This window comes from Hippocampus bargibanti, linkage group LG10 (genome assembly GCF_051943395.1).
Source record: "Hippocampus bargibanti isolate YZ-2025 linkage group LG10, ASM5194339v1, whole genome shotgun sequence".
NCBI classification, from domain to species: domain Eukaryota; kingdom Metazoa; phylum Chordata; class Actinopteri; order Syngnathiformes; family Syngnathidae; genus Hippocampus; species Hippocampus bargibanti.
Genome location: NC_142743.1, coordinates 2712706 through 3001063, shown reverse-complemented (window position 1 = coordinate 3001063; position 288358 = coordinate 2712706). Strand labels below are relative to the sequence as shown.

At 44.8% G+C, this 288358-nt stretch overlaps 12 protein-coding genes and 1 long non-coding RNA gene across 25 annotated transcripts in view; 6 read left to right on the top strand and 7 right to left on the bottom strand.

Moving 5' to 3' along the window:
* The window catches only part of dzank1 (double zinc ribbon and ankyrin repeat domains 1), a 7199-nt gene extending 947 nt beyond the window's left edge, over positions 1-6252 (bottom strand). Inside the window, exons 1-14 of the mRNA XM_089005618.1 lie at positions 5899-6252; positions 5643-5761; positions 4297-4447; positions 3188-3254; positions 3053-3110; positions 2871-2940; positions 2087-2156; positions 1914-2018; positions 1744-1827; positions 761-859; positions 569-688; positions 386-506; positions 193-296; positions 1-84 (exon numbers count right to left, since the gene is read on the bottom strand). The exon at positions 1-84 is cut by the window's left edge and continues 77 nt beyond it. Coding sequence (XP_088861744.1) covers positions 1-84; positions 193-296; positions 386-506; positions 569-688; positions 761-859; positions 1744-1827; positions 1914-2018; positions 2087-2156; positions 2871-2940; positions 3053-3110; positions 3188-3254; positions 4297-4447; positions 5643-5751 — 1242 coding nt within the window. The 5' untranslated portion in view covers positions 5752-5761; positions 5899-6252. The remainder of the gene's footprint in view (positions 85-192; positions 297-385; positions 507-568; positions 689-760; positions 860-1743; positions 1828-1913; positions 2019-2086; positions 2157-2870; positions 2941-3052; positions 3111-3187; positions 3255-4296; positions 4448-5642; positions 5762-5898) is intronic.
* A 383-nt stretch (positions 6253-6635) lies between these two features.
* On the top strand, positions 6636-9526 carry polr3f (polymerase (RNA) III (DNA directed) polypeptide F). The gene is made up of 8 exons (XM_089005619.1): positions 6636-6946; positions 8169-8286; positions 8362-8506; positions 8575-8687; positions 8762-8905; positions 8961-9068; positions 9135-9326; positions 9400-9526. Exons 1-8 carry the CDS (start codon positions 6885-6887, stop codon positions 9475-9477), a joined length of 960 nt encoding a protein of 319 aa, XP_088861745.1. The 5' UTR covers positions 6636-6884; the 3' UTR covers positions 9478-9526.
* Positions 9527-10289: 763 nt separating this feature from the next.
* On the top strand, positions 10290-47120 carry eml6 (EMAP like 6). The gene is made up of 43 exons (XM_089005811.1): positions 10290-10525; positions 17805-18064; positions 18161-18320; positions 18400-18498; positions 18566-18634; positions 18737-18922; positions 18978-19113; positions 19199-19400; positions 19466-19603; positions 19671-19927; positions 20233-20442; positions 20503-20670; positions 22948-23054; positions 23117-23217; positions 24544-24730; positions 24798-24903; positions 24972-25065; positions 25146-25246; positions 25439-25641; positions 25972-26083; positions 26149-26276; positions 26391-26532; positions 26610-26762; positions 26825-26956; positions 27110-27198; positions 29015-29182; positions 30761-30962; positions 32005-32131; positions 32235-32313; positions 32394-32523; positions 33505-33603; positions 33757-33777; positions 34018-34191; positions 34328-34536; positions 34605-34762; positions 38011-38125; positions 38234-38422; positions 39787-39959; positions 41088-41250; positions 41319-41422; positions 43051-43204; positions 43285-43385; positions 45878-47120. The coding sequence occupies exons 2-43, from the start codon at positions 17868-17870 to the stop codon at positions 45900-45902; spliced, it is 5868 nt and encodes a 1955-aa protein (XP_088861937.1). The 5' UTR covers positions 10290-10525; positions 17805-17867; the 3' UTR covers positions 45903-47120.
* A 4337-nt stretch (positions 47121-51457) lies between these two features.
* rcor3 (REST corepressor 3) lies at positions 51458-58339 on the top strand. 2 transcript variants are annotated; one of them, XM_089005445.1, is made up of 12 exons: positions 51458-51880; positions 51988-52044; positions 52876-53056; positions 53145-53197; positions 53266-53427; positions 53492-53616; positions 53758-53836; positions 53919-54134; positions 54211-54288; positions 54365-54422; positions 55299-55519; positions 56747-58339. In XM_089005445.1, exons 2-12 carry the CDS (start codon positions 51988-51990, stop codon positions 57062-57064), a joined length of 1548 nt encoding a protein of 515 aa, XP_088861571.1. In that variant the 5' UTR covers positions 51458-51880; the 3' UTR covers positions 57065-58339. The 2 variants fall into 2 exon arrangements, with proteins under 2 accessions (XP_088861571.1, XP_088861570.1); XM_089005444.1 differs by having other exon boundaries at positions 51461-51880; positions 52979-53056; positions 56747-58335.
* slc22a7a (solute carrier family 22 member 7a) lies at positions 57089-69891 on the top strand. Of its 3 annotated transcripts, none has more exons than XR_016116136.1 (11): positions 57091-57120; positions 62974-65177; positions 65499-65602; positions 66696-66850; positions 66910-67078; positions 67149-67266; positions 67343-67667; positions 67744-67852; positions 68033-68239; positions 69294-69616; positions 69704-69891. XR_016116136.1 is itself a non-coding variant. In XM_089005447.1 (8 exons), the coding sequence occupies exons 2-8, from the start codon at positions 64872-64874 to the stop codon at positions 67854-67856; spliced, it is 1290 nt and encodes a 429-aa protein (XP_088861573.1). In that variant the 5' UTR covers positions 57089-57120; positions 62974-64871. The 3 variants fall into 3 exon arrangements, 1 of the variants encoding a protein (XP_088861573.1); XR_016116137.1 differs by having other exon boundaries at positions 69294-69620; positions 69704-69815; XM_089005447.1 differs by lacking the exons at positions 68033-68239; positions 69294-69616; positions 69704-69891 and having other exon boundaries at positions 57089-57120; positions 67744-67856.
* Positions 69892-75077: 5186 nt separating this feature from the next.
* LOC148892075 (sodium/calcium exchanger 1-like) lies at positions 75078-91661 on the top strand. Of its 3 annotated transcripts, XM_089005442.1 has the most exons (10): positions 75078-76189; positions 79140-79214; positions 81170-82930; positions 83077-83183; positions 86587-86607; positions 86731-86790; positions 88430-88551; positions 88644-88743; positions 90718-90987; positions 91058-91661. In XM_089005442.1, the coding sequence occupies exons 3-10, from the start codon at positions 81198-81200 to the stop codon at positions 91432-91434; spliced, it is 2790 nt and encodes a 929-aa protein (XP_088861568.1). In that variant the 5' UTR covers positions 75078-76189; positions 79140-79214; positions 81170-81197; the 3' UTR covers positions 91435-91661. The 3 variants fall into 3 exon arrangements, with proteins under 3 accessions (XP_088861568.1, XP_088861567.1, XP_088861569.1); XM_089005441.1 differs by lacking the exon at positions 79140-79214; XM_089005443.1 differs by lacking the exons at positions 79140-79214; positions 86587-86607.
* Positions 91662-104449: 12788 nt separating this feature from the next.
* On the bottom strand, positions 104450-108596 carry LOC148892074 (uncharacterized). Its single transcript, XM_089005679.1, is given in 3 exon segments — positions 104450-104667; positions 104670-105688; positions 107923-108596. Coding segments are annotated over 3 exon segments (1221 nt in total). The 5' UTR covers positions 108047-108596; the 3' UTR covers positions 104450-104589.
* A 12078-nt stretch (positions 108597-120674) lies between these two features.
* On the bottom strand, positions 120675-191805 carry LOC148892072 (palmitoyltransferase ZDHHC5-A-like). The gene is given in 13 exon segments (XM_089005675.1): positions 120675-122934; positions 122937-123006; positions 123008-123751; positions 124814-124923; positions 126095-126200; positions 129721-129847; positions 135883-135974; positions 140019-140121; positions 146092-146264; positions 156182-156339; positions 167689-167810; positions 168536-168785; positions 191261-191805. Coding segments are annotated over 12 exon segments (2172 nt in total). The 5' UTR covers positions 168700-168785; positions 191261-191805; the 3' UTR covers positions 120675-122731.
* Positions 140844-144094, bottom strand: LOC148892073 (uncharacterized). Its single transcript, XR_016116168.1, has 3 exons — positions 141691-144094; positions 141556-141611; positions 140844-141474 (listed from the first exon to the last, which is right to left on the bottom strand). It is a non-coding gene; the product is annotated as an uncharacterized LOC148892073 (long non-coding RNA).
* Positions 191806-201203: 9398 nt separating the features above from the next.
* LOC148892071 (uncharacterized) lies at positions 201204-220820 on the bottom strand. 4 transcript variants are annotated; one of them, XM_089005683.1, is made up of 7 exons: positions 220703-220820; positions 220306-220399; positions 214782-214866; positions 214568-214678; positions 213334-213390; positions 206874-207026; positions 201204-201503 (listed from the first exon to the last, which is right to left on the bottom strand). In XM_089005683.1, the coding sequence occupies exons 3-7, from the start codon at positions 214860-214862 to the stop codon at positions 201396-201398; spliced, it is 510 nt and encodes a 169-aa protein (XP_088861809.1). In that variant the 5' UTR covers positions 214863-214866; positions 220306-220399; positions 220703-220820; the 3' UTR covers positions 201204-201395. The 4 variants fall into 4 exon arrangements, with proteins under 4 accessions (XP_088861809.1, XP_088861811.1, XP_088861810.1 ...); XM_089005685.1 differs by having other exon boundaries at positions 220321-220399; XM_089005684.1 differs by lacking the exon at positions 220703-220820 and adding an exon at positions 220592-220638.
* Positions 220821-220829: 9 nt separating this feature from the next.
* On the top strand, positions 220830-240255 carry LOC148892070 (membrane-spanning 4-domains subfamily A member 12-like). 3 transcript variants are annotated; one of them, XM_089005680.1, is made up of 8 exons: positions 220830-220978; positions 222246-222374; positions 227192-227302; positions 227543-227599; positions 232232-232378; positions 233759-233819; positions 234869-234985; positions 239906-240255. In XM_089005680.1, the coding sequence occupies exons 2-8, from the start codon at positions 222249-222251 to the stop codon at positions 240007-240009; spliced, it is 723 nt and encodes a 240-aa protein (XP_088861806.1). In that variant the 5' UTR covers positions 220830-220978; positions 222246-222248; the 3' UTR covers positions 240010-240255. The 3 variants fall into 3 exon arrangements, with proteins under 3 accessions (XP_088861806.1, XP_088861808.1, XP_088861807.1); XM_089005681.1 differs by lacking the exon at positions 233759-233819 and having other exon boundaries at positions 220832-220978; XM_089005682.1 differs by lacking the exons at positions 233759-233819; positions 234869-234985 and having other exon boundaries at positions 220831-220978.
* Positions 240256-242394: 2139 nt separating this feature from the next.
* Positions 242395-288358, bottom strand: part of galnt7 (UDP-N-acetyl-alpha-D-galactosamine: polypeptide N-acetylgalactosaminyltransferase 7) — a 67058-nt gene continuing 21094 nt past the window's right edge. For both annotated transcript variants that reach the window (XM_089005676.1, XM_089005677.1), the window contains 12 exons: positions 285359-285525; positions 284085-284215; positions 283867-283946; positions 272289-272471; positions 270992-271109; positions 270796-270918; positions 265992-266107; positions 259749-259851; positions 253230-253328; positions 251648-251776; positions 247864-247894; positions 242395-243106 (listed from right to left, as the gene is read on the bottom strand). In XM_089005676.1, the coding sequence (XP_088861802.1) occupies positions 243000-243106; positions 247864-247894; positions 251648-251776; positions 253230-253328; positions 259749-259851; positions 265992-266107; positions 270796-270918; positions 270992-271109; positions 272289-272471; positions 283867-283946; positions 284085-284215; positions 285359-285525 (1387 nt within the window). In that variant the 3' untranslated portion in view covers positions 242395-242999. The remainder of the gene's footprint in view (positions 243107-247863; positions 247895-251647; positions 251777-253229; positions 253329-259748; positions 259852-265991; positions 266108-270795; positions 270919-270991; positions 271110-272288; positions 272472-283866; positions 283947-284084; positions 284216-285358; positions 285526-288358) is intronic.
* LOC148892069 (uncharacterized) lies at positions 248388-250527 on the bottom strand. 2 transcript variants are annotated; one of them, XR_016116163.1, is made up of 3 exons: positions 249422-250527; positions 249255-249358; positions 248388-249163 (listed from the first exon to the last, which is right to left on the bottom strand). XR_016116163.1 is itself a non-coding variant. In XM_089005687.1 (3 exons), the coding sequence occupies exons 1-3, from the start codon at positions 249353-249355 to the stop codon at positions 248711-248713; spliced, it is 360 nt and encodes a 119-aa protein (XP_088861813.1). In that variant the 5' UTR covers positions 249356-250527; the 3' UTR covers positions 248388-248710. The 2 variants fall into 2 exon arrangements, 1 of the variants encoding a protein (XP_088861813.1); XM_089005687.1 differs by having other exon boundaries at positions 248388-248874; positions 249069-249163; positions 249255-250527.

Sequence of the window (288358 nt, the reverse complement as noted above, 5' to 3'; positions counted from 1 at the left end):
GGAGCGGGCGTCGTCGCCCACCGCCGCGAAGACCAGCGTTAAGCTGACCTCTCGCCCGTCTTGTTGAAGCGCCGCCGAAGTCATCTGAGGGGAGGAGGAGACGGCAAGTGGCAGGAAGTGACGGGCCAGTGGCGGGAAGTGAGGGGTAGTGACGGGCAAGTGGCTGAGAGCCAACGACGGCTTGGATCGTACCCGTCCGAGGCGAGGCTCTCCCAACAGAGTCCTGAAGGGGGCGTCGTTGTGGGCAAAGCTCCTCAGGTGAGCGCACACGTGATCCACTTGTTTCCTCCAGTAACCTGATGGACATTTGCCCCCCCCCCCCCCCCATGACGTCATCGAGAGTGTGGATCACGTCACGCCACCGCCACTTGTCCAAAGGTCCGACCTCTTCCCGGGCTGACGGCGGTGGGCGGCGGGCGCCCTTGACGGGTCCCAGCTGGTCTGTTGATGGGAGGCCGAGGCGTTCCCGAGGTCTGCGTGTGGCACTCGGCGGTGGGCGGGCGGGCCTGCGGGCGCCCGCAAACACGTTAGCGGGACCACCCGGAGGTGCGCCCGCTAGCTCGCTCACCTGGGAAGCTGAAGCGCCCGTGTTAGCGGCGGGGTCCTGGAAGCGGCCGCAGACGTCGCAGGAGGTCGCCCGGGGGTCAGCGCTCGCCCCGCAGAACATGCAGTCGACTGCACGCTTGCACTGCCGACCGCACCCTCCCTTTTGTTACGGACAAGTGCTGAACTTGCGTCCGCCATTCGAGAGCCTGCGCACCTTAACGTCGCCCCGGTTGAGAGGTCCGCACGTGGGGCACGACAGCTTGGCCATGTGTGAGTCCTGCGCACAGGGGGCGTTCTCCCCCTCCAATCTCATCTGCGGCATCACAAAATAATAATAATTAATTTCATTTCTAAGCACCTTTCAAAACTCTCAAGGTCACTTTACAGTCACAGAATCAGTTTTTCTGCAGGTGAGCAGCGGCAGCCACACGCGCCAGCGTTCACTCAACCCAGAAGTAACTCAACTAGATAGAAAGCAAGCTAGCTAGCTAACAGAACGCTAGATAGCTAGCTAACTAGATAGCTAATATACCTTACTCAAATAGCTAGCTAGTTATATTGCTAATAGCTAGCTAGATAGCTAATATGTTTCCTGACCCGTCCAGTTGCAAATAGTTGAAGAGTTGCTAGCGTGCCCAGATAAAAAGGCAAATGTCAATCACAAGAGCTGTCTGTTGCCATGGTAATCACTGTCTTGATCACAATCAAGCGTCAGACAGGCTGAAAAACGCCATTGGACCAAACAGAGTAATAATCCATTTCATTTCTAAGCGCCTTTCAAAACTCTCAAGGTCACTTTACTGTCACTGTATCAGTTTTTCTGCAGGTGAGCAGTGGCAGCCACACACACCAGCGTTCACTCAACCGGAAGTAACTCAAATAGAAAGCTAGCAAGCTAGCTAATACATAGCTAATAGGTAGCTAGCCAGACGCTAGCTAGATAGCCAGACAGCTAATGGATAGCTAGCGAGATAGCCACCCAGCTAGCCAGATAGCGAATAGATAGCAAATAGGTGGTACTTGGTACTCAAGATGCAGACGACATGTTTAGACGGAGCGCCGTCACCAGACATTTTCAAAATTCACAATCAATTCATTGGAATTAACTAATTCACTGCCATTCCCCAATTTATTCGGGATTAAAAGGGCATACATATAGAAGGTGTGTGCGTTTGGGTGCGCATGCGCGTGCCCTACCGTGTGCAGGCGGGTGTCACACGTCAAACAGCGAGACATGTCAGCCGGGGTGCCTCTTCCACAACACGCACACAAAATGTGAGCCTGACACACAAGCACAATTTATCTCAAATGGGGCGCGCTGGGGTCAGCGCTCCACGTGTGTGCGTTAATGTTGGGAGCACACAGACCTGTTTGGGGGGGAGCACTTTTTGCTGTTTGGCGGCAGTCTGGCCTCTGGAACGCACGTGAGCGTTGACTGGAACCGGAGCGTGGCACCACATGCAACATGGCGGCTAACACTCGCACACAAAGGCATGACAGTGAGACATAATCAATTATCTTAATCTGCGGCATGCAGTACCTCTTCTCCATCAGCAGGGGGCCTCGTGTACGGTGCCAAAGTGCCGCACATCACACAGAAAATTGGCCAACTGCAAAGGCAAACATTTAATATTTATAATATTAAACATTCTTATTATTTCACATTCTTATTCTGACACACACACGCGCGCACACATTCGATGGCGGACGTCATTTCCGTTCTAGCATATTTTGGGTGTTTTTACAAACGCTAACGTGCATGAAAAAGCGCGACTGTGACATAATATAAAAATAAATAATAAGGTTGCTTTACAGTCACAGGATCAGTTTTTCTGTGGGTGAGCAGCGGTAGCCACACGCGCCAGCGTTCACTCAACCCAGAATAATTCAAAACAATAGAAAGCTATCTGGCTAATAGAATGCTAGATAGCTAGCTAATAGCGTATCATACCTCTGAAGATGGAGGCTACTGATTCGCTGTGGCGACCCCTTGAAGGGAAAAGCCGAAAGGAAAAGAAGAAGATAGCTAGCTAATATGTTTTTCTGTGGGTGAGCAGCGCCAGCCACACGCGCCAGCGTTCACTCAACCCGGAAGTAACTCAAATGGATAGAAAGCTAGCTTGCTAATAGGTAGCTAGACAGCTAATAGATAAATAGCTAATATGTTTTTCTGTGGGTGACCAGTGGCAGGCACACGTGCCCGCGTTCACTCAACCCGGAAGTAACTCAAATGGATAGAAAGCTAGCTAGCTATATTCTCTAACAAGCGAGGGAGAGTTTGGTTTAGCTTGGGTTGTTCCAGAGAGTCCGGGAGCGGATCTTACCTGGGGAGGCGATCCTGCGGAGCCACGCGAGGACTCGACAGGGATCCGCCGCTGGCCGTCACCTTTGACCCTGAACAACAAAAAGCTTGGCATAAACTCGGCACAGCAACGGGTGCCGTCACTGAGCTAGCCAGTTAGCATTAGCGCATTTATATGCAAACAAGCTGGTTAAATATCTCAACCTTGAGGCCCACGCCTCGTGGCGCCGTCGTCACGGAAACCTTGGCCCGGACTCGCCTCCTGGAAGGCAAGAGGGGGTTGTAGTGGGGCGGCTGATTGATCAACTGCACGCTTGATGGAGCGATTGATTGGATGACCTGTTCCGAAGGCTCCGCCTCCCGGACAATGAAGACTTTGGTGACGGTGGCGCTCTGGCGGCCATCGCTGTCGATGGAAAACGACACTAGTGGTCAGCTTAGCTTGGAAGCGCTGCGGCTGCGTTAAAAGGCGGCTGTCAAAGCCGTGGCCCGATTTTGTTTCTCACTAAAATTGCAACATTGGCTGCGAAAATCTCCTTCGCCTTCAACTCATTCACTGCCATTCACAAATTGATTTTGCCTCAAATATTAATAGTTATCTATTTGCTAGCTAATAGCTATCTATTCGCCGGCTAATGACTATCTGTTTGCTGGCTAATGGCTATCTGTTCGTTGGCTGATGGCTATCTTTTTGCTGGCTAGTTGCTAGCTATTAGCTACCTATTCACTAGCTATTAGCTATCTATTCGCTAGCTAGCTAGCTTGCTATCTATTTGAGTTACTTCAGGGTTGAGTGAACGCTGGCGCATGTGGCTGCCGCTGCTCACCCACAGAAAAAACGTAAACTGTGACTGTAAAGTGACCTTGAGAGTTTTGAAAGGCACTTAGAAATTAAATGGATTATTATTATTCCCAAATTGGTTCGCGATTGTTTTTTTTTTTTTTTTTCATGCTCGGGTGCTGATAAAGCGCTGGTCCGACCTCTGACAATATTTTCTCATTCCACGAGGGGGCAGCATTGTCTTTTTTTCCATGGTAAGCGCTATATCAACCAATATGTATATATTGCATTGTATTTTGGACAGCTGCCCCCATTTCAAGCTCATGTAACTCCAGACCCATATCATTTAGGAATCAACTCTTTTCTAAGGTTTCTAACGCTATACTGAATGTTGATGTCGTTCTAAAAGTCAATATTGTGCGGGTCCTGGAATTCAAGTGACAGTGACAAAAGCCCTGGCACTGGAGTGGACACATTTACGGCACATTGTCTGGCAGGGAATGAGTTAAAAGCGTTGTTGCCAGCCTTTTGGGTCTTGGGCGTCAATTTGGGCTGACGTGCTGTCCAGCCGTCAAAATGGCCACCAAGAGGAGACGGGAAGCGGGCGCCACCTTTGGCTTTGCAATGGCGGCGGGTGCGAGAGCAGGCGCGGGTGACGTCACGCTACCTGGTGGCGGCCACAGCTCGCACGCACACTCGGCCGCCGGGCAGAGGGAAAGGCGAAAGGTAGCGCCGGCCGCCGCTTCCCGAACCCCAAGGCGCCTCGCCCGCCGGCTTGGAGCCATCCAGCGTGTAGAGAAGATGTGCCTCGCCCGTGTCTGCCACAGCACACACGCACAAAAACACATGGCGAGCACAATCACGTCTTTGCCGCGTCCCGCAAACTTTTCCAATCGATAGATCGATTCAGGCCTCAAGTCAACTTTGACGGCCGCTCCCGCCGTTGGCGAATCGGGAACGGTTGCGGTCCTCCCAATCATCCGTCTGGCTCTCTATCTGGCTAGCTAGCTAGCTAGCTATCTAGCTGGATATCTAGCTTGCTATCTATTTAATGTCTATTTACTGTCTATTAGCTATATAGCTGGCTATCCATTTGCTGTCTATTAGCTATCAAGCTGGCTATCTCGCCGGCTACATAGATAGCTATCTATTATCTATCTGGCTGGGTAGCTAGATTGCTATCTATTTGCTGTCTATTAGCTATCTGGTTGGTTATCTAGCTGACTACCTAGCTTACTATCTATTTGATGTCTAGTTACTGTCTCTTAGCTATCTAGCTGGGTATCTCGCTGGCTACATAGCTAGCTATCTATTTGCTGTCTATTAGATATCTAGCTGGGTATCTCGCTGGCTACATAGCTAGCTATCTATTTGCTGTCTATTAGCTATCTGGCTGGGTATCTAGCTGGCTACCCAGCTTGCTCTCTATTTACTGTCTATTAGCTACCTAGCTGGCTATCTGTTTGCTGTATATTAGCTATCTAGCTGGCTATCTCGGTGGCAACCTACCTAGCTATCTATTTGCTGTCTATTAGCTATCTAGCTGGCTATCTATTTGCTGTCTATTAGCTATCTGGCTGGATATCTAGCTTGCTACCTAGCTAACTGTCCATTTGCTGTCTGTTAGCTGTCTATTAGCTATCTGGGTGGGTATATAGCTGGCTACCTAGCTTGCTATTTATTTGCTGTCTATTTACTGTCTATTAGCTATCTAGCTGGCTATCTCTCTGGCTACCTAGCTTGCTAGCTATTTGATGCCTATTAGCTATATGGCTGGCTAGCTATTAGCTGGCTAGTTAGCTTTCTATGAGTGGCTTGAGTGAATGCTGGCGCGTGTGGCTGCCGCTGCTCACCCACAGAAAAACTGATCCCGTGACTGTAAAGTGACCATGAGAGTTTTGAAAGGCGCTTAGAAATGACATGGATTATTATTATTATTGCCGACTCGCCAATGGAAGCCGCCACTTTCTCGCTTTGCTTTGTTTCTCCTCCAGTCATTCCTCACGTACCCACCTGACTGAATGCAAATAAGCGTGTTGGTGTCAATGTGGTTCTTTGAGGTGGATTTGTCCCGCTGCATGATGGGAATAATGCGCGGCGCCGCCACCGACCCCGCTGTCATGGCGTCTGGGCTGTCAATCAAACCGATTTCAACAAGAAGTATTCACAAGAAGTGCTGCAAGAAGTGCTGCAATCGCCCCCGTCGGTGGTGATGACCATCTCTGGCTTTTATTGATTTATTTGTTATTTTTTTAAATGGTTAACTTACTGCGAGTCGAGGTTGAGCCACTTGAAAACCGACGAGCGCGTGAGCTGGTGGCTGTTGTGTGTGCGTCGCTCCGGCAACAGTCGTTTCTGACACTCTCAAGTGCATTCTGGCGGCTGATGCCAGAGGGCAGCCATCTTACGTTGCCACTTTGACGGACAGCTTCGCTTGGGCTTAGTATACAAACACGTTTCCAAGCGCCTGTTTTCTCCCGAGTTGGGACAACCGGCGTTACATTTTGCGTATGGTGAGAGGTGACTTACATATTCAAACCTCTGAAGATGGAGGGCCCTGATTCGCTGTGGCGACCCCCCCAGAGGGAAAAGCCGAAAGGAAAAGAAAGTAAGTTGGCGGTCCTGATGTGACGTGGGACAAATCCTTGAGTAGCACTCGGAGTTTTGCCCAACAAGAGACAATGTGTTTAAACACCACGGACGGCGAAACCAACACATTCAAATCACGATTGGCAACCCAAGATGGCCGCCACTCGCTTTACTTTTCGTTACGGTGAATCGGCGACATTGCACGCCGGTGACCTCGCGAACGGAGTTGAGAGGAGCACCCTCCTTGATAGGAAAAAGGTTATCTCGTAGAACGAAACGTGGCATTGCGCGATTGTCTTATTCGGTCCGAAAATGGTAAAAAAAATAATGGCATAGGTTTGGTCAGGCAACCTTTTCGACGCCCTCGTCGTTTGAGGACCTCTTCCTGCGATCTGTATTTGGCAGCTCACAACATTTTGCACGACGACAGCGTTAAAAACCATCCCGTATGACAGCTACGCCAACTCGCGGAAAGGGACGGTCATTCTTTACACAATTCAGCAACCGTTGGTGCGGTTGCAATCAGGCAATGTTTTGGGCGTCCCCCGCATGGCGTCATCTTGGAAGACCCCGGCCAGAGGGAACCATGGCCGGCTAACTGGCTAAAAGGCAATTCGGCGAGGATTAAAAAAAACGGCTTCTCTAGTGGCTGAGACTGCGTTCAAAATGTCCCAGGTCAAAGTGAAGAAGGAAACGAACAACTGTGACCCCGCCGAAGTTGAAAACAGGTCAGCGACTTTGTCTCTCGAGCTTTGAGCGAGCTTGCTTTCTATCTGTTTGAGTAACTTTCGGGCCGAGTGAAGGCTGGCGCGTGTGGCTGCCGCTGCTCACCCACAGAAAAACTGATCCTGTGACTGTGAAGCGACCTTGAGAGTTTTGAAAGGCGCTTATAAATGAAATGTATTATTATTATTTTATTATATAACTAATAGCTAGATAGCCACCCAGAGAGCTAAACAGCAAATAGATAGCTAATGGCAGCCACATTCACCAGCATTCACTCAACCCAGAAGTAACTCAAATAGATAGAAAGCCAGCTTGCCAACAGATAGCTAATAGATAGCCAGCTACATAGCTAGCCAGCCGGCTATATTGCTACATAGCTAATAGCTAGCTGGCTAGATAGCCGGCCAGTGAGCTAAACAGCAAATATCTAGCTAGCGGCAGTCACATTCACCAGCATTCACTCAACCAAGAAGTAACTCAAATAGATAGAAAGCTAGCTTGCGAACAGATAGCTAATAGATAGCCAGCTAGATAGCTAGCCAGCCAGCTATATTGCTATATAGCTATTAGCTACATAGCCGGCCAGGGAGCTAAATAGCTATCCAGCTGGATCAATAAATCAATAAATATTCACACTAAATGCTGATTTCATACCATCACGCCCCCCCATTTATTCGACTTGCGACAAGACGACTGGATTTATGATCAATTTTGAACATGAAATTAATGTTTGTTACCCCCAAATTGTTCACTACACTCATAATAATACATTTCATTTATAAGCGCCTTTTAAAGGCTGCATTATTATTATTATTATTATTATTATTATTATTATTATTATTATTATTATTATTATTAATAATAAATAGATAGAAAGCTAGCTAGCTAATAAATAGGTAGCCAGATAGTCAATAGCTATCCAGCTAGACAGCTAAAAGCTAGCCAGCTAGATATCGGATAGCTTCCGGGTTGAGTGAAGGCTGGCGCGTGTGGCTGCCGCTGCTCACCCACAGAAAAACTGATCCTCTGACTGTAAAGTGACCTTGAGCATTTTGAAAGGCGCTTAGAAATGAAATGTAGTATGATTATTAATTGAGCAGATGTCGATGAAAAGGTTTCTTCAGCCGTCGTCTGGACTACTTTGAAGGTGTCGGCCGTTTTCACTTCTTATCCAAGAGGCTTCGTCAGCACTTTGACGCAAGTGGCGCTCGCTGGTGTTTTTAGGATCCAGGCGCTGTGTCAGCAGTTCCCCCACGGCATCACGGACCAGGTGATCCAGAACGACATGCCGCACCTGGACGCTCAACAGAGGGCCGTCGCCATCAACAAGCTGCTCTCGCTGGTTGGTGCGCGGCCGCCGCCGCAGTCGCCGCGCGACCCCGGTCTCCGTCTGACCTCCGCTCGACCTGTGCCCCAGGGTCTCCTGGACCTGCTCCGGAATAGCGGCGGGCTCCTCTACAGGCTGAAGGACACGCAGAGCGCCAGGTGCGGCGGCAAGATGAAAGGTTCCGACAACCAGGAGAAGCTGGTCTACCAGATCATCGAGGACGCCGCCAACAAAGGTGGGCCGGGCGGCGAGTCGGCGTGCGAGCCGCCCGACTCGCCCGCCCACCCGCCCACTCGTCCGCAGGCATCTGGAGCCGCGACATCCGCTTCAAGAGCAACCTCCCCCTGACCGAGATCAACAAGATCCTCAAGAACCTGGAGAGCAAAAAAGTCATCAAAGCCGTCAAGTCTGTGGCGGTGGGCGCGACCGCCGCCATCTTGCGAACGGGCGGTTGGAAATGCGCCCAAAAACGGGCCCTTTTTGCGCGCAGGCGTCCAAGAAGAAAGTGTACATGCTGTACAACGTGCAGCCCGACCGCTCGGTGACGGGCGGCGCCTGGTACAGCGACCAGGACTTTGAGGCGGAGTTTGTGGAGGTTTTGAACCAGCAGTGCTTCAAGTTCCTACACAGCAAGGTAAGGAAGGTGGCGCGGTGGCGCCCGATTGCCCGCTAACGCGCCGACGCCTCAGGCCGAGTCGGCGCAGGACGCCAAGCAGGGTCCCCTGCTCCAGAGGAACGCCTCCTTTGCCACCTCGCACCAAGTCTGGAAGTACATCAGCGAGCTGGGCATCAGCAAGGTGGGTCGGCTCGCCGGGCCCCGCCCCCCGCCGGGCCCCGCCCCCTCACTTCCCACCTGGCTCCAGGTGGACCTGTCCGTGGACGACACGGAGACCATCCTGGACACGCTGGTGTACGACGGCAAGGTGGAGATGAAGGTGATGGCGGCCAAGGAGGGGACGGCGGGTAGCGTGGACGGCCGCGTCAAGCTGTACCGCGCCGTCCGCACCCTGGTGCCGCCCGCCGGCCTGGTCAAGACGCCCTGCGGACTCTGCCCGGTAACAGCGCCGATAGGCCGACCGCCATTCATTTTGGCTCTCACTGTCTCCCCCCCCCCCTTCTGTTTTGCAGGTGTTCGACGACTGCCATGAAGGCGGCGAGATTTCTCCATCCAACTGCATCTACTTGGACCAGTGGCTGGATTTCTGACGGCCCCCGCTCGCCTCTCCTTGTCCCCATTACCAATAAAGTTGATGCGTCTATTTTCTGGAGTTGTCAAGAGAAAAGTCTTTTTGTGATTGTGCCACATTGACTCGTTATTTGCCGACGCTTGTCGTCCAGTGGGGGGAATCCAACGTAAGCTTGATCTTCTGCTGATGAAAATCAACCTCCGGAATCCCACAAAATCGAATCGGACGTCGTCCGGCGCGGAAGCCGACCGATCGCTGCTTTCAACTATCTATGTGACGGCTTTATTTTCTGTGTTGGAGAGGCGTCCTACGTTAAGCGCTTTGTTCCAGATTCAGCTGTTGTTCAATCGCTCGATCAATCAAGACGGATTGGAATGTATCATTGTATTTCATTCTTTTCAAAGGAATGGGAAACATCAGACTCCCAATCAGAAAGCCTTTCATCGGCCCACAATGGGGAAATTGACACAGCAATCGCAAAATGTGATCCAAAATGGAATCCAACATGGAATCCGCAGGTGTATTTGACTGAACTGAAACGAAACGTGGATTTTTACAGGTCGGTTTGAAACCAAAGGACTCAATCTCCCGGCTTGCAACGCGGCCTTTGCGGCGGCCGGAAAAGATGGTTGCCGCTTCAACATCAAAGCGAGACCCTGAGTCGCCCAAGCGCTTTAAAGCGACGTCGTGCGGAGTCCACGATTCCTCAAGGGACGGCAAGACCCTCCTCCTCCTCCTCTTTTTGTTTCGTCTTTCCCTTTCCTGGTTTCAGGAGCGACGGTGAACGGCACGAGTCATTTTATTTTGACGGGCCGCGTCCGGATGCGGAGGTGTTAATTTTTCCTTATTCCCGGGCTCGGCGATTTGGTCCAATCTGGATTGTCCTCGCTCGCCTCCTTCGATTCCTCCGGTTCCAGCCTGCGATTCGGACTCGAGGCCCTGCCGCCGCGGAACGGCGGAGACGACGGGCGGACGTTCTCGGTCGCCGGAATCTCCATTTGATCGATCTTGGAGCGCGCGATCGAGAGATGGAGATGCCGATGACGTCAGAGGCAATCGGGCAGCAGGTGCGAGGATTATCACACGACCATCATTTTGTCGTTCACTCGCAAGACCTTCGGTTCCGACCCACTCACGTTTGGCGAAAATCACATTTACACGCGCGCACGCCCACACACACAACGTGAGCGAGAAATGAATTGTAAAAAAAAAAAAAAAAAAAAAAAAAAAACCACAACGCTAGCGAATAAATAGCTAATACCTAGCGAATAAATAGCTAATAGCTAGGGAATAGATAGCTAATACCTAGCGAATAGATAGCTAATAGCTAGCGACTAGATAGCTAATGCCTAGTGAATAGATAGCTAATAACTAGCAAATAGATAGCTAACAACCAGCTAATCGCCAGTGAATAGATAGCTAATCTTCTTTTCCTTTCGGCTTTTCCCTTCAGGGGTCTCCACAGCGAATCAATGTCCTCCATCTATCCCGGTTTTGTGCATCCTCTTCTCTCACACCAGCTACCTTCATGTCCTCTTTGACCACATCCATAAACCTCCTCTTCGGTCTTCCTCTCGGTCTCCTGCCTGGCATTTCAAGGCTCAGCATCCTTCTCCCGATATAGTCACTCTCTCTCCTCTGGACATGTCCAAACCATCTCAGTCTGGCCTCTCTGACTTTCTCTCCAACGCCTCTAATATGAGTTGTCCCTCTAATGGACTCATTCCTGATCCTATCCAACCTGGTCACTCCCAAAGAAAACCTCAACATCTTCAGCTCTGCGTCCTGTCTTTTCTTCAGCGGCACTGTCTCCAGTCCAAACATCATGGCTGGTCTCACAACTGTTTTATACACTTTTGCTTTCATCCTATCTGAAACCCTCCTATCACACATCACACCTGCCATTTTTCTCCAGCCGCTCCAGCCTGCCTGGACACGCTTCTTCACCTCTTTTCCACACTCTCCATTGCTCTGGACAGTTGACCCCAAGTACTTAAAATCCTCCACCTTCTTTATCTCTTTTCCCTGTAGCATCACTCTTGCACTTGGATCCCTCTCATTCACACACATATATTCCGACTGATCTTCATTCCTCTCCTTTCCAGGGCATATCTCCACATGTCTAGTTTCTCCGCCACCTGTTCCCTGTTCTCGCTACAGATCACAATGTCATCTGCAAACATCATGGTCCAAGGAGATTCTTGTCTAACATCGTCTGTCAGCCTGTCCATCACCATAGCAAACAAGAAGGGGCTCAGAGCGGACCCCTGGTGGAGTCCTACCTCCACCTTGAATTCCTCAGTCACACCGACCGCACACCTCACGACTGTCTTACAGTCATGATACATGTCTTGCACCGCACTGACATACTTTTCCGTCACTCCAGACTTCCTCATGCAATGCCACAGCTCTTCTCTGGGCACCTTGTCATACGCTTTCTCCAGATCTACAAAGACACAATGCAATTCCTTCTGACCGTCTCTGTCCTTCTCTATCAGCATTCTTAAAGCAAACACTGCATCTGTCGTACTCCTTTTTGGCATGAAGCCTTTGCTTCGGACTTTCCCAAGCGTTCTTGGGAAAGTCCGAAGCAGGAAGCAAGCTTCTGATTGGCTGCTGTTGTATGGATGCAAATTTCAACTGTAGGTAGCCTATGTTTGTGTGCTTGGCAACGATACACGTGGACTGTTTGCGCATGAAGGCGAGCGAGGGCGTCCGTGGCGAGTTTGGCGAGTGCGCGGTCAGGACAATCCATCCATGATTTTGCGGAGTTTAACACAAGTAGATATTAATGAGCTTGAGTAATTCGTTGTGTAACAAATATTGAATGTTGAATGTGATTCCTTTTTTCAATAAATGTTGATTTCTTTAACTTTCCACTTCCGATTGAAACTTATTAAAAACAGACGCAATCTTGATAAATCACAGTGCGTATGTTATTTTAATCTATTTACATTTCCTCCTCCCAGTATCTGCAAAATAGTATGTAAATGCCATATCTTGCATATTCCTTGAGACAAATTTATGAACTGATAAGGGCTTTTTTTCACATTTGAAAGACTGTTAATAAATCAATCAAAAACATCCCTTTCATCCCTTTGCTGATGTGAAGTGTAAATGTCTCCACTGCGAGACTAATAAAGGCAAATCCAATCCAAATTGGGTTGTAGTGTTCTTACTGTGCTATGAGGTTTGCACACACTAGATTTAAAGGACAACCGACATCACTTTTTTGTTTCCTAACTGACATCAGACATCTAAAATACCCAAAACATGCAGTATGATATTTTTAGTCAAATGAAAAACACCAATAAAAATGACTTCGAAACCGGAAGTGGCCATTTTCAGAAGGTCCTGCCCCCTCGTTCGTGGTGTCACGCCAAGACGTCTTGCATTGCTGGAGAATCAAAACAATGGCTTCAGATTCAGAGAAGATGCTTTCTTGTTACTCATCCAGTTATGAATAGGATTCAAATAGTTCTGAAGAGGAAAGCATACATGTTTGCAATCGATTAAAGAATTTATTCCGTGTCATTTTGAGGCATCAGGGGGGGTGGAGGGAATGTCGCACCCAAAAAAGGCAGAAGATGGCGACAATCTTCCGTGTGGAAATGGCTTAACATTTTTGTCACAACACACGAGGATTCACCATCGCGTTATGTGTTTTCCTTCTAATTTTGCCATGAACACGAAGTTTTCAGACCAAATAAAGTACCGCAAAATACATTGCGTGATCAAAGGACTGCTACAGTGTGTCCTTTCTCGGTCAGGGGCGTTCCTTCAGTTACGTGACGTGAGGACTCGTCACCAACTCAAAAACAAGTCTTCCGGAATATTCACCGCGAGTCTTAAAACGTAAAATATAGCTATATGCGGTGGAATCTTTGTAAAATACACTCAATAGAAGTCATTTGAAGCGATTTGACAAATTATGGACACAACTTGTCCGGAGACGTCGGTTGTCCTTTAATGCTTTAGTATATCCGGCCCAAACATTCCCTCCAAATGCTCCTGGCCCGGCCCCTCCATCAAATTTTAGAACCCATTGTGGCCCGCGAGTCAAAAAGTTTGCCCACACCCCTGGGCTACTACTCTTTCCCAGAGTTTCATTGTATGGCTCATCAACTTTATTCCTCTGTAGTTAGTACAACTCTGCACATCTCCTTTGTTCTTAAAAATGGGCACGAGTACACTTCGTCTCCATTCTTCAGGCATCTGTTCACCATCTAAGATCTTGTTGAATAACCCAGTCAGGAACACCACCGCCACCTCTCCAAGACACTTCCATACCTCGATTATTAAATCACCAGGCCCGAGTGCCTTTTCCCCCTTCATCCTCTTCAACGCCCTCCTCACTTCATCCTTGCTAATGTTTGCTACGTCTTGGTCCACAACAGTCACGTCTTCTACTCTTTGTTGCTTCTCATTTTCCTCATTCCTGAATTCTTCAAAGTACTCTTTCCATCTTGCCATCACACTACTGGCACCTGTTAATACATTGCCGTCTCTATCCTTAATCACCCGAACCTGCGGCAGGTCCTTACTCTTTGTCTCTCTGTCTCGCCAGCCTGTAAAGATCAGTCTCGCCTTCCTTGCTGTCCAGCCGAGCATACAAGTCATCATAGGCCTCTTGTTTGGCCTTTGCCACCTTTACTTGAACCGTGCGCTGCATCTCCTTGTACTGCTGTCTACTCTCGTCCGTCCTCTCAGTGTCCCACTTCTTCTTTGCTAACCTCTTTCTCTGTAGACACTCCTGCACCTCCCCATTCCACCACCAAGTCTCCTTATCTACCTTTCTTCCACTCAATACACCAAGTACTTTCCGACCCGTGTCTCTGATTATGTTTGGATTGGATTGGATTGGATTTGCCTTTATTAGTCTCGCAATGCTGTTCGCTGTCGTTTGCCAATCATCTGGAAGGACCTCTTGCCCACCCAGTGCTTGTCTTACCTCCTTCCTAAATGTCATGCAACACTCTTCCTTTTTCAACTTCCACCATTTTGTCCTCACTTCAGCCTTTGGTTTCTTCATCTTCCTCACTGCCAGTGTCATCCTACACACCACCAACCTATGCTGTCTGGCTATACTCTCACCAACCACTACTTTGCAGTCACTGATTTCCTTTAGATGGCGCCGTTGACACAAAATGTAGTCTACCTGTGTACTTCTGCATCCACTCTTATAGGTCACCCTAAGTTCCTGTCTCTTCTGAAAGAAAGTATTCACAATAGCCATTTGCATTCTCTTAGCAAAGTCAACCACCATCTGTCCTTCAGCGTTCCTCATCTGGAGTCCAAACCTGCCCATCACATCCTCATCATCTTTGTTTCCTGCGCCAACATGTCCATTGAAGTCTCCACCAATTACAACCCTCTCACTTCTCGGGATGTTCTGTATGACTTCATCAAAGTCCAACCAAAATTTTTCTCCTTCTCCGCCAACTCACATCCTACTTGTGGGGCATACCCACAAACAACATTGAACATCACGCCTTCAATTTGTAGCTTCAGACTCATCATTCTATCTGATACTCTTTTTACTTCTAAGACATTCCTGACAAACTCCTCTTTTAAGATAACCCCAACTCCATTTCTCTTTCTGTCTTCACCATGATAGAACAACTTAAACCCTGACCCTAAGCTTCTAGCCTTACTCCCTTTCCACCTATCTATTCACTAGCTAATAGCTAGTGAATAGATAGCTAATACCTAGCGATAAGATAGCTCAGAGCTAGTGAATAGATTTGAGTTACTTCGGGGTTGAGTGAACGCTGGCAAATGTGGCTGCCGCTTCTCACCTGCAGTAAAACTTTATCCTGTGACTGTAAAGTGACCTTGAGAGTTTTGAAAGGCGTTTAGAAATGAAATTTATAATAATAATAATAATAAATTTAATTTCCAAGCGCCTTTCAAAACTCTCAAGGACATTACAGTCACATAATTTCTTTGTGCGGGTGAGCAGCGGCAGACATTCGCGCCAGCTTTCACTCAACCCGGAAGTTACACAGCAGCAGCTAGCTATGTAGCTGTCTATGTAGCTGGCTAGGTATCTAGGTAGCTAGCTAGCTAGCTAGATACATAAACAAACACATAAAATACATACATAAATCAATACATAAACAAACAAGGTGGCCCGGTAGTCGAGTGGTTAGCACACCGGCTTCACAGTGCAGAGGTCGATGGTTCGCGACCCGGTCCGACCTCCCTGTGTGAGGTTTGTATGTTCTCCCTGGGCCCGCGTGGGTTTTCTCCGGGTCCTCCGGTTTCCTCCCACACTCCAAAAACATGCATGGCAGGCAGATTGACCACTCCAAATTGTCCCTAGGTGTGAGTGTGAGAGTGACTGTTGTATGTCTTTGTGTGCCCTGTGATTGGCTGGCAACCAATTCAGGGTGTCCCCCGCCTCGTGCCCGAAGACAGCTGAGATAGGCTCCAGCACCCTAATAAGGAATAAGCGGTACGGAAAATGGATGGATGGATAAACAAATAAATAAAATACATAGATCAATAAATAAATATATCGGTAGCTAGGCTAGGTAGCTGGCTAGGTTGCTGGCTAGCCAGATATATAAAGAAATAAATAAAATACATAAATAAATAATTATTATGATAAAAAAATAGTTGACGCAAATTGGCGCGGCAGAAAATGGAAGAAAATCAATTTGGAGTGCTCACTTTCTGACAGCATTCATGAAAACGCTAACAACAAAAATGCTGCTCATTGAAGCAATCGCAGCAATCGGATCAAACTGATCAATTGATTCATTGGTGCTCAGCTGTCAAATCTTTTAGAAAATTGAGAATTCCAAATAAGTGGTCGTGTGAAATCATTTTCCTGGCGACCTTGCGGAAGTCTGACAGTCTTATATAGCTAACTGTCTTGCAGGCTATCTGTTAGCTAGCTAGCTAGCTAGCTAGCTCGCTTTCTATCTATTGGAGTTCTGGGTTGACATCACTGCTTCACTTGAGCTATTTAGCTATTATCACGTAGCTCGAGGCAAAAAGGCAGCACTTGAGTGACGGAGGGGAAGGCGAGAAGGTAGGATCCGAAATACACGACGAGACAGGTATTGAGGAGCAAGAGTCTTTACTGAGACGTGTGATCAAAAAGTAACAAACGGGATTGTGAGAGGAGCCAAAATAATGGCAGACCTGACGGCAAGGTAATGGCATGGGTAACTTCCAGAATACTCCGACGAAAACGGTATTGTGCGATCGGCAAATATAGTCAGAAGGCACAATCAAAGGAATGACAAACAGCTGTGGGAACCCAGGTGAGTGATGATGGGAGGTGTGACAGCTATCGAGCTTGCTATCTGGCTGGCTCTCTAGCTGGCTATCTATTTGCGGTCTATTAGCTAGCTGGCTAGCTCTCTAGCTGGCTATCTATTAGTTATTTATTAGCTAGCAAATCTAGCTGGCTACATAGCTGGCTATCTATTAGTTATTTATTAGCTAGCTAATCTCACTATCTAGCTGGCTATCTATCTAGCTAGCTAGCTGGCTACCTTGCTACATATCTATTTGATATCTGTTTGCTAACTAGCTATGTAGCTGGTTTCCTAACTTTGCTATCTATATGCTATCTTTTAACTATCTAGCTAGCTAGCTAGCTATGAGTTATCTCTTAGCCAGCTAGCTAACTTTCTATCTACTGTATTTGAGTTAATCCAGGTTGAGTGAACGCTGGCGCATGTGGCTACCACTGCTCACCCACAGAAAAAAATGGACACTTGTACTGTAAATATGGGTTAATGCAATACAGCTACATATATCAATATGCCTTTCTTGATACTTGCACGATGTACATTTTTTATGAAACAGTTTTGCACATTTACATTATACAGTTGACATTTTTATTTTGCTATGCTTAGAATATCTTGTTTTTCTATCCTTTCGCCCCCCCCCCACCTCACCTCCTTTCAAATTGCTGCTGTGGACTGCAAATTTCCCCATTGTGGGACGAATAAAGGTTTTCTGATTCTGATTCTGATTATTAACCCTCAAATCCAAATGTGGACAATTTAAAGATGAAAAAGGCCTGGCGGCAATTTCTGTTTCATCAAAACGTTGTCGTGCTTTACTAATTTGATGGTTGATTCCTGAAACCAAGCATTTTGTAATAAAAGTAGGTAGCAAGCTAGATAGCTCGCCAGCCAGATAGACAGCTAATAGATAGCTATTAGATAGACATTAGATAGCTAGCCATTTGGGGGTCAGGATGGGGGGGGGGGGGTGACAGAAGGCTGCACCATGTTGCCTTTACTTCCATTGAAATGAGATGTCAGGACAAGATGGCGAGTGGTGTTTTTGTTTCCGCCTATTTGACTCATCGCAACGGCAAAGTTTTGACAGGACGCGATGGCGGCGGCGTTGGCGAGAAGATGGCGGTGAACGTTAGCGGGCGAGATGGCGGACAAGACGGCGCCGCGCTGCCAGCTGAGGCTGGAGTGGATTCACGGCTACCGCGGCCACCAATGCCGCAACAACCTCTTCTACACCGCAGGCAAGGAACTGGTCTACTTTGTGGCCGGGGTGGGCGTGGTCTACAACGCCCGCGACCACTCCCAAAAGTTCTACTTGGGACACAACGATGACATCATCAGGTCAGCCGCCACCTCCGTCATCGTCAGCGTGAGATGCTAACGAAAGCTACGGATCGGCCCGCGAGTCACACCTGTTGTGTTTTGCGCGGCGACCAGTCTGGCGCTGCATCCCGACAAAGTCCAGGTGGCGACCGGTCAGGTGGGCAAAGATCCCTACGTGTGCGTGTGGGATACCTACGCCACGCAGACCATCTCCATCCTGCGAGACGCGCACACCCACGGGGTGGCCTGTTTGGCTTTCGATGCCGACGGACAGGTGAACCGCCCACCCGCCCTCTTGCCCGCCACGTCTGTTCACACTCTGTGGCGTCCGCTCACCTGCCCTGTCGCCGTAGCGACTGGCCTCGGTCGGTCTGGATGCCAAGAACACTATTTGCGTGTGGGACTGGAGGAGAGGACGCGTCCTGGCCTCGGCGACCGGCCACTCGGACAGAGTACGCGTCTCCCCTCGCCCCCCTCGGTCCTGCCGGCTGTGTTGACGCTGCGCTTGACCCCCTGCAGATCTTCGACGTGGCTTGGGACCCGCAGCTTTCGACGCGACTGGTCAGCTGCGGCGTCAAACACATCAAGGTGAACTGACTCATTCCACTTTTGGCCTCCCTGAAAGCGAGGACAGCTCGCCCGACTGAAGCCGTCGCTCACCGCTTTGCTAACGACGGTGTCTGCTTTTAGTTCTGGACTCTGTGCGGAAACGCCCTGACCCCCAAACGCGGAGTCTTTGGGAAGACGGGCGACCTCCAAACCATTTTGTGCGTGGCCACCGCCAAGGAACAGACCACCTACTCTGGAGCGCTCAATGGAGACGTGTACGCCTGGAGGGGTGCCACGCTGGTCAGGACGGTGCAGGGGGCGCACGCGGTAAGTACGAATGCGCTCAAAGAGGCGGTCGCACTGACATGCCGCCGCCTTCCAGGCGGGGATCTTTAGCATGCACGCCAGCGAGGAGGGCTTCGCCACAGGCGGACGCGATGGTTGCGTCCGGCTGTGGGACGCCGACTTCAAGCCCATCACCAAGATCGACCTGCGCCAAGCCGAGCAGGGTTACAAAGGTGGGAGCGGTCGCCGCCGCTCAGGGGGCCGCGCCCCTCGACCGCGCTGCTCGACCGCCACACCGTCCGCCGTCTGCACTTTCAGGTCTGTCCATCCGCAGCGTCTGCTGGAAGGCGGACCGCGTCCTGGCCGGGACGCAGGACAGCGAGATCTTCGAGGTGATGGTGCGCGATCGGGACAAACCGCTGCTGCTGATGCAGGGACACAGTGACGGCGAGCTGTGGGCGCTCGACCTCCACCCCAAGCAACCGGTCGCCGTCACCGGCAGCGACGACCGCTCCGTAAGGTGAGCGGACGCTCTCGCCGTCTTGTCGCCGGAGTGAACGGACCCGACTTCCCGCCCGTGTCCAGACTGTGGAGCCTTCCGGACCACACGCTGCTGGCCCGTTGTAACATGGAGGAGTCGGTGCGCAGCGTTTCCTTCAACCACGACGGATCTCAGCTGGCTCTGGGCATGAAGGACGGCTCCTTCACCGTCCTGCGAGTCAGGTGATCCTCCGTGCCGCGCCGGCGACACGCCCGTTGCGGCAACGCTAACGCCGAATGGGCCGCTCAGGGACATGACGGAGGTGGTGCACATCAAGGACCGCAAAGAGGTGATCCACGAGCTCAAGTTTTCTCCGGACGGATCTTTCTTAGCCGTGGGCTCCAACGACGGCGTGGTGGACGTCTACGCTGTGGCGCAGCGCTTTAAAAAAGTGGGCGAGTGCGCCCGCTCCGCCTCCTTCATTACCCACCTGGACTGGTCCGTCGACTCACGCTTCCTGCAAACCAACGACGGCGCTGGAGAACATCTCTTTTACCGGATGCCAGGTAAAGTCCTCCGTCTGTGGCCCCAAGCTAAGGACGTGGTCCGGTCCGAGCTTAGCGGCATGCTCGTTGCTCTCTCGGTCGGGCCTTACATAACTTTGCAAACCTGATCGCTGTCAAGTCCCAATCCAGAAATGAAAGCCACCCTGGTTTGATTATTGCCACAGCTGCCTGTAGAGTAGTTAAAGGCGAAGCCAGGCCAGTCCCAGAGTCCTCCGTTCAGAAACCTGGTCTGACCGGAATCAGTTCTCCCCGACAGGCCAAGCTAAAGACTTGGCGAGTGAAAGAGACCTTTGACCCCTTGACAGGAGGTAAGCCGGCCTCCAAGGAGGAGGCCAAGGGGGTCCACTGGATGACGTGGACTGGCGTCCTGGGCCCGGAAGTCAACAGCATCTGGCCCAAATACTCCAACGCCACAAACATCAACTCGGTGGACGCCAACTACAGTAGCGCCGTCCTGGCCACCGGCGACGACCTGGGCCTCGTTAAACTCTTCCGCTTCCCGTGCCTTAAGAAAGGTCCGTCCTGACCAGTATGTGATAGCCGGCCAGCCTCCTCAGAGCACTTTCGTTCCGCAGGCGCCAAATTCAAGAAGTACATCGGCCATTCAGCCCACGTCACCAACGTGCGCTGGTCCAGTGACCTGCAATGGTTGGTCAGCACTGGCGGGGCCGACCACGCCGTCTTCCAGTGGCGCTTCTTGCCTGAGGGGATCATGAACGGTGTCCTGGAACCCCTGCTCCAAGGTAAGGTCACGTCGGCCTTGGTTGAGCCCAAAATCGCTCCTATCGAGATATGTGTCGACACTGTAAGTTCTTTGAGAAGCCCAGCCCGACCCAAAGAACGTTTAGGGGCTGTTCTCGCTAACCCTAACCCTTTTAGGTTTTTTTTTCTAACCCTCAACCTTAAACTTTAACCCCTAGACCAGGGGTGGGCAAACTTTTTGACTCGCGGGCCGCATTGGGTTCTAAAATTTGACAGAGGGGCCGGGCCAGGAGCATTTGGAGGGAGTGTTTGGGCCGGAAATACTCCGAACAAGTTATGTCCATAATTTATAAAATCACTTCAAATGACTTCGACTGAGCGTATTTTACAAAGATTCCACAGCATATAGCTATAGTTTACGTTTTAAGACTTGCGCTGAATATATGAAGTCTTGTTTTCGAGTTGATGACGATCCCCATGTGACGTCACGTTTGGACCGCCCCCGAAAAAGCGACATACAATGCATTTTGGGTACTTTGTTTGGTCTGAAAACTTCGTGTTAATCCGTGTTGATCCGTGTTGATCCGTGTTGATGGCGAAATTAGAAGGAAAACACATAAATAACGCCATGGTGAATCGTTGTGTGTTGCACCAAGACAACTATTTGATATTCGCTGACACAAATTCCCAGCTGACAAATCAGCCCATTTCCAACGGAGCTTGGGCGCAATCTTTTTCTGGGTGCTACATTGCTGTCATTGACGGCTCGAATTGATATGGGAGGACTCCTAGAATCAATTGCAAACATTTATGCTTTCCTCTTCAGAAGAACAAGAACAAGAAAACATCTTCTCCGAATCTGAAGCCATTGTTTTGATTCTCGAGCAAGGCACGACGTCTTGGTGTGACGTCACGAACAGAGGGGTGGGACCTTCTGAAACTGACCATTTCCGGATTCATTTTGAAGTCATTTTTATTGGTGTTTTTCATTTAACTAAAAATATCAGCCTGCCTGATTTGGGTATTTTAGATGCTATAAAACGTTTTTCTGATGTCAGTGGGAAACAAAAACAAAAAATGGTGCCGGTTGTCCTTTAAATGTAGTATGTACAAACCTCATAGCACAGTAAAAACACTACAACCCAATTTATTAACTGTCTTTCAAATGTGAAAAATATCCCTGATCAGTTAATAAATTTGTCTCAAGGAATATGCAAGATATGGCATTTACAGACTATTTCGCAGATACTTGGAGGAGGAAATGGAAATAGATTAAAATAACATATGCACTGTGATTTATCAAGATTGCGTCTGTTTTTAAGTTTCCATCGAAGGGGCAAAGAAATCAACATTTATTGAAAAATGGAATCACTTTCAACATTCAAAACATATTATTACACAACGAAATATTCAAGCTCAATAATACCTACTTGTGTTAAATTCCGCCAAATCATAGATGGTCTGTCCTGACCGCGCGCTCTCGCCTTCACGCGCTAACAATACACGTGTACCGTCGCCGAGCACACAAACATAGACTACCTGCAGTTGAAATTTGCATACTCGGCTCGGCAGCCAATCAGAAGCCTGCTTCTTTCTTCCGGACTTTCGCAAGCGTTACAAAGTCGTGCAATTGCATGTCATTTTCCAAAATAGATGCACAGAACCTCAGACTAGAAGAAAGATTCAAAAGAAGCTAACAACATATGTGACGCTACAAAACGTAAATTTACATTAAACCGTGACTGTAAAGTGTACGTGAGACTTATGAAAGAGGCTTAGTGGCTCGTAGGAATCAATGCAAGCGTTGCATTGTGCACCACAATGACAATCGACTACTGTAGCAAAATTTACAGCCATGCGCATTTGCCGTAAATTAAGCAAGGTAGCATTTGTAGTTGTTGCATTCTTGATTAAAAAAAAAAACTATACTTTGTGACAATGTTTCTTAATGGGATTGGTCTCATTTTGCTTCAAGTTGGGAAAATTGGGGCCAGCAACTTTTCAGTTACCTATCTGCCCTGTTGTTCGCTAGCTTTTTGTCATGAGTTTTAGACACTGTTTGTACTATAATTTGGGCAAGTTCGGCGGGCCGGATTGAAAAGCCTAACGGGCCGTATGTGGCCCGCGGGCCGTAGTTTGCCCATGCCTGCCCTAGACCCTAACTCATGAACCCTAACCCATAACCCCTTAACCCTAACCCCTAACCCTTTTTAGTTTTTTTTTCTAACCCTAAACCCCTAAACCCTAACTCCTAAACCCTAAACACTTGAAGTCTTTGAGAACCCCGCCGCCCTTAGGGACTGTTCTCCCAATCTTAGAAGGCTACGCGGACTCCAACAGCGGCGACTCGGACTCGGACATATCGGATGTGCCCGAGATCGACTCGGACATCGAGCAGGAATCTCAGCATAACTACGAACGGCAGGTGACCTTCCAACCCTGAAACTTATGGACACTGGGGAGACTTTGAGACTTTGCCGTCCGCAGGTTTACAAGGACGACCTGCCGCAGCTACGCAAGAAGCTGATTGGTTCACTCAAGAGGCAGAAAGCTCCCGAGGAGGGTCTTCGTCTGCAATTTGTTCACGGGTAACAAGGAAATAATAATAATAGTTGTTATAGTAGTACTATTAATAATAGTAGTCATAATAATAATAATAATAATAATAATAATAATAATAATCAATTAGATTCCTAAGGACCTTTCAAAACTCTCAAAGTCACTTTACAGTCACAGAATCAGTTTTTCTGTGGGTGAGCAGCGGTAGCCACATGCGCCAGCGTTCACTCAACATGGCATCACTCAAATACAGTAGATAGAAAGTTAGCTAGCTGGCTAATAGATAACTACTAGATAACTAATAGATATCTAGCTAGAGTGATAGCATCCATCCATCTATTTTCCGTACCGCTTATTCCTCATTAGGGTCGCAAGGGGTGCTGGAGCCTATCCCAGCTGTCTTCGGGCCCGAGGCCGGGGATACCCTGAATTGGTTGCCATGCACCTAGGGACAATTTGGAGTGTTCAATCTGCCTGCCATGCATGGTTTTGGAACGTGGGAGGAAACCGGAGGACCCGGAGAAAACCCACACGGGCCCAGGGAGAACATGCAAACTCCACACAGGGAGGCCGGAGCGGGATGCGACCCGGGGACCTCTGCACTGTGAAGCCGGTGTGCTAACCACTCGACTACCAGGCCGCCAATAGATAGCATATAGATAGGAAATAGTTAGGTAGCCAGCTAGATAGCTAGTTAGCAAATAGATATCAAATAGATATGTAGCAAGGTAGCCAGTTAGATAGCTGGCTAGAAAGCCAGCTAGATAGCGAGATTAGCTAGCTAATAAATAACTAATAGAGAGCAAGCTAGAGAGATAGCCAGCTAGCTAATAGATAGACATATAGATTAGCTAGCTAGTAAATAACTAATAGATAGCCAGATAGAGAGCTAGCCAGCTAGCTAATAGACCGCAAATAGATAGCCAGCTAGATAGCCAGAGAGATAGTCAGATTAGCTAGCTAATAAATGACTAATAGATAGCCAGCTAGAGAGCTAACCAGCTAGCTAATAGACCGCAAATAATTTTTCCAGCTCGCTGGCGTCAAAAGATGATCAAAGAAATATTTCAGGCCTTTCAAGCAGCTACACGTATGTGGCGTAGATGCACGCACGGGGTAAACCTACCTAATCTAGCTATTTATCATTACTCAGTTATCATTTCCTATCTATGAATGATTAGCTAGCTAATGTAGCTAACTATCTGGATTAGCTAACTAGCTAGCTAATCTAGCTACTTGTCTCAATTTAGTTGTCAATACCTATCCACAAATGATTTTATTACATTGACTCGGGGTTCCGGAGACCCGCCGGCGGGATTTGAGGCTCACCTCTGGAGTCCCAATGCTTGCCGCAGGTACCGGGGCTTCGACTGCCGGAGCAACCTGTTCTACAGCCAGACGGGCGAGGTGGTGTACCACGTGGCTGCCGTGGCGGTGGTCTACAACCGGCTGCAACACACGCAGAGATTCTACCAGGGCCACGACGACGACATCCTCAGCCTGGCCGTGCATCCGCTCAAGGACTTTGCCGCCAGCGCGCAGGTAGTTCGCGGATTCTGGGGCCCTGCCGGGGTCGGGCTGTCTGACGGGCCCTCCCGCACTTGACCAGGTGGGCCGGGATCCACCGGTCCACGTGTGGGACGTGTCCACTCTCAAATGTCTGTCGCTGCTCCGAGGTCACCACAGCACCGGCGTGTGCGCGCTGGACTTCACCGGTAATCTGCTGCTAGTTATCCACACGCTTGCGGGTCCTAAACTCCATTTGTGCGTTTTGTGCTCGCAGCCGACGGCAAGAGTTTGGTGTCGGTGGGAATGGACCACTTCCACTCTGTGGTCATCTGGGACTGGAAGAAGGGCGAGCGACTGGCCAAAAGCAGGTCCGCGGCCACCCCACCCCCGAGCGCCCGGCGTTCCAGCCACCCGGGCTTCGCCTCCACTCGCTCTGCTTTTCTTGCAGCGGTCACAAGGACAAAGTGTTTGTGGTGAAGAGTAATCCCTTCCGGATGGACAAGTTGGTCACGCTGGGGATGAAACACATCAAGTTCTGGCAACACTCAGGTGGGAAAACGAGTGCTCGCGCGGCCGTATACACCCAATGCGCAGCAACGAACGGCTGGCGTTAGCGGAGACCCAAAACAAAGACGAGCGCCTGGCGGCAAATATCATGGTCTCTTGGGAACGCAAAGGCGGTCCGCTTCCTAGCCTGGCTCCTTCTGATCTGCTGAGCCGCTTTGTTTTCCTCCCGATCAGGTGGCGGTCTGACCTTCAAACGGGGAATCTTTGCTAACCTGGGCAAGCAGGAGACCATGATGTCGGCGTGCTACGGCCGCGCCGAGGACTCGCTGTACTCCGGGGCCACCAACGGCGATGTTTACATTTGGCGAGAAACCACGCTGGTCAAGACCATCAAGGCCCACGACGGGCCCGTCTTCGCCATGTGTTCCCTGGACAAGGTCTGGACCGGACGCCGTTGTCGTCGACTTGGGGGAAGGCCTCGGGCATTTCTGGCACCCAGCCTTGAGGTCTGCGTACCATCAGACCTTTTTGTCTCCGCTAGCAAGATCATTCCGGGCACCGGTTCAAGGACTGTGTCCAGTGGCAAGCCTTACCGGCAACGTAGTGTGCCGCACTCCTAGCGCCGCCGGCGCGCTAACGTGTCTTAGTGGTGGCAAAGGAGTCCAGTGGGGGATGTGCAGTCAATGTTCCGAGGGCTTCCCGCAAACGGTCGACGTGGATTGCGGCGTGATGGTTCCCAAACGGCAGTTGTCGTCTGGATTGTTCAGGGTTTCGTGACGGGCGGCAAGGATGGGGTGGTGGAACTCTGGGACGATGCCTTTGAAAGGTGTCTGAAGACATACGCCATCAAGAGGACGCTTCTGTCCCCCTCGTCTAAAGGTGGGACGCGCCTCCCGCCGCCCAAGCGGTCGCCCGAGCACCGTTGTGCGTCTTCTCCTCTTTAGGTCTCCTGCTGGAGGACAATCCGTCCATCCGAGCGATCACGCTGGGACACGGCCACATTCTTGTCGGTACCAAGAACGGAGAAATTCTGGAGATTGACAAGACCGGTCCCATGACGCTGCTGGTCCAGGTCAGACTGGTCATCGGGCGCTCGAGACTCCAAGCGCCCTCATCCGAAGGCCGGGGACTCAGACCCAGTTCCAGACAACCAACTGTCAAAGCGCCATTGGTTTGTTGCGTTCAGGGTCACATGGAGGGCGAGGTTTGGGGCTTGGCCGCCCATCCGCTGCTTCCCGTCTGCGCCACCGTCAGCGATGACAAAACCCTCAGGATGTGGGAGCTGTCGGCCAATCACAGAATGGTCGCCGTGCGCAAGCTGAAGAAAGGTTTGTCTGAGCCCGCCCCGAGCAGCAAAGGGACCCTCCCCACATCCAACCGATCTTGGTCCTGGTTCATCACAAAGGGGGGCGCTGCTGCGCCTTCTCCCCGGACGGCAAAGCTCTGGCGGTGGGTCTGAACGACGGAAGCTTCCTAGTGGTCAACGCCGACACGCTGGAGGACATGGTGACCTTCCACCACCGCAGGGAGCTTATCTCGGACATCCGCTTCTCCCAAGGTAGGGTGAGCGAACGCCGGAACTCGACAGGCGCCGGAACTCGACGGCGCCGCATGTTTCAGATACCGGCAAGTACCTGGCGGTGGCGTCGCACGATTCCTTTGTGGACATCTACAACGTGCTGACTAGCAAAAGGGTGGGCATCTGTAAAGGAGCCGCAAGCATGGTCACTCATCTGGATTGGGACTCCAGAGGTGAGCCTCAAATCCCGCCGATGGGTCTCCGGACCTTGCCGGCAGGTCTCCGGACCCCGGACGGCCGGACGGCGGATTTCCGGACCCCTTCGGCGGGTCTCCGGACCATGGACGGCTTCCCTTCACGCCGCCTCAACTTTGGACCGCTTGCAGGAAAACTTTTGCAGGTCAACACGGGCAACAAAGAGCAGCTTTTCTTCGAGGCTCCTCGAGGGCGCCAGCAGAGCATTGACGCCGCAGAGGTTGGTGGTTTTGCACCCATGCCCCAATCACCCACCACACTTTCAATGCTATAGCCCCAACCTCTGGAAAGCTAAAATGAAAATAAGGATGTAATATCCCAAATTTTGCAGCGTTTTTGAAAAACGTCAACAATAAAATTACATGGCTCTTGAAGCAGGCATAGCCAAGGTCCAAGATCGCAATAACTGGTATATTTAGCTAATTTAGACCTTGGAGAATGGGAATACAGTAAAGTCTCGTTATATCGATATTCAAGGGAGTCCGAAAAAATATCGATATAACCGGGACTATCGATATATCCGACCCTGTTTGCATGTAATTTTCTCCGTGCGTGCATAGAAATAGTATCGATATAACCGGGACTATCGATATATCCGATATCGATATAACGAGACTTTACTGTAATATCAGTTTCCATATGTTTGAAGAAAAAGGTCAATTTTGAAGAGGTCTAAGCTAGCTAGACAGCTAGCTATTAGCAGTATAGCTAGCTAGCTATTTGAGTCAGGAAACATAATAGCTATCTAGTTAGCTAGCTATCTATTAGCTATCTAGCATTCTTAGCTAGCTAGCTTTATATCTTTTTGAGTTATTCCGGGTTTAGTGAACGCTGGCGCGTGTGGCTGCCGCTGCTCACCCACAGAATAACTGATCCTGTGACTGTAAAGTGACCTTGAGAGTTTTGAAAGGCACTTAGAAATTAAATAGATTAGTATTATTATAGCTGCTGATGTTACCTACAGTTTTGTGTGGATTTTTACATACAGGTAAAAATAACCCACAACATTATCAACGTCAGCTATCAATAATAGATAGCTCATAGCTAGCCAGACAGCTGTGTGTGTGTGTGTGCGTGTGCAATCATGGGATCATCACAATGCACTAGCGCAAGGCCTATTTCTTGAGTTTCTTGAGTGATTTACTTGCAAACATTTTGAGGTGTCAGCTTTTTCTCGCCCAAATGGGGCAATCAGAGCCAAGCATAGAACAATCAAGATAATCAGACAGAACAAAAGAAGTCATCGGATTAGCTTCAGTGTACTGCTCCCCCAAACTTGGAGCCTATCAGAGCAGAGGTCTGGCACTTTTGGGCCAGAATTACCAGCACCACTTGAGTTCGTTGACGAAGCCATTGTGAGCGCAGTCATGTATTTTGGGCTAGTTGAACCATCCCGACGTGAATTCTGCAGCAGCGGTTGGTCCACGTGGTCGAGTCAACCATTTGCAACACAAGTGGCAAGGGACAGCCATTTACGCCCTGCCGTGCGGTGACATCACGTAATAATATTATTATTAATAATAATAATAGTAATATATTTCATTTGTAAGCACCTTTCAAAACTCTCAAGGTCACTTTACAGTCACTGGATCAGTTTTTCTATGGGTGAGCAGCGGCAGCCACGCGCCAGCGTTCACTCAACCTGGAAGTAACTCAAAAAGATAGAAGGCTAGCTAGCTAATAGATAGCTATACAGGTAATATCTAGCTAGCGAGATAGCTAATATGTTTTTATGAGGGTGAGCAGCGGCAGCCACACGCGCCAGCGTTCACTCAACCCGGAAGTGACTCAAAAGGATATAAAGCTAGCCAGGTAATAGATAGCTAAACAGCTAATAGCTAGCTAGCTAGATAGCTAATATGATTTTCTTTGGGTGAGCAGCAGGATAACTCAAATAGACCGAAAGCTAGCTAGTTAGCTAGCTATTCAACAGCTAATAGATAGCCAGCTAGCTAGCTAGCCAACAGATAGCCAGCTAGGTATGAGATCCTCCCCATGCCTGAGCAAGCCTTGTCCCTTTGAACTGCCCGTTGCAGGTGGACAAGCTGGAGTGGGCCAGTTGGACTTCGGTTCTGGGCCCCAGCTGCCAGGGAATCTGGCCCACGTTCGGCTTGGTCAATGCGGCGTCGCTCAGCAAAGACGGAAAACTGCTAGCTAGCGGCGACGACTTTGGCTTCCTGAAGCTCTTCAGCTTCCCGTGCAGGGTGAGACCCAGCCACTTTATAATAATAAGAATCCATTTCATTTCTAAGCGCCTTTCAAAACTCTCAAGGTCACTTTACAGTCACAGGATCAGTTCTTCTGTGGGTGAGCAGCGACAGCCACACGCGCCAGCGTTCACTGAACCCGGAAGTAACTCAAAAAGATAGAACGCTAGCTAGCTAATAAATACAGTAATAATAATAATATATTTAATTTATAAGCACCTTTCAAAACTTTACAGGTCACTTTACAGTCACTTTACAGTCACAGGATACAGTCGCTAAACGATAGCTAGCTAGGTAGAAAAAATAGTTAATTTCTAAGTTTAATGGATCTGGAGTTATCTGAGCTTGAAATAAGGGCAGCTGTCCAAATACAAAAAATTAGATCCATATTGGTTTATATGGGGCTTTAACAGCTGAAGCTAGAACAAAGCGCTAACATGGAAAAAAGGGAACTGCTGCCCCCTTGTCGAAAAAAAAGAAAAAACATTGCCAGAGGCCACGGCCAGCGCTTCATCGGCACCCTAGCATGAAAAAATACAAAAGCCGAAAACAAATTGGGGAATGGCGCGCACATCATATTTTCAATTCCTGAATACATTTGTGAATGGCAGAGAATTAGTTAATAAACGGCGACCACAACATTGTTAACACGGCCGATCTTTTCATACTGTATAGTAATACCTCGGTTTATGAACTCCTGGGCTTACAAACTTTTTGGTTTACGAACGTTAAATTTATGAAAATTTAAGCTTGGCATACAAACATTTTTTTGGGATACACACAGAGCACCACAGTGATTGATATGTCGAACAAGCCCGTTCTCCTAACAAGGAAATTGCAACCAACTTAAACAGTAAAGAGACAGGCAGACGACAGAGAGAGAGAGTGAGAAAAGGGATAGAAAATAGTGAAATTTGGACTCGTTTCAACTTTGATATTTCAAAGGCAGAGTGTAGACTGCAAGGTTAAAATATCCCATCCATCAGGCTCCACAAATAACCCGCACAAGCCATCTGTACACTTGATGCAAAAAGCAATCAACCCAGCTAAACAGAACACAATTGATGAGGAACTAGGTAAAATTATCGCAGAGAAAGCACCTACAAGGGGTCATTCCTCAAGATGGTGAAAGAAGAAGGCAAACCGGCCACTCCACTCCATCAAGCCATCAATGACCATGACAAAGGTCAATAAAACCACTTTATTATACGGTAGTTTATTTCTTTAATTACAATACCATGGCACATTTATTATACATAAATAAGGTATATTTTGTGTAGTTTTAAGAACATTAGAAAGTAGAAAATGACGTTTTATGGGGACCTGGGAACGGATTATTCTCATTTAACTGGTTTCCTATGGGAAATTAATTTTTGGGATACACACTTATCACCTTACACACTCTGTCTGTGAACCAATGAAGTTCGTAAGCCAAGGTACCACTGTATAAGGTGACAATGATAGCTTTGGTAGAGCCTCGCTTGACTAAAAGCGCAACTTTCTGGGCCTGCCTAGCCCCACGCCCCCAGCACCTTTCAGCCGCCCTCTGACCTGACGCCTCTTCTCCGCCGCCAGGGTTACTTCTCCAAATTCAAAAAGTACGTTGGTCACAGCATAAACGTGACCAACGTCCGCTGGTCCAATGACGACACGCTCTTGCTGTCGGTGGGCGGGGCCGACACGGCGCTGATGGTTTGGATCCGGGAGCCTCCGGGTCGCAAGGAGAGCAAAGTGATGGACAGCGAAGAGTCCGATGACGACGCTGAGGAGGACGGAGGTACGGCACTGCCCGCGTACGCGCGTCGCAAACTGGAGGGGCTCAAGGGACAAGCGACACCATTTTTTGGTTTCCTAACTGACATCAGAAAAACGTTTTATAGCATCTAAAATACCCAAAATACGCAGGCTGATATTTTAGTCAAATGCAAAACACCAATAAAAAGGACTTCAAGTTGCCCTAAACTGCCACTAATGAGCTCGAAACTGGGGAGATTCAGAAAGTCCCACCGCCAGTTGTTGACGTCACATCAGGAAACTCCTTCACAAACTGCCTTGCTCCAGAATCAAAACAATGGCTTCAGAGTGTTCAGATTGGGAGAAGATGCTTTCTTGTTACTCATCCACTTATGAATATGATTCAAATAGTTCTGAAGAGGAAAGCATAAACGTTTGTAATCGATTAAAGAAGTCCTTCCGGGTCAATGCGATCCATCTGCCAGCGATGAAACCGGTGAAGATCTGGTCTCCGATGTAGCACCCAGAAAATGCACAAGATGGCGCACAAGCTGCATTTCGTCCAGTATATAGAGCCGCTTATCAGAGCCGTAAAGCCGCCCGTGATTGGTTAAAATCTGTGATACAAGAAGTGGGGTGGGTTTTACGCACACACAAAGGAGACATCAGATGTTGAGACGAGAGAGAAAGCTCCGACAGCGCTCCAGAGTAAAAAATGACACGGTGGAAAGTGGATGTTTGTCGGATCGGTTTGCTCCACTAATATGGCGATTGCTCTCTTTCACCAGGTGAGCTCACAGATACCATGCAGTGTGACTAAATGAGTAAACATGCATCAAACTTTCGCTATCCAAGTGCCGAATCGCTAACCCTGGTTAGCTTCCTCGTTTGCCTCCGCTGGCACTATACTTCTCTACTCCATTGGAAATGGGCTGATTTGTCCGCTGGGAATTTGTGTCAATTTACACCGTCCCTCGAAGACTTCATGAATATTCAGCGCAAGTCTTTAAATGTCAAATATAGCTTATATGATATGCGAGTGTGTCCTCTCTTTGGACAGCGACTTTCTATTTTGTTGTCTTCAGGCTACGACAGCGACGTGGCTCGGGAAAGGGTGGCGGACTATGTGACCAAGGTCCACTCGCCCAGCATCAGGAAGATGACGGGAACCAAACCTCACCTGCAGCACAAGGAACTTCCGCTGGAAGAGAGGTACTCGCTTGGCCCGGTTCTTGACGCCATCCCTGTTCTTGACGCCATCACGGTTCTCGACACCAGCCCGGTTCTCTGGCTCATTCGGCTGTCCTGTTTTCAGACCTCCGGTGAGTCGAGCGACTCCGCTGCCTGACAAGCTGGCGCGCAACGGCGTGTCCAAGAAGAAGAAGGTGGTGGAGGCGAGTTGGGCCGGCCGCGTTGGCCTTCGCCGTCTGGTCCCCGGCGTGACGGCGGTCTGGGCTATGGGCTGTGTTTGCAGGACCTTCAGCTGGATCACGTGTTTGGCTACCGGGGCTCGGACTGCCGCAACAACCTGCACTACCTCAACGACGGCGCCGACATCGTGTTCCACACGGCGGCCGCTGCCATCGTGCAAAACCTGTCCTCGGGTTTGTAGTCGGAGCCGAGCTGGCAAAAGTACTTACGTCGAGGACGTCAACATCATCGAGCCACGGGAAAGTCCTGGTTCGACCCCTGACAGCATAAGTAACCAAGCCCAAAGTCAAAGGAGCGTAGGGTCAAAGTAACAAGCGGCCGATTGTAGAAATGGCCACCAAAGGGTTCCACAGGAGAACCAACCAAATGCTCCTTGTTGTGAGTGAGGGTCTTCGTTCAACCCCTGACCGCAAAACTAACCAAGTCCAAAGTCAAAGGAGCCAAGGGTCAAAGTAACAAGCGGCCCATTGTAGAAATGGCCACCAAAGGGTTCCGCGGGAGAACCAACCAACTGCTCCATGTTGTGAGTGAGGGTCTTCATTCAACCCCTGACAGCAAAAGTAACCAAGTCCAAAGTCAAAGGAGCGTAGGGTCAAAGTAACAAGCGGCCCATTGTAGAAATGGCCACCAAAGGGTTCCACAGGAGAACCAACCAAGTGCTCCTTGTTGTGAGTGAGGGTCTTCGTTCAACCCCTGACAGCAAAAGTAACCAAGTCCAAAGTCAAAGGAGCGTAGGGTTTGGTTGTTAGGGTTTAGGGGTTAGGGTTAGAAAAACCCTAAAAGGGTTAGGGTTTAGGGGTGAGGGTTTACAGGTTAAGGTTAGAAAAAAAACTAAAAAGGGTTAGGGTTAGAAAAAAACCCTAACAGGGGTTAGGGTTTATAACCCCTAACCCTAACCCTTTTAGGTTTTTTTCTAACCATAACCATTTTTAGGGTTTTCCTAACCCCTAAACCTTTTTAGGGTTTTTCTAACCCTAACCCCTAAAACCTAACCCCTAAACCCTAACAACCAAACCCTAAGCCCTAACTGTAACCCATAACCGTTCGGGTTTTTCCATGTTTGGGCCTTGCTCTCCATTTCGGTGGCCAAGGGGGCCGTTTTGACGGGCTAGCAAGTTCGGGCGGGTGTCAACACCATTCTCCTGTCTCGACAGGAACTCAGAGTTTTTATCTGGAGCACACGGACGATATCCTGTGCCTGACCGTCAACCAGCACCCCAAATACCAAAACGTCATTGCGACTGGGCAGATCGGTGAGTCGGGCATGCCTGCCGCGCTGGACAGTCCTCCACGTAAAACCGCCACCGCCGCCGCATGACCTGCTTTTGCTCCATGTGCCGCTTTCTTTTTCTCTTATTTGTTTATTTTTGGGGGGAGCGTCCCTGTTTTCTCCGCCCCTCCATCAGGAGACATCACAGAGCTGTCGGGTAAGCCCCGTCCACCTCACCTCCCATCTGCACGTGGCACTCGAGCGTCGTTTGCGTCCCAGCTTGCGCTCTGTCGATGGCTTGGCGGTTTCGACCGCGCAAAACGCGGGCTGACCCGCCGGCGGCCTCGGGTGACCCCAAATCCGGGGAAGCAACTTTTAAGGGGGCGCCTGATGTTTGCGGGCTGCTCCTTTGCTTGCGTGGCCCACCCGTCCTGACGACGGCGCTCTGCGGCCGCAGGTTCGGCTCCGTCCATCCACGTGTGGGACGCCGTCAGCAAGCAGACCTTGTCCATCCTGCGCTGCTCCCATGCCAAAGGCGTGGGCTACGTCAACTTTAGCGCCACCGGCAAGCTGCTGCTGTCCGTGGGGGTGGAGCCCGGACACGTCATCAGTGTGTGGAGGTGGCAGGAAGGTGAGGTGCGCGTGCTGGCCGACCACTGTGGCCCATTGTCGCCGACCGCCTTGGCCCGTTGCTGCCTGTCGCCAACCGCCGCGGCCCGTTGCCGCCCCTTCTCCAACCGCCGCGGCATGTCTCCTTTTGACGTCAGGCGCCAGGATCACCAGCAGGGGGGGCCACCCTGAGCGGATCTTTGTAGTGGAGTTCCGGCCCGACTCGGACAGCCAGTTTGTGTCGGTAGGCGTCAAACACATCAAGTTCTGGACTTTGGCGGGTGGCTCGCTCTTGTACAAAAAAGGCGTGCTGGGCGCCGTGGAGGACGGGCGCGTGCAGACCATGTTGGCCGTGGCCTTTGGAGCCGTAAGTTTGCAAAAAGGACCCGGCGCTGCTTCACGCCATGCGCCTCACACCGGCGCCTCCCCCCCTAGAACAACCTGACCTTCACTGGCGCCATCAACGGAGACGTGTACGTGTGGAGGGATCACTTCCTAGTGCGCGTGGTGGCCAAGGCGCACAGCGGGCCCGTCTTCGCCATGTACACCACCCTGCGGGACGGGCTCATCGTCACTGGTGGAAAGGAGCGCCCGTGAGTACGCCGGTGCCGCCCGCCGCTCGCTTCTTGCCGCGTGACCCGCTTGTGCGGCCTTATTGGACAGGACTCTTAGGTTAGAATATTACAAGCTAATATTATCGTTAACAGTTACATTTAATCTTTTAAGAATTTTGAACGGAATTAAATATTGACCTCATTGCGCAACGTTTTAACCCAGGGGTGTCAAAGTCATTTAACCCATAACCGTTCGGGTTTTTCCATGTTTGGGCCTTGCTCTCCATTTCGGTGGCCAAGGGGGCCGTTTTGACGGGCTAGCAAGTTCGGGGCGGGTGTCAACACCATTCTCCTGTCTCGACAGGAACTCAGAGTTTTTATCTGGAGCACACGGACGATATCCTGTGCCTGACCGTCAACCAGCACCCCAAATACCAAAACGTCATTGCGACTGGGCAGATCGGTGAGTCGGGCATGCCTGCCGCGCTGGACAGTCCTCCACGTAAAACCGCCACCGCCGCCGCATGACCTGCTTTTGCTCCATGTGCCGCTTTCTTTTTCTCTTATTTGTTTATTTTTGGGGGGAGCGTCCCTGTTTTCTCCGCCCCTCCATCAGGAGACATCACAGAGCTGTCGGGTAAGCCCCGTCCACCTCACCTCCCATCTGCACGTGGCACTCGAGCGTCGTTTGCGTCCCAGCTTGCGCTCTGTCGATGGCTTGGCGGTTTCGACCGCGCAAAACGCGGGCTGACCCGCCGGCGGCCTCGGTTGACCCCAAATCCGGGGAAGCAACTTTTAAGGGGGCGCCTGATGTTTGCGGGCTGCTCCTTTGCTTGCGTGGCCCACCCTTCCTGACGACGGCGCTCTGCGGCCGCAGGTTCGGCTCCGTCCATCCACGTGTGGGACGCCGTCAGCAAGCAGACCTTGTCCATCCTGCGCTGCTCCCATGCCAAAGGCGTGGGCTACGTCAACTTTAGCGCCACCGGCAAGCTGCTGCTGTCCGTGGGGGTGGAGCCCGGACACGTCATCAGTGTGTGGAGGTGGCAGGAAGGTGAGGTGCGCGTGCTGGCCGACCACTGTGGCCCATTGTCGCCGACCGCCTTGGCCCGTTGCTGCCTGTCGCCAACCGCCGCGGCCCGTTGCCGCCCCTTCTCCAACCGCCGCGGCATGTCTCCTTTTGACGTCAGGCGCCAGGATCACCAGCAGGGGGGGCCACCCTGAGCGGATCTTTGTAGTGGAGTTCCGGCCCGACTCGGACAGCCAGTTTGTGTCGGTAGGCGTCAAACACATCAAGTTCTGGACTTTGGCGGGTGGCTCGCTCTTGTACAAAAAAGGCGTGCTGGGCGCCGTGGAGGACGGGCGCGTGCAGACCATGTTGGCCGTGGCCTTTGGAGCCGTAAGTTTGCAAAAAGGACCCGGCGCTGCTTCACGCCATGCGCCTCACACCGGCGCCTCCCCCCCTAGAACAACCTGACCTTCACTGGCGCCATCAACGGAGACGTGTACGTGTGGAGGGATCACTTCCTAGTGCGCGTGGTGGCCAAGGCGCACAGCGGGCCCGTCTTCGCCATGTACACCACCCTGCGGGACGGGCTCATCGTCACTGGTGGAAAGGAGCGCCCGTGAGTACGCCGGTGCCGCCCGCCGCTCGCTTCTTGCCGCGTGACCCGCTTGTGCGGCCTTATTGGACAGGACTCTTAGGTTAGAATATTACAAGCTAATATTATCGTTAACAGTTACATTTAATCTTTTAAGAATTTTGAACGGAATTAAATATTGACCTCATTGCGCAACGTTTTAACCCAGGGGTGTCAAAGTCATTTTTTGCCGCGGGCCACATTGTAGTTATGGTTTCCTCTCGAGGGCCGTTATGAATTTGGGGAAGCCATTAGAATGTTTAAATCCCTTCAAATATTACATATAGAGCACACAGCAAATTAATGAATAACTCGTTTTCAAATCTGAAGTCAAGAATAATGACTTTTATTGTGGTTGACATCCAAAAATATGAAATTTTGGCTCCGATTTTAGCAATCATCATGGAATTTAACAAGTTTGATTTGCTTTCGCGGGCCGAAAAAAATGATGTGGCGGGCCGGATTTGGCCCGCGGGCCTTGACTTTGACACCTGTGTTTTAACCTAACAATTGCTGTGGTCGTTGTGAGCGTTGTGACCAAAAAGCCGGCAAGTTACTCACAGATAATTTATTCCTAATATTTTGATCTAATAGAGAATTCTGGGTCTCAGCTCCCTGACACAGATAATATTCAAGTGCCCTCAAATCAGTAAGAGAGACAAACGACAAAGACTGAGACTGAGGAGCCCGGGTTTAAAGGTGTACCACATGCATATTCAAATTTGGCCCACACAAATAAATCAAGTTCCCCATTTGGTCCTTCCTGGAATCTGGTTCTCGTCTCTGTTCCCAAGGTATTTGTCAGAGATATTCGGTCAGCCACTCTGGACATCGGCTCGAACACAAGAAGATTGTCTTTTACTGCCGGCAGGGGACGCAGCATTTCAAGACAGTTGCCCGAATTCTGCAGCCCCCTGCCAAGTTATTTATTGAGAGTACATGCAAATTTAAGTGATACATTAGTAAAACATAGTTTTTCTTGATTAGAGTACCACACTCCTGGACGTTCTAAGCACCAACAGCTGTCAGCAATAAAACATAGATATTTAAATCGGTTGTCTTTTCCATGAATTGATATATTTTAACCCGGCTAATGAGCTCTTCATGTGAGGGACTTTCAAGTCCTAAATTACTCCTCTGACGAAGGAGTTTTCCAAGTCCTAAATTCTGCCCCCAGGCCAGATCTCCTCGATGAAGATGACAGGTTCACAGGCTGTGTCTTGTTCAACTCAGATTGACCCCAGTCCCTGTGCTTTCATTGTGTACTCAAGTCAGCATATGACGTATAACAACTTTTAAATAATGATAACTTCTATTCTGTCTAATCTCTATCAGTATTTCCCCGACCTGTAGGCGGGGTGGAAGGTAGATCAAAAGTTGCGTCCTGCCGAGTCAGTGTTTGGTCACTTCTTTTCATCTGCGTTGTCCAGCGTTTGGCCATGTTCTCATTTCACACTTCCTTTGTGTCTGCCAGCCGGCTCCCCTTTTATCTCCTGGCACCTGAAACAGATGTCTCCAACCAACCACCTCTTTGTTCTGTTATCTATCTATTACAAATCATGCAATATTTATACTGATTAAACTTACTATTTTAATGTTTATCTTGAGCAATATTTAATATGGCGAAATAAATGTATCTATTTCCTTCAGGACCAAAGAGGGCGGCGCCGTAAAACTTTGGGACCAAGAGATGAAGCGATGCCGAGCCTTTCAGCTGGAGACCGGTCAAGCGGTGGAGAACGTGCGCTCCGTCTGCAGAGGGAAGGTAGCGGTCCTGGCGTGGCGCCTTCCTTCTCGCCGACCGTCCCGCTTTTGGGCTCCGTGACCCCAGTGGTCCAGCTCACTCCGGACCGCTTGGACTTTGCTGGTGCAGGGCAAGATCCTGGTGGGAACCAAAGATGGCGAGATCCTGGAAGTGGGCGAGAAGAACGCGGCGTCCAACACCATGATCAACGGCCACACCTGGGGTGGCATTTGGGGACTGGACGCGCACCCTTTCAAAGACGTCTTCATCTCGGCCAGTGACGACGGGACCGTCCGCATTTGGGACCTGGCTGATAAGGTCTGACGCAAAGCCACCACCGCCTGAGAACCACAATCGAGAGCTCATTAACTCCTTTACTGCCAGACCATGTGTCAAAATTGCTTTTTGCCATTGTCACTCCAATTCCAGGACGCACAGAATATTGAGGTTTAGGACGACATCAGCACAGCGATAGAAACCTTACACTCTCTTCTTTCATCAGAACAAAATGTTAATTCCTAAGTTATAACGATCTGGAGTTATATGAGCTTGAAATCAGGGCGGCTCTGTCCAAATCACGGATATAATAATAATAATAATACATGGCATTTCTAAGCGCCTTTCAAAACTCTCAAGGTCACTCTACAGTCACGGGATAAGTTTTTCTGTGGTTGAGCAGCGGCAGCCACACGCGCTAACGTTCACTCAACCCACTCATAGAAAGTTAACTAGCCAGCTAATAGCTAGGTAATAGCTAGCTTGCTAGCCAGCCAGATATCTACTAGATAGCTCGCTAGATAGCTAGCGAGGCAGCTACATAGCTAATAGATAGCAAATAGCTAGCAAATAAAGATCTCTCAAGGACACTTTACAGTCACAGACAAGCATAGATACAAAAAGAAATTAAATACAATTAGAAATAGAATCAAGAGATAAAGGTACACAGAAAATGCTATTTTATATCACGCTTGAACAACAGCAGAAGCTAAAACAAAGCGCTAACATGGGCAAAAAGGGAAATGCTGCCCCTTTGTGGAAAAGAAAAAAACCTGGCCACAGGTCTCACCAGTACTTTATCGGCACTAATAGATAGCTAATAGCTAATCAGATCAGAAAACCTTTATTCGTCCCACAATGGGGAAATTTGCAAGAGGTCTGACCAGCACTTTATCAGCATGATAGATAGCCAATAGCTAGCTAGCTAGATAGATAGCTAAAAGATAGCAAATAACACTTTATTGGCACTAATAGATAGCTAATAGTTAGATAGATAGATAGATAGATAGATAGATAGATAGATAGATAGATAGATAGATAGATAGATAGATAGATAGATAGATAGATAGATAGATAAAAAATAACATAGCCAGTTAATTCCTAAGCTATGTAGGTCTGGAGTTATATGACTTTGAAATGGGGGCGGCTGTCCAAAATACAATGCATCGATATAGCGCTTGAACAGCAGCAGTAGCTAAAACCAAGCACTTACATGGACAAAAAGGGAAATGCTGGCCCTTTGTGGAAAAGAAAAAACCTGACCAGAGGTCTGACCAGCGCTCAATCAGCGCTCAATCAGCATCCCCTTGCCATTGGAAAGCGGTGAAAGGGGACCGAGCCCAGCTGGCAGCCGCAAACGAAAAGTCTCAATCTAACGGCCTTCGCTGTTGTTGTCGCTATGTCAGAAACTGGTGAACAAGGTGACCCTGGGCCACCCCGCCAAGTGCACCTCGTACAGCCCCAATGGCGAGATGGTCGCCATCGGCCTGGACAATGGCGAGTTCATTGTCCTGCTGGTCAACTCGCTCAGCGTTTGGGGCAAGAAGCGAGACCGCAGCGTCGCCATCCAGGACGTACGGTACGACGGCGTCCCGACCAAGCAGCTCGGGCAGATGGATATATATATATATATATATATATATATATATATATATATATATATATATATATATATATATATATATATATATATATATATATATATATATATATATATATATATATATATATATATATATATATATGTGTGTGTGTGTGTGTGTTTATAAACATGTTTATATAGGTCAATTGATAAAGTTAACTTACAATGCATTCCTCAAGTCAAGAAACATATTCGCTATCTAGCTCGCAAGCTATCTATTAGCTAGCTAAGGAGCTAGATATTAGTAATAGGTAGCTAGCTTTTTGAATCAGGAAACATATTAGCTATCTAGTTAGCTAGCTATCTAATAATAATAATACATGTCATTTCTAAGCGCCTTTCAAAACTCTCAAGGTCACTTTACAGTCACAGGATTAGTTTTTCTGTGGGTGAGCAGCAGCAGCAGCCACACACGCCTGCGTTCCATGATGCCACTCATAGAAAGCTAACTAACCAGATAATAGATAGCTCTGAGATAGCCATCTCGATAGCTAATGGACAGCAATTAGATAGCAAGCTAGGCAGCCAGCTAGATACCCAGCCAGATAGCTAATATACAGCTAACAGACAGCAAATAGACAGTTAGCTAGGTATCCAGCTAGATAGCCAGCCAGATACCTAATAGGCAGCCAGATAGCTAGTAGGCAACAAATAGCTAGCTAGCTAGGTAGCTAATAGACAGCAAATAGACAGTTAGCTAGGTATCCAGCTAGATACCCAGCCAGATAGCAAATAGATAGCCAGCTAGATAGCTATTAGACAGTAAATACACAGCAAATAGATAGCAAGCTAGGTAGCCAGCTAGATCCCCAGCCAGATAAGCTAATAGACAGCAAATAGCTAGCTAGCTAGCGAGATACCCATCTAGCATTCTATTAGCTAGCTACCTAGCTACCTTTCTATCTGAGTTATTCCAGGTTGAGTCTGGCTGCCACTGCTGCTCACCCACAGAAAAACTAACTTTACTGTCTGTAAAGTGAGAAATTCTTCTTCTTTTTCTTCTTCTGATTATTATTATTATTATTATTATTATTATTATTATTATTATTATTCCCTCCCCGCTAGTTTCAGCCCAGACAACCGTTTCCTGGCGGTGGGGTGCGCAGAGAGCGCCGTGGACTTTTACGACCTTTCATTGGGCTCCTCCCTCAACCGCATCGGCTACTGCAAGGACATCCCGGGCTGCGTCATACAGATGGACTTCTCGGCCGACAGCCAGCACATCCAGGTCGGTGGTGGTGGTCCTCCTCCGCCTGGTGTCCAATCGTTGCCTGACTGCAATTGCGCCCCCCGCAGGTGTCCACCAGCACCTACACTCGGCAGGTGCACCAAGTTCCTTCGGGCAAGTTGATCACTGAAGCGGCTCTGGTGGAGAGGATCACTTGGGCCACGTGGACCAGGTGAGGGTCGCCGCCGTAGCGCTTGGTTGTTCTCGGCCACTCCGGTGCGCTCGCTGGATGTTGACCGCGTTCTGGCGCTTTCCGGGAAAATCCGTCCCGGTACCTTGGTCAAAACGCACCAGTTCTGACGCCATTTCCTGAATGCCGGTGCCAATTTTCCTGGCAAATTTGATGACAGATATGCTGACGTGCAGTAAGAGTTAAAGGACAACCGACACCATTTTTTTGTTTCCTAACTGATCCTAACCTAATCAGAAAAAACTTTTTATAGCACCTAAAATAGCCAAAACACACAGGCTGATATTTTTAGTCAAATGCAAAACACCAATAAAAAGGACTTATTGTGTCTCAAAACTGCCACAAATGAGCTCGAAACTGGTCAGATTCAGAAAGTCCCGCCCCCAATTGGTGACGTCACATCAGGATACTCAAATCAAAACAATGACTTCAGAGTGTTCAGATTCGGAGAACGATCCTTTCTTGGTACTCATCCAGTTATGAAATGATTCAAATAGTTCTGAAGAGGAAATCATAAATGTTTGCAATCGATTCAAGAAGTCCTTCCGTGTCAATTCAAGCCGTCTGCAAGCGATGAAACCGGTGAAGGAGATCTGGACTCCGATGTAGCAGTCCAGAAAATGCACAAGATGGCGCACAAGCTGCGTTTCGTCCAGTATATGAAGCCGCTTATCAGAGCCGTAAAGCCGCCCGTGATTGGTTAAAATCTGTGGTAGAAGACAGAGGGGTGGGTTTTACGCACACACACAAACGAGACCGCCACAATTCGAACAAGCACACGAACATCAGATGTTGAGACGAGAGAGAGAGAGCACCGACAGCGCTACAGAGTAAAAAAATGACACGGTGGAAAGTGGATGTTTGTCCGATCGGTTTGCTCCACTAATATGGCGATTGGTCTCTTTGACCAGGCGAGCACAGTTAGCATGCAGTGTGACTAAAATGAGTAAACATGCATTAAACTTCCGCTATCCATGCGCCGAAACGCTAACTCTGGTTAGCTTCCTCGTTCACCTCCGCTGGTGCTCGACTGCTCTGCTCCGTTGGAAATGGGCTGATCTGTCCGCTGGGAATTTGTGTCAACTTACACCTTCTTTATGCGTGTTACCGCAATTGACTGGCACACAACGATTCACCATCGCGTTATTTATGTCGTTTTTCTTCTAATTTCGCCATCAACACAGTGTTTTAAGATGAAAAAAAGTACCCAAAATGCATTGTGTGTCGCTTTCTCGGTCAGGGGCGTTCCCTCCGTGACGTCACTTAGGGCATCGTCATCAACTCGAAAACAAGACTTCATGTATATTCAGCACGAGTCTTAAAACGCAAAATATCGCCATATGCTGTGGAATCTTTGTAAAATACGCTTAGTAGAAGTCATTTGAAGTGATTTTACAAATTATAGACGCAACTTGTCGGGTGGTGTCGGTTGTCCTTTAAAAAACAGGCAAAAGAAGCCGAGTCTTTGTCTTGGCACGGGGCTCCCGAACGGCCGAAGGGTCAAGGGAGGAGTGCCAGATGGGTTGTCGCTCGGGACCGACGCACACGGGATGGCAAGAGTGGACAGATTTGCGGCGCTGAAAGCCGAACGCGGCCATGTTGTTGCGCAGCATCCTGGGCGACGAGGTCTTGGGCATTTGGCCTCGCAACGCCGACAAGGCTGATGTCAACTGCGCCTGCGTGTCCCGCGCCGGCCTCAACTTGGTGACCGGTGATGACTTTGGCCTCATCAAGCTCTTCGACTTCCCCTGCTCTGAGAAATTTGTACGGACCGCCGCAGCTACCGCTGCTAGCCATGGTCAGCGGCGGCGGCGCTAAGCCCGCCGGCGCCTTCTCTTTTGCAGGCCAAACACAAGCGCTACTTCGGACACTCTGCTCACGTGATCAACGCCCGCTTCGCTTGTGACGACAAATTTGTCATCAGCGCCGGCGGCAGCGACAGCAGGTAACAAACGCAAATGGCAACTGTTAGGTTAACATATTCTAAGCTAATATTAGCATTAACAGTTAATTTTAAAATTGTAAATACGATGAACGGAATTAAATATTGACCTTATTGCGCAATGTTGTAACCTAACAATTGGCATGTTCGTTGTGAGAGAGTTCACCAAAGAAGCCGGCAAGTTACTCACAGATGATTTATTCCGAACAATTTGATCTAATACACAATTCCGGGTCTCACAGCTCTTTGACACAGACAATATTCGGGTGCCTTCAAAACAGTAGGTGAGACAAGGCAGAGAGAGACAGGAGCCCAGTTTTAAAGGTTACTACATGCATATTCAAATGTGTCTCAAACAAAGAAATCAGCAGCCGATTGGATCCCTCTCCTTCTCTGGTCTCTGGTGTCAGTCATCCTCTTGGCGGGATGAGGTGGAGATATCTCAAGTCGGGTCCCCGTCAAGCAACGCTGGTTTATGTTGTGACCTTTCACCTCCTTCCTGCAGCATTGGTCAGGTCGTAACTTTTCATCTCCTTTGGGTGATGAAAACCAGCTGACCCCTGGTGCCTGCAAAAACATAACTTCGACACACATTCCACATCTGCTCCCTCATCTATCTATTGGAAACAAAGTACTATTGATACTGATTAACTCATTATTTTAATGTTCATCCTACAATGTTTAAAATGGCTAACTAAATGTACTTATTTCCTTCATTCCCTTACGTGGCCTCAAAAAAAGCCATCACTATAATTACCTAAATCAGGGGTCCCCAAACTTTTTCCTGTGAGGGCCACATAACTTTTCCCTTCTGTGATGGGGGGCCGGTGTCAATTTGTAACAGAAAAGTGTGACGATCGTAGGGGAGCTTATTTTTTTTTTCTTCCAGAAAGCCACACATAACCAAACAACCCTTTCCAGGTTCTTTACAGAAAAAAGTCAGGAAACAAATAATAACACTATTTATGGAATAAATAATAATAACTAAATAACCAGCTCTGAGTTCTTCACAGAAAAAAATAAATAACACTTTATGAAATAAATAATAACTAAATAACTCTCTGGGTTCTTCATAGAAAAAACAGGAAATAAATAACACTATTTATGAAATAAATAACTCTCTGTGTTCATAGAAAAAAAGGCATGATACATTAACTTTCTGTTGTGCCATGCACAATCTTAACAGATAAAAGTTCAGCTCAGTTGTCAGAGCAGAATCTCTCTGACACGTATGAGCAGTCTCTTAAAGTTGTTGCGTTCCTTCGTAGGTTCCAGTAGGCTTGTAGACACCGCTGTTTGCAGCTCTCTCTCATCAACTTCCCTGTGAAAACCACAAAGGAAGCAGGTTGAGAAAGTAAACTAAGTGATACACAGCACAATACATTTCGCTACCAGTATGGCTGTAAAGATGGATTTTATCCCAGTAGATTTTATTATGATTATATTTGTTCATGCTCAGAATGACTCATCCAAGTCAGAAAAGTGAGCTTACCTATATGTATACGTATCAGTGTGAACTGTGGGTCTGCATCTGGCTGATGAGAAGTTGAATATCAGGTTCCATTCTAGTTCCAGCCAGTCTCAAGCACTGACGCAAATGTTCCTCTGTCAATCTTGATCTCATCGGAAATTTCAGCAGTTTCGTGCGAGAAAAGCTTTTCTCGCAGATATACGTGCTGCCAAAAACTGTGGACATTTTCATTGCGTGTTTTTTGATGTTTGGATGTGTGTCGTTTGGGAGGGCGGCATAGAAGTCAATGAGACTGTTGGGCTTGAATGCGGCTTTCAGACCATCACAGTTCTGTAACTCAGGTCCAACTTCTCCATGGTTTGGTACACTTGGTCAAAAATATCCTCTCCCGTTGTAGTCCCTTTGAGACTTAGGAGGGCTGCCAGCTCCTCGCATATCTCAAAGTTTGCGCTAACTCCACGAATAAAAATGAGCAGTTGCGCTGTGTCTTGCACGTCCGTGCTCTCATCCAGTGCTAATGAAAAAAAGTCTAATTCTTTCGAAAAAAATCTGATAGCATCTCTGCTATTGTTCAGGGGGCCGGGCCAAATGCGCTGATGGGGCGGATACGGCCCGCGGGCCGTAGTCTGGTGACCACTGATCTAAATAGTAGACTATGCTAACCAAATAAGTGGGTCAGGAAAAGACATCACAAAAATGAGAATGGATAATACAAGAAAATTAAGAAATGTAATAAAATTGCAAAAATGTGATAAAATACAAATTATGAGGCATGCCAAAATTAAAAGATAATATAACAAAATTGTGGGGTTAAGACATATGACAATATTGAACAGAAAATATAACAAAAATCTGCTCCCTCCTCTACCTATTGGAAACAAAGCATTATTGATACTGATTAACTCACTACTTTGTTTATCCCACACAATGTTTAGCATAGCTAACTAAATGTATTTAATATCCTTCACAAACAAGAAGAAATGGCGGGCCGGTCGTTTGACGCCAGCGTGTTTTCTCCTTGCAGTTTGTTTGTATGGAAATGTCTGTAGGTGGGAGCGACCTCCGGCAACATGGTGGCGTTCCGCGGCGGCACCAGGATGGGCCGACGGCTTCCGGGGCTGGCCGATGTGAGCTTGGACGTTGGCCTCCATTTTACGCCTTCCTCTACGCATACCAACTGGAGCGTGTTGGCTTCAGTCAAGCTCCCTCATTGCCATTATAATAATAATAATAACACATTTCATTTCGAAGCACCTTTAAAAACTCTCAAGGACACTTTCCAGTCACATGATCAGTTTTTCTTTTTGGGTGAGCAGCGGCAGCCACACGCGCCAGCCTTCACTCAACCCGGAAGTAACTCAAATAGACAGAAAGCTAGCTACTTAGCTAATAGATAGCAAGCTAGCCAGCTAATAGCGAAAAGATAGTTAGCTAGATAGCTAATAGCTAAAAGATAGCTAGCTACATAGTCAATAGATAGCCAGCTAATAGCTAAAATCTAGCTAGCAGATAACTAATGGATAGCCATCCAGCAAATGGCCCCAAATCAAAGGCCCAAATTTGGTTTATTTTTGTTTTTTCGCTTCAAGACTTGATTGAAATCCAACGGGGAGCAAACTAGCCAGCGCGCTAAACAGCCAACGTCCATCTTGGCTAGTGTTTTTTCTTTATTGGGTGTGGTCAACCGCATGTTTGGTTCAGTTCCCAATTCCAGACACGGCACACTCACTCGCCGTTGCTGGTGATACGGACTCGTTATGGACGTAGCCTAGCACAAGTGTAGCTAGCGTGTGATGCGTCTTTGTTTACATTGGGTGCTAACTTGAAGTCGGGCAAATTTGATCCACTTTCAATCCATCCTTATCCTGCTTAACCGAGCTAGCTTAGTATGGAAGAAAGAATGCGCTCAACTCGGCTAATGCAGCCAAATGAGATGCGATCGTTTCTCTTCCATGTTGTGATCGTGGTCAGTGTTTGGTGTCGACAAAGTTTACAAAGTGAGTGCAGACCAAAAAAAAAAGAAGATAAAGGACTCATTTTACAATAAAATGACATGTGACGGTGAAGTAGCTCAATTGTGTTTTTTGACATCTTTTAAAACTCGTATAAGTGAACGCATTCTGCTATGCATTCGTTAAAATGCTTACACCATGGTCACTAACTAGTATATGATAATAATAATAATAATCCATTTCATTTCTAAGCGCCTTTCCAAACTATTAAGGTCACTTTACAGTCACAGGCTAAGTTTTTTTTCTGTGGGTGAGCAGCGGCAGTCACATGCGCCAGCGTTCACTCAACCCGGAATAACTCAAATAGATAGAAAGCTAGCTAATAGCTAGTTAATAGATAGCTAGATAGACAGCGAGTTAGTTAGATAGCTAGCTATTTGCTGTCTATTAGCTATCTAGATAGCCATCTAGTTAGTTAGATAGCTAATAGACAGCAAATAGCTAGATGAATTGTTTTATTAATAATGGACTCCAAGGTAAGGCCCAGGATGACTAGAATATGCCACGCCCAAATAAGAATCGTACAAATGTTCAGAATTGAGTCATTTTTTTGTTGATTGATCCAAGTCTAGCAAATCATTGATTGAATTGTCTGCCTGCATCAAATGAAAGTGGTTGCAGCCCGCCCTCATTAAAAAAGATCACTCTATTACATAATGTATATTTTGAACCAATGTTAATGATTTCCATTTGACATTGAACGACATTTTTTTCAATGGGTTGGCACTAAATGAGGTGTTTTCAAACTTGACAGGTCGTTTACTGTCCATGACGATTGTTAAAAGACAACCGACATCACATTTTTGTTTCCTAACTGACGTCATAAAAACGTTTTTTTGGCATCTAAAATACCCAAAACACGCAGTATGATATTTTTATTCAAATGCAAAACGCCAATAAAAATGACTTAGTGTCCAAAATCTGCAAAAAAATTGAGCTGCGAATTGTGCATTTTCAGAAAGTCCCGCCCCCAGTTTGTGACGTCACACCAAGACGTCTTGCATTGCTGGAATCAAAACAAAGGCTTCAGATTCGGAGAATATGCTTTCTTGTTGCACATCCAGGTGTGAATATGATTCAAATAGTTCTGAAGAGGAAAGCATACATGTTTGCAATCGATTTAAGAATTTATTCAGTGAGGCAACATTGGGGGGGAAATGTATCACCAAAAAAGAGGCAGAAAATGGCGACCAACCTCCTGTGAGGAATTAATCAGCCCGTTTCCACAGGCTGATAAATTCCTTATATGGAGCTTGGTCGGCGTCTTCTGGCTCGTTTTGGTGCAACACGTTTTCAGACCAAACAAGCACAGCAAAATGCATCGACGTGATGGAAGGACTGCTACAATGTGTCCTTTTTTTTCGGTCAGGGGCGTTCCTTCAGTGACGTCACGTACGGACTCATCACCAACTCAAAAACAAGACTTCCGGAATATTCAGCGCGAGTATTAAAACAAAATATAGCTATATGCGGTGGAATCGTTGTAAAATACACTCAGTAGAAGTCATTTGAAACCATTTTACAAATTATGGACACAACTTGTCCGGAGACGTCGGTTGTCCTTTAATACTAGTGGGCATCAATCTGCAGTACATATGCACCTAAAAGCTTGTAATAAAAATATAATAATAATAATAATAATAATACATTTCATTTCTAAGCGCCTTTCAAAACTCTCATGGTCACTTTACAGCCACAGGATAAGTTTTTCTGTGGGTGACTCAACCCTGAAGTTAATAGATAGAAAGCTAGCTGGCTAGCTAATAGATACCCAATAAATAGCCAGCGAGACAACTAGCTATATAACTAATAGATAGTCAGCCAGATTGCTCGCCGGCCAGTTAGCTAATAGATAGTAAATAGATAGTCACATATATTTTTCATAGTAAATTAATTTAAGCAACAAAAAAAGACAAACTGAGGATATTGTATGTTGTTTACATTAGTAATTCATTTTACGGATCATTTTACCTTATTTTTGGTAGTAAATTATGTTAGCAACAAACAACGTGAGTAGCCACTTGGGAGCCGAAAGAGCCGGTTCTTTCTCGTGAGCTGAGCCAAAAGAACCGGCTCTCTAAAAAGAGCTGGAATTGCAAACTAGCCAGCGCGCTAAACAGCCAACGTCCATCTTGGCTAGTGTTTTTTCTTTATTGGGTGTGGTCAACCGCATGTTTGGTTCAGTTCCCAATTCCAGACACGGCACACTCACTCGCCGTTGCTGGTGATACGGACTCGTTATGGACGTAGCCTAGCACAAGTGTAGCTAGCGTGTGATGCGTCTTTGTTTACATTGGGTGCTAACTTGAAGTCGGGCAAATTTGATCCACTTTCAATCCATCCTTATCCTGCTTAACCGAGCTAGCTTAGTATGGAAGAAAGAATGCGCTCAACTCGGCTAATGCAGCCAAATGAGATGCGATCGTTTCTCTTCCATGTTGTGATCGTGGTCAGTGTTTGGTGTCGACAAAGTTTACAAAGTGAGTGCAGACCAAAAAAAAAAGAAGATAAAGGATTCATTTTACAATAAAATGACATGTGACGGTGAAGTAGCTCAATTGTGTTTTTTGACATATTTTAAAACTCGTATAAGTGAACGCATTCTGCTATGCATTCGTTAAAATGCTTACACCATGGTCACTAACTAGTATATGATAATAATAATAATAATCCATTTCATTTCTAAGCGCCTTTCCAAACTATTAAGGTCACTTTACAGTCACAGGCTAAGTTTTTTTTCTGTGGGTGAGCAGCGGCAGTCACATGCGCCAGCGTTCACTCAACCCGGAATAACTCAAATGGATAGAAAGCTAGCTAATAGCTAGTTAATAGATAGCTAGATAGACAGCGAGTTAGTTAGATAGCTAGCTATTTGCTGTCTATTAGCTATCTAGATAGCCAGCTAGTTAGTTAGATAGCTAATAGACAGCAAATAGCTAGCTAGCTAGATGAATTGTTTTATTAATAATGGACTCCAAGGTAAGGTCCAGGATGACTAGAATATGCCACGCCCAAAAAAGAATCGTACAAATGTTCAGAATTGAGTCATTTTTTTGTTGATTGATCCAAGTCTAGCAAATCATTGATTGAATTGTCTGCCTGCATCAAATGAAAGTGGTTGCAGCCCGCCCTCATTAAAAAAAGATCACTCTATTACATAATGTATATTTTGAACCAATGTTAATGATTTCCATTTGACATTGAACGACATTTTTTTAATGGGTTGGCACTAAATGAGGTGTTTTCAAACTTGACTGGTCGTTTACTGTCCATGACGATTGTGAAAGGACAACCGACATCACATTTTTGTTTCCTAACTGACGTCATAAAAACGTTTTTTAGCATCTAAAATACCCAAAACACGCAGTATGATATTTTTATTCAAATGCAAAACGCCAATAAAAATGACTTAGTGTCCAAAATCTGCAAAAAAATTGAGCTGCGAATTGTGCATTTTCAGAAAGTCCCGCCCCCAGTTTGTGACGTCACACCAAGACGTCTTGCATTGCTGGAATCAAAACAAAGGCTTCAGATTCGGAGAATATGCTTTCTTGTTGCACATCCAGTTGTGAATATGATTCAAATAGTTCTGAAGAGGAAAGCATACATGTTTGCAATCGATTTAAGAATTTATTCAGTGAGGCAACATTGGGGGGGAAATGTATCACCAAAAAAGAGGCAGAAAATGGCGACCAACCTCCTGTGAGGAATTAATCAGCCCGTTTCCACAGGCTGATAAATTCCTTATATGGAGCTTGGTCGGCGTCTTCTGGCTCGTTTTGGTGCAACACGTTTTCAGACCAAACAAGCACAGCAAAATGCATCGACGTGATGGAAGGACTGCTACAATGTGTCCTTTTTTTCGGTCAGTGACGTCACGTACGGACTCATCACCAACTCAAGAACAAGACTTCAGGAATATTCAGCGCGAGTATTAAAACAAAATATAGCTATATGCGGTGGAATCGTTGTAAAATACACTCAGTAGAATTCATTTGAAGCCATTTTACAAATTATGGACACAACTTGTCCGGAGACGTCGGTTGTCCTTTAATACTAGTGGGCATCAATCTGCAGTACATATGCACCTAAAAGCTAGTAATAATAATAATAATAATAATAATAATACATTTCATTTCTAAGCGCCTTTCAAAACTCTCATGGTCACTTTACAGCCACAGGATAAGTTTTTCTGTGGGTGACTCAACCCTGAAGTTAATAGATAGAAAGCTAGCTAGCTAGCTAATAGATACCCAATAAATAGCCAGCGAGACAACTAGCTATATAACTAATAGATAGTCAGCCAGATTGCTCGCCGGCCAGTTAGCTAATAGATAGTAAATAGATAACTAATAGATAGTCACATATATTTTTCATAGTAAATTAATTTAAGCAACAAAAAAAGACAAACTGAGGATATTGTATGTTGTTTACATTAGTAATTCATTTTACGGATCATTTTACCTTATTTTTGGTAGTAAATTATGTTAGCAACAAACAACGTGAGTAGCCACTTGGGAGCCGAAAGAGCCGGTTCTTTCTCGTGAGCTGAGCCAAAAGAACCGGCTCTCTAAAAAGAGCTGGAATTCCCATCCCTCGTCGCCATGTCGTCTCTTTTGTGTGCCTCGCGAGCGCAGCGTCGATTGGTTGGCGGAGGGATCTGCTGTCGCACCGCGGCCAAACTCGCTGCGGACTTCGGGGCCCGAGACGTCGGTTCGGGCCACGACCTACTTGCCTCCGCGCGGCAGTAGCGGACCGTTTTGGTCTCTCGGGATCTCAACGCTGCACCCCCCCAGTCCACCCTCCGCGTTGGTGGTGTCCCTTGCCCCCCGAGGAGCACGTCGGCGGCCATCGAGTGAGACCTTTGCAGCCTCTCGGCGGCGGCGGGATGCCGGGCATGATGGACAACAAAGGCTCCGAATATTTGGGCAAGGCTCGCTCCAACGGCACCAAGAGTCCGTCCAACGCGTCCAACGGACATTTGACGGACGACAGCGCCAGCGACGACGAGCACGGTGGGCCGCCGGCCAAGGCGCTCGGCTAGCTTGGAGCTCCCTCACGAGCTCCGAGCTAGCCGGCTAGCTTGGAACTCCCTCCCGAGCTTTGCTTTTCTTCTCCGCAGATGTTGGCATGCGAGTTGGGGCGGATTATCAGGCTAACATTCCCGATTTGGAGGCCGGTGAGCGCGCTTTCTTCTTCTTCTGCTCCCTGGGCCGAGTGACAGCAGGAAAGCCGCCGGCCTTTGGGAATCGGTGGTGTCAAGTGTAGGGATGATATTCGCTATCTAATAGCTATCTATTCGCTAGGTGTTAGCTATGTATTCCCTAGGTATTAGATATTTATTAGCTAACTATTAGCTTGCTATCTATTTGAGTTCTAGGTTGAGTGAACGCTGACGTGTGTGGCTGCCGCTGCTCACCCGAAAAAAAAAAAAGATCCTGTGACTGTAAAGTGACCTTAAGAGTTTTGAAAGTCGCTTATAAATTAAAATTATTATTATTACAGTAAAGTCTCGTTATATCGATATCGGATATATCTATAGTCCCGGTTATATCGATACTATTTCTATGCACGCACGGAGAAAATTACATGCAAACAGGGTCGGATATATCGATAGTCCCGGTTATATCGATATTTTTTCGGACTCCCTTGAATATCGATATAACGAGACTTTACTGTATTATTATGATTATGATTATTATTATTATTATTATTATTATTGTTGTTTTTGTTATAAGAATGTTTGCTGGCTATTTTGGCCACCTAGCATGAGCGTGCAAATTAGCTTCGGCTTCTTCTGCCTTCTTCCGGGTCGGGGCCAACGTTGGCCTTCCCTCGCCCACCATTAAAAACAAAACAAGACGAAAAACGTCAGCCTGCCCGTTGGTGCCGAAAATAACAACAACAATCAATGCAACAGAAAGCGTGTTGTATCCCGGCTGGGCAAAAGGGTCCCATGACCCCGCTCCCAACGAGTCCTCCGATTGGCTCATCAATGAATGCTTTGAAGGCGCGTCGTCCACGTGAGGCTGAAGTCACTGGCCAAAGTCTGCCGGCGGGCAGTCGAGAAGAGCTTGCCGTCGCCGCTAACGACGCCGCGTGGTGCCTTTCAGGCTCCAGCAAATATTCGGAGCGGGACAACGGTGGGATGTTGGTGTGGTCGCCTTATCACGACGTTGAAGACGGCAAGCGTGAGTGACGTCCGCCGCCCGTTACGCCGCCCGTAACGCCGCCCGTAACGCCGCCCGTAACGCCGTCCGTAACGCCTTTCCTCTGCAGTGGACGAGTACGTGGCGCTGGCCAAAGAGAAGCACGGCTACAACGTGGAGCAGGTCGGTGCGCCTCGCCCACTCTCTTTTCAAACGTCACCGCAAGTCACCACGCGTGCGTTGCCGCCCAGGCGCTCGGGATGCTGTTCTGGCACAAACACGACATTGAAAAGTCGCTGGCCGACCTTCCCAACTTTACACCCTTTCCGGACGAGTGGACAGTGGAGGACAAAGTCCTCTTTGAGCAAGCCTTTGGTTTCCACGGGAAGAGTTTTCACCGCATCCAGCAGATGGTAAGCGCCGCCCTGGAGCTCCGCCTCCTCTCCGGTGGCCCCTGTTGACGGACGGGACCTTCAGCTTCCAGACAAATCCATCTCCAGCCTGGTCAGGTACTACTACTCGTGGAAGAAGACCCGCTCCAGAACCAGCCTGATGGATCGCCAAGCCAGAAAATTGGCCGGCAGGAGCAACCAGGGCGACAGGTGAGGCGCCCGATTGACTTTGTGTGCGACCGCGCCGGGCAATGCTTCGTTCGAGTCGTACACGTCGCGGTCATCGTGCCTTTGGAGATGTTCCCGCTCGGCCTTTCCTGATTCGTCTGGCCTTTGTCTTTTCGCCAACAGCGACGAGGAGCCGGAGGAGGCCAACTCCGCCCAACCCGGCGACGGCGACTACGACCCCCACAAAGACGCCCAGAAAGAGGTACGCCCGTCTGCAGGCCGCGTGGCCGGTTGGGCGAGCGCCAGTGCCCGCCAGACTCAGACTCGGGCGCTTTTCCCCGCAGAACCCGGCGGAGGCGGCCGTCCCGGCCTCCAAGTCAGCGGCGGTCCGGCGGGAGCACCAGACCTTGCAGCACCGCCACCACCAGCGCTCGCGGTGCCGCCCCCCCAAAGGCATGTACCTAAGCCGGGACGACGTGGCGGCCGTCTCCTGCGGCGGCGCTGCCGCCGCCGCGCTCCTGCGCCAGCTGGACTCGGAGTTGGTGTCCCTCAAGAGGCAGGTAGGGGGCGCCCTCGCCGCCCGGACACCTTCTGAAAACCACGTCGGCGGCTGATATTCGCCGCTGTCCTCGTCAGGTTCAAAACACCAAACAGCTGAACAGTGGACTCAAGCACGTCTTGGAATGCGGAATCCATGACTTCCGCCTGCCCGAGGTCTGTCAAAAGGCGCCGGCGGGAAGGCCCGCGGGAGGGGGGGGTCGCTTCCTCATGTGCCCGACTCTGCTTTCAGAGCGCGCAGAAGGTCAACGCCCGCTGGACCACCGACGAGCAGCTGCTGGCCGTCCAAGGTGAGGCCTCGTCTTTGTTTTGGGGCGTCGCTCCGGTTAGCCCATTGGCATCCGCTAGGAGCCGCGCCAAAGCGTGCTTGCCACTCTGGCTTGGGCAAAGACCCCTTTTCGGCGTGTCGGCTTCCGACCTTTGGCCCGATTTCATCTCTCGTGGGCCACCCAAAAAAAAACAAGTAGCCCAGACACGATTTGTCTTGTTCCAAATCAAAGAAGCCGCCGTTCGGAGTTGCCGCCTGCCGTCAAGCCCAACTTGGAGTTGCACATGAATGTCTTCCAAAACAACTGGACATCATTTCCGATTGATGGACAAAATGTCCGCCTGCATCGGGACCCGCCCCCTTCCCAAAAAACTGAAAGGCTTCAAAAAGGAGCCCTTGGAAATGTTGCAATCCAAAATATTAATAATAATAATAATAATAATCTCAGCGCCTTTCAAAAGTCACTTTACAGTCACAGGATCAGTTTTTCTATGGGTGAGCAGCGGCAGCCACACGCACCAGCGTTCACTCAACCCGGAATAATTCAAATAAATAAAAAGCTAGCTAGCTAGTTATTAGATAGCTAATAGATAGCTAGCCAGCTGGATAGCCAGCCAACTAGCTAGCTAGCTGAATAGATAGCTAACAGATAGTCAAGTACATAGTGAATCTCCATCAGTTTTCTCAGCAAAACATGCTACTTGTGGCAAATTTCTTCATTGCTAATAAAAAATAAATTACAAAAAAGCGATGTGAAGCCGTTAAAAAGCAAGCTGGGCGTTAATGCCCTCGGGCATCCACCACCGTGACCGGTCCACGCGCCACGCCAGGCTGAAAGTTGAAACCTTTGCGCCGCTGGAGTCTGACCTGCTGACCTCTGACCCTCAATGTCCTTCAGGAGTGCGCAAGTACGGCAAAGATTTCCAAGCCATCGCCGACGTCATCGGCAACAAAACGCTGGGCCAAGTGAAAAACTTTTTCGTCAACTACCGGCGCCGTTTCAACCTGGAAGAGGTGCTTCAGGAATGGGAGGCGGAGCAAGTGGACGGCGCCGCCGAAGACTCCAAAAACACGTGTGCCACGCCCTCTGGGAGGAGCTCCGATGACGAGGACGAGGAGGTGAATTGAATAGCCCGTCGTACTGACTTGATGACGGGCGAGTCGGCTGCTTTCGCGCCAAGTTGCGCCGCGAACGGGCCCGAGTAGACCTCGTCCAATCGCGTCTGGATTAGTCGGCCGCTGAGCGCCATCGCTCGGGCGCTCCCGACCACGCTTGCCGTTTGTCAAGGTGAGCGACGGAAGCAAAGGAAGTAAGCTAGCTAGCTAGCTAGCACAGGAAGCAAGCCACCACTCGTGCGTGCTTGCCTGCGCAGCCGCCGCTGTGGCTGCGACGCTTGAGGCGCCGTCCATCCTCCCCGCTTTGATTGCGGCGGTTAGTCAAGAGTTGCAAAACGTGGTGGGCAGCGTTTTGTGCCGCCTCCTAAAAAAAGAAATACAGTGATACCTCGTTTTACGAACACCTTGGCTTACAAACTTTTTGGTTTACGTACGTTAAATTTATCAAAAAATAACCTTGGCATACGAACTATTTTTCGGGATACACACAGAGCGCCACAATGAGTGATGTGTCGTTCGCGAACAAGCCTGTTCTCCAACCAAGAAAATGGCAGCTGACTTGTTTTTGTCCTCTATACCCCTCCCCGTCTTCAGTTAAAGCTACGTGATTGGTCAAGAACGCAGCAGTGGGGGGTTACTGAAAAACAGAGCTGAAACATTAAATAGATAGACAGAGAGCGAGTGAGGCCGGTCTCCAAACAAGAAAATGGCAGCTGACTTGTTTTTGTCCTCTATTCCCTGCCCCCAGTCTTAGGTTAAAGCCACGTGATTGGTCAAGAACGCAGCAGTGCGGGGCGGGGGGTATATAAACAGCTGAAAACATTAGATAGACAGAGAGAGAGAGTGAGGCCGTTCTACAAACAAGAAAATGGCAGCCGACTTGTTTTTGTGCTCTATTCCCCGCCCCCAGTCTTCGGTTAAAGCCATGTGATTGGTCAAGAATGCAGCAGTGGGGGGGGGGGGTCTTTTACAGAAACACAGAGCTGCAAACATTAAATAGAGAGTGTATCTCTATGCTCGGCATTGGGCAATGGCCGCGAGCCAACAAACTCAGCGCTAGCTTGAGTTTGTTGTCATTCAAACAAGGTTTGAGCGACATGGCGGCCCCGGCAAAGAATGGCAATGCGGAGCACCCGGAGCCGCCTTTTCAAAGGGAACAAGCGAAGGACGCTACGGTATCCCCCAGCCCCGTCCACCCGTCTCACTTGGGCTCCGCCCTTTTGTTCCAAGGCCCAGGTGGCGTCCGGGCCATTTCCCGCCGCCACCGCTTCGTCTTGGGCTCAGGCGGCGAGCGGACCCGCCTCCTCGCTCCACCAGCCGCCGCCGCTCTTGCGGCCCTCACCACCGGCCGCGCCCTCCCTCCATCGCCAGCCGCCGCCCCTCCAGCAGCAGCCCCGCCCTTGCCTGCAGCAGCCGCCGCCCCTCGTCAGGCCTTCCAACCCTCCGCCCCCTCGCCTAAATCCCCGCCCGCCCGGCACGGCCGCCCAACCGCCGTCAGCGCCGAAGCCTCACCAATCGGACGCCGCTTCGTCTTCGGCCCTCCGCTGACCGCGGCGGCCGTTTCGGTGTCCGGCCGGACACTGAGCAACGCGACAGAGACAGAGGTCCGTGCAGGATGATTTATTAAGCTACAACACAAAGCGCTGGTCCCAAAAAGAGGACCAGGGAAATACAGTGGGACCTCGGTTTACGAACCCCTTGGCTTACGAACATTTCGGTTTACGAACGTTACATTTATGAAAAATTTACCTTTGCATACGAACTATTTTTCAGGATACACACGGAGCGGCCACAATGAGTGATGTGTCGTACGTGAATGAGCCCGTTCTCCCAACAAGAAAATGGCAGCTGACTTGTTTTTGTCTTCTATTCCCCGCCCCCAGTCTTCGGTAAAAGTCACGCGATTGGTCTAGAATGCAGCAGTGGGGGATCGGGTTTTTGACAGAGAGAGAGTGAGGCTGTTCTCCAAAAAACAAATTGGCGTCTTCGGTAATCTTGGAGAGAGCGGAGGCATCGCGGTGTCGGCTTAAGGAGGAAGCATGGCGATAGAGAGCGACAAACTAGAAGGGAGTACATTTTATACGGCGCGCAGTGTGACGCGAAAGGATGTGACGTAATGTAAATGCGACATCATGTATGGGAAGGCAGGATATGACATATCAGAAAGTTCAAAATGTAAACAAAGATTACAGAGCGATGTTTAGAGATGTTTGTATGGCGAATTACCACAACAGTGTGTATCCCAAAAATTAATTTCCCATAGGAAATCATTAAAATGAGAATAATCCGTTCCCAGGTCGCCATAAAACATATACGTTTCTACGTCTGTGTAAGCTCTAAGTACTTGGAAGTTGTGACACACTATAATCATTAATAGCTGCTTCCCTTGCTTGTCTTTTCATTTCAAATTGAACTGATGGCGAGTGCGGGTTATTTGTGGAGCCTGATTGATGGGAATTTTAACCTTGCAGTCTCCACTCTTCCTTTGAACTATCCAAGTTGAAACAAGTCCAAATTTCACTGTTTTCTAGCCATTTTTGTCACGTTCTGTAGTCTGCCTGTCTCTTTAATGTTTAAACCACCACACCTCACTGCTGCGTTTTTGACCAACCATGTGGCTTTAACCGACGACTGGGGCCAGGGAATAGAGGACCAAAACAAGCTGGCTGCCATTTTCTTTTAGGAGAACGGTCTCATTCGCGAACGAGACATCACTCATTGTGGCAGCTCTGTGTGTATCCCGAAAAATAGTTCGTATGCCAAGGTAAATTTTTCATAAATTTAACGTTCGTAAACCGAAAGGTTCGTAAGCCAAGGGGTTTGTAAACACTATGTATGTATGTATGTATGTATGTATGTATGTGTGTAATATATATATATATATATATATATATATATATATATATATATATATATATATATATATATATATATATATATGTATGTGTATATATATATATATGTATGTGTATATATATATGTATGTGTATATATATATGTATGTGTATATATATATATATATGTATGTATGTGTATATATATGTATATATATATATATATATATATATATATATATATATATATATATATATATATATATATATGTATGTGTATATATATATGTATGTGTATATATATATATATATGTATGTATGTGTATATATATGTATATATATATGTATGTGTATATATATGTATATATATATATATGTGTATATATATGTATATATATATGTATGTGTATATATATGTATATATATATATATATGTATGTGTATATATATATATATATATATATATATATATATATATATATATATATATGTATGTATGTATGTATGTGTGTGTGTGTATATATGTATATATGTACAGTAAAGTCTCGTTATATTGATATTCTCGCGAGTCGGAAAAAATATCGATATAACCGGGACTATCGATATATCCGATCCTGCAGGCATGTAATTTTCTCCTTGAGTTCATAGAAGTAGTATCGTATATCATAGCAGTACTATCGATATAACGAGACTTTACTGTAAATATGTGTGTGTGTGTGTGTGTGTGTGTGTGTGTGTGTGTGTGTGTGTGTGTGTGTGTGTGTGTGTGTGTGTGTGTGTGTGTGTGTGTGTGTGTGTGTGTGAGTGAATATATTGTAAAAATGTGTCCATGTGTAGTGAAGGCTGTAAATACTGAGTTTGTCCGGCATTTAGCGAGGTCAAATGTCTTTTGCACATGGTCCACGTTTATATCTGCCTGGCAAAAGTGTCAAGCGGCGAGCCAATCCCCCCCAAAAACAATGCCGGTCTGGACTAGAAGCCCCCCAAGGCGACGAGTATCATGTTAGTTTGCGCACGTCTTGAGCTCTGGCTCTTGGGCAGCAGCGAACTCCCACGGACGGACGTCCACTTGAGCAGTCAAGTCGACGTCCGTCCGTCTCGGCGATGATGGCCACCGCCGTGTCAACCTCGACCCGCTTTTGGGAGAATGTGCGATTCAGCAACGCCAACGCCGATAAGCTAACATTTTGGGATTGAGTCGCACCGGCCTGTGTCCTTCAAACACTTGCGAAGCCATTGAGTCCACCTTTCACACATCCTGCTGTGGGGAGGTAGAGGGAGACAGACAGAAGGAGAGGGAGACAGAAGTAGAGAGAGACAGAAAGAGAGGGAGACAGAAGTAGAGAGGCTGTAGAGGGAGCCAGAAGTAGAGGGAGACTGAAAGAGAGAGACAGAAGTAGAGGGAGACAGAAAGAGAGTGAGCACTCTGCGCCCTCAACAGAAGCATCAATAATTGTCTTTCCGTTTCCTCCACCAGCCCGTGTGACTCAAATCGGACATCGTGTCCAATCGTCCCATCAGTCATGTTACTTGTTATTTATTTGTCCTCCCCTTTGACGTCTGCACAATAAATGTCCTCAAAACGACATGACACATCTTTCTTCTTTTCAAAGCAATTTACCTTTGGTGTGCGACACGAGTACAGTTTGGTGCTATACATTTCCATGGATAGCTGAAAGGACCTTTTTAGAAAATGGTGGTCTCATGTCCTCCAGTGGTGTCCGTCCCCGATTCAGCTCGGGTCCTCTACCAGAGACCAAGAAGCTTGAATTTAGCTTTAGTGTCCGTACATGAGTACAGTTTGGTGCTACACATTTCGATCTTTTCCCAAAAATTGGTGGTCTCATGTCCTGCGGTGATGTCCCTCCGTCCCCGATTCAGCTCGGGTCCTCTACCAGAGACCAGGAAGCTTGAAGCTTGAGTCCAATTTCCTTGCTGTTCCCAGCGCCAGGCTTTTATAATAATAATAATAATAATAATAATAATAATAATAATAATAATAATAGTAATAATCATTTATAAGCGCCTTTCAAAACTCTCAAGGTCACTTTACAGTCACAGGATAAGGATATCTAATAGCTAGCTAGCTAGATAGCTAGCGAGCCAGCTACAGAGCTAATAGATAGGAAATAGCTAGCAAATAAAGTGCTCACTAGGTAGCCTTCCAGATAGCAAGCGAGCCAGCTACATAGCTAATAGATAGGAAATAGCTAGCAAATAAAGTGCTCGGTAGGTAGCCCGCCAGATAGCTAGCCAGATAGCCATCCAGATAACTTATTGGATAGCGCAAAATGGATAAAGAAGAATTTGAAAGTTGATTGTATATTTGAGCGGGACCCAGTGGAGCTCTTGGAGGACGGGGTGATGTAGTGAGAGGATGAGGTTCTGGTGATGATTTGGGCTGAAGATCTGGACATTAGGACGGACACAAAGCCGATTGATTGTGAGCTCTGTTTTGCTGTCCAGCCTTCTCATTAGCTGGACGCAAGTCAGCAGCGTGGAGCAGATCACCAGCCACTTGATACTTTGCAAGTCTTGAACTTGATACTTGGTTCAAGGTCAGGCGGAAAGCGTCAGCATCGCGCAAGATGACAATCTGGAAATCACGTCCGGGTCCAAAGGGACGTCGTTGGGCCATGTCCTCCGTCCACTTTCTGCCGTTGGGCGAGCAGTACACGACTCCGGCCACGCCAGGCGCAACTAAGACGTCCGATATTGTTCTCGGGATGTGTTACGGGCACTCGCCGAGTTTGGGGGTGGTCAAGGCCTGGTCCCGAGCAACCAGGAGTGCCTCTGTGCCCTCTCTTGCCACTGATAGGACTTCTTGAGTTCTGGTCCGATTGTAAGGGCTTGTCCTCCCACCATGGTCTCTCGTCCAGCATTTCTGAGACATTCTCTGAGTAGGTCATTCGTTGAAGCCTTCTCCCGCCGCCTTCTGAGACATTCTCTGACTCGGTCATCCGTTGGAGCCTTCTCCTGCCTTCTCCCGCCGCCTTCTATAAGAGACATTCTCTGAGTAGGTCATCCGTTGGAGCCTTCTCCCACCGCCTTCTATTTGAGACATTCTCTGAGTAGGTCATCCATTGGAGCCTTCTCCCACCGTCTTCTATCTGAGACATTCTGTGAGTAGGTCATCCGTTGGAGCCTTCTCCTGGATGTCTTGATGGAGCTTGGATGTTTCATCCTGGACAGTGGCTCTCACACTCACTTGCTTACGGCTTGTGTACAGTCTCAGGGTGCTGGATTTGGGATGGAATCCTCCATGCGTGGTGAGAAGCTTTCAGGTCTTCACATCCGTGGTCTCGTTCTCTTGCTTTGGCCACCTTAGTATTCCTGCAGGGCATCTGATCACTTGCAGGGCGTGGCTGTTTATTGTCCAGGTCTTGCTCTTACCATTGAACTGGTTTCTTAGGACTTGCCTCACCCACTGGAGGTCTTTGGCCGTAGCCGATTTCCTTGTTGCCAGTTGGAAGTGGCCATTGGCTTGCGGTATACCGAGGCACTTGTGGCTCTTTTCAATGTCTGCTATTTTTCCTTCACAGAGTGTGGATAATAATAATAATCATCATCATCATCATTATCATCATCATAATAATTATTATTCTTAAAATATATATTAAATAATATAGAGCAGGGGTTGGGAACCTATGGCTCGCGAGCCATATATGGCTCTTTTGATGATTGCATATGGCTCGCCGATAAAACTAAATACATATTGTTTTTTTCGCCGTTCATTTCCCGTTGGGGCTGCAGTTGGCGGAAAGCGCAATTTTGATTGGATGACACTGACCTAGAATGGCCGAAAGCGCCATTTTGATTGGATGATAGTGGCTATCACGTTGAAACAGGTAAACGCCCAACTAGTGCACTTCACGCCCAACTAGTGCACTTCAGCGTGGATGCACCGGAGCATTAGAGGAGAGAAAATGTTGTGATTCTAATTTGCAATGAAACAATACCATCGATGAAACAGTCGAATGTCAGTGACATTTTAACAAGCCCCATGTTAACGTTAGCATCAACATACTTCTGCGAGAAGTAGATTGCAGATAGCAAGTGTGGAAGCATATGAGCTGTGTGCAGGCTAGCTAGCAGTAACTTCGCCTCTGGACCGGCAAATTGAGTTTCATTCCGATCGTTTGCCTGGATTTTGACCAATCACGAGGAACGGAAAACCATTCATGTTAACGGTGAGTACTATCACAGTTATTTTAAATAATACATTCTGATACAGTAAAGTCTCGTTATATCGATATCGGATATATCGATAGTCCCGGTTATATCGATACTATTTCTATGCACGCACGGAGAAAATTACATGCAAACAGGGTCGGATATATCGATAGTCCCGGTTATATCGATATTTTTTCGGACTCCCTTAAATATCGATATAACGAGACTTTACTGTATTTTGTTGAAAAGTGGCCGCGCGCGTGTGTGTGTGCGCGCACGCGAGCGTTTGTATGTGCGCGCGCGCGTGCGTGTGGCTCTCACTGAAAAACATTTTTAAATATTTTACTTTTATGGCTCTCTTAGTCAAAAAGGTTCCCGGCCACTGATATAGAGGATAATAAAATAAAATACATGTCTGTCTGTCTGTCTGTCCAAATGTTGCATTGCAAGCGCCCTGGAATGAAGTGTCCATCACGGGTTGTCTGCGTGGCTAAACGGATGAGGATGAAATGTCCAAAATGTCACACGGGAAACAGGAAGCGCGGCCGTTGGGCTCGTGAGTGCACGTGGTGAGCGTACTGCTGCGCTGCACCCAAGTGCAAGTCAACCAAGTGGTGGAACAAAGTAGAAGGAATCCGTCAACTCTTGAAAAATTCTTTGACGTGAGGGTCAACTGGGCACATATGCGCCGTAGCTTGTCACTCCTTCCCTTTTGGTTTGATCGCGACTGGACGCCTCCATTCCCCTTCAGAAACATCAACGCCTGTCCAATGCCTTCTGTTGACGATTGTGTTTCTTTGTGATAGCTGCACCAGCCATTTGCAGCAGATAGAAGCCTTTTGACTGTTGTTCTTAAGGCGCATTTGAGGAGAAGGTCAGGTCATTTTGCAGAAGCGTTTTCCAGAAACTTTTTAATTGATGGACCACTCCTGTACCACTGAGAGCTAACCCAGACAATGATAAAGGGCCACTGTCATGTCTGTTTTCCATCTCTGCTGGGGGCAACACACCTGATTCCAATCATCAGCCAGACACTCGGGCTGCAACAGGGAGCCCCAGGACGGTCCTCCAGGCCTGGAGCCGGACATGCCTGCTTTCAACTGCTTTTGAGCTCTGTTTGGTATTTGTGAAACTGGTGCCGATTCCTGGCGTGGTTGCTAACTTGTAGCGGCGGGTTTTCCAGATGCTATACCAGTGTCTGAAACTCATATGAGAAAAAGTTAGCGGACACCAGGGCAAACAACTCTGAAAAGTTGCCTGCCCGGCCATAAAGTTGCCTGCCCCATTTTTCACAAGTTGAAACACAATAAGATGACTAATCGCAAACAAAAAAAACATTGTTGCAAAGTATTAAGGATTTTTTTATTTTATTAAGGATGTACCTACCACAAATGCTCCCTTGCTTAATTTATTGTAAATATCCCTTGCTGATGATTTTGCTCCAGTTGTCGTTTGTCCATACACTGTTCGGCATGTTGCACAATGCAATGTTTGCGTTCTTTCCACGATGCTCTTGGATTGGATTGGATTTGCCTTTATTAGTCTCGCAGTAGAGTAATTTACATTTCACTGCAGCAAAGTGATGAAAGGAATGAAAATAGAAAAACAAAATACATGAGCTTAGTAATAATAATAATACATTTAATTTCTAAGCGCCTTTCAAAACTCAAGGACACTTTACAGTCAGGGGATAATGTACATTTACGTTTTGTAGCGTCATAAATTTTGTTAGCTTCTTTTGAATCTTCTGGGGCTGAGGTTCTGTGCGTGTACTTTAGAAAATGATATGCAAACGCACGACCTTAAGCGGGCTTCTGATTGGCTGCTGTGCCGAGTATGCAAATTGCCAAAAGAACCGGTTTGTTTCTTCCTTCACTGATCGGTATTTGGTGAAATTTTAACCCGGATCCTTTCACAAAACGGTTGGTACAGCCAACAACCACACACACGATATCACCATCGTACTTTGATTTGAAAAAAAGTTTTTCAATATAAGTTTTTTTTTTTTTTCCTGTAAGTTGTACTCCCAACGTAAAAGTTTCACTCCCCGGGCAGACGTTATTTCAGACACGGGCTATACATCGGCAAGGACTTTTTCAAGTTGTCCGAAAAGGTGGTGAGAAAAAGAAACGAAGCGGCAAAGCATTTCGACTGTCCGTCCTCGACCGGTCACGAGGACAGAGACGTATCGAATTGTCTACTTGGCAGCTAATGATCAAGCGCGGAACGCTTTCCTGAACGCTTTCACGCGCAGGCGCGCAGCGCCTAGCGAGCCCTTCCTACTCCGACCTCCAAAAGTCAGAGGAGAGACGGAAACGCCTGTGAAGTCACGCAAGTGAGCGGTCGCCATGAGGTTCGAGGAAATCTTGGAGGATGTTGGCGGCTTCTCCAACTTCCAGTTCCTGGTTCTGAGCATCTTGTGTCTCCCGCGGGCCATCCTCCCGCTACATTTCTTGCTGCACAACTTTGTGTCGGCAACACCCGCGCACCACTGCGCTGCGGGCCCACCGGGTCCAGACTTTACCCAGAGCTCATGCGGAGTTTACGACCAGCTGGTGAGCGGCAACCTGACCCGGGAGAAGAACGGCACCGGCTTCTGTCCCCACGGCTACGTCTACGACCAATCGCAGTTCAGCTCCACCACCGCCACTGAGGTGAGTCAAAGTGCGCCTGTGCCGCTTTGTTACCGTGGCTTGGGCCGGCCCCCCCTCACCATGCGCCTCCACGGTCCCTCAAAAACCTACGGTTGATGCCAACCTGCTTTGGAAAGACTCGTCGTTCCACCTCTGCTAGTGCTGGTGCACAAGCCGAGACCGGGTCTTCATCAGGCCTTGACCTGAAGTCTTTTTTGATCAAACCCTCAGCAAGTCTTGACGGAGCACAGGGCAGGTCTCAATCGGGTCGTCAAACAGATCGTGAGTCGAGCAGCAGGGGGTGCGGATCGAGTCTTTCATGGTCTTGGTGTGTTCGTGTAGTGGGACCTGGTATGCGAGGACCACAGACTGAATCAGGTGTTGGCGACGTACTTCTTCCTGGGAGTGACCTTGGGAGCCATCCTCTTTGGACATCTCTCTGACAAGTAAGTTGGCAGACGGGAACGTCACCACCAAGCGACCTTTGGCCTTCGTTGACTCCAGTTCAATCAATCAGCCTGAAATCAATCAATAAGCCTGAAATTGAGCAAAGGCGCAAGAAATCTTGCAGCCTTTGCCATTTTTCCACACCTTATGATAATAATAATAATACATTTGATTTCCAAGCGCCTTTCACAACTCTCAAGGTCAGTTTACAGTCACAGGATAATGTTTTTCTGTGGGTGAGCAGCAGCAGCCACATGCGACAGTGTTCACTCAACCCGGAAGTAACTCAAATAACATAGAAAGCTAGCTAGCTAATAGATAGCTAATAATAACAACAATAATCCATTTCATTTATAAGCACATTTCAAAACTCTCAAGGTCACTTTATAGTCAGGATAGGTAGATAGATAGCTATCTATCTATATAGCTAATACATAGCTTGCTACTTCTAGGACTACATAAACATTCAATACGGCGTTACAAAACTTAAGACTCTCTTCTTTTATCAGAAAAAATGGTTAATTCCTCCTATGGGTCTGGAGTTGTATGAGTAACTCAAATAGATGTAAAGCTAGCTAGCTAGCTAATGGATAGCTAATAAATAGATAATAGCCAGACAGCCAACAGCTCGCTAGCCAGCTAGCTAATGGATAGCTAATAGATAGCCAGATAGCCAACAGCGAGCCTGCTAGAGAGCAAAAAGCTAGTTAGATAGCTAATAAATAGCTATAAAATAGCCAACAGCTAGCCAGCCAATAGCCCAAAATCCTATTTTTGGATTAATTATTGATAGCAAAAAATAAATAAATCACAACACAAACCGCTGCTATCTTGATAGACGTATTTGTTTGACGTTAATTTGACAATTAACTCAAGAGTGGCAATAAATAGCCTAAAATATCATTTTTTTGATGAATTGTTGATCGCAAAAAAATAATCAGAAGATGACCGTTCTTCAAAGACGTATCCGGGCGACGGTCCGATAGCGGGACCGCCTCGGGCATCGGTGACCATCACTAAATCAGGCCCCGTGTTGTCGTCTGTCCTTTGAAAAAAATGTGTGAAACTGCGCCGATATGGTCATGTGTGCAGATTTGGCCGCAAGTTGATGTTGGTGGTGTCGTTGGCGAGCACGGCCATGTTGGGCGTGACCTCAGCTTTCGCCAGCTCGTACGCGATGTTCGCCGTGTCGCGTGCGCTGAGCGGCCTGGCGTTGAGCGGCACGTCCATCATCAGCACGGTTCTGGGTGAGCCCCGTTCGCTTCGCCCTTTCCGGACCGGCGCGTTAAGCCGCCGTGTCCGCCAGGCCTCGAGTGGACGGACGTGAAGCATCGCACCTTGACGGGGACGCTCATCAGTTTGTCGTGGAGCGCCGGCAACATGCTGCTGGCCTTGCTGGCCTACGCCTTCCGAGACTGGCGCCACCTGACGTTGGCGGTGACGGCGCCCTGCCTGCTGGCTTTGCTCAGCTGCTGGTAAGTCCGAAGCGCGGCAGCGGCGGGGCCAGCTGGCCTCCCGCCGGCCTTCAGCCTCGTGGCCGCGCAGGTGGCTGCCGGAGTCCGCCCGCTGGCTGCTTGCCAACGGCCGTACCGTTGAGGCCAGCCGATGCCTACTTCGCTGTGCCAGGATGAACGGGAAGGACACCGGCAACCTGCAGCCAGAAGTGGGTGGCAGCACCGCCTGCCGCACTTCCTGTGCTGGATTCGCATTCCCAGAACCTGGACGGTCTTTTGTCGCAGGTTCTGGCGCAGGCGGCGGCATGCGACGCGGCCACCAGAACTCATTCCTACCTGGACCTGCTCCGGACGCCCCAGCTGAGGAAGATAGCCCTGGTGACGGGACTGTGTTGGTTTTCTGTGGCCTTCCTGTACTACGGCATCAGCTTCAGGATCACAGGCTTGGGTGTCAGCATCTATCTGACGCAGTTCATCTACGGCGCCGTGGAAACGCCAGCAAAAATCCTGGCCTACTTTGTCCTGGACTGGATCGGGCGACGCAACGGTCAGGCGGGATTCCTGATCGCCACGGGAGCCCTCGTCGCCATCAACGCGGCCCTCCCGCTCGGTGAGCGCCGGCATCGGATGACGCGAGCGCCATGGGCTGTCGTCGCCACTGCGCCTGACCCCCTTGTGATTTTCAGACCTGTTCGTGCTTCGGACCTGCGTGGCCGTGATGGCCAAGGGCTTCTCCGAGGCGGCCTTCACGACCGCCTTCCTCTACACGGCCGAGCTATTCCCCACCGTTCTTCGGTAAGATGGCGGAGACTCCGCTTGTCTCGTTAGCATGCCGCCCAAAGTCAAACGTTGACTTTCGGGGACCAGGATCTGCGCTTGTCTCGTCAGAATGCCGCCCAAAGTCAAACATTGGCTTTGGCCCAGAGTAGTCGTAGGTCTTGTCGCGGCGTGAACAAAGGCGCTTTCTTTGAACAGGCAGTGTGGAATCGGTTACACTTCCTGTCTTTGTCGCATCGGGAGTGCGGTGGCCCCGATGATCATGCTGCTGGAGGACGTTTGGACCTTCCTGCCGCCGCTCATCTTATCCGCCGCGGGAATACTCAGCGGCGCGCTGGTCTTCCTGCTGCCCGAGACGCGAAACGAGCGCCTGCCCGAGAACGTTCTCGACGTCGAGGAGGGAAGGTAGGTAGCCCAAAAGCAACACAGTGATACCTTGGCTTACGAACTTCTTTTGTTCCCAGACAGAGTGTGTAAGGCGAAAAGTGTGTATCCCAAAAATTCATTTCCCATAGGAAACCATTAAAATCCCCATGAAATATCATTTTCTACTTTCTAATTTCCTAAGCCTTAAAACTACACTAAATATACCTTATTTTATGTATAATAAATGTGCTATAGTATTATAATTAAAGAAATAAACTGTACTGTATAATAAAGTGGTTTTATTGACCTTTGTGATGGTCGTTGATGGGGAATGATCCCTTGTAGGTTTTTTCTCTGCGATCATTTTGCCTAGTTCCTCATCAATTGTGTTCTGTTTAGCTGGGTTGACAGCTTTTTGCATCATTGTACAGATGGCTTGTGCGGGTTATTTGTGGAGCCTGATTGATTGAATATTTTAACCTTGCAGTCTACACTCTGCCTTTGAATGGTAAATAAAGTTGAAACTAGTTCAAATTTCACTATTTTCTTTCCATTTTCTCACACTGTCGTCTGCCTTTAATGTCTGTCTTTAATGTTTAACCCCCTCCACCCCCCTCACTACTGCATTCTTGACCAATCACGTGCGGCTTTAACCGAAGACTGGGGGTGGGGAAGAGAGGACAAAAAAAGTCGGCTGCCATTTTCTTTTTGGCAGAACGGCCTCATTCTCTGTCTGTAAACCCCCCCCCCCCTCACTACTGTGTTCTTGACCAATCACATGCGGCTTTAACCGAAGACTGGGGGTGGGGAAGAGAGGACAAAAACAAGTTGGCTGCCATTTTCTTGTTAGGAGAACGGGCTCGTTCGCAAACAGCACATCACTCATTGTGGCACTCCGTGTGTATCCCAAAAAATAGTTCAGATGCCAAGGTAAAATCTTCATAAATTTAACGTTCGCAAACCGAAAAGTTCGTAAGCCAAGGGGTTTGTAAACCGAGGTTTCACTGTAGTCTCGACGGCGGGTCTTGGCGCCCTTCCGGCGTTCCTAAAGTTAGCGGCGCACTTTGACGGAAGGCATTTTCTTGGTCTTCAGGCACAGGAAGTCGGAGCCTGACGAACCGTCCCGTCGGCTGGAAATGACCAGCGCGCCGCGGGGTTAGCCCGTTGGCGTTCCCGCACCGGCATGGGGGTTAAAGGAGCCAGCGTTTGGATTGGCTCACCTGGATTCCAGTTTGATTTCCCACTTTTGAAAATAAAAGCATGATCTGAAAACAGAAGCAAATTCCAAATCCAAAAAAATGGAGTTCTCCTGCTTCTGTGTAAGCTCTCAATGGTACATGAGTGGTCCAACGATGAGAAGGTTTCTTCAGCCGTCATCTGTACTTCTTTCAAGGTGTCGGACGTTTCGCTTCAAATGTATGTATGTGTATATATATATATATATATATATAAAACAATCCTCGCCTTACCCCTCATGGGTGGTGTCTGTCCCCCTTTTTTTAGCTCGGGTCTTCTACCAGAGGCCAGGAAGCTTGAGGGTTCTGCGCAGTATCCGTGCTGTTCCCAGCACTACGCTTTTCTGGACCGAGATATCCAATGTTGTTCCCGGGATCTGTTGCAACCACTCGTCGAGTTTGGGAGTCACTGCCCCGAGTGCTCCGACCACCACAGGCACGACTGTCACCTTTACCTTCCAGGCCCTCTCCAGCTCCTCTCTGAGCCCTTGGTATTTCTCCATTTTCTCATGTTCCTCCTTTCTGATGTTTCCATCACTCTGGACCGCTACATCCACGACAAGGGCTTTCCTTTGCCCTTTATCTATGACCACGATATCTGGTTGGTTGGCCATTACCATCTTGTCAGTCTGTATCTGGAAGTCCCACAGGATCTTTGCTCGGTCATTCTCTATCACCTTGGGAGGTGTTTCCCATTTTGACCTTGGGGTTTCCAGTCCATACTCTGCACAGATGTTTCGGTAGACTATGCCAGCCACCTGGTTATGGCGCTCCATGTAGGCTTTCACTGCCAGCATCTTACACCCTGCAGTTATGTGTTTGATTGTCTCAGGTGCCTCTTTGCACAACCTACACCTTGGGTCTTGTCTGGTGTGGTATATCCCTGCCTCTATGGCTCTGGTGTTCAGGGCCTGCTCTTGAGCAGCCAGGATGAGTGCCTCTGTGCTGTCCTTTAGGCCAGCCCTCTCTAGCCACTGATAGGACTTCTTGAGATCAGCCACTTCAGTTATGGTTCGGTGGTACATCCCGTGTAGGGGCTTTTCCTCCCATGATTGTCCCTCTTCCAGCACCTCATCCTCTGCTCCCCATTGTCTGAGACATTCTTTGAGTACATCATCCGTTGGAGCCTTCTCACCCACAGAGAGACTTGGTCCTGTGGCTGTGGAGTGGCCTTAGGAGTTTTGAGGGGCGCTTGGAGATTAAATGTATTATTCTTATTATTACTAGCTAACTAGCTATCTGTCTAGCTATCTATTAGCTGTACAGCTGGCTAGCTAGCTAATTGAGTCAGGAAACATATTGGCTATCGAACTAGATATTGACTGTTAGCTATCTATTATCTGGTTAGCTACCTAGCCAGCTATCTATTTGATATCTATTTGTTATCTGACTAGCTGGCTGGCTACCTAGCTATCTATATTTACTTAATATTAGCTAGCTGGCTAGCTATGTATTAGTTATCTGATAGCTAGCGAGCTAACATTCTATCTATTTGAGTTATTCTGCATTGAGCGAACGCTGGCGCGTGTGGCTGTCGCGTGTGGCTGTCGCGTGTGGCTGTCGCTGCTCACCCACAGAAATACTTCATCCTGTGACTGTAAAGTGACCTGAAATGGATTATTATTAGTATTATTATAATGATAAAAAGGAGAGGACACAAAGTACCAGGACACCACCACACCCACACAATTTCCACTTTGTGGTGATGAACTTTGACCTGGTTGGAGCTGCATGGAGCCGCTGTCGTTGGGGTCAAACTTCTTGAAAATTTGCTTTCAAAAGGGACAAAAAACGTTTTCATGATGCGCTTGTCTGATGATTTTTTTCTCGCTAACTAGTGCGGGCTTACTCGCGTGAACTAACGAGCGCAGGCTAACGAACATGGGCTAAAGAGCGCAGGCTAAGGAGCGCGGGCTAATGAGCGCGGGCTAATGAGCGCGGGCTAATGAGCGCGGGCTATCGAACGCGGGCAACGGAGCTGACTAGCGCGGGCTAACTAGCGCGGACTAACTAGCGCGGGCTAACCAGTGCGGGCTAACTCGCGCGGGCTTACTCGCGGGTTAGGGTTTCGATTTAGCATGCAAAATATGGATAGCGCTACTGATAGCGCGGCTCGTGTCGGGCTGACGTCATGGCAACGAGTATGCGCCGATAAAAGTCACTGGCAGGTTCTTGCAGTTGCTCAAGCGTCAGCAAGCAAATGACCACCCGCTTTTTGCAAGATGGCACTTGTATAGTTCGATGCCTGTTTGAGTTTCTGCTCAGATGCGGATTTGCCAACTTGTTTGGGGCGGCACGTTGGCCTGATTTGTGCCAACAGGCAGCCCGATATCCTCGAATGGCCCTTCTTCCAACTTGATAGCGTCGAGACTGGAACCTGTGTTGTTATAATAACAATAATAATAATACATTTCATTTTTAAGCTCCTTTCAAAACTATCAAGGTCACTTAACAGTCACTGTTAGATGTTTGTCTGCGGGTGAGCAGCGGCAGCCACACACGCCAGCGTTCACTCAACCCAGAATAACTCAAATAGATAGAAAATTAGCTAGCTAACTAATAGATAACTAATAGATAGCTAAAAGATGAATAGATAGATAGATAGCCAGATAGCTAATACACAGCAAATATATAGCTAATAGATAGCTAGCTAGTTAGCCAGCTCATTAGCTAGCTAGATAGCCAGTTAGATAGCTAATAGAGAGCAAATAGCCAATAGATAGCTAGCTAGTTAGTCAACTGGGTAGCTAGCAAGATAGCCACCTCGATAGCCAACCAGCCAGACCACTAATAGAAAACAAATAGATAGCTAGCTAGGTAGACAATGGTGGACAAGAGAGCATTGACGGACGACAACCTTCCCGGGTAACTAAAATAAATACAAAGCTAGCTAGCTAATACATAGCTAAAAGATAGCTAATAAAGAGCTAGCCAGGCAGCTAGTTAGATAGCCAGACCGCTAATGGGTAGCTACCGATATATCTAGTGAGATAGCAACCCAGCAAGCCAGATAGCTAATAGATAGCAAATAGCTAGCTAGATAGCCAGACAGCTAATGGTTAGCTAGCAAAATAGCTAGTAAGATAGCGACCCTCAATGATTACGGGAACTGCAACTGCAGAGCAATATCCCAATAAACCCCATGCGTATATTCTTTATCCTCAGGCCAAAAGGGTCAATAACGTCTCTTTTTTGTGGGGTTACTTTATGTTGCACTTTTTGGGGAGGAGCAAACTCCACACACCGGCGACCTGTGCACTGTGAAGCCGGTGTGCTAACCACTCGACTACCGGGCCGCCCGACTTTATTGTATAGTACAGTTTATTTCTTTAATCATAATACTATAGCACATTTATTATACATAAAATAAGGTATATTTTGTGTAGTTTTAAGGCTTAGAAAATTAGAAAGTCGAAAATTATGTTTTATGTGGACCTGGGAACGCATTATTCTCATTTTAATGGTTTCCTATGGAAAATTATTTTTGGGATACACACTTCGCCTTACACACTCTGTCTCGGAACCAATTAAGTTCGTAAGCCAAGGTCCCACTGTATATATATATATATATCCCTATTGATGAGAAGGTTTCTTCAGCCGTCATCTGTACAAAAGTGAAGGTTTCGGACGTTTCGCCTCCTATCCAAGAGGCTTCGTCAGCGAACTAAAGTCTGACTGGTCGTATCGGCCCCATTTATATATCCCTAATGTCCAGACATGGTGGCGCCGGACACAGCTATGATAGGTCCCTACTCTCAGGTTGGGGGGGCAGAGGACCCCTCCCTGTGGCCCCACTGATTGTTCCTACATTCCTGACTAACGACTGGCCTATTACCCCCACTCCCCCCGGTATCACCTCATCCGCATAACGACCCTCATCAGCATTGCGAAAGTTGCCTAACCTGTTTTGCCCCACCAGACCGGTTTAATGAAGGATTTTGTTGTTTTTTTTGTTGTTGTGCTATGGGCTCACCAGTTTCACCCATAGTGGCTAATCTTTACATGGAAGAGATGGAGAAACAGGCCCTCACATCCTTCCCGGGGACAAAACCTAGACACTGGTTTAGATATGTGGACGATACTTTTGTCATAATTAAGAAACAAGAAATTCAATCCTTCACAGATCACCTCAACTCGGTAGACATCAACATTAAATTTACTCGTGAGGACATTCAAGAGAACCAACTCGCCTTCTTGGATTGTAAAGTAATTATAGAAGAGGACAGAGCGCTAAAAACAGAAGTCTTTAGGAAAGCTACGCACACTGACCAATACTTACTTGTTGACTCTAACCACCCTTTACAACATAAACTAGGAGTTATCAGAACCCTCCAGCATAGGGCTAAACTAATACCAACACGCATTGAAGGTAGAGAAAAGGAGTCAAAACATATCAGGAGAGCACTCACTAACTGTGGGTACCCTCAGTGGTCATTCAACAAATGTCAGAAAGAAAGAATAGCGAACGAAACCAATAATTCTCAAGATTCAAAAAGGAGAGGAGTAGCAGTACCGTACATTGCAGGAGTTTCTGAAAAATTACAAAGAGTCCTTTGGCAACATAAAATTCCTACTTATTTCAAACCGATAAACACATTAAGGCAAAAATTAGTGCATCCAAAAGATAGGCTACCAAATGAAAAACAAAGTAATGTAGTTTATTCCATACATTGTAAGAATGAAAATTGTAAAGAGCAGTACATTGGGGAGACTCAACAAATTCTCAAAAAAAGACTTTATCAACATCGCAGGGATAATACTAGTGGGCCTCAAGCGGCAGTACATATGCACCTAAAAGCTAGCAACCACTCATTTGACGACAATGAGGTTAAAATCTTAGCGAAAGAACATAGATGGTTTGAAAGGGGGGTAAAAGAAGCGATTTTTATAAACAACAAAATCCTTCATTAAACCGGTCTGGTGGGGTGAGGTTCAATTTGGATCGTTCATACAATAGCCTGCTTAGGCAAAACAGGTTAGGCAACTTTCGCAATGCTGATGAGGGTCGTTATGCTGATGAGGTGATACCGGGGGGAGTGGGGGTAATAGGCCAGTCGTTAGTCAGGAATGTAGGAACAATCAGTGGGGCCACAGGGAGGGGTCCTCTGCCCCCCCAACCTGAGAGTAGGGACCTATCATAGCTGTGTCCGGCGCCACCATGTCTGGACATTAGGGATATATAAATGGGGCCGATACGACCAGTCAGACTTTAGTTCGCTGACGAAGCCTCTTGGATAGGAGGCGAAACGTCCGAAACCTTCACATTTGTACAGATGACGGCTGAAGAAACCTTCTCATCGATGGACCACTCCTGTACGACTGAGAGCTTACACAGACATATATCCCTATTGTCCAGAGGTGGCGCTGCCAGACCTCTGCTATGATATGTCCCTGGTCTAAGGCTGGGGGGAGCAGAGGACCATTTCCTGAGGCTACACTGATTACTTCTATTGTCCTGATGACAATGTCCTGATTGTCCTGATGATAATAATAATAATCCATTTGATTTCTAAGCGCCTTTCAAAACTCTCAAGGTCACTTTACAGTCACAGGATATTTTTTTTTTCTGTGGGTGAGCAGCAGTAGCCACACGTGCCAGCGTTCACTCAACCTGGAAGTAACTCAAATAGATTGAAAGCTAGCCAATTGATAGCCAACAGATACCTAGCTAGATAGCCAGACAGCTAGCTAGTGAATAGCTAGCTAGATAGCTAGCTAGCCAGCCAGATATCTTGCTAGCCAGCCAGAGCTAATAGATAGCAAATAGCTAGCAAATGATAATAATCAGGCTACAAGATTAATGTTGAAAGCATACACCAGGTTTTAGCATCCATTGATGAAAGAGATTGTCTCACATCTCCTGTCCTACGTAAATCCGCTTCAATTCCAAGCTGCGACAGTTCCACATACGCATCAGTGCTTTGCGCTGACTCTTACATGAGAAGCGAAACGTCCGACACCTTGAAAGAAGTCCAAATGACGGCTGAAGAAACCTTCTCATCGTTTGTGTGCAGATGTTTAGAAATTCCAGGAGTGGGACCTAAAAGGTCCTCTACCTTCGTCTCAAACGTACGAGCGCTATGTGTTACTTGATGTTGGTGAACTGGTATGGCTTTGAAAAAAAGTCCCAAGCGCCGGACAGAAGCAGGCGCTTCATATTGGGATCTCCGACTTTGGAGAAGGTCGGCAAAGGTCATACGGCGAAGGTCATACGGCTTCATAGCATGAGCTGCCATGGCAGAGCCGGCCGACGTCTTTGCTCGTTTGCTTCCTTGTTTGGTGCCGCTTGGCGATAAGCCTTCTTGCTGGGAAGCCATCTTTAGAACTTTATCTCCTCCCTTGAGTGGGCTTATCAAGCCCGTCCCCGTTCCATCCTGGTCCCCGGCCGTTGCCGCCGTGACGCAAACAACACGTCCGCATTGTGTTCACTGACCTCAGTTGTGTTTTCCAAATTTCCTCAGACGGCGGAAAGGCTTTGGATTCTGATTCTGTCCTTTGGATTTCCGATTCTGTCCTCTGGATTCCCATTCTGTCCTCTGGGTTCCCATTCTGTCCTCTGGATTCCCATTCTGTCCTCTGGAAGTGACAAACCTGGGTGGGAGTTCTTTAGTGAGTCCACCACGTCGGCCCAATTGACTGCGACAGTCTCCGTCGGCTTCACGTCGGCTTCACGTCGGCTTCACGTCGAAGTCACGTCGGATTGTGAAAAGAGCTTTTGAACATTTTCCATCACAAATCTTGAAAGGTTGGCAGGGTAAGTTTGACACAAATCAATCAATACAAAGATAAGAATAATAATCATTATTATTATCATTTGCTAGCTATTTGCTATCTATTAGATCTAGCTAGGTACCTGTTGGCTAACAATTGGCTATCTAGCTAACTTTCTATCTATTTGAGTTACTTCTGGGTTGAGTGAACACTGGCGCGTGTGGCTGCCGCTGCTCACCCACAGAAAAACTTTCTTCTGTGACTGTATTTTGAAAGGCGCTTATAAATCAAATGTATTATTATTATTATTGTATTTCATGGAAACAGAGAGATAACACGCCGGTAAATGGCAAGATGGTCAAACTTTGCGGTCTCTTCAACCTTTCTTTTGTTTTTGCATTACTACACTACGTCACTTTACATACGACACTACGTCACTTTATATACGACACTACCTCACTTTACATGTGACACTACGTCACTTTACATTCAGAAATGACATGTATTGTCTGTTGTCAATTGTCTGTCTTTTTTTGCCACATTTTAAGTGCCTTGCACGCTGGGTCCAAGAGGACATTAATTTCATCTGTGCTGTATGTCATGCATATTGTCACATCCTCGTCGTCGCCAGGAGCGAGCTCCTCCCCTCCTGACTCTTCCTTCTCTGCTCCTTGAGCGGGCCCCTCCCCTCCCGGCTCACCTGACTCACGCACCTGTTCCCCATTTCCTTGATTGTGCCTTCTGGCTATAAAAGCCTCACTTACCGTTCTGTCGTTGTCTGTGTATTCCTGGAAGTCCCCCTTCCGCACGCAGGTCTGTTTGCCGTTGCCCTCCTTCCTTGTTCTTGACTTTCTGTTATGTTTGATGTGCCTCAGTAAAGACTGTTTATTGGAATCACTGTCTCCACCGTGTATTTCGGATCCGATCCTTACTACCTTCCGTCGTCCCTCGAGTCTTGTCACCACTCCTCGAGCGGACGTGACATAATACACCGACCGACTATGGATCTCGCCGGTGGAGACAAATTCGTATCTGCCGTAGCTCATCAGGCGGAGCGGCGCGTTCAAGCCAGCTGGCGCAAGCGATCGCGGAGAACCGTCACATCGCGTCCTCGCTGGCTCAACGCCTACAGGAGGTTGACACACGACTCACTACCCTGACGCCCCCCCCCCCCCCACCCCCGTGAGTAGTCGCAAGCCCTCACTGCCCCACCCCTCACGCTACGAAGGCAAACCCGGGCGCTGTGCTCAATTCTTGATGCAGTGCTCGTTGGTTTTTGAACAACAACCCTCCGCCTTCGTTAGCGATGAGGCTAAAGTGGGATTCATCACCAGCCTGCTCACGGGCCTGGCCGAGTCATGGGTATTGACCGTCCGGGAGTCCCGGCCCGGACTTTGCAGTTCCTACCCGGACTTTGTGCTCGAGCTTCGCCAAGTGTTCCACCACTCGGTCACAGAGTGCGAGGCCGAGGGACTCCTTCTCGACTGTGTGCAAGGGACGCGTTCGGCCGCTGAGTACTCCATCGACTTCCGCATCCAGGCTGCCCGGAGCGGCTACAACGATGGAGCGCTGAGAGGAGTGTTTTGTCGCGGACTGAGCGCCGCTCTCAAGGACGAGCTGACCACCCGCGACGCGGGCACCTCCCTCAACGAAATGATCGACGTAGTCCTCTGCCTAGACCATCGCCTCCGGGAGCGGCAGCGGGAGCAAGGTACCCAGCGGTCCGGCGAACCCGGACACGAGCAGCGGACGACCACACCCGACGGCGACGAGCAGGCACGACGCTAGGAGGAGTTCCCCGAGCCGCTGCAGGTGGGCAGCGGGGGTGATCGAGCCAACCCCGGGGGTCGCCGCACCCAAGGACCCCCGCCCAAGACCTCCAGCACCCGCAAGTCCCCAGCCAGACGCCGGCCATCGGAGGCATCGAGGACGGCGCCCGTCACGCGATTGGAGTTGGACGGCAAATTATTCGGCCCGTCCAACTCCCAAGCTATACGGGTGCTAGTGGACTCGGGGGGCAGATGGCTGCTTCATCGACCCTCAACTGGCCGAATCATTGGGCTGCGACTTCGAGATTCTCCAGACCCCCAAGGAGATTCTCGACCTTGATGGTTGACTTCTGGCCAAGGTTACCCGTATCACCGCACCACTTAAACTCAGGTTACCGGGTAACCATGTTGAACACCTCCAATTCCTTGTAATGTCCTCCCGCAACGTGCCACTCATACTAGACCTCCCTTGGCTCAGCACCCACGACCCTTCCATCTCTTGGGAGGGTCCCACCATACAGGGTGGGAGCCCCTACTGCTATGCCCATTGCCTACGGTCGGCCACGGCAGGGCGAGACCCCTCCCGCGGTGGCCCGCCCAAAGAGATTTGTCTCGATGGCGTGCCACGTTGTTACCATGACCTGCGGGAGGTGTTCAGCAGGGACAACGCGCAATCCCTGCCGCCTCACCGACCGTATGTCTGCGCGATTGAACTGCAGCCAGGGGCCCCACTACCGGATTCCAGACTCTACCACATTTTACACCCAGAACAAGAAGCCCTGGGCACCTACATAGAATCTTCCCTTGCGGCGGGACATATTCGACCTTCGCGTTCCCCGCTCGGTGCAGGGTTCTTCTTTATCGAAAAGAAAGACAGATCCCTGCGTCCGTGTGTCGACTATCGGGGTCTGAACGACATCACCGTCCGCAACAAATACCCTCTCCCCCTCATGGATTCAGCCTTCGCGCCTCTTCAATCGGCGACAATTTTTACCAAATTGGATTTACGAAGTGCTTATCATCTGGTCCGCATCAGAGAGGGGGAGAAGTGGAAAACCGCATTCAAAACGCCCTTGGGGCATTTTGAGTACCTGGTGATGCCGTTCGGACTCACAAACGCGTCCGCCGTATTCCAAAACCTCATTAACGATGTGCTCAGAGACTTTCTCAACGTCTTTGTATTTGTTTACTTAGATGACATCCTCATTTTCTCCAAATCTACAGAAGAACACCGGCAGCACGTCCGACGGGTCCTGGCGCGGCTCCTGCAAAACCGGCTCTACGTTAAGCCAGAGAAGTGTGAGTTCCACGTCCGCTCTCTGTCTTTTCTAGGGTTCGTCATGGAGCAGGGGCAGCTCCGGGCCGATCCCACCAAAGCGGTGGTGGAATGGCCAACTCCGAAGACGCGCAAACAACTCCAGCGATTCTTGGGGTTTGCCAATTTCTACCGCCGCTTTATCCGCGGTTATAGTCAGAAGGCACTCCCCCTCACTAACGTCACATCCCCCAAGGTCCCATTCAGGTGGACACCCGACGCAGAGGCGGCGTTCGACCGCCTTTGTCAAGCCTTCTCCAACCCTCCGGTCTTGCGTCACCCTGACCCCGCCCTCGCGGTCGAGGTCGACGCATCTGAGTCCGGTGTGGGGGCTGTCCTATCACAGCGCTCTTCTCCCGCCGGCTCAGCCCCGCAGAGGCCAACTATGACGTGGGGAACCGAGAACTGCTGGCGGTCATTCTGGCGCTACAGGAATGGAGACACTGGCTTGAGGGGGCCAAACACCCATTCACTGTATTCACAGACCACAAAAACCTGGCCGCCATTTGGTCCGCCAAGAGACTCAACTCGCGGCAGGCCCGATGGGCGCTGTTCCTCACACGATTCAACTTTACTCTCACCTAGTGCCCAGGGTCGCAGAACACCAAGCCTGACGCCCTATCTCTCATCCACGAGGCGGCAGAGAAGGAGGAGGTTATCGCCAACATCCTGCCGGTGCGACACATCCTGAGCACCCTGCGGTGGGAGGTTGAGAGGAAAGTCCAGGAGGCTCTGGGGGGTAACCCTAGCCCCAAGGGTTGCCCGGTGGATCGCCTGTTCATCCCCCCCGCCCTACGCATGGAGGTGCTACTCTCGGGACACACCTCCAGGGTCGCCTGTCACCCGGGGGTCAACAGGACGATCCAGCTCATCGCCCAGCGGTTCTGGTGGCCGGAATACAGGAAGGACGTCACGGAATTCGTGAAGGCGTGTCCCGCCTGTGCGCGTGGGAAGGCCTCCCAACAACCCCCGGCGGGACTCCTCCAGCCGCTACCGGTTCCCTCACGACCCTGATCCCACATCTCCATCGACTTTGTGACAGGTCTCCCCCCGTCCCGGCTGTCCACGAGGGACCTCCGGTTGGCCGGGACCTCGGCCAAACTGGGGCCACGGTTCACTGGTCCCTTCCCCATCGAGGCCATCCTCAGCCCGGTCTCAGTGAAGCTCCGCCTGCCGCCCACCATGAAGATCCACCCGGTCTTCCACGTCTCCCTCCTCAAGCGAGTAGAGACCAGCACTCTAGCTCCCACAGTCGCCCATTCCCCCCCCCCCCCCCCCCCCCGGATGTTGGACGACGGCCCTGTCTACACCGTGCGGCGGGAGATACTGGACTCGAGGCGCATGGGCAGGGGAGTACAGTATCTGGTCGATTGGGAGGGCTATGGGCCCGAAGAACGTCAGTGGGTCCCCCGTTCCTGGATCCTCGACCCATCTCTCACCCGGGCATTCCATGTGGCTCACCCTTCCAAACCGGGTGGGCCGCCAAGAGACGTCCATTGAGGAGGGGCACTGTCACATCCTCGTCCCCTTCTGTCTCTTCCTCCTCTGCTCCTTGAGCGGGCCCCTCCCCTCCCGGGTCACCTAACTCACGCACCTGTTCCCCATTTCCTTGATTGTGCCTTCTGGCTATAAAAGCCTCACTTACTGTTCTGTCGTTGTCGGTGTATTCCTGGAAGTCCCCCGTCACCCTTCCGCACGCAGGTCTGTTTGCCGTTGCCCTCCTTCCTTGTTCTTGACTTTCTGTTATGTTTGATGTGCCTCAGTTAAGACTCTTTACTGGAATCACTGTCCACCGTGTATTTCGGATCCCATCCTTACTACCTTCCGTCGTCCCTCGAGTATTGTCACCACTCCTCGAGTGGACGTGACACATATTAGCACATTGACAATAAAGCTGACTTTGACTTTGACACACACGTCTTGTCTTTGTATCTGGCAGGTTAGCGGAGGAGCTAGGAGCTCTGGAAATGTATGGAATCATGACGTCATCATGGTCTCTTGCTTCCTTGGCCCTGGTCTTGGCTGAAGTTGGGAGTTGCGCTGCCGCCACCCGCAACGACACGATGCACAATGACACCAAGTGCAGCGGCAGCACCCAGTGCAAGGACGGCGTCATTTTGCCGCCTTGGCGACCGCAGGACCCTGGTCTTCCGGACCGCGTAGCCAGGGCCTCCATCTATTTTGTGGGGTTAGCGTACATGTTCCTGGGCGTGTCCATCATCGCCGAGCGCTTTATGGAGTCCATCGAGGTCATCACCTCTCAAGAGCGACAGATCACCGTCAGAAAAGCCAACGGAGAAAAGTTCACCACCACTGTGAGGATCTGGAACGAGACTGTCTCCAACCTGACCCTCATGGCGCTGGGTTCGTCGGCTCCGGAAATTCTGCTTTCTGTGGTTGAGATTTGCGGTCACAACTTTGATGCCGGGGAGTTGGGGCCCAATACCATTGTGGGAAGCGCCGCCTTCAACATGTTTGTGATTATTGGCATTTGCGTCTACGTCATCCCCGACGGAGAGAGCCGCAGGGTCAAGCACCTCCGAGTGTTTTTCGTCACGGCCGCCTGGAGCGTCTTTGCCTACACGTGGCTCTACCTCATCCTGGCCTACTTCTCGCCGGGGGTGGTGGAGATTTGGGAGGGGCTACTGACGCTCTCCTTCTTTCCCATTTGCGTCAGCCTTGCGTACGTTGCCGACCGCCGCCTCCTGTTCTACAAGTACGTATACAAGCGCTATCGAGCTGGGAAGCGCAAAGGCGTGATCGTGGAGACGGAGGGTGAGCCCGAGCTTCCCCACAAAGCGGACCTCAAAAACATTGCATCCCGTGCCTGGGTCCCGTACGACGCCGAGGTGGGATCTGAGGTGCCAGCTCACGAGGGCCAGGCGGGCACATCCAAGCGTTTCCAACTCAAACATCCGGTTGAGGAGACAGAGCAGTTCGTGGAGCTCGCCGTCTGCCACGGCTCAACACCGCCAGAGAAGAGTTCTGCGTTCCGTCGCTGCCATGCCACGCCGGCCCTGACGGGCAGCGGCCAAATCTCGCAGAAGGAGTCGGCGGCCAACCCTGATGAGAGGGTCACTCAGGACGACTTCATCTCCCAGATGTCAGAAAACGGCCAGTCCACTCGGGTGTTCTTCCAACCGGCCACTTACCAGTGCTTGGAGAACTGCGGCAGCATTTCCCTGAACGTGCGCCGAGACGGAGATCTGAGTTCAACTGTCGCAGTTGACTTTCAGACTCAAGACGGGACTGCCAAAGCCGGTTTGGATTTCTGCTTTTCAGAGGGAACGTTGGTGTTTGGAGCTGGCGAGACGCAGAAGGAAATCCGGGTCAACATTGTCGACGACGACATCTTTGAAGAAGAAGAGCATTTCCTGGTCCACTTGAGCGGCATGAGGGTCGTTTCCGGCCGCGGGGGTGTCGAAGCGGTGGACGGGGACAATTCCACGGGTCTGGCTTTGCCTCGCACGGCCACGGTCACCATCTTTGATGACGACCATGCGGGTGTCTTCACCTTCGAGGAGCCCACAGTGACCGTGAGCGAGAGCATAGGCGTGATGGAAATTAGGGTCGTCCGGACCTCCGGGTCCCGCGGAGCGGTTGCCGTGCCGTACCGAACTATTGAGGGGACCGCCAAAGGCGGCGGGGAAGACTTTGAGGATACTCATGGCGTCCTGGAGTTTGACAACGATGAAATCTGGTGAGTGTGAATCGCGTGCGATTGTGCGCAAAGCCAGAACCGAGAGTCCCCATTTTGAGCTTGGATTTGAGAACCAATCCCCCTCCATTGAATTTTTCTTGTGATGATCATCACCATCGTCATTGCGCCTCTTCTTTGCATTTCAGCAAAACACTTCGTATCAACATCGTGGACGACGAAACGTACGAGAAGAACAAAAGGTTTTGGGTGGAGATGGATGAGCCGCGACTGCTGGAGATGAGCCACAAGAAAGGTGGCAGTGTGGCCTTGCTCGTCCATTTCACAGCTCTGCTAACCTCGCTAACCTCTCTCAGGCAGTCAAATATCATGCAACCTACCCTCAACTCTCAATGTTCTGCTTAGACCAGGGGTGTCAAACTCTGGTCCTCAAGGGCCACCGTCCTACATGTTTCCCAAGTCTCCCTGTTGCAATCCACCTGATTCAAGGGAACGGGCTCATGTCAGACTTCCGCAGAGCCTGCTGATGATCTGATCTTTAGAATCAGGTGTGTCCATTCAACCCGTTCCCTTGAATCAGGTGCGTCGCAACAGGGAGACTTGGGAAACATGTAGGACAGCGGCCCTCGAGGACCGGATTCTGAAACCCATGGTCGAGTCAGTCCAGTCGAGCCTTATCTCCGCTACCTTCTCATAGTTTGCTCTTTTTGGGGGTTAGGGTTAAGGTTTAATGGTTAGGGTTTAGGGCAGGGAGGTCAAACTCTGGTCCTCGAGGGCCGCCGTCCTACATGTTTTCTAATTCTCCCTGTTGAAACACACCTGATTCAAAGGAAGAGGCTCATGTCAGACTTCCGCAGAGCTGCTGATGATCTGATCATTAGAATCAGGTGTCTCAATTGAGCCTGTTCCCTTGAATCAGGGTTGTCACAACAAACAGTCTTGGGAAAAATGTAGGACGACGGCCCTCAAGGACCGGATTTTGACACCCCTGTTTTAGACACTCTGGTCTGGTCAGAATCAACCCGAAAGGTGTTGGATCGACTCAGTGTCTGGACTCTGCGCTTGCTGATGATCTGATCATTAGAATCAGGTGTGTCCATTGAGCTTGTTCCCTTGAATCAGGTGCGTTTCAACAGGGAGACTTGCAAAACATGAAGGACGGCGGCCCTCGAGGACCAGAGTTTGACACCACTGACTTAGACTGTGCTTTGGGTGCAAATGAAAGCCTTGCTATTTATGACCTGGGACAGCCTGCTCTATTGAGGAGCCAAAACGTCTGTCAAGAGCGAGCAGTATGTTTGCCATCCAGTTCCTGTTACGACCCGCATGAGTGATCATCTCCACAAGCATGTCGACCGCAAGGGTGCTTGGGGTCTGCTTTGTGCTTTTGTCGAATGGGATTTCATCTTATGTCAAAGTATTTAATTCGTCCCCACTGTACTCCAGACATTCACGTCCCTTAATGAACAGTTGGACTACTTTGAAGGCGTCGACCGGCGCGACTTACAACCACCCGTAGGTACAACCACGACCGCCAGGCCCTATTTTAAAATTTTTAATTCTACGCAACGTGCTAGCAGGCCGGCAACGCGTACGACAATTTTGGCCAGCCAGCATCTCACTCTCGTACAGCAATCGACCGTGTGATGGCACAGGAGGGGGGAGTGTCCACGACGCCATGACCAGAGCCGAGTTAGGTGGGCGTCGGTCGTTGGGCGCGGCCCAGCCAGGACATTTAGCACCGAGTCTGTATTCAACATTTTGAATGGATTTCGACTTCAGACCATTTTGACTGACGACTGTTTGGTCGGAACGGAACTGGGTCGTAAGTCGAATGTTACCTGTATTTTATTTCTCGGTCCGTAAGAACACCTTGAATTTTGTACTGATACCGATCATTCATCAGTAGCTCAGCATACTACTACTACTACTACTACTAATAATAATAATAATAATAATGACAATAATACGTCTGTGTAAGCTCTCAGTCGTACAGGAGTGGTCCATCAATGAAAATGTTTCTTCAGCCGTTATCTGTACTTCTTTGAAGGTGTCGGACGTTTTGCTTCTTATCCAAGAAACTTCGTCAGCAAACTAAATTCTAAAGTTTTTTTTTTCTTGAAGAAGTTGTCGGCCACCCAGGCCGAGACGAAAGTTGTACGCCCGACGTAAAAGTTGTACGCCCCAGGCAGACGCTATTTCCAACACTGCTATTAGCTGTCTAGCTGGCTCGCTAGCTATCTAGCTAGCTATCGTTTAACTAAATATATAATAATAATAATAAAAAATAATCTAATAAAATAAATTTTATTTATAAGCGCCTTTCAAAACTCTCAAGAACACTTTACAGTCACAGGATATTTTTTCTGCGGGTGAGCAGCAGCAGCCACACACGGCCACACAGCACTTTCTGTACCCTCTTTTGCTAGCTAGCTAGCAAGCTAGCTATTACTCTTTGTATTCAGCTAGCTGGCTAATCCTTTACATCACAGGTGTCCAAGTTGAGGCCCCGGGGCCAAATCTGGCCCACATCATTTTATTCGGCCCACGAAAGTAAATTACGCATGTCAATTCAACAAATTACGCAAGCCATGCTCATCGATCAAGCAGCTAGCAAGCTAAATTCGAGCGAGATAGCGAGCAAGCTAGCTAGCATTCTTTGTATTTAGCTAGCTATCTAATCCCTTACGTCACATGTGTCAAAGGGCCCACCTCATCATTTTATTCGGCCCACAAAAGCAAATAAAGTGAGTTACGAACTATCTAGCTCGCGAATGTAGCTTGCAAGCTAGTAAAGTGCCAAGTGCTGAGCATGATTTAGTCTGAGATATTGTCAAATATTTCGGAAGCGTCCCACACCCCACCGCAAAGAAAAAATACACAATACTCAAATATTTGGTCTCTTCTTAGCCGACTTTTATAATAATAATGATAATCCATTTGATTTATAAGCGCCTTTCAAAACTCTCAACATCACTTTACAGTCACAGGTATAAGTTTTTCTGTGTGTGAGCAGCGGCAGCCACACGTGCAGGTGTTCACTCAACACGGAATAACTCAAATACTTAGAAAGTTAGCTAGCTAATAGATAGCTAATAGCTAGCTAGCAACAGCTGAAGCTGTAACAACGCTAACATGGACAAAAGGCAAATGCTGCCCCCTCGCGCAAGGGAAAAAACATTGCCAGAGGTCTGACCAGCGCTTTATCGGCACCCGAGCATGGAAAAAAAACCCGAACTGTAATAATAATAAAAAAAACAAAATAAATAAAATAAAACTGATTCTTACAAAAGTCATTTTTAGATTTCGGGACAGGTTTAAGCAAGTATCACGGAAGTTGACAGATTATTTTTTTTTTTCACAGGCCGAATCAAGTGACGTGGCGGGCCACATCTGGCCCCCGAGCGTCGAATTTAACACCTATGGTATAAACTTTAAATTTGGCATTAATGTGGCCAATTAATGGTTTGAGAGACTGGATATCAAAATATGATATATTTGAGTTGTATAAAACATTCAAAGTGCCATAGACAGATAAAAGCGTTAAATACGTTGCAAATATACTTCTGAGATGACAGCGTTGTATTTGTCGCATTGACTGACTTTGGTTTGGTTGATGCGTCTAAATCTTGCTGGGTGGGTTCAATTTTTGTTGATGCTTGTTTTCTTTCCTGTTTTGTGCATTCATGTCATCACAGCTGTTCTACTTCAAGAAGTTGGTAAGACACAGTTCATGCTCTGTTAACTTTCCCAGTTTTTAATCGTTTTGGCTTTCATGGATTTATTCAAAGCTCTCAGAAAGAATGAAGCTGACGTGTACTTTCATGTCTTTTTCCTTTGAGATGGATTCTTGCTGACAGGCGGGTCAAAGAAGACATATTGGAAGGATGTCACGTTAGCTGGTGAGTCATAAAGCGCTTTGCTTTGACAGACAAACAACTATGTTTGGTAATTTTCTCTGTGCGTGCATAGAAATAGTATCGATATAACCGGGACTATCGATATATCCGATATCGATATAACGAGACTTTACTGTAATAATAATAATAATAATAATAATAATAATCCATTTCATTTCTGAGCGCCTTTCAAAACTCTCAAGGTCACTTTACAGTCACAGGATAAGTTTTTCTGCGGGTGTGCAGCGGCAGCTGCACGCGCCAACGTTCACTCGCCCCGGAATAATTCAAAAAGATAGCTAACTATCTAGCTAAATGAATGCTAGATAGCTAGCTAATAGATAGCTAATATGTTACCTAACTCAATATAGCTAGCTAGCTAGCTACATTGCTAATAGCTAGCTAATAGACAGATTGCTAGTTAGATAGCTAATATGTTTCCTGACCGGTCCAGGTGTAAATAGCTGAAGAGTGGCTAACGTGCCCAGATGAAATGGCTCATGTCAATCACAAGAGCCGTCTGTTGCCATAGTATTGCAATCGAGCGTCGGACAGGCTGAAAAGAACGCCATTGGACCAAACAGAATAATAATAATATGTAATAATAATAATAATAATAATAATAATAATAATAATAATAATACGCTTTTCTGTGGGTGAGCACCGGCAGCCACACGCGCCAGCGATCAGTCAACCCAGAATAACTCAGATAGAAAGCTAGCCAGCTAGCTAATAGCTAATAATAATAATAATAATAATAATAATAATAATAAATCAATAATAATAATAATACGTCTGTGTAAGCTCTCAGTCGTACAGGAGTGATCCATCAATGAAAAGGTTTCTTCAGCCGTTATCTGTACTTCTTTGAAGGTGTCGGACGTTTCGCTTCTTATCCAAGAAACTTCGTCAGCAAACTAAATTCTAAAGTGTTTTTTTTTTCTTGAAGAAGTTTTGAAAGTTGTACGCCCGACGTAAAAGTTGTACGCCCCAGGCAGACGGTATTTCAAACACTGCTATTAGCTGTCTAGCTGGCTCGCTAGCTATCTAGCTAGCTATCGTTTAACTGGCTAGCTATATAGCTGGCTAGGTAGCTATCTATTAGCGACTGTATCCTGTGACTGTAAAGTGACCTTGAGAGTTTTGAAAGGTGCTTATAAATGAAATGTATTATTATTATTATTATTGTTGTTGTTGTTGTTATTACAATTATTATTATTATTATTATTATTATTACTGTATCTATTAGCTTGCTAGCTAGCTTTCTATCTATTTGAGTTACTTCCGGGATGAGTGAACACTGGGGCGTGTGCTGCCGCTGCTCATCCACAGAAAAACGTATCATGTGACTGTAAAGTGACCATGAGAGTTTTGAAAGGTGCTTATAAATACAATGTATTATTATTACAGTAAAGTCTCGTTATATCGATATCGGATATATCGATAGTCCCGGTTATATCGATACTATTTCTATGCACGCACGGAGAAAATTACATGCAAACAGGGTCGGATATATCGATAGTCCCGGTTATATCGATATTTTTTCGGACTCCCTTGAATATCGATATAACGAGACTTTACTGTATTATTATTATTATTATTATTATTATTATTATTATGATGATAAATGTGTGTCTTTCAGAGGGAAGTGAGGAGTTTGGGACAAAAGAGGAAGATGAGCGGCGTATCGCACGCAACGGTCGACCAATCTTGGGCCAACACGTCAAACTGGAAGTTGTCATTGAGGAGTCATACGAGTTTAAGGTGTTTCTTTCATATCATAGTATCATGTCCAGAAACAAAAGGACAGAGGTTGCTCCTCTCCAGCTCATGTTGTAGATTTTATTTCGTCACAGAATGCAGTGGACAAGGTTCTGAAGAAGACCAGACTGGCCGTGCTAGTCGGAACGACATCGTGGAGAGAACAATTTGTGGAAGCCATCACAATTAGCCCGGGTAAATAATTCTATGTAGACATGTTAGAGATGTTCGTTCGGACACTGTGGACAAAGGCTCGAACACAGGAAAATTGTCTTTTACTGCTGGCAGGGGATGCAGTGATTCATGACAGACGCCGAAATTCTGCAGCCCTCTACCAAGCTATTTATCCTGTGACGAAGGAGTTTCCCAAGTCCTAAATTCTGTCCAAGGCCAGATCTCCTAGATGAAGATGACAGTTTAACAGGCTGTGTCTGTTTAACTCAGATTGACTGTGGCCATCTGCTCCTTGACCGTGGGCCTATTGTTCGGCGGCCAGCTGAGCATGGGACTTTTAAATATGATAATTTCTTATTCTCCATCAAGACTCTAAGCGGTAAACGGACCGTCACATGCATAGGGCCATTTCCACCTCAGGTACTAAATGGACTTCAGGCTGTGACCTCATTCACTTGCTGCTAACACAGCACCAGGAGCAAGTATGTCTTTGGTATCTTGCTCAAGTACAATTGCTCGTGGTTGTGATGGCCAAGGACCAAACCATCAACATTTGTGTTGGGAAACAACTCCACTGAGCCATGCCTCCTCTTTAAAGGACACCCGACACCTCCGGTTGCGTCTATAATTTGTAAAATGACTTCAAATGACTTCTACTGAGCGCATTTGACAAAGATTCCACAGCATATAGCTATATTTTACTTTTTAAGACTCACGCTGAATATTCTTGTTTTCGAGTTGATGACGATCCCGGATTGACATCACGGAGGGAACGCTCCTGACCGGGAAAACGACACACTATGCATTTTGGGTAATTTGTTTCATCTGAAAACACAGTGTTGATGGCGAAATTAAAAGGCAAACTCCATAAATAACGTGATTGTGAATCATTGTGTGTCGCAGCCAATTGCGGTAACACGCATAAAGAAGGTCAAAGTCAGCCCATTTCCAATGGAGTGCGCCGTCTTGTGTATGTTCTTAGCACTACATTGGAGTCCAGATGGCTCAAATTGTTACAGAAGGACTTCTTTAATCGATCGCAAACATTTATGCTTTCCTCCTCAGAACTATTTGCATCATATTCATAACTGGATGAGTAACAAGAAAGCATCTTCTCCATTTTTATTGGTGTTTTGCATTTGACTAAAAATATCAGCCTGCGTGTTTTGGCTTTTTTAGATGTTATAAAAGTTTTTCTGATGTCAGTTAGGAAACAAAAAAAATGGTGTTGGTTGTCCTTTTAAAGAAAGAAAGAAAGCATCTTCTCCGAATCTGAACTCTCTGAAGCCATTGTTTTGATTCTGGAGCAGAGCAGTTTGTGGACGAGTATCCTGGCGTTTAGTCACAAACAAGGGGGCGGGATTTTCGGACTGTCCCCAGTTTCGAGCTCATTTTGTGGCAGTTTTAGGACACTAAGTCATTTTTATTGGTGTTTTGCATTTGACTAAAAATATCAGCTTTGCGCGTTTTGGCTATTTTAGATGCTATAAAACGTTTTTCTGATGTCAGTTAGGAAACAAAAAAAATGGTGTCGGTTGTCCATTAAAGAAAGAAAGAAAGAAAGAAAGAAAGAAAGAAAGAACAAAACATTGAGCACCATGGCTTTGTTGTTGTTTTGTGTGGGTGTCACTGACAACACTAGCAACCGCGACTGGACGAGCCAAAGCTGCAGTCACTGAGTAAGCCGCTCTATCAACTGAGCCACAGCCTGGAGCTGGCGATAGCTGGTGACCAGCTGGGGTCTTGCCAACTGGTCAACAACTACATCTCGCTGTTGCTGTCGCTCACTCGGAAGAGCCAGTTTACCTGTGACAGACGGTGTGCCAGTTGGAATTTTGGCTGCCTTTGTTAGTCTTTGATGACTGATCTGGCCGGTCACGCCAGCACCACCAAAATGCCGATGTTGCCCCGCTACCATCTCATGACATCAGCATGACCAGCAGCAGGGAATGAAGAGATCCAGTCTGAAATAGGCCATATCTTTGATGTGTCCAGGAGATGATGACGACAACGGCGGCGGCAAGAAGCCGCCCTCTGGTCTGGACTACATGATCCATTTCCTGACCGTCTTCTGGAAGCTTCTGTTTGCGCTGGTCCCACCCACCGACTACTGGAACGGGTGGCCGTGCTTTGTGGTCTCGATTGCAGTCATTGGCATGCTGACGGCAGTCATCGGGGACTTGGCTTCCCATTTCGGCTGCACGGTGGGTCTGAAGGACTCCGTCACGGCTGTGGTGTTTGTGGCCTTGGGAACGTCTGTGCCAGGTAGGCCTTCATCCTCGCGTCGAGCGCGGCCGTGCTGCCATGCCCGCACAGAATCTCATGTCTTCCTCAGATACTTTTGCCAGCAAAGTGGCTGCGAGCCAAGACCAATATGCCGATGCCTCCATCGGCAACGTGACGGGAAGTAATGCCGTCAACGTCTTCCTGGGCATCGGCGTTGCTTGGTCCATCGCCGCCATTTACCACTACTCCAAAGACCAGGTGTTCAGGGTGGACCCGGGAACACTGGCTTTCTCTGTCACCCTCTTCACCATCTTTGCCTTTATATGCATCGCCGTCCTCATCTATCGGCGTCGACCCGAAATCGGCGGAGAACTCGGTGGACCGCGGCTCGCAAAGACGGCCACGGCCGGCTTGTTTTTCAGCCTGTGGTTGATGTATGTCGTCTTGTCGTCACTCGAGGCCTACTGCCACATTGGTGGCTTTTGATGCCGCTACCTTCTCCACTTTGTAGGTTCAACGGAGATTGTTGAACCTACAATCTCTCGACTCACTTTGTATTCAATTTGATTTCGTATTGCTGATCACCACATGACTACACTTGCACAATCAAATTATTTCCTATATTCATAGATCAGAATGTATGCGTAAGAAACTGAGTTCACCTTATATTTTGGTTTTCTGTGACGATTTTCAACACTTTATGAAAATAAACCTGTGGAAAATCTTCTTGAAGACATATTTACATTTATTTGACTATCTTTTTATAAATTCTCCGGTGTGTGTAGCCCCTGGGTCATGTTTCGTGTGTCGATCGGGTAATTCAGCCTGTCCGTCAAGGGAAATAGCACCAGTGGTGGCGATTAAGCACCTGGTGAAGGGGTGGGCGAGTGGGAGTGTTCAGGGGTAGAGAGAAGAAATGTTTGTCGAACCGGCTTGCGAGAATCGGCTTGCGAGAACCGGCTTGCGAGAACCGGCTCATGTCAGACTTCCACAGAGCTTGCTGATCTGATCATGAGAATCAGGTGTGTCCATTGAGCCTGTTCCCTTGAATCAGGTGCATTGCAACAATGAGACTTGGAAAACATGTAGGACGGTGGCCCTCGAGGACCGGAGTTCCACCTGCATTAGAGCAACCTTTATTCGTCGCCATTTTGATTGGATGATAGTGGCCGTCATGTTGAAATAGGTAAATGCCCCTTAAAATGAGCCCAACTAGTGCACTTCAGCGTGAATGCACCGGAGCATTCAAGGAGAGAAAATGTTCTCATTAATTTGAGATTAATTTGCAATGAAACAATACCATCGATGAAACAGTCGAATGTCAGTGACATTTTAACAAGCCCCATGTTAACGTTAGCATCAACATACTTCTGCGAGAAGTAGATTGCAGATAGCCAGTGTGGAAGCTAATGAGCCGTGTGCAGGCTAGCTAGCAGTAACTTCGCCTCTGGACCGGCAAATTGAATTTTATTCCGATCGTTTGCCTGGATTTTTACCAATCACGAGGAACGGAAAACCATTCATGTTAACGGTGAGTACTATCACAAAGTTATTTTAAATAATACATTCTGATATTTTGTTAAAGTGGCCGTGCGTGTGTGTGTGTGCGCGCGCACGCGAGCGTTTGTATGTGCGCGCGCGTGTGACTCTCACTGAAAAACATTTCTAAATATTTTACGTTTATGGCTCTCTTATTCAAAAAGGTTCCCGACCCCTGAGCTAGAGAATAGACCTGTTACATTCATGTAATTGTATATGCATAATTGGATGCTATACGACATTCGTATTCTTTTTCTGTTTGTATGCAGTTTCACAAGAAAGACTTCCATAAAAATACTAAACGGTGGATTCTCATCCTTGTGTTTTTTTTATTGGAAGATTGTTAAGCTCGCTGTCTACACACCAACATATTGGTTCGGGCAGATGAGACGTTATTAATACAATTTAAAAGCAATATTACAGTTACTAAATGTGCTGCCGCTCCCTGATTTATTATTGTCATGTAATATTGAATACGGACAATGGTGACTGCAGTGGACATTAAGTAAACATTTTAAGTATTTATTCTCACAATTTATCTTTGCAGGATGACATGGCAGTAATTTCTATGATGACTGAAGAACAAATGTGAAAATATGTCACTTCGTATGGTGTACAGTGGTGAGAATGAAATGCTCCTCCTAAGATGAAGAGGCAAAATAAGATCAAGATCTCTCATATATATATATATATATATATATATATATATATATATATATATATATATATATATATATATATATATGTATGTATGTATATATGTATATATGTATATATATATATGTATGTATGTATGTATGTATGTATGTATGTGTGTGTGTGTGTATGTGTGTGTGTGTGTGTGTATATATATGTTTAAGTTGACACGTCATAGATTCTTGCAAATATTTGCACTGTTGAAACAAAAAAATAGGTATTTTCTACTTTGTATTGCATTTGTTTGTGATTGATGTTTGTACAAATTTGTCAATGTTAATAAAATGTGTTCCAAATAATTCTCAACAGTGTTTTTAAACATGAGACACCACCTGCTGCCGAAATTGAAGAGTGACAATTATGTTGTCTCATCAACATGCAGGTGAAAATTCAATTGGGATTGTGTACTGGTATGCAGGAATACAATTCAGCATCCACATTAGTTAAGTATTTGTGGGTAAAGTCAGCAACCAAGAAAGTATGTTTCCGAGCAGTGACGTGCAGTCAGTGGAGGCAGGTGAGGCACGCTGTTCACCTGTCATCATGGAAAGCTGTCATGGAAATATCAAATGAAAAAATAAATTAAACAGTTATATGTATTTAGTGATTTGTACTTTAAAGTTCTTGTCCATTTAACTTCACCGTTTTAGGATTTTTTTCAAAATCGCTGAATTTTCACATTTACCGTTCAAATACTAAGTAGAGACGAGCGGTGAGGCAGCAGTCGGCTGAGCCTCACCATGGATTGCGCAATCACTATGCTTACTGTGCTGGCTTGCTCTGCAGTGAGACCGCATTGCTGTCCTTCTGCATATCGCTATTAAAGCGTTCAAACATGTTTATTATATGAACTAAATTTCTACAGTTTAGCTGGTGTATATAATGTAGAGTCATTGTACATTATAAACACTGTACTCCAGTGTTTATTTTGTTTTATTTTTATCAAACCGCTGTGCGTAGGTGAGGCAAACAGTTCTCCCGCCTCATGACAGGGGGCGCTTGTGATTCCAGAGATACTTCCGACTCCACGTCTGCAGAATAATAGAATTAGAGACAGAAAGCTACAGTAAACAGTTAGCGAGTAAAGTGCAACCCTGCAGTCATTTTTTCGTGTTGCTTGGCCTCACTTTCAGAATGGAGGATTACATATCTAAATTGAAAGAATTTTCTAAACTGGACTTTCAATCGAAGCAGGAGGTAATAATTAAAGGAAGACCAACACCGGAGCTAAAAGGTTTGCTTCAGACAACGGGACACAATACTCGCTCGCTCTTTTCAGGCGGACTGGTACACACGAAAAGGCTGGCTGTGTGGATGTCCAGCAAGAAAGCGCCTTTTCTGCTTTTCCTGCCTTCTGTTATCAATTTCTGGCAATGTCTGGACTCAAATGGGATATTGCGACCTGAAAAATTTACTACGGAGCCTCATCAAAAATGAGCAAAGACTCAACATCAGCATCCACAATGCTAAGGTAAAGGAGAACCGGGAGATTTTAAAAGATCTCATCAATGCCACCTGCTTCCTTGCCAAACAACAGCTGGCATTTCGTGGAAATGATGAAAGTAAAGGCTCTGCTAATCGTGGCAACTATGTTGAACTATTACATGCTTTCGCTGAGAAAGATGACAGGCTAGCGAGTCATTTTGGAACATCCATTGTATTTTCTAGCCTGTGAAACAGAATACAGAACGATTTAATTGAAGCAGTTGGTGATCTCATTAGAAATGACATTAAAAAGGAGATCGGTGCAGCCCAATTTGTTGCTGTAGAAATAGACGAGATTGTCATTCTCAGCACTGAAAACATACAGTCGGAACAGGACTGATCAAGGACGACTTTCTTCACTGGCAGTGATCTCCGTTGAGACAGAGAGACTTTTAAAACTGAAGAAAGATAAGGAAGGCTTCTACAAAGAAGTTATCGATGCCTTTCTTCAGATGGAGCGGCGCATGGACTTCATTTACAAGTAAAGGTAACACGATAAAAACGTTTTTTTATTTTTTTTTTTTTTATGCTACAGTTTGTATATATAAAGAATGCTGACATGAAATTTTAAAAAATATGTTAACTGTTGCCAATCAAATGGTGAATAAACTACTCTGTAGAGTTCATATGTTTGTAAATCTGACTATGATGACGTCAGTGCCTCACCAGCCATGAACCTCACCGCACGTCACTGTTTCAGAATCAGAAAGCGTTTAATAGTCCCACAATGTGGAAATAATTTGCAGTCTGTCATGATGCCAAAAGAAATGTTAAATGATTTTGTGTTTTCTGGATTTTGGATGGGAGAAAGGCGCGCATTTTTCCAAATTATCCATCACGTTGGGCCGGCCACTGGGGACATTTCTGTTCTTTGAGGACCTGATGACAGGGCACTGCTGACCTCGACTCGAGACGTCGTGAACCGGTGGGCAGAGTACTTCGAAGACCTCCTCAACTCCACCAACACGCCTTCTTTGGAGAAAGCAGTGTCTGGGGACTCTGAGGTGGGCTCTCCGATCTCTGTGGCTGAAGTCACCGAGGTGGTTAAAAAGCTCCTCGGTGGCAAGGCCCCGGGGGTGGATATGATCCGCCCGGAGTTCCGAAAGGCTCTGGATGTTGTGGGGCTGTCCTGGCTGACACGCCTCTGCAACATTGCGTGGTCATCGGGGAGAGTGCCTCTGGATTGGCAGACCGGGGTGGTGGTCCCCCCTTTTAAAAAGGGGGACCGGAGGGTGTGTTCCAACTACAGAGGGATCACACTCCTCAGCCTCTCCTTGAGCGTCCCAAGTCATCGAACGTTTTTCGACGAAATAGTCCTCTTTTGTTCGCCTCAAATGTATTTCACAAATTCGTTAACCGTATTTAATCTCACAACGCATTTAATGTATTTGTATTTCAAGCCAATTTTAAAGTAAAATTCGATTAAATTCCCCAACGGGTAAAAAGGCTCCATGTTTGTTATTCTCGGTTACCCAGACGGTGAACCGGAAGTACATGAACGTGCATTTTTTAAAAAAGATTGCGAGATCTCGCACTCTTTGCGAGGGACTGTCAAGTTTTTCAAGAGAATGCAAAGTTTTTTTTCTCTTCGATGTCCCCTTAGGGGCTCCGTAGTCACGACTACTACGACGACGACGACAACTAATAATAATTAGAATAATAATGATAATACATTACATTTTAAGGGCCTTTCAAAGCTCTCAAGGACACTTTGCAGCATGGGTGGCCAACCAGTCAGACTAAGAGCCACATTTTTTACTATGTTACTGCAAAGAGCCACATCAAGATGGCAGTGCATGAACATGCAGCGGCTCCCCTCTCTCTCCCTGCAAATTGGCATTTTTGTGTTTATTATGTTTGTTAAAGTCATAAGTGCCTTGCACGCAGGGTCCGAGAGGACAGTAATTTCATCTGTGCTGTATGTCATGCATATTAGCATATTTGACAATAAAGCTGACTTTGATAAACATGGGCACACATGAACACCCCATCGCCCCATCCCTCACACACACAGATCTCCGCTCAGCCAGATTTATTAGCTTTGATTTCACATGTTTTAGGGTAGAAAAGACAGACTCGCAGACGTATGTTGACCCAAACATTGACAGTATCTTAAGCGAGCCGGTTTGACATTGGTGTATTTTTCCATTGGCACATGGTTCCAGAACTCAATGGTCCCTTCCCTTAAAGCAGGTTTCATTTGATCGTGCTCACAAAGCTCGATCGTCTCTAACTCAGCCGTAGCTTCATCTGTGACTAGCGGGGCTTTCAAACAGTCCATCTCCGCATTAAACGGGTCGACAAGGAACGTAATCTGTGGCCTTTTCAGTTGTAGATCACGGAATTGGGTCACAAAGTTTTCGTGCAGGTTTTCAAACAGTGTTGCATATCTGGCTCTTTGCTTATTCAGGGTGGTACTGGTGACTTGCCCGCTGACTTTTAGCAGAGTGGAAAAATGTGTTAAATCTCTCTTTTGAATATGCGCCCTGAACAGCTTCAGTTTGTTGAGAAACGCTAACACACTTTGCACTAAGTCAGGCAAAATGTTTGACTTACCCTACAGGGTAAGGTTCTGTTTGTCCAAGTGACACAGCATGTCGACCAAAAAATCCAGATCCATAATCCACTCGTGTTCCGAGAGCACAGCATAGTCCTTGTCTTTCTCTTCCATGAACAGTTTCACAGCATCCAACAGCTCAAAAAAGCAGCAGAGTACTTTGCCTTTTGACAGTCACCTCACAGTGCAGTGGCAGGCCACCTGGAAGCCCTGTGGTGAAGTGCATGTGTGCGGATGAAGTTGATGATTTCCATCACAGGGTTCATGACATTCTCTAAATTCAATGATTTAGTCACGAGTTGCTCCCCATGGATGATGCAGTGGAAATTCTCAGGAAATGTTTGGTCAGCTTTGCACAGCCCCACAAACCCGTTCACAGATCCGACCATGGCGGGTGCTCCAGCCATTGCTATCGCAGTCAGTTTCGGTATGGGCAGATTTGCTTTCGCAAATGCAGCCATCATTGTTTCCTTCAAATATATGCCATGGGATCTGTCTTTTAATGGCACAATATCAAGGAGTTCTTCTTTGAGCACACAATCCTTTGTCACAGACCGTGCAAATATTGCCAACTGAGGCTTGTCTTGTATGTCACAACTTTCATCCAATGCGACACTAAAATACTCTCATACTTGAAGGTCAGAGTGCAGCTGTGATTCAATAGCGGTGCTAATGTCTGATATTCTGCGTTCAACAGTGTGGCGGGATAGTTGGACATCAGCTACCATTTGTTTTAGTTTGTCGTTTTCAGGAGACAAGATTTCAACAGCGTCACTGAGGCCTTTCTTAATAAACTCCCATTTGTTGTATGGCTTTTTAGCCTGTGCAATATTCCAAGCCAGTTGGTATGATGCAAGCGTTACGGTCTCTGGGTTCTTTGTAAATTTTCGGAAAAAAATATCTGCTTTTCAGTCTGAGTTTTCAACTTATGCTTGCGAAGTTCAGTCAGTCCCTTTGGGGAATTCTTGGTCGATGTTTGCATGGAGCGAGCTGAAGTGGCGCTGAAGATTTGACACTTGCGCCAATGACGCCTGACATATAAGGCAGAATGGCTTACCCTTACGCTCAATAAAAATATATAAACTGTCCCACTGTGTTAAAAACGTCCTGTGTTCGTCTTCATATTTTCATTTTGCTGTGCATTTTTTCCCTGCCATTTTGAGAGCGAACTTGACGTAAATTAATTGTTTACGTCGTAAACAATTTGTGTCGAGTCTCTGACTGGTTGGCCACCCGTGGTTTACAACATGAATTATTGATTTTCATCTCACGCACATGCGTGTTAACGTCACATTGATACCGTATTTTCACGACTACGAGGTGCACTTAAAAGTCTTCACGACTATCAAGTGCACTTAAGTCTTAAATTTTCTCCAAAATGTGCAGCGCGCGCTATGGTCGTGAAATTACGGTACATAGAGGATGAATGGCAGTGCCAGCGGCAAACATTTTTTACGCTTGTCATGTGGACGCCCCTTAAGAGCCGGCCCCTTACGAGCCGCATGAAATCAATCGAGCTGCATGCGGCTCGGGAGCCGCGGGTTTGCCAGGCCTGCTTTACAGTCACAGACAAGCATAGGTACTATAATAAATAAAATACAATCACAAATATAATGCAATAAATAAAATACCATTATAAATAGAAACAAGAGAGAGACCTACACAGAAAATGCAATTTTAAATCGGTGGGTTTTGAAATGGGACTTGAAGTTGGGAAGAGAATCGATGTTACGAATGTTGGGAGGAAGTGAGTTGCAAAGTTTGGGGACAGAGCAGCTGAAGGCTCTGTCACCCATTGTGCTGAGACGGGCAGGGGGACACACACAGAGGCAGAGGGAGGAAGAGGATCTGAGAGAACAAGAGGGAATAGAAATTTGAAGGTCAGATAGGTATGGGGGGCAAGACTATGGATAGCTTTAAATTTATAAAGACACATTTTAAAGTTGATTCTTCATTTGACCGGGAGCCAGTGGAGCTCTTGGAGGACGGGGGTGATGTGGTGAAAGGATGAGGTTCTGGTGATGATCCGGGCTGAAGAATTCTGGGCGAGTTGAAGTTTGTGGAGAAGTTTCTGAGGGACACCAAAGAGAAGTGAATTGCAATAGTCGATCCGGGAGGTGACAAGACTATGAACGAGGATAGCAGTAGTATGTGGAGTGAGAGACGGGCGACGACGATTGATATTGTGTAGGTGGAAGTACGCAGACCGGGTTAAGTTATTCATATGGGAGTGGAAAGATAGTGTGCTGTCAAGAATGACACCTCGGCTTTTCACCTGATGGGAGGGAGAAACGGTCGAATTGTCAATAGTGAGAGAAAAACTGTTAGCTTTGCTCAAGGTGGATTTGCTACCAACGAGGAGAATTTAAGTTTTTTGGCTGTTAAGTTTGATGAAGTTATAGCTAAACCAGGATTTAATTTCAGAGAGGCAGAGTGAAAGGGAAGAAGGTGGAAGAGATGCGTTGGGTTTGCTGGTGTCATCCGCAAAGCAATGAAATTGTATACCAAATTTGCGGAGAATATCGCCAAGGGGAAGAGGTAGGTGATAAAGAGGAGCGGTCCCAGGACAGAGCCTTGGCGCACACCAGAAGATACAGGAGAGGACTATGAAGTGAAGGAGTTAATTTGGATGAACTGAGAGCGGCCAGAGAGATAAGAGTGGAACCAATGTAGGGGTGTGTCGGTGATCCCTATGGAGGAAAGTCTGTCAAGGAGGATGGGATGAGAAATGGTGTCAAAAGCTGCAGTGAGGTCAAGAAGGACGAGGATGGAGACTTTTAAGAGAGCTGATACTGTACTGTGGAGTGGGCGGAAACCAGATTGGAATGGTTCGTAGAGATCATTATGGGAGTGGTGAGAGTGTAGCTGAGAGTACACAACTTTTTCTAGGATTTTGGAAATAAAAGGAAGGTGAGAAATGGTGCGAAGGTCCTTGAAGTCATTGAGATTAGATTCAGGCTTTTTAAGAATTGGTGTGACAGCCGCCGTTTTGAGGGGGACAGGGATGATTCCAGAGAACAGCGAGGTGTGAACAATGGCTGAAATGAATGGAAGGAGAGATGACAAGCAGGATTTGACCAGAACTGTTGGGAGGGGATTTAATTGACAGGAAGAATTCTTGGATTTAGTTATGAGCTTCGAGATTGTAGAGGGATGAGGGAGATCAAAAGAAGATAAGAGATGAGAGGGGGTAGGAAGGTTGGGGGAGATGCTGGTTGATTTTGTTGACTTTTTCAGAAAGGAATAGAAGGAGAGAATTGCAGGGGTCAGAGGAATAAAAGTGAAGGGCGGGGGAGAAACAGGGGGTTGACTGATTCTGTTATAAAGAGCAAAGAGAGCAGAGTATTTCCAGTATTTGACTCAATGAGTCCAGAATAGTATTGTGACTTAGCTTGAGAGATACTGTTCTGGTAGAGAGAAAGTTGAGCGTACATATCTTCGTGAACAGTGAGTCTGGTTCTCCAATAGTGTTTCAAGCCTGCGTGTTTTCAATTTCATGGAGCGGAGATGAGCATTGAACCAGGGTGCAGAACGAGTGAATAAAACAGAGCGGGATTTGACAGGAGCGAGCGAGTTAAGAATGTCGTTTAGGTCCGAGTTGTAGCGGGAAAACAGATCAGGAGAATTATGTCTGTATTGCTCTTTTATTTTATTATATTATTACTTTATTATATTATTTTATTACTTTTATAACGTCAGTGTGTGTACACCCACCTTGTCGCTTTCATACGCGTAATGTCCACGCGGGGGACATTTCTTGACCGCAAGGAGCAAGCCCTCCATGATGCTCTCCTTCGCCGAGTTCGAGTCTTCGCTCAAACAGAAGCGCTCCAGCGTCTGCATTAGCCAAGCTGACCCGGAAGTACAGTAAAGTCTTGTTATATCGATATTCAAGGGAGTCCGAAAAAATATCGATATAACCGGGACTATCGATATATCCGACCCTGTTTGCATGTAATTTTCTCCGTGCGTGCATAGAAATAGTATCGATATAACCGGGACTATCGATATATCCGATATCGATATAACGAGACTTTACTGTATATGAAAGTGCATTTTTTTTTTAAGATTGCGAGATCTCGCATTGTTTGCGAGGCAATGCAAAGTATTGCGAGGGAATGCAAAGTTTTCCGAGAGAATGCAAAGTATTGCAAGATCTTGCAAAGTTTATTTTTTTCTTCAATATCCCCTTAGGGGCTCCATAAAAAAACAGCATACTATACATGGTTGATTTTTTTCAGGCTAAAGACGCCTTACTATACACCAGGAGTGTAAAACTCAAATTCACAGAGGGCCAAAAAACATTGTCAAGAGCCAGACCAAATGTTTTAAATTGTTTTTTTTTAATCATCTTTAAGATACAGTAAACTACTGTATTAACCATCCTAATATATTGCTTAAACCCAGACAGGTTTAAGAAAATAGAGTGATACAAAGAAAACGGAAACAAATATCAGGCTTCGATATCTTGAACTTTATTCATTTGAATTGTAACCCAAATTTTGTCATCACAGACCAGCAAGGCCAACACCTAAAACAATAAAACAATATCTCGGTCAACTTTGAACAGACAATGCCATCAATAAATCAAATTGATCCATTTTAGTTTTGTTCACTGTTCAGTGACTCTGATGCTGCATGTGGGTCCAAGCCAGATACTTGGCATCGCTTTTGACATACAAATGCATCCATTTCTGGAGTCAGGCTCTGCGCACAGGAAACCCTCAGGACTGAATGAAGGTGTTCATCGGTGAGACCAGTCCTATGTGGTGTTTTGTTTATCTCCATCAACCAAAAGAGTTGCTCGCACGGATATGTGCTCACGAACATTGAGAGCATTTGCGCAGCTTGGGCATAGGGTTCGGGCAGCGTGTCAAGGAGGTCAAGGGAAAATTGCGCAGCACTGAGAGTCAGTCATATTTTGACTTGAGTGTGTCATGACACTGCAATTCAATAAGGTCCATTTAGAGATTGATCGGTGCGTTATTCACATCAAATGTAAAGAGGTTGCTAAAAAGTTCAAATCTACATTTTGGGACTTGAAACTGAGCAAATCGTCAGGCATAAATGCATACACTGCATGCATACTCGTCGAAAAATGCTGACGCAATTGCGGGGCGATTGGCACACATGGAGGCTGGCACACATGGAGGCTGTCACACATCGAGCCTGCTCCATTTGCCTTCCGTTTGTGTTTTTAGGACATGAACAGGAGATGACGTCACAGCGTTTTGACGCTCGAATTAAAAATATTTTAAATCGGGCATCAAATGCCACCCTTGCGTGGCGCTCTCTGCCACTGACGTCGCACATACACAATAAATGGCTGCGCTGACGCCACCCAGCGCTTGACGTGTTCAATGTGTAGGTACCTTTAGCGGTACGTGCTCTGTGTAACGGGCCCACGGGCCAGATGTAATACATATTACAAATCATCTCACCAGCCAAATATAATTGTTGTGCGGGCAAAAAATAATTGTAGTGCGGGCCAAGATTGGCCCGCGGGCCTGAGTATGATATGCCTGCTATACATGGTTGTTTTTTTTTCCTGCGAAAAACACCTTACTATACAGTATATAGTCTTTTTTTTGCCCAGTTATACATGGTCATTTTTTAGGGCTGAATTTTTTTTAAATAATAGACGATTAAACACATATCACAACACGTAGAGTGCTGGACAATCAACGATGGTACAGGGAGAAAAAAAAAAACTAGAAAATGAGTGAAAAACAAACAAACATTTAATAGCCATAACTGAAAGTCGTAAAAAAACGATTTCAATGTTGCCAAGGGAAAAAAGAATGTAAGTGAATTAAAATCAGCCTGATAAAGCCTGCCTGGATCAGTTTCTCACCAGTATCGGTTCTTGATTGTCTTTTTAGACGTCCCTTCACAGAAAATCTTTGGCCACAAACAGAGAAGGAAAAGGGGTTCTCACCAGTGTTGATTGTGTGGCTAATTACAGTAAATGGCTCTTCTGACAGAATTATTTTCCACAAACTGGCCTGGCAAAACGTTTCTCAGCAGTGCGGATTATTGTGTGGCTAGTTAAACAGCCCTTCTGAGAGAATCCTTTGCAATAAAATGGGCAGGCAAAAAGTTTCGCACTGGTGTGGATTCTCACGTGCACTTTTAAGTGATGCTTCCTTAAGAATATTTGACCACATTCTTAACATGAAAAAGGTTTATCATCAGTGTGGATTCTTGTGTGGCGAATTCAATTGTCCTTCCTTGAGAATGCTTGACCACAATCTGAAAAGGAAAAAGGTTTCTCGCCAGTGTGGGTTCTTGTGTGGAGAATTAAAGAGCAATTCCTTGGGAATCCTTTGTCACAAACTGATCAGGAAAAAAGTTTCTCACCTGTGTGGATTCTTGAGTGGCTATTTAAAGAGCTCTTATGAGAGAATCTTTGCTCACAAACTGAACAGAAAAAAAGTTTATCAGCAGTGTGGATTCTTGTGTGGCTAATTAAATGGTCCTTCCTTGAGAATGCTCGACCACAATCTGAACAGGAAAAAGGTTTCTCACCAGAGTGGGTTCTTGTGTGGAGAATTAAAGAGCCCTTCCTTGGGAATCTTTTACCACAAACTGAACAGGAAAAAGGTTTCTTGCCTGTGTGGATTCTTGAGTGGCTATTTAAATAGCCCTTATGAGAGAATCTTTGCTCACAAACTGAACAGGAAAAAGGTTTCTCACCAGTGTGGATTCTTGTGTGGTAACGTAAATTTCCCTTCTGAGAGAATCCTTTGCCACAAACTGAGCAGGAAAAAGGTTTCTCACCAGTGTGGGTTATTGTGTGTGATTTTAAAGCAACCTTATGAGAGAATCTTTGGCCACACACTAAGCAGGAAAAAGGTTTCTCACCAGTGTGGATTCTTGTGTGGCTAATTAATGAGCCCTTCTGAGAGAACCCTTTGCCACAATCTGAACAGGAAAAAGGTTTCTCACCAGTGTGTATGTTTGAGTGGCGAATTAAAGAGCCCTTCCTTGAGAATCCTTTGCCACAATCTGAACATGAAAAATGATTCTTACCAGTGTGTATCCTTGTGTGGTAACTTAAGGTTTCTTTCTGAGAGAATCCTTTGCCACAAACTGAACAGGAAAACGGTTTCTCACCAGTGTGGATTCTTGTGTGGCGAATTAAATGGCCCTTGTGAGAGAATCCTTTGGCACAAACAGAACAGGAAAAAGGTTTCTCACCAGTGTGGATTCTTGTGTGGGAACTTAAGTTTACCTTCTGAGAGAATCCTTTGCCACAAACTGAGCAGGAAAAAGGTTTCTCACAAGTGTGGGTTCTTGTGTGTAGTCTTAAAGCAACCTTATGAGAGAATTTTTGGCCACACACTAAGCAGGAAAACGGTTTCTCACCAGTGTGGATTCTTGTGTGGGAACTTGAGTTTTCCTTCTGAGAGAATCCTTTGCCACAAACTGAGCAGGAAAATGGTTTCTCACCAGTGTGGGTTCTTGTGTGAAATCTTAAAGCAACCTTATGAGAGAATCTTTGGCCACACACTAAGCAGGAAAATGGTTTCTCACCAGTGTGGATTCTTGTGTGGCTAATTAATGAGCCCTTCTGAGAGAATCCTTTGCCACAATCTGAACAGGAAAAAGGTTTCTCATCAGTGTGGATTTTTGAGTGGCGAATTAAAGAGCCCTTCCTTGAGAATCCTTTGCCACAATCTGAACATGAAAAAGGATTCTCACCAGTGTGTATTCTTGTGTGGTAATTTAAGGTTTCTTTCTGAGAGAAGCCTTTGCCACAAACTGAACAGGAAAAAGGTTTCTCTCCAGTGTGAGTTCTTGTGTGTCTAATTAAATGGTCCTTTTGAGAGAATCTCTGCCCACAAACTGAACAGGAAAAAGGTTTCTCACCAGTGTGGATTCTTGTGTGGGAACTTAAGTTTTCCTTCTGAGAGAATCCTTTGCCACAAACTGAGCAGGAAAAAGGTTTCTCACCAGTGTGGGTTCTTGTGTGTGATTTTAAACTATGCTTCCTTGAGAATGTTTGACCACAATCTGAACATGAAAAAGGCTTATCGCCAATGTGGATTATTGTGTGGTGAATTAAAGAGCCCTTCTGAGAGAATCGTTTGCCACAAACTGAACAGGAAAATGTTTTCTCATTGGTGTGGGTTCTTCTGTGGCGAATTAAATTTCCCTTTTGAGAAAATCCTTTCCCACAAACTGAGCAGGCCAAATGTTTCTCACCAGTGTGGGTTCTCACATGCTTTTTCAAATGACTCTGATCAGTCAACGTTTTGCCACATCGAGACGATTTGCAGGGTTTGTTGTCAGTGTGACATGTCAGATCGCCGTCAGACTCTTCATCTTGACCATCATCATTTGATGGTCTGTTGTCATCATTTTGGGTGCAAGGGTGCTCTGGCTCCTCCTCTCTTTTAATGTCGCGGGCTTCCTCTTCTTCCTTCTTCAGCCATGCAGGACAAGCATCTTCGCTGATGTCTGCATGACACAAAAAGACACACATACACGCAATTATGGTGAAAGTTACTCAGAGATAAATTAGTCAGATTACCACTCAAAATGTGACATGAACGGCATCACATTCGTGGTGGATTTCAAAAGACTTTGACGCCGCATAGAAGAAGTGCTGCTTTTTTCTCTTTGTCTGTCTCAGCGCACACACTTCCTTCCCCCAGCCACACACACACTCACATACACAGCTTTTACCACCCGCGTGCGGTCTCAGCCGAAGATCTTCACACCCGTATGCGTCTAGTGTGCAAGAACTTCTTGAATTAGAACATTTTGCCGAACACAGGAGAATGTAAAGCTTTTTTTAGTTCTTGTACGTCTGGATGTGCTGGTCCAAACTGTTCAAACAAGCCTACGGTGAGCTTGCAATTTTTTTTTTTTTGCGTTGGAGTTTCTCATGCGTCTTTTGGTCGAATTTCTTGGTGCACATGGTGCAGCTAAAGGGATTCAGAAAGGCGCTTAGAAATTAAATGTATTATTATTCTTATTCCCCACTGTGTGCGTTCACTTGTGCTTCCTCAGGTTGACCCTCTCATGCATCTGAAGCGCCTGGTCAAGTGGGCCAGTTCTGTCCTGGGCTGCTCGCTGGACTCTCTGGAGGAGGTGGGCAACAGACGGACACTTGCTAAACTAAAAGCTATGATGGACAGCCCCTCCCACCCCTTCCTGCCCACCCTGACAGGACTGGGTAGCTCCTTCAGCCAGAGACTGTTACACCCGTGGTGTAAGAAGGAGAGGTACCGCCGCTCGTTCCTACCGACTGCTGTCAGGCTTCTCAACTCTCAATAATCACGTAGGAAAAAAAATGGACTCTTGTACTGTTGATGCAATCCAGCTACATATATCAATATACAGTGAGACCTCAACTTACAAACATCTTATCTTACAAACTTTTTGTCTTACAAACGTCAAATTTATGAAAATTAAACCTTATAATAAGGACTATTTTCATAATACACACCCACCACGGCTGGCGGAGTGATCTTCGGCGGAAGCACACGACCGAACAGCACCAGAGGTTAAGTTACCAACAGATAAGGACTGTTGTGACTTTCCTTCCATAAGCCATCAACGACCATCAAAAAGGTAAATAAAACTTTATTTTACAGCACAGTTTATTTCTTTAATTACAGTCCTCATGTAATGCGCCTCTTTCCAAACAGTAATTCCCTTTTACCTTCGACCTCCAATGCCATTCCATCAAGCCATAAATGTAAATAAAGTGACTTAATGTACAATGCAATTACAATACAATAGCACATTTATTATACATAGAATAAGGTATGTTGTCTGTAGTTCTATGGCTTATTTAGTTGAAAAGTATATTTTATGGAAACCCGGAAACGGATTATTCCCATTTTAATGGTTTCCTATGGGATTTTTTTTGTGATACACACTTTTCACCTTACACACTCTGTCTGGAAACCAATTAAGTTCGTAAGCTGAGGTCTCACGTACTTTTCTTGATAATTACACTACGTACATTTTTTTTAATGAAACGGTTTTGCACATTTACAGTAGACATCTCAGTCTGCTGACATTTTTATTTTTAATATTTTTACGATGCTTAGAATATCTTGTTTTTCTATCCTTTCACCGCCCACCTCATCCCCTTTCAAATTGCTGCTGTGGACTGCAAATTTCCCCATTGTGGGACCATTAAAGGTTTTCTGATTCTGATCTCTGTCTATGCTACTGGATGGGGGACATTGATTTGCTGTGGCAACCCCTGAAGGGAAAAGCCGAAAGGAAAAGAAGATCTCTGTCTATGCTTCTCCTCACCACACACATACACGCACGCACGCACACACACGCACACACACACACACACTGTTGCGCTAGACATTCTGGCAGCAGTCCTAGCGTTTTAAACAGTAACCAAGATAGTGGTTTTTCCGTAGCGATTTGCAAATACTCACCAGAGAATAATGATCCACAGCCGTGTTAATCATTGGTCTGGGAACTCGACAAACATTTATTCTGCGCATGCTCTTAAAAAGGCTTTACAACTTCCGGGTTGTCACACGATTAGCTCGTTTCGCAGGTGACATCAATCAGTGAAATTACCCCAATTATGTCTTTGCCATACACACACACTCAACACATGTTCACAATTCCATGCAGCAATAAACACGAAAAACATCGAAACAAGAAATAAAATCTAGACTTGAAAACAAGCGAGACGAGCAGTAAGAGCCAACCTAATCTGTGAAGAACAATTCTTGGCTGCATTCTCCAAATAGCGTCCTGCAATTGACGTTGTCCCTTGTGGTAATCTTTTTCTTCACAAAAGTCCTTCTCGTCTTCTGGTGTCCTTGCGTACATTGTTCACACGACAGTTCCAAAATGTTTCGCTTACGATCTCTGCGGAGCGGTGCGTTGAGCACGACAGCCTCTTTGTTAGCGGCGAGCAAACTCGCCTAAGCTAAACGAGGCCTAGAAAGTCCAACGTACACTGAGACTACTTTAATCGGATACAAGCGTTAACGAAAGATGTTTTAACCCAGCAAGACAGCGGGGGGCGCTCCGAATGGGCGTTTTGGGCCGCAGTCCGAGTTTGCGTCAAGTTAGCAATTGTGAATACTCTGCATCCCAGAAATCTGTCCACAGTAAACGCCGTTCACCACCTGCGAAATAAAAGCTTTGTAAACCGTCAGCGGTTTGGATATAAAATAACGTTTAAAATAAAATAAAAAAACGTTTAGAATCCAGGCAACGACGTGTTTACCCAGACAGAATGAAAACGGTCTCAGGATAGCATGAAGGAGAAGAGACAGAAAAAAGTCAACATAAATGCTGAATCAAAAATGACAATATTACATAAAATAAAATCCCAGCAACCAGACCAGGTCGAAGGCACACAAAACCACCTCGGGTATCGAACAATGGTCGTTCTGATCCGATGTTAGATTTCAAAATAAAATCATCCAAATCAATAGGAAATGCCAGCGTGTCGTCATTTGTTATGATCACGTGATTGGCCACTAACTTCCGGTAGGCAGAAAGCCTCCCAACATAACAGTTGTTAGCGAGTGCTATCATTGTTTTGTCAGCTTATGCGTTTCATTTTTGGTTTACATTAATGAAAGTCTTAGCATTTTAATACAATGGTGATACCGTGTGTGGTTGTATAAAACTTCAGCTGCATCAGTTGAGGAAGGAGAACACACAATTTTGCAGGGGGCTTGACCAACCTGCCACAACAACAATGCAATCCGTCGTTCGGTGGTGAAGGTGAAATTATTCGGGCAGGTGATCCGCGTGAGATCTAAGTAGGGGAACGACACTCAACCCTGGCATGCCGCGGTGAGGCTGTTTCGGAGGGCGTCCGCGACGTGGGACCTGGGTCGGCAAAGTTTATTCGCCTGCAACTAAATGAGCCGGTTTGAGTCTGTCTATTGAAATGCCCTCCCTTCGCCCACGCATATCAAGCACAAAACTCTTTTTACCGTGTTCGAGCACTCTAAACGGGACATCATACGGCGGCTGGAGGGAAGAGCGGTGGGCATTGTGACGCACGAAGACGAACCGGGCTGACCTAAGAGCAGACGGAACGAATATCTTGGGGACGCAGTGGTGAAAGGGCGCTGGAGTCAGGGGCTCTCCTGGCAAAAGGGGGAAAGAAGATGCACCCGAAACTTCAGGCAGAAATTCACCAGGAACGTGGAGTGGCTGACCAAGCACTAACTCTGCTGGAGCGGCGTTAAGGTCTTCTTTTGGAGCTGAACGTAACCCGAGCAGGACCCACGGAAGCCGGTCGGCCCAGTTACCGTCCGAGAGTGTGGCCCGTAGCGCGGCTTAAGTGACCGGTGGAAACGCTCACACATCCCGTTAGCCTGCGGGTGGTAGGCCATACTGCGGTGTACGTGCACACCCAAGGACTGCGCCATGGTTGACCAGAGCTCGGACACAAACTGGGGGCCCCTGTCCGAAGTGATATCGGATGGCGTGCCGAAACGTGCGAACCAGGACGACAGAAATGCGCGGGCTATATCGGCCGAGGTCGTGGAGGTCAGATGGACTGCATCCGGCCACCTAGTGGTCCGATCTACCATAGTGAGGAGATGTGTGCAACCTTGCGATCCACATGGACTTGGTCAAATCTCCTGGCCGGAATTGGAAAAGTCTCCAGGCTTGCCTGGGTGTGCCTGTGGACTTTGGCGCGCTGACATGCCACGCATGCAGCTGCCCACTTCCTGACATCCTTTCGTAACCTGGGCCAGACAAACTTGGCCCGAAGTAGTTTTACTGATGCCCGGACGCCAGGGAGTGAGAGGGAATGAATAGAATCAAAAATTCACCGACGCCACTCCTGCGGAACCACGGGACGAGTGCGACCTGTAGACACATCGCAGAAGAGAGCGGGACCCCCTTCACACAGGGCCACCTCCTCAAGCTTCAGGGCCGTGCCCGCTGCCTTGAGTTCGTGGATGTCCGGATCCTCAGATTGGGCAGTGGTGAGAAATCCACCCCGAGCTGGACTGGACATACTATCACACGTGACAAGCAATCGGCCACAGGGTTACATTTGCCGGCCACGTGCCGAATGTCTGTTGTGAATTCTGAAATGGCCACTAAATGCCGTTGCTGTCGGGCCGACCACGGTTCGGTCACCTTCGACATGGCGAATGTGAGGGGTTTATGATCTACATAGGCGATGAAACTGCGCCCCTCGAGGACAAAACGAAAATGGCGTGTCGCAACTCTGTCGAAAGCACTATACTTGCGTTCGTTATCTTGCAGTTTCCGACTGAAAAATGCAAGGGGCTGCCATTCGTTCTCCACAAGCTGCTCGACCACCGCCCCTATGGCAACATCAGACGCATCGGTAGTCAAGGCTACTTCTGCGGTTGAGATCGGGTGGACCAGAAGATATGCACTCGCGAGAGCGTCCTTGGCTCGTTGAAAGGACTGTGCTCGTTGCGGGGGCCACTCGACGGGGTCATTAGCCTTTTTTTTTCTCAAGGCATGGTGGTGCGGTTGTAGGAGGTCAGCAGCGTGAGGGAGGAAACGGTTGTAAAAATTAATCATGCCCAAAAACTCCTGCAGACCCTTAACTGTAGCCGGGCGGGGGAAGTTCGCCGCTGCCTGTGTTTTGGCGGGTAAGGAGATGGCGCCCTGTCGAGAAATGTGGTGCCCCAAGAAATTGATCTCAGGCAAACCAAATTGGCACTTCACAGGGTTAACGATAAGGCCGTGCGAATCAAGACGCTTGAAAACCATCGTTAAGTGCAACAGGTGTTCCTCTGGAGACGGGCTGGCCAATTTTGCCGCGTCGAGGCGACGAGCACGGGCAAAAACTGGCGGGCCAACCGTGGGAATGAAATGCTCTACCCCGTGTTTAGTATCGGCATTGGAAAAGGCGGGGGTGGCTAATGACGGATAATCGGTCAGCAGGCGTTCATAAACGTTACCCGACGTTAAATAATTTGCATGCGTTAACGCTCAGAGCCCTCCAGCCTCACACGGAAAAGTGGCGAAAGAGATGGCGTCAAACGACGGTTAGCAATGTCCACAAGCCGTCCATAAGCGCATCAAAAATCTGTGCCGATTATCGGAACTGTAATCGAGGCTACGATAAAGTTCCACTCGAATTTCCGTCCGTGGAAACACACAGTCACCGACCTGGAGCCAAAGTTGGCGATGGGCGAGCCGTTAGGTGCGCACAGGGGAGGCCCGCATCCACATGCCGTCTCTGCTTACTTGACACAAGAAAACGTCTACCTGACGAGGAGTTCGTGATGAAAAGCAGCTCGCTTACGTTGCCGGCGCCCACGGCTGCTATTGGGTGCCGGCACTGGAGTTTCCCAGAGCCTCGTAGGTTCAGGGGGGTATGCAGCGTCGAGCCTTGGTGCCAAACCGCTGGTGGAAACAACAGAGGGCTTCCGCGTGACCACTCAGGCCACTACGGTCGGGTCGATGTACGATGCCGCTCCGCCGAGGGGTTCGACCGGCACGCTTTGCACGGCGAACCGCCGTGTCGCCAGAAGCCCCGATCCGCTTCTTCCGCCAAACCTCGATAGTGTCTAGGCACGTCGAGTAAGCTAGCCCGGCGCGCACTGCGGCCGGCCGCTGGCGAAGAAATATGTGGTGGAACAGGAATCCGCCGTCATCCGAACCTAATAGCGACAACATTTTGTCCATCAGATCCACTGCTGTTCCGTCGCCGAGTCCGGGAAGAGAAAGAAGCCTGTCTGCTCCCTCAAAGGCCGACAGCGTGAACCGTCAGAGCAGCAGGTGTTCCAGCGCCGCATATTTCTCGCTCTGTGGAGGTGCACGTAAGAGAGGCAGCACACGACGAGTAGTCTGTTCGTTGAGAGATGTCACGACCAGATAATATTTCGGCTCATCTGTCGTGATGCCTTGTAGGTGGAAAAGCGCTTCCACATGCTGGAACCACAAAGCTGAGTCGCTATTCCAGAACTCGGGCAGCTTTGCGGCATAGGCGGCAGCTGCGAGTTGGGGCGCCGGTCGTGGCGACATGGCCGTAGAAGACATCTCTTCGTCTGTTGCCATGAACATTTCACCAGTGTAGGGCTTGAGGAAGGAGAACGCACGATTGACTGGAGCACGTCTTTATTCTAACTGCTAACAAGTGGATCTAACTCAAGCAGAAAATGCAGTGAAATATATGTAAACCCGCCCCCTCCTGTGCACCTGCTGGATGAGATGCCTGGTCCTAGTGCCCGCCACACAGCCATGTTAACTCTTGATAATTCAAACAAAAGGTATCAGCGAGCACAGCGTCGGGAAGATGATAGGCAGACGACAGCAAGGATCCAGCAAGAAACGAACAACGCTGCCTCAATTCTCCTGGGACAATTTAACTGTACCAGTGACATTGATCAAGAAGAAGGGGATTCATGTAGAGAGAGCCATCGAGCATGTTAAAAAATTTAAGATTCTAAGTACAACAATGAGAATTAATCTTGTGCCTAAGTTGGACAATATTATGACAATATGCTGTGTGCTCTTTCAAATTTGCATCCCGAGTTGGTTTAATGATTTACCACAACTGACATAGTATGTTCCTTTTCAAATGTTCTAATGATTAAATATGATTCAAAATGTACAACAGACACTACAACTTTGTCTTCAAAAAAACAATACGGCGACTGTTCAACGTTGTAATAAAACACCGGATATACGTGTCCACTTTCTACGTATTCATAAGCTTTGAGGGACTTATATGCCTTTAAACTATCGTGAGTGAACTGTCCGGACGAGGTAAAAATAAATATTGGTGAAAGTAATGTCCGGCCACAATGATGGATTGTGAACCCATCCATTCTTCAAATTGAAAGGATCCGGCAAGTTACAAGTACCGTCACGATATCCCAGCTTGTCAAAGTATCGCTTTCGGACTTCTAATGGTATCTTTCGCACATAATCGGAGCATTGTTCAGATGCGCTACCGATCCATGCGCACCAAATCCAGCAGACATTTAAACAGCTTCTTCCCCCAAGCCATTAACTCTTTGAACTCTTCAACAGTAGCCAAAATGGAACTGTATAGTGCCACTTAGCAGTTTTTTCGACGACGATACTAGTGCAGCGTGTTCTACCGGAAACAAATTCCTTGTGTGTTCTACATACTTGGCAATAAAGATGATTCTGATTCTGATGTCATACTATTATTATTATTATATTATTATTATTTGTTATTGAGTTTTTTTTTTGTTCTTTTGACTTCAAGACGGCGCCGCGAGAGTGGCTGCCTTTCCAGCAGCTCATGTATTTCATTTTTCTACTTTCATTCCTTTCATCACTTTGCTGCTGTGAAATGTAAATTTCTCCACTGTGAGACTAATAAAGGCATATCCAATCCAATCCAATACTACAGTAATTTGCTTTCTCCATACTCGCCATTGTTGCTTTTGCCTACCAGCGAGAAAAAACACGTGATTCGTGACTTCACCTCCGTAAACAACTGGCATCTCCTAAAAATAAAAAATAAAATGCGGCCCTTGTTTGGAAATTTGAATCGGATAATGGATGTTGGGATGCATGTTTGGTTTCTCTTTGAATGTTGTGTTGACTTATTCCTCCTTATTTGGGTGAAATAGACACTTTAGTTAGCTGAGTAAATGTGATTTTGTTTTGTTTCAATGCAGTTATTTCATTTTGAATTTTCTTCAATGAAGAGGTGTGGACTCAAATGTGACTTTTACATTCAGTTTATTGATTTTGCATCAACGTACATAAAAATTCATGCCATTATTTATAACCCCGAAAAGCACACATGGTAAAAACAATGACATGTACAACCATGAGATGAAGTGGATTTTTTTTGTTCACAGCATATGGTTACCAACAAAGAGTAGGGAATCTTGCAAAGTACAAATTGAATGTTAACATCTGCTCAAAATTGTTCAAATTCATCTTTGAGGGGACAAAAAATAAGATGAAAATAATGTTTCTATTGAATCTATGAAGCTGTAGTTTGAGGTAAAAGTCTCATGTTGGAGTAAAACTGTATATCATGTAGTCACATTATATTCGTAAATTACAGTAAAGTCTCGTTATATCGATATTCAAGGGAGCCCGAAAAAATATCGATATAACCGGGACTATCGATATATCCGATCATGCGCCGAACTGCATTAAACAAAAGCCGCCAAAAGAGGGCAGCCAAGCGCCATATAAGAAACGGAGCTGGCCATTAGCTCCCTTTTTTTTTTGGGTGAGAGATGTTGCCTCAAAATGGCACATATAATTCTTTAATGATTGTAAACATGTATGCTTTAATCTTCAGAACTACAGTGTATTTGAAACATATTCATAACTGGATGTGTAACAAGAAAGCATATTATCCGAATCTGAAGCCATTGTTTGGATTCACAAGCAATGCAAGACGTCTTGGCGTGAAGTCATTTTTATTTGCATTTGAATAAAAAGTGACATCGGCTGTCCTTTAATACACAGTATGGAATGTTAATAATTTTCAAAATCATCGCGCTTCAGCAGACAAAACAAGAAACATTGTTGCAAAAAACGATTGCATTCATATACAGTACAGTGGGCATGTACATAACACAACAGGGAAACTGCAACGCTTACATCTTACTGTATTATGTATACAATTTAAAAAAGTCATCAATCTTCTTCTGCTTCCCATTTTTACCTTTTAACACAAACACTTCAATCTCGTCTGCTACACACGAGCTAGCGTCTGAAAATGAAAATGGCTCTGCTACACGGGTGCTGGGCACGTAACCAAGTCACCTGACCAAGTCGACCAATGGCGCGACTGATGGCGTGACACGTACCCAAGACACGTGACCAAGTTGACCAATGGCGCGACGGATATATCGATATAAACAACAAAAATGGCCGGCGGGGGATGAAAAGGAGCACCGTAATAACCGGATTATCTTAATAACCGGGTATCGTACTAAACGGTACTAATTATACATAAAAAGACTAGAAATGTGCAAGGGAAATGAAAATAGTATCGCAATAAGCGGTACTATCGATATAACCGATATCGATATAACGAGACTTTACTGTAGTTTGCTTTGTATTATCCAAGTTACTAGCACACGCACATAGCTTTTTGTTTTTACTCATAGCCATGCTGACTCTCAATAACAGAATGTGCAGACACAATAACAGAATGTCTCCTTGAAATGTCTCAGTGAACAGTCTTCTGCTCTTATCAAAATATGCTTGTGTTTTGCGCCAGTCTCAACCGGTGTCCTCCCCCTCCCTTTAGACGGTTGAGATCTTTGTAACCAGGAACTCCCAAACTTTCAATAAAAGCAGGGGGACCAGAGATTGTTTTTAGAGTGGGTCGGATGAATGTTACGGAACAGTCTCTGAACACTCTCCTTGCAAGTCCATCTCACGTCTTTGTGTTTTTCTTTCACAATTGGTGAAAATGTTTTGGGTTTGACCCTAACATCTCACAACATGGTTGGTTGCATTTAGATTCAATAAAAAAAAAACATGACTTCTTTGAGGGGACAAAAATAAGATGAAAATAATGTTTCTATTGAATCTATGAAGCTGTAGTTTGAGGTAAAAGTCTCAACATTTTTGATTGCATTTGGATTCAATAAAAAAAACTATTTCTTTGAGGGGACAACAAATAAGATGAAAACAATGTTTCTATTGAATGCATAAAGCTGCAATTTGAGGGAAGAGTCTCACAAAATTGTTGGTTGCATTTGGATTCAATAAGAAAACAACTTTCTTCCAAGGAATAAAAGTTATTTAGGTTTTCGATGTAAAAGCTTGGCCAAAACAAACATGTGAATCAAACCTCTGAAGATGAAGAGCACTGATTCGCTGTGGCGACCCCTTGAAGGGAAAAGCTCAAACAAAAAGAAGATCCAGAAACAAGGTTTTTGATAGCAGATGTCTCCTCTCCTTTCGGCTTTACCTTCAAGGGGTTGCCACAGCAAATCAGTGTCCTCCATCTTTAGAGGTTTGATCCGCATGTTTGTTTTGGCAAAGCTTTTACTTCGGATGCCCTTCCTGACACAACCCTCTGTATTTTTCCGCGCTTGGGACCGGCACAAGAAGACTTATGTCCCTTTGTGGCTACAGAACAAGCAACTCGCTCAGTAAAAGGCTCCAAAACACAAAATGGTCATCGGCACAGCAACATTCAAAAAAGTAAAAACTATACTCACCATTGAATTCTATAATTGTACAACAGAGGGCACACTTCATGGGATGCTCTGTAGACAAAGAAGACAATAGACTGAGTTAATTCTGCCTCACACTGGCTGACCCGGGACACGACTGGCGGAAGGTGGTTCCCCAGCCTGGAAGTTCCACCTCTCGCGCCGCACGTCACAATCTCGCTTTCGACGTGTACTAGATTTCTGCAGCCGATCCCGCTGTCTGCTTGAATACCGCAGCCCCGGCCGGTCCTCTGAGCAGCCAGGAGGTCTCCCAAACGCCTGAAGTGGTGCGTGCGTCTGGGCTTTAAGTCTCTCGCCGGCCGCACACTCCTCACAGCGCCAGCAGAAGTCCTCCACGTCGTGTCGATGCTGTCCCCAGTAGAACACTTGGCGGAGCCGTTGGAGGGTCTTTGCGCGGCCAAGGTGTCCTGAGCCAGTGCCCCTATGACATGCTCTCAGCGCAGTCTCTCGAAGAGCTTTTGGCATGACCACCTGCCATCTCTCTTCCCCAGCAGCAGTTTCGAGCCAAGCATGCTGCAGCACAGCAGCCTTTATGCATAGCACATCAAACTTGCTCCAAAGGCCTTTGGAAGCAGCAGAGAGTCCCAACACGTCTTTCTAGGGTGGCCTCCTGCCACTCTGGATGCACTGCCGCACCGAGTTTACCACAATGCAATGTTTGCGTTGTGTTGTCTGCTCAAAGCCACGTGGACTCCTCTTTCTAAGCGGCTTTCAAAACTCTCAAGTACACTTTTCAGTCATGGTGTAGTCCGAAGCACGAAACAGGCTTCTGATTGGCTTCCATATGCAAATTAATAATTTGCATACGTGGCACTGGAAGCCAATCAGAAGCCTGCTTCGTGCGTCGCACTATACCGTGAAGCAGGCTTCTGATCGGCTGCCGGTGCCGAGTATGCAAATTGCATACTCGCACCGCAGCCGATCAGAAGCATGTTTCGTGTTTCGGACTATACCATGACTCCAAAGCAGTGGTTCTTAACCTGGGTTCGATCGAAGATCCCAGAGAGGGGAAGAAGTCCTACAGGATGAAAATGGAGGAGCAGCTGCAAGCCAGCAATGTCGCTGGTGTCTGGAAGGGCCTGAAAAATATCTCAGGCCACAAAAGCCCAGTGACATTGAAAGAAAAAGACAAAGACCGGGGATATGAACTCAACCGCTTTTTCAATCGTTTTGAAAAGACGCCTGTCGCCCCGGCCCACTGTCAACTTCACCTGTAGCTGCACCTGCACCAACTCTCACTGTGGACTTCAACCTGAGCCTGAAGCTGGGCAGAGTTCCACAGCTGTGGAAAACGTCATGCCTGGTCCCAGTGCCCAAGATTGCCAACCCAAAGGAGCTCAAGAGCTACAGACCGATGGCGCTGACATCTCACCTGATGAAGACGCTGGAAAGACTCGTCCTCGCCCACCAGTGATGGCTGGCAAGCTCATCACTGGACCCGCTACAGTTTTCCTACCAGCCCAGCATCGGTGTGGAGGACGCCATCATCGACCTCTTCCACTGGGCGCTGCTGCACCTGGAGAATGCTGGATGCACGGTGAGGATCACATTCTTTGAATTTTCCAGTGCCTTCAACACCATCCTGCCAAATCTACTGGGGGAGAAGCTGCGGCATGCCGGAGTTGACCACCACCTCACATTTTGGATTACAGATTACCTCACAAACAGGCCACAGTATGTGAGGGTAAAGAACTGTGAGTTGGACAGGCTTCTCTGCAGCACCGAAGCGCCACAGGGGACAGTCCTGGCTCCATTCCTGTTCACCCTCTACACCTCGGACTTCATCTACAACACCCCAACCTGCCACTCAGCTATTGTCGGCCTCATTACAGAGGGAGATGATCGGGACTACAAGGGACGGTTTTGCACATTTACAGTTGACATTTTTATTTTGCTAGAATATCTTGTTTTCTATCCTTTCGCCCCCCCCCCACCACCCCATCCCCTTTCAAATTGCTGCTGTGGACTGCAAATTTCCCCATTGTGGGACAAATAAAGGTTTTCTGATTCTGATTGAGTTTTTTTTGTTCTTTTGACTTCAAGATGGCGCCGCGAGAGTGGCCCCCTTTCTAGCAGCTGTATTTTGTTTTTCTACTTTCAAACAAACAATGGCTTTAGATTGGGAGATGCTTTCTTGTTACTCATCCTGTTTTGAATATGATTCAAATAGTTCTGAAGAGGAAAGCATAAATGTTTGCAATCGATTAAAGAAGTCCTCCCATATCAATTCGAGCCGTCAGGACTCCAATGTAGCGTCCCAGAAAATGCACAAGATGGCGTCAAAGCTCCGTTGGAAATGGGCTGATTTATCTGCTGGGAATTTGTGTCAACTAGAATGTCAACTAGAATCAAATAGTAGTCCTTCCTGAATATTCAGTGTGAGTCTTAAAACGTAAAATATAGCTACATGCGGTGGAATTTTTGTAAAATACACTCAGTAGAAGTAATTTGAAGCCATTTTACCCTTGAGTTCAATCAATTCTGTCGAGTGGGATAAAAATTCCTCCAGAGCTATGTGAAAGACTTATTTCACCAATGTTCGGAAAGGTATATTTTAGTTACTGCTGCCAAGGGTGGCTAAACCTTTTATCATATCCAATTATCTTTTCACAAATTGCCCGAAAGTTTTTGATTTGATTTTAATTTTTGACCCTTAATAAATTTAAGTAAATGTACATAAATAAGTGCATGTAAATGAAGAAGGCATCTTGTCAAGGGTATTGGAATACGTTAAAAGGTCATTTTATTCACAAACTGATTTTGATACAATGGTTTGTCATCTGCAGAGATTCAGACAAAAAGTGTAGATTTGTTTTTTTTTTAATATTTGCCCTACTTTCTTGACATTGATTGTGAACCAAAGGACTTGTTTGTGTTTGACCTTAATTCGTTTCCTGCTTTTTCAAGCCACTATCTTCATCCACAGTCCAACATTGCCAATAGTGGCTAGTGGCTACTAAAAATCAATGTTCATGCTGTTTTACAATATAAGCAATTTGTCAACAATAATAGAACATGTACATTCACACTTCAAAGTACAGAATCCTGTACCAACTTGGAATACTGCATTCACATTTAGGAATAAACAAAAAAAAGAGGGGTTCACCATTTGTTCATTCCACACCTGATTAGAATTAAAATTGCTTTACTCAAACAATTAGCAATCTTTTCCAAACACAGGGAATTTTAGTCAGACAGGACGAGTGCTAAAAGAAAAACAACAAAACAAACAAAAAAGAAACCTGACTTGTGGGTCCTGCTTCTTCAATTGATTGAGGATTTTTGATTTGTTGCCATTTTTTTCAAAACAGAAAAGTTAATCTCAAAATCAGATTCTGAGTTACAATTCGTCAGTCCGGTAGGTGGAATGACACTGTGGGAGACAAAGGAAGTTGAGGCGGAGGATGAAAACAAAATCTTGCTGGTCCACTTGAGCAGTTCCATGTTGTCAATCTGGTCAAATCAACCCTGATTACAGAAAAACACAAACGTTAAAGAAATAATTTCATCTGATCCAGACAGAACATGCAGTCCTTTTAGCGAATGCTACAGCTCTCGCAACCTCTGTCAGCAGCCACACACGCATGCACGGGCGCACGCGCACAAACACACACACGCACGCGCACGCGCACAAACACACACGCACACGCACACGCACACACACACAATGCACGGACGCACACACGCACAAATGCCGGCACGACGAGCAACCGAAAATAAATGAAACCTAAAAACAGAAACACACAAATCTTTTTTCCTCCTCCCACCGTTTGCAGTCTACTTGGGAACAGTCTGCTTGCTCTTGGTCGATTGCAATCAATGTATTGGTCATCCCTGCCTTAAAAACATAGGTAATTCACTGACTAGCTAAGTATTTTCCACTTAGAGCCGATGTCTGCGCCTGAGCAGTGATCCAGTCATCTGATTGGCTGCCCTCAATATCAAGAAAGTAGAAGGCTGATGTGGTTTGTTCTGTGTATTCAGAACCATTCTTTGAATAGAAGCGCCATCGGCGAGGCAGTTCGGTTGTCGTTTGAAAGCCCGGGAGCCGCACTGAACCAGCCAAAGAGCAAGCGTCTCGCGAGCTGCGGGTTAGCCACCCCTGCTGTAGTGCCTTATAATGTGGTGTGCCTTATATTTGGAAAACTCTCTTTTTTTGTCTTTATTTTATTGGAGAATAGAGAACAGCTCATGGAGCTGTTCAAAGCCAGTGTGTTTTGATTTTATTCTGCTTTCTTTGCAGTGTTGTTTCTTGTACTTTGTTTGCACATTTGCATGCCATTAATAATTAAAAAATAAGATTTTTTTATTATAAAAAAAAATCCGCGATGCACTGAAGCCGCGATAAGTGAACCGCGACGTAGCGAGGGATCACTGTTTTACATTTTCAAAGTAACTTGACCAACACTGTTGCCAACTTACAGCACCACAGAAACAGAAAACAAGTTAAACATACATTGTAAGCATGCAATAAATTCGAATGCATTCATCCAACTTGACAATAAGCAACTTCATGATAAATCCAAATACAGTGGTACCTCGGTTCTCGACCATAATCCGTTCCAGAACCCTGTTCGAAAACCGATTTGTTCGAACACCAAAACCATTTTATTTTATAAATAATGTAAATTGTTTTAATCCGTTCCAACACCCTGAATGTTTACCTTTTTAGTACAGTATTTTATACATTATTTTATGCATGAAATTGCACATTAAAATGCTGACCAACACATAAAAAGTAATGTATATCTCAGAAAATGTTAAACAAAATGGTAAATAACATAAACATAAATGTAACCCAAGCTAATTGTACATTCGGAAAGAAAAGAATTATGAATAGGATTTTTTTACCTTTGTGGTGGTCAGCAGAAGGCGCAGGTGGACGGAGGAAGGAAATTTATTGTTTGGAAAGAGTCCCCTTCCAGAAAAACCTCGGGGAGCTCTTCTGTCTGAGGGGTGCTCACGCGTTCAAATCTCTTTGCTCCTGTCACGTGCGAGTTGACAGCGGGGGGTGGGGCTGCCTCTCCAGGCCGCCCTCCACCTGCTGTCAATTCTCTAATCACGGACACGGGGCATTTGTACGGTTCGCGATCACCTCGCCAATGCCGGATGATTGACTCACCTCGCCACCGTACCTGGACTCTTCCTTCGATGTGCGAGTGTCCCGTAAATTTATGTCATCTTCCGGGATTGCGTAATTTTGCACCCTTGTGTGCCATTTGCTTTCTGGCGTAGTAAGCGGGTCGGATCATCCCCTGCCGTCTTACTCGCTGTGTTTTCTTTATTTGTGAATAAACATCCTGCTTGGTTAGTACGTCTCTGCCGCCTGCTTTGCGATCCCAATCATTCCACTACGTTCCGATGAGTCAGCTGCCGTCACTCTCGCTCGGAACGTGACAGCTACGGATGACTCTGCTACAGGATGTTCTTTTCTCTTAAAATATCTATCCAATGACAGTTGCTCTCACTCCCACAGCCACATCACTAGATTTCACAGCCTCCTTATTCTTTAATATCGTAGTTATACTGTATCATGCTGTATTCCCTAGCCAGATCAGACACTCGCACACCTCCTTCATATTTTGCGATTATTTCTTTCTTAAATGCAGTAGTTGTATGCACTACTTTTCTTTTTTCACTTGTAGCAGCATTTACTTTCTTTGGAGCCATGATTAGGGGCTAAAACTTTTCGTACATCTATATTAAACGCTAGAGCAAAACGCAGCACGTCCGCGTCCGACAACAGTTGGTCACGGAGAGAGCGATACACCCGTACGCCGCTCATCATCCCACCCTCGCGTACGCACTCACGCGTTGTACCGGCGTTCGAACACCGATTGGTGTTCATACTGCGAAGCAAGAATTTCTCGAATATTTTGTTCGGACTCCGATTTGTTCGAACTGTGAGTCGTTCGAAAACCGAGGTTCCACTGTATGTCATATCTTTATTGATGGTATCATATTCATGCCATTATGAATCTATCGTGTAAGTACTTGTAAAATTAGAAATTTTACCTCGATAAATGCAAACCTTTTTTCATGACAACAAAAAATGTGGGCAGTTTAGTTCACAACTTCTAGTTTTCCTGTCATCTACGTTATGTTTTTCTAGCATTTGAGAAATAAACATGCTGAGTTGCACTACATGAGCAGTGTTCGCCTTTGACAATCATGCATACATGTTTTAGAAAGAGAAGTCAGTGCAAACCTCAAACCACAAACCTCAAAACCAGAAAACAAGCAAATGGAATTAAGTAAAGGGAACTTACAGGAAATCTGTCAGGGAAAGAGGGAAAAAAAGGTAGCTGTCAATCAATGTCAGGATTTCAGAAGTGGTGACACTATATAATTAATGTACTCACTTTGGTGCTTGTATCCCCCCTGCTACCGCTCCTGCATTTGCGCCAGTTGCTGAGGAGGCTTTTCGAATTAGCTGGTACTGCATTTCAGCAGCAGCGGCACTTGAGTAGGACAATGATTTACCAAGAGGTGGATGGTGTGGCGATGGAGAAGGGTGGTGTGTGGAAGATGATGTCAAGCCCAGAGGGGTATCTGTGGAAATGTGCGGTGTGGGTAGGGATGGTGTCCCAGGCGGGGTGCAATAAAACGGGAAGGGTGGGGGTGGTGATGATTAAGTTTGATGATGATGATGATTATGGTGGTGGTGATGGTGGTTCTGATGATGATGTGGTGGATGATGAGCAGAAGCAGGAGGTGGCACATAGCTTTGACAAAACAGCAATGGGCGATTGCTTCGCTGTGGTTCCACCAACATATGTTCTCTCTCAGGAGGAGAGGTGCATGTAGAATGTTGGAGGAGAGCATGATGATGCTTGGGGAACTCAGAATTTATATCAGTATCTCTTTGTTTTGAAGGATGGAAAGAGGAGATGTATCCAGCTGCCACTGGAGAGCAGGGTGTCCCAGATGAAATCTCAGAAATTTTTGATTCTGTTGTCAGCGCTTTGTCAAAACCATCACCTCCAGCCATTAAGCTGTCATACGACAGGCTTCCATTATGAGCTGGATGGGGAGGTGGAGGAGTCTGATTTGCCAAGCTCTTGAAGCTGCTTGAGGTAGTGGGTGCTTCAGAGATCTGGCCAGCACATGCTAAGGTCTGCATGGAACCAGCGGATTGTGAGAGGACGACAGGATCAGAAAACGAGGGGTAAGAATGTAAAGAGTAGTTAGGGATGCCGCCTCCATCTCCACACTCTTTTCTATCCCCTCTTACAACACTCCCCACTCTGTCAAAAGAAGTGTCTCCCCGGTCCAGGCTAGGTTGTGAACGAAAACCAGGTTGATGTATGGATTGAACAAGTGAGGAGGTTGAAGAGGACGAATCCTTAATACTGGTGGACCTTTCTGCTCGACTTAACTGAAAGACAAAAACAGAGAAAGACCAGCATTGAGAAGACACAATCACATTACAGTTAGAAATAGTAGAACAACACTTCTATTGTTCAGTCAAAAAATCATTTTGCCGCAAATCAAAAACAAAAGCATTAAGCATAACTCAAAACGAAAAAAAAAGTTTGAGTGGTTATCCCTGTATGAAAAAGCTTGCCACTGAACTCTCCCCATCCCAAGATAAGAAATATATTTTTTTTTTTGACAAATTGCTAACTTGGTGAACACATTTCCAGTCACCATATCCATAAATTACTGTAAAACATGAGCAATATAGTAAGTATATGCTGTTGAATACATTATTATGCAGTATTGGTCAAAGAACAATGACAGCTTCAAACAGTGCAAGATTAGAATAAACTAAACAGATGACGATATATCAAGGTCATAATGTGTTGGGTTATGAATCTTGCTTCAAGTTCGAGAAGTCCTGAGTTCAAATCTCAAAGGAGCCACAATTAAAGGACAAACGACGCCTCCGGACAAGATGAGTCCATAATTTGTAAAATCACTTCAAATGACTTCTACTGAGCATATTTTACAAAGATTCCACCGCATATAGCTATATTTTACGTTTTAAGACTCGCGCTGAATATTCAGGAAGTCTTGTTTTCACGTTGATGACGACACCTTGATCTCTTCTCGGTGTAACCTCATACTTGCACTTGGGTCCCTCTCTATCTATCGATCTATGGATCTATATATCGATCTATGGATCTATGTATCGATCGATCTATGGATCGATCTATGGATCTATGGATCGACAGACAGACAGACAGACAGACAGACAGACAGACAGACAGACAGACAGATAATTTTACAGAGAGACAGAGAGAGAGAGAGAGAGAGAGAGAGAGAGAGAGAGAGAGAGAGAGAGAGAGAGAGAGAGAGAGAGAGAGAGAGAGAGAGAGAGAGAGAGAGAGAGAGAGAGAGAGAGAGAAATGTACTGATCAGAAACAGCCACAATGCCCTCTTATGGTTGTATCAGGTCAAAGTTGTAATTGCAGTGTTCACCATGTGTGTACATTACCTGGTTTGCATAAGCGTGGGTTCGTGGAGTCTGTTTTTTCCCAGGACTTAAGGTCGGTCTGTATTTATACATGGTTGGAGTAGGAGGTGTTTTGTTGAGTAGATCGTTATCTGTCGAGAAATGGGGGAAATGTTATATATAACATTGAAATTGTTATTGTTGTAATATTAGGTGAGACAATAAATCAGTCAGATTTGCTTTCACAACCAGCAAGGTGCTGGTATTTTTTACTGCACTTCAAAACCAGAGGAACATCCCTTCATCCATCTATCTAGAATAAATTATCCTGTTCAGAGTTGCAAGGAACCAACTTTTCTCACAGCTGACATTAGGGCATGGAAAAAAAATAAATTATTTTCATGCAGTGTCTTGTTATGTTTGGAAATATACACTGAGCAAGCTCTGAAACACTTCAACCGTTTTGAAAATTTGCGTATAACCGAATCGTTCAATGACAATGATCACAGTTCAGCGTGCAATGCATTGAACGATACAGCTCCAAAAGTTCCACACCTGGTACCAGAGTTCAAGGTGTGCCCATAGATGAACCTGATTATGTGTTGTCCCAATTCTTCTGTCTCACACATTTCCCTGCCATAGAGATCACATTCCATGTCACTCAAAGTAGCTTCTGTAGCTAGGATCAGACCACAAAGGTCCATGCCTTTGGTTGCTGCCCACCTCACAGAGCACCCAAACCCAAGGATAGTGAGTACATGGGTTGTCCATTTGTGAAGAGCCTGGTCAGGACTCAGTGTTGCAGGCTGAGCTACCAGTCTCTCTTCAGTGACCCCCCTCCCCTTCAGCGACCCCTTTTCCATAGGTGACTTGCCTCTGAGAAAGGGACAACTAGGTCCAAAATGTATCACTCATCATAAGAAATCATTTGAGCTGTGCTTTGTTTGGTCCCTCACATACAAACTGTTTGTCATGGGTGGCCCAGCTAAGGACATAAACACTCAACCAATTTAGCTCCTTGGTATAATATTTTTATGTCAAACCCATTCTCAGCCCTCTTATCTCACCCCACCACCCATTGAATTGGTGGTGAAAACCCGAGAATTGGCGGGGAATTTCCAGATGACATGCAGGGATCAAACCCAATACTTGGTGCATTCTTTGTCTTATGACATCACCTGGACATCCTCCAGTACAGTCAGTCAGTCATGTCCATAGAAATCTAGTGCTTGTATTTCTGACATATGGAGCATGCTTGATCGTGATATTCAAAAACATACAATTTCACCTAAAAAGATGAATGCAGGATACTGTGCTGATTACCTTGTGAGCTCCCTCTGGTGATTCCAGGGTAGTGGAGTGCCGATTTTGGAGGAGGAGGTTCAACATTATATGATTGGCTCTCTTGCATATCTAGACTTGATTTTGACTGAAATTATTAAAGAAATCACAGTTACAATGTGTGTGGTTTCAGGACAAATCAACAATTGAATCGGAGGAAATCAATGAAGTCAGCATTTGTCCTTTGTGTCCCACCCAAAGCAGGAAACTTAAATTGTTATAACACAGTGTGATGGTAAACAGCGGACTTTCGTGGATGTAATATTCAAGTTCTCCTCGCCCATCGGGTTCAAGTATGAGGAACCACAAATGTAAATTTGAATTGATGTCATACTGAACAAACCCTTTTATTGTGTCCACTGCCATTGACTTAACAACGGGGACATTACTTGCATTAACTTCTGGATCAAAATGTGGTTGTCGGTCGTTTCGACAGGCGTTACAAAGTTATATCTGGTACTAAGAGCTCCTGCAAATGGAAGTGGGGGGCAATTGGGCAACTTATGTGCAAAGCATGTCAGCGGACATAAGATCCAAAAGAGATTACTAAATGCATCCAAAAGCAAGATGAAACAACTGCTGACTTTTTTTCCATCGTTTGCGAACAGTGTTTAAAGCACATGTTGGAAGACCAGTCGCAATCAGACTTGTTCAATTCACATTTGCAGCAACATTTGCTCAATTAAGCACATCCTAATGCAACTCAATTTTAAAAGGACGTAACTTGAATTGGCCAACATGTCCGGAAATTCCCAGGTACAAGCAGCGCATTGACTGTTTCAGCAGGGAAGGCAATATTCTTGATCACTGCTACACAGCACTCAAAAGTGCATTCCGATCGGTTGCCCACGCAGCATTGGGTCTTTCTGACCACTATTTAATACATTTAATTCCTACATACAGTAAGGAACTCAAATGTGTAAAACTAATTGGTAAGACTGTCAATAAATTGACAGATGAGGCAAAGTTACCTCTACAAGAATGCTTAGACTGCATTGATTGAGGCGTCTTTGAAACTTCAATGGGCACACTGGATGAAAACAAAGACACTAACATAATACATTAGTTTCTGTGAGGATAAGTGTGTACCAACAAAGTCCTTCCACTCCTTCAACAATAACAACCCATTGTTCAGAGCTTTTACTCAGACATCTGAGAAAGGAGAAAGAAAAGCTATGCTGAAAGGCTTAAAAACAGTTCTCTGCTAATGACTGGATCGGTGTGGAATGGCCTGAAAGCAATGACACATTATCAGTCACCCTTCTCCCTGAAAGACTGCATGGACCAGCTTGCTCCGGTCTTTACACAGATCTTGAACTGATCTATGGAGCAGAGTGAGGGCCCATCCAGCTTGAAAGAGTCGATGATGTTAGACTCTAACATCATCCCAGTTTCCAAGAAACATCAGGATTGAACAACATAAGGCCTTTCACTCCACTATTGGCCTTGTGCTGAACCACCTAAAGAACATTACTGGTCCTGTTAGGGCAATTCGCTGCACAAACACATTCTTAACATCTGTTGTCACTTTAAATATCTACACTTTTGTATACTTTCTTTTGGTTTGATTGTAAGCTCCCACTTCTAGATAGTTTGTAGCTGATAGACACTTACACAACAATATTAGCTAGTAGGCTAATGGTGATATTTTATTGATATAATGGTGAGGCAGCTCGCCCCTCCCTCTCTCTCTCTCTCTCTCTCTCTCCTTCCTTCTTAGACCCTCTCATTTCTCTCCATTAGAGAAATGGAGTTGGGGTTATCTTAAAAGAGGAGTTTGTGAGCAATGTCTTAGAAGTAAAAAGAGCATCAGATAGAATGATGAGTCTGAAGCTAGAAATTGAAGGTGTGTTGTTAAATGTTGTTAGTGAGTATGCTCCACAAGTAGGATGTGAATTGGTGGAGAAGGAGAAATTTTGGTTGGACTTCGATGAAGTCATACAGAACATCCCTAGAAGTGAGAGGGTTGTAATTGGTGGAGACTTCGATTGACATGTTGGCGTAGGAAACAAAGTTGATGAGGAGGTGATGGGCAGGTTATGACAGGTGACATATATATATCTCCATCTCTCTCTCTCTCTCTCTCCCTCCCCATCTCTCTCTCTCTATATATATATATATATATATATATATATATATATATATATATATATATATATATATATATATATATATATATATATATATACAGTAAAGTCTCGTTATATCGATATTCAAGGGAGTCCGAAAAAAATATCGATATAACCGGGACTATCGATATATCCGACTCTGTTTGCATATAATTTTCTCCGTGCGTGCATAGAAATAGTATCGATATAACCGGGACTATCGATATATCCGATATCGATATAACGAGACTTTACTGTATATAGTAAAGTCTCGATAGTACTTATTACGATACTATTTCTATGAACGCAAGGAGAAAATTTACATGCCGCAGGATCGGATATATCGATAGTCCGGTTATATCGATATTTTTTCCGACTCCCGAGAATATCGATATAACGAGACTTTACTTACTATATATATATATATATATATATATATATATATATATATATATATATATATATATATATATATATATATATATATAGTTTATAACCTTAAACTTTCTTATTCAGTCTAATATCATATTTCATCCTTGTATCTCGTAGCTGATAGGTTCTTTCCAAATGATGCCATTCCCGCACATGCCTCTCTCTCTGCTGACGAAGATTAAAGTAATCTTTGTACTCAACTTGATTCCTGCTGATTTTACTACCATCTTCTAACACCGTGAAGAACCCGAACCAGAGAGAATCATCATTTCATCTTTAACAGCCATTGTCTGTAAATCGTGTATGTCCGGAATATTCTGCAAAAAAAACCTTTGAAAGTACAGTTCATCGACTCCAGCTTGTATTTGGATCGCCAAAATCATCTGACATTAACTAACACGCGGAGGAAAGAAGGCCACTCTCCTCCAACGAAGAGTCATTCAATCTGAAGCACTTTTCTGCATCCTCATAGTCGTATGAACCAGAAGGAGGAAAAGATCAATTTGTCCTTGGAGGAAACTATGCAGTTTAGCAAGACTCGGTGAACGGCGGTGATGGATGAATTTTGACTTTACTGTGGGCAGGACATTTTACAGATGCCTCGCCCAACCAAAAGATTAGTTTCGTCAGTAAAGGTCACTACTCTGGTGAGTCGATGAGAAGGTTTTTTCAGCCGTCATCTGTACTTTTTTGAAGGTGTCGGATGTTTCGCCTCCTATCCAAGAGGCTTCGTCAGCGAACTAAAGTCTTACTGGTCGTATCGGCCCTATTTATATATCCCTAATGTCCAGACATGGCGGCGCCGGACACAGCTATGATAGGTCCCTACTCTCAGGTTGGGGAGAGCAGAGGACCACTCGCTGTGGCCCCACTGATTGTTCCTACATTCCTGACTAACGAGTGGCCTGTTTGCCCCACTCCCTCCGGTATCACTTCATCAGCATTACGAATGTTGCCTAACCTGTGTTGCCTAAGCATGTCTGGACATTAGGGATATATAAATAGGGCCGATACGAAAAAAACATGACTGTAATCAGATTGAATTTGGCTTGATTGATCTTATCTCACCCTATGCAGAGCTCCTTGTAAACCATTATTCAGGACCTCTGCAGTTCGCTCGGTCTCAATTAGTTGTGGCAGTTGAAACGGAGGCTGGACACACACACACTGCACATAGCTCTTCCTTGTCAAATATCTGCAAAGGAACAAAAATAAGTACATTTCCAAAGGCTGGCTGCACACACTGAACCCCCTTGACATCTGGCTTTGTTAAATGTTCCTCCCTTTGAGTATATACTGCAGGGTGTCGGCGGAAAAATTGAACGACATGCCGCAAATTGATTACACAGAGTCTCTCCAATTTACAATCATTGGTGTTATGAACAACGGTACATATGAATGTTGTTGCGGGTATGTCAAAAAATGTTCGAACAGAGATGCTGTAAATGAGATTTTGTATTGCGCGCCGTCTTCCGGCCGAGCTCGCTTGCGAATGGCTGCGTACTGTGCTTCACGCGCACGCACACACAGACATTTTGGAGGTTTCAAGGGCTGGATGTTTACGCGACGGACACCAAGCATTACCAATCAGTGCCCAGCTATGCTGAAGTGTTGCCAACGAGTTCAGGCCTCGATCCGCCGAGCTCGTTTACGATTGGCTGCGTAGAGTACGTGGGCCAGGAGGAAATTCCGCTTCCCAGTTGAGGCACAGAGGAGTGAAAGTCAGCTTTATTGTCAAATATGCTAATATGGATGGCATACAGCACAGATTGAATTACTATCCTCTTGGACCCAGCGTGCAAGGCACTTATAATGTGGCTAAAAAAAGACAATTGACATCAGACAATACATATAAATTGTAAATGTAAAGTGGAGTAGTGTCATATGTAAAGTGATGTAATGTAATAATGCAAAAAACAAAAAGGTTGAAGTGGGGTCGTGCAGAAGAGAAAAAAAAATAAAGTTCGGGATGATAGTACAGTGTGTAGCGTGTACTCAGAGTTCGGTGAGTGTGGCAGTGGGAAGGGGGGGCAGGGCTGGGAGGGAGTTGAGTCTCCTGACCTCCTGGTGGCAGAAACTGTCCATGAGCCTGCTGGTCTTTGCGCCGGGACTCCACAGTCTCCTACCCGATGGCAGCAGGCTGAAGAAGCTGTGGGAGGGGTGTGTGGGATCGCCATCCTGATGGATCTGAGGGTGAGGCGGGTGTTGTAAATGTCCTGAAGGGTGGGGGGGAACCGATGATCTTCTCAGCTGTCCTCACGATGCGCTGCAGAGTATTACGGCAGGACACGGTGCAGGCCCCAGACCACACAGTGATACAGCTGGTCAGGATGCTCTTGATGGTACCGCAGTAGAAGGAGGTCGTGATGGGGGTCGGGTCTCCAGCTCTTCTGAGCTTGCAGAGGAAGTACAGGTGCGGGTGAGATCTCTTGGCCAGTGATGCCATGTGGTGGCTCCAGGACAGGTCTTCGGAGATGTGCACTCCCAGGAAACTGGTGCTGCTCATGCTCTCCACTGCAGCACCGTCGATGGTTATTGGAGCATGCTGGGAGTGCACTCTCCTGAAGTCCACAACAATCTCCGTCTTCATCACACTCAGGCGGCTGACCTCGTTCCTGTAGGCTGTCTCTTCATCGTTGTTGATCAGGCCCACCACACTTGTGTCATCCGCAAACTTTATGAATAGGGTGCAGCTGGATAGATGGATGGTGAGCAGAGCGAAGAGGAGGGGGCAGAGTGAAGAGGAGGGGGCTCAGCACACACCCCTGGAGGGCCCCTGTGTTCAGCGTGATGGTGCTGGAGGTGTTGTTTCCAACACTAACTGCTTGTGGTCACCCCGTTAGGAAGTCCAACAGCCAGTTGCACAGGGAAGTCAATGAACAGCATTCTGACATAGGAGTATCTGGTCTTCAGGTGGGTGAGGGATGTGTGGAGAGCGGTGGAGATGGCATCATCGGTCGAGCGGTTAGGCCGATATGCAAACTGCAAAGGGTCGTGGTTGGGGGAGGGCAGCCTTGCTGTGGTTCCTAACTAGCCGCTCGAAGCACTTCATGAAGATGGGAGTGAGTGCGACCGTGCGGTAGTCGTGGCAGGTGGGGGGCGATTTCTTCGGGCCCGGGATGATCGTCGTGGCTTTGAGGCACGTGGGGAACACAGCCTGGCTCAGTGAGCTGTTGAAGATGTCCGTGAAGACACCTGTGATCTCCTCAGCGCAGTCTCTCAGGACACAATGCCCTCGGGACCCAGGGCTTTTTGTGCCTTGGTCATTCTGAGGGATCACCTCACGCTGGTCACCAGTAGCTGGTGGTGTCTTCTGTGCTGGAGTGCTGTTGTCTGCCTCGAAGCAGGCGAATAAGTCGTTCAGATGGTTCAGAAGAGTGGTGGAGTTCTCGCAGGTCTGTTGAGAGGGCTTGTAGTCTGTCATGGTCTGTATCCCCCGCCACAGGTTCCTGGTGTCTCTGCTGTCTCTGAAGTGGTTGGCGATCCTCCTGGAGTGCTGTCTCATGATGCTGCGCGATAGGTTGGCCCTGGCTGTCCTCAGGCCCAGCTCATCGCCAGCTTTAAAGGCAGCGTTCCGAGCCCTCAGGAGCCTGTGGACTTCACCCGTCAGCCATGGCTTCTGTTTGGCCCGGATGAGGATGTATCTGGTGACAGTCATGTCATCCATGCACTCCCTCAAGTAGACAGAGTCGGTGTAGTCCTGGAGGTCTATGGTGTTGTCGTAGGTGGCTGCTTGTCGGAACATGTTCCAGTGGGTGGTAAAGAAGCAGTCTTGGAGTGCCTCTGACGGCCTATCAGGCCACACCCGTATCTACTTCTTGACTGGTCTGAGGACTTTGACAAGTGGCCAGTGTGCGGGAATTAGCATGATGGCCTGAGGTGTGATTGAGTGGCCTGAAGCTCCGATGTGGGGGAAGGGAAGGCTTTGTAGGCTCCTTCGTATGTGGCGAAAACATTATCCGGAATGTTGTCACCTCTAGTGGGAAAGTTAATGTGTCCATGGAAACACGCTTTTCGGGTTGGCATGGTTGAAATCACCAGCCAGGATAAGGAAAGCATCTGGGTGCGCTGTCTGTTGCTCGCTGATGTGCTGGTGGAGTTCATTCAGTGCCACACTCCTGTTGTTAATTGAGCTCGAGGGTGGGGGTGTAAACTGCTACCAGTAGTCTGGCACTAAATTCCCACGGCAGGTAGAATTGCTGACATTTTACGACCATAAGCTCAGTGGTGAGCAGTGTTTACATACCACAACAGCGTTGCGGCACCAGGCATCACTGATGTAAACACAGAGTCCCCCGCAGCGAGTCTTCCCCCCGTCGACGAGCGCTCTGTCTGCTCGGAAGCTGGTTCGCTGGGATAGCTGGATGGCACTATCCGGTTTGCCGTCATCCAGCCATGTTTCCACAAACACAAGGACACAACACTCACCCACCGTCTTGGAAGTAGAGCGGAGAAGTCTTATGTAGTCCATTTTATTGTACAGCGAGCGTACGTCAGCCAGCGTGATGGTAGGAATGCTCGGCCGGCGGGGGCTAGCCGCGAGCCTAGTGCGGATAGCTCCGCGCTTCCCCCTCTTCTGCTTCCTCATACTCTGGGTTGGGTACAGGAGTGGGGGTCGGTGGACGAGCCGACTCCTGGAGCAATCCACACTCGCTTCGAACTTCTGTTTCCGCTGGTTCTGGAACAGCATGGGCAGAACCTCACAGGAGTAGGTACGCCTCGAATGTAGCGAGGCAGAGGGAGACAAACATTTACACGAGTGTGACAAACATAATAAACACGAAAACGCCAATTTGCCTGGAGAGAGAGGAGCCGCTGCATGTTTACGCGCCGTCATTAAAAAAAACAAAAAACAAAAGGAGGCGACACATAACAAAAAGTAATGACTGCTAGCAAGTAATTCAGTAATTATGTGCCAGCAGCTTCATTCATGGCTTACTGAAGACCCAAGGATATATGTTGTCGTACTACAGTAGGTGTGAATTTATTTTGCGGCTGTTAGAGCGTCTGTGGTTTATACATACATGTACATATATTCCATACAAAATATAGCACGGAAGCAACTTAAGAACAAATTCACCTGACGAACGACTGCTTGGAACGTATCTCGTTCGTCAGCTGGGGGGCATCTGAACAGCAGCTTTGACTCCTTGTTTTAAGTGCTTTGTCACCATCTTGTACCCACCCCACAATCCCGTGTGTGTTTCTGATATTTGCAACAGGGTTCACACCTGATGTACTGCAAATAATGGGGGTTATTGCATTAATTATGTTGTCAGAATCAGCATCAGAAAGCCTTTAATAGTCCCACAATGGGGAAATTTGCAATATCCAGCAGAAAAATTGAAAGGGGGTGGAAGGTCTAAAGATAAAACAAAGTATTCTATGCACAAAAGAAAACGTCAGGAGACTGAAATGTACAACTGCACAAAAAAACATTTCATCAAAAGAACTGTTAATCGTGCAAAGAATAAAAATGTATAAAAGTATAAAAAGCATATTTGATATATGAAACTGTATTGACTTGACATAAGGTGGCTGTGCTATTTAAAATGTGCCCAGGTTTTTGTTTTTGTCATGTGTGTTTATTAAGAAGCCTGACAGCAGTCGGTAGGAACAAACGGCTGTATTCTCTCCTTCTTTTGAGCGCACGTAAAAGTCTCTGGCTGAAAGATCTACCCAGTGCTATCAGGGTGGGCAGGAGGGGGTGCGAGGGGCTGTCCATCATAGGTAGCAATTTTGCTACCGTCTGTGTGTTGCCCATCAACTCCAGAGAGTCCAGGGAGCAGCCCAGGACAGAACTGGCCCTCTTGACCAGGTGATCCAGTCTTTTTCTGTCCCTGGTGGCGATGCTGCCTGACCAGCAGACAATTCCATACTGTATGGCTGAAGCGACCACAGAGAGTTGTCATGTTTTGAGAGCATTGTATCCTGTACCGAACCAAATTCATGATAAAGGATAAAGTTGACTTCCATCCCACCAGAATCACGTGAGACCCGTTGGTCACTGTTGAGACTTGACCTGTGGGATTCCCCCAAAAAGTTCAGCCTCTGTCGCTGATTTTGACTTGGCATGTTTTGAGTCTTGGGGAGAGTATTTTTAAGACCTCCCCATGTGCGCTGAAATGGTTTCCTTTGATGAAGCAAATTACTGGAACTCTAAGCTGTGCTCTTCTATCAATGAGTTTGAGGTTAGTGAAGTGGTTAAAAAGCTTTTCGGCGGCAAGGTGCTGGGTGAATGAGACACGCCCAGAGTTCATCAAGACTCTGGATGTTGTGAGACTGTCTACATCACGTGAACACTTAGAATGAAAGTTCTGGAGACAGGTGCCCTTTTTTAGGAAGAGAGACAGCAGTGTCACATTTCTGTTTGTGACCAACAGTTGGCACTGTAACGTGGTGCACCTGTTTGTCATTATGTCATTAGGATGTGAAAAGGACTATCGGCACGGCCACTCTGTGGCGGGTCATTGTTTGTTAGACCCTTGATGAAAATGTTTCTTCAGCCGTCATCTGTACATCTTTGAAGGTGTCGGACGATTCGCTTCTCATCCATGAGGCTTTGTCAGTGAACATTTTTTTTTGCTTGTATATATATATATATATATACACAGTAAAGTCTCGTTATATCGATATTCAAGGGAGTCCGAAAAAATATCGATATAACCGGACTATGGATATATCCGAACCTGCGCGCATGTAATTTTCTCCTAGCGTTCATAAAAATTGTATCGTAATAAGCGGTACTATCGATATAACCGATATCGATATAACGAGACTTTACTGTATACAGTAAAGTCTCGTTATATCGAAGAAGTAATCAGTGTCGCCTCAGGGAATAGTCCTTTGCTCCCCCAACCTTAAAGCAGGGAACTATCAAAGTAGGGATCTATATACAGTAAAGTCTCGTTATATCAATATTCAAGGGAGTCCGAAAAAATATCGATATAACCGGGACTATCGATATATCCGACCCTGTTTGCATGTAATTTTCTCCGTGCGTGCATAGAAATAGTATCGATATAACCGGTACTATCGATATAACCGATATCGATATAACGAGACTTTACTGTATACAGTAAAGTAGAGGCTCCAGCAACCCCCGCGACCCTAATGAGGAATAAGCGGTACGGAAAATGAGATGAGATGAGATGAGACATCATGCCACACTTGTCTGAAGTACAATGAATGGTATGCTTCTAAGTAAAAAATAAAAATGTAAATGTCAACCTGGGTGCTTGTGAACTGCAGAGAACATGAGCAATATTCTTCCAACACCCACTGGTAAAAGGGTTGACTCCTCCTCTGAACTTTCCGGTCACCTAAAAAAGATAAGAAATAACAGAGGATTGGACATGACATTTATCGTGTATTCCAGGTCGTTTGTGGTTCAGCATTCACAAATGTACCTGCTCATATATTTTACCACCAGGATTTCAATTCAGGTCAGTAAAGTCAGCAAGGTTTTATAATGTCTGAAAGTACTTCTTTGTTCTATGTTATATTTGAGTGGTGGAATTCTGATGTGTTTTTTACTTCCTGAGGTGACAATGCCCAAGCGAAGACCCAAATGGAAAATTTGCCTTGAATTGTGAATACGTCTTGCCATCTAATTGAAACCTAGTATACAGTTAGGCCTGAAAATATTTGGACAGACACACAATTTTCACAAGTTGGGCTAGTCAGATATGTTCGATCAGACACTATGGACAACGACTCGAACTCAGAAAGATTGTCCCTACTGCCGGCAGGAGACGCAGCCACTCATGACAGACGTCTGAATTCTGCAGCCCTCTGCCAAGCTATTTATTGAGAGTATATGCAAATTTAAGTGATACATTAGTAAAACATAGTTTTCTTGATTAGAATACCACACCCCTGGAACGTACTGAGCCCCAACAGCTGTAAGCAATAAAACTTTGTATTTTCCATGAGCTGATAAATTTGTAACCTGGCTAATGAGCTCTTCCTGTGATAAGGAGTTTCCCAAGCGCTAAATAATGTCCAAGGCCAGCTCTCCTAGATGAAGATGACAGTTTAACAAGCTGTGTCTGTTGACCTGATTGACCCCAGGTTGTCTGTGCTACAATTGGGTATTGGAGTCACACAGGTTGACTAAGCATATAACAGCATGAATCTTTTAAATATGAGAACTTATTCTGTTTAACCGCATTCGACTTGAAATGAAATATTTTGACCATAATTGCAGTGCAGACTGTAATGTTTAATTCAAGTGGTTGGACAACATCTGACTGAAAATGAAGGAATTGTACAAGTTTTTTCCCAAACAAGCCACATTTTAGGGACTCAAAAGTATTTGGAATATTAACTCATTCACTGCCATTCACAAATGTATTCGGGAATTTAAAATATGCTGTAGAACGCCATTTCCGAGTTCATTCGGGTTTCCCTTTTTTTTGCATCTCGGTCTATCTAGTGTGTGAATTTCTGTAGGTAATGTATTTCCCTTCAAGAGGGAGGGAGGCCTTCCTTTCAGGGTTTTAAAGGAGGAGAAAGCGGTGGTGATCATAGCGAAGTATTTTACTGGTAGTCACAATTACAAGCAATGTACGCTGGCACAGTATTGAAATGGCAGTTTAGCTGTACAACACAGTGAGGGTGATCTGTAGGAAGACTCGGGGCATTCACCCGATCGGCGAGGAACCAGCAGAAGCAGGCAGGACGACCCACCCGGAAGTTCAGGTACACATTCACGCGAGTTAGTTTTATTTTGTTTGCTCGGTGAATTCCTCCTGCAATAATCTATTATAGTTCAGACGTTCAGTGGGTTGTTCAGACGTTCAGTTTGTTAAGTTATGTACCATTATGTTCATCCTGTGACATCACAAGCGCACATGTGATGCTACTGTTATGTCTTAAGCGCATTGTCGATTCCTTTTTGATACTGTGAGATGTAACTGATACAGTATGATGATATTCATCCATATTTCTACAGAGGCTGGTCCAAGTGGAGTACCCCCCCCAACTCCCACACAGAATGCTAAAAGGCAGATGGAGAAGCGTCAGCGGCTGGCCATCGCTCCTACAGCAAAGAAAGCAAGACCAACCATAGTCTGCAGGGTCTGTGCACGGCGGGTGCTCCAGGAGTGAGACAAGACTTTATTGCAAGTCTTTATCAGTCCCGCTGCACCATGGAGAGTGCTATGCCACACTAAAAATAAGTACAGGCCGTCCCAAAGATAAAGAATCTTTTTGTTTTTACTTTTGATTCCTGCTTCATTAATAAATTATCTATAACATTCATTGAGAGCTCCTTGGATCGCATTATGTGTGTTCACAACAACAGCTTCCAAATGCAAGATCATACACCTACAATCAACTACAGACCTTTTCACTCATTAAATGATGACAGGTTAACAAAAAGGGGGGATTTCTGAGTCAATTACAGTTCTCTGCGCCAATTGTCCAATTACTTTTGGTCCTTTGAACAAGGGGAATAAGGGGTGTAAAAGGCGACAATTCCTAAACCCTTATTCCGATTTGAATGTGCAAAGTCGCAAATTGCAGCTGAGAGTGTGCACATGAAGCCCATATATTATATTACATATATGACTGTATTTTGGAATGTGTTTATGTGAACAGCTAAAATAAAACTTGTGTCACAGTCCAAATATTTTCGGGCCTAACTGTACATAATAAACCGAGCATCAAACGCCAGAAACGTAAAATAGTAGCAGCAAAAACAAGAACAACAACTGGTTTCAGCAAGACTGTGACAATACTAGTAGTCCATGCTTCAGGGCTAACTGTTTACTGTACTTTATAAAAGAAATATCAAAGCAATGTTTGAAAGTGATTGTATATGCAAAGGATTTGAGCCAGATGTCACGAACCTTTTTGAAAGTGTGAGATATTTCTTGGTTTGGTGATTTATGCAAAGGGCTACAAGTTACAACATATTATTAAAAGTCTCGATCCAACTTTAGAGAGTAAATCAGCTCTTCATTGGAATCGCTCACAGTTCATGGACTGGTGCCTGCAGAACCACTTCCAGATCAACCCTGGGAAAACTAAGGAGTTGGTTGTGGATTTCTGCAGGAAACAGTCTTCACCTGCAATGACGAACAACTAGGATACGGACATACAGAGTGTGACCTGTTTCAAGTAGCAGGGCTTTCTTCTCAACAATAAACTTGAATGGTCAAACACCACAGACACTCTGATGGGGAAGAGAGAGAAATGGTTCTTTCTGCGTAGAAAATTTAGGTCTTTTGGAGTTCAGGGATCACTCCTTAGCACAGCAACCTCCCTGAACAGAACCCAGTTACCATCACAGCGGCAGATATACAAGAAAGAGTCTCAGGTATGAAAAACTGGACGGCATCCTGATCATGAAGGGTGCAGTTCCTTCCAACTATCGGCCAATAACCTGTCTCTCCACAACATGGAAGCTCATGTCAGGCATCATTGCGGCTAAGATAAGTGGACACATGGATCAATACACGAGCAAAGCACAGAAAGGCATTAGTAGAGATACTAGAGGTGCCAAACATCAGCTGCTGGTTGACAGAACACACACTTTATCTCAGGAAGTCCTATCAGTGGCTAGAGAGGGCTGGCCTCAAGGACAGCACAGAGGCACTCATCCTGTCTGCTCAAGAGCAGGCCCTGAACACCAGAGCCATAGAGGCACGGATATACCACACCAGGCAAGACCCAAGGTGTAGGTAGGTGTAGGTTCGAGAATAGGAACACAATAAAGTTTGATCCTGTTTTCGGGTAAGGTCCTTTAAGAGCAGGCACTTGGGCTATCTATGTGGTGTTTGGCAACGAATGAACATTAACTCTGTCACCCTGTTTTAAACTTCTTCTTCTTCTCCGTTTGGATTTTCCCTTCAAGGGGTCGCCACAGCAAATCAGTGTCCTCCATCTTTAGAGGTTTGATCCGCATGTTTGTTTTGGCCAAGCTTTTACGTCGGATACCCTTCCTGACACAACCCTCTGTATTTATCCGGGCTTGAGACCGGCACAAGAAATCTTATGTCCCTTTGTGGCTACAGAACAAGCAACTCGCTCAGTAAAAGGCTCCAAAACACAAAATGGTAAGCGGCACAGCAACATTCAAAAACGTAAAAACTATACTCACCATTAGATGACAATGCTCTGATCTTACTGTGCAATGGGCATCTCTTTCCCTTGATCCTTGTAATAATAATAATAATAATAATAATAATAATAATATTAATAATAATCCGTTTTAAACCATTGTCGGTAATTTCAATTACTTTAGATAGGCAGACCAATGATTGGTGGAAATGTATAATTTGAGATACCCTGAGTCCCTATAACCCACAATCAATGGTGGTTGGCATGTAAGGAGACAAAAAAAATACAATATTTTCTACCTGCTCATTTGTAGTTCTGCCCCTTCCCACAAGAACAATGTGGAAACCAGTAAGACCTGCAACTGGAATGAAGAACAGGCCTGAAACACACATTACAACCATCCTGAAAAGGAAGGATGTTAAGGAACATATTGTCTGCTAATACTCTCATATGCCCTGGTTATTTGTAGTCGAAACACAGTTGGGGTTTTGGGGGTCAAACAAAAATTCAAGAGCATGAGATAAAACAAACAACCAACCAAACAAACAAACAAATCACTGATCTGATAAAGAGAAGGAACAATCGGCCAAAAATATGTATAAACTGTTGACAAATGACATGACAAAATGACAAAATGAGGTGACGGGATGCTGATTTCTATAGAGGTCTTTTACAGTAATGGTTTGATTTACAGTGCTGTCCAAAATAATAGCTGTGCAATGTGACAAACCGGAATATGCCTGGTTTTGTCACATCCTCTTCAACGCCAGGAGCGCGCCCCTCCCCTCCCTGCTCTCCGGACTCACTCACCTGTTGCTCATTTCCTTCCTTCTGGCTATAAAAGCCACCTGTTTCCGCTCGGTTGCGCCGGTGTATTCTCTGTTGTTCCGCTGTCTTCCGTCAGTACGCAGGTTGGTCCCATTTGTCCACTCGGTTGTCTTTCTACCTGTTTTGCCCTAAATGTCTCAGTAAAGACCTTTTCTTGAACTTGCCGTCTCCATCGGGTATTTTGGATCCAACTCGTTATTATTTCTCCTCATCCCTTGAGTCCTGTCACCACGCCTCGAGCAGGACGTGACAGGTTTTTCGTATATTTCTTATTGTTAAATCCCAGACAAGTTACCGTTAGGTGCAGGAGATTCTCAGAATACAAAAAAGAACCAGCATTTATAATGGGGACTTTCCGAAGGCTGTGCAGTTGGGCAAAGAGTTCAAAGGGGTATATTATGTACATAGCAGTGTGGCAACCAATTGGATTGGATTAACCTTTCTTCGTCTCACAATGGAGAAATTTACATTTCACAGCAGCAACGTTATGAAAGGAATTGGAAAGGAAAGAAAGGAGAAAAACAAAATACAGGGCCTGCTGGAAATGCAGCCACTCTCGCAATGGCATCTTGAAGTCAAAATAACAAAACAACTAAATAACAAATATAGTGAGACCTTGGCTTACGAACTTAATTGGTTCCCAGACAGAGTATGTAAGGCGAAAAGTGTGTATCCCAAAAATTTATTTCCCATAGGAAACCATTAAAATAAGAATAATCTGTTCCCAGGTTTCCATAAAATATTATTTTCAACTAAATAAGCCTTAAAACTACACACAACATACCTTATTTTATGTATATAAATGTGCTACTGTATTGTAATGAAAGAAATACACTGCACGGTATAATAAAGTCACTTTATGTACATTTGTGATGGTCATTGATGGCTTGATGGAATGGCATTGGAGGGCGGCGGTCAGAGGGATTGCTGTTTGGAAAGAGAGTCACATTCCATAAGGACTGTAATTAAAGAAATAAACTGTACTGTAAAATGAGTCGTTTTATTTACCTTTGTGATGGTCATTGATGCCTTGATGGAATGGCGTTGGAGGTCAGAGGGAATTGCTGTTTGGAAAGAGAGGCACATTACACGAGGACTGTAATTAAAGAAATAAACTGTACTATAAAATAAAGTTTTATTTACCTTTGTGATGGTCGTTGATGGCTTATGGAAGAAGAGTCACCTTCCCTAAGGACTGTTGGTAACTCAACCTCTGGTGTGGCTTCTTTTCTTTGCTTCTTTGGAGACTCCTTCTCATTTTTGCTGATTAAAAACCTCTTAATTGACACCTGTTGCTTCCTGACTTGTAAGGTCTTACGAAGCTGAGGAATCATATTATCGTTCATCATGTTGATGATTCTCATAGCCACAGTCTTTTCTGGAACTGTTTGATAAAAGCCTGAACATAATTCCACTTTGCCAACATTGCCTTGATGGGCTCACTTGATGCTGCAGCCATCTCCGCCTCCTCGCCCTCAGATGCCATCAATTGCTGGCTTTAAAATCCTCAATAAGCGCCAAACTTCCAGGGTGCCGCATGGCGATATGGTGAATTAGCCGTGCTTTCTCGCATATAATTGCTTTACTCACGATGTCGCCGGATAGCTGCTTTTCGTTAATCCAAATTAACAGAAGTTTTTCAACTTCTTCGATTGCCCGAGGCCGTTGCTTTGACAGCACGGAAACACCTTTTGCAACAGACGCACCTTTGATGGCTTCTCTGTTGCGGAGAATGGTAGCAATGGTTGACTTAGTATAGCCGTACTGGGCAACTAAATCACACAAACGCACACCTCGTTCGTGTTTTTCAATGGTCTCCTTCTCCTCGACGGTGATTTTGTTTTGTGTCTTCTTCAGCTGAACACAAGCCTGTGGTGCGGTCTTTTTCGGTCCCATAATAGCAAAATTATCTGCAAATAGCTCCTCGGAGGCGATCGATGCGTGAATTCAGAGAGAGGGGGTGTGGAAAGGTGCGCCGGCTGGAGCGCTGTTCGGTCGTGTGCTTCCGCCAAAGATCCGAAGATAACTTCGCTAGATCCGAAGATCACTCCGCCAGCCATGGTGGGTGTGTATCGCGAAAAGTAGTGCGTATTTCAAGGTTTAATTTTCATAAATTTGACATTCGTAAACGAAAAGTTCATAAGGTAAGGTGTTCGTAAGCCGAGGCCCCACAGTACTGTAATTTCTGGACTACAAAGTGCACCTGATCTTTCGCCTCACCCAGTACATTTTTTACACAGATATGAAGAAGCAAAAAAAAAACTGTGGTCATGCAACTAAATACAGGTAACATCCGAGTTCCGACTGGGTTCTGTTCCGACAAAAAGGTCGTAAGTCAAACGGTCGCAAATGGAAAAGCATTCTAAATGGCCGATGCCAGGTATATACGACAGAATAGTATACAATGTCAATCTGTTGTTTTTAAAGAATGTTTTCTCTTGAATACTATTATATCCCAAACTGCTTACAGTTCAATTATAAATCTTATAACTTTTAGTGTCCATTTTATAATTTTATATTTTGTATTATTGATTTTTATTACTGTGTCGTTCTGCTGACCCAAATACGCACGGCTTCCCATGCATACACGCTGTTGAAAAATCCCTGTCCCTGCTAACGGAGAAGCTAGGAGAGGTCGCCCAATACGCACGCTCAGACTTAGCGGACGATGAAGGAAAAAAGCCTCAAAGAGGCGGTGACGGCATAGGCCGACACGGCGTTCTTGTTGCGCCGACGCAGCGTTCTCACGCCCGACCCACTTCGGCTTTCGCTGACCCACAGTCGCTGACCCACAGTTTCGCTGACCCACAGTGTCGACCCGAGCGCCGACACTCACCCGCCTCGGTGTCCGGTTGTCTTCTCCCCGGCCTTACCCCGCTCTCCGTGCAGACGCGCGGGCCGACCCCGCGGTTGTCTGCGATGCAGACGCGCTCGATCCACCACCTTGCCGCCGCCGCGATGCCACCGACGCGATGCCGCCGACGCGATGCAGCCGACGCGATACAGACTGTGACGGGGACCCTCCCCCCCATTCGCCTCGGCTTTCGCCTTGGCCGGTGGACACCCCTCCTCCCGTGCCATTACACGGTCAATTGCTGTGTGACAGTGAGATACTGGCTTCCTAAAAATGCGCTGCAAGGACGTTGCGGTGCCTGGCGTAGAATTAAAAAAAAAAGGGGGGTCTGGCGGTTGTGGTCGTAAGTACGGGTATGTCGCACCGGTTGTAACTCGGATGTAACCTGCAGTACCTTTTCTGGGGGGAAATACAAAATAGTTTTGAGTTTGTACAGTCAACAGCAGACGCTGCAATTTTTTGAACACGCCCCTTTGAACTATTTGCCCAATTGCACAGCCTATGAAGCATGCCCTTTATGACTGCTGGGTCTTGTTTCCTGAGAATCGACTGACACCTACTGGTCACTTGTCAGTAGGTGCATTTAACAATAAAGAATATACTAAAAACCAGGGATATTCTGTTTCGTCACATTTCACTGCTATTATTTTGAACAGCACTGAATGAACGTCACTTCATATAAATATTTGCACTCTTCATATAAAACGCCACAACAGGAAAATACTGCTTCTTGCTACGAAAGAAATATCAAGATACAAAAACTAAAAATTCAGACTCAGCAGCTAATCACAGCTCGGAGGTTTCCTGAACGAAACATACTCATAGCCGCGCTGCCAATATTGCCAAGCATCATCTTGGCATCCCATTGGGTAAGAGAGACCTCTACAGCAGTGTTTTTCGGCCATTTTTGAGCCAGGGCACATTTTTTACATTGGAAACATTTTGTGGCACACCACTAACCAAAAATGTATTCATAAAGTGACACTCTGAACAGTATATTTGTGCTTGAAAATCACGGCTTTATAGAATGTCAATGTGTGTAGATTGATAGACGTGTTTATGGATTGGATGTACCTTTATTCGTTGTTATGCATCCTTATCATTCGTCCCACGAGCCATGAGGTGTTCTGACAGTTTTAGGTACAGTGATACCTTGGCTAATGAACTTAATTGGTGTGTAAAGTAAAAAGTGTGTATCCCAAAAATTAATTTACCATAGGAAACAATTAAAATTGATGGAATGGAGTGGCTGCTTTCATCAGCATTAAACACTTGATGAGGAACGTAACCTTCTTCTTTCACCATCTTGAGGAATGATCCATTGTAGGTGATTTCTCTGTGGTAATTGTATCTAGTTCCTCATCAATTGTGTTCTGTTTAGCTGGGTTGATAGCTTTCTGCATCAAGTGTACAGATGGCTTGTGCGTGTAGTTTGTGGAGCCACTGCTGTGTTCTCGACCAATCACGCGGCTTTAACCGAAGACTGGGGGCGGAGAATAGAGGACAAAAACAGTCGGCTGCTATTTTATTATTAGAAGAACGGGCTCGTTTGCGTTCACCTCACTCATTGAGGCAGCTCTGTGTACGAAAAAAGTTTGTATGCCAAGGTAAAGTTCGAAAGCCAAGGTAAAATGTGCATAAATTTAACGTTCGTAAAGCGAAAAGTTCGTAAGCCAAGGGGTTCGTAAACCGAGGTATCACTGGAAATGTAAATCACGCAGAAAAAGTGACAACCAAAGTTTCCAGCTTTGATAAATCCAATGTTCTGAATTGAGTACGGTGATACCTCGGTTTACAAACCCCATGGCTTACGAACTTTTCGGTTTACGAACGTCACATTTTTGAAAATTTTACCTTGGCATACGAACTTTTTTCGTAAGCGGAGCTGCCTAAATGAGTGATGTGTCGTTCTTCTACCAACAAAATGACAGCCGACTGTTTTTATCCTCTATTCCCTGCCCCCAGTCGTCGGTTAAAGCCACTAGAGTGGTCAAGAACGCAGCAGTGAGGGGGGGGGGGGGGGGGGGTGGTGGTGGTTTAAACATTAAAGAGATAGGCAGACGACAGTGAGCGTTTCAACTTTGAGATTTCAAAGGAAGAGTGTAGACTGCAAGGTTAAAATATCCCATCAATCAGGCTCCACAAACAACCCGCACAAGCCATCACTACACTTGAGGCAAAAAGCTATCAACCCAGCTAAACAGAACACAATTGATGAGGAACTAGATACAATTATCAGAGAAAGCACCGACAGGGGAAAAATCCTCAAGATGGTGAAAGGTTACGTTCCTCATCAAGTGTTAAATGCTGATGAAACCGGCCACTCTATTCCATCAAGCCATTAACGACCATCACAAAGGTAAATAAAATGAGTGTATTATTTCTTTAATTATAATACCATAGCACATTTATTCTGAATAAAACAAGGTCTATTTTGTATAGTTTTAAGGCTTAGAAAATTAGAAAGTAGAAAATTACGTTTTATTACTCCTGCAACGGATTATTCTCATTTTAATTGTTTCCTGTGGGAAATTAATTTTTGGGATACACACTTTTCGCCTTACACACTCTGTCTAAGTTCGTAAGCCAATGTATCACTGTACATTAGGATATTAAGTGCAAAATTCATTGAACCGTGACAAACTTATTTATTCATTAAAACAAAGGAAAGACCATTCATTCAAGGATACGTGACAATCGCATGTAGGCGATCAATACACTGATGATGATAGAGGATGAAGAGCAAACCAAAGCCAAACACAGCCATGATGTGGGCAGTCAGGAAAAGGAGGAAGAGGAAGAAGTATCTGTAGTTTCTCCTGCCAATACAGTTATTGACCCACGGACAGTGGTGGTCAAAGTCCTGTAGAAGCAAAGAAAACATTGATGAGTCCAAGTTTGAGCAACAATGGAACTCAATTTGACAACAATCTTTGTAAAGGTGAGAATATACAGTAGATACATTCAGAACTCTGCAAAGTTTTATTTGATAACTAGACCCAAAGCAATGAACTCTGTTAGATATTTGTAGGAGCTATTATGATTATGATTATTATTTTTGATGAACTAAAATCTCACCAAACTTTACGTCTGTGTAAGCTCTCAGTTGTACAGGAGTGGTCCATCGATGAAAATAAACGTTTTCATCGATGGACTCACCAAACTTTGTGCACTCAATCCGGCAGGTATAAAGTGGATACGTCTGTGTAAGCTCTCAGTCGTACAGGAGTGGTCCATCGATGAGAAGGTTTCTTCAGCCGTCATCTGTACAATTTTGAAGGTTTCAAACGTTTCGCCTCCTATCCAAGAGGCTTCGTCAGCAAACTAAAGTCACTTTATATATCGATTGATAAAACCGACCCGCTTACTACGCCAATTACAAAGATGGAAGACATTTTGAAAACCCTGCTTGCAAGTCAGGAAGCCCAATATCGGGCCAATTTGGATCTCCTGGAGGAGCAAAAGAGAGCCAATGAACTGAAGACGGAGTTCTTTTCCAAGAGTCTCTAGGCCTCACCCCTCTTGACGTCCTCCTCATGTAGCCTAGCCACCTTAGCTAGGTTCAAATTCAGTGTCCAGTCGTGTGGTCCCAACTGGCAATGAGTTCCACGCAGCAATCAACTTCTTCACAGAGCACAGCAATCGAGCTTGTCTTTCCCCAAGCTCCACAATCAGAGGCTCTCTGCCTTAAGAGCCTTGCTTGCCAATCAAGCCCTGATCAGCTGCAGGTGTGTGGTTTTAATTGCTGCCTTCCACCAGATGGGGCCAAGACTCTCTCTGGGTGGAGCCATCTTAGGGGGATGTATTTGCCCTCCAGGACACAGCCTCTCGTGACATCACAGTATATACATAAAAAACACACACACGCATTTTAAATAATGTACGTCGTACTACAACCTTGGTTGTAGTACAACGTACTAGAAGTAATAAAGGTGTAGTAATAAAGGTTGAAAGGTACGAAACTCAAATTACAAACTAACGTCATTTTCACTTTTTCTTGACCGAAATATAACTCCTGGAAATGCTTGGGAGTATTCCTCATGAAACGACTGTAGTTTTCTTATAGATTTAACACTTTTTGTGGCTTTTTCTGAAGAAGATACCATTACATGACAATGATGAAAACGATGCTATGATTCCAGGAATGACCCGTTACACGCGCATTTCATCTAAACGAAGCTAACAGCCGGCACCTCTTGTAAATTTAGATACGATACGATCTCATGTTTTTAATTTTTTTATTGGAAACCGTAATTTTCATTAATACACCGTAACCCGGAATGGGATGATTAAAACCGTACTCGTTACGGCAAAACAAGAGTACGTGGTTGGCAGGTATGCAGTTGGTGCAGAAAATCAGTGAACCATTTTAAAGTGATCAATAGCTGTATTTGTAGTACAACAAGTGTGCAATTATGCAGATGTACTTGAGCGCCTCAAAGTGTCTGGGGCCGCAGATTATATAAGTCAGTAACAGTGGTTCAAGTGAGTACAGAGCTCGAGCTACAATGATTATAATGGGATGTTGTTTCACAGATTTGTGCAAAATTGCAAAGAGACATTATCCAGTTATATTTGGGTGACTGTTAAGAGAGTAAATGTCTACTGAATTTGGTGTACGTGGATCGGTAGCGCCTGCCGAAGGGGAGTAGCTAGAAAAAGTAGTGGGCAGGGGACTGAGGGTCCAGTAGGATTTTCAGTGCCCTTGTCTTGGTTCTTGCAGTGTGTAAGTCCTCGAGAGTGGGGAGGGCGGTGCCAATGAGTTTTCCGCCGTCCTAACTGTTCGTTGAAGTCATATTTTGTCCCTTTTTGTGGCAGCCCCGTACCAAACCATTATGAAAGAACACAGCATTGATTTGATGGCTGCCATCTAGAACTGTCGTAGCACCTCCCGTGGCAGGTCATGCTTCTTCAGCAGTCTCAGGAAGTACATCCTCTGTTGGGCCTTTCTCAGGATGGAGTTGGTGTTGACCTCTCACTTCATATCCTGGAAGACTGTGATTTCCAGGAACTTGAAGGCCTTGACGGTTGAGACGGGGTGGTTGGATTGTGTGTGGGGCAACTGTAATGATGGATGTTTCCTGAAGTCCACAATCATCTGTACCATCTTGAGCGTGTTCAGCTCTAAGTTGTGTCGGCAGCACCAGAGCTCTAGCTGCTCCACTTGTTGTCGGTACGCAGACTCGTTGCTGTCTTTAATGAGACCGATGACCGTGGTGCCATCTGCGTACTTTATGAATTTGACAGCTGGGTGCGATTTCGTTCGTGGCGGGAGAAGAGCAGTGGAGGAAGGACACATCCCTGCGGGGCTCCAGTGAGAGTGGTGCGTGTTGATGATATTTTTCCCAGTCTCACCTGTTGTGTCCATACCGTCAGGAAGCTGAGAATCCAGCGGCAGATTGTAGGGGACACACTGAGCTGGAGAAGTTGGACGGTGAGGAGTTCCGGGATGATGGTGTTGAACGCAGAGCTGAAATCCAAAAACAGGATCCTTGCATAGGTCCCTGTGTTGTTGAGGTGCTCGAGGATGTGGTGTAGCCTGATTTGACGGCATCTTCCACAGACCTGTTTGCCCGGTAGGCAAACTGAAGAGGGTCCAGGAGGGGTCTTGTGATGCTCTTTTGGTGGTGCGGCATGAGGTGTTCAAAGGCCTTCATGACCACAGACGTCAGAGCGACAGGCCTGTAGTTGTTCAGTTCCGGTGTTGGCCGTTTCATGGAAACTGGGATGACGGTGTACTGTTTGAAGAGGGATGGGACCTCACATTGCTCCAGGGATATGTTGAAGATTTACGTGAAGACTAGAGCCAGCTGATCTTTCATGAAGGCGGGGGACACTTTGTCAGGCCCCGCAGCCTTCTTGGTCTTCTGCTGGTTGAAGAACCGTCTCATGTCCAGTTCTGTAGGGCAGAGGAAGGGGTGGGGGCATAGATACAGTAGTTTTTTGTCGTGGTGGGCAGATGTGGGTAATGGGGGTGTCTTTTTCAAATCAGAAAAAAACATGTTTTGCTCATCAGCCAGACCCTTATTTTTCACTGCTAGGGGGTGGTGACCGATAGTTTGTGATTGCTTTCAGACCATTCCACACCGATGCAGAGTCGTGAGCAGAGAACAGTTTTTAAGCCTGTCCGCATACCTTTTCTTCATTCCCTTTGTCAGTTGGTTTCGGGCGTGTTTGTAAAATGCTCAATCTCTGCTCCTAAATGTGGCCTTCTTCTCTTTCCTAAGCTGCCTGTGTTTGGGAGTGAACCATGGCTTGTTATTGTTGAAGGAGCGGAAGGCCGTTGTTGGTACACATTCTCACAGAAACTAATATACAGTATGATTTTATGGCGTCTCTGTATTCATCCAGTGTGCCTGTTGAAGTTTCAAAGACGACTCAATCAGTGCAGTCTCTGATGAAACAGTTAATGTGGTGCTCATCCTCTGGAAGTTCACGGTTAAGATGTGCTTGATTAAAATCGGCTAAAATGATAAGGGGTGGCTGGATATATAAATTCAAGATTTTTTACATGGTCCGCTTGCGTTGGCATATATTCAACTAGTGATAAAACAAACACATTTATGACAAATGTTTCAGTCCTTAAAGGACAACCGACACCATATTTTTGTTTCCTAACTGACATCAGAAAAAGGTGTTATAGCATCTAAAATACCGAAAACACACAGGAGGATATTTTTAGTCAAATGTAAAACACCAATAAAAATGACTTAAAGTGTCCTGAAACTGCAAAAAATTGAAAACAGAAGTGGCCAGTTTCAGAAGGTCCCGCCCCCTTGTTAATGGTGTCACGCCAAGACGTCTTGCCTTGCTCGAGAATTAAAACAATGGCTTCAGATTCAGAGAACATGCTTTCTTGTTACTCATCCAGTTATGAATATGATTCAAATAGTTCTGAAGAGGAAAGCATACATGTTTGCAATTGATTAAATAATTTATTCCGTGTCAGTTTGATGTATCGGGGGGGGGGGGGGGGGGGGGGGGGGGGGGGGGGGGCAATGTCGCACTGAAAAAAGGCAGTAGATGGCGACAAAGCTCCGTGTGGAAATGGGCTCAAAAAACACAAGGATTCACCATCGCGTTATTTATGTGTTTTCCTTCCAATCGCCATCAACACGGATCAACACAGTTTTCAGACCAAACAAAGTACAGTGAGACCTCAATTTACAAACACCTCAACTTACAAACTTTTTGCCTTACAAACGTCAAATTTATGAAAATTAAACCTTATAATAAGCACTATTTTCATAATACACACCCACCACGGCTGGCGGAGTGATCTTCGGCGGAAGCACACGACATAACAGCACCAGAGGTTAAGTTACCAACAGTCCTTATGGAAGGTGACTCTCCTTCCATAAGCCATCAACCACAATCAAAAAGGTAAATAAAACTTTATTTTACAGCTGTTTATTTCTTTAATTACAGTCGTCATGTAATGCGTCTCTCTTTCCAAACAGCAATTCCCTTTGACCTTCGACCTCCAACGCCATTCCATCAAGCCATAAATGACCATCACAAATGTAAATAAAGTGACTTTATGATACAATGCAGTGTATTTCTTTTCATTACAATACAATTTATTATACATAGGATAAGATATGTTGTGTGTAGTTTTAAGGCTTATTTAGTTGAAAAGTATATTTTATGGAAACCCGGGAACGGATTATTCCCATTTTAATGGTTTCCTATGGGATTTTTTTTTTTTTTTTTTTTTGAGATACACACTTTTCGCCTTACACAGTCTGTCTGGGAACCAATTAAGTTCGTAAGTTGAGGTCTCACTGTACCGAAAAATGCATTGATGTGATGAAAGGACTGCTACAGTGTGTCCTTTCTCGGTCAGGGGCGTTCCTTCCGTGACGTCAGGACTCGTCACAAACTCAAAAACAAGACTTCCGGAATATTCAGCGCGAGTCTTAAAACGTAAAATATAGCTATATGCGGTGGGATCTTTGTAAAATACGCTCAGTAGATGTTCTGCCCCCAGTCATTACGTTACAATGCAGTAGATTGCCCCCTAGTGGTGGAAATAGTTAAAACCACCCAAAAACGTTGTGGAGTAGCCATTTTGAAATCAAACGGGTTTTTTTCTGAAGATACAAAAAGGAGAGGAGTAGCAGTACCTTAGATTGCAGGAGTTTCTGAAAAACTACAAAGAGTCCTTTGGCAACACAAAATTCTTACTTATTTCAAACCGCTAAACACTTTCAGGCAAAAATTAGTGCATCCAAAAGATAGGCTGCCAAATGAAAAACAAAGTAATGTAGCTTATTGGATACATTGTAAGAATGAAAATTCTAAAGAGCAGTACATTGGGGAGACTAAATAAATTCTCAAAAAAAAGACTATCAACATCGCAGGGATAATACTAGTGGGCCTCAATCGGCAGTACATATGCATCTAAAAGCTAGCAACCACTCATTTGACGACAACGAGGTTAAAATGTTCGCGAAAGAACATAGATGGTCTGAAAGGGGAGTAAAAGAAGCGATTTTCATAAAACAACTAAATCCTTCATTAAACCGCTTTGGTGGGGTGAGGTTTAATTTGGATCGTTCATACAATAGCTTGCTTAGGCAACATAGGATTAGTAATACTGATGAGGTGATACCGGTCGAAATGGGGCAATCAGGCCAGTCGTTAGTCAGAACGACAGGAACTATCAGTGGAGTAGCTGCAGGGAGTAGTCCTCTGCTCCACCCAATCTGAAAGCAGGGACCTATCATAGCAGACTCCGGAACCGCCATGTATGGACAGTAGGGATATATATATAGGGCCTAAACTACCAGTAAGACTTTAGTTTGCTGACGAAGTTTCTTGGATAAGAAGCGAAACGTCCGACACCTTCAAAGAAGTACAGATGACGGCTGAAGAAACCTTTTCATCGATGGACCACTCCTGTACGACTGAGAGCTTACACAGACCGGTTTCATTAATGTAATTTTATATGCATAATTGGATGCTGGACAACATTCATATTCTTTATCTGTTTATATGCAGTTTTACAAGAACGACTTCCATAAAAATACTAAAATTCTCATCTTCGTGTTTTTATTGGAAGATTTTTAAGCTCGCTGTCTACACACCAACATATTGGTTAGGGCAGAAGAGTAAAAAGATGACCTATACGTCAAAAGCATAACTGTGGATTGGATACACATTACATCTACTTCAAAATGAAAATGTCAGAGCCCAAGGAATTGTCCAACCTGGAGGTCAGGTCAGTGTGTGAATCATCAAGTGCTAGCCAGTCATCTTCCAAGCGCTCTTCCAAGTTAAATTCAAGCCAGGTTGCTGCAGCAGCACGGGCAAAGGCGGAGGCCGCTCGCAAAAGAGCTGAATATACTAAACTTAAAATTGACATGGAAGTTGAATGAACCCGCATAGATGCAACGTTGAATGCTCTTAAAGAAGAGAGTGAAGCTGAAGCTGCACTGGTTTCAGCAAAGGTGCTTGAAGCAGCAGCAGAAAGTGAAAGTGGTTGCGCTGACTTGGCTATCGGACCTTTATCGCCGGCTGTATCAAAACAAGTTGATGACTACATTGACGTACACTTCAGCCCCCAAAATGACGACAAAGGGAAATCATTATACCCTCCACAGCGCCATTATAAGGACATTACATAGCCCCAGCGTGTTGCAGCCTGTAGCATCTCGTACCACCCGGCGTTCTGAGCAACCCCAGGCCACACGGCAACCCCAGGCCACATGGCGGCCAGTCTTCCCTCGTGCCAATGAGGATGCCTTCAGATCCCACTCACCAGAGGGCAACAATGTTTGCTTACACCGAGGTCTACAGATGTTTCTGACCTTGCTGCCTTTCTCGCTCATCGTGACCTTCTCACAACAGGGTTCAAGGTGTTTGACAATCGGCCTGAGAACTATATATCATGGTGATTTGCCTTTTGCAATGCCATATACGGCGTGGATCTCAAACCTAGTGAGGAGCTAGACTTACTTACCAGGTGGCTTGATGGGGAGTCACTTCATCATGCCCAGCGGATCAGGGCAGTGCATGTCAACGATACAGCGGCTGGACTCGACAGGCTATGGCAACGATTGGAAAAGACTTATGGTTCTCCCAAAGTTATTGAAGCTTCATTATTCAAACGTCTTGACAATGTGCCTAAAATCTCTCCCAAAGACAGCCGACGTCTTCAGGAGCTTGCAGACCTTCTTCTGGAGGTGGAAGCCGCAAAGAATGAAGATTACCTACCCGGCCACGGTTTCCTCGACTCATCCAGAGGCATAAATTCAATTATTGAGAAACTTCCATACAACCTCCAGGACACACGGGTTACTCAGGGGACCCAATACAAGAGAGAGAACTTTGTCCATTAACCGTCATTCTCCTTTTTTGTTAACTTTGTGAACATTTACGCAGAAATGAAGACGGATCCCAGTTTTACCCTCCACAGGTCCCTACAAAGATGAGAAACCTCCGACCAGCCAGTGGAAGGTCAGGACTCCCATCTCCGCGAATAAATCTGAAGTTGAAGCCTCCAACCTTTTAGGTGGTGACAAGCCTCCGATAGACCCGAAAAGACATTGTCGCATTCATAACAAGCCACACTCTCTCAGGAAGTGTAGGGGTTTCAGAATGAAGACCCTAGAAGAGAGGAAGAGCTTCCTTAAAAATAATTTCATTTGTTTCAAATGCTATATGTCCACAAACCATACAGCAAAAGACTGTAAGACTGCAGTTCGCTGTTCAGAGTGTGACAGTGATCATCACATCTCAGCTCTCCATGATGGTCCAGCTCCCTGGATGGCGAAGGAGGCCATGACTTCCGAGGGTGATGGCGGGGAGCAGGCTGAGAACTCCACTGTAAGTACATCCAGCTGCACTGAAGTTTGTGGAGAGGGCTTGCATGGAAAGCCATGTTCCAAAACATGCCTGGTCAATGTATATCCCAAAGAATATCCTGAACAGAAGAAGAAAATGTATGTTATGCTGGACGACCAGAGTAATTTGTCACTCGCCAAGTCCGCCTTCTTCGACATGTTTAACGTTCAGGGAATAGTCTCTCCTTATATATTGAAGACATGTTCTGGCATGACAGAAACCAGTGAAAGAAGAGCCAGAAACTTCGCCATAGACGCTATTGATGGTGGAGTATCCATAGTACTGCCAACACTCATTGAGTGCAATCTGATACGTAATAATAGAGAGGAGATACCAACTCCAGAGGCTGCTACACATCATCGCCATCGCAAAACCAATGCTAACAGGATACCACTGCTCGATGCCTCAGCCGAAATCCTTCTGTTACTTGGAAGAGATATCATCCGAGTTCACAAGGTTCGCAGTCAGTGTAATGGGCCACACAGTGCGCCATATGCCCAACGCCTTGATTTGGGATGGGTAATTATAGGAGACGTCTGCCCCAGGGGAGCCCACAAACCCACTGTGAACACTTACAGGACGAGTATCCATGAGAATGGTCGGGTTAGCTTCTTCAGACCCTGTGAGAGCAGCATCTACATTAAGGAGAGCTTCACAGGAGAGCACCCCAAACAACCGCCTCAAAAGCCAGTTCAAGATGGACTTGGCAAGCAGATCTTCAGTCACACCATTGAAGATGATAAACTGTCCGTCTCTGTCGAAGATGAGATCTCCCTTCAAATCATTAAAAAGGAGCTCCCAAAGGATGACTCTGTTGGGGTAATTCGCGATACAAACATCTCTAAACATCACTTCCTAATCTTTGTTTACATTTTGGACTTCCTGATACGTCATATCCTGCCTTCTCTTACATGATGTCGCATCTACATTACGTCACATCCTATCACGTCACACACTAAATACTCCCCCAGTCTGTTCTCTCTCTCTCGCCATGCTTCCTCCTTAGCCGACACCGCGATGTCTCCGCTCTCTTTAAGATTAAACCAACTTTCTGTTCTACACCTGGCTTCCTGATGATTTAACCATCCTCTTCCATCAACACCCGTAGAAGCAATGAACCAAGGACGAACGATCAAAATAAACTCATCATTATTGGTGCCGTGAAAAACTCCGGGTCCTATCTGATGGCTTCGGAAGGGGGGAAGGAGTGGGCCATGTGTCTCTCTTTTTCCTTCGAGAGTGTTTGGAAAGAGTGGGCCCCCTCCCTTCTGGTGTGTGTCTCTCATGAATGCTTCACAGGTGAGTTTCACCTCTAGCATGCAGCTATGTTGAGTGAATGTATTGTGGAATTCTTTCGGCCAAAACTCATTCAATTTGCGGTTAATCTGCGTATCTCAGGCTCGTTAATCCGAATTTCGATCGGGTCAAGGTGGACCATCCTAATTCGAGCCCATGTGCGAAGTTTTCGTACGTGACTGATTGACGCCATTTCGGGTCGAGATAGTGTCTGCTTCCGTGCCTCCGGCAGTCGAATTGTTAGACCGGGAAAGTTCCAGAAGGAGATTCTTCAGAAGGTTCTGGAAGTTCGGGTGTGAGGACTGAAGAAAGATTACTATGGGCTTTACCAAGCTGTGCACATCAGGACACTTTTTGACGGTTTCAATTTGCTCCCAGTTATAAATGTGAAATGCCTTGACATTAAAACCATTTATTGTGACAATTGATTGATTAGGAATAAAGTTATATACCGTTTTAAGTTACTATGTCCTTATGCGACAAGACTTCTATTAATTCATGTTTGTGATTTTAATGTCATAAATCAATGTGAAAATGGGTCAATGAATGCTTTTTTGGATGTTCTGTACAAATTTGATCATGTGAAGTCTTAGAATTGTCCATGTTTGTGCAAGTGTGAACCGGGTGCAAACACACCTCAACACAGTTGTCACAGACAGAGCAGTGGGAGCATCGCGGTGGTCGGTAGAAGCGACAAGTTGAACACCACTTCATCCTGACCTGGATCCCTCTGATCTCCACAGTTTTATAAAGAGGAGCACGAAAGTCATCATCCTTGTCTTCATCCTCCGCAGCTATACAAATGCAGAGAGACAGACCAAAAACCAACAAGTCAACTTTAAAATGATTAAGATTTCTTCTTTTATTACTCCTGTACCAGCTTTTGGAAAAGGTTGCAGGATCATTAGTTTTGAAATTAGTCAACTATAGTGTGTTCTATTATTGTTGAAGTGTGTATAGAGCAGTGGCGGCCAACCAGTCAGAGAAGTAGAGCTATATTTTTGCAGTTTTACAGCAAAGATCATGCACATGAAGACACATAAAATTATTGCATCTCACACACGCACGCACGCACGCACACACACACACACACACACACACACACACACACACACACACACACACACACACACACACACACACACACACACACACACACACACACACACACACACACACACACACACACACACATATATATATATACAGTAAAGTATATATATATATATATACAGTAAAGTATATATATATATACAGTAAAGTCTCGTTATATCGATATTCAAGGGAGTCTGAAAAAATATCGATATAACCGGGACTATTGATATATTCGACCCTGTTTGCATGTAATTTTCTCCATGCGTGCATAGAAACAGTATCGATATAACCGGGACTATCGATATATCCGATATCGATATAACGAGACTTTACTGTATATATATATATATATATATATATATATATATAGTGGCTGGATAGCTCAGTTGATAAGGCATCGGTTTGGCATATGGGAGACGGGGGTTCGAATTCCACTTGTGGCAGAGAAAATGAGCACAAATGAGCACAATGACATCATCCAGTCGCCAGACGTCAGACGTCGCCCGGCCAAACAAGGTCTGCGTCAGGTGCTGGGGAACAAGAGCACCCTGATGAAAAATGGGCTACTGGAACAAAGCGGAGATGGACGAGATGCGATAACATGGCTCTGTTGGAATGCTACTACTCAAGCAACCCTCGTCAGAGGGGTTACATGCGGAGAATGGGGGCTGAATGGTTACTTCGAAACCCACAGTCACGGTTGACCACGAAACAACTAGTAGCTCAGTGTTCCAATATCCACAAACGGCAATTGCTATCACAACTTGAGATTGATGAGGTACAACACAAATTCCGAGGTGAAGGGCCCCAGGCTGCCACATCACAGGAAGAGGTTCAACCAGAGATTGGGAGGCAAGCCCCAATGAATAATGAGATTGGGAAGCCAGCCCCAATAAATGAAATGCTGAGCGAGGCAGCAAATGACCTGAGAGATAAGATCATGGCAAGAATGAAAACTGGGCAACGAAGGCACCGATTACAACGGCTATGTGAAGTACCACCTGAAAGTCTCATGGAAACTGTGAATGCAGCACTGAGAACGATCCCGACCGGAATGATCACGGAAACCAATGAGCTGATATACACCTCAGCATCAGTGATCCTAGACATGCTTGGCTACAAGAGCAACCATGAGAGCCACTCATCCTGGATGCCCAAGAGCAGGCCCTGAACACCAGAGCCATAGAGGCAGGGATATACCACACCAGACAAGACCCAAGGTGTAGGTTGTGCAAAGAGGCACCTTCGACAATCCAACACGTAACTGCAGGGTGTAAGATGCTGGCAGGGAAAGCCTACATGGAGCGCCATAACCAGGTGGCTGGCATAGTCTACCGAAACATCTGTGCGGAGTATGGACTGGAAACCCCAAGGTCAAAATGGGAAACACCTCCCAAGGTGGTGGAGAATGACCGAGCAAAAATCCTGTGGGACTTCCAGATACAGACTGACAAGATGGTAATGGCCAACCAACCTGATATCGTGGTCATAGATAAAGGGGAAAGGAAAGCCGTTGTCGTGGATGTAGCGGTCCCGAGTGATGGGAACATCAGAAAGAAGGAACATGAGAAAATCGAGAAATACCAAGGGCTCAGAGAGGAGCTGGAGAGAGCCTGGAAGGTAAAGGTGACAGTCGTGCCTGTGGTGGTCGGAGCACTTGGGGCAGTGACCCCCAAACTCGACGAGTGGTTGCAACAGATCCCGGGAACAACATCGGATATCTCGGTCCAGAAAAGCGCAGTGCTGGGAACAGCACGGATACTGCGCAGAACCCTCAAGAGGACCCGAGCTGAAATGGGGACAGACACCACCCATGGTGGGTGAGACGAGGATTTTTATATATATATATATATATATATATATATATATTATATATATATATATAAAACTGTAAATATATTCCACCGAGCAATAATACAAAGGCGTCTGAAATCTCAGATAAATAAAAATAACTAGGTTCGACCACAAAAAAATGAAAATGTGGGAATCCGTCGAACTGTCCGACCACCCTCAAGGAAACGTGTGGCCTTCAAATTCCAGAAGTTCTTCATTGACGTCCCACGTAGCATCCAATTCAGACGGCCAGTTCGATCTTCGAACGATTCTTAGTGGACTCAGGGACTTTGTCTCTCATAAACACTTCTATTGGTCTTGGCAATAAAAACATGGCAACGGATTTGGCAATAAAAACATTTGTGGCGTCACACGTGCGCACCGCGGCGCTGACGTGTGTACGCCTTTGAAGTGCGCCTTTCAAGACCGCACTTTTAATGTCTTTCAAGTATGTCTCAGCCTGACGAATTTCTCACGCATGCAAATGCGTATATGAGTAGCCTTCGCGGGACAGAGATAAGACAGAATCACACCGACTCACACAGACTCGCAGAGACCCACACAGCTCACGTCGGGCGTCGGACAGAGATCACAGCACGGCCAAACAAGTTGCTCAACTCCACGCCACGATCAAGCTGTTGGACTCATTACATCTGCGTGTCACTTGCCTGGGAGATCTGACAACTAAACAACTTACAAATAAAGAGAAACATCAAACTCTTTAATTCCACTCTATTATCTTGCACAGACGGATGTTCAAGAGCTAACTTTCATTTCACTCTGAGTTTTCTTTCTGGCCCGCATGGAAAAGTGCGAGGTTCTATCTTTCACGCTAATGAAAGTCTTGCTCCCGCCTCTGTGGTGCATTCAATGTCCATTGGAAACATCAATGTCATTAATAAGCATCACTTTAATCGAAACTAACAATAAAATAACTGTCTTAACAAGTCTGGGTTCCAATGGAAGGGAGAGGCGTGGGTCAGCAATACTGTGGCTGATGCCACTTCTCTTGGGCATTGAGTCCAATCCTTGATCTGCAGATGGACCCTTGCTCCTCAGATGGAGCAAGGGAAGACAGATGCCAGGGGGGGTACCCGACGTCCTCTGGTGCCGTTGAGTAGTGATAGCCAAATGAGGAATCATGAAGCAATGAGGCTTTCCATCTAAATGGTTTGCTTTTGGGCCAATGCATCATGATGCCTCATTTGTTCCATGGCACCATCATGCGGAAAATAAATGTCATGACAGAAAGAGTGATTAAAATGCTACCATGGATTTCATGGGTCAAAATGTATGGAAGAGGATTAAAGCCGACAAAAACAAAGTAAAGATGGCATGATTCTCACTTTCATCTCAAAATTCAGACATTAAAGTGAGAATCCTCACCATTAGGTCCAGCACTTTTGTTGTTCTTAACTGGATGAACAGTGAAATTTGCGATTGTAATTTTATTTTAAGAGACGTTGTTTCAAGTAATGTGGTCTATGATTCAAGTACCCTGGTCGACGATCAGGAATTTCTGTAAAAGAGGATTGACTGCTTTTGCTAAATTAAGGTTTGAGTACTCTTTTTTCAACTTTTTTTCTAGTACTTTTAAAGGGATGTCAAGTTTCAAGCACTTTTGTGAGATATATGTTCGAGTACCTTTAAATGGATAAGGGGATCAAGCGCTTATGCTAAATTAACCTTTGTGTTGTGTTGCCTGCTTAACACTACGAGGACTCCACTTTCTCAGCGGCTTTCAAAACTCTGAAGTACACTTTTGAGACAGGGTGTAGTCCGAAGCAGGCTTCTGATTGGCCGCCGGTGCCGAGTATGCAAATTGCCAAACGAACGTTCGAAGACGCTAAAAATTATGACACGTAATGTTTGTTAAATCCTCTCGCAAATTGCCAAACGAACGTTCGTTTGGCAATTTGCATACTCGGCACCGGCAGCCAATCAGAAGCATGCTTCGGACTACACCCTGACTCAAAAGTGTACTTCAGAGTTTTGAAACCCGCTGAGAAAGTGGAGTCAACGTGGCTGGTAGCGATTTGTTTGTGGCTTTTGAGTGATTGAGTAAAACAAAATTTTTTGAGGCTCCAGACATATTTGTTTTTTGTTTTTTTTGGTCCAATATGGCTCTTTCAACATTTTGGGTTGCTGACCCCTGAACTAGACTATCAATAAAATTTTAAATAGATGGGTTTTGAGGTGGGATTTGAAAGTAGGGAGGGAGTCAATGTTACGGATGTTGGGTGGAAGTGAATTCCAGAGTTTGGGAGCAGAGCGGCTGAAAGCTCTGCATCCTATCGTGGGGAGGCGGGCATAGGGCACAGAGGGGTGAAGGGAGGATGAGGATCTGAGGGACCGAGAGGGAACGGAGATTTGAAGCAGGTCATACAGTTGGGGAGGGGGGCAAGGTTGTGAATGGCTTTGAATGTAAACAGAAGTATTTTTAATTTGATCCGATGTTTAACAGGGAGCCAGTGGCGCTGCTGGAGGACAGGGGTGATGTGGTGAAAGGAGGGGGTTTTAGTGATGATCCAGGCTGAAGAATTTTGGACGAGTTGGAGTTTATGGAGAAATTTCTGATTGACACCGAAGAGAAGAGAGTTACAATAATCGATGCGGGAGGTGACGCGACTGTGGATAAGGATAGCAGCGGAGTGAGGGACGGAGACGATTGATATTACGAAGGTGGACATATGCAGACAGAGTTATGTTATTTATATGGGAGTGAAAAGATGGCTCTTGACCTGAAGGGAGGGGGACATGGTTGAACTGTCAATGGTGAGAGAGAAACTGTTTGCTTTGTGTAGGGTGGATTTGGTACCGACAAGGGGAAGTCAAATTTTTTCGCTGTTAAGCTTGAGAAAGTTATGGAAAAGCCAGGATTTAATTTCTGAGAGGCAAAGTGACAGGGATGAAGGTGGAAGAGAGGCTTCAGGTTTGCTGGAGAGGTAGAGTTGGGTGTCATCCGCAAAGCATTGAAAGTGAATGCCAAAATTGCGGAAAATATTGCAGAGAGGAAGAGGGTAGGTAATAAAGAGAAGGGGCCCAGGACAGACCCTTGGGGCACTCCAGATGACACAGGAGAAGACCGTGAGGTGAAGAAGTTAATTTGGATAACCAGTGAGCGATCAGGCAGATAGGAGTGAAACCAGCGAAGTGGGATGTGTGTGATGCCTAGGGTTGCAAGTCTGTCAAGGAGGATGAGGTGGGAAATGGTGTCAAAAGCCGCGGTCAGGTTGAGAAGGATGAGGATGGAGAGCGAACCGGCATCGGCTGCCATGAAAAGATCATTCGTGATTTTTATGAGAGCCGATTCAGTACTGTGGCGGGGGCGGAAACCAGACTGGAATTGTTCGTAAAGGTTATTGTGAGTGAGGTGAGAGTGAAGCTGGGAGGCAACAGTTTTTTCAAGGATTTTGGCGATGAATGGAGGATGGGAAATTAGACGCAAGTTATTGAAATCGTTGGGATCTGAGCCAGGTTTTTTTCAGGATTGGAGTAACAGCTGCGGTTTTGAGTGGGATAGGAACAATTCCAGTTGATAATGAGGAGTGAATAATGGTTGAAATAAAAGGGAGAAGAGAGGGTAAGCAGGATTTAATCAGGATTGTAGGGAGGGGGTCGAGCTGACAGGAGGAATCTTGGACGTGATGATTATGTCTGAAATTATAAAGGATGGGGGAGTTCAAAAGAGGATAGCAGCTGGTAAGAAGTAGAAAGGTTGAGGGAGGGGGGGACAGAGGAGCTGAGGTGCTGATGGATTATGTTGACCTTTTCATTAAAAAACATAAGCAGAGCGTTGCAGGTATCAAAAGAATAAAAGTGTGACGGGAGAGGGATAGGAGGTTGAATGATTTTGTTATAGAGGGAAAAGAGGACCCGTGTGTTTCCAGAATTCGAGTCAATGAGTCCAGAGTAGTATTGTGATTTTGCGCGTGAGATAGAGTCCTTGTAATGGGTGAGGTGAGCTGTGTACATCTCCTTGTGAGTAGTGAGACCGGTCTTCTTGTAAAGTCTTTCCAGTTGCCGAGTTTTAGTTTTGATGGAGCGCAGATGGGTGGTGAACCAGGGGGCGGACCGGGTGAATTGGATAGACCGGGACTATACAGGAGCAAGGGCGTTGAGGCTGATCGTGAGGTCCGCGTTGTACCAGGAAACAAGTTCATTGGGGGAGGAGTTGTCGTCCGGAGTCAGGGTGGCAATCATCTTGGCGCGGGTGGCAGTGTTGATGTCCTTGATATTGCGATAAGTGATGATGCGGGGTGGTTTGGGGAGAAAGAGGGTGATGAAAATGTTAAATGAAACCAGTAAATGGTCTGTTATAGAAACTTCATTTGCTGTGCCATTTGTTGGGGTAAGACCAGAAATGCAAATGAGGTCCAGGGTGTGGCCTTTTATGTGGGTGGGGAAATCCGAGAATTGATGCAGACCAAAACTGTCAAGTGAGGAAGTGAAGTCTTTGGTGAGAAGAGCGGAATTGTCTATGTGGATGTTGAAGTCCCCGAGAATAATTACATTTGGTGACAGAGCGGAGAGGTGTGTGAGGACATCAGAGAATTGTAACTATGTGAATGGAATATCCGATATTTAAATATAGTGATACCTTGGCTTACGAACTTAATCGGTTCTCAGAAAGTGTGTGTAAGGTTGAAAAGTGTGTATTCCAAACATAAATTTCCCATAGTAAACCATTAAAATGAGAATAAACTGTTCCCAGGTCCCCCGAAAAATTCTACTAAATAAGCCCTAAAACTACACAACATATACCTTATTTTATGTATAATAAATGTGCTATGGTATTTTAATTAAATAAATAAACTGGACAGTATAATAAAGTCGTTTTATTTACCTTTGTGATGGTCGTTGATGGCGGAGGAGGTGGGAGGGAAGGAGTAACTGTTTGGAAGGAGAGTCACATTCCATAAGGACTGTAGGAAGGACGGTGAGCCTATCTTTCATAGGCTTATGCCCAGGGACGCACTTCTCTTCCTGTGTAATGAAAGTCCGGTTAGGCATCTTTTTTCCAAAAAAGCCGGTTTCATCTTTCTCGGAATCCCATTGTTTACAGTCGAGAACAGCTACTAGCATGGCGAGCTAATAGCGGGCTAGCGGCCGCCACCCCGGACATCCTCGTCGAGCTGAAGAGGAGAAAATGGGGATGTCGGGCCGGGAAAGTTCGCCGCAAAAGGAGGGGAAAGTACCGACATGTTCTCCCGTCCGTCATCATGGGGAATGTGACATCGCTCCTGAATAAAATGGACGAGCTTGCAGCGCTAATACAACACCAGAGGGAGTACCAGGAAGCCAGCTTGCTACTTGTCACGGAGACATGGCTATCGTCAATCACTCCGGATACTCACGCTGTGTTGGAGGGCTTCCAACTCGTACGAGCGGACAGAAATGCAGGCAGCGGGAAGACAAAAGGAGGGGGGATTGCTGTGTTTGTGAATGACAAATGGTGCAACCCTGGGCACATCACAGTCAAAGAAAAACTCTGCACTCGCGACATTGAGCTGCTAGCCGTTAGCATCCGGCCGCATTACCTGCCGCGGGAATTCTCACAAGTCATAGCCGTGGCGGCGTACATTCCCCTTACGGCAAATGGTGGCGCTGCCTCCGATGCCCTCATGAGTGTTTTAAACAATCTGCAAACCCAGTCCCCCAACGCCCTGTTCATCTCTCAGGGGACTTCAATCACGTTTCCTTGAAATCCTCCCTCCCAACATTCACACAATATGTAACCTGTGCCACCAGAGACAATAACATCTTGGACTTATTCTATTCAAATGCCAATGATGCGTACAAACCTTCCCCTCTTCCCTCCTCTCGGAAGAGCAGACCACAATATGGTGTATCTCCCGCCTGTGTACAAATCCCTGGTGCAGAGGAAACCAGCTGCGACCCGCGCAGTCACAATATGGTCTACATAAGCTGAAGAAGCTCTGCGGGACTGCTTTGACTCACCCAAGTGGGAGCTCTTCACTGAGATTCATGGGGAGGACATTGATTCACTCACCGACACCATCACTACATGAACGTTTGTGAACAAAACACCCACCAGGACTGTGCAGAGTATTTTCAACCACAAACCGTGGATTAATTCCGACATAAAAGCCCTCCTGAAGGAAAAGAAAAGAGCTTTTGTGTCGTGCAACAGAGAGGAACTGGAGGCCGTGCAGATCCAACAGAGGAGAAAGATCACATAGGGGAAGAAGGCCTCTCGGATGAAAATGGAGCAGCGGCAAGCCAGCAATGTCGCTGGTGTCTGAAAGGTCATCTCAGGCCACAAAAAGCCCAGTGACATTGAAGGAAAAAGACAAGGACTGGGCAGATGAACTCAACCACTTTTTCAATTGGTTTGACAAGACGCCTGTCGCCCCGGGTCAACCGTCAACCCCACCTGTAGCTGCACCTGGACCAACTCTCACTGTGGACTCCCTCTCCCTGCCCCTCTCACGACCAGCTTCCCGTAACGAACAACTGCCCTCCCAACCGTTGCCACACCCTCGTGTGAGACTCGTCCTCGCCCACCTGCGACCGCTGGAGAGCTCATCACTGGACCCGCTACAGTTTGCCTACCAGTCCAGCATCGGTGTGGAGGACGGCATCATCTACCTCCTCCAATCGGTGCTGCTGCACCTGGAGAATGCTGGGAGCACGGTGAAGATCGCGTTCTTCGAACAAACTAAACTAACAAACTGAAAACTATGATGGACAGCCCCTCCCACACCCTCCTGCCCACCCTGACAGCACTGGGTATGTCCTTCAGCCAGAGACTGTTACACACTGGACAGATTTTATCAGGATCAACTACCAGGGTACCCCAAATTAATAGCCCTGGCAGCTAAAGTCTTGTGTATGTTTGGAACAACCTACCTTTGTGAACAAATCTTCTCAGTAACAATATCAATAAAACAAAAATGCTCACAAGCAAGCACTTAAATGCCATTCTGAAAGTGTCAGCTCGTCAGGACATGACACCTGACACACACAATGAATGTCATCTGCAAACATCATGGTCCAAGGAGATTCCTGTCTAACATCGTCTGTCAGCCTGTCCATCACCATAGTGAATAAGATGGGGCTCAGAGCTGACCCCTGGTGGAATCCCACCTTCACCTTGAATTCCTCCATCACACCTAAAGCACACCTCACAGCTGTCTTACAGTCTTGCACAGCTCTGACATACTTTTCTGTCACTCCAGACTTCCTCATGCAGTAGCACATCACAGTAAGAATGTCAACATTTTAATGCATAGGTTTGAATTCTGGGTGAGGGAATTCTCGTTTGACAGAAGTGCCTTGGTAGAAATACATTAAACTTCAAACATAACTTTTTTTCCATGTTTTTCTTCGGTGATTAATTGATTTGTAAATGCATGACACATTTTAAAAGGAAAATGTGACGCGTTGGGATAGCTAGTCATGTTAACTTGTTTTTTTTTAAGTTTAAGTTCATAAGGGTCTTAGACAGGGGATACTATGTTAAATGTGTGAAACCACTGTCTCTGATTAATATTTTTGTCGATGTAAAAAAAAGAAAATTAATACATATTTGGTCCATTTATACTGCGTCCTTTTCTTTTGGCTCCTCAAACAACTGTTTGCCTGAATGCAGACACCACATATTCACAGAGGCAGAGCTTTCGCTGAATGAATGAACAATGGCAAAGTGCAGTTAACAGGACAATCAATACATACTTGTCCTGGTGAAGTCAAAAAGTATTTTCTTAAAACTATGTTCCATGTGGCCCCAGTTGTCTAATCATGTCACTGTGTTAATAGTTCATTTATGAAATGTGAATTAAGAAGAATGATCCCCCAAATGTATCCCTCTCGGAATGCATCTATTTTACCAGTTGCTGTCGACTGGAAACCTCAAAGCCAATCACGGCTGACCTGTTTTCTGAGTTTGGTGAGGTGCCATTCGTAAGTCATTACAAATGGCACCTCGATTGACTACGCAATGATGGAAGTCTTTTTTTTGTCGGTTAAAAGTCATTAATCGGATCAAATGCCTGATGGACCTTTCCGGCAATGACAGACTCTTATTTCACTGAAGAGTGACAAAAACATGCGTTGGATTGTAACATTGCAGGAAAAGGTTATTCAAAACCGATATTGGATATCGTTGAAAGTACCAATACGTTGAAATAAATCTGCCGTCGGCATCAAAACCAGTGGTTGGTATTGGTACTCACCAGTCTCTGATTTTTCTATTGCGGTAAAGAGAAGGGGTTAAGGTTAACATTTGTACAAACAAATGTTTTAACAAAGGACCATTTAAGAATTAATGTTGCATAAACAATTTGGTATTTGATAAAGACCAGTTTAAATGAATCATCATTTCCAAAATTAGTATGGGATTCATGCCCATGATTGTGGTTAGACATGAAGGTGGAAGAAAAATAGTTGTCTTGGTGCAACACACAACGATTCACCACCGCATTATTTATGTGTTTTACTTCTAATTTTGCCATCAACACAGTAAAAAAAACTTAAAATATAGTTCTATGCCGTGGAATGTTTGTAAAATACGCTCAGTAGAAGTCATTTGAAGTGAAATTTTACAAATTATGGACACAACTTGTCCGGAGTCGTCGGTTGTCCTTCAAGTGTCACATTCGGATAGGCGACAGGTGCGGGCACACCTGATGCCGGCTCACACACCTGATGCCTATTCACTAATGTGCCTTCTGGCTACAAGAGCACCCTGGTTGGTCTCGTTAGTCGCCGTTGTATTTGTTACTGTTGTCTCGCCACTGACGTACGCTAGGTTTGGATGCTTTTATCGCCGCCTGGTATTTTTGTGGCTGGCCCGAGGCGCTTTTTGCACTTGAATTGTTTTGTTCTTTCCCCCTGCGCTGTCTCATTAAACCCTTTGGACTCATTCTACTGTCTCCATCGAGTACTTCCGATCCAGCCCATTTTTTGAGCGACAAGGTTGTCTGTATTGGCCTCGTGCGGACGTGACATTAAGTTTTTTTTTATGTATTAAGAATGTTACATTCCTTGATGTGCTATTAAAACATCTCGATCGCTCCCATACACTTGAGTGCAACATGAATAATTTTACAATTGTTGAACTTGAGTTTGCAGTTTGGAAGTCAAAAATTGATCCATTAAAAGTTATTCGAAAAAGTGTATTGCTCTGGCTGAAATTCATTCACCTGGAAATCACACAATTTCCACACATCCATCCAAATCGCTCAACCTACCTCTTGGAAATATGCCTGGATCCATGAATGTAGCCATAGAGAAGTTGGCCAAAACAAAGAGGAATATGATGCCATTATAAATAGGAACGGCTACGGAGAATCGCTCTGAAAGCCACGGACAACTGTGTAAAAAAAAGAAAATCACCTGTCAGAAAATTTATTGAAACAAACAGCAGTCATATTTCTTTTTTTAAAACGGCATCACTGAGAATAAACACTTACATTGGATTGTGAGAATTGATTTATTAAATCAATACCAAGGATTCCCAAACTGGCACAGAAGAAGGCAATGACAGTCTGGCAAAATTCAACATTTACAGCAAAAACTGGAGAATTTTGGATAATTGAGAGGAGAATAAGAGACAAAAAGTGAAGAATCCGAGACTATTGCCATGCAGTAGAGCATCTTAGTAGTTTCTTGTGTTATTATAAATGTGGAGTATGTCTTGCACATTCATTAAAGAAATAGTGGCTTGTGAAACTTTGCGTATAATCAAGTTTCATGAATAAAAGCAGAGGTGTCAAACTAATTTATGTCACAGGCCACTTTGGATAATAATAATAATAATTAATTTTATTTATAAGCGCCTTTCAAAGTCTCAAGGACACTTTACAATCACAAAAAGGGACATAAATAAAACCACAGATAAAATTATAAATAAGAACAAGAGATAAAACTAAACAGAGAATGCAATTTCAAATAGATGGGTTTTGAGATGGGATTTGAAGGTGGAGAATCAATATTGCGATGTGTGTGTGTGTGTGTGTGTGTGTGTGTGTGTGTGTGTGTGTGTGTGTGTGTGTGTGTGTGTGTGTGTGTGTGTATGCATGGGTGAAAAACACTTACGTGAAGCAGAAGAACAGTGTGGTGGAGCTGAATAGGAAGAAAGTGGCTGCTGACACAGGAACATAGCGTGATGGTCGCAGTAGTCTTTTGGACATGTTCACAGAATGGGGCAGGGGAGAAGAGGCAGGACCCTGTCCTTCACTCTTATTACGGTCACCGAGCATCTCTTTCTGTCTGTGCAGAGTTGTGTTGGTTCTTGGCCACGATGCTGTAGGAGTCGTCCTTCAGTTAAATGTTGCAGCTGGTGAACCTAGTGTAATAATAATAATAATCACCCACATCATCATCATAATAATAATACCATTGTTTTCCAGTGTATAAGGCGCACCTTCAATGAATGGCATTTTTAAAAGTTTCCGCTATATAAGGCACACCACATTATAAGGCGCTACAGTAGAGGCTGGGGGACGTTTTATATATCCATGTATGGACTACGCACTACCTCTTTTAAAGGGGGAAATTGAGTCGGTGGCTGCTGACAGTAGTTGCGAGACCAGTTGTGGCTCAATATTACTTCACATATAAGGCGCACTGGCATATAAGGCGCAGGGTCATCTTTTGAAGAAAATAAAGACTTTTGGCTGCGCCTTATACACCGGAAAATACATTTATACTACTACTGTTGGGGTAATTCACCATACGAACATCTTTAAACATCTTTTTGCATTGTTTTGGACTTCCTGATATGTCATACCCTGCCTTCACTCCTTGTTTACCACTGGAATTTTTCCTGTCTCCCTTAATACCGCAGTGGTTACTCCAATCCTGAAAAAACCTGGCTCAGATCCCAATGATTTCAATAATTTACACCCAATTTCTCACCTTCCTTTCATCTCGAAAATTCTTGAAAAAAAATGTTGCCTCCCAGATACACTCTCAACTCACTGACAATAACCTCTACGAACAATTCCAGTCTGGATTCCGTCTCTGCTACATTACAGAATCGGCCCTCATAAAAATCATCTTATCTTCTTATGGCAGCAGACTCCTGTTTACTCTCTATTCTCATCTTCCTCGATCTGACCACAGCCTTTGACACAATTTCTCACCCCATCCTGCTCAACAGAATTTCCATTCCCTCCTGGTCCCTTATATCCTCATCCTCTCTCCACCTCTGTGTGCTCTCTGCCCGTCTCACCACGATGGGGTGCAGAGCTTTCAGCCGCTCTGCTCCCAGACTCTGGAACTCACTTCAACCCAATATCTGAAATATTGACTGTCTTCCCACCTTCAAATCCCACCTCAAAACCCATGTGTATAAAATTGCATTCACAGTTTAGTTTAATCAGCTCTTTTATTATTGATCATTTTATTGATGGTTTTATTGTCTGGTGTTTTTTTTTTTTTGTTCTTTTAATTGTAAAGTGTCCTTGGGTGCTTTGAAATCCGCTTATTAAATAAATGTATTTTTATTCTATTGCATCTGCACAATTGCACACTTGGAGTACAAATACAGCGACTCATCACTTCAAAATGCTTCACTGATTTTCTACACAAACTGTACAATTGTTATTGTATTTTATTCGACCACTTACCAGTTTAGCTCTGCTTCATTCCTCGCACTTTGTCTCACAGTTGTTCCTGAGTGGTCTTCTTCTTTGCCTTTTGCCTTTTCCCTTCAGGGGTCTCATTCACACACATATATTCTGTTTTGCTGCGACTGATCTTCATTTCTCTCCTCTCCAGGCCATACCTCTATACCTGCATACCTCCGCTCTAGTTTCTCCCTCAGCTGTTCCCTGCTCTTGCTATAGATCACAATGTCATCAGCAAACATCATAGTCCAAGGAGATTCTTATCTAACATCGTCTGTCAGCCTGTCCATCACCATAGTGAATAAGAAGGGGATCAGAGGTGACCCCTGGTGGAGTCCCATTCGTCACACCGACAGCACACCTCACAAAAGTTTTACAGTCATGATACATGTATGGTACCGCTCTGACATACTTGTTCTGTCACTCCAGACTTCCTCGTGCAATACCACAGCTCTTTACTTTCAACTTGCGCTGCATCTCCTTGTACTGCTGTCTACTCTCTTCCGTCCTCTGTGTCCCACTTTTTTTTCTTTGCTAACCTCTTTCTCTCTATACACTTCTGCACCTCCCCAATCCACCACCAAGTCCCCTTAACTACCTTTCTTCCCCTCGATACACCGAGTACTTTCCGACCTGTCTCTCTGATTATGTTCACTGTAGTTTAGCAGTCATCTAGACCTCTTGCCCACCCAGTGGTTGTCTTAACTTCTTCCTAAAAGTCATGCAACTGTCCATTTTTCAACTTCCACCATTTTGGTCTCAGTTCTGCCTTTGGTTTCTTCATCTTCCTCACTACCGGTGTCATTCTACACACAACCAACCTATGCTTTCTGGCTACACTCTCACCAACCACTATTTTGCAGTCACTGATTTCCTTCAGATGGCACAGTTGATACAAAATGTAGTCTACCAGTGTACTCCTGCCTCCACTCTTATAGGTCACCCTATGTTCCTGTCTCTTCTGAAAGAAAGTATTCACAATAGCCATTTCCATCCTCTTTGCAAAGTCAACCACCATCTGTCCTTCAGAGTTCCTCGTTGGCAGTCCAAACCTGCCCATCACCTCCTCATCATCTTTGTTTTTCATTTTTTTCATTCTAGCTGAGTGGTACTATCTCCATTTAGGAATATCCTTCCATACTTATTTGCCTTGGTTTTTTGTTTGTATGTTTTTATGATGATACGAGAGCATGTTTTGTATTTTAATGTTCTACCGGAGACACATTTCTTGTGTGTTCTACACTTTTGGTCAATAAAGATATTTCAGGTTCTGATCTGATAGAGTGCTTGTGCACATTGGTAAACATATTGTTATTTCATGCTTAGATTAGTAAACATATTATGTTATTCCATGTTTAGCTTAGTACATATTATGTTATTGCATGTTTACTTCAGTATACATGGAATTATGAAGCTTATTAGTTGAATAGTTGTGAAAGCAGAATGTAACAACTTTCAGTCTAAATGTTCTCCCAACACTCGCTGCTGTGTACTTTCAAAACTAGTCTGAGCGGGCGGGCTTTGTGCTTTTGCTTTTTGTTCTTGTTGTGTTCGTGTGTTTTTTTTTATCCGGTGGAGCTTGTCCGTGTGTTCTCACGGGAAACAAGAAGATCATCATCTTCTTGGTAGCACCTGCTCGTACTGGCGTGGTGGAGCTCTCCGTCATTCTGACTGACTGTGTTCGTCGAAGTTCGCTAGGTGAGTGACGCGCTAGCAAGCAGCCATTGTTTGAATGTATTGTGGGATCTTTTATGGCCAGAGGGTATCCTACTCATGTTAATCCATGTATCTGGGGGGATGGTAACACGACCTTTTTGGGGTTTTATCATCAGATTCTGGGTTCTGTTTCTGATGATTGGACCACGGCGGGTCCCCATAAGGTCGGGCCCGATGTGCATTGACGGACTAATGCACGCGACTATCCGGTGCTTATACAGATCGAGATATGTCTGGTTTACCGCGCCGCTGGCGGAAGTAGAGTAAAACCGGTAGAATTCTAATAAGATTCACGAGAGGTGGACTCCTGGAATCCACTGTGCGCGAGGGCTGGTGCTAAAATTGGAAAATTGAAAGATTTTTTAAATTTTGATCCAGACGTTATGTGTTAAAATGCAGCTACTAAATCGATACTGGATTCTCTGTGAAATTAATACATTCATTTTGGTTGATCTATGCTAGAATGGTAAAATACAAAAGTTTCTTTGTCTCACTAAAATGACAGCCTGGATGGAAACACCTGGCAAAAAATCCCAAAATTCAGGTGTCATGGACGCATTATATCAACTGTTTGCAGGAGAAAAACATGACTGGAATCTGTTGTTATCAAACACGTGGTATCGTTATGCTACATTAATTGCTAAACAAAATAGGAAAAGTGATTGTTTCGTGTGCTCCTTTATGCCTCATTCAGTGACGCAACAACGTGTGCATTCAAAGGTATTTGGAGATAAGATGGCTCGAGCTACGTATATGTTAATATCTTCGCATAAACCTGATCAACATTTCCGGTTCTTCGCAATGCTTCGAGAGGAGAGATTGTTCCAAGTTTAGATACCACTTTGGAAACTGAAAATCAGGTTATGACCGAGAGCGGGTTGCGATTACTAGTATGCGTTGCAATGTATGGTACGGGTCAAAACTTAGGTTTTATAGATGAGGATAGATGTTTATATGTGCTACCGTTAAACACTAATGTCACCATTTTACCCGTATCTTCACATCTTTGGTGGTTATGCGGTTGGAAAGTATATTATTTTATTCCTCCGCGAGCCTACGGTTTGTGCGCACCTGTTACTGTAACTGACAATACTTTCATTGTTACCAGTCGTCCAGCGCACCATCATGTGAAAAGAAGAGTGTCGTTTAAGCCCCATGATTCGATCTGGGGAACTGATGTTCCAGAACAATTCAAACACCATAGCACAGGTAGGAAGGTAATGTTAGCTCTTTTTCTACAAATTGGAGTGGCTAAAAACATGCTACGAATTGAAACAATTGACTACAGATTTCAAGTGTTTGTAAATGCCAGCTTGGAAGTAGATGAAATTCAAAACACCGAAATTGCAGCAATTAGACAAATGGTGTTGCAAAATAGAATGGTTTTAGACCTTTTGACAGCCCCACAAGGGGGCGTCTGTGCTATGGTGGGTGACACTTGTTGTACATACATACCCGAAGAAGCGAATTCCATAAACATGACTGATGCTTTGTCTGTTATCAGGGATCTCAGAGATGCCATGGCCAAAGATCGACGGCTTGATCACCCGTGGAGTTTTGACAGGCTCTTTGGGGGCCCTTGGTATACGACTTTGCTCAGACTGTTTATCCCTATCGCAATCGTGATTGTATTTATTTTCTTAGTCATTGGTTGTATTATTCCATGCTTAAGAGCAATGCTAATGAATATGATAACTAATTCTCCGGTGAATTACGCAAAGGTTTTGTATCAACAAATGCGTGAAGGGGACCCGGTGTTGTAGCTAGGAATAGTACACCATGGCCAGAGTGTGGTTGCTCCAACAAAAAAAAAAGAAACGGAGAGCCGAGGAGTTTTCCTCGTCAAAATTTTGATTGAATTAAACCTTCAAAACTCTCACAAATGGAGAGGTTGCAAATCACAGCAGTAAAGTTATGACAGAGGTTTTTCGCCTTCTCCATGGTGTTAGATTAGGTTAGATAATATTAGATAAGGTTAGATAGGTTAGATTAGATAAGATAAAATAAAGTAAAGTAAAATACAAAGATTGGTTCCCTGTGCAGTTAGTATGACGTGCATGCATGAAAACTGTTTTGGAAATGTATGTACTGATGTTTAAATGTGCAACAGGAGGGAATGATAGAGTGCTTATGCACATTAGTAAACATATTACGTTATTTCATTCTTAGATTAGTAAACATATTATGTTATGCCATGTTTAGCTTAGTACATATGTTATTGCACGTTTAGTTTAGTCTACATGGATTTGTTAAACTTATTAGTTGAATAGTTGTGAAAGTATCAAGTTTCAGTCTAAATGTTCTCCCAACAAACTTGTCCGTAGCTGATTGGACAACAGATCGCTGCTGTGTGACTTCCAATACTTGTCCGTAGCTGATTGGACAACAGATCGCTGCTGTGTACGTTTAAAACTAGTCTGAGCGGGAGGGCTCGCTCTCTTTGTGCTTTTTGTTCTTCTTGCGTGCTCTTGGCTTCCCGTCCCGACGAGAGATGTTCTCTTTTTGTTTCACTAGAATAAAGTAGCTTTTTGTTCACCATCTATCGTCCTCGCTGATATCTTTATCACAGAACTTCGTTGAACACCGAACCAGATGAGAAACAAGAATTAGAACCGAACACCACCGGGACAGAAAAAGACTGTAGTGCATGGTCAAGAGGGCCAGTTCTGTCCTGGGCTTCTCGCTGGACTCTCTGGAGGAGTTGGGTAACAGACGGACGCTAGCTAAACAAAAACCTATGATGGACATCCCCTGCCTCCTCCTGCCCACCCTGACAGCACTGGGTAGCTCTATCAGCCAGAGACTATTACACCTGAGCTGCGAGAAGGAGAGAAACCACCGCTCATTCCTACCAACTGCTGTTCGGCTTCTTAATAATAACGTGATTGAAAAAAACTGGACTCTTGTACTGTAAATAGCACAGCCCCCTCATGTTGATGCAATACAGCTACATATATCAATATGCTTTTTCTTTTATACTTGCACTACGTACAGTTTTTTTTATGAAACGTTCTTGCATAGTTACAGTATACACCTCAGTCTTCTGACATTTTTATTATGCTTAGAATATCTTGTTTTTATGTTTTCATCCATTTTTATGCAAATTTCCCCATTGTGGGATGCTTAAAGGCTTTCTGATTTGGACGCATTATATCAACTGTTTGCAGGAGAAAAACATGACTGGAATCTGTTGTTATCAAACACGTGGTATCGTTATGCTACATTAATTGCTAAACAAAATAGGAAAAGTGATTGTTTCGTGTGCTCCTTTATGCCTCATTCAGTGACGCAACAACGTGTGCATTCAAAGGTATTTGGAGATAAGATGGCTCGAGCTACGTATATGTTAATATCTTCGCATAAACCTGATCAACATTTCCGGTTCTTCGCAATGCTTCGAGAGGAGAGATTGTTCCAAGTTTAGATACCACTTTGGAAACTGAAAATCAGGTTATGACCGAGAGCGGGTTGCGATTACTAGTATGCGTTGCAATGTATGGTACGGGTCAAAACTTAGGTTTTATAGATGAGGATAGATGTTTATATGTGCTACCGTTAAACACTAATGTCACCATTTTACCCGTATCTTCACATCTTTGGTGGTTATGCGGTTGGAAAGTATATTATTTTATTCCTCCGCGAGCCTACGGTTTGTGCGCACCTGTTACTGTAACTGACAATACTTTCATTGTTACCAGTCGTCCAGCGCACCATCATGTGAAAAGAAGAGTGTCGTTTAAGCCCCATGATTCGATCTGGGGAACTGATGTTCCAGAACAATTCAAACACCATAGCACAGGTAGGAAGGTAATGTTACCTCTTTTTCTACAAATTGGAGTGGCTAAAAACATGCTACGAATTGAAACAATTGACTACAGATTTCAAGTGTTTGTAAATGCCAGCTTGGAAGTAGATGAAATTCAAAACACCGAAATTGCAGCAATTAGACAAATGGTGTTGCAAAATAGAATGGTTTTAGACCTTTTGACAGCCCCACAAGGGGGCGTCTGTGCTATGGTGGGTGACACTTGTTGTACGTACATACCCGAAGAAGCGAATTCCATAAACATGACTGATGCTTTGTCTGTTATCAGGGATCTCAGAGATGCCATGGCTAAAGATCGACGGCTTGATCACCCGTGGAGTTTTGACAGGCTCTTTGGGGGCCCTTGGTATACGACTTTGCTCAGACTGTTTATCCCTATCGCAATCGTGATTGTATTTATTTTCTTAGTCATTGGTTGTATTATTCCATGCTTAAGAGCAATGCTAATGAATATGATAACTAATTCTCCGGTGAATTACGCAAAGGTTTTGTATCAACAAATGCGTGAAGGGGACCCGGTGTTGTAGCTAGGAATAGTACACCATGGCCAGAGTGTGGTTGCTCCAACAAAAAAAAAAAGAAACGGAGAGCCGAGGAGTTTTCCTCGTCAAAATTTTGATTGAATTAAACCTTCAAAACTCTCACAAATGGAGAGGTTGCAAATCACAGCAGTAAAGTTATGACAGAGGTTTTTCGCCTTCTCCATGGTGTTAGATTAGGTTAGATAATATTAGATAAGGTTAGATAGGTTAGATTAGATAAGATAAAATAAAGTAAAATACAAAGATTGGTTCCCTGTGCAGTTAGTATGACGTGCATGCATGAAAACTGTTTTGGAAATGTATGTACTGATGTTTAAATGTGCAACAGGAGGGAATGATAGAGTGCTTATGCACATTAGTAAACATTATTATTATTATTTATGATGATACGAGAGCATGTTTTGTATTTTAATGTTCTACCGGAGACACATTTCTTGTGTGTTCTACACTTTTGGTCAATAAAGATATTTCAGGTTCTGATCTGATAGAGTGCTTATGCACATTGGTAAACATATTGTTATTTCATTCTTAGATTAGTAAACATATTATGTTATGCCATGTTTAGCTTAGTACATATGTTATTGCACGTTTAGTTTAGTCTACATGGATTTGTTAAACTTATGAGTTGAATAGTTGTGAAAGTATCAAGTTTCAGTCTAAATGTTCTCCCAACAAACTTGTCCGTAGCTGATTGGACAACAGATCGCTGCTGTGTACGTTTAAAACTAGTCTGAGCGGGAGGGCTCGTTCTCTTTGTGCTTTTTGTTCTTCTTGCGTGCTCTTGGCTTCCCGTCCCGACGAGAGATGTTCTCTTTTTGTTTCACTAGAATAAAGTAGCTTTTTGTTCACCATCTATCGTCCTCGCTGATATCTTTATCACAGAACTTCGTTGAACACCGAACCAGATGAGAAACAAGAATTAGAACCGAACACCACCGGGACAGAAAAAGACTGTAGTGCATGGTCAAGAGGGCCAGTTCTGTCCTGGGCTTCTCGCTGGACTCTCTGGAGGAGTTGGGTAACAGACGGACACTAGCTAAACAAAAACCTATGATGGACATCCCCTGCCTCCTCCTGCCCACCCTGACAGCACTGGGTAGCTCTATCAGCCAGAGACTATTACACCTGAGCTGCGAGAAGGAGAGAAACCACCGCTCATTCCTACCAACTGCTGTTCGGCTTCTTAATGATAACGTGATTGAAAAAAACTGGACTCTTGTACTGTAAATATCACAGCCCCCTCATGTTGATGCAATACAGCTACATATATCAATATGCTTTTTCTTTTATACTTGCACTACGTACAGTTTTTTTATGAAACGCTCTTGCATAGTTACAGTATACACCTCAGTCTTCTGACATTTTTATTATGCTTAGAATATCTTGTTTTTATGTTTTCATCCCCCTCCCTTTTTTCATATTGCTGCTGTTATGTGCAAATGTCCCCATTGTGGGATGCTTAAAGGCTTTCTGATTCTGATAACATGGCTTTGTTGGAATGCTACTACTCAAGCAACCCTAGTCAGAGGGGTACATGCAGAGAATGTGGGCTGAATGGTTACTTCGACACCCATAGTCACAGTTGACCACAAAACAACTAGTAGTTCAGCGTTACAATATCCACAAACGGCAATTGCTATCACAACTTGAGATTAATGAGGTACAACAGTAATTCCAAGGTGAAGGGCCCCAGGCTGTCAGATCAGAGAAAGAAGTTAGACCAGAGTTTGGGAGGAAAGCCCCAATGAATGCAACTGATGAGATTGGTAGGCCAGCCCCAATGAATGAAATGTTGAGCAAGGCAGCAACTGACCTGAAAGATAAGATTATGGCAAAAATGAAAGCTGGGCAACCTGGACACCGATTACAACGGCTATGTGAAGTACCACTTGAAAATCTTATGGAAACTGTGAATGCAGCACTGAGGGCGATCCCTCCGTAACGATCACGGAAACCAATGAGCTGATATACGCTTCAGCATCAGTGATCCTAGAGCTGCTTGGCGACAAGAGCAACCGTGGCAGTCATGAGATAAGTTACCCACCATGAAAAAGACGGTTGGAGGCTAAGATCAAGGTGGCTGGTTAAGATGTGAGACAATTGATGGACACCCAGAGAGGTATAAATAAAAGGTCCATATCCGAGAGCAGGGGTCGGGAACCTTTTTGACTAAGAGCCATAAAAGTAAAATATTTCGAAAGGTTTTTCAGTGAGAGCCAACCACACACATACACACAAACGCCCATGCATGCACGTGATTTCAACAAAATGGCAGAATATATTATTTAAAATAACTTTGTGATAATACAATAAGATATATAGTTTTCGTTCCTCGTGATTGGTAAACAAAATCCAGACAAACGATTGAAATGAAAGTCAACTTGCCGGGTCCATAGGCGAAGCTACTGCTAGCTAGCCTGCACACTGCTCATTAGCTTGCACCCTTGCTTTCTGCTGTCACAGAAGTACAGTGAGACCTCAACTTACGAACTTAATTGGTTCCCAGACAGAGTGTGTAAGGTGAAAAGTGTGTATCTTAAAAACAAATTTCCCATAGGAAACCATTAAAATGGGAATAATCCATTCCCGGGTTTCCATAAAATATACTTTTAAACTAAATAAGCCTTAAAACTACACACAACATGCCTTATTCTATGTATAATAAATGTGCTATTGTATTGCAATGAAAGAAATACACTGCATTGTATCATTAAGTCACTTTATTTACATTTGTGATGGTCATTTATGGCTTGATGGAATGGCGTTGGAGGTCATTTGTTAAACTTATTAGTTGAATAGTTGTGAAAGTATCAAGTTTCAGTCTAAATGTTCTCCCAACAAACTTGTCCGTAGCTGATTGGACAACAGATCGCTGCTGTGTGACTTCCAATACTTGTCCGTAGCTGATTGGACAACAGATCGCTGCTGTGTACGTTTAAAACTAGTCTGAGCGGGAGGGCTCGCTCTCTTTGTGCTTTTTGTTCTTCTTGCGTGCTCTTGGCTTCCCGTCCCGACGAGAGATGTTCTCTTTTTGTTTCACTAGAATAAAGTAGCTTTTTGTTCACCATCTATCGTCCTCGCTGATATCTTTATCACAGAACTTCGTTGAACACCGAACCAGATGAGAAACAAGAATTAGAACCGAACACCACCGGGACAGAAAAAGACTGTAGTGCATGGTCAAGAGGGCCAGTTCTGTCCTGGGCTTCTCGCTGGACTCTCTGGAGGAGTTGGGTAACAGACGGACGCTAGCTAAACAAAAACCTATGATGGACATCCCCTGCCTCCTCCTGCCCACCCTGACAGCACTGGGTAGCTCTATCAGCCAGAGACTATTACACCTGAGCTGCGAGAAGGAGAGAAACCACCGCTCATTCCTACCAACTGCTGTTCGGCTTCTTAATAATAACGTGATTGAAAAAAACTGGACTCTTGTACTGTAAATAGCACAGCCCCCTCATGTTGATGCAATACAGCTACATATATCAATATGCTTTTTCTTTTATACTTGCACTACGTACAGTTTTTTTTATGAAACGTTCTTGCATAGTTACAGTATACACCTCAGTCTTCTGACATTTTTATTATGCTTAGAATATCTTGTTTTTATGTTTTCATCCATTTTTATGCAAATTTCCCCATTGTGGGATGCTTAAAGGCTTTCTGATTCTGATAACATGGCTTTGTTGGAATGCTACTACTCAAGCAACCCTAGTCAGAGGGGTACATGCAGAGAATGTGGGCTGAATGGTTACTTCGACACCCATAGTCACAGTTGACCACAAAACAACTAGTAGTTCAGCGTTACAATATCCACAAACGGCAATTGCTATCACAACTTGAGATTAATGAGGTACAACAGAAATTCCAAGGTGAAGGGCCCCAGGCTGTCAGATCAGAGAAAGAAGTTAGACCAGAGTTTGGGAGGAAAGCCCCAATGAATGCAACTGATGAGATTGGTAGGCCAGCCCCAATGAATGAAATGTTGAGCGAGGCAGCAACTGACCTGAAAGAAAAGATTATGGCAAAAATGAAAGCTGGGCAACCTGGACACCGATTACAACGGCTATATGAAGTACCACTTGAAAATCTTATGGAAACTGTGAATGCAGCACTGAGGGCGATCCCTCCGTAACGATCACGGAAACCAATGAGCTGATATACGCTTCAGCATCAGCGATCCTAGAGCTGCTTGGCGACAAGAGCAACCGTGGCAGTCATGAGATAAGTTACCCACCATGAAAAAGACGGTTGGAGGCTAAGATCAAGGTGGCTGGTTAAGATGTGAGACAATTGATGGACACCCAGAGAGGTATGAATAAAAAGGTCCATACCCTAGAGCAGGGGTCGGGAACCTTTTTGACTAAGAGCCATAAAAGTAAAATAGGAGCATAGCAACCTCCCTGTTTGCTTTCAACATTTAGCTTATAGTAAACGTGCATATTCCACCATGACGTCCCTGAACCACCGGTAAAAAGGACGATTTGGTTCTCGCCTCTTTCATCCAGAACTGCTTCATGTAACAAAGAGGTAATAGAAAGTGCTTAAGAATAACTTTGTGTCTTTGTTTTGTCATATTATCTTTGTGTTGTCATATTATTTGTTATTTAGTTTTTTTTTTTTTTGTTCTTTTGACTTCAAGATGGCACCGCGAGAGTAGCTGCGTTTCCAGCAGCTCAGGTATTTTGTTGTTCTACTGTCATTCCTTTCATAACTTTGCTGCTGTGAAATGTAAATCTCTCCACGGCAAGACTAATAAAGGCCAATCCAATCCAATTTTGTATTTAGTCAGTATTTTTCCATGTTAAAATTTGCTTACAACTTTAGCTTGGCTGCATTTTTTTGCAGAGCATACTGTTCTTACTCGAAAAATAAAATATCTCACCCAGTTTTCACTACTTGTTCTGTTTGCACATACTCCAACAGTCATTGCAACTTAAAAGAAACCTATTGGTAAAAATTCCGATATTGCTAAATGGCCTTACTTGGATATGTTGCATGACTGAACTTATTTTTCAGTTTCAAGCGATCATTAAATGGCAGCCTGACCGAGACGTGTCTTGTCATGTTTGAGAGGGGAACTTGACCGAGACGTTTCCTCTTTTCAGTTCAGATTGGATCCAGATGTTGCTTTGTAAGGCAATAACATTTGTTTTTTTTCCGCTGTTGTCTAACAAGAATGGAATGTCAGTAAACAAAATTGTGTAACACGGCCTTGAGTCTCTTCGTTTCCTGGATTGGAACACATTCTGCAACTCTCCCAAGCCTGGAACCACTGATCAACAATAGCCAACACTTTAAGAGAAGACTCTTTGTCATTTTTGTTGGCTTTTGGCGATTAGTGGCACCGCCGGGGTCGGGAGAGAAAACGCTCCAAAATACCTTTACGTTGAAAGGACAACCGACACCATTTTTTTTTGTTTCCGAACTGACATCAGAAAAACGTTTTATAGCATCTAAAATACCAAAAACATGCAGGCTGATATTTTTAGTCAAATGCAAAACACCAATAAAAATGAGTTAAAGCTGCCAAAAACTACTTCAAAATGACCTCGGAGATGCCGATTTTCAGAAGGTCCCGCCCCCTTGTTCGTTACGTCACGCCAGGACGTCTTGCCTTGCTCTCGAAGCAAAACAATGACTTCAGATTTGGACAATATGCTTTCTTGTTACTCATCCAGTTATGACTACGATTCAAATAGTTCTGATGAGGAAAGCATAAATGTTTGCAATCGATTAAAGAAGTCCTCCCACATCAATTCGAGCCGTCAAGACTCCAATGTAGCGTCCCAGAAAATGCACAAGATGGCGCCCAAGCTCCGTTAGAAATGGGCTGATTTGTCTGCTGGGAATTTGTGTCAAATTTAAAGCAGATTCTTTACTTACAGACAGTGTAGGTGTTCAAATGCCTGAGATGTTTTGGCGTCTACTTCCGCCTTCGTCAGAGTGTCACGGATGTTGTTGTGACGCGCCATTTTCAGCTGTGTCAACTAGTATCAAATAGTAGTCTTGGTGCAACAAACAACGATTCACCATCGCGTTATTGATGTGTTTTCCTTGTAATTTCGCCAGCAACATGGATCAACACGAAGTTTTCAGACCAAACAAATTACCCATAATGCATTGTGTGTCGCTTTCTCTGTCATTGGCGTTCCAGACGTGACGTCACATCAGGCATCGTCATCAACTCGAAAACAAGACTCCCTGAATATTCACTACAAGTCTTAAAACCTAAAATATAGCGATAAGCGGTGGAATTTTTGTAAAATACGCTCAGTTGAAGGTCATTTCAAGTTATTTTACAAATTATGGACACAACTTGTCCGGAGGTGTCGGTTGTCCTTCAAGTAGGGGGAGCTCGGAGTGTGTTTTGTTAAAACAGACTGAAGTCTGTGATGATTGGCAGTGTGTTCGTTTTAAGTGAGAGAATGAGCAGAGTGCCCTGATTGGTCAGTCAACACAGTGTTTTCACCAAGGCACCCCTGAGCCGTGGGGGAAGTGTGAGAAGTCAGGTGATATTTTGGAAAAAGTTATAATTGTGGCGAATGTCCTTTTATGTCTTTGTGGCAGATCTCAGTAAAACCCACGCTCCGACATCCACAGAGAAATCTTTTGTGTTTTTTGACGTCAACAAATAATTTACGCGTGATAATATTTCACGCCTATGAAAAGGGGATATATGTATCCTTATACATGTGAAAATATAGCCATATGAGACGAGCTTTACAAAATTTAACTCTTCAGATTAAAATATATAGAGTTATAATGGGAATACTCCTTTCTATGGAATATTGTTCTCTCTGCTTGAGAGGCTCACGCCTGCGAGTGAGCGTCTATGTGGATGATCTGTACATGTACCTGTAAGAAGTAGCGGATGTATTGTGTGTGGGTGAAAGCGCATGGTGATGTGTGTATGTTTGTAAGAAGTATTTAGTAGTTTGTAAAGAAATATTTACTAAGAATGGTCCCTTGTGGAACAGAAAAACAGCATACAATTACGAAATCAAAAAAATCTTCAATTTGCATCCTACACTGTAGTGGAAATAAGTAGAAGTCATTTTATCTTTTTTGAAATCTGAGGGGTTGTTCTTCCCTGTAGTGGGAATCTTCCCTGCAGTATATTACTCCTCCACCCCCAACTAGTGTGTGTCTGCGAGTGTGTCTGTTGGGGTGTGGTAGATGGCAGTAGATATTGTTGGATTGCATTGATGCATTAAGTCGCACCAAGTGTGTTCTAATGACAATTCGCGGCATACTGAAGAGAAGAGAAAGTTGCTTGTCGGGGAACTCAAGTGGGAGTGGTCACTCACTCAACCCCTCCTGGAAGAGGGACCATCATGGGAGGAAAAAGCCCTTACATGGGATGTGACACATGACAGCACATAGGCACTCAGCACACTGGCTGCTCAGCAGCAGGCCCTGAGCAACAGCCGTACAGTAGTGTAGGTTGCGCAAAGAGGCTGGCAGGGAAAGCCTACATGGAGCACCATAACCATGTGGTATAGTCTACCGAAACCTCTGTGTAGAGTATGGACTGGAAACCCCAAGGTCAAAATGGGAAACACCAACAAAGGTGGTGGGGAATGACGGAGCAAAGATCCCAAGGGACTTCCAAATACAGAGTGACAAGATGTTAATGGCGAACAAACCAGATATTGCGCTTATAGATAAAGGGCAGAAGAAAGCCATTGTAGTGTATGTAGTGCTCCCAAGTGATGGAAACATCAGAAAGAAGGAACACGAGAAACTAGAGCAATAGCGTATATATATATATATATATATATATCCTCGTCTTCCCCCCCATGGGTGGTGTCTGTCCCCCATTTTAGCTCGGGTCCTCTACCAGAGGCCAGGAAGCTTGAAGGTTATGCGCAGTATCCATGCTGTTCCCAGCACTGCGCATTTCTGGACCGAGATATCCGATGTTGTTCCCGGGATCTGTTGCAACCACTAGTCGAGTTTGGGGGTCACTGCCCCGAGTGCTGACCACCACAGGCACGACTGTCACTTTTACCTTCCTGGCTCTCACCACCTCCTCTCTGAGCCCTTGGTATTTCTCGATTATCTCATGTTCCTTCTTTCTGATGTTCCCATCACTCGGGACCGCTACATCCACGACAAGGGCTTTCCTTTGCCCTTTATCTAGGACCACGATATCTGGTTGGTTGGCCATTACCATCTTGTCAGTCTGTATCTGGAAGTCCCACAGGATATGTGCTCGGTCATTCTCTACTACCTGGGGAGGTGTTTCCCATTTTGACCTCGGGGTTTCCAGTCCATACTCCGCACAGATGTTTCGGTAGACTATGCCAGCCACCTGGTTGTAGCGCTTCATGTAGGCTTTCCCTGCCAGCATCTTACACCCTGCAGTTATGTGTTGGATTGTCTCAGGTGCCTCTTTGCACAATCTACACCTTGGGTCTTGCCTGGTGTGCTATATGCGTGCCTCTATGGCTCTGGTGCTCAGGGCCTGCTCTTGAGCAGCCAGGATGAGTGCCTCTGTGCTTTCCTTTAGGCCAACCCTCTCTAGCCACTGATAGGACTTCTTGAGATGAGCCACTTCAGTTATGGTTCGGTGGTACATCCCATGTAGGGGCTTTTCGTCCCATGATGGTCCCTCTTCCAGCACCTCATCCTCTGTTCCCCATTCCCTGAGACATTCCCTAAGTACCTTCTCTTTGATGTATTCATGGAGCTTGGATGTTTCATCCTGGATAGTGGCTCTCAAACTCACTCGTCCCCGGCCTCCTTCCTTACGGCTTGTGTGTGCTTGTGTACAGTCGCAGGGTGCTGGATTTGGGATGGAAAATGCATGGTGAGGAGTTTTTGGGTCTTACAATACAATTATAAATAGAAACAATAGAAAGAGCTACACAGAAAATGCTATTTTAAATAGGTGGGTTTTGAGATGGGACTTGAAGGTGGGAGAAGAATCGATGTTGCGAATGTTGGGAGGAAGTGAGTCCCATAGTTTGGGGACAGAGCAGCTGAAGGCTGTCGCCCATTGTGCTGAGACGGGCGGGGGGAGGGGGCACAGAGGCGGATAGTGTGCTGTCAAGAATGACACTGAGGCAATTCACTTCTCCTTGGTGTCCCTCAGAAACGTCTCCACAAACTCCAACTCGTCCAGAATTCTTCAGGCCGCATCATCACCAGAACCTTATCCTTTCACCACATCACCCCGTCCTCCAAGAGCTCACTGGCTCCCGGTCAATTATAGAATCAACTTTAAAATTCTTCTTTATAAATTCAAAGCTGTCCTACCTTGCCCCCCATACCTATCTGACCTTCTTCAAATTTCTATTCCCTCTAGTCCCCTCAGATCCTCTTCCTCCCTCCACCTCTATGTAACTCTACTCTACAACATAGAGTATTTGGTCTTGGTGGTTGGGTACTCGAATTGGCCTATGGTGTTTAGATCTAACCATGGAGCAGAGGGCCTTGTCAGAAACCTGCATGACTCCACCACATTCGGCATCCCGGAGGAACTAACATCGGATGGAGGACCCCAATTCACCGCCGGCAAGACATCTCGGGGAGGACGCTCCTGCCAAGCCCCATGCCAATTGCAGAGCCGAAGTCACAGTGAAAACCATCAAGAGGATGTTGATGGACAACACAGGCCCCACTGGCTCGCTGCAGGTCAACAAGTTTCAAAAGGCCATGTTGATCTACAGCAACTCACCAGATCCAGAAACTAAGATCACACCTGCGATAGTCCTCTTCGGCAGGCCAATTAGAGACACAATTCCTTTTCCATGAGAAATCAAGAAGATTGCCCTGACAGTTGGTGACCACGTCTACCTACAGAACCTGGTAGGGAATCATCCGAGACGCTGGGACCGTACTGGGATCGTCGTGGTGAAAGCACGCCCATTCCATCAATACGCCATCAGAGTGGATGGCTCAGGAAGAGTGACGCTCAGGAACAGACAGCACCTTAGGAAGTTTCAGCCATACGGCCACACCCCTCTCATATGGGTCCGGCCCTCCACATGCCATCCAGGATGGAATATCGTCGGGACAACCCACAATCTGCACCACCACCATCCCCTCCTGAATCTCCACCAGCACCCACTCCACCAGCTCCGGATACCAAGACACAGATTTCTCCGCATGGGGACCCCCACCCTCCTACCCCCCGCCATCCGGTCCAACCTGACTCAACGTCCATTCCAGCCAATGACTCTGCATCGTCACGGTAGCTAAACTCCCACTGTCACTCCGACGTCTCTTGCCCCACAACAAACCTGGTCTGCAAGAGACAGCTGCCCCAGGCAGGCGTTTGAAGGACTAATGTGACCACACATTGTTCCCAGGGTCTTCAGTGGGCCACAATAATACCCCCCTGGTAGAGAGATTGGGTCTGTACGGTTTTATAATGATGTATGTTGTACATGTGTTAATTTTCAGTCTTTTATTGATAGTCTGAACTGTTTTGGGTTGTAAACCGGACACCCTGGTCAGCCTTGTTGACATTGACATTAGCCACATTGATGCGGTGAAGACAAGCCTTTTCAGTTTCTGAGCATGTTCAAGTTTTATGCGTACCCTTCAAAACTTCTCCGTAGGGAAAGGAGATAGTTATGTGTATTGTGTATCCTTTTTTGTTACAGATGACTCATCCGTCATCCATTATACTTGAATAAAGATTGAAGGAAGACACCTTTCTAGAAACGAAGGGATATCTTCACCGATATTTTTAACAACTCACTCAGGCAGGCTGTTGTCCCCATGTGCTTCAAAGTCACCACCATCATCCTGGCTCCAAAGAAATCCTCCCCCTCCAGCGACTATGATTACCGCCGGTCGGACTCAACCCCGTCCCTTATGAAGTGCTTTGAGCGGTTAGTCATACAGCACATAAATCTGCCCTCTCCGCCACACTGGATCATTACCAGTTTGCATAACAGAAAAACAAATTGACTTGACCACCTCGAGACCAAAAACTCACACATAAAAATACTGTATACATACATCAAACCAAAGGTGCTTATGTCTCAATTGCTTGCGCATTTCCGTCGTGCTGCCATGAAAGTTAAGGTCGACATATTCTACACTGCACATTCTTCACTCAGTCTTCCGAAAAATGATCCCAAACTTTTGATGCCAGAGGATGGTTTGCCATGGTAGTATTAGCATAATTCAGTTATGGTATCCTATTCATTCCAACTTTTGGGCGTAGTTTTTACAATGGCATCATGGCTGGTCCGGATCAACACTATTGTGCATGTGCGTCAATTAAAGGCCGGAAAATGAAGACAGTGCGGCGGAAGCCACAGTTGCTATTTTGAGAGGAGAAAAATAACATCAAAAATAATATTGATTACTCAATGAATTAATTTAATTGTCAATCGTATTGGTTGTCAAAGTCGTCATAACTCAACTAATCTTCAACTGGACGGAAATGGACACCATCCATCCCAGTGCAGCAGGCCACAGCAGCCTTAAGGCACAGTGACATTGTGGGACACATCCAGCTAGGAAGAGGGGGGTTTGGCCTTACAAATAAACCATCTTGGCGCAAGGCCTCAACATCGGGAAGAAGGAAAATCGTGATGGAAGAGGTGCGCCGCCAAGAGGAAGCTGAAAGAACTGCAAAGGCTGTCTCTCTTGCCAAGCAGGGACAATGGATGAGGTGGGAAGGCCTGGTTAATAGAAAGCTCAGCGGGAGGGATCTCTGGGAAATGGAGGCAAGCAACATCAGCTTCATCATCAGAGCTATCATGATGTACTCCCATCCCCAAAAAACCTCCACCAATGGTATGGCGAATATCCAACCTGTGACCTCTGTCCAACTCCAGGAACTCTCAAACTCATCCTGACCGGTTGTAAGACCAGCCTCACACAAGGCCGCTACACCTGGAGGCACAACCAGGTCCTGAAGAGTTTGGCAGTTGTCTTTGAGAGCTAGAGGAATACCATCAACTCCTTGCCAATGAGAGCCACCACTTCCAGCACAGCACCATTGACTTTCATCCGAGAGAGACAGAAAAAGCCCAACCATCCTCCTGCCAAACCAGAAGTTGGACAGCTATCCAGGGCCCACGATTGGGAGATGCGGATTGACATTGGCCAGCAATTGGTTTTCCCAGTGGAGATTGCAGCCACCACCCTTGGTGCTCTGGTCCCCTTCACTCAAGGCTGTCTACATCACAGAACTCACAGTCCTGTGGGAAAACTCTGTTGAAGAGGCCTATGAGCGCAAGAAGCTGCGCTACACAGAACTCGCAGTGGATGCGCAACAGCGAGGATGGAAAGCCAAGGTATATCCAATTGAAGGATGCAGAGGGTTTGTGGCTTCCTCCACCATCAGGCTGCTAAAAGACCTGGGTATCCATGGATAGGCTCTGCGGCACACAGATCAGTCCCTGAAGCAGCAGAAAGAAGCAGCCAGTGGATCTGGATGAAGAGGAAGGACCTTTGTTGGGCTCATAGATCAGCAACTTAACTTTTTCGTCCCTAGCAGGCATTTTACATTTCTTCCCCCACAGCCTACAGAGCCTGCAGCCTAGCTTTGTAGTGTGCTCCCTGAGTAGCTTCAGCAGGAAATTCATAACTAATATGTGTGGTCAAATAAAAAAAATCTTTATGAAACTTTTAGTGCACTTTCATAACATATAATAGAATAAGATAATTTTTTTTTGTGAAATTGATTGAAGTTTTAGAAAATTATTGCAATGTTAACGAAGATTTTTTTGTCCAAAACCTGCAAATTACAACAAAGTGCATTCACAACAAGTCACATATGCATGAAATACACCTAGAATGCGTATAAAATAATTCAGGATGTTTTTATTTGTGGTATGGTTTAAAACGTGGAATGCATTGGTTCACCTTGCATTGCTCACAACCTGTTCTTGGCTCGCGACGAATTTTCTTCTTTGCACACTCTTTACATGTTCTCTTTTTATCCAATTCTACTGGCCAATGAAGGAGGGCAACATTGTCATTATCCTTCATTCATTCTCTTTTTGTTTTCCTTCTGTAATTGCCAAACAACTACTAACTAAGTTTGTCCTGAATTCTAACTGAGTACTTTTTCGGAGGCGACCTGTTCGGGTTTTCACTTGATGGTTTGGAGAGAGAAATCCATTGCAAATACAAATATCCACTAGAAACCAGAACAGGTATTTCCACCATTTGAGTGATTTCCTGGAGATAGCGTATGAAGCACGTAGTTGATCAGCCCGAAAGTATTTGAATGGTGATAGAAGTTCATCAATGCAACAGTCACGACTGTGTCAGATGCCAAAATGTCTTCATCAACATGGTCATCTATTTCATTCTCATCAGGATCTGGAAAGATATACAGTACATGGGTATTTTAGAAAAAAAAAACATATGGACCTCCGTTTCAATAATCATATTGAGAATGCAAAGCTATGAGGTACTGCTATTAATGGAAAATGCACCATGCACTTGCACAATCGTCCGTAAAGGGTTAACATCTATTCGCGGCCCGCCTGTAGTCGGCATCCGGCATTATTTGCTATCGCTTCAGCCCGACTGGAGGCGTGACACGGGATACACAGAAGTAAAAACACAACTGTAGTCGTTTGCCGGGAGGAATGAGTTAAGACACAACACCCCCCGCCCCCCACCAGCTTCTCAACATCTTATTGGGCATGGGACACAAGCGCGGGCGTGATCAAACTGTCGCCGGCCACCATTGATGAGGGTGTCTAGTAGCCAAAATGGAACTGTATAGTGCCACTTAGCAGTTTTTTTGACAACGATACTAGTGCAGCGTGTTCTACCGGAAACAAATTCCTTGTGTGTTCTACATACTTGGCAATAAAGATGATTCTGATTCTGATTCTGATGAAAGGTCGAAACACCCAATGATTCTTTGGCACATTACTGACGATGTGTCCCAAATTCACAACCTTCCCATCCCTGAGGCACAGCTCCCACACCACTCTCAACACCAAGGCTAATCTCATGTGAGGACCATCCATTGGCACGAACGGACAGAACAACATCACGTCCAATGTTTCATAATTCTCACAGCCTTAATAAACATCCAGAAAACAGATTTCAAAAGCAGCAAAAGAAATGTCAGAGGCATTTGCAAAACATCATGAACAGCTAAAAAAAGGTGTGCCCAAAAAAAATCTCTCAAAGAAATATATTATTAAACACCTCTTTGCTGACGAAGTTTCTTGGATAAGAAGCGAAACGTCCGACAAAGAAGTACAGATGACGGCTGAACAAACCTTTTCATGATTATGAAACACCCTCACAAAGCCTAGATTGGCAGAGAAGGAAGCAAAGGAATTAGTAGCGCCAATTAGCGAAGGTGATATTAAAAATAATGAAAAATAAACAACAGAATAGATAATACTGGAGTAGAGTAAGACATTTTTTAGATTTTTTTTCTTTATATTTGGGAAATGTTGTCACTCACCGTCCTATCCAAAGTCAATTATGTCAAGTTAACAACATAAATAACAAGTGATCTGACATTTGAACACACAAGACTTGGAATTCGACATTTTGCCCAATTTTGAAATTACAGTAAAGTCTCGTTATATCGATATTCAAGGGAGTCCGAAAAAATATCGATATAACCGGGACTATCGATATATCCGACCCTGTTTGCATGTAATTTTCTCCGTGCGTGCATAGAAATAGTATCGATATAACCGGGACTATCGATATATCCGATATCGATATAACGAGACTTTACTGTATCTTCTTTTCCTTTCGGCTTTTCCCTTCAGGGGTCGCCACAGCGAATGAGTGTCCTCCATGTAACCCAGTTTTGTGCATCCTCTTCTCTCACACCACCTCCCTTCATGTCCTCTTTGACAACATCCATAAACCTTCTCTTTGGTCTACCTCTCCTTCTCCTGCCTGGCAATTTTGAAATCATGCCAATTGAAAAAAATGAAAAATAAGAAGTCGTTTTTGAAAAAAAAAATGTCAAACTCCCTCCGTCAATTGATCAATGGATACTGCGGTGGGCACCCTACACCATAACAACGTGTTGTATCAGGTTCGGAGAGCAACCAAATGTACTGTCCGTTTAACAATAAAGCGCCAGTGTATTCAATTGCTCCTTTGTGGTATATAGCATCTTAGCGCTCACTATTCAACTCACCTGCGAAGGTTCAGACAACAGCTCTGGGTCCAAAAGCGTTGTGCTTAATCCAAATTGTGACTGCCGTTTCCATGTATCAGATCATGCAAGCAGCAGTCGAAAACATACCTATAAAATCCATACTGCACGATCGCAAAAAGCGTTTCATATATGATGGCATCTTTTGCGTGTTTAGAATACGTTGTTGGGCTTGCTGGCTGGCCAAGTGAAATGTTCCCATACGTCAGGGTTTTGCTGGATTAATAATGGTGAAAGGGTTGTTCGGGTTTGTGTCAGTTCTCGCCTTTGTTGCTGCAATAGGAGTGCACAGAATACTTGGCAGGAGAAATCCCGAAGGTCAGTTGATTCTACCGAGGTATACATTCATCTGTATCCAAATAACGACGTAAAAGGACAAGAATTGCAAGAGAAAAAAACCGCTGATTGGGTGACAAAAGACGAAACCAGACCACCACAAAGCTACCGCACCCCGCCACACCGTGTCGTTCGCGAACGAGCAGGCTCTTTGAAGTGAACACCTGTCACCGGCTCCTAATATGGAGCCGCTTATTGGAGCCGACATTTCCCCTCCTTCCTTTAAAGCCGCACGTGATTGTTGAACACGGGGGTGGGGGTGAGGGGGTGGCTTGGGGGTAAGGGGGTGGCTTGGGGGTGGAGACCTCTCTTTTGCCATGACCTCCGTTTTGATGACATTGATTATGAGACCGAGTGATCGGTAGACGGAGGGCATGCTGCATGGCAACTGGGCTGTGGGCTAGCAGAGCACAAGCATCTCATTGTAGCTTGTGGATGTTGCTGATCAAGGTCTTGGTCTGTCGGCATCTAATGTTAAACAAACCACCATCCAGGGATTGGATTTTGTCACGATGCCAAAAGAAATGTGAAATAATTTCGTGTTTTCTTGATTTTGGATGGGACAAAGGTGCGCATATCTCCCTATACAAAACAGTAGAGTCGGGCGACCGCTAATTGTCTCTGAGAAGGTGATTGCAACCACCTGGGAATGGCCTGGGAATGGCCAAAGAAGAAGAACAGGGAGAAAGGAATGCATGTGGAATGCGTGCACACGCAGCGGCTCCTCTCTCTCCCGGCAAATTGTTTTTTTCGTGTTCATTGTGTTTGTCTTACTCGTGCAAATGTCCGTCTCCGTTGGCCTCGCTACACCCGAGGCGTACCTACTCCCGTGAGGTTCTGCTCGACATCGGCAGTTCATTTTTAAAACCTAAACCAGCTGAAGCAGAAGTGCTACGCAAGCATGGATTGCTCAGGGAGTCGGTTCATCCATTGAGCCCCACTCTTCCACCGACCCCCACTCCTGCACCCAACCCAGAGTGGAGGCGCCACAAGCGCTGTATGAGGAAACAAAAGAGGGGAAAGCGTGGAGGTATTCGCATTAGGCTCACGGCTAGCCGCCACCGGCCTTGCATTCCTACCATCACGCTGGCTAACGTGCGCTCGCTGGACAATAAAATGGACTACATCAGACTTCTCCGCTCAACTTCCAAGACCGTGGGTGAGTGTTGTGCCTTTGTGTTTGTGGAAACATGGCTGACCGACAGCATACCGGACAGTGCCATCCAGCTAGCCCAGCTAACTAGCTTCCGGGCAGACAGAGCGCTCGTCGAGGGGGGGAAGACTCGCGGCGGGGGACTCTGTGTTTACATCAGTGATGCCTGGTGCCGCAACGCTGTTGTGGTATGCAAACACTGTTCGCCACTGATGGAACTTATGGTCATAAAATGTCGGCCATTCTACCTGCCGAGGGAATTTAGTGCCATACTGCTGGTAGCAGTTTACATCCCCCCGAGCTCAATTAACAACAGGAGCGCGGCATTGAATGAACTCTACCAGCACATCAGCGAGCAACAGACAGCCCACCCAGATGCTTTCCTTATCCTGGCTGGCGATTTCAACCACGCCAACCCGAAAAGTGTTTTTCCACATCTCCATGGACACATTAACTTTCCGACGAGAGGTAACAACATTCTGGACAATGTTTTCACCACACACAAAGGAGCCTACAAAGCCTACCCCCTCCCCCACCTAGGAGCTTCGGACCACTCCACTATCATGTTAATGCCCGCATATAGGCCTCTTGTCAAAGTCATCAAACCAGTCAAGAAGCAGATAAGGGTGTGGCCTGATGGGTCGTCAGAGGCACTCAAAGACTGCTTCTCCAACACTGACTGGAACATGTTCAGACAAGCGGCCACCTACAACAACAACACCGACCTCCAAGAGTACACAGACTCTGTTACCTCCTACATGAGGAAGTGCATGGATGACGTGACTGTCACCAGATCTGTCACCATCCTGGCCAACCAGAAGCCATGGCTGACGGGTGAAGTCCACAGGCTCCTCAGGGCTCGGAACGCTGCCTACAAAGCTGGCGATGAGCGGGGCCTGAGGACAGCCAGGGCCAACCTGTCACGTGGCATCAGGATGGCCAAGAGACAGCACTCCAGGAGGATCGCCAACCACTTCAAAGACAGCAGTGACACCAGGAACCTGTGGCGTGGGATACAGACCATCACAGACTACAAGCCCACTCCACAGACCTGCGAGAACTCCACCACTCTGCTGAACCAGCTGAACGACTTCTTCGCCCGCTTCGAGGCAGACAACAGCACTCCAGCACAGAAGACCCCACCACCTCCCGGCGAACAGGTGCTGACACTGTCCCAGGACAGCGTGAGGCGATCCCTCAGAGGGACCAACGCACGAAAAGCCCCGGGTCCCGACGGCATTCCTGGCCGTGTTCTGAGAGACTGCGCTGTGGAGCTCACAGATGTCTTCACGGACATCTTCAACACCTCTCTGAGCCAGGCTGTTGTGCCCACGTGCCTCAAAGCCACCACCATTATCCCGGTCCCGAAGAAGTCGTCCCCCACCTGCCACAATGACTACCGCCCGGTCGCACTCACTCCCATCCTCATGAAGTGCTTCGAGCGGCTAGTTATGAACCACATCAAGGCTGCCCTCCCACCCACCCATGACCCCTTCCAATTTGCATATCGGCCCAACCGCTCGACCGATGATGCCATCTCCACTGCTCTCCACACAGCGCTCACCCACCTGGAGACCAGAGACTCCTACGTCAGAATGCTGTTCATCGACTTTAGCTCAGCATTCAACACAATCATCCCCCAACAACTCACCAATAAACTGAGCAAACTGGGGATCAGCACCTCCCTGTGCAACTGGCTGCTGGACTTCCTGACGGGGAGACCACAGGCAGTCAGAGTTGGCGACAACACTTCCAGCACCATCACGCTGAACACAGGGGCCCCCCAGGGGTGTGTGCTGAGCCCCCTCCTCTTCACTCTGCTCACGCACGACTGCTCACCATCATCACCTAGCTCCAACCTCTTCATAAAGTTTGCAGATGACACGACTGTGGTGGGCCTCATCAACAACGACGAGGAGACAGGCTACAGGGACGAGGTCAGCCGCCTGGCCACGTGGTGCAAGGACAACAATCTCCGTCTGAATGTGGAGAAGACGAAGGAGATTGTTGTGGACTTCAGGAGAGTGCGCCCCCAGCATGCTCCACTAACCATCGACGGTGCTGCAGTGGAGAGAGTGAGCAGCACCAAGTTCCTGGGAGTGCACATATCCGAAGACCTGTCTTGGAGCCACAACACGGCATCAATGGCCAAGAGAGCCCACCAGCGCCTGTACTTCCTCCGCAAGCTCAAAAGAGTTGGAGCCCCGACCCCCATCACGACCTCCTTCTACCGCGGTACCATAGAGAGCATCCTGACCAGCTGTATCACTGTGTGGTACGGCGCCTGCACCGTGTCCTGCCGTAAGACTCTGCAGCGTATCGTGAGGACAGCTGAGAAGATCATCGGTGTCTCTCTCCCCCCCCTTCAGGACATCTACAACACCCGCCTCACCCGCAGAGCCATCCGGATCGCTGGCGATCCCACCCACCCCTCCCACAGCCTCTTCAGCCTGCTGCCATCGGGTCGGAGACTGCGGAGTCTCCGAGCCAAGACCAGCAGGCTCAAGGACAGTTTCTGCCACCAGGCAGTCCGGAGACTCAACTCCCTCCCAGCCCTGCCCAGCCTGCCCCTTCCCACTGCCACACTCACCGAACTCTGAGTACACGCTACATGCTGTACGATCATCCTGAACTCTATTTTTTTGTTATTTCTCATTAGACAAGACCTCACTTCAACCCTTTCTAGTTGTTTGTTTTTGCAATTACGACATTACGTCACTTTATGTACGTCACTTCCTCACTTTACATATGTCACTACCTCACTTTACATATGTCACTGCCTCACTTTCCAGACGACACTACCTCACTTTACATACAGAAATTACATGTATTGTTTGTTGTCAATTGTATGTCTTTTTTAGCCACGTTATAAGTGCCTTGCATGTCTTGCACGCTGGGTCCGAGAGGACATTAATTTCATCTGTGCTGTATGTCATGCATATTAGCATATTTGACAATAAAGCTGACTTTGACTTTGACTTTGACTTTGATGTAGAGCAGTGGTACCTGTGGTCTGCCGAAAACTGACATCCATTGCGACTTCAAATAAAGAAAACTCCAAATATCCTTCCTGGATCTGGCTGAGTAAACTTTTTTCATTCTTTCCCTCTGCTTGCTGTCTCGCCGCATACCAGATTTAGACACCGCCACTTTCCTGGATAGACTTGTGGAAAGGAGTCTAGCTGCCATCAGGAACGGATTGAATATATCAGGGGCCAGTATACAACCCTGCTTCACCCCGACTTCAACAGGAAACAGGGATGAATGCTGGCCCCCACGCTCTTTCAATTGCTGCTGTGGACTGCAAATTTCCCCATTGTGGGACTATTAAAGGCTTTCTGATTCTGATTTTTATTCCGATGCCGCTGTGGAACTGGATAAGGATGTCGAGAAATTTGGAGGAGAAGCCACATTTCAGCAGTATGGTCCAAAGAATTTCACGGTTAACTGTATCAAGGGCCTTGGTAAGGTCGATGAAGGTGATGTAGAGGTCCTTGCTTTGTTCCCTGCATTTTTCCTGAACTAATTGAACAGCGAAGATCATGTCCAGAGAACCGCATTGGTTCTCTGGGAATGTCTTAGGTAATGTGTGATGCAAGATGGAACAGCATTATTTTCGTAAAAATCTTGCCAGTCTTGTGTGTTGTTGTCTGTATGCCTCCGGATTTCACTTGTTTTCCATAATCCTCAGTTATTTATGTGTTTATGGCCTGATAGTGAGATAGGAGAAGTGGAGAGTGAGGGTTGGCGAGAAATGTGGTATGGGTTTTGCACTTGGCTTCCAGAAGCTCCTGTATGGGAGGTGAGATGTTATCAAACCAGTTTTGGTGTCGTTGGAGATAAGTTCATGTCCATCTTAGCCCATGAAGCGGAGCGTTCGAGCCAGCTGGCACAAGCCATCTCGGAGGTCCGCAGTACTGTGTCCTTGCTGGCTCAACGCCTAGAAGGGGTTGAGACACGCCTCGCTACTTTGACGGCCCCTTCCTGCCCCTCCCCCCGTGAGTAGTCGCGGGCCCCCCTTACCGCACCCCTCACGCTACGGGGGCGAGCCCGGGCTCTGTGCTCAATTTTTGATGCAGTGCTTGTTGGCTTTCGAGCGACAACCCTCCGCTTAGGTGAGCGACGTGGCCAAGGTCGCTTTTATTACCAGCCTGCTCACGGACCAGGAGAAGTCCTGGGTGTTGGCCGTCCGGGAGTCCCAGCCCGAACTCTGTTGGCCGAGCTTTGCCAGGTGTTCCACCACCCGGTCACAGAATGCAAGGGTGAGGGACTCCTCATAGACTGCACGCAAGGAACGCGTTCGGCCGCCGAGTATTCCATCCTGGCTGCAAGGAGCGGCTACAACGATCGGGCGCTGAGAGGAGTGTTTCGTCGCGGACTTAGCGCCGCTCTCAAGGACGAGTTGACCATTCGCGACGCTGGCACAACCCTCAGCGAGACATAGTCATATGCTTGGACCATCGTCCAAGAGGAAGCGGGAGCAAGGTGCCCAGCAGACCAGCGAACCCAGAAGCCGGCTGCTGGCGACTACACCCGGCGGCAGCGAACAGGCTCGGCGTCAGGAGGGGGGCCCTGAGCCGATGCAAATGGGAAGCGGGAGCGATCGCGCCAACCCCGGAGGACGTCGCACCCAAGGCCCTCCGCCGAAGACCCCCAGTACCTGTAAGTCCCCATCTAATCGGCGACCCCGGAACCTGTCGGAATCGTCGAAGACGGCGCCCGTCACGCGGCTGAAGTTGGACGGTGAATTGATTGGCCCGTCCAATTCCCAGGCGATATGGGCGTTCGTGGATTCGGGGGCGGATGGGTGCTTCATCGACCCCCAACTGGCCTTGTCGTTGGGCTGCGGCATCGAGAAGCTTACGGTCTCCAAAGAGATTTTCGACTTGGACGGCCGATTATTAGCCCGGGTTAACAGAGTCACCGCACCTCTCAAACTCCGGCTGTCGGGCAACCACTTCGAGCATCGCCGTTTTCTGCTCATGCCTTCCCTCAACGTACCGCTCGTGCTGGGCCTCCCCTGGCTCAGCACCCATGACCCTCCCATCTCTTGGGAGGGCCCCACCGTACAGGGTTGGAGCCCCTACTGTTACGTTAACTGTCTGCGGTCGGCTACGGCAGGGCGTGACCTCTGCCGTGGCGGCTCTCCCAAGGAGATTTGCCTCAAGGGCGTGCCGCGATGTTACCACAATCTGCGGGAGGTATGCAGCAAAGACCGCGCACAATCCTTGCCACCCTACCGACCGTATGACTGCTCGCAGTTCCAGACCTTGTCGCCTCTCAATAAGCAGGTGAGCCCCGCTCGGCCGTTGTGCCTCACATTTCTGTTTTGTTACCTTTTGTTTGTCCCTGCGTGTCTCAGTAAAACCCTTTTTTGAACTATACTTTCTCCATCGAGTATTCCAGATCCAGATCCAGCTCCCCTTTTTTCTTCATCCTACGAGAGTGGTTGCCGTGTGGATGTGACAGTCTGGTTTCCAGCCCGGCCATAGTACAGAATCAGATCTCTTAAAAATCACAAACGATTTTCATACGGCAGCGGATGCCAGTTTACTCTCATCCTCATCCTCCTTGATCTCACCGCAGCCTGTGACAACATTTCTCACCCCATCCTACTTAATAGATTTTCCTCCATCGGTGTCACTCACACGCCTCTTCGCTGGTTCCATTCCATTATGTCTCTGGCCGCTCTCAGTTAATCCAAATTACCTTCTTCACTTCTCAGTCCTTCCCTGTGTCTTCTGGTGTGCCCAAAGGCTGTGTCCTGGTGCCCTCCTCTTCATTACCTACCTTCTTCCCCTCGTTCAGAGGTCTCCATAAAAGATAATTTTCAACTAAACAAGCCTTAAAACTACACACAATATACCTTATTCTATGTATAATAAATGTGCTATTGTATTGTAATGAAAGAAATACACTGCACTGTATAATAAAGTCATTTTATTTACATTTGTGATGGTCGTTGATGGCTTGATGGAATTGCTGTTTGGAAGGGGTCACATTTCATAAGGACTATAATTAAAGAAATAAACTATACTTTATAATAAAGTCGTTTTATTTGCCTTTGTGATGGTCGTTGATGGATTGATGGAATGGGGTGGGAGGGAGGAGGGGGCAGGGGGTAGGTGTGGGAGGGAGTTACTGTATGGAAGGGGAGTCACCTTCCATAAGGACTGTTGGTAACTCAACCTCCGGTGTGGCTTCTCTTCTTTGCTTCTTCGGAGACTCTTTATCATTTTTGCTGACTGAAAACCTCTTAATTGACACCTGTTGCTTTCTGACTTGTAAGGTCTTACGAAACTGAGGCATCACATTATCATTCATCATGTTGATGATTCACATAGCCACAGTCTTTTCTGAATGGAACTGTTCAATAAACGCCTGCACATCATTTCACTTAGCCAACATTGTCTTGAGGCTCTCACTTGATGCTGCAGCCATCTCTTCCTTCTCGCCCTCAGATGACAACTCCTGAATGGCTTGCTTCTGCTTGTTCTCTTGAAGGCATATCAAATCCTCTGCGTTGAGACCTCTATAGTCAGCAACAACCTCCTCGATGTCATCTGCATCCACATCGAGTCCAATGTTCTGTCCAATGGAAACAATGCATCCAAAACAGCAGAGTCATGAGGATCAAATCCTTCAGTCCCTCTCAAGGATGCATGCAGGCCACAAATTCTTCCATGCTGGTTTCAAGGATCGAAGGGTAACATCATGCCAAGCCTTTTCTATCAGGTGAACACAATGATACACATTAAAATAGTCCTTCCCTAAAGGCCTCTTTCATATGTTTATGCCCAGGGACAGACTTCTCTTCCTGTGTTTGGAAAGAGAGGCACATTACATAAGGACTGTAATTAAAGAAATAAACTGTGCTGTAAAATAAAGTTTTATTTAGCTTTTTGATGGTCGTTGATGGCTTATGGAAGGAGAGTCACCTTCCATAAGGACTGTTGGTAACTTAACCTCTGGTGTGGCTTCTCTTCTTTTTTCTTTGGAGACTCATCATTTTTTGCTGATTATGCAATAAATGCATTGCATTAAATACTTGCTGAGGAACGTAGCACTTCTTCTTTCACCATTTCGAGGAATGATCCCTTGTCGGCTTTGGCAGTTTTACCAACAGAACTGGCTGCCTCACTATGACGGATAATGCAGTGAATCCCAATTTGGCGCTTAAAGTTCTCGAACCATCCGTTGCTAGGTTTTAAATCATCAATAAACGGCGAACTTCCATGTTGCTGCAAGACGATATTAGAGTGAATTTGCCATGCTTTCTCGGATATAATTGCTCTATTCACGCTGTGAGCCTATGGTGGGGTCTTTTTCTGTCCCATAACAGCAAAAGTATCCGTGATAAATCCTTGAAGACGAACGACGTGTGCACTAAGAGAAAGGGGTGTGGAAAGGTAGGCCGGTTGTGGCGCTGTTCGGTCATGTGGTTTGGTGTTCTTCCGCTGAAAATTACTCCGCCAGCCATGGTGGGGCGGCGCTCCGTGTGTATCCCGAAAAAAAGGGCGTATGCCAAGGTTTAATTTTCATAAATTTAACGTTCGTAAACCGAAAATTTCATAAGGCAAGGGATTTGTAAACCGAGGTTCCACTGCATAGTGGAAGCTGAAGCCTGCGCGTCGTTCCTCCACAAACTATTCCTGAGACATGAGTGAGGACTTGAGACGACTTTCAGTTGAGTGCGGTTTCAGGGGGCTCCGCCTACCCCTTCCCCCGGGTGCGGGATTGGGATCACTTTTTGTCTCGGCTGTACTCTTCGACTTGTTCGGCTTGGGTGACCCTGCCGGGAGTACAAGCTCTCGGGTCATGGAGATGCGCAAAGTGGCTCACCACGATAAGGTGGTGAGGCCCAAGATCCTAGTTGAGGCACACACACACACACACACACACACACACACACACACACACACACACACACACACACACACACACACGCACACGCACACGCACACACACACATTACCAGTAAGCACTGCTTGCGAAGAGTAGTCAGGACTCAAGCCAGAACAGGCCAATGGCTTACCTGTGTTTTACTCGCTTCAGAAGCTCTTGACAGGTGAATTCTGGATCCTGATTATGCAGTTATGGGCATATATTTTCCAAAAATTTTCACATGTGTCTTCTTTTTTCTTACATTACTGTATTAGAATGAATCAGCTACTTGCATAACATGAAATGAGACAAAATTAATTGAGAACAAGAGAGCGCTATATTTCGGTCAGAAATATATGGAGCCCTGGGTAAGGTTTAGCAGCATTTTTGATATTCGAAAATATACCGCTGATTTATTGTATTTATTAATCATTTATTCAGCTATCCCACATATAAAGGTTTGTAGTTTGTTTTATTTTTTATTTCTATGTTTTGTTTTCAGTTATTCCTCGTCTCCTTTGAATTTTTTAACAATGCTGAAAAACACAACGATTGATGTTCTGTTCCTTTCTTTATTTGTCATTTGTCATTATACATTGTTCCGTGTTCAATTGTTCAATAAGTCCATCAATTAATCAATACAATCAATCAAAAAATACTTGTAAAGGAATATGTCTGAGAAGGTGACTTCAGTTTGCTGTTTCTCTGTACATAAATGTTTTTGGGTTTTCCTGTGTCGAGACATTAGTTGGTTTTCAGGGCTTTGAGAGCATTGACTGAAATGATAAGATGCAGGATAATGGCACCAATGTCATAAAGCAGCAGCAGCAGTATCACACTCCAGCAGTATACCTGCAGTAGATGAACACAATGTCATAAGTTGGACAGTCCATTGAACAATATAAAGTGAAGTACAACTTGATTGACAAATGTCTTCTATGTATAACATGAGGACTCGGCGATCATTAATGTCCCAATCACAGCATGCATCACATTACTTACATTTGCTACAAGCTGTCTTTGAAAGTAGACAAACAACTGTAGTTTTATAACAGCGAATTGACAGATAACTCATATACAGTAGAACAAAAGATTAGTTCAATTCTATTGGGGCCTTGGGCGGTTATCATGGTTCTGTTCCGTTTGTGACCTACAGATGGCTGTCATGTTCAGATTTGACAGCAGGTGTGTTCCAAGCTGGGAAGTACAAACCTGCCAATCTCCTAATTATTCACCGGGGTATTTTTTGTGTCATTTGTTTGCCGGTGAATTATTCGCCTTGCCACTGCCCGTCCCCAGGTTTGGTATTTTGTGATCTTGTTCGTGTCTTAGTTGTTCTTGTAGCTCTCGGTTCAATGTGTTTATGATTCTTATTCTGGTGATTCATCATTCTGTGCATTTGTGAATGGGGTACATCTAATTTCGTTTTGTAAATGCTTGTGTGTTTTTTCTCCTCGCCTTGGTGCTAATGCTTTTTGTTTTCGTGTAGTTTGTATTTCCTGGCCCTTATTTGCCCAGCGCTTTGACTAGATTTTTGTCTGTGCGGATTTACGTACTAGATTAATCGTTTCTGTTCAGTATGCCTGTCTCTGTCTGCAGAGTGCGGACCACAGACAAGGAAAATTGACATGAAAGTCGAAGCTCACATGCGCAACACAAGAGTGTGAATACCATGGATAACGAATATTGATGGACAAGTGACTTTATCCTGAATGAACATGTATGTGATGATGCAAGGACACATTAATAAATGAGTACATTGTGTGTTATCAGACGCGTACTTGTGTGTTTCAGATGCCTGTGAACCAAATACGTAGTGGAGTTGTCAAAGGATCGGGAGAACTCGTATGGACGAAACAGAGTTCTCCTCACGAGATGAAAAAGACCACCAGAGTGCATCTTTCTTTCCTTCATGAATAAATGTCTACTTGGTGAACCTGACATTTAATTGGGGCTCGTCTCGGATTACAAGATACCGGAGGTGTCCAGAGGCAGAGTTGGATTGGATTTGCCTTTATTAGTCTCACAGTGGAGAAATTTACATTTTTGACGACCAGGAAAGACTGTGGTCATGGCAGCAAATACCTTTTTGGGACTGGGCTTTGTATCTGGGGACTGAAGGTTGATGCATACCAAGGGGTAAAAGGCTAGTGATTTGCCTGACTGTGCCAATAATCCGAGGAATGTGTTGAGTAAACCTAAAAAAAAATCTGCGAAGCGACATTTGAGGCGTGGGTCGATGTTGCTAGTGGCCACGCCCAAAGCCTCGGAATATATGTGGCTACGCCCAATGCCTCGCAAGAGGGGATTTCTACGTCATCACCCATTCGAAGATTCTAAATAAAATGGCACACTGGGGAGAGTATGAGCTCACATGTGGCACTGACACAGCCAACTCGCATCTTCAATTCTCATCTGATTCATTTTGCATTGGATGCACCGTCTAATGGTGGCCTGGTAATCGAGTGGTTAGCACGCCGGCTTTAGTGAGTTTAAGACCCGGTCCGGCCTCCCTGTGTGGAGTTTGCATGTTCTCCCCCGGCCCGCGTTGGTTTTCTCCGGGTTCTCCGGTTTCCTCCTACATTCCAAAAACATGCATGGCAGGCTGATTGAACACTCCAAATTGTCCCTCGGTGTGAATGTGAGCGGGACTGGTTGTCTGTCTCTGTGCCCTGCGATTGGCTGGCAACCAATTCAGGGTGTCCCCCTTCTAGTGACCGAAGACATCTGGAATGGGCTCCAGCACCCCCCGCGACCGCGAACCCGCGAAAAAACAGATGATGACGTTTTTGGGACTGTGTAATTATTGCAGAACTTGGATTCCGCATTATGCACAAGTCACTCAACCATTATTGACACTCATATACCGAGACGAAATGTTACTGAAAGATTCTATTCAGCCTTTACAGAATTGAAAAATTTGATAGCCAATACGAATGTTTTGGCCTTGCCTGACTATGACAAACCTTTTGTTCAAACAGTTGACTGCAAAGACAAATACATGACTTCAGTCTTGTTACAAAAGCATGGACAAAAGCTGAGACCAGTTGGATTTTATTCTAAAAGACTAGATCCAGTGGCTGCAGCTCTTCCAGCGTGTGTTAGAGCAGTGCGTGCCGCAGCGTTGGCAGTTCAGTCGTCAGCTGAACTTGTACTTTTCCATCCCACAACGCTGATGATACCACACTCGGTTGACTTAAAGATTACAGGCACGAAAATGACTTTCTTGTCACCAGCACGACATTTGTCTATCATGACAACGTTGCTGGAACAACCACACAACCGTTGAGAGGTGCAATAGCATTAACCCGGCGAAACTTGTACCTCTAACTGTTGATGGAGAACCACATTCATGCGTTGACAGAATAAATGAGAACTGCAAACCACGACCAGACTTGAAAAACATACCTTTACCTGACAGCATCCACCTGTATGTTGACGGATCTGCATCTAGGTCAGATGCAGGGGGTAACAGGGTGGGTTATGCTGTTGTGACCGACATTGAAATTATTGCTGACGGTTCATTACCAAACACGTATTCAGCGTAAGCAGCAGAAATTGTTGCATTGACTGAAGCGCATTCTGGACAGCACCAGTCCATATTACCGCCCAACTCGGACCGACCACCTTCTGTCTGGTCACATTGGCATGCCAGCCGCTTAAGGAGAGTGGCATCACTGACCCCTTTGAATGACAGGGCTGCCGCAGATATGGACTTCTCAGACAAAGACTACTGAACATCCGAGAACAACGGTGGGATGCTTTGAAGAGCATGGTGAAGCAGCCATGCCCGTGGGACCAGAGCCTCATCCAAAGCCTCGGCCAGCTCGCGTTCGCCTTCCCCCTCGGTATAAGGACAATTACATTACTGACTTTGAATGTTCAGACCCTAGCCAGGGCTTAGCCTATTGCGTGGTAGAATCAGCGTGGTAAATCAACAGTTTACCCGGGTTCCCCTGTTTAAAGCGTTTTATGGTTCCTTCAGGGAGGGGGATATATGTAGCATATGTCACACTGCTACATAACGTTGCGACAGTGTCGTAAAGCAGCGGTGATGATACGCCCGCAGGGAGACGAACATGGCGACACAATAAAGACATTGACAAAGCAAGTCTTATCTCGTTCCTCTGGACATAACAATACATCACAACTCCTTGATTTTAATCACTGTCTCATGACAATATTATCCACATTAGGGCGGAATAGGATAAATGAGGCCCCATGATGCATCAGAATCATCTTTATTGCCAAGTATGTAGAACACACAAGGATTTGTTTCTGGTAGAACACGCTGCACCTAGTATCATCATCAAGAAATTGCAAAGAGGCACTATACAGTTCTATTTGGGTTACTGTTTAAAGAGTTAATGGCTTGGGGGAAGAATCTGTTTAAAAGTCTGCTAGATTTGGTGCGCATGGATTGGTAACACCTGCCTGAGGGGAGTAGCTGGAAAAGGTGGTGGGCTGGGTGCGGAGGGTCCAGTAGGATTTTCCACGCCCTTGTTTGGATTCTTGCAGTGTAGAAGGCCTCGAGAGTGGGTAGGGCGGTGCCAATGATGTTTTCTGCCGTCTTAACTGTCTGTTGAAGACGTATTTTGCCCATTTAACTAAATTGCCGAAGTATACAAAACTGCGGGCAGAGTAGGAGTTATGAGCTACCTCTTAGGAGTACCAGTTAAGAGGCGGGCAGCAGCATTCTGGAACAGCTGGAGACGCTTCAAGGAGGATTGGCTGACTCCAAAGTAAAGTGCATTCCAGTAATTGAGCCGTGATGTGACAAAGGCATGAATTACTGCTTCAAGGTGCTCGTGAGAGAGGTTTTATTTTAGCCAGCTTCCTAATATGAAAGAAGCTGCATTTAACAATAGCAACAATTTGTCGTTCAAGTTTAAAGTCGCTGTCCAAGTTAAGACCCCAGTAAGAGACTGTTGACTTCAGATAAGGAGCCAGGGGCCCTAAGTCAACAGGATGAAAATGTACATGGGCCACTGGGACCAAACAGTATCACTTCTGTCTTCTTTTCACTGAATTTCAAAACGTTTTGTACCATCCAGGTCTTGCTTACCTCCAGGCAGGATAAGGATGCTTATAATAAAAATGCTCAGACATGTGATCACACATACACTAATTCACACATTTTCTTCTTCGTCTTTTACATTCCCACTTAATCATTCAACTAACTATAATCATTCAACTAAATATACATTCATTGTTGGTGTGAAATTATTCATGTGTGCTGTGAAGATGTTACTACTTAGGAAGGACTGAAGTAGAGAAGTGAAGATGAATGTTTCTCTTGGATGCCGCAGTGAGCCAGCTGAAACTTTGATTAGACTAACATAATTTCCTGCTAACGAGAATCTGTCTACTAAGGCTGGTCACTGTAAAAAAAGGGAAAAGGGTAGAAAGCATAGATGAGAACGCTGTGCTCTGTCTTGTCTATTCTCCTTGCAGGTAAAAAATCAACAGACGTCTTCCCTCCTTTTTGTGTGAGTTTCAAGTATTTCTTAATTTCAACTCCAACAGACACATTAGTAAATGAGTACATTGTGTGTTATCAGACGCCTGTGAACCAAACAAGTACAGTAAAGTCTCGTTATATCGATAGTCAAGGGAGTCCGAAAAAATATCGATATAACCAGGACTATCGATATATCCGACCCTGTTTGCATGTAATTTTCTCCGTGCGTGCATAGAAATAGTATCGATATAACCGGGACTATCGATATATCTGATATCGATATAACGAGACTTTACTGTAGTAAAGCTGTCAAAGGATCGGCAGAACTTGTGTTGCTGAAATAGAGTTCTCCTAGCGAGATGAAAACGACTACCTCTTTCTTTCATTTATGAATAAATGTCTAATTGGTGAACCTGCCAATGTGTATGTGTGTGTGAGTGTGTGTATTTAACAAATAGAATTCTGCATAGGTAGGCGATGTAAAATATGGCTTTGTGCCCATATGCATAATGCCAGTGCCGACACAAGTGTGCCAGATTCATGCCGAATCCGGGCCAGATGCCTCTGCTGACTGGGCAGTTTCAGGTTGTAATTTGAGTTGTCAATGTTTTGGCTCAGAATACAAAGCCAAAAAATTGACATAGTGACAGCTCACTACTTGAAAAACTCCTAACTTGGAACGCTTAGAAGTCAGGGTAATATTTTAGTTGTTTTTCCATCTTTCAGGTTTTCCTGTGGAAAAAGACACTCGACAAACTTACAAGGAGATCTTTTGCAGGACAACCATATTCATCAATGGAAACTGACGGACATGGATCTTCACTTTTTACGCTGTTGAGGCGGAAGCAGTAAAGGCATAAGGCAAGCAGGGCACCCAGAAATCCAACTCCATGACTACAGGCTGAACCTTGAAGCTGCAGAGGGGACAAGGTCAGACATGCTTAAACCAGTTTTTTATGTGTACGTCTAATGCAATAATGTAAACTAAATAACCAGAAATATTCTTGCATTATGTACAATGCATTGGATATATTTCATTGTACAATATTTGCAGACCAAAATTCCAATGACCAACTAAGTAATTAAGGGATGTTCTTTTAATACCCAATCAGACCTATTCTCTGAGAAATATTTGTATTCTGTACATATTTAATCATGCTGTATAACTTTCACATGCCTGCAGTGACACTTTTTGTTCGAAAAGCAATCATCAGTTCAAATTAATACACTCAGTAGTGGAGACCTTGCCCAGACGCAGAGACTGTTGTAATGCGGTTAAAGTTAAATGAAGAGTTAAAAATCAAAAATTCAGAGGAAATAAAAGTTGTGATGTCACACTTTTTTTTCAACATGGCCCTTCTGAAGATATAAATACGTGTAATGTGAACATCTTTACATTTGTGATGCACAGTCATTGTCTGTAAACCGCTAGTGCCGGGAATATTCTGTTATTAAAAGCTTTGAAGAAACTATTCATCGACTCGAGCCTGTATTTGGATAACCAACATCCCCATCATCCAAAAAATATAACAAAGGAAGATGAAGACAAAAGGCCATCTTTGCCTCAACATTAGTTTGCCAGTTCACTTGAGGGCTGTTTTTGTTTTTTTCAAACAGGCATTTCATGGGCATTTCTCAACTTTTTTGATCAAGTGTTCTTCTTTTCCTTTCGGCTTTTCCCTACTAGGGGTCGACACAGCGAATTAGTCCATCTTCAGAGGTTTGATTCGCATGTTTGTTTGCCAACCTTTGACGTCGGATGCCTTTCCTGACACAACCCTCATCTTTTTTTGATCATGTGGCAAAAATGTTGCTGTCATCCTGTGACTGTAAAGCAGGGGTTGGGAACCTTTTTGACTAAGAGAACCATAAAGGCAATATATTTAGAAATGTTTTTCAGTGAGAGTGAATATATATCCGCAACGAGAACGGGAGAAGGGCCAGGATTAAAGTCGAGGCGGGTCGGTCGTCGGCGCTCGGGCGTGCGGGATCGCCGCAATGAGCCCACCGCCGACGTCCCAGCCTCTTTGAGACAGTTCGTTCTGCTTCAGGGCGAAGTGGTGGTTTGGGCGTGTCGGCATCGCAGACGGCCGCGGGTTCGGGCCGCACGTCAGCGCGGAGAGAGGGGTTAGGTCGGAGAGAGGGCAACCGGTAGAACACCGGCGAACCAGACTCACCATATATACAGTGAAGAAAATAAGTACAGTAAAGTCTCATTATATCGATATTCTTGGGAGTCTGAAAAAATATCGATATAACCGGACTATCGATATATCCGATCCTGCGGCATGTAAATTTTCTCCTTGCGTTCATAGAAATAGTATCGTAATAAGCAGTACTATCGATACAACCGATATCGATATAACGAGACTTTACGTATTTGAACACCCTGCTATTTTGCTTTTTCTCCCACTGAGAAATCACGGAGGCGTCTAAAATTTTCATCATAGGTGCATGTCCACTGCGGGAGAGATAATCGAAAAAGAAAAATCCAGAAATCACAATGCATGATTTTTTAACAAATTATTTTTGTGATATAGCTGCAAATAAGTATTTGAACACCGGAGGAATATTTGGTACAGTAGCCTTTGTTTGCGATGACAGAAGTCAAACGTTTCCTGTAGTTTTTCACCAAGTTTGTACACACTGCAAGAGGGATCTTGGCCCACTCGTCCACATAGATCTTCTCTAGATCAGTCAGGTTTCTGGGCTTTCGCTCCCTCCAAAGAATTTCGATTGGGTTCAGGTCTGGAGACTGGCTGGGCCATGCTAGAACCTTGATATGCTTCTTACGGGGCCACTACTTGGTTTTCCTGGCTGTGTACTTCGGGTCGTGTCGGAAGACCCAGCCAAGACCCATTTTCAATGCTCTGACTGAGGTAAGAACATGGAAGGACGAGTTCACTCTTTAATGCAGTGCACTATTCCTTTTTCATGTGCAGAAAAACACCCCCAAAGCATGGTGCTATCACCCCCATGCTTCACAGTAGAGATGGTGTGCTTCGGATTGTACTGTTCATTCTTCTTCCTCGAAATACGCTTCGTGGAAATATGACCAAAAAATTATATTTTGGTCTCATCTGACCACAAAATCTTCCCCCGTGACTCCTCTGTATCATTCAAATAGTAACCTTAAGACAGGCTTTGACATGTTTAGCTTTAAGCAGGGTAACCTTTCGTGCCATGCATGATTTTGAAGACGGTGCCCCCCCCCCTGTGTGGCTGCCTCTGCAGAAGCATCTTCCCTTTTTAAGTCCCTTTCTGTTCTACTTTTTCATGTATTTACTTTTCTGTTCGTGTTTTCTTTATTTCCGTTCCCAAAACCTACAGGGAGGAGATGGGCAGACCAGCTGCTAGTATGGCGAGATAATAGTGGGCTAGCGGCCGTCACACCGGACATCCCCGTTGAGCTGAGGAGGAGAAAATGGGGATGTCGCCGCAGAAGGAAGAGAAAGTGTTCTCTTGTCCGTCATCATGGGGAATGTGAGATCGCTCCCGAACAAGATGACGAGCTAGCGGCACGAACGCAAAACCAGAGGGAGTACCGGGAAGCCAGCTTGCTACTTGTCACAGAGACATGGTTACGAAAGCAGGACATCACCAATAGTCTGGAAAACATCAACAAGACTCCACTACCAGGGAAGCTCAAGCTCTGATGTCTGCAGTTTGGACTTCTCCCTCGGGTAATGTGGCCACTCACATGAGGTCCCACTCTCAACTGTGGAGAAGATGGAGCGAGCCTTCACTAGATGTGTGAAAAGATGGCTTGGTGTTCCACACTGTTTGCCCAACATAAGCCTCTATGGCAAAGCGGTCCTTGAGCTTCCAATCGCAAGCCTCACCGAAGAGTACAAGTGCTCTAAAGTGAGACTTCAGATGTCTCTTACAGACTCAGGGACCGGAAGTTCAGTCAAGCTGCACCCCCCCCCCCCCTATCAACTGGACGAAAATGGACGCCATCCATTGCAGTGCAGGATGCCACAGCAGCCCTAAGGCACAGCGACATTGTGGGACACGTCCAGCTAGGAAGGGGGGGCTTTGGCCTTACAAACAAACCATCTTGGCGTAAGGCCTCAACATTGGAAAGAAGGAAAATGGTGATGGAAGAGGTGCGCCACCAAGAGAAAGCTGATAGAACTGCGAAGGCTGTCTCTCTTGCCAAGCAAGGACAATGGACAAGGTGTGAAGGCATGGAGAAGAGAAAGCTCAGCTAGAGGGATCTCTGGGAAATGGAGGCAAGCAACATCAGCTTCATCATCAGAGCTATCATGATGTGTTCCCATCTCCAAAACACCTCCACCAATGGTATGGCGAAGATCCAACCAGTGACCTCTGTCCAACTCCAGGAACTTTCAAACACATCCTGACCGGTTGTAAGACCAGCCTCACACAAGGCCGCTACACCTGGAGGCACAACCAGGTCCTGAAGAGTTTGGCAGTTGTCCTTAAGAGCAAGACGAATACCATCAACTCCTTGCCCATGAGAGCCACCACTTCCAGCAGAGCACCATCGACATTCATCCGAGAGAGACAGAAAAAGCCCAACCATCCACCTGCCAAACTAGAGGTTGGACAGCTATCCAGGGCCCGGGATTGAAAGATGCGGGTCGACATTCGCCAGCAATTGGTTTTCCCAGCGGAGATTGCAGCCAAGACCCGAAGGCCAGACTTGGTGCTCTGGTCCCCTTCACTCAAGGCTGTCTACATAACAGAGCGCACAGTCCCGTGGGAAAAGTCAGCTGAAGAGTCCTATGAGCGCAAGAAGCTGCGCCACACAGAACTCACAGTGGATACGCAACAGCGAGGATGGAAAGCAGAGGGTTTGTGGCTTCCTCCACCTTCAGACTGCTAAAAGAACTGGATTTCCATGGCTCTGCGGCACACAGTTAAATCAGTGTCCGAAGCGGGAGAAAGAGGCAGCCAGTGGATCTGGAAGAAGAGGAAGGACCCTTGTTGGGCTCATAGATCAGCAACCGAAGACACCCCCCACCACCACCAGCTTCTCAACATCTGATTGGGCATGGGACACAAGCGCGGGCGTGATCATCCTGTCGGTGGCCACCATCGATGAGGGTGTCTAGTGTTGAAAGGCCGAAACACCCAATGATTCTTTGGAGCACTACTGAGGATGTATTCCAAATTCACATCCTTCCCATCCCTGAGGCACAGCCCCCACACCACTCCCAACATCAAGGCTAATCTCATTTGAGGACCATCCATTGGCACTAACGAACAGAACATCATGTCCAGTGTTTCATGATTCATTGCAAATTAGAATCACGGCTGAACCGTTTCTCTCTACAAAGGCGAATTCTTTGTTCCATTCAACCTGAAGTGTGCAATACTCATAATCTTTTTTACTTGTTCGGCTTATTTAAGAGGACGTTGACCTGTTTCGACATCAACGGCCACCTAGGTCAGTATCATCCAATCAAAATTGCTCTTTCAACATCAACGGCCACCTAGGCCAGTATCATCCAATCACAATTTCTCTTTCACCCAACCGCAACCAAGACAGGAAATGAACAGGAAAAAAAGCAAGAATATTTAGTTTTATCTGAGAGCCAGATGCAATCATCAAAAGAGCCTGCGCCTCAAGAGCCATAGGTTCCCAACCCCTGCTGTAAAGTGTCCTTGAGAGTTTTGAGATGCGCACATAAATGAAATGTATTATTTTTATTATTAATGCTCTTTGTTAACTTGTGTATTTCTTCTATATACAAAATAATGCATTTCACAATTCATAATAACAATTGTCATAATAATTAAAACTATAGTTGCAAAAATAATTTTTATTTCATTCGATAGCCCACAACCTCAGCGAGGCCAAAGGAGTGCATGATCAAGAAGCTCGGGACACACTTGATTATGTGTGATTCCCAGCAGACCGTATTCAATGTACAAAATGACTTATCTCTGAACAACCGAAAGTGAGAATGTTGTAATTGTCACGTTCTGGTTGGCAACCAAGGGGTGGCGCTGTCGGCCCTGCCAGGTGTTGGTCGTTTCAATCAGTGGCAGTTAAAAGGACTTCTGGCACGACCATTCGGGGTCGGGTCATTGTACAGTGACACCTCCGCTGACAAACGCTTCAGCTCACAAACTTTTCGCCTCAAGAACATAAAATTCACGAGCATATAGTCTCTGCTGACAAACTAGTTTTCGGCGAATGAACCAAACCATACGGTCGAACAGCGCCACGTTGGCTGACGGACTAGCTTTCGGTGGACGAAACCAAACCACGGCGTCCCAGTTCGTCACCCTACTTCTTTGAGTGCGGACATGGTTTGTGTTTGATCGACATTCCGGACCATATCGAGTGGACTTTTGCTATTATGGGACCTAAAAAGACCCCACCACAGGCTAGAGTTAAGCCTAAGAAGCCATTAAAGAAAATGTTGATTGAGCAGAAGGAGATCATTGAAAATCACGAACGAGGTGTGCGTTTGTGTGATTTAGCATCCCAGAGCCAGTACACTAAGTCTACAATTGCTACCATCCTTAAGAACAAATAAGTTATTAAGGGTGCGTGTGTGGCTAAGGGTGTTTCTGTGTTGTCTAAGCAACGGTGTGAGGCAATAGAAGAGGTTGAAAAATTTCTGTTGATTTGGATTAAGGAATAGCAGCTAGCAGGGGACAGTGTGAGTGAGGGTATTATCGCAGAGAAAGCACGGCAACTTCACTCGGATGTCATCAAGAGGCAACTACATCAACTACCATCACAAAGGTCAATAAAACGACTTTATTATAGAGTACAGTTAATTTCTTTAATCACAATAAATTAGCACATTTATTATACATAAAATAAGGTATATTTTGTGTAGTTTTAAGGCTTATGTAGTAGAAAAATTATGTTTTATGGGGACCTGGGAACAGATTATTGTCATTTTAATGGTTTCGAAGGGGAAATACATTTTCGGAAGAGGAACTTTTTGCCTCACACACACACTTTCTGGGAACCAATTATATTCGTGAGCTGAGGTATCACTGTATTTGTTTCACCCTGTCAGGTTTGCTTCATCTTGTCAAATTTTACTCAAGGTTTTGTTTGCTACTTTAAATACACCCTGCTCCTTCCTCCTGCTTACTTTTTTGGTGTCCACCACCATCACCAGCTTGCAAATCATGACAGTAATAATCTGTAAATTATTTTTATTCAAATTTTGGAATTGCTTGTGGAGTGTTTGAGCTTAATTTATGATCTGGCACAAAAAAACTTACCAAAAGTTTGTTGGGATTTCGGTTATTTGCCAAGGTAAATGATCCACCTGCCACAACCTATAAAACACACATTTACACACACGAAACAAAATGAAGATTGTAAAGAGCAATACATTGGGGAGAATGAACAAAAAAAGACGATTAACATCGCCGGGATAATACTAGTGGGCCTCAAGCTGCAGTACATATGCACCTAAAAGGTAGCAACCACTCATTTGACGACGATGAGGTTAAAATCTTAGCGAAAGAAAATAGATGGGTTGAAAGGGGAGTAAAAGAAGCGATTTTTATAAAACAGCAAAACCCTTCACTAAATCTCCATGGGGGTGAGGTTTAACTTGGATCGTGCTTACAACACACTTCTTAGATTGTTACTTAGTTATGCTGATGAGGTGATACCAGAGCAAATGGGGCAATCAGGCCAGTCATAGACCATGATTCGTCAGGACAGGAGAAGTAATGAGTGTAGCTTCAGGGAATAGTCCTCTACCCCCCCCCCCCCCCCCAACCTTCGAGCAGTGACCTATCATAGGAGTGGACTTGCACCGCCACCACTGGACAGTAGGGAGATATATATATAGGGCCAGAGCTACCAGCAAAATTTTAGTTCGCTGACAGAGCCTTCAGCTGCTCTGCCACCAAACTTTGGAACTCACTTCCTCCCAACATTCGTAACATCGATTCTCTTCCCACCTTCAAGTCCCATCTCAAAACCCACCTATTTAAAATTGCATTTTCTGTGTAGCTCTCTCTTGTTTCTATTTATAATTGTATTTTATTTATTGCATTCTATTTGTGATTGTATTTTATTTATTATAGTACCTATGCTTGTCTGTGACTGTAAAGTGTAAAGGCGCTTAAAATGTAATTTATTATTATTATTATTATTATTATTATTATTATTATTATTATTATTATTATTATTATTATTATTATTATTATCAATAGCCCTGGGATTGACAGACCTAGCCTCCTCTCTGTACAGAAGCCAATAAACCCATTTGTCCCCTATTCTTGCTCCTGCCTTGGGATTTTATTGGAATAAGCGATTCTTCTTTGTGTTGAACCAAACACTCGCACCAAGTCGGGGGACGATAATTGTGCCCACAATGGCTTGGTGACATGTTGTTCATCATCAATCTGCCACCAACCCCATTAGTCATCATTCAACACAAGTGACATTCTTTATCTCGCTCACCCCTGGTTGTGACAAAAACGTGAGTGAGATACATACAAGAATTCCTGTTACAAGTGGCAGTATGAAGAGGTTTGGGAGACTGTGGTCAGCATAAGCCAGTGGAGCAGACAGGAGCAGTTGGAACAGACCCAAAATGATGGTCACAACCTAACGCACACAAAAATGTGAACTCACACATCAAATTTGCAATCATTATTTGGAAATCAAAATTTTCAACTCAAAGTCAATTTTAACTATTATATTTACTCACTGCAGCCGCTTCCATGTCAAACCAGGAGAAGATATGTTGTATTCTGACAGCATTTGCTGACATCAGCCCTTCCATTGCCATGTTTCTGCAATTTAGCAATTATAATATACTCAAAAATTGTATGACAGCAGGGTTCTTGGATGATTTTTTGGTGAACTAGTTAACTCATAAATATGGTCAACAGTAATTATAATTACATACAGTAAAATCCCCCAAAATTAAGATAGACAAGATGGTGCCTCGGGTATCAGAATCAGAATCAGAATCAGAATCAGCATCCGCAGCGGGTTCTCTCTCTCCCCCTACATATCAAGTTCTTTGTGTTCTTTATGTTCTTTGCTTTCATTGTGCTGTACTTTGCGATCGGCAAAACTGCAAAAATGTACAGTAATGCCGTGGAAGCAGAAATACTCAGTGGTGGACCGTTAGGGTAGTAAAAAATATCAGAATCACAGATTGATGTTAATTATACTTTATCCATGAATTTTTATTAAATAATTCCAAATTGTCTTTCAGCTTTCTTTCATTACTTTTCCCCTGTCGTGCTGCTTCCAGATGTATGGTGTCGTATTTCTCTGATTCATTGCCTGACGTGCAAAAATGTGTCCACTCCAGTGCCAGGGTTTTTGTCATTGTCACTCGAATTGCAGGACCCACATAATATTGAGTTTTAGGACTACATAAACAATGCAGCATAAGAAATGCTCTTCTTTCATCAGAAAATAAAAGTTAATTCCTCAATTATATGGGTCTTGAGCTATATGAGCTTGAAATGAGGGCGGCTATCCAACACACAATGCAATACATACATATTGGTTTATATCGCCGTTTAACAACAGCTGAATCAGAATCAGAATCATCTTTATTGCCAAGTATGTAGAACACACAAGGAATTTGTCTCCGGTGGAACAGGCTGCACGAGTATCATCATAAAAAATAAAAAAACAGTCGCAAAGGGGCACGATACAATTATATTTGGGTTACTATTTATAGCGCGTGACCAAGGCTGCCACTCGCGTCTGCGTCATCTTGATGTGTCATCGATAAAAGGAAACGCTGCCCCTCGTGGAAGGGAAAAATCAGCACCCAAACAAGAAAAAACAAAGCTGCTCTACGTCATATTTTCAATTATTATACATTTCAATGAGTTGAGCATTTAAACCAATGACATTTCAGCCAGCATTTGTTACCAGGGTCAGAAATCTAGCTGGACACCTTCACATAACTATCGATGAGAAGGTTTCTTCAGCCGTCATCTGTACAAATGTGAAGGTTTCGGACGTTTCGCCTCCTATCCAAGAGGCTTCGTCAGCAAACTAAAGTCTGACTGGTCGTATCGGCCCTATTTATATATCCCTAATGTCCAGACATGGTGGCACCGGACACAGCAATGATAGGTCCCTACTCTCAGGTTGGGGGGGGCAGAGGACCCCTCCCTGTGGCCCTACTGATTGTTCCTACATTCCTGACTAACGACTGGCCTATTACCCCCACTCCCACCGGTATCACCTCATCAGCATAAGGACCCTCATCAGCATTACGAAAGTTGCCTAACCTGTTTCGCCTAAGCAGGCTATTGTATGAACGATCCAAATTGAACCTCACCCCACCAGACCGGTTTAATGAAGGATTTTGTTGTTTTATAAGAATCGCTTCTTTTACCCCCCTTTCAAACCATCTATGTTCTTTCGCTAAGATTTTAACCTCATTGTCGTCAAATGAGTAGTTGCTAGCTTTTAGGTGCAAATGTACTGCCGATTGAGGTCCTCTGCCCCCCCAACCTGAGAGTCGGGACCTATCATAGCTGTGTCCGGTGCCACCTTGTCTGGACATTAGGGATATATAAATGGGGCCGATACGACCAGTCAGACTTTAGTTCGCTGACGAAGCCTCTTGGATAGGAGGCGAAACGCCCGAAACCTTCACATTTGTACAGATGACGGCTGAAGAAACCTTCTCATCGATGGAACACTCCTGTACGACTGAGAGCTTACACAGACTTCACATAACTACTAGATCATTGCGGTTAGCTGTGGATGCCACTGCGCTGGCCCCCACTCCAGCAACTAGCCCAAAGTGGAAGTGCCACAGACGGAACGTAAGGAAGCAGAAAAGGGGGAAACGAGGAGATATCCGGACTAGGCTAGCAACTAGCCCACCATGACCGGCTGTCCAGACCATCATACCAACAAAGGTACACTCGTTAGAAAACAAACTGGACAACTTCCAAAACTGTGAGTGAGTGTTGTGTCTCTGTTTTTGTAGAGATCTGGCTCCAGAAACAGCGTCTCTAACTGGGTTATTCACTTCTGCTACCGAGAGGACAGAGTCCTCAACGAGGATGGGAAGACTCACGGCGGGGGACTCTGTGTTTCCATCATTGACACCGGTGCTGATGCTGCTGTGGTTTACAATCACTGCTCACCAATGGTGGTGTTTATGGTTCTTAAATGCTGACTACCTGCCGAGGGAATCTAATGCAATATTGGTGGTAGAAACACATACCACCTGGTTACACCACCAGCAGAAGTGTGGCATTGGCTAAACGCCATCAGCACATCAGTGAGCAGCACTCAACTCACCTTGGTGCCTTTGTCATCTTGGCTGGAGATTTCAATCATGCAAATCCAAAGTGTGTGTTTCCACAACTCCATGGTCAGGTCAGCTTTCCCACAAGAGGTACCAATATTTTAGACAACTACACAATGGTCAGAGGAGCCTACAAAGCCCACCCCCTGCTTCCCACACTTCGGTGCTTCAGATCACACCACAATTGCTCATGGGACATACAGGCCACTGGTTAAAGTCATCCAACCAGGTAGGAAGCAGATACAAGTGTGGCCTGAAGCATCCACAGAGGCAGTCCAAGATTGCTTCTCCACCACAGACTGGAGCTTTCAAACATGCAACCACCAACCTCCATGAATATCTGAAGACCGGCAAATTGGTGTCGTTGTTAAATCTTTCATCTTGAGAAGTTGGCTAAAATAAAACCTCTCCTTTCTCATGATCACCATGAATAAGTAATGTTTGCATTTGTTAAATCCCTGCTCGATTACTGAAATGCACTTTATTTTGGAGTCAGCCACTCCTCCATAAAGCGTCTCCAGGTGGTCCAGATTGCTGCTGCTCTCTTATTGACTGGTACTCGGAAGAGGGAGCACATAACCCCAACTCTGTCTTCCCTTCACTGGCCCCCTATACATTTTAGAATTGGTGTCAAGATATTGTTTGTTTTCACATCTTTAAATGACCTTGCACCTCCTTACCTCTTCAAGCTTATCCACCCCTACACACTTTCACAACGCATTTGGTCTGACGACCAGACATTAGAAGTACCAAGAACTAAACTGAGCCTCAGAGAGGTTCAAGCCTTTACCGTTAGTGCACCCTCTATCTGGAATGACCTCCTACTGGACATTCAGCAAGCCCTCACACTGTCCATCTTTAGAACCCACCTCAAAACCCACTTGTACTCATTGGAATTTGACTCAGCATAATTCAGTCTTGGTCTTAGTTTTACTTCGTGATGCTTTGTATTGTGTTTGTGGCTGATTTATTTGTTTATTGCTGTGTGTATAATAGTTGCTCCATGCACAGCACTTTATATGGAGTGTTGGCTTTTTGAACGTGCTCTATAAATACAGTTGAGCTGAGAGTAGAGTTGAGCATTCAACACCATAATCCCATAACAGCTCATCCACAAACATGACCACCTCAGGCTCAACACCTCGCTGTGCAACTGGCTATTGGACTTCTTGATGGGGAGACCAAAGACAGTTCAGGATGGCAGCAATACCTCAACCATCATCATGATGAACACGAGGGCCCCACTAGGCTGTGTGCTTAGCCCCCTCTTCTTCACTTTGCTGGCCCACGGCTTAACTCCCATCAAGTTCGAACCTCTTCGTTTGCGGATGACACGACTGTGGTGGGTCTCATAAACAACAACAATGAGACTATCTACACGTGTGACGTGTGCAGTTGACCTTGTGGTGCAAAGACAACAATCTACACCTGAATCTGAACTAGACGAAGGAGATTGTTGTGGACTTCAGAAGAACGCACACCCAGCACGCTCCACGGACCCTCAACTGTGCCACAGTGGACAGGGTGAGTAACACCAAGTTCATGGGAGCACACATCTCTGAAGACCTGTCCTGGAGCCACAATACCTTAACACTGGCCCAAAAAGCCCATCAGCAACTATAATTCCTCCGCAATCTGAAGAGAGCAAGATCACCAAACCCCCATTAGACAGACATTTTATACAGGCACCACATAGAGCATTTAGACTAGATACATCACCGTGTTGTAAGGAGCCTGCATTGTCTTGCCAAAAGACAACTGCAGTGCATCATGAGAGCAGCTGAGAAGCTCATCGGTGTCTTTCTCCCCCCTCTCGTGAACATTTACAATTGTCATCTGACATGTCGAGCCATTCAGATCACTCCACCCATCCACCTCACACCCTCTTCAGCCTTTATTTATGATTTTTTTTTTAATTTACAATATGTATTTATGTCATTCATAGTTGCTGTTTTATTTTAGATGTCTGTGTTTTAACGCAAAGCATGTTTGTATGTTTAGATGGAGAATTGAGAGGAAATAAATGTCTTCTGTGCTGTATGTTAAGCATAGGGCAAATTTGACAGTAAAGATGATCTTGACCTTGGCTGGAGGCACGTTAAAATTACAAGTGAACAGAATCTAACTCATTAGTGTTTCTGAGTTGACCTATATGGTTTCCATCTGTAATTCCTCAATTATCTACTGGTCCCAATGTTGGTGGTCTAGTGTTCAACTAGAGCTTCACAGTAGAGGTGCAAGGTTTTAATTCTGGCTACGGCCTTCCCGTGTAGAGTTTGCATGTTCTCCCTATGTCTGCGTTGGTTTTCTCTGAATTCTCTGGTTTCCTCCCACATCCCCCAAAAACATTTGTGGCAGGCTGCTTGGACACTCTAAATCAGGGGTCTCAAACTCACTCAAAATCAGGGGTCTCAAAATATTCTTTCGGGGGCCAACTGTGCACATTTGAATTCCCACTTGATTTACTTTTACTTACCTTGAGTGAAAACTGTTTTTAGTACATGAATATGATACAAGACACTAAGAATAAATGTCCGGGTAATTACCACTCACCCAGCCCACCCATCTTCAAACTACATCAAAAACAGTGGGGGCGCCGTGGCCCTTTGACTTCCTGCATGTTTTTATTTGTAAATGAATACTTCAGATTTCAATTAGCCCTGTTTTTGGAGTAAACAGTAACAGTAAAATTGAGTACCTACAGACCACATATGCATGCACAGGGATCAAAGGCAAATACCACTCCTAAAAGCGAGAGCCTGGAATCGAACCCATGACCTTTGCACTGAGGTGGCCAGATGTGGCCTGTCACATCATTGAATGTGTCCGGGGAAACAAATCATCTGTCATCTTGCGTTTTCCACGCCAAAATCTGTACCAAAATGTCAAAATGGCATCTGCATTAAATAACAAAGATTTTGCAAAATGTTCTTACCCTCTTGACACTCACTTGGCTGCTGCTACTCACTCACAGACAAAATATCCTGTGACTGTAAAGTGTCCTTGTCCTTGAGAGTTTTGAAAGGCGCCTATAGATGAAATGTATTATTATTACTTGAACAACAATTAAAAACATTATAGTTGACTGATATCAAAACTGCGCGCATTCACGTGTAAACTGATACATCACTCCCCTCTCATACACCATTTTCTCTTGGTGCTGCACAAAATCCGTATTTTATAAAAAGTAACTGGCATGTATGCACAAATTAGTCACTTACGAGCATCACCACAGCCTAATCCAAAAGGTATGTATTCCATGACAGCAGAAGAGTATATGACTGAACAGACGTATGTCAAAGTGGAAAGTGAAACGTCCTTTTAAAGCATACCTCTTCAAACAATGGGCAAGCAGAGATGAGAAAAGCAGAAATATGTCTGTCGCGCTGGAAAACTCAGTTATAGGGAAGGGAGATTACAATGCAGCAAATTCATTTTATATTGTGGAGGCGGACCTTCGAGGAAAAACGTCAGTCTGCTGCTGTTTTTCTTCTTGCGCACATAGCTGAAGAGCCCGCTTAAAGGAGAAACGTGACTGAAATTGTCGTGTCGACGCTGAAGTTGTTTTTAAAATATATATACTTTTGTGAACTTCGACGTGAATAAAGGTAGGGGATATTCTATATTTGTCCTTTTTATGTGAAACTTACTTGCGTACTTTGAATTTGGACCAACGAAATGCAATCGTCGATTGTGCAACAATCAACCACAACTTCCAATCCACAACCCGACCCTCCCTTTTTTCACTGAGGTCAGGGCTCCACTAGCAAAATCGAATTTCAAGTGAGCCGCCACTTCGATTGACAACACTGTGCATTACGGTAGTCTGCGGCCTACGAGTGGCGTGGGACACCTTCAAATAAAAGCGACACAACGACTCCATGCAAATAAAAAAATATGTAAAACAAGCGGTTTCTTGGCAGTCGGGTAAGGATCACTGTTACCCAGGAAGAATAAGAGCCAGTGCCAAAACCGTTCTTAAGTGGTGAAAGAAGTAGTTGTCATAGTTGAGTTCATACGAACGTGTTGATATTTTTTGTAATTAAAAAAAAAACTCTAAATGTAAAAGTCTTTGTTATTCCAAAATACAACATCAGATCTGGATCAACCGGTCAAGGGATAAAGAAGACTTTTACATTTAGAGGTTTTTAAACATTTACAAAAAAATAGCAATGTTTGCATGCCAGGACAAAGGTCACTTTTCCAGTTTTCAGATAACTTTTATTCCAAAATACAAGATCAGATCTGTATCAGAGTGATCTGGTTAGATAGCTGGGGTGCTCTAGTTTCCCCAGTTGCTCAACGTATGAAGACTTACATTTAGAGTTTTTTTTAAATGAACGAAAAATATCAATATGTTAGCATGCACTCAACGACGACAACTACTTTTTCTCTCTCCACTTGAGAACGCTTCTTGGCACTGTTCTGAGAGTTCTTATTCGTCCAGGTGATCAGGTGAACGTGATCTTACCCGACGGTTTTTTTTCATCCTAACCACTGCTGGGCATGTACTCGTTCTGTTGCTTTTATTTTGAAGGTAGCCCACGCCACTCGAGGGCGGCAGACTATCGTAATGCACAGTGTTTTCAATCGAAGTGGCGACTCACTTGACTTCAATTTTGCTAGGGGAGGCAGGCTTGACCCAGTCTCTTTTCGACGTTTCATTGCTATTACATATTACAAATTAATGTGCAAACTCATCACCTAATGTTATTCATACCTCAACTGTTTTCGCTTTTGATATTTTAATCATGTTTTGATCTTTTGTGATATTTGTTTTTAAGATTGAAATATACGCTTTTAATGTAGTAAGCTTCCACAAAATGGCAACAGTAATTCCAGTGATGCTTGGATACTTTCTGCTGCCCTTTTTAGGTGATGGCTGTTGCTGTCTCAAGGGATTTGTCAGTGCAGGTACTTGAGGATCTGAATACTGTTAAATTAACCGAGAGACAGCAAAACGTGCATCATGCAAAACAGCGTGGCCAACCCAAATGTATTGGGGTGAGTTCCGATTCCACATAAATAACCCCAATATTATTATGTGTATTGTCAATTAAAGTTACTGATTTTACACACGAGTCACATACTTTTTATATGTCAGTAGCAATAGTTAGTCAACATTACAAAATGGTACATCCATTCATCGATAGCCTCACATGGAGCGTACTGGAGCCTATCCCAGATGATTTTGGTCAGTCGGCGGTATACACTTTGAACTGATAGCCAGCCAGTCACAGGTCACACATCGACAAACATGCTCACACTCCACTCAGGGACAATTTAGAGTGGTTTGGGGAATCGATCTCAGGGGTTCAACGGAGCCTCAACCGACTGAACATCTCAATGTGTTATGACACGCCCACTTGTCAATCAGTGGCCGCAGATGATCACATTATATTGCTTGTCCAATCAGTGCCGTGAGGAATTTAATTCGCTCAGGAGTCAAATGGGACTTTCACAATGGTACGTCATGTTTTAATACATGTATAAATAAAGTATTATACATAAATAAAGTAGTCATCAGATGTATATGTACCGCATAGATGCACATGCATTACGGAATGCTGGGACACAGCATCCTCTATGCATGATTTGTTATGTCAAGTTGACCAACTATAGTATCAAACCACCAAAAGTGAAGTGACACATCTTGAATCCAATTTTTCTTACTCTGCTAATGTAGGGTTCAGTGAATGTACACAATAATTTGTTGGTTCGGTGCCTCTAACAAGGTTAAGAACAACTGATTTAGAGTGTTCCATTAGCCTGCCATGCATGTTTTTGGGATGTGGGAGTAAACCGAGGTATCTGAGGAAAATCCCTGCAGGAATGTGGAAAACATAAATGCCTTCACCAATTGACAACTGTCCGTGTGCACACTTACACTGAGGCAGTGTTCCCTACCAAAAATGACTGTGTATCCCCCCTAAACTCAACATACCTGTATAAAATACACAAGAAACAAAAAGAAACAAGAATCAGTCGTGATTTTAAGATGATTGCAAAGACTGACCCTTTAACCATAAGTCATACATATGTCTGTCCCCATTTCATCTGTTATTTTTCCACAATATGAACCAATTCCAAGTGATGAAAATAGCTTGAGAATCAAATCTCTAAATGCTTGTAAAGATTAATCATATCATAGATATGAGGAACTCAGCCTATTTCCTTGCTTGGTTGTGAAATAGAGCTGTGCTATGCATGAAATTTCAATGACAAGCTGCAGAATTTATACAAGAAACCATTTTCGTCAGACAGGTCTGGGAAAGATAAGTCTCATGTTGTGTATTTTCAGGGATCCATCTGGGCTGCGCCCTTGCGCCATTTACGTATTTTGACAACCAATGGCGCAACTTTGTAACTCCACTATGCCAGCACTGGCGCATATCTATTACAATTAGCACATGTAGCACACAAAGATTAATTTCCCATAGGAAACCATTAAAATGAGAATAATCCGTTCCCAGGTCCCCATAAAACATAATTTTCTACTTTCTAATTTTCTAAGCCTTAAAACTACACAAAATATACCTTATTTTATGTATAATTATTTTATTATATATATATATTATTTTATTTTATTTATTATTATTTATTGTTTTATGTATGATTTTAGTGTTTTGTGTGTTGTCTTTGTTGTAAAGTGTCCTTGAGTGCTCAGAAAGGCGCTTGTAAATTAAATGTATTATTATTATTATTATTATTATTATTATTATTATTATTATAAACATGCTATGGTAGTATAATTAAAGAAATAAACTGTACTTTATAATAAAGTCGTTTTATTTACCTTTGTGATGGTCGTTGATGGCTTGATGGAATGGAATGTCCGCTTTCATCAGCATTCAACACTTGATGAGGAACGTCACCTTCTTTCACCATCTTGAGGAATGATCCCTTGTAGGTGCTTTCTCTGTGATAATTGTATCTAGTTCCTCATCGATTGTGTTCTGTTTAGCTGGGTTGATAGCTTTTTGCATCAAGTGTACAGATGGCTTGTGCGGGTTGTTTGTGGAGCCTGATTGATGGGATATTTTAACCTTGCAGTTTACACTCTGCCTTTGAACTATCAAAGTTGAAACTCTGTCACTGTTGTCAGCCTGTGCCTGTCTCTTTAATGTTTAAACCCCCCCCCCCCCCTCACTGCTGCGTTCTTGACCAATCACGTGGCTTTAACCGAAGACTGGGGGTGGGGGATAGAGGACAAAAACAATCGGCTGCCATTTTGTTGTTAGAAGAACGGGCTCGTTCGCGAACGACACATCACTCATTCAGGCAGCCGTACGAAAAAAGTTCGTATGCCAAGGTAAAGTTCGTATGCCAAGGTAAAATTTTCATAAATGTAACGTTCGTAAACCGAAAAGTTCATAAGCCAAGGTATTCGTAAACCGAGGTATCACTGTATTTCATATTTTCACACATCCTTGGTTTGATATGATAAACACTTCAAATCAGCCGATCTTCAACTCAACTCCACCTGTAGCTGCACCTGCACCAACTTTCACTGTGGACTTACCCTCCCTGCCCCCTCTCACGACCAGCTTCCCGCAACCAACAACTGCCCTCCCAACCGTTGCCACACCCTCAGCCGCCACTCTGCCTCCTGGGTCCTGCCTGTCTGTCACAACTGCGCAGGTGAGGAACCAACTGAGGAGGATGGAAGTGAGGAAGGCAGCAGGTCTGGATGACATCAGTTCCCGACTCCTCAAGACCTGCTCCGACCAGCTGTGTGTCATTGTCCAGCACTTGTTCAACGTGAACCTGAAGCTAGGCAGAGTTCCACAGCTGTGGAAAACACCATGCCAGGTCCCAGTGCCCAAGATTGCCAACCCAAAGGAGCTGATGACCGCTAGAGACCAGTGGCGCTGACGTCTCACCTGATGAAGACGATGGAGAGACTCGTCCTGGCCCACCTGCCACCTCTGGCAAGCTCATCGCTGGACCCGCTACAGTTTTCCTACCAGCCCAGCATCGGTGTGGAGGATGCCATCATCAACCTCCTCCATACGGCGTTGCTGCACCTGGAGAATGCTGGGAGCACGGTGAGGATCACATTCTTTGATTTCTCCAGTGCCTTCTACACCATCCAGCCAAATCTACTGGGGGACAAGCTGCGGCATGCCGTAGCCGACCATCACCTCACATTCTGGATTACAGATTACCTCACAAACAGGCCACAGTACGTGAGGGTAAAGAACTGTGAGTCGGGCAGGCTTCTCTGCAGCACCGTAGCGCCGCAGGGGACAGTCCTGGCTCCATTTCTGTTCACCCTCTACACCTCGGACTTCAACTACAACACCCCACCCAACCTGCCACCTTCAGAAGTTCTCTGACGACACAGCTATTGTCGGCCTCATTACAGAGGGAGACGATAGGGAATACAGGGGACTGACAAACGACTGTGTGGACTGGTTCCAGCAGAATCACCTCCAAATCAACACCGGGAAAACCAAGGAACTGGTAGTGGATTTCTGCAGGACAGACCGTTGAACATCCAGGGTTCGGACATTGAGAGGGTGACCTCCTACAAGTACCTGGGTGTTACTCTCAACAATAAACTGGACTGGACTACAAACACGGATGCCCTAATCAAAAAGGGACAGAGTCGCCTCTTCCTACTAAGGAAACTGAGGTATTTTGGAGTTCAGGGGTCACTCCTAAAGACTTTCAATGACTCTGTGGTGGCTTCAGCCATCCACTATGGAATTGTCTGCTGGTCAGGCAGCATCACCACCCGGGACAGGAAAAGACTGGAGGGCCTTGTCAAGAGGGCCAGTTCTGTCTTGGGCTGCTCGCCGGATTCTCTGGAGGAGGTGGGCAACAGATGGACGCTAGCTAAATTAAAAGCTATGATGGACAGCCCCTCCCACCCCCTCCTGCCCACCCTGACAGCATTGTGTAGCTCCTTCAGCCGGAGACTATTACACCTCGGCTGCAAGAAGGAGAGGTACCGCCACTCGTTCCTACCGACTGCTGTCAGACTTTGCAATTCTCAATGATCACATGTGAAAAAAAAAAAACTGGACACTTGTAAATATTGGTTGATGCAATATATCAATATGCCTTTCTTGATACTTGCACTATGTACAGTTTTTTATGAAACAGCTTTGCACATTTACATTTGCACAGTATACAGCTGACATTTTAATTTTATTATGCTTAGAATATCTTGTTTTATATCCTTCCTATCCTTTCACCCCCACCCCATCCCCTTTCAAATTGCTGCTGTGGACTGCAAATTTCCCCGTTGTGGGACGAATAAAGGTTTTCTGATTCTGATTCTGATTTAGAAATGCAGAAAGGTCAGTTGGCTTTCTCTTATTGTCATCTACAGGTTCCTTGGGCCAAGTATAGTTTTCCTGTTTCATAACCTTTACATACAATAACACTCAGAGCAATATAAATGCAGAATTAAACATAAACTACAGTAAAGTCTCGTTATATCGATATCGGATATATCGATAGTCCCGGTTATATCGATACTATTTCTATGCACGCACGGAGAAAATTACATGCAAACAGGGTCGGATATATCGATAGTCCCGGTTATATCGATATTTTTTCGGACTCCCTTGAATATCGATATAACGAGACTTTACTGTATATTGAAATAATTTTTTTTCAAAATTTACTCAATCGAGAAGCAATTCACTTATTACGGCGATAGGTGTGGGATCACTGTATATGTTTTTAAAACAAATTCAGACCTAAACAAGCCTGCAATTGTTTGGTAACAATGTTACCAAAGATAAGGTACCAACATTTGTGATGTATTACTGTATGTTTCATGAATATTTTTTTGTGCATGGTTGTAGGTGAGTCAGATAATGCTGGCCCTGATGATCATGTCCTACTCTATTCCACTGCACTTCATCAATGTCACTGAGGTGGTTTACCTGGGTGTGCCATGGTGGAGTGGCCTTGTGGTGAGTGTTTTTGACCCTATTCGCTCAGATACCTCAGCATTCTATATTATGGTGTACTTTTGTTGACAACTTTCTTATGAATTACCACAACCCAATTTCTTAGTCTGTGTGTGTGTGTGTGTGTGTGTGTGTGTGTGTGTGTGTGTGTGTGTGTGCGTGTGCATGTGCGTGTGTGTGTGTGTGTGTGTGTGTGCATGTGTGCGTGCATGTGCGCGTGCGTGCGTGCATTCGCATGGCCAGTTTATAACAGCTGGAGTGGTTGCTATCATCTTGGACAAACACTGCACCACGAGGACTGTAAGTATGTAGTAAACTTGCATTGTCTGTTAAAATGCCTTTATTATACAAAATTTCACAACCTCTAGCCTCAAATAATTTGTTTCACGTAAATAACTTTGGATGATAATTATTAATGTAAAATAAATAAATAAAAATCCAAACTGATCTCCACACCGGAATATGTGAGGGATTTGAGGTTGGGGGGGCATGGCTCACCTATGCCACCTCAGTGAAGTGCTTTGCTAAAATCAGTTCTCATTTTTGCAACAGGAAATATTTTCATGATGCCATTGGCCTTCACACAAATAACATCTAACGTCTTTTTACATGTGACCAACAAGATGGATGAACATTTTAATTGTATTATACCAGGAGTGGGCAAACATTTTGGCTCGGGGGCCACATGGATTTTTAAAATTGACAGGCGGGCTGGTTCAGCACAAAATAGGGTCTTCTTCTCCTTCTTCTTTTGCTTTCGGCTTTCCCTTCAGGGGTCGCCACAGCGAATTACTGTCCTCCATCTAACCCGGTTTTGTGCATCCTCTTCTCTCACACCAGCTACCGTCATGTCCTCTTTCACAACATCCTATTCTGCCCCTAGTAATTGCATTACAATGCAGCATAGTGCCCCTAGTGATGAAAATAGTTAAAACTACTCAAAAACTTGTGGAGTTGCCATTTTGAAATATAACAGTGGAGAGGTGTGATCACATCCACGTCCATCCTCTTTCTTTTGACTTGTTCAAGCACAATCTGTAAGTACATTTACAACTTTTATACATTTTACTGTTTGTTGTGCAAGTTATTTATAAGCCTACATCAATATTTCATCAGTTAAGCATTTCAAATACTTACCATAGAATTGTTGAATGGGCTAGAGAATATGCCAGTTACATTAATGTAATTTTATAGGTATAATTGGATGCTGTACAACATTCATATTGTTTTTCTGTTTGTATGCAAGAAAGACATAAAATTACTGAACGGTGGATTCTCTCTTTGTGTTTTTATTGGAAGATTGTTAAATTCGCTGTATACACACTATGCTCTCATATCCAACATATGGTCAGGGCAGAAGACATCCATAAACCTCATTTTAGGTCTTCCTTTCGGTATCCTGCCTGGCAGTTTAAGGCCCAGCTTCCTTCTTCCGATATAATCACTCTCTCTTGTCTAGACATGCCCAAACCATCTCAGTCTGTTCATTATTCACTTCCGGGTCGAGTGTATGCTGGCGCGCTTTTGGCTGCCGCTGCTCGCCCGCAAATATTTTTGGCTCTTTTTAGTTTTTTACGGTTCCTGTAATCTCTGGTAATACCCGTCAGTCACCAGAGGAATTTATGGTCCTATGCCAGTCCGTTTTGGCTTCGAATCATCTCATGATTCCAGTCGTTTATCCGGATCACAGACGAGGACGCGTATCATCTCCACCCACCTGTACCCGCATGATGAGGGTTAATCTGGCCTCTGCCTGTCTCTGGACGTTGCAGTGCAATATCATGTTGCTCCTCTATCGACCCGTTGGACTGCTGCAGTACTCGGCGGCGGAGCTGCTCAAGATATAATAATAAACAGCACAAGCAAGAAAATGCAAGAATATACTGTCCAAAAACTGTTTGTATAATATCCATCCATCCATTTTGCAGACCTTTTATTTATCATTAGGGTCGTGGAGGGTGCTAGAGCCTATCCCAGCCGTCTAAGGGCACGAGGCTAGGGAAACCCTAAATTGTTTGCCCCGCTCAATTTTGTTGCCGTAGATCAGACATTTCTCCTTTGTAGGATGAATAAAGCTGTTCTTATTCTTCTTATTCGTATTACAGTAAAGTCTCGTTATATTGATATTCAAGGGAGTCCGAAAAAATATCGATATAACCGGGACTATCGATATATCCGACCCTGTTTGCATGTCATTTTCTCCGTGCGTGCATAGAAATAGTATCGATATAACCGGGACTATCGATATATCCGATATCGATATAACGAGACTTTACTGTATTAAATGAGCCAGGATCTTCAGCATGCTTGTAAAGAAAGCGTCTAGTTAAGTGTCCTTGGAGAGGGCATTTTGACGCCCTCTGAACCCACATCAAAAGGGCAATGGGTAGCTCCTTCAGCCAGTGACTGTTACACCAGCGCTGTAAGAAAGGGAGATACAGTAAAGTCTCGTTATATCGATATCGGATATATCGATAGTCCCGGTTATATCGATACTATTTCTATGCACGCACGGAGAAAATTACATGCAAACAGGGTCGGATATATCGATAGTCCCGGTTATATCGATATTTTTTCGGACTCCCTTGAATATCGATATAACGAGACTTTACTGTATTGCCGCTTGTTACTACCAACTGCTGTCAGGCTTCTTAATAAACACACATGAAATAACCTGGATTCACACTTTCTAGATAGCACAGCCACCTTATGTCAAGTCAATACAGTTACCGTATTTTCCGAACCATAAGGCGCACCTGAAAGCTTTCAAAAGCTGACACTGCGCCTTATAATGCGGTGCGCCGTATAAATGGATCAATATTGAACCGCAACAGGTCTTGTCACTACGGTAAGCAGCCGAGATTTCATTTCCCCCCCGTAGAAGAAGTAGTGTGCGGTGCATGCCGGGATATATACAACGGTGTCCACAGAGAATTCAAAGCTAGACTGCTAAGTGCGTGGGAGCGATGGATGCAGAAGGCGAACACACGTTCACCAAGATGGGGAGACAGCGCCGGACGACATACGCCACTATCTGCCAGTGGATCGTAAATGCCTGGGCTGATAGGAAGGCAGAAATTGTCACTCAACTGCCAGACAACAACAGCGACGCTGACTCCATGAATGACAAACTTGGATGAGACGGAGCCGGCCGGGCATGTTGGATGCCACATTTGTCCAGCTGTTCAATTCGGACAAGGAAGAAAAATAATTATTTCCACAGATTCGAACATGAGGAATGAACTGCTTTACGTGTTTCTTTTGTGTGTTTACAGTTCAACAAGGTTGGTCATATTGTGAATATGGACATTAACGCGTGAACAGCAGTTATGCCAATGCTTTAGAGTTATTATTGTTATTGCTTTGCACTATGAAGAGTGTTAGTATATTGTGATTGCATTTACATTTAATTTACCGTAACAGCATCACAATGTTTTTTTTCGTTCCCCTCCACGACTAGCACTAGCTTGCTGTTGTTAAATGATAAACTGTGTCATGAAAATATACATACTTTACCTCTGAGAAAATAATAAAACAGTTGTTTATTCATTTTAGGAGTGAATTGAGTTGTCAGAAAGCTGATTTTTAAGTTTGACTGACCTCTCTGACTGTGTTCTTGACATTCTGTTTAGCGCTGCACCGTCGAATCAGCATCTAGCACCAAATGCATAACGTAACTCCAGCCTCCACTGTAGCGCCTTATAATCCGGTGCACCGTATATATGGAAAAAGTTGTAAAATATGTCATTCATTGAAGGTGAATGACATGCTTTTTATACTTTTACATATTTTTATATTTTGCACGATGTACAGTTCTTTTTATGAAACTTTTTCGTGCAGTTGTCATTTCAGTCTTCTGACATTTTCTTTTGTGCATAGAATACATTGTTTCATCTTCTGACACTCCCTCCCTTTCAATTTTGCTGCTTTAGATTGCAAATGTCTCCATTGACTATTAAAGGCCATCTGATTCTGATTAACGCGATAATTTAACACATTTATTTCCAGTGTGTGTATTCACGGCTGCCATTTGAAGTTTCAAAAACATTCTAATCAGTGTTGTCCAAAAATTCTTGTCGTACCAGTTTTTCCTCATCTGGCCATATCTTTATCATCTTGATAACCGGTTTATATGAAATTATTAATAGTATTAAACACTGAGGAACCCAGAACTGTTTGCCAACAGATTGGTACGTCTGTGTAAGCTCTCAGTCGTACAGGAGTGGTCCATCGATGAGAAGGTTTCTTCAGCCGTCATCTGTACAAAAGTGAAGGTTTCGGACGTTTCGCCTCCTATCCAAGAGGCTTCGTCAGCGAACTAAAGTCTGACTGGTCGTAAATGGGGCCAGTCAGACTTTAGTTCGCTGATGAAGCCTCTTGGATAGGAGGCGAAACGTCCGAAACCTTCACTTTTGTACAGATGACGGCTGAAGAAACCTTCTCATCGATCAACAGATTGGTATTATATCCTACAGAAAGTGAGCCACCGTTTTCCAATGTCCAATGTTGGCCCCGTTTTGAAGTTTACATTACTTTCGTACATTTGTCCTGGAGGTTTAATTCATTCAGACATGGGCTCTACAATCTCTCACCTGGGTCATTACGGAAAAGAATACCATTGAGACTCAAATTTAGCATTTTATAATTTATACCCCAAATTAGAGGAACCTTTCCTTTAAATGCCCCCCCCCCCCAAAAAAAAAAATAATAATCTACAAATTGAAAGTTGTGGCATGATATTGACTTTATGACAATTATTTCTGTGGTCATTTGAATAAAAAAAAAATATATATACAGTAAAGTCTCGTTATATCGATATCGGATATATCGATAGTCCCGGTTATATCGATATTTTTTCGGACTCCCTTGAATATCGATATAACGAGACTTTACTGTATATAAACACTTATATATGTTCTTTTTCTCTTGCAGTACCAGGCATCCTTGATGGTGAATGTTGTTTCCACTTTGGTGTCAGTTATTGCTGTGATTGTGTATTCTGTTGATCTGGACAAACATCCAGAGGCATCATGTGTCAAGAACCTGGATGGAAACTGTAACATAAACTTCTACGCCACGGTCTGTATTAATTACTGTGATGCTTTCCCTCACCTCGCCAGCATGAACTATGTGTAGTTTTATTGGTATGCTGATAATATGATTGCAACACGACAAGGGCAAATGCTATTATTACAAAATGTAAGCCGGTCATATGGTTTAGAAACTGCAGAGGCATGTGTAGGTTTGGGAATCAGGCTTTAAACTACAACCAAAAAAATTCAGTTTCAACTAAAAAATTCCATTCCAAATCGGTCGAGGTCGAGTTTCATAGGACCCCTTAGCGCCTTTAATTTGTGGGTGCTCTTGAATTAATAAGCAAGTATGGAAAAAAAGACAAGAGATGGAGAGTGGGATGATAATGATATAAGTCCAAGATGGCGCCCGAGTCGGCAGCCGTCCACAAGCGGTCTCACAAGGCTTGCTCTCCAAACAAGGAAATGGCAGCGGACTTTTTTTGTCCTCTATTCCCCGCAACCAGTCATCGGTTAAAGCCACGTGATTGGTCAAGAACGCAGCAGTGGGGGAGGGGGTTACAGACAGAGAGAGAGTGAGGCCGTTCTCCAAAAAACAAAATGGTGTCTTCGGTTAAAGCCATGTTATTGGTCAAGAACCCAGCAGTGGGGGGGGGGGGGGGGGGTTAGACAGAGAGAGAGTGAGAAAAGATACACACACGCGAAAGGGAGAGACAGAGCTTGAAAAAAGTGAAAAGAAACAAGTAAAATGGTGAGAAAATGGATAGAAAAGTGAGATTCGAACCCATTTCAACTTTGATAGTTCAAAAGCATAGTGTAGACTGGAAGGTTAAATATCCCATCAATCAACTTTGCTGCTGTGAAATGTACATTTCTCCACTGCGAGAATAATAAAGGCAAATCCAATCTAATGCAATCCAATCAAGCTTCACAAGCAATGTTCCCTCTAATTTTTCATGTGTCTGAGCAGACACACAAGCTCCCTGAGCACACTGAGGACTACTGTGAGCAACATCAGATGTGTACGCTTTGGCCACACACCAGTACCACGGCAGTATCACGGCGCATATGGGCAGGGCACATTCGCGCTATTCTGCTCCGATTGGCTGCGTAGCGTACGTGAACTGTACAGCCTTATTGGCTGGACACCTGTCACTCATTGAGTTACATTGCAAAATGTGCGCTGCATAGATGTTCTTGTGCGCAGAGTATGTGCAAGCGGCGCGCGATTGCGCACGCGCGCAGCTTAGAGGGAACATTGTTCACAAGTAACCCGCACAAGCCATCTGTACACTTGATGCAAAAAGCTATCAACCCAGCTAAACAGATCACAATTTATGAAGAACTAGATACACTTATCACAGAGAAAGCACCTACAAGGGATCATTCCTCAAGATGGTGAAAGAAGCCTATGTTCCTCATCAAGTGTTTAATGCTGAGGAAACCGGACATTCCATTCCATCAAGCCATTAACGACCATCACAAAGGTAAATAAAATAACTTTATTGTACAGTACTAATACTATAGCACATTTATTATACATAAAACAAGGTATATTTTGTGTAGTTTTAAGGCTGAGAAAATTAGAAAGTCGAAAATTATGTTTTATGGGGACCTGGGAACTGATTATTCTCATTTTAATGGTTTCCTATGGGAAATTAATTTTTGGGATACACACTTTTCGCTTTACACACTCTGTCTGGGAACCAATTAAGTTCGCAAGCCAAGGTCCCACTGTATTTTAGTTTGAGTTTGTTTACATGGTCCGTGAGCATTTGTATTCCCCATGTCCCGGAACCGAGAAAAGGCAAAGAAGATGAATATACGAGGGGTAGTCAAAATTTTCTCAGAAAATGCCATCATTCCTTTGAACAACTCATTACTTTTCGACATAAGCTCCATTGTGTCAATACACTTTTGTGTATCCACCTGTAAAAGCCTTCCTGATAAAATTGGGGGGGCTGCCTCTGGCACCATGTAATCACTTTCTTCAAAATTATGGCATTTGTCTGAGAACTTTTTGACTAACCCCCGTATTAGTTTCCTTTTTTCTTGATGAGTTGGGTTCAAAACAAACCACAAATATACATCAGCTTATAATAATAATAATAATAATAATAATAATAATAATAATAATAATAATACATTTCATTTATAAATGCCTTTCAAAACTCTCAAGGAGACTTTATTCAAATATAGGACTATCTTTCAAACTAGCATAGCATTATGCTTCAGTTTTCTGGGTGTTTCCGAAACATGGCAAAGATAATTGTGTTGTCTCCACCTGTTTTAGCCTCATGCATGATCTGTAAGTCTGGGTGAAGGCTTAAATTATCCTCACTATTTGGAATATTAGTAAAAGATGAGTAGCATTGAGTACATGCCGAGCATGTAATCGGTATATTAAATACACAATAGCTAGTACTCTATTTTTAGTCTGAGTTAATGGCCTTTGGCTTATACAGTTTGAAATAAGTGTCTTGGTAAAGTTAAATGACATTGATATGACATTGTGAATTGAAATGTTTCTGAACAGCGCCTGACCAGAGGGTTGAAATTCTCGCTCCTGCTCTTCACATTGGCCCAGACTGCGGGCTCTGCCACTCTATGCTTCTATCTGTACAGAATGAAGTATACCTTTGGATTCTACAGTGTAAGACAAGTTCTTTATTGTAGTTTTCAAAATATATTGTTGCATGTTTCAAGATCGATTAATAAAAAGAAATTGTGCTTAAAGGACAACTGACACCATTTTTTTGTTTCCTGAATGAGTCGTCACCTTACCGTGGTGGAGGGGTTTGTGTGTCCCAATGATTCTAGGAGCTAGGTTGTCTTGGGCTTTGTGCCCCTGGCCGGGTCACCCATGGCAAACAAGTCCTGGGTGAGGGACCAGACAAAGTACGACTCAAAAGACCCCATATGAAGAAAAACATAAATGGACTTGGTTTTCTCTTGCCCGGACGCAGGTCACCAGGGCCCCTGCCTGGAGATGGGGCTCGTTGGCGAGCGCCTGGTGGCCGGGCCTACACCCATGGGGCTCGGTCGGGCTCAGCCCAAAGAGGAAATGTGGGTCCCCCTTCTCAAGGGCTCACCACCATGGGAGGGGCCAGAGGGGTCAGGTGCATTGTGAGCTGGGCGGCAGCCAAAGGCGGGGACCCTGGCGGTCCGACCCTCGACTGCAGAAGCTAGCTCTTGGGACGTGGAACGTCACTACAGGGAAGGAGCCCGAGCTGGTGCACGAGGTTGAAAAGTTCAGACTAGACATAGTTGGGCTTGCCTCCACACACAGCCTGGGTTCCGGTACCAGCCCTCTCTAGAGGGGTTAGACTCTCTTCCACTCTGGAGTTGCCCACGGTGAGAGGCGTAGAGCAGGTGTCAGCATACTTATTGCCTCCTGGCTTGCTGCCTGTACGTTCGGATTCACCCTGGTAGACAAAAGGGTTGCTCTCCTCCGCCTTCGGGTGGAGGCACGGATTCTGACTGTTGTCTGCATACGGACTAAACAGCAGTTCAGTGTACCCATCCTTTTTGGAGACCTTAGGGGGTGTGCTGGAGAGCACTCCCCCTGGGGACTTCCTTGTTCTGCTGGCCGATTTCAATGCTCATGTGGGCAATGACAGTGAGACCGGGAGGGGCGTGATTGGGAGGAACGGCCCCCACGTCAGAACAGGAGTGGTGTTTTGTTATTGGACTTCTGTGCTCGACACGGATTGTCTATCACAAACACTTCATTCAAACATAAGGGTGTCCATATGTGCATGTGGTACCAGGACACCCTTGGTTGCAGTTCGATGATTGACTTTGTAGTTGTATCATCGGATTTGCGGCCTCATGTTTTGGACACTCGAGTGAAGAGAGGGGCGGAGCTGTCAACTGATCACCACCTGGTGGTGAGTAGGCTCCGTTGGTGGGGGAAGATGCCAGTCCGACCTGGCAGACCCAAACGTGTTGTGTGGGTTTGTTGGGAATCCCCTGTCAGAAGGAGTTTCAACTCCCACCTCCGGCAGAACTTTACAGATGTCCCGGGGGAGGTGTGGGACATTGAGTCTGAATGGACCATGTTCCGTACCTCCCTTGCTGAGGCGGCAAATCGGGCCTATATGGCCTGTGGGACCCCTGAGACAGCTGACAGGTATCGATTAGCCAAGCGGAATGCAGCCTCGGTGGTCGCCGAGGCAAAAACACGGGCATGGGAAGAGTTCGGTGAGGCCATGGAAGCCGACTTCCGGGCCGCTTCGAGGAAATTCTGGTCCACCATCCGGCGTCTCAGGAGGGGAAAGCAGTGCACCACTAACACTGTGTACAGTGAGGATGAGGCGCTGCTGACCTTGACTCAAGACGTCGTGAACCGGTTGGAAAAGTACTTCGAAGACCTCCTACACTCCACCAACACCAATCCTTGGAGGAAGCAATGTCTGGGGACTCCGATCTCTGTGGCTGAAATCACCGAGGTGCGGCTGGGATGAGAATCAGCACCTCCATACCTGAGACAATGGTTCTCAGTTGGAAAAGAGTGGAGTGCCCTCTCCGGGTCGGCGAGGAGATTTTGCCTCAAGTGGAGGAGTTTAAGTATCTGGGAGTCTTGTTCACGAATGAGGGTGTGAGGGAGCGAGAGATCGACAGGCGAATCGGTCCGGCGTCTGCTATGATGCGGACTTTGTACCGATCTGTCGTAGTGAAGGAGCTGAGCCAAAAAGCAAAGCTCTCAATTTACTGGTCGATCGACATCCCAACCCTCATCTATGGTCACGAGCTATGGGTTGTGACCGAAAGAACGAGATCCCGGATGCAAGCGGCCGAAATGACCTTTCTCCGTAGGGTGTCCGGGCTCTCCCTTAGAGATAAGGTGAGAACCTTGGTCATCCGGGAGGGGCTCAAAGTCGAGCCGCTTCTTCTCCACACAGAGAGGAGCCAGATGAGGTGGCTCGGGCATCTGATTAGGATGCCCCCAGGACACCTCCCTGGTGAGGTGTTCCGAGTATGCCCCACTGGCAGGAGACCCCGGGGACGACCCAGGACACGCTGGAGAGGCTATGTCTCCCAGCTGGCCTGGGAACGCCTCGGGATTCGCCAGGACGAGCTAGAGCAAGTGGCTGGGGAGAGGGAAGTCTGGGCTTCCCTACTGTAGCTGCTGCCCCCGCGATCCGACCCCGGATAAGCGGAAGAAGATGGATGGATGGATGGAGGAAAGCATAAATGTTTGCAATTGATTAAAGAAGTCCTTCCGTATCAATTCGAGCAGTCTGGACTCTAATGTAGTGCCTATAACATGCACAAGATGGCGCACAAGCTCCGTTGGAAATGGGCTGATCTGTCCACTGGGAATTAGTGTAAACTTACACTTTCATTATGCGTGTCACCGCAATTGGTTGCGACACACGATTCACCATCGCGTTATATATGTCGTTTTCCTTCTAATTTCGTGATCAACACGGTGTTTTCAGATGAAAAAAAGTACCCAAAATGCATTGTGTGTCGCTTTCTCTGTCACGGGCGTTCCCTCCGTGACGTCATTAAGGAATCGTCATCAACGCAATTGTTCGTTGGTTTCGGTTGTCCTTTAAGGTATGCATATGTGGTATGGCCAGTTGACAGGTTTACATTTGGCCATCGGTTTTCTTTTATATTTAACAACACATACACACATAAAGAAAATTAGGCTGTTTTGTATTCCAAATTAGCCCCTTCCTGACAAGGAAGATAAAAGATCGTCCTTTGGTCTAAGGCAGAGGTCTCCAACCTCTGTCCTCAAGGGCCCCTGTTTTCCACTTCTCCCAGGAGCAACACACCTAATTTAAATAATCAGGATCATTCTAATGCTCCTGATTGATTATCTGACCACCTGAACCAGGTGTGTTGCAGATGGGAGAGCTGCTCAAAATCATACGTGCAACTTTGAACACACCTCGATGTACTTAGTCTTTTGACATTAACTCAGGGTTTAAAGGAGCATCAATGACATAAGTAATAATATGAATTCATAAGACCCAAGGTAGTCGGTCTGGTAGTCAACCTCATAGTGCAGAGGTCGTGGGTTCAATCCCTGCTCCGGCCCCCCAGTGTGGAGTGTGCATCTTCTCCTTGTGCTATATGGGTATTATCTAGGTACTGTACTCCTGTTTCCCCTCACATTCCAAAAACATGCACAACAGGATGATAGAACACTTTAAATTGACCCAAGGTGTTAGTGTGAGCGTGAATGGTTGTTCGTTTCTGAGTGCTATGCGATTGGCTACTAACCGGTTTAGGGAGTCCCCTGCCTTCGACCCTTGTGAGGATGTTCATGAAAATGAATGAAAAAATATATATCTTGAATTGCAGTGAATGTGAATTGCTATTAAAATACAGTGATACCTCAGCTTCCAAACTTAATTGGTTCCCAGAAAGTGTGTGTAAGGCGAAAGTCTGCCAAACATTTATTTCCCATAAGAAACCATCAAAAAACTGAAAAATAATCCGTTTCCAGGTCCCTATAAAACATAATTTTCTACTAAATAAGCCTTAAAACTACACAAAATATACATTATTTTATGTATAATAAATGTGTTATTGTATTGTAATTAAAGAAATAAACTGCACTGTATAATAGTCATTTTATTTACATTTGTGATGGTCGTTGATGGCTTGATGGAATGGAGTGGGAGGAAGAGGCAGGGAGTTACTGTTTGGAAGGAGAGTCACCTTCTGTAAGGACTGACCCCTGCTAGCTGCTTTTCATTAATCCAAATCAACAGAAGTTTTTCAAACTCTTCTATTGCCTGAAACCGTTACTGAGACGACACAGAAAAACCCTTAGCCACACGTAGCAATGGTCAACTTAGCATACTGGTTCTGGGATGCTACAAACACAGATCGCTACAAACACACAATTCATTTGTGTTTTTCCATGATCTCCTTCTTCTGCTCGACCGCAATTTTCTTCTGTGTCCTCTTCGGCTTAACACTAGCCTGTGGTGGTGTCTTTTTCAGTCCCAAAAAGCAAAATTATCCACTCGATAATAAACCACATCTGCACTGAAAGAAAGTGGGTGTGGAAAAGTAGTCCGGCAGCCGCAGTGGCACTGTACGGCCGTGTGGTTTGGTGTTCTTCTGTCGAAAACTAGTCCGCCAGCCATTGTGGCGCTCCATGTGTTTCTCGAAAACTAGTTTGGATGCCGAGATTACATTCTCGCGAATTTAATGTTCGTAAGGCAAAAAGTTCATAAACTAAAGCGTTCGTAAGCCGAGGTATCACTGTAAAAGATAAGGCCTTTATGGCATGTTCTGACTGTTGAGATTATCAGAACAATCCACAGAAATTGTACCAAAACCTTTTCATATGTGATTTTCCATCTTTCTTGATTGGGTCTGTCACAGTGAAACATTTTTCTAAAACGCAACAATAACAAAAATCATTTGACGTCTAACATGACTAAGCATGGCTGTAGTTGTCACGGAGGTCATAATTACACTTATTTGCGTTTGATGATTTTTTTTCAAACTTGGCAAAAACAGTGACTGGTATATACCATTATTGAAATAACACTGTATTCTGTACTATACATATTCCTACCTTCTGTTTATCTGCTTGCAGTCTTTTACCGAAGTTGCTTCATCTATTTCCACCAGACCCGGTTGACCAGTACTCCATCTCAAGATGTTGTGGATTGTTTGATGAACAAATGTCACTGTACATAATCTAAACAATACAAACCACTAAATACTCATGTATAACTGTAAATGAGTTACTACTCCAGATGAGCAAAATCAACTGTTTCTCATTAATTTCACCTGACAGTTATGATTATCAGTTCACAACTTATTTGTCAACAAATTGTTAATGTGGCACCAGATTGGCATCATGTTTCATGAAGATGCAAATGATATGTTTGAAAACATAGAATGTTTCCCCTAAAATTCATTTCCATTAAAAAAAAAACTTTATACACATCTGCAGTTTCTTTTTTTGATTCTTCTACAAATCATTTGTCTTGGTCACTGACGTTCTCCTTACTATTAATGCAGCTGCAAAGAGCCTCATTATGTTTTTACACTAAAGGAAGCACCAGAATGAAGAAGCCATCACCAAACAATAGACAACAATAAATGGTGACATAAACTTTTACCATCGTGTCCTTCTCTGAGATTTCCTACCGGTCCGCTTTAAAGGACAACCGACACCATTTTTTTGTTTCCTAACTGACATCAGAAAAACGATTTATAGCACCTAAAATACCCAAAATACTCAGGCTGATAATTTTAGTCAAATGCAAAACACCAATAAAAATGAGTTAAAGTATGATAAAACTGCAACAAAATGAGCTGCAAATTGGGGATTTTTAGAAAGTCCCGCCCCCAGTTTGTGACGTCAGTGTGGGTCACAAACTGCCTTGCTCCAGAATCAAAACAATGGATTCAGATTCGGAGAAGATGCTTTCTTGTTAGTCATCTAGTAATAAATATGATTCAAATAGTTCTGAAGAGGAAAGCATAAATGTTTGCAATCGATTCAAGAAGTCCTTCCGTATCAATTCGAGCCGTCTGCAAGCAATGACACCGGTGAAGGAGATCTGGACTCTGATGTAGCAGCCCAGAAAATGCACAAGATGGCGCACAAGCTGCATTTCATCCAGTATATGAAGCCGCTTATAAGAGCCGTAACGACACCCGTGATTGGTTAAAATTCGTGGTAGTAGACAGAGGGGTGGGTTTTACGCACACACACAAAGGAGCGCGCCACAAGTCGAACGAGCACACGAACAACCATTCACGCTCACACTAACACCTTGGGTCAATTTAAAGTGTTCTATCATCCTGCCGTGCATGTTTTTGGAATGTGGGGGGAAACAGGAGTACAGTACCTAGATAATACCCATATAGCACAAGGAGAAGATGCACACTCCACACTGGGGGGCCGGAGCAGGGATTGAACCCACGACCTCTGCACTATGAGGTTGACTACCAGACCGACTACCTTGGGTCTTATGAATTCATATTATTACTTACGTCATTGATGCTCCTTTAAGCCCTGAGTTAATGTCAAAAGACTAAGTACATCGAGGTGTACTCATATTTCAGTTCAAAGTTGCACGTATGCTTTTGAGCAGCTCCCATCTGCAACTCACCTGGTTCAGGTGGTCAGATAATCAATCAGGAGCATTAAAATGATCCTGATTATTTAAATTAGGTGTGTTGCTCCTGGGAGAAGTATATATATATATACAGTAAAGTCTCGTTATATCGATATCAGATATATCGATAGTCCCGGTTATATCGATACTATTTCTATGCACGCACAGAGAAAATCACATGCAAACAGGGTCGGATATATCGATAGTCCCGGTTATATCGATATTTTTTTGGACTCCCTTGAATATCGATATAACGAGACTTTACTGTGTATATATATATATATATATATATATATATATATATATATATATATATATATATATATATATATATATATATATATCCCCTGTGGCATGTAAATTTTCTCCTTGCGTTCATAGAAATAGTATCGCAATAAGCAGTACTATCGATATAACCGATATCGATATAACGAGACTTTACTGTATATACATACATATATATTAACAAAGGAAGCAGGTTGAGAAAGTGAATATATATATATATATATATATATATATATATATATATATATATATATATATATATATATATATATATATATATATATATATATAAAATTCTAGACTCCAGATTCAAATCACTTGGATGCCGCAGTTCTTCCAGGTGCACCATACCCAGACTGTAGTATTGCAGACTTCTGTCAAGCGGAAATTCCCTGACCCAGAATAATAAAAATGTATGCATTAAAATTGATGTTGATGAATAATTGATTCATAACAACAGTTATGTCAAGTTACGGTACACGGAAGCCATATTTGGCCCCCCAGCCGAATATTTGTGACCACTGATGTAGACTATTTACATGGTAACAAATGCCAACTATTTATCTGGGAACCAAGAACCTGTATTCTACAACAACAAAAAATCAACACACTCCTCTATTTGAGTCAAGAAACAGCATTTGTAATGACCACACAAAAGAATTTGGAGTCCTGATTACTGACTTTTTATTGATTTCCTGTATAATTGTCTGCCAAAAAGTATTTTTCGAGCAGAGTGTGGGGCTCAATTACAAAAAATCCTGTCTAAAAATAACTCTTCTGGATGGATAAGAGACATTCATTCAGTCCTTTACTAACTTTGATCTTGAAGGAAGGAAACGTCTCAGTCGGTGTATACTCCTGATCGTCAATAGGTGTATATGCTGCTTATGAGATAACATCACAGTGCACATAAGATGGTTTATTTTTTTCAGTGTATGACTAAAATCTTTTTTTTTTTTCAAAATGGAGGGTGGGTTAGACAGCACGAGTGTTTCTATGGGAGACCAAATGTAAACACAGTACCATAAAGCAGAGTGACATTAAAAGAACACTGCAGGGTGGTATATTTTCGTCACTGATAACTTCTCTATTCCCCAAAGTCAATGAATGGTTAGTTAGGGGGTTGCCACAAGATGACAAGTGAATGGTTCAGACCTAAAATGACTAACCATCAGCCCAGTTAAAGTATGCATCAATGCATATTATAATCGGGGTGTATCCTTTTTCTTCAGCGTAGTCCAAATGTTTTCATTTGTATGAGTTGACCAGTCTCTATACAGCCATGATGTTGTTCATTTCCCACCTTTGAGTAGTTTTACTAGGGTCGCAGTCTGATACAAACACTTTGCGGAGGAGGTCTGAGCGATCTAAACATTTTCCTGAAAAAGAAAAACAAATGCAAAGAAAGTTACTACTGTGATGCACGGGAAAATAAATAAAATCACACAGATACACACAATAGGCAAAGTCAGGGGCTGGCAACCCAAAATGTTGAAAGAGCTGTATTGGACCCAAAAAAGAATCTGTCTAGAGTCTCTAAAAAATTAAAGCCTGAAATAAGTCTGAAAATGTGTGAAGTGAATATATTGGGGAAGGATGCTGAGGAGAAAGGAAGGCCAAAGAGGAGGTTTATGGATGTTGTCAAAACTGCCAAAGTTATGGTTACAGCGTGAGAAATAAGAATTGGACTCAGGCTTGAATGCTCGTCGTCTTTGCAAACAACAGTGACGTCATTAAAATGCGTGCACGATCTTGGAGGGAATGTTTGCTAACTTTTTAAACTTAAGTAGCTGGTGTGAGAGAAGAGGTACACTCCAGTGCCAGGGTTTTTAGTCATTTTCCCTCAAATTGCACTACCCACAGAATATTGAGTTTTAGGACACAACGTGCAATAAGTTTAGAAACCTTAGCCCAGTGGTCTCAAACTCGCGTCCCGCGGACCAACTGCGCCCCCCAAAAGAATATTTTGCGGCCCGCCTTGATATGAAAGATTAATGTTAGTGCGGCCCGCATGATTGATATGAATGAAACTAGTGTGTGGAGCTGAACAAGTAGGCAAGAGAAGCCATGTTTAGGACAGTTCATGTTCAATGTTTTATTAACTCCCTGATCCACACAACCAGCATCGACAGCATCGACATTGGGATTTCATTTGGGCTTGAGAAATGTAGCCGGATGGTGACTAACAGAGGCAAGGTAGGCCAAACTGAACGGGACGCACTCCCTGAAGAAACAATAGCAGACATTGAAAACAGCGACAAAGTGTCGTCAAATGTGGCATATACCAAGGTGATGCACCCCCCCCCCCTGCTGTTCTGCATAGAACTGAACCCCCTCAGCCAAGTAATCACCAAGACAGGCTATGGATACCGCCTCAGAAATGGAGCTACGATGAGTCACCTCCTCTACATGGATGACATAAAGCTGTATGCTAAGAGTGAAAGGGACATAGACTCCCTGATCCACACAGACAGCATCAACAGCATCGACATTGGGATTTCATTCGGGCTCGAGAAATGTAGCCGGATGGTGACTAACAGAGGCAAGGTAGGCCAAACTGAACGGGACGCACTCCCTGAAGGAACAATAGCAGACATTGAAAACAGCGACAAGTACCTCGGTATACCACAAGCCAATGGCAAACTCAAACTGGCAACAAACTTTTGCTCTTATTTTTTACTTTTTCACCGCTCCCTATAACAGGGAAATCACTCGCACTCAGAATCCCATTGTGTACAGTCGAGACCAGCTACTAGCATGGGGAGCTAATAGCGGACTCGCGGCCGCCGCATCGGACATCCCCGACGAGTTGAAGAGGAGAAAACGAGGATGTCGGGCTGGGAAAGATCACCGCAAAAGAACGAGAAAATACCGACACATTCTCTCGTCCATCATCATGGGGAATGTGAGATCCCTCCCAAATAAAATGGACGAGCTGGCGGCGCTAACGCGGCACCAGAAGGAGTACCGACCGGGAAGCCAGCTTGCTACTCGTCACGGAGACATGGCTATCGGCTATCACTTCGGAAAATCACTTACAAACACCTCAACTTACAAACTTTTTGTCTTACAAACGTCAAATTTCTGAAAATTAAACCTTATAATAAGCACGATTTTCATAATACACACCCACCATGGCTGGCGGAGTGATCTTCGGCGGAAGCACACGACCGAACAGCACTCGAGGTTAAGTTACCAACAGTCCTTATGGAAGGTGACTCTCCTTCCATAAGCCTTCAACGACCATCAAAAAGGTAAATAAAACTTTATTTTACAGCACAGTTTATTTCTTTAATTACAGTCCTCATGTAATGCGCCTCTCTTTCCAAACAGCAATTCCCTTTGACCTTCGACCTCCAACGCCATTCCATCAAGCCATAAATGACCATCACAAATGTAAATAAAGTGACTTTATGATACAATTCAGTGTATTTCTTTCATTACAATACAATAGCACATTTATTATACATAGAATAAGGTATGTTGTGTGTAGTTTTAAGGCTTATTTAGTTGAAAAGTATATTTTATGGAAACCCGGGAACGGATTATTCCCATTTTAATGGTTTCCTATGGGAATTCTTTTTTTGAGATACACACTTTTCGCCTTACACACTCTGTCTGGGAACCAATTAAGTTCGTAAGTTGAGGTCTCACTGTTATTGTATTGCGGCTCAGTTAAGACCAATAATTTGCTTGTGCAACCCAAAATACTACGCCAGGTGGAAGGACATTGAAAGAACATTGTCATCAGAATCTGCAGAATCCCTGACAAATCAGGTGAAAGTGTTTGGCAACCCCTGGATTTCATTGTCACTCAAGACATGGGACAGGACAGTTGCTCAAAATCACTTGATAGAGGAAGTAAAGATCTTGAGATGGGTCACATTTGACCCAGATTTCATACCAAAAGACTGGGACACAAAATTTGAAAGATGGGGAACTCAAGGTTTAACAGCATTCTGCACATTTGGAAGCAGTTTGGTTGGGACAAAGAGGATTTTTATAAATACTATCAGGTCAGACACTACATCAAACAATACAGAGGGACATGACACAATCACGCTGGGAAAATATTCTAACTATTAAAATTATTTATGGAGGTTTATAGTAGCAGCTCGAACCGGAAACTCATCTGTAACATTACAAGGGGTTATAACAAATAAAGCAAAATTAACTGCATATAAAACAAAAACGGGAATGGGATGGCAACTTAGTCTTCAAGGACAACCGACACCATTTTTTTTGGTTTGCTAACTGACATCAGAAAACGTTTTATAGCTATCTAAAATATCTAACATACCCAAATCATGCAGGCTGACATTTTAAGTCAAATGCAAAACACCAATAAAAATGACTTAGTGTCCCAAAACTACTTCAAAATGACCTCGGAAATGGCAAGTTTCAGAAGGTCCCGCCCCCTTGTTCGTGACGTCACACAAGGACGTCTTGCCTTGCTCTAGAATCAAAACAATGGCTTCAGATTGGGAGAAGATGCTTTCTTGTTACTCATCCAGTTATGAAGATGATTCAAATAGTTCTGAAGAGGAAAGCATAAATGTTTGCAATCAATTAAAGAAGTCCTCCCGTATCAATTCGAGCCATCAGGACTCCAATGTAGCGTCCCAGAAAATGCACAAGATGGCGCACAAGCTCCGTTGAAAATGGGCTGATTTTTCTGCTGGGAATTTGTGTCAACTAGTATCAAATAGTAGTCTTGGTGCAACATACAACTATTCACCATCGCGTTATTTATGTGTTTTCCTTCTAATTTCGCCAACAAGACGGATCAACACGGTGTTTTCAGACCAAACAAAGTACCCAAAATGCGTTGTGTGTCGCATTCTCGGTCAGGGGTGTTCCCTCCGTGACGTCACGTCAGGAATCGTCACCAACTCGAAAACAAGACTTCCTGAATATTCAGCGCGAGTCTTAAAACGTAAAATATAGCTATATAAGGTATAAAAATACACTCAGTAGAAATCATTTGAAGTGATTTTACAAATTATGGACACAACTTGTCCGGAGGTGTCGGTTTTCCTTTAAATGAAGTTTGGGAAAATCTCTGTGAAATAAAATGTAAAACTTCAAGCTTGTGTCTGAGAGAGTTTTGTTGGAAAACGCTCATAAGATTTTTCATCACCTCAGCCCAAAAGAAACATTACACAAAGTCTTCAGCATGCTGGCGGCAATGTAGGTGCCTTGAAGCAAACCATTTTCATATATTTTGGGACTGTACATCCTTGGCACCATTTTGGAGGGAAGTACATAACATTTTTTTCAGATGGACATCCAGTTTAAATTTGAGTCCTCCATCACATCAGTAAATATTTCTAATAATACCAAATATTTATTTCAGATTCTAAGTGCGGCTAGTAGAAAGGCTATCCCAAGAAGGTGGTTAAAACCTGAAACACCTAACATCGAAGAATGGTTCGACAATCTATGATATGTATAAAATCGAGAGGATTACATTTGCTTTGAGATTGCAAGATTTTTTTTGAAAAGATGGGAAAGATGGATGAAGTATATCACAACAATAAGAACATCATTTGTTTAAGCACAGTACAACCCTCCATTCTTTGTCCTATTTGAGCTTACATTTAAACCCCTCATAACAGAATGTGTTATGAGTCAAAGAAACCCCCTCTTTTTTTCCCTTTTCTGTCTTTGTTTTCATTTTATTATATTATAAAAAATGGTACATAGTTGTATTATCAAATACATTTTTTATCCTTAGATGCTTTGGATTATTCACCTAGTTTTGGTCATTTTAAAATGGAACTATTCAGGCGTATTAACAGATGTAGAAGTGAGCTGTATGATTTTTTTTCTTTTCATTGACTATATGGACCTGTGAAACCATAAACTGTAAAAAAAAAAAAAAACATGGAAAGGAAGGCCCGCCTCCTCCATGCTCTTCACAGGCCGATTGGAGGCTGCATTTCTGTTGACCAATGTGCAACTTTTGCCCCATCGTGGGAAGGAAATACATCACATACAGTTTTGAAATTCACACACAAGATAAACTCGGGAACAGCGTTCTATGGCATATTTTTAATTCCCGAGTAAATCTGTCAATGGCAGCGAATGAGTTAAATTCATCCCAAAGAAGTACAGTCAATTTCCAAATATTTACCTGTTGGCACATGAGTGAAGCGATGGAGATCCTGAAAGAATGATAAAAAAAAGAGAGATTAAAAACAGTGGTGCATAATCTCAAAATATTTTTTTGTCATCACATATTGATTCGAACACAAAATATGGCAATAATAAACTATTTAAAAAATTTTGGTATTTAACTTTCAGAGTTCAACAGAGAAATACCTACCTATATTTATATGGTAGTCATCAAGAGTGAAACTAATGAAAACAGAAAATTAAACTAGGGCAGGAATGTCAAACACAAATTACCTGGTGACTAATGCGGCTACTCTGCTAAACCATTAGGACCGCCTCAACATTTTTTTTTCCATGTTGCTGCCCTGGGTGTTATGTGTGTGCACGTGTGTGTGAGAGTGAGACAGTGAGAGTGAGAGAGAGCGAGAGCAAGAGAGAGCGAGAGAGAGAGAGAGAGAGAGAGAGAGAGAGAGAGAGAGAGAGAGAGAGAGAGAGAGAGAGAGAGAGAGAGAGAGAGAAGTGAGAGAGAGAGAGAGAGTGAGAGAGAGAGAGAGAGAGAGAGAGAGAGAGAGAGAGCGAGAGAGAAAGGGATGGGGTGTCTGTGTGCCCATGTGTATGCTGTTGCTCGTTGCAGGAACACGTTTTCTGTTTGAGAGGTCGACCGAAATTATTATGGTTGAGGTAATGCAGGAGTCAGCAACCCAAAATGTTGAAAGAGCCATATCCGACCAAAAAAAACAAAACCAAAACAAAAATCTGTCAGACTTGCTAAAAATTAAAAGGGCATTGATTAGGGCATCCGTGTTCGTAGTCCAGTCCAATTTATTGTTAAGAATAACACCCAGGTACTTGTAGGAGGTCACCCTCTATATGTGCATGCCCTGGATGTTCAACGGTGCAGGTGAGGATTGTTTCCTGCAGAAATCCACAACCAATTTCTTGGTTTTCCTGGAATTGATCTGGAGGTGAGTCTGCAGGCACCGGTCCATGAGGTCCTTGGTCAGTACCCTGTACTCCAGATCATCTCCCTCTGTAATGAGGCCGACAATAGCTGAGTCATCAGAGAACTACTGAAGGTGGCAGGTTGGAGTGTTGTAATTAAATTCTGAGGTGTAGAGGGTTTGTAAAGTAATCTGTAATCCAAAGTGTGAGGTGGTTGTCCCCCAGGAGATTGGGCTGGATGGCGTTGAAGGCACTGGAAAAATCGAAGAAAGTGAACCTCACCAGGGGCGCAGCGCCGAGTGGAGGAGGTAGCAAATGGCGTCTTCCACACCGATGCTGGGCTGGTAGGCAAACTGTAGGTGGTCCAGTGATGAGTCCTGTGATGACCTCACCAGCTGTCGCAGGTGAGCGAGGACAAGATTATCCAGTGTCTTCATCACGTAAGATGTCAGCGGCAGCGTTCTGTACCTGTTGAGCTCCTTGGAGTGGGCGATCTTGGGCACTGGGACCAGGCATGACGTTTTCCACAGCTGTGGAACTCTGCCCAGCTTCAGGCTCAGGTTGAACATGTGCTGGACAATGACACACAGCAAGTTCGGACCTTCTGCCTTCCTCACTTTCAGTTGGTTCCTCACCTGCACGGTTGTGACAGACAGGAGCCAGGAAGCAGAGTGGCGACTGAGGGTGTTCTTTGCAGGAAGATGGTCGTGAGAGTGGGCAGGTTGGGGAAGTCCACAGTGAGAGTGGCTGCAGGAGCAGCTACAGGTGGAGTTGACGATAGGGTGGGGGCGACAGACGTCTCGTCAAAACCGATTGAAAAAGCGGTTTAATTCATCTGCCCAGTCCCTGTCTTTCTCCTTCAATCTCACTGGGCTTTTGTGGCCTCAGATGTTTTACAGGTCTTTTCCAGACACCAGCGACATTGCTGGCTTGTAGCTGCTGCTCCATTTTCATCCTGTAGGCCCTTTTGCGCTCTCTGATTCTTTCTCCTCAGTTAGTTCTTCACGGCTTTCAGTTCCTCTCTGTACCCCGACACATAGGCTATTTTCTTTTCCTTTAGTAGGGCCTTGATGTCAGAATAAATCCATGGTTTGTTGTTGGAAAAACACCGCACAGTCCCGGTGGGTATAGTGTTTCATTTACAAAAGTTTATGTAGTCTGTGTCGGTGAGTGAATCAATGTCCTCCCGATGAATCTCAGTGAAGAGCTCCCACCTGGTTGAATCAAAGCAGTTCCGCAGAGCCCCTTTAGCCTCAGTGGACAATCATCTGACCGTGCGGGTCACAAATAGTTTCCTGTGCACCAGGGGTTTGTACACAGGCTGGAGATACACCATATTGTTGTCTGCTCTTCCAAGAGGGGGTAGGGGGAGGGTTTTTACACAACCTTAGCATTTGAATATAATTAGTCCAATATGTTATTATCTCTGGGAGCACAGGTCACATATTGTATGAATGTTGGGAGGGAGGATTGCAGGAAGACAAGGTTGAAGTCCACAGAGATGGGGGACCGAGTTTGCAGCTTGTTTAAACAGTATTGAGGGCATCAGAGGCTGTGTCGCCATTTGCCGTTGGGGGAATGTACGCCATCACAGCTTTGACATGTGAGAATTCCCGCTGAAAATAATGCGGCCGGATGCTAACGGCTAGCAGCTCAATGTCCCGAGTGCAGAGTTTTTCTTTGACTGTGATGTGCCCAGGATTGCACCGTTTGTCATTCACAAACACAGCAACACCCCTTCCTTTCTGCTTACCGCTGCCTGCATTCCTGTCCGCTCGTACGCGATGGAAGTCTTCCAGCTTAGCGTGTGTGTACAGAGTGATTGACGTTAGCCATGTCTCCGCGACGAGTAGGAAACTGGCCTCCCGATACTCCCTCTGGTGTTGCGTTAGTGGCGCTAGCTCGTCCATCTTGTTCTGTCGTGATCTTGTACTCCCCACAATGATGGACGGGAGAAGATGTCTGTACTTTCTCCTCCTACTGCAGCGATCTTTCCACGCCCGTCATCCCCGTTTTCTCATCCTCAGCTCGTGAAGATCACGTGAAGTGGTTTCCCCGTTCACAGGAGCGGCAAAAAAATAAAACATAGTGGCGATGAGCTAAAGTGAAGATGCCCATCTCCTCCCTGTAGGTTTCAGGTTTAAATGAAATAGTAGAAGGGAAAGGGGAAGGAGCTGCTGCAGAGGCAGCCGCACAGGGGGGGGGGGGGGGGGGGGGGGGGGCAATCATAGAATTTAGACGGAGCGACGGACGAACAGACAGCGATATATATATATATACAGTAAAGTCTCGTTATATCGATATCGGATATATCGATAGTCCCGGTTATATTGATACTATTTCTATGCACGCACGGAGAAAATTACATGCAAACAGGGTCGGATATATCGATAGTCCCGGTTATATCGATATTTTTTTCGGACTCCCTTGAATATCGATATAACGAGACTTTACTGTATATATATATATATATATATATATATATATATATGAAAGAGGGCGATATAGATAGAGATAGAGACAGAGAGAGAGATAGAGATATAGAGAGCTAGATAGAAACAGAGAGAGCTAGACAGACAGACAGACAGACAGATAGATAGATAGATAGATAGAAGGTAGTGTTGAGTTGAGATATACGTACTTATCTACATTCTGACTACTGTCATGGTACCCTAAGAAAGACATCGAAGACCCAAATCAACTCAACTCGGGTGCTCATCTCTTGGACTTTTTGGGTACGGTAACAGATAGATTGGCTGAATAAAACAATCTGAAATGGTTAAGTCCCATCATTTTCCATTAAAAATATCATGCTTAGATCGCTGCATTACGCAGTGGGGTAATAAATGTGTTGTTTTCACCTTGAAATACTTCCATTCAGTGTACTGTTTCTGGCCACAATGTGTGATGATGATATCCCCCTTATCATTTCCTCTGGTCAGACACTGGTCATACTGCATCAGCTGGTTAGCTTCATTGATACGGAACAGCTATTTTCAAAACACATAAAAACAATGGATACATTAATCCAAGACCGACATCAGTTACTTGGAGCTAATTTCAACAAAAAAAATAATAATTGGAATTTACTTTAAAATGTACCAGAATAGTTGTTTTTTTCAACAGTAGGTAGCACGAGAGACATTTTATGTTTATTGTTTTTGACATATTTTAAAAAATCTAATTTTCCACTCGGTCTTATGTCAAAGTCAAAGTCAGCTTTATTGTCAAATATGCTAATATGCATGACATACAGCTCAGATGAAATTACTGTCCTCTCGGACCCAGCGTGGAAGGCACTTATAATGACTTTAACAAACATAATAAACACGAAAATGCCAATTTGCTGGGAGAGGGGCGCCGCTGCGTGTTCACGCGCGGTGCGTGTGCAAAATAAGTTTTTGTGCATGTTTAGTTCTGCAAAAATATGATTCATTTTGGAAAAAAACAAAAACAAAAAACAATAGAGATTTCACAGCAGACAGTCATATAATCATAAAAAATACTAATACTACTAATATTAATAATAACAATTTTCATGGAAAAACAATGGTGATCACTCACCAATTGATTATGGGCAGTAAAAAAAAAAGCAAGAAACATTTTTTATTGTCAGGATTTTTCTTTTAATGGATGAAAAATGCTAGCATTCAATTCTGAGAAAAAAATGATTCATTGATTCTGATGCCTTTGTGTCTAGCTGCCGTATAAAAATGTATCTGATTGTGAATAATATTAGTGTAAATATTTATCAAAATGTGAAATTGCACACAAGAGGCCCAACAAAAATATCAATATAGTATTGCATGATTTAACTGCAAAAAATGATTAAAACTGGTCACAAATCAGGATGTTTAAAATAAACAAATAAATAAAAAGAATGTCATATTGGAGGCTTTCTGTGCCATTATTTATTTTTTACTTCAAGATGGCGCCGCGAGAGTGGCTGTCTTTCAAGAAGCACCTGTATTTTGTGATTGCTACTGTGAAATGTGCATTTATCCACTGTGAGACAAAGAAGGGCTAATCTAATCTAATTAATAAACTGGTATCAACGTATCGCTGCTGAAATTTCATCTTTGTAGTGTAGGATGAGTCATTTATAGCTGCTTGAAGGTGTAGTTTTTTGTTGTTTTTTTTTTCCTGTGAGTTTCTTAAAGAACGTTCACATTTTGAACAAAAGTTGCTTTTCTGAAAAAAATCATGACATGCCTTCTTTTCTCCTAAATTAAACAGTGATCATTCACAAACAGCCACCGTTCAATATTTTTGATCCAGGATTGGGCAAATGATGGTCATGGTCTTCAATTTTTGCGTAGTAATAGATAATTTATAGGTTCCAGAATTTTTGTGTGCATGCAACTGTGTGATCTGTGTGGATTTTGTTTTTGACATGACAGAAATCGAGACCATGCATTTAAGATACAGCAATGGTATATTTACCTGATTGCCACCCATTCTATGGCATGGTCCAGTTTCCACATTCCCTCCATTTGAGTGTCCCATACTGTCAATACAGTAACTCGTCTCAAAGCCCCGAATCTACACACAAACACACATGCATACAAATAAGTGACACTTTATATCATATACTGCAGGGGTCGGGAACCTATGGCTTGCGAGCCATATATGGCTCTTTTGATGATTGCATATGGCTCGCCGATAAAACTAAATACATATTCTCGCTTTTTCGCTGTTCATTAACTGTTGGGGTTGCAGTTGGCAGAAAGCGCAATTTTTATTGTATGACACTGACCTAGGTTGGCGGAAAGCGCAATTTTGATTGGTTGATACTGTCCGTCATGTTGAAACAGGTAAATGACCCTTTAAATGAGCCAGATGAGTACACTTCATCTTGAATGCACCGGAGGTTTCGCCTTTGAGAAGACAAAAGGTTCTGATTCTAATTTGCAATGAAACAATACCATCGATGAAACAGTCAAATGTCAGTGACATTTTAACAAGCCCCATGTTAACGTTAGCATCAATATACTTCTGCGAGAAGTATATTGCAGATAGCAAGTGTGGCAGCTTATGAGCCGCTTGCAGACTAGCTAACAGTAACTTCGTCGATTAACCCGGCAAGCTGGATTTTTAGCAATCACGAAGAACGGAAAACCATTCATGTTAACGGTGAGTACTATCACAAAGTTATTTTAAATAATACATTCTGGCATTTTGTTAAAAATTGGCCACGCGTGCGTGCTTGCATGTGTGAGTTTGTGTGTGTGCGTGTGCATGTTCTCGTTTGAGCGCTCCGGTGGGGACATCAATCTGATTGCACGCAGCCCGGTGGGGACTGATGTACCCGTGGGGACCTAAAATGAGGTCCCCACGGGCAAATTGCTCTGAGAGGCTTCAAACCATGTTTTAAAGACGTTTCATGGCATTTCCTAAAGTGTTCCCACGGCGGCATTCCAGAGCAAAAAACTGTGAGTGTATGCGGCCCTAATGTGGCAGACTGGTGTACGCCAGGGATGTGTCCTCGCACCAGTCCTGTTCAACATCTTCCTCCTGTGTGACACTGTAGCTCCATTAGATGATCGAGAAGAACAGTGGGGTTACCATAGATTTCCGGCTTGATGGAAATCTATTCAACATCAGGAAGCTCCAGGCAGTCACGAAAGTGAGATCAGAGCAAGTCATCGAACTGCAATATGCAGATGACTGTGCAGTTGTGGCCCACACACCAGAAGCACTACAAGCTAGTCTCTCGGCTGCTGCAGATGCCTATGGTAGACTGGGCCTCTCTGTCAATGTGGAAAAGACTGAGGTAATCTGTCAGTGGGCATCCATTCCTCCAGTTCATCCACCAACATTCACCATCTCCAATAAGCAACTAGCAATAGTGGACTCTTTCAAATACCTGGGCAGCTTTCTCTCTGATGACTGCAGCATCGACAGAGAGATACAAAACCGGATCAAACAGGCATCAGCATGTTTTGGCAGACTGAGGAGGAGGGTCTTTCAAAACAAAGATCTCAAACTCCACACCAAGACTGCAGTTTATGGGGCTGTTGTTGTGTCAACCCTCCTCTATAGCTGGAAGCATGGACCCTGTACAGTTGCCACCTCAGGATGCTTGAGGCCTTCCACATCAAGTGCCTACAATGCATCCTTGGGCTATCCTGGAGAGACAGAGTCCCCCACACTGAAATACTCTACAAAACCAACTGCACCAGTGTGGAAGCTACAGTCACCCAGCACCAACTTCGCTGGCTAGGCCATGTGATCAGGATGCCAGAAGAACGCTTTCCACGTAAGGTGCTTTATGGCAAGCTCCATCTCGGCCGGCGCCTGGCAGGAGGCCCCAAAAACGCTATAAAGACCAGCTGAAGACTGCCATGAAAAAATGCAGCCTGAACCCGACCGACCCAGCTGGAGGACATTCACCCCACCAGACCGGTTTAATGAAGGATTTTGTTGTTTTATAAGAATCGCTTCTTTTACCCCCCTTTCAAACCATCTACGTTCTTTCGCTAAGATTTTAACCTCATAAAAAAAATAAAAGAAGCGATTCTTATAAAACAACAAAATCCTTCATTAAATCGGTCTGGTGGGGTGAGGTTCAATTTGGATCGTTCATACAATAGCCTGCTCAGGCAAAACAGGTTAGGCAACTTTCGTAATGCTGATGAGGTGATACCGGTGGGAGTGGGGCAAATAGGCCAGTCGTTAGTCAGGAATGTAGGAACAATCAGTGGGGCCACAGGGAGGGGTCCCCTGCCCCCCTCAACCTGAGAGTAGGGACCTATCATAGCTGTGTCCGGCGTCACCATGTCTGGACATTAGGGATATATAAATAGGGCCGACACGACCAGTCAGACTTTAGTTCGCTGACGAAGCCTCTTGGATAGGAGGCGAAACGTCCGAAACCTTCAAATTTGTACAGATGACGGTTGAAGAAACCTTCTCATCGATGGACCACTCCTGTACGACTGAGAGCTTACACAGACGTATTCTCTGTTGGGCCTTTTTCAGGATAGAGTTGGTGTTGACCTCCCACTTCATGTCCTGGGAGGCTGTGATTCCCAGGAACTTGAAGGTCTCAACGGTTGACACAAGGCAGTTGGATAGTGTGAGGGGTAGCTGTGGTGATGGATGTTTCCTGAAGTCCACGATCATCTCAACTGTCTTGAGCGTGTTCAGCTCCAGGTTGTGACGGCTGCACCAGAGCTCCAGCTGCTCCACTTGTTGTCGGTACGCAGACTTGTCGGCGTCTTTGATGAGACCGATGACCGTGGTGTCGTCTGCGAACTTTATGAATTTGACAGCTGGGTGCGTTGAGGTGCAGTCGTTCGTGTAGAGAGAGAAGAGCAATGGAGAGTGGACGCATCCCTGCGGGGCTCCAGTGCTCGTGGTTCGTGTTGTGGATGATATATTTCCCAGTCTGACCTGTTGTGTCCGTCCTGTCAGGAAGCTGAGGGTCCACTGGCAGAGCGTAGGGGACACACCAAGCTGGAGAAGTTTGGGGATGAGGAGTTCTGGGATGATGGTATTGAACGCAGAGCTGTAGTCCACAAACAGGATCCTTGCGTAGGTTCCTGTATTGTCAAGGTGGTCGAGGATGTGGTGCAGTCCGATGTTGACTGCATCCTCCACAGACCTCTTTGCCCGGTAGGCAAACTGAAGAGGATCTAGCAGAGGTCCGGTGATGTTCTTTAGGTGGTTCAGCACGAGGCGTTCAAAGGACTTCATGACCACAGATGTCAGAGCAACAGGTCTATAGTCGTTCAATCCCGAGGGTGCTGGTTTCTTTGGAACTGGGACGATAGTAGATTGTTTGAAGCAGGATGGGACTTCACACTGCTCCAAGGATCTGTTGAATTATCTAGTGGCTTGTGAATGTGTTATCATTTGATGTATAAAAACTACAAAACTGTTACAAAACAGACCAATGATGACTTTAGACAGCACTGGCCTGTGTCTTAACTTTTGGAGGAATATTAATTCACTGTCTCATTTTATATAGGGAAGGAATAAGTAAAAATGAAAGTAAAAAAGTGGACAGAAGAAGCAATCCACGCTGTGGAGAAAACCTTGATGGACTCCATCAGGTCTCGCAAGGTTCCAGGCAAAGACGAATGCATGAACTGCATTAAGGCTTCACCAGAAGATTTGAAAGGGAGAACTTGGAAGGGAGTTAAATATTTCGTGAAAAACCGCATTGAAAAATTAATGAACGCAGGTAGGTTTGAAACTAAAGTAAGGTTAGGTTTGGGAGCTGGAACAATGAATTGTTTTTATGTATGTTTTATGTGTCATGTGCACTTGTTTCTGGCACATTTCAATACAACACAGAGACAACAGAAAAAAAACCATCTTGTGACTGTAAAGTGACCTTGAGAGTTTTGAAAGGCGCTTAGAAATGAAATGGATTATTATAATAGATTTAATTTCAACATATTGAGTGTTTTTTTTCTGGAATATTTGTCGACTTAACATCTGGACACACCGATTTTGTCCAGCACTTTTATTTCAATCTTGAACGTTTTACACGTAGTTGTTAAAATGAAAGCAATTTGTATTTATTTTCTTACCACAATGTCTTGAATGTTTGAAATTTTAGGCTGCCATTGAAATTGGTACGTGAGCAGTGTTCATTTACTTGATTCTCTTCAATCTATTTTATAATATGTGCCCAAGTAGGCAACCTTCAGAAAGTGCTCTGATGAGCCTTGCTTTTTTTGTTGTTTTTGTCTTGTTTTGTGTTTTCTTTTATCACTTTGTGTTGTTGTGCGTCGTGTGGAACGGATACGGATTGTTTTTCAGCATTTTTGGCCTCAACATTCATCATGGAGGAGACTGTGCTGAGCAGTTGCGCCTTTTTGGCAGCATGAATATGCCAGTACTGTTTTTGATTGTGAGGAAAGTCGGTGCCATTTGACTGTCATCGCTGGACAGCTCTGGGGCGATTGTGCTTTTTTGAGCCTGTAATGGGCAGCATCTTCACAGCCCCGCTTTGTTCAGCGGAAAGGTCGGTGCTGTTGGACAGTCTGCGGCTGGATGGATACATGGCTTGAGGAGCCCGCGATAAGAAGGAAGGCGCGTCATCGCAGAGCTCCGATGCGTATATGGAACTGTCGCAGTTGGAATTGAAGCGGATTTATGAGGGACAGGAGATGTGAGACAATCTCTTTTCATCAATGGATGCTACAGCTGCGTGTTTGATTTCACATTTAGCTTGTAGTCGACGTGCACATTCCACCATGATGTCCCTGATCCACTGGTGAAGAGACACTTTGATCCTCTCCTCTTTCATCTGGAACTGCTTTATGTAACAAAGAGGTTACAGAAAGTGCTTAAGAATGAATGTGTTGTCATGTTCTTGAATTTTTTTTGTTTTTTTGACTTCAAGACGGCGCCGCGAGAGTGGCTGCCTTTCCAGCAGCTTCTGTATTTTGCTTTTCTACTTTAATTTCTTTCATAACTTTGTTGCTGTGAAATGTAAATTTCTCCACTGCGAGACTAATAAAGGCAAATCCAATCCAATAAATATGCATGAAAAAGTATGTTTGTTCGAGCAACTTAGATTGAAAGTTGAGACAAAACATTGTCATTTAGGTCCGATCTGCACAGGTTATTAGTCACTATGTAATTAAAAGACAAGAGCTATTTTCCATAGATTAAACATAAAAATCAAAAAACTACACAAAGAGCACACCAAGTCTTAAAACTCAGCACATTTATGAAACAAAAATTTGCTGGCAGCACCAGATTGGGGGTTCACTGATTCGTCAGATGTAGTGTATTGCAAAAGTTTGTACTGGTTATTTGATCTGAACATTTTTCTGGGGGATTTAGACAAAATAAAAACAATTCAATTGATTCATCTGAAAATGTTGACGAGGTGGAATTGTTTTCCTTGGGTTTAATAGGGAATTATTTATTATTTATTATTATGTGACTGGAAGATAACACATCTTAAAGGACTTTGACGTTCTGTTTGTGATGTGATGAGGGAAAGAGATTCCCATTTTACGGTAAGATCAGAGCGTTGTCATCAAATGGTGAGTATAGTTTTTGCTTTTTTGAATGTTGCTGTGCCAATGACCATTTTGTGTTTGGGAGCCTTTTACTTAGCGCATTGCTTGTTCTGTAGCCACAAAGGGACAAGCCCGAATAAATACAGAGGGTTGTGTCAGGAAGGTCATCCGACGTAAAAGCTTGGCCTAAACAAACATGCGGATTAAACCTCTAAAGATGGAGGACACTGATTTGCTGTGGCGACCCTCTTGAAGGGAAAAGCCGAAAGGAAAAGAAGACCAATGGGTAATTCACAGATAAATAATAAAGAATAGCACATTGAAAAGTCCAATACTGGATGCAGTTAAACTTTTGGTTGTGACAGAACCTGGCAGACCTACATCTGGTGCTTGATTATTCTGTCGGATATAGTGTCAGAAAATAGGAGGGGGCTTGGACCCAGTTGTACATGTGAACAAAATATTTCACAATTTATGTGTTCAAAATTTAGAATTGTCAAAAATATATGATCATGGCTCTTGCAAAACAATTGCTGACCTTACAGGCTCTAAATATTGTCTCTTGAAAAAAAATAAGCGCCACGTGCTGGTAGTTTTGGTTTGATGTGATTTGTTAATTCCCCACGGAGTTGCGAAAATCCTGGAAAAATTCAATCAAGAATTATGCCATTTTAAAGTGATTTCTGAGTGAGCACAGGCTCAAAAAATTTGGGTCCTAAAATCAAATTTTTATGAGTTTCATAAAAATGTTTTTTTCATGTTTGAAATTGGGTTCCCACGGGTCAAAGCTTTTGCACAGCATGTCCCCACCATGTAGCAAAAACGCGTATGCGTGTGTGCGTGCGTGCATGCTCCGTGTTTGTGGTTCTCACTGAATAACATTTCTAAATGTTTTACTTTTATGGCTCTCTTAGTCAAAAGGGTTCCCAACCCCTGATATACTGCATATGTCTGCTGTGGTGTTTCATCTACTCACCTCTCCCCATTCAACATTTTTGGAAGGCAGAGGGTAGTGCAACGGAATGTCATAGGCAATTTCCTCCATGAACCATTTGAAGCTTTTGCACCGATGGTCTTTCCTAATAAAAAATGAAATCATTTAATCCGTCTCAGAGAAATCTATTATGCCTTCAGTATCACAATTCTGAAATAAGAACATAAAAAGGGAGGCTAACAGTATTGCACACGTACATAAACATTCTCTTCCATAAGTATTGTCACGGCAAAGTGAGAATGGCATATTTAAAGGACAACCGACGTCTCCGGACAAGTTGTCAATAATTTGTAAAATGGCTTCAAATGACTTCTACTCAGCGTATTTTAATAAGATTCCACCGCATATAGCTATATTTTACGTTTTAAGACTCGCTCTGAATATTCAGGAAGTCTTGTTTTTGAGTTTGTGACGAGTCCGTACGTGACGTCACGAAAGGACGGCCCCCTGACCGAAAAAAGACACATTGTAGCAGTCCTTCCATCACGTCAATGTATTTTGCTGTACATGTTTGGTCTGAGAACTGTGTTGCACCCAAAAACCGCCAGAAGAGGGAGCCCAAGCTCCATAAAAGGAACTGGAGGTCACCATTTGACATCACTTTGCTGCTGTGAAATGTAAATTTCTCCACTGTGAGACTAATAAAGGCATATCCAATCCAAATCCAATCCATTTTGTGCCTCTTTTCTGGTGATCCATTGTTGCCCCAATGTTGCTTCAAAATGGCATGGAATAAATTCTTTAATCGATTGCAAACATGTATGCTTTCCTCTTCAGAACTATTTGAATCATATTCATAACTGGGTGTGTAACAAGAAAGCATATTCTCCGAATTGTTGCCATTGTTTGGATTCTCCAGCAATGCAAGACGTCTTGGCGTGACGTCGAACTGGGGGCGGGACTTTCTGAAAATGCCCAATTCGCAGCTCAATTTTTTGCAGATTTTGGACACTAAGTCATTTTTATTGGTGTTTTGCATTTGAATAAAAATATCATACTGCGTGTTTTGGGTATTTTAGATGCTATATAACGTTTTTCTGATGTCAGTTAAAAAACAAAAAAGTGACGTCGGTTGCCCTTTAATTCATGGTATTTACTTGAGTTGATTCATTTTAGACAAGGGTCTGTGACAGACCATGCATTTTTGCAAAGTACGAGGATGAAACGAGGACTTTCCCGAGCGTTATAAGGTCGTGCATTTGAACATCATTTTCCAAAGTACAGTAAAGTCTCGTTATATCGATATTCAAAGGAGTCCGAAAAAATATCGATATAACCGGGACTATCGATATATCCGACCCTGTTTGCATGTAATTTTCTCCGTGCGTGCATAGAAATAGTATCGATATAACCGGGACTATCGATATATCCGATATCGATATAACGAGACTTTACTGTAGTTACACAGAACCTCAGCCCCAGAAGAAAGCTAACAAAATGTATGAGGCTACAAAACGTAAACATACATTATCAATATCGTGGAAAGAGGAGTTCACGCGGCTTGTAGCAGACGACGCAACACAAACATTGCATTATGCAACACGCCGGACAGTGTATGGACAAACAACAACTGGGGCAAAATCAACAGCAAGTGATATTTACGATAAATTAAGCCAGGAGCATTTGTGGTAAGTACATTTTAAAGTGTTGTTCTGTTATATATTCTGATTATCAATCCATAATACTTTGCAACAAATGTTTTTTTTTTTTTTGCGATTAGTCGTCTTATTGTGTTTCATGTTGTGAAAAATAGGGCAGGCAACTTTATGGCTGGGCAGGCAACTTTTCAGAGTTGTCTGGCCTGGTGTCCAGTAACCTTTTGTCATGTCACCGCAACCCCTGTCATGCGGTGTTCCACAGGGCTCAATTCTGGGGCCTCTGCTATTCTCGCTATACTTGCTCTCATTGGGTTCTATCTCATTAGGGATACTTTTATCCTGCCTGGAGGAAATCAAAACATGGATGGCACAACATTTCTTGAACTTCAATGAAAGAGAAGACAGAAGTGTACTGTTTGGTAACAGTGGCCCATGTACATCCCATCCTGTAGACTTGGGTCGCATGTCTCCTTATCTTAACTCAACAGTCTCAAACGTGGGTCTTAAACTGGACAGTGTTTCGAAGTTCGACCACCAAATTTGTGCCGTTGTTAAATCCAGCTTCTTTCATCTTAGGCAGCTGGATGAAGTAAAACCTCTTCTTTCTGGTGAGCACCTTAAGGCAGTAAAATCAATGTATTTTGTCACATCCCGACTTGATGACTGTAATGCACTTTACTTTGGAATCAGCGCTTCCTCGATAAAGTGTATCCAGGTGGTCCAAAATGCTGCTGCTCGCCTCTTGACTGGTACTCTTAGGAGGGAGCACATAATTCCGACACTGGCTCCCTTTACATTTTATAGTTCTTTTTAAGGTCATATTGGGGATCAGCACCTCCCTGTACAACTGCCTGCTGGACATCCTGACGGGGAGACCGCAGGAAGTCAGAGTTGGAAACAACACCTCCAGCACATCACGCTGAACACAGCGGCCCCCCAGGGGTGTGTGCTGTGCACCCTCCTCTTCACTCTGCTCACACATGACTCACCATCATCACCCAGCTCCAACCTCTTCATAAAGTTTGCGGATGACACAACTGTGGTGGGCCTCATCAACAATGATGAGTAGACAGAGCCTACAGGGACGAAGTCAGCCGCCTGCCCACGTGGTGCAAGGACAACAATCTCCGTCGGAATGTGCAGAAGACGAAGGAGATTGTTGTGGACTTCAGGAGAGTGCACCCCCAGCATGCTCCACTAACCATCGACGGTGATGCAGTGGAGAGAGTGAGCAGCACCGAGTGCACATCTCCGAAGACCTGTCCTGGAGCCACAACACGGCATCACTGGCCAAGAGATCCCACCAGCGCCTGTACTTCCTCCGCAAGCTCAAAAGAGTTGGAGCCCTGAACCCCATCACGAACTCCTTCTCCCGCGGTAATATCGAGAGCATCCTGACCAGCTGTATCACCCTGTGGTACGCCACCTGCACCGTGTCCTGCCATACGACTCTGCAGCGCATCGTGAGGACAGCTGAGAAGATAATCAGTGTCTCTCTGTCTCTCCCCCCTTCAGGATATTTACAACACCCGCCTCACCCGCAGAGCCATCAGGATCACTGCCGATCCCACCCACCCCCCTCCCACAGCCTTTTCAGCCTGCTGCCATCGGGTAGGAGACTGCGGAGTCTCCGAGCCAAGACCAGCAGGCTCAAGGACAGTTTCTGTCACCAGGCAGTCAGGAGATGCTACTCACTCTTAGCGCCCCCCCCCCCCCCCCACACACACACACACAGCTGCCCATCTTTAAAACCCGCCTCAAAACTCAATTGTACTCTTTGGCATTGGACTCTGCAGGACTCAGACTCAGTCTTAGTTTTACTTCGTGGCTCTTTCTACTATTTTTGTGACTGATTTACTGCTTGTCTGTTTGAAAGTGCTCTATAAATTCAGTTGAGTTGGGTGAGTATTTGTTTTAAATTTTTTAAATGACCATTAAACTTACCTCTCCACTCTTATCCACCCCTGCAAACAATCCCGGTGCCTCAGGTCTGCTGACCAGACATTATTAGAAGTACCAAGAATTAGATGGATGTTCAAAAGGGATCAAGCCTTTCAACATCCGTTGGAATGACCTCCCACTAAACATTTGGCCAGCGTCTCGCTGTCCATCTTTGAAACCTGCCTCAAAACTCACTTGTCCTCTCTGGCATTTGACTCAGCGTGACTCAGAATTGGTGTTAGTTTTACTCTCGGGTGCTTCCTACTGTCTTTGTGACTGGCTTGTTGCTTTATTGTTGTGCATATGATCATTGCTCCATGTACAGCAATTTGTATGCAGGGTTGGCTGTTTGAAAGTGCTTGAGTGAGTTGAAAATTAAAATGCATTTTATCTTTTGTGCTTTAAATTTGTTTGAATGCTTTTTGTCTGAATTTCTCATAATATTTTAGATCAAGTTGATTTATTCAAATCGTTATTCAACCAAATGACAAAATATTGTTTTATTCTTCAATAATGACATTCTTTTGTGTGCATAATTCTAAAAGTATTACTGTATATTTAAAACAGATTATTCTAATTTCATTAAGACATGTATTTATTAATCGTATTTATAAAGTTACTTCACTTCCTGTCTGTTTTCAGCTTTGAAAAATTATTTTTAAATATCTAGTTAGATAGTACCCTATATTTTACATTTTTAACTTGTTCAGTCAACTATTCTTTGTACCTTGAGTGAACTTTCATTGCGGTACTTAATATTGAGCATAAATGTCATGCTAAATATTGTGAACAAAACATGTTTTTACTTGACACGTGGCATTAAATAAATTAGCATTAAATATCAATGGATAATTATCTTATGATCATAATGCTCAAGTTCAAACGAGATAACGACTGTTTCTTTGCAACATATTGGAAATAAATTGTCAAGATGTCTGAAGACATTCAATGTCTTCAAGACAAAAAAACAACTCGTGTCTCTGTGGCATCGGATAAGGTTGTACGTAAGACAGATTCATTTTGGTTATTCTTAAAACATTTGACACTTCAATGGCCATATTAAGTTATGCAGCTTTTGAAAATGTAATTTTCAAAAGGAGAAATGTAAACTGTAAATTAATTAATTAATTTACATCTAATTATAAACTGGAGAAATGAAAAGTGGAAAAATGTAAATTTCTCCACTGCGAGACTAATAAAGGCAAATCCAATCCAATCCAAAAGAACCTTCATAGTCATTTTGCAACATTGTGCATTTTGAATCACAGAAGCTCAGAAAAAAAGACATAAAAGGTTTGTAATTACACAGAAATTATAAAATAATATTTAAAACCAATAATTTCATCACACAGCCCTGATAAACTCCTTCACTGCCAGACATGTGCAAAAATGTGTCCACTCCAATGCCAGGGTTTTTGGCATTTTTTTCCTCAAATTCCAGGACCCACAGAATATTGAGTTTTCGAATTACATAAACATTCAATGCAGCGTAAGAAACCTTAGACTCTCCTTTCTTCAGAAAAAAATAATGTCCATAATTTGTAAAATGGCTTCAAATGACTTCTACGGAGCGGATTTTACAAAGATTCCATCACATATAGCTATATTTTACGTTTTAAGACTCGTGCTGAATATTCCGGAAGTCTGGTTTTTGAGTTGGTGATTAGTCCTCACCCTACGTCACTGAAGGAACGCCCCTGACTGAGAGAGGACATACCTTGCATCACCTCAATGCATTTTGCGGTACTTTGTTTGGTCTGAAAACTTTGTGTTGATCCGTGTTGATGGCGAAATTAGAAGGGAAACACATAAATAATGCAATGGTGAATCGTATGTTACACCGAGGCAACTATTTGATATTTGTTGAAAAACATTCAAAACTGCAAAACAAAACTACTTCCAACGGAGCTCTGCCGCCATCTTCTGCATTTTCTGTGACACTACACATCAGTCTTGGGCAATCAAAACGACCCGGAAAACCTTCTTTAATCGATTGCAAACATTTATACTTTCCTCTTCAGAAATAGTTGAATCATATTCAGAACTGGATGAGCAACAAGAATGCATCTTCGCCGAATCTGAAGCCATTGTTTTGATTCTCGAGCAAGGCAAGACGTCTTGGTGTGACGTCACGAACAAGGGGGCGGGACCTTCTGAAACTGGCCATTTCTGGGTTCATTTTGAAGTAGTTTTGGGCAGCTTTAACTCATTTTTATTGATGTTTTGCATTTGACTAAAAATATCAGCCTGCGTGTTTTGGGTATTTTAGATGCTATAAAACGTTTTTCTGATGTCAGTTAGGAAACAAAAAAATGGTGTCGGTTGTCCTTTAAGTTATACAGTATTGGTTTGGAATAATATGAGGGGCAAATGGGGGCGGCTGTACAGAAGGCCAATGCTGCCCCTTCGTGGGAGGGAAAACATTTGCTTAAAGAGGTCTGTCTGACCAGCACTTTTTCGGCACCCACCTCGGAAGAAAAACGAAAACCCGAACAAATTCAGGAATGGCAGTGAATGAGTTACGATGCGACAATTGACTCAAAGTGAGCAATAATTATCCATTGCCAAATGAATTCATCAACGGCATATAATCAAAGAGACAATTGACTAAACCCCAAATTCATCGGAGTAATCAAACACATCTTGATGTTGTGTTACATCTGTATATGTTTATGATGTCCAGTACCTGAATTGTTTCAGTTCGCTGATGTCTCCATAGGCAAGGTTTAGTGTTTCAGGACGACTGGCATAGAAGTAGTCCTTGTATTCATCCCACCATACCTCCACAACACGAACATAGTTCTGCAAATATGCACGCACATAAATTATTCATTTTTGGTTCAGGAAATGTGAACAAACAAAAACAATGTAGAAACAATTAATGCCAACTTTAACTTCTCCAAATAAGGCAAAGCAAGTTTATTTGGATAGGACATGGACATGGCAATGTAAAGACTCATAACTCATTCCTCCCGGCAAAGGACTACAGTCATGTTTTTACTTCCGTGTATCCTGAGTCACGCCTCCAGTCGGGCTGAAGCGATAGCAAATAATGCCGGATGCCGACTACAGGCGGGCCGTGAATAGATGTTAACCCTTTACGGACGATTGTGCTTCTAGATCGAGAAAATGAAAGGTAGCAGTTCAAGTGCCGATTGAAACTGATGCGGCACAAGTTCCATGTCCCTTTAAAACAGATTATATGCAGCTTTGCCTTTAAGAGCGTCAGTGACATCATCTCCTTCATGCACAACACAATGTGCTCTCCTCCTGACACAGTCGTGACTGTTGCATTGATGAACTTCTATCACCATTCAAATACTTTCGGGCTGATCAACTACGTGCTTCATACGCTATCTCCAGAAAATCACTCAAATGGTGGAAATACCTGTTCTTGTTTCCAGTGGATATTTGTATTTACAATGGATTTATACTGATGAAACTCTCTCCAAACCATTAAGTGAAAACCCGAACAGGTCGCCTCCGAAAAAGGACTCAGTTAGAATTCAGGACAAATTTAGCTCATCAGTTGTTTGGCAATTACAGAAGGAAAAGAAAAAGAGAATGCATGAAGGAGACTGACACTGTTGCCCTCCTTCATTGGCGAGTAGAATTGGATAAAAAGAGAACATGTAAAGAGTGTGCAAAGAAGAAAATTTGTTGCGAGCCAAGAACAGGTTGTGAGCAATGCAAGGTGAACCAATGCATTCCACGTTTTAAACCATACCACAGATAAAAACATCCTGAATTATTTTATACGCATTCTAGGTGTATTTCATGCATATGTGACTTGTTGTGAATGCACTTTGTTGTAATTTGCAGGTTTTGGACAATCTTCATTAACATTGCAATAATTTTCTAAAACTTCAATCAATTTCAGAAAAAAAACCTTATCTTATTCTATTATACGTTATGAAAATGTACTGAAAGTCTCATAAAGATTGAACAACAAATAAAGTTATAACAGTTTATTTGAACACACATTAGTTATGAATTTAGTTATGAAATTAGTTATGAAGGAGTGCAAAATGCCTGCTAGGGAGGAAAGAGTTAACATGACACATAAAAACATTAAAACAAATCACAATAGTAGGTAGCAAAGAAACTTAAAGGACAACTCACACCATTTTTTTTTTCCTGACATTAGAAAAATGTTTTATAGCATCTAAAATACCCAAAACACGCAGGCTGATATTTCTAGTCAAATGCAAAACACCAATAAAAATGAGTTAAAGTGTCCCAAAACTACTTCAAAATGACTTCAGAAAGTTTCAGTTTCAGAAGGCTCCGCCCCCTTGTTTGTGACGTCACGGCAGGATGTCTTGCCTTGCTTTAGAATCAAAACAATGGCTTCGGATTCGGAGAATATGCTTTCTTGTTACTCATCCAGTTCTGAATATGATTCAAACAGTTCTGAAGAGGAAAGCATACATGTTTGCAATTGATTAAAGAATTTATTTCGTGCCATTTTGAGGCAACATTAGGGGGAAATGGATCACCAAAAAAGAGGCAGAAAATGGTGACCGAGCTCCTGTGAGGAATTAATCAGCGCGTTTCCACAGGCTAATAAATTTCTTACATAGAGCTTGGATGTCCTCTTCTGGCTCTTTTTGGTGCAACATGATGTTTTCAGACCAAACAAGCACAGCAAAATGCATTGACGTGATGGAAGGACTGCTACAATGTGTCTTTGTTTTCGGTCAGGGGCGTTCCTTCAGTGACGTCACGTACGGACTCATCACTAACTCAAAAACAAGACTTCCGGAATATTCAGCTTGAGTCTTAAAACGTAAAATATAGCTATATGCGGTGAAATGTTTGTAAAATACGCTCAGTAGAAGTCATTTGAAGCCATTTTACAAATTATGGACACAACTTGTCCGGAGACGTCGGTTGTCCTTTAAGGGGCGTACCAGTCAGAGACTCGACACAAATTGTTTACGATGTAAACAATTCATTTGTGTCAAGTTCGCTCTCAAAATGGCAGGGAAAAATGCACAGTAAAATGAGAATATGAAGACACACACAGGACGTTTTTAACAGAGTGGTAGTTTGGTAGTAGTGGTATATTTTTTGTTGAGCGTAAGGGCAAGCCATTCTGCCCTATATGTCAGGCGTGATTGGTGCATTACAAAGCGTCAAATCTTCAGCGCTACTTCAGCTCACTCCACGCGAACATCGACCAAGAATTCCCCAAAGGAACTGAACTTCGCAAGCACAAGTTGGTCACTTTAAAAACTCAGACTGAAAATTTGATATATTTTTTTTCCGAAAATTTACAAAGCACCCAGTGACTGTAACGCTTGCATCATACCAACTGGCTTGGAACATTGCACAGTCTAAAAAGCCATACAACGAAGGAGAGTTCATGAAGAAATGCCTCAGTGACACTGTTGAAATCTTGTCTCCTGAAAAAGACAAACTAAAACAAATGGTAGCAGATGTCCAACTGTCCCGCCACACTGTTGAACGCAGAATATCTATCAGACATTAGCACCGCTATTGAATCACAGCTGCACTCTGATCTCCAAGCATGTGAGTATTTTAGTGTTGCATTGGATGAAAGTTGTGACATACAAGACAAGCCTCAGTTGGCAATATTTGCACGGTCTGTGACAAAGGATTGTGTGCTCAAAGAAGAACTCCTTGATATTGTGTCATTAAAAGACAGAAGCCGTGACATAGATGCGAAGGAAACAATGATGGCTGCATTTGCGAAAGCAAATCTGCCCATACCAAAACTGACTGCAATAGCCACCTGCCATGATCGGATCTGTGAACGGGCTTGTGGGGCTTTCCTGAGTTTTGGAATTTCCACTGCATCATCCACAGGGAGCAACTCGTGTCTAAATCATTGAATTTAGAGAATGTCATGAAGCCTGTGATGGAAATCGTCAACTACATCTGCAGTCATGCGCTTCACCGCAGACAATTCAAGAATCTCATCGCTGAGCTGGACCACGGGCTTCCAGGTGACCTGCCACTGTACTGCACTGTGAGATGGCTGTCAAAAGGCAAAGTACGTTCTTGCTTTTTTGAGCTGTTGGATGCCGTGAAACTGTTCATGGAAGAGAACGACAAGGACTATCCCGTGCTCTCGGACCATGACTGGATTATGAATCTGGCTTTTTTGGTCGACATGCTGTGTCACTTGGACAAACTAGACCTTACCCTGCAGGGTAAGTCAAAAATTCTGCCTGACGTGGTGCAAAGTGTGTTTGCGTTTGTCAACAAACTGAAGCTGTTCAGGGCGCATATTCAAAAGGGAGATTTAACACATTTTTTCACTCTGTTAAAAGCCAGCGGGCAAGCCACCAGCGCCACCTTGAATAAGCAAAGAGCCAGATATGCAACACTGGTTGAAAACCTGCACAAAAACTTACTGTGACGCGATTCCGTGATCTACAAATGAAAAGGCCACAGATTACGTTCCTTGTCGACCCGTTTAATGCGGAGACGGACTGTTTGAAAGCCCGGAAAGTTTGAAGGCTGAGTTGGAGATGGTCGATCTTTGTGAGGAAGATCAATTGAAACCTGCTTTAAGGGAAGGGACCATTGAGTTCTGGAAACGCGTGCCAATGGAAAAATACCCCAATGTCAAACTGGCTGCGCTTAAAATACAGTCAATGTTTGGGTCAACATACGTCTGCGAGTATGTTTTCTACCCTGAATCATGTGAAATCAAAGCAGCGATCGGTTCTGACTGACACTCATGTAAAAGAATTGCTTTGAGGGCAACAACAGAATGCAAGCCAGATTTAATGAGGATTGTCCAAGACAAAGAATGCCAGAAGTCCCATTAAGCAACATGCACACTATTGTAAACTATTATACAGTAAAGTCTTGTTATATCGATATCGGATATATCGATAGTCCTGGTTATATCGATATTTTTTCGGACTCCCTTGAATATCGATATAACGAGACTTTACTGTATTTGTGTTTGTGGACTTGGTTGAACTGAGTTTGTGTGTTCTTTGCTGCCTGTGGTTTTAGTACTCTAGGAGTCAATTTTCGATACATTTGTTGATTTTGTATTTAAAATGTGATACTTATGTATCACATTTGTGGTTGTGACATTTGTGACAAATGTGATAATAAATCTGTCTGAGCAGAGGTCTGTGTGTGTGTGAGGGATGGTGCGATGGGGTGCTCATGTGTGCCCATATGTTCATATGCATGGCATACAGCACAGATGAAATTACTGTCCTCTCGAAACCAGCGTGCAAGGCACTTATAATGACTTTAACAAACATACTAAACACAAAAACGCCAATTTGTCGGGAGAGGGGGGCAGCTGCGTGTTCACGCGCCGCCATCTTTATGTGGCTCTTTGCAGTAACACAGTAAAAAATGTGGCTCGTAGTCTCTGACTGGTTGGCCACCCCTGCTTTAAACCTTTGGAGTTTTTGTTATTAATTTCCCAAATACAGTCCAGTTATGGCTTTGAACAATGTTGAATGAAAAATGGAGGGTGTGTGCTATCGTACCTTTAGAGTTGGTGAGGAACCAACATGTGCTGGGGGAGGATTGCCTTGCCAACCTTTAAGTCTGTATATATGTCCAACACGAGAGCACGGCACAAAGAGCAGTTTTCCACCACACTGCCATATCTACAATGACAGTAGAATTTGATTAGAAATTTTAACTTTCTTTGCAAATTGTCAAACAGTGCCACTATCATACCTTGTATGATATTTCAAAATTTTCTCCACCCCAAATCTGCAATCCAGGGTCATAGAGGCCCAGTTCAAAGAAGTAGTCACGCTCGATAGCAAAGAGACCCCCTGCCATGGCTGGAGACCTTTGAATTAAGACCCACAGAAAAAAAAGAAAAAATGAATACGTTGGTAACAGTTTCAAAACACAAAAAATAAACACTTTAAGGCAAAAATTAGTACATCCAAAAGTTAAATGAAAAACAGTGTAATGTAGTTTATTCAATACATTGTAAGAATGATAATTGTAAAGTGCAGTACATTGGGGAGCCTAAACACAATTTCAAAAAAAGACTATCAACATTGCAGGGATAATTCTAGTGAGCCTCAATCGGCATTACATATGCACCTAAAAGCTAGCAACCACTCATTTGACGACAATGAGGTTAAAATCTTAGCGAAAGAACATAGCTGGTTTGAAAGGGGAGTAAAAGAAGCGATTTGCATAAAACAACTAAATCCTTCATTAAACCGGTCTGGTGGGGTGAGGTTCAATTTGGATCGTTCATACAATAGCCTGCTTAGGCAAAACAGGTTAGGCAACATTCGTAATGCTGATGAGGTGATACCGGTGGGAGTGGAGGTAATAGGCCAGTCATTAGTCAGGAATGTAGGAACAATCAGTGGGGCGACAGGGAGTGGTCCTCTGCTCCCCCCCAACCTGAGAGTAGGGACCTATCATAGCTGTGTCCGGCGCCACCATGTCTGGACATTAGGGATATATAAATGGGCCGATATGACCAGTCAGACTTTAGTTCGCTGACGAAGCCTCTTGGATAGGAGGCGAAACGTCCGAAACCTTCACATTTGTACAGATGACGGCTGAAGAAACCTTCACATCGATAAATAAACACACACACACACACACACACACACGCACACACACACACATGCATGCTGATGCGCGCACACACACACACAATGATCCCCGCTACTTCGCAGTTCACTTATCACGGGTTCAGTGCATCGCAGTTTTTTTTCCAGTGAAAAAAAAGTTCAGTTATTTGTTTCCGTTTTCGTTTTTTGCTACCTTGGTTTCACAATAGTTTTTTTTACCTATTTTTCCTGGACAAGATATTCCAGGTTTGTTCCCAACACCTTTTGGCTTACCTTAGCTCTTTGTATCGTTATCTGATTCGGCAAACTATTTCTGTATGCTAAAAAAAGGACTGTAAAGTTTAAATATGTTGTTTGTTTCATTTCTTCATGTTCTATTCATGTTTTTTTTTCAGATACAGTCAAATTACTCCGATGGTTTTCAGTACCTATATGGCTCTGTGCGAGTTTTTCTCCGTTTTTTTTCCCTGTCGTTCAGAGGAACTCTCTTCCACAGCATGCTCCAGTCCCAGGCTCCTCTTGCAAAGCCGTCTGTATCTCCTCCACCCTGGGTCTCAATGGTGAACCTCTCTCCATGGATGGTGTCGATCAAAGGAACAGTACACACCGTTCTTTTAAAATGGGAGTGAAATCACAAGAATAGCCATTTATTTAAGACACAAAGGAGAATGGGTTTATTGACCATTACAAACAGACAAGAGTGGAAAAGGAGATATGGTTTGTCAAGAAAAGAGAGTGAGGCAATAAAAGTGGAATTAAAGTAAGGGTAATGGAGACAATAAGACAATAATGAAAATTAGTTAGCAGTATGCCATCTGCAATGCATGCACCTATAGAGCTCATAAGTATGTTTTCTTAGCAATGTTTCTCTCTATTTGAATAAAACTCTCTTCCAGAGCAGGCTCCAGTCCCATGCTCCTTGAGACAGACCATCCTAATGTCCACCATGTTGAGGTTGCATACTATACTCATAACCAAATACCGTATTGGTCCGAATATAAGATGGCCCCAATTATAAGACGACAAGTTGAAAAAATACTTTTGAACATCAATTTTTATTTATAAAAATTATAATTAATTGTTATAATTACAAGTAGATAACTTATAATTACAGTAAAGTCTCGTTATATCGATATCGGTTATATCGATAGTACCGCTTATTACGATACTATTTCTATGAACGCAAGGAGAAAATTACATGCGCGCAGGATCGGATATATCGATTGTCCGGTTATATCCATATTTTTCCGGACTCCCAAGAATATTGATATAACGAGACTTTACTGTAATTTTTAAACAGAAAATAATTACAGTACATCGGAAACACATGATTCTAACAATATACTTGAGAGAAAAAGCATGTTATTTTGCCTTATTCAAAGCTTAATGTCTGAACATTTAAATACAGTAAAGTCTCGTTATATCGATATTCAAGGGAGTCCGAAAAAATATCGATATAACCGGGACTATCGATATATCCGATCCTGCGCCGAACTGCATTAAACAAAAGCCGCCAAAAGAGGGCAGCCAAGCGCCATATAAGAAACGGAGCTGGCCATTAGCTCCCTTTTTTTTGGGTGAGATGTTCCCCCAATGTTGCCTCAAAATGGCACATATAATTCTTTAATGATTGTAAACATGTATGCTTTAGTCTTCAGAACTACAGTGTATTTGAAACATATTCATAACTGGATGTGTAACAAGAAAGCATATTATCCGAATCTGAAGCCATTGTTTGGATTCACAAGCAATGCAAGACGTCTTGGCGTGAAGTCATTTTTATTTGCATTTGAATAAAAAGTGACATCGGGTGTCCTTTACTACACAGTATGGAATGTTAATAATTTTCAAAATCATCGCGCTTCAGCAGACAAAACAAGAAACATTGTTGCAAAAAACGATTGCATTCATATACAGTACAGTGGGCGTGTACATAACACAACAGGGAAACTGCAACGCTTACATCTTACTGTATTATGTATACAATTTAAAAAAGTCATCAATCTTCTTCTGCTTCCCATTTTTACCTTTTAACACAAACACTTCAATCTCGTCTGCTACACACGAGCTAGCGTCTGAAAATGAAAATGGCTCTGCTACACGGGTGCTGGGCACGTAACCAAGTCACCTGACCAAGTCGACCAATGGCGCGACTGATGGCGTGACACGTAACCAAGACACGTGACCAAGTTGACCAATGGCGCGACCGATGGCGTGTCACGTGACAAAGTCACACGGCCAAGTCGACCAATAGCGCGACCGATGGCGGCTCATGTGATCAAGTCGACCAATGGCGCGACCGATGGCGGCTCACGTAACAAGACACGTGACCAAGTTGACCAATGGCGCGACGGATATATCGATATAAACAACAAAAATGGCCGGCGGGGGATGAAAAGGAGCACCGTAATAACCGGATTATCTTAATAACCGGGTATCGTACTAAACGGTACTAATTATACATAAAAAGACTAGAAATGCGCAAGGGAAATGAAAATAGTATCGTAATAAGCGGTGCTATCGATATAACCGATATCGATATAACGAGACTTTACTGTATGCAAACATAAAGGACAACCGACACCATTTTTTTGTTTCCTAACCGACATCAGAAAAACGTTGTATAGCATCTAAAATACCAAAAACATGCAGGCTGATATTTTTAGTCAAATGCAAAACACCAATAAAAATGAGTTAAAGTGTCCCAAAACTACTTCAAAATGACCTCGGAAATGGAGAGTTTCAGAAGGTCCCGCCCCCTTGTTCGTGACATCACGCCAGGATGTCTTGACTTGCTCTAGAATCAAAACAATGGCTTAAGATTTGGAGAAGATGCTTTCTTGTTATGAATATGATTCAAATAGTTCTGAAGAGGAAAGCATAAATGTTTGAATTCGATTAAGGAAGTAGCGTCCCAGAAAATACACAAGATGGCACCCAAGCTACGTTGGAAATGGGCTGATTTGTCTGCTGGTATCAAATAGTAGTCTTGGTGCAACACACAACGATTCACCATCGCGTTATTTATGTGTTTTCCTTCTAATTTCGCCATCAACACGGATCAACACAAAGTTTTCAGACCAAACAAAGACCCAAAATGCATTGTGTGTCGCTTTCTCGGCCAGAGGCGTTTCAGACGTGACATCACGACAGGGACCGTCATCAACTCGAAAATAAGACTTCCTGAATATTCAGCGCGAGTCTTCAAACATAAAATATAGCTCTATGCCCTGAAATGTTTGTAAAATACGCTCAGTAGAAGTCATTTGAAGTGATTTTACAAATTATGGACACAACTTGTCCGGAGCCGTCGGTTGTCCTTTAAGTGAATGGCTTCTGGTTTTTGAAATAATGATATTATGATACAGCAACAAAATTGCAAAAACTGAATGAACCCCTTCCCCGGCAGCAACGTGCACACACGTTTTGACAAAATGTTTTTTCAGTCGTGGGCGAGTATACGCGTCTCAAACCTTACCTTCAAAAACCAGCGACATACATCTATACGCGTCGATTTTAAGCCTTTGGGAGCCGATCTACGTGTGAAAAGAGTAATCTTGTGATAGGGTCAAGTTGTGGGATTTCAAGGACATTGTTACGAGACTTGCTCCGACGGTGTTGTTCGCATCCACATTTGCATTCATTTATTTGTAGCATTTTCAAGTGTTCTAACCCAAATGTCGAGTTCAATTGGATTTGGATTGGATTTGCCTTTATTAGTCTCGCAGTGGAGAAATTTACATTTCACAGCAGCAAAGTTATGAAAAGGAGTGAAAGTAGAAAAACAAAATACATGAGCTGCTGGAAAGGCAGCCACTCTCGTGGCGCCATCTTGAAGTCAAAAGAACAAAAAAAACTAAACAACAAATAACATGACAAAACAAAGACACATAGTCATTCATTCTTAAGCACTTGCTGTACCCTCTTTGTGATGACATGAAGCAGTTCTAGATGAAAGAGGAGAGGATCAAAGCGTCTCTTCACCAGTGGTTAAGGGACATCATGGTGGAATGTGCACGTCGACTACAAGCTAAATGTTGTAAGCAAACACGCAACTGTAGCATCCATTGACGAAGAGATTGTCTCACATCTCCTCTTCAATTCCAAGCCGCGACCGTTCCACATACGCATCTGCGCTCTGCGCTGATGCTCCTTCTTATCCCGGGCTCCTCAAGTGATGCATTCATCCAGCTGCAAACTGTCCAACAGCACCGAGCTTTCCGCTGAACAAAGCGGGGCTGTGAAGATGCCGCCCAATACAGGCGCAAAAAAAAGCACAATGGCCCCTTTGGTGTCCAGCGATGACAGTCGAATGACACCAACATTCCTCCCATTTAAAAACAGTACTGTTGCTGCCGAAAAGGCGCAACCGCTCAGCACAGTCTCCTATTTGATGAATGTCGTGGTCAAAAATGCTGAAAAACAATCCGTATCCATTCCACACGACGCACAACACAAAGTGACATAAGAAAACACAAAACACGACAAAAACAAAAAAAAAGCAAGGCTCATGAGAGCACTTGCTGACGGTTGTCTACTCGGGCGCCATCTTGGACTCCTTTTTTTTCTCAATGGGTGATAGTGAAGATGAACTTTCCCTCAGAAGATTTAATTCAGACAATGACTATTTCTCGACAAGTGGGGAGAGGGTGGGGAGAGGGTGGGGAGAGCTTGGAGAAGCCTCGAGTTGTCAGAGGATTGTATCCTTTCACAGGAAATCATGGAATAACGAACTGAGTCCATTTGAATTCTTCAGTCTGATTATTGATGAAAAGTTTATTGACTGTAAACTGATGAAGACTAATTGTTATGCTGAACAAACTAGGCAGGATTTACAAACTGTTTTCATAACCAGCATCAACGATATTATGTCGAACATAAATTAAAAAATACGCCTGAAACTGGAACGTTTTTCACAACAACATTGTGAAAACTAACAAATTCTTCGAAACAGCCACTCTGAGGACCACAGAAAGCTTTTTTCTGACACTGAGCATTTTAGGTGATCTGATTTGCACACTCCGTCGCCCTACATTACACTTAGAGACACCATATTTCACAACCACTTTGCAATTGTTTTTTTGGACTGACTAGATTATCAATATCATCTTGAAGTTTACATCATATTATTTATTTGTTTTTTTTTCAATACTTTGTTACTTCCGGGTTGAGTGAACGTTGGCGCATGTGGCTGCCGCTGCTCACCCGCAGAAAAAATATCCTGTGACTGTAAAGTGTCCTTGAGAGTTTTGAAAGGCACTTATAAATGAAATGTATTATCATAACTTCTCAGCTGCAAGTTAATGTGGCCGATCTTTGAAACACTTCTCTCCAGATTGTCGCTACATCTCTTCTAGTATTTTCTTTTTATTCTTACCGCTATTTGTTTTCTTCTTATTCTTCGTGACAGTGGTTCGATTTGGCCTGGATAAAACAGATAAAACAAAATATCGCTTTTTTGCTGCTCATTTCCTGTTTAAGCTGCAGTGGGCTGAAAGAGCAATTTTGATTGGATGGAACAAACCTATGTGGCAGGTAAACGCCACCTTTGAATAAGACCACTTGGTCATCAGCGCAAAGTTAATGACCAACAAATAAAATGGCGAAAAGGAAAAAAAGTACACGCCGAAACACGTCAACTAATTGAACACCTAAAACGGCACTGTCTGTAAGAAAAGAACTAGTTGTAAGTTAGAAAGAAAAAAAAGATGACGAGTATTGTACACTTCAGGTTGAATGGACCGAATGATTCGCCTTTGTGGCGACAACAGATTCTGCTGTGGGTCTTTGCCACGACGGACCTACCACAGAAATAGTACAATACAGTAATCACTTGCCACTTGGTGCTACATACTTTGCGGCTTCAGCATTTTGTCACCATGAAAAATCAATCAAAAAAATAAAAATGTAAAAAAAATGTCCATTGTGTGGTTCTTGTTTAGCCAAAGCTGATGGGCTTCCCTTTGCATTGGGCAGGCTTAGTAAGAAGCGGTGAGCATGTGAGAGTTCCCGGCAGAATGAAAGGAAAATTTACATTACAAAAATGCCCTCGCGACACAATTGAAAAGGATGGAATGCTGTGCCTAATTTGTAAAAAAAAAAATAATAGAAAGGAGTTTGCTTTACACCGAAGCAGCTCAAATGTAGCCTTTCACATCATGTAAAGCAACCAGTCGCGAGTGCAGCCGCAATTAATATTCGCACCAAAAGCATCAACTCAAGTGTATTTATAGAGCACTTAAAACAGCCAATGGAAGAAGGAGAGGAGGGAGGTGTGCCCGTAGGAAAAGAAAGGAATGGAACGCCAAGAGTATAGAACTAAGAGGAGGAACTTTTAATGTAGGAACAATGACAGGTAAAGGTAGAGTTGTTGACATGATGCAGAGAAGGAAGGTAGACATACTGTGTGTCCAGGATACCAGGTGGAAAATGTTCAAGTTGTTCAATCATGGTGAAAACAGAAAGAGAAATGGAGTTGGGGTTATCTTAAAAGAGTTTGTTAGGAATGTCTTCTAGTAAAAAGAGTATCAAATAGAATGATGAGTCTGAAGCTAGAAATTGAATGTGTGATGTTAAATGTTCTTAGTGGGTATGCCCCACAAGTAGGATGTGAGTTGGCGGAGAAGAAGAAAAATTTTGGTTGGACTTTGATGAAGTCATACAGAACATCGCGAGAAGTGAGAGGGTTGTAATTGGTGGAAACTTTGATTGACATGTTGGCATAGGAAACAAAGTTGACGAGGAGGTGATGGGCAGGTTATGACTGGAGATGAGGAACACTGAAGGACAGATGGTGGTTGAATTTGCTGAGAGGATGGAAATGGCTATTGTTAATACTTTCTTTAAGAAGAGACAGGAACATAGGGTGACCTATAAGAGTGGAGGCAGAAGTACACAGGTAGACTACATTTTGTGTCAACGGCGCCATCTGAAGGAAATCAGTGACTGCAAAGTCGTGGTTGGTGAGACTGTAGCCAGACAACATAGGTTGGTGGTGTGTAGGATGATGCTGGCAGTGAAGAAGATGAAGAAAACAAAGGGAGAACTGAAGACAAAATGGTGGAAGTTGAAAAAGGAAGAGTGTTGCATGATTTTTAGGAAGGAGTTAAGACAAGTACCGGGTAGGCAAGAGGTCCTTCCAGATGATTGGCAAACTACAGCGAACATAATCAGCTGTAGGTAGCCTGTGTTTGTGTGCTTGGCAACGATACACATGTACTGTTTGCGCATGAAGGCGAGCGAGAGCGTCCGTGGCGAGTTTGGCGAGTGCGCGGTCAGGAATATCCATCCATGATTTTGCGGAGTTTAACACACGTAGATATTATTGAGCTTGAGTAATTCGTTGTGTAACAAATGTATTGAATGTTGAATGTGATTCCTTTTTTCAATAAATGTTGATTTCTTTAACTTTCCACTTCCGATTGAAACTTATTAAAAACAGACGCAATCTTGATAAATCACAGTGCGTATGTTATTTTAATCTATTTACATTTCCTCGTCCCAGTATCTGCAAAATAGTATGTAAATGCCATATCTTGCATATTCCTTGAGACAAATTTATGAACTGATAAGGGCTTTTTTTCACATTTGAAAGACTGTTAATAAATCAATCAAAAAACATCCCTTTCATCCCTTTGCTGATGTGAAGTGTAAATTTCTCCACTGCGAGACTAATAAAGGCAAATCCAATCCAAATTGGGTTGTAGTGTTCTTACTGTGCTATGAGGTTTGCACACACTAGATTTAAAGGACAACCGACATCACTTTTTTGTTTCCTAACTGACATCAGAAAAATGTTTTATAGCATCTAAAATACCCAAAACATGCAGTATGATATTTTTAGTCAAATGAAAAACACCAATAAAAATGACTTTGAAACCGGAAGTGGCCATTTTCAGAAGGTCCCGCCCCCTTGTTCGTGGTGTCACGCCAAGACGTCCTGCATTGCTGGAGAATCAAAACAATGGCTTCAGATTCAGAGAAGATGCTTTCTTGTTACTCATCCAGTTATGAATATGATTCAAATAGTTCTGAAGAGGAAAGCATACATGTTTGCAATCGATTAAAGAATTTATTCCGTGTCATTTTGAGGCATCAGGGGGGGTGGAGGGAATGTCGCACCCAAAAAAGGCAGAAGATGGCGACAATCTTCCGTGTGGAAATGGCTCAACATTTATGTCACAACACACAAGGATTTACCATCGCATTATTTATGTGTTTTCCTTCTAATTTCGCCAACAATACGGATCAACACGAAGTTTTCAGACCAAATAAAGTACCGCAAAATACATTGCGTGATCAAAGGACTGCTACAGTGTGTCCTTTCTCGGTCAGGGGTGTTCCTTCAGTGACGTGACGTGAGGACTCGTCACCAACTCAAAAACAAGTCTTCCGGAATATTCAGCGCGAGTCTTAAAATGTAAAATATAGCTATATGCAGTGGAATCTTTGTAAAATACACTCAATAGAAGTCATTTGAAGCGATTTGACAAATTATGGACACAACTTGTCCGGAGACGTTGGTTGTCCTTTAATGCTTTAGTATATCCGGCCCAAACATTCCCTCCAAATGCTCCTGGCCCGGCCCGGCCCCTCCGTCAAATTTTAGAACCCATTGTGGCCCGCGAGTCAAAAAGTTTGCCCACACCCCTGGTCTAGCCGCTTCTCCTCCACATAGAGAGGAGCCAGATCTCGGCATCTGATTAGGATGACCCCTGGACGCCTCCCTGGTGAGGTGTTGCGAGCATGTTGTCTCCCAGCTGGCCTGGGAACGCCTCGTGAACCGCCAGGATGAGCTAGAAAAAGTGGCTGGAGAGAGGGAATTCTGGGCTTCCCTACTGAAGCTGCTGTCCCAGCGACCTAACACCAGATAAGCGGCAGAAGATGGATGGATGGATGGATGGATGGAGGAGTGACCACTTCCAATATCTACAAGTAAGGGACTACTAGACAAAAGCAATAAAAATGGATACATCAACTAAAAGAAATGATGTCTTCTTTTCCTTTTGGCTTTTCCATTCAAGGGGTCGCCACAGCATATCAGTGTCCTCCATCTTTAGAGGTTTGATCCGCATGTTTGTTTTGGCCAAGCTTTTACGTCGGATGCCCTTCCTGACACAACCCTATGTATCTATCCGGGCTTGGGACCGGCACAAGAAGACTCATGTCCCTTTGTGGCTACAGAAATGACATAATACAGATAATGATGGATGCGTATAAAGGAGGGAAACAAAGTAATTTCCTCCCTTTGCAAAGGGCTACATTTGAACAGGGGGAATTCAACTCTGTACATAAAAGAGAAATGGGAAAAGGAACTTCAAACCAACATTACAGAGGAATAATGGTCAAATGTGTGCAGAATACAACGATCAACAACCACTTTAAGACATGGAAGAATATCATAAGATTTTTTTATGACCCCGGCGGTGACCGGGAAATACAGACCAGGACAGTGCTGGCGGCTATGTGGACAGGAAAGAAATGTAGAAATATGTAACGCACACATATTTTGGAAATGTCAAAAGTTGAAAGGTTATTGGGAAGACGTTTGGACAGAACTGAAGAAGATAATTGGCTACGAAATACCAAAGACTGACTTGGTGATGTATTTAGCTTAACATAAATCAAGAAACATATCAGGAGAGCACTCACTAACTGTGGGTACCCTCAGTGGTCATTCAACAAATGTCAGAAAGAAAGAATAGGGAATGAAACCAAAAATTCTCAAGATACAAAAAGGAGAGGAGTAACAGTACCTTACATTGCAGGAGTTTCTGAAAAATTACAGAGTCCTTTGGCAACACAAAATTCCTACTTATTTCAAACCGATAAACACGTAAAGGCAAAAATTAGTGCATGCAAAAGATAGGCTGCCAAATGAAAAACAAAGTTATGTAGTTTATTCAATACATTGTAAGAATGAAAATTGTAAAGAGCAGTATATAGGGGAGACTCAACAAATTCTCAAAAAAAAAAAGACTTTCTCAACATCGCAGGGATAATACTAGTGGGCCTCAATCGACAGTACATTTGCACCTAAAAGCTAGCAACCACTCATTTGACGACAATGAGGTTAAAATCTTAGCGAAAGAACATAGATGGTTTGAAAGGGGAGTAAAAGAAGCGATTTTCATAAAACAACAAAATCCTTCTTTAAACCGGTCTGGTGGGGTGAGGTTCAATTTGGATCGTTCATACAATAGCCTGCTTAGGCAACACAGGGTAGGCAACATTCGTAATGCTGATGAGGTGATACCAGTGGGAGTGGGGCAATTAGGCCAGTCGTTAGTCAGGAATGTAGGAACAATCAGTGGGGTGACAGGGAGTGGTCCTCTGCTCCCCCCAACCTGAGAGTAGGGACCTATCATATCTGTGTCCGGCGCCGCCATGTCTGGACATTAGGGCTATATAAATAGGGCCGATACGACCAGTCAGACTTTAGTTCGCTGACGAAGCCTCTTGGATAGGAGGCGAAACGTCCGAAACCTTCACTTTTGTACAGATGACGGCTGAAGAAACCTTCTCATCGATAAATCAAGAAAACGTGCAAACAAGAGATGAGTACTTGATAAAAGTGTTGCTGATAGCTAGCAAGAAAGCCATAACAGGAAAATGGTTTAAAACTGACCCACCAACTAAGAAACAATGGCTCGGAATAGTGGAAGAGATATTTGAGTTGGATAGATTCCCACACGTATTGAGGGTCCAAGGAGGGAAGTTTAAAACTAGATGGGTAAAATGGGACAAATATAAAAAAACAATCAAAGTAATGAACGAATGACCCCACAAATCAGACAATCAAGATAGCTCACAAATATAAATCCAAAATAGGGGAAACTTGTCACTACTGATTACCTTGTTTTCTTTATTGTTGTTTTTAGTTTTGTTGATGGGTTGATTGGTTGTTTTCCTTGTTGAATAATTTGCACAGGTGTCGTTATACAAATTGGCCACGAGGCATTCTGTATTCAAATATTCAATTTCAATTGGTCTTAAATGTTGTAAAAATAATAAAGATGCAAGTTACAAAAAAATAAATAAAAAGTGAGATTACTGCATTCTTCCAAATGACTCACAATGAATGTCAAGGTCTGCAGCACCCCAGCTTCAGTGTACACAGAGTTAATAGTGCACTGATTTCTCCTCGTGACACATCAGACGGTCGACCAGAATTTCTTCAAAGAAGTCCATGGCCTCACCAAACTCGTCCCACGCCCCAGTTTTGGACGTATTTACTGCAAAAGGTACATTCCACCCAGTATTGATCAACTGTCTCCAGAATCCCAAATACCAAAATGGCCAGCATCCCTTACTATAAGTGTCCACTAGTGTGCACCGACCACTTTTTTAAAGTGGCTTCTGTTGTGTAATGGATGTGATAAGAGTAGATCATATGGCTACACATTCATCATGTCATAAGGCCAAACAAAGAGACTCTTTTGTACTCATCTGTTGTACGTATTCCAAAGGTGTGGATCACGTCCACAGTCTCACTAAACAAACTCGATGTTGATGTTTACAGATCTTCAGCCTCTGTAAACTTGCAACAAAGTGATCTTCAGCCTCTGTCTTAAAGTGATTAATCGAGCTAAAACGTAATTTAAAAGGCAAAGTGGGGGACGGCACAGTAGGGTCCATTAACATGATGTAACGAGTTATGCTCTTTGTTTTTATTTTTGATATTTTACATTTATTAAACAGTTTGTACTTGGGTATCTCATAGATTAGATTCCCCCTGTTAATATTGGGACATACAATTACCAGGGAGTTCAGTAAAGACTGCTCAACATGCAAAATTTACTTTCCAAGTGCAAGCTGAATCTTATGTGCTTCTGCATTAGACAGTGGCCACTTGAATAATTCAATCTTACCCTTTGACTATTTTCATTATTTTTCCAGAAATGTGTAGCAATACAATCAATCTATTAGAGACATAAATCTCATTCCTACAATGTAAAAAATTTCAAAGGGTTGTCTGAATTTTTTAATCATCATACTCACTCTTACCTGTCCTCTGAAATTGGAGCAACCAATGGAGCATACCAGTTGATTCCAACCTCACAATGAGCATCCAAGTATATTAGCACCTAAAACACACACACACACACAAATCTATTATTAGTATTTTTATTTATTATGTCAAAGCTGACACGGAATGATTCGGTGTCTGATACAATGTCAAATCTGTTTGTATAGCAATACTCCCAACAAATACAGAGATGTACCTGTCCATTTGTGGCCTTCTTTGCTCCAATACTTCGTGCCTGGATGAGACCCTCTCTCTTTTCATTTCTGTAAAGTTTTACCAGACCATTCCACTGCTTGATGTAGAGCTCCAATCGTTCCTTCAAGTGGACTTCAAAAAGAGGGAATTTCATTGTTTTTCCAGGAAAAAAAGAAATATAAATATCAAACACAAATCAAGAGGAAAATCATACGGTCATTGTGAGGTAAAATCAGATGGAGAAAAGAAGAATTTACAGTGATACCTCAGCTTACGAACACTTTAGCTAACAAACTTTTTGCCTTATGAACATTAAATTCGCGTGAATACAATCTTGGAAAACAAACTAGTTTTCGGCAAATGAACATAACCACACGGCTGGCGGACTAGTTTTGGGCGGAAGCACACCAAACCAAACGGCCGAACAGCGCCATGATGGCTGTCGGACTACTTTTCTACACACCCTTTCTCTGAGTGCATATGTGGCATACGTGGTTTGTTATCAAGGATACATTTGCTATTCTGGGACCGAAAATGACCCCACCTCAGGCTCGTGTTCAGCCGAAGAGGACACAAAGCAAAATTACGGTTGAGCAGAAAGAAGGAGATCATCGAGAAACATGAATTTGGATTGTGCTTACAATAGAATTCTTAGATTGTTACCACATAGGCTTAGTCGTGCTGATGAGGTTATACCAGGGCGAATGGGGCAATCAGGGCCAGCCATAAAACATAATCAGTCAGGACAAAAGAAGTAATCAGATTAGCTTCAGGGAATAGTCCTCTGCTCCCCCCAACCTTAGCGCACGTACATATCAAAGCAGAGGTCTGGCACCGCCACCTTTGGACATTCGGGATGTATATAGGGCAAGAGCTACGAGCAAAATTTCAGTTTGCTGACGAAGCTTTTCGGATGAGAAGCAAAATGTCCGACACCTTCAAAGAAGTACAGATGAAGAAACCTTTACATCCTTGAACCAGATTGCACCAACAATGTGCAATCCAAAAATTGAAAGCAAATATTCAATCAAGTTTCAAATTTAGATTCTGTAGTACCAAAGTTTAAATAAAGTTTAAAATAACAAATTCAATGTAAAAAGTTCAAATATTTGTTTGGTTTGTATTCCCAAACTGAATTTCAATGCAACTCTGCTGCAGTTTTCACATTTCTACCCATGACAGTGTTTCCTCAAAATGTCATTCAAATTTGTAGTAGTCGACAGAAATTACATATAAACACAAGTTTTTAAAGAGGTCTCAGGGAAGGAAACCCACCTTTGTTACTGAAGTCATCTATCATGACAATTTCAGCCAAGTATTTCATGGGAGTTCTCTTGATGACACTGTGGATTGTTCTCATTAAGGTAGACCAGCCTTCATTATGGAAGACTATCACCACACTTGCGGTCAGCAGTCTCTCATCGTAATGCCAGTACTTGCATCTGTGTTAATAGCAAAAAAATCCCAACATTATTAGATGGTTGTGAATAAATGAAAGCAACATTATTATCAAGAAAGAACAAAGTGTGTGCACTAGCAAACCAGTGATCAATATCTAGACCATTTCCAAACAGAGGATGGATGGATGGATGGATGGATAGAGAGGTCAAGAGAGAGGTGGGGTTAGGCGGGTAGGTAGGTAGGTACGTAGGTAAGTAGATAGATCGCTAAGCACCTTTGAAAAGTCACAATATGTGATCAGTTTTCCCTGGCCCCGAATAGGGATTGTCAGCCAGGATGGAAGGTTTCCTCGTTTTAGAACGTGTTCTTTTTTGATCGGGTCGCGGTGACAGCAGCTTTAGTAGGGAGGACCAGACTTATCCTCTCCTCAGTCAGTTCTTCCAGCTCTTCCCGAATGATCTTAAGGGGTTCCCAGGCCAGCTGGTTGTTTGTCGAGAATTGCTATACCTTATGGTTGTCCTTGGTTGCCGTTGAAGATTTGAGAGCGCTTTGACTGTTATCTTTCCTGTGCCCTTTTTTCTCTTTTTGTCTGTCCTTCTTTTCCAGATATTTCCCTAGTTCAACTTCTTGACTGGTTTATGTCCTATTTCGCCGACATAACCTTTTGTGTTTGCCTTTGCTGCTCTGAGTCACATACCTTCATGTGGTGCTCCACAGGGCTTCATTTACTATATCTGCTCCCATTGGGTTCCATCTTAAGGAAACTTTGTTTCTTTCCACCGCTATCCAGATGACTGCCAGATCTATGTCACACTTAGCAAAAAAAGGCCACTTTTATCCTGCCTGTAGTAAATCAAAACCTGGATGGCATAACATTTCTTGAACTTCAATGAAAAGAAGACAAAAGTGATACGTTTGGTCCCAGTGGCACCTGTACGTCTCATCCTGTAGACTTTGTCTGCCAGACTCCTCATCCTCAGTCAACAGTATCAAACTTGGATCTTGAACTGGACAGTGATTTTAAACATGACCGGCAAATTGGTTCCATTGTTATATCCGGCTTCTATTATCTTAGACAGTAGGCTAAAATAAAACCTCTTTCTCATGAGCACCTTGAAGGAGTAATTAATGTCTTTGTTACATCTCGGCTGATTATTGTAATGTACTATTGTAAAAGAATTTGGAGTCAGCCAATCCTCCATAAAATGACTTCAAATGCTACTGCTCTCCTAACTGGTACTAGTAAGAAGGAGCATATAACTCTTTTTCTGGCATCCATTTACTGGCTCCCGATACATTTTATAGTTCTTTTCCAGATCCCATTACATACAGTAAAGTCTCGTTATATCGATATTCAAGGGAGTCCGAAAAAATATCGATATAACCGGGACTATCGATATATCCGACCCTGTTTGCATGTAATTTTCTCCGTGCGTGCATAGAAATAGTATCGATATAACCGGGACTATCGATATAACGAGACTTTACTGTACTTGATTTCAAATCTTTAAATGACCTGGTGCCACCTTAACCTCTCAGAGCTCATCTGCCACCTTAGGTGTGCCGGAAAGATATTATTAGAAGTCCTAAGAACTAAACTGCGCCTCAGAGGGGATCGAGCCTCAGAAGTCACTTGTAGTCTTTGGCAGTTGACTCAGTATGACTCAGGCTTGGTCTAAATATCACTCCCTGGTGCTTTCGACTATCTTTGTGACTGGTTTATTGCTTGTGTATGACAGTTGCTCCATGTACAGCACTTTGTATGCAGCATTGTCTGTTTGAAAGTGTTCTCTAAATACAGTTGAGTTGAGCGGCATAGTCTCTCCAGCATGTCCTGGGTTGTCCCAGGAAGAGATGTCCAAGAGATGTTCTGACATGAAAGCATGCATGCACATTTATGTTTACATAATTAAGGAGGCCACCCAACATGCCGTTTTTTTCATACAACCTATCTCTCTCTGTCTCTCTCTACCCCTTCTCTCTCCATCTTTTTTGTATGAATGAGTTATAAATTAAAGAGGAGAGGATCAATGTGTGCTTTTCACCAGTGGATCAGGGACATCATGTTGAATGTGCCAATTTCCTACAAGTCAAGTTTTGAAAGCAAAGACAAAGCATCCATTGACGACAAGTGAATTGTCTCACATCTCATGCCCCACATAATGCACTTCAATTCCAAGCCGCGACTCACAGTTCCACATACGCATCAGGACTCCTTTCTTCTTCATTTCAGCTCCTTAAGCTATGTATCTATTCAGCCGCAAACCGTCCGACAGCACTGACATCTCGTCTGAACAAAGCGGGGCTGCCCATTACAGGCTGTCCAGCGATGACAGTCAAATTGCACCAACATTCCTCCTAACCAAAAACAGTGATGGTATAGCCATGCTTCAGAAAAGGCGAAACCAACAAGAACAGTATCCTCCTTGATGAATGTTGTGGCCAAAAATGCTGAAAACCAATCCACATCCAGTCCACACAATGCAACAACAACACAGTGACAAAACAAAACACAAAACAACAACAAAAAAAGCAAGGGTCGTGAAAGCACTTGCTGACTGCTACCACCATCTTGGACAATGGAAGCTAATTCTGAACTTGACTCTCCGAGGCAAAGCGAACCCCTGTCACAAAGAATAAAAATACTGACAATCTGGAGAGAATTGGTTCGAATATCAGCCAGGTTAACCAGCAGCTGAGAAGGTAGTATGTAAACGTGAAGATGACAGTGATAAATGAGGCAGATTCTTCAAACAATTGCAAAGCGGCCGTGAAATATGGTGTCACAGAGTGTAATGTACGGAGATGGAGAACTCAAAAAGATCACCAAAAATGTTCAGTCAGAGAAAAGCCTTCCGTGGCCGTCAGAGTGAC

Excerpts from the sequence above, each read along its gene's own strand:
- polr3f (XM_089005619.1), top strand. The coding sequence starts at position 6,885 with ATGTCCCAGGTCAAAGTGAAGAAGGAAACGAACAACTGTGACCCCGCC. Across the intron at positions 6,947-8,168 it reads CCCGCCGAAGTTGAAAACAG|GATCCAGGCGCTGTGTCAGC; the intron begins GTCAGCGACTTT and ends TGGTGTTTTTAG. Across the intron at positions 9,069-9,134 it reads GCGAGCTGGGCATCAGCAAG|GTGGACCTGTCCGTGGACGA; the intron begins GTGGGTCGGCTC and ends ACCTGGCTCCAG.
- eml6 (XM_089005811.1), top strand. The coding sequence starts at position 17,868 with ATGGCGGACAAGACGGCGCCGCGCTGCCAGCTGAGGCTGGAGTGGATT. Across the intron at positions 23,218-24,543 it reads CGTCTGCAATTTGTTCACGG|GTACCGGGGCTTCGACTGCC; the intron begins GTAACAAGGAAA and ends TGCTTGCCGCAG. Across the intron at positions 39,960-41,087 it reads GTCGCCATCCAGGACGTACG|TTTCAGCCCAGACAACCGTT; the intron begins GTACGACGGCGT and ends CCTCCCCGCTAG.
- rcor3 (XM_089005444.1), top strand. The coding sequence starts at position 51,754 with ATGCCGGGCATGATGGACAACAAAGGCTCCGAATATTTGGGCAAGGCT. Across the intron at positions 53,057-53,144 it reads CGACGTTGAAGACGGCAAGC|TGGACGAGTACGTGGCGCTG; the intron begins GTGAGTGACGTC and ends TTTCCTCTGCAG. Across the intron at positions 54,423-55,298 it reads GCAGCTGCTGGCCGTCCAAG|GAGTGCGCAAGTACGGCAAA; the intron begins GTGAGGCCTCGT and ends AATGTCCTTCAG.
- slc22a7a (XM_089005447.1), top strand. The coding sequence starts at position 64,872 with ATGAGGTTCGAGGAAATCTTGGAGGATGTTGGCGGCTTCTCCAACTTC. Across the intron at positions 65,603-66,695 it reads TTTGGACATCTCTCTGACAA|ATTTGGCCGCAAGTTGATGT; the intron begins GTAAGTTGGCAG and ends TCATGTGTGCAG. Across the intron at positions 67,079-67,148 it reads CTGGCTTTGCTCAGCTGCTG|GTGGCTGCCGGAGTCCGCCC; the intron begins GTAAGTCCGAAG and ends GTGGCCGCGCAG.
- LOC148892075 (XM_089005441.1), top strand. The coding sequence starts at position 81,198 with ATGTATGGAATCATGACGTCATCATGGTCTCTTGCTTCCTTGGCCCTG. Across the intron at positions 83,184-86,586 it reads GGAGATGAGCCACAAGAAAG|CTGTTCTACTTCAAGAAGTT; the intron begins GTGGCAGTGTGG and ends ATGTCATCACAG. Across the intron at positions 88,744-90,717 it reads AGCCATCACAATTAGCCCGG|GAGATGATGACGACAACGGC; the intron begins GTAAATAATTCT and ends TGATGTGTCCAG.
- LOC148892071 (XM_089005683.1), bottom strand. The coding sequence starts at position 214,862 with ATGGCAATGGAAGGGCTGATGTCAGCAAATGCTGTCAGAATACAACAT. Across the intron at positions 213,391-214,567 it reads CACTTGTAACAGGAATTCTT|GTTGTGGCAGGTGGATCATT; the intron begins GTATGTATCTCA and ends TGTGTTTTATAG. Across the intron at positions 207,027-213,333 it reads GAAATCCCAACAAACTTTTG|CTTCAAGGTTCAGCCTGTAG; the intron begins GTAAGTTTTTTT and ends TCCCCTCTGCAG.
- LOC148892070 (XM_089005680.1), top strand. The coding sequence starts at position 222,249 with ATGGCTGTTGCTGTCTCAAGGGATTTGTCAGTGCAGGTACTTGAGGAT. Across the intron at positions 232,379-233,758 it reads ACATAAACTTCTACGCCACG|TGTTTAATGCTGAGGAAACC; the intron begins GTCTGTATTAAT and ends TTCCTCATCAAG. Across the intron at positions 233,820-234,868 it reads CATTAACGACCATCACAAAG|CGCCTGACCAGAGGGTTGAA; the intron begins GTAAATAAAATA and ends GTTTCTGAACAG.
- LOC148892069 (XM_089005687.1), bottom strand. The coding sequence starts at position 249,355 with ATGTTCAACCTGAGCCTGAAGCTGGGCAGAGTTCCACAGCTGTGGAAA. Across the intron at positions 249,164-249,254 it reads CACTCCAAGGAGCTCAACAG|GACTCATCACTGGACCACCT; the intron begins GTACAGAACGCT and ends AGGTCATCACAG. Across the intron at positions 248,875-249,068 it reads CACTCGGCGCTGCGCCCCTG|AGGGAGATGATCTGGAGTAC; the intron begins GTGAGGTTCACT and ends GCCTCATTACAG.